The sequence below is a fragment of the Microcaecilia unicolor genome, chromosome 5 (assembly GCF_901765095.1).
Source record: "Microcaecilia unicolor chromosome 5, aMicUni1.1, whole genome shotgun sequence".
In the NCBI taxonomy this organism is placed as follows: domain Eukaryota; kingdom Metazoa; phylum Chordata; class Amphibia; order Gymnophiona; family Siphonopidae; genus Microcaecilia; species Microcaecilia unicolor.
Genome location: NC_044035.1, coordinates 350,939,084 through 351,143,984, shown reverse-complemented (window position 1 = coordinate 351,143,984; position 204,901 = coordinate 350,939,084). Strand labels below are relative to the sequence as shown.

Here is a 204,901-nt window from a genome sequence, read left to right as displayed (position 1 = left end):
CTAAAAACACTAACGCACCTCTAGCGCACCTTAGTAAACAGGGCCCTGAATATGCAAGAGGTGAATTGGGATAATCTGTGCATCTACTGAATGCAAATTTCTCATGCATATTCATTCTGGGTGTCTTCAAAATCCATTAGGTCCACAGCACAAGCTTGGAAAAACTCTAGTCCCTTTCTTTCAGTAGGGTGCAGAGTTGCACTTCAGTTCCCTGTTCTCCCACTCAAGGAGAGGAGAAGGCAAGGAGAGTGCCAAGCATACTGTTACCATGATGGAAGGATCATGCTTAATAGAATTATCATTTTAGGATTTCTGTGTGTTCTCTTTGTGTTATGTGTGTGCAAAAATTAATATATTTTGAATGCAGAGGAATTTTTAAAATTGTCTTTATTTTATTGTTTACATGTAAACAGTTTATTTCAGACAAAGATAAATAATTTATTTTGCCAAATTTCTAATTGCTTTCAACTGCTATTTAAGATAATACAAATCTAAAGCTGCTCTTGTTCTCTGGATAGATTTTAAAGAGCAGAAGGGTCGTGGCCTTGTGCTTAAGGGTCTAGAAAGTGAGTCTTCAGATTAGATTTCCTAAGGAGTGACTGACTCATTCTCTTCCTTCTTTGCATATGGCATTGTGGCTGTCTCCACCGTGCCTGTCCACTTGCTTCTCGACTGGTGTGCATGAAATGATAAGATTCTCTGCACTCGCTTGTAAAACCTGATACCTGTCTTTTAAAACAGATTGTTTTAATGGGATGAAAGTGGGTTGGTTGGGGTTTTTATTTTTCATTCTTTACTCGTCCACTTGAAAAATGGTATTTCAAGCGGACGAGTTGGAGAAAGTTACTGACTTCATGGTAAACCTGGAGGACGTAATGGGGCAGTTCAGCAAACTGAAGAGTAGCAAATCTCCTGGACCGGATGGTATTCATCCTAGAGTACTGATAGAACTGAAAAATGAACTTGCGGAGCTACTGTTAGTGATATGTAATTTATCCTTAAAATCGAGCGTAGTACTGGAAGATTGGAGGGTGGCTAATGTAACGCCGATTTTTTAAAAAGGTTCCAGGGGAGATCCGGGAAATTATAGACCGGTGAGCCTGACGTCGGTGCTGGGGAAAATGGTAGAGACTATTATCAAAAACAAAATTACAGAGCACATCCGAGGACATGGATTACTAAGACCAAGTCAGCACGGCTTTTGTGTGGGGAAATCTTGCCTAACCAATTTACTTCAATTCTTTGAAGGAGTAAACAAACATGTGGACAAAGGGCGGTTGATATTGTGTATCTGGATTTTCAAAAGGCGTTTGACAAGGTACCTCATGAAAGGCTACAGAGGAAATTGGAGGGTCATGGGATAGGAGGAAATGTCCTATTGTGGATTTAAAAACTGGTTGAAGGATAGGAAACAGAGAGTGGGGTTAAATGGGCAGTATTCACAATGGAGAAGGGTAGTTAGTGGGGTTCCTCAGGGGTCTGTGCTAGGACCGCTGCTTTTTAACATATTTATAAATGATTTAGAGATGGGAGTAACTAGCGAGGTAATTAAATTTGCTGATGACACAAAGTTATTCAAAGTCGTTAACTCTCGACCGGATTGTGAAAAATTACAGAAGGACCTTACGAGACTGGGCGGCTAAATGGCAGATGACGTTTAATGTGAGCAAGTGCAAGGTGATGCATGTGGGGAAAAAGAACCCGAATTATAGCTACATCATGCAAGGTTCCATGTTAGGCGTTACGGACCAAGGGATCTGGGTGTCGTCGTCAATAATACACTACTGAAACCTTCTGCAGTGTGCTGCTGCAAGGAAAACGAATAGAATGTTGGGTATCATTAGGAAAGGTATGGAAAACAGGTGTGAGGATGTTATAATGCCGTTGTATCGCTCCATGGTGCGACCGCACCTTGAGTACTGTGTTCAATTCTGGTCACCGCATCTCAAGAAAGATATAGTAGAATTGGAAAAGGTGCAGCGAAGAGCGACTAAAATGATAGCGGGGATGGGAAGACTTCCTTATGAAGAAAGACTAAGGACGCTAGGGCTTTTCAGCATGGAGAAGAGACGGCTGAGGGGAGACATGATAGAGGTATATAAAATATTGAGTGGAGTGGAACAGGTGGATGTGAAGCGTCTGTTCACGCTTTCCAAAAATACTAGGACTAGGGGGCATGCGATGAAACTACAGTGTAGTAAAGTGGAGGAGTGGCCTAGTGGTTAGGGTGGTGGACTCTGGTCCTGGGGAACTGAGTTTGATTCCCAGTTCAGGCACAGGCAGCTCCTTGTGACTCTGGGCAAGTCACTTAACCCTCCATTGCCCCAGGTACAAATAAGTACCTGTATATGCAAGCCGCATTGAGCCTGCCATGAGTGGGAAAGCACGGGGTACAAATGTAACAAAACATCGGAGAAAATGTTTCTTCACCCAACGCGTAATTAAACTCTGGAATTCATTGCCGGAGAACGTGGTGAAGGCGGTTAGCTTAGCAGAGTTTAAAAAGGGGTTAGATGGTTTCCTAAAGGACAAGGCCATAAACCACTACTAAATGGACTTGGGAAAAATCCACAATTCCAGGAATAACATGTATAGAATGTTTGTATATTTGGGAAGCTCGCCAGGTGCCCTTGGCCTGGATTGGCCGCTGTCGTGGACAGGATGCAGGGCTCGATGGACCTTTGGTCTTTTCCCAGTGTGGCATTACTTATGTACTTACGTACCATAGCAGCAACAAAAAAACAAACACGCTTGTATGTATGACATTTTCTGTTGACGTAAGCAGGAACCTGCATCTGTTGTGCAAGATCTTTTTTCATTCCCAGAACCAAGTCCATATAGAATTTGGAGGAAATATGGAACCAGAGATCAGGGTCACATTGTATCTTCAGCAAGCTGCATTAGCTTAAAGTATTTACAGGACTACTTTTTGCCATCCCTTATGAGAACCAAAGTCACTGCCTTTAAGATTTGTTTTCCAGCTGTCTGCAGGACAGTTTTAATTTTTAAGTTATAAATTTGGTGGCTTGTCCCTAGTCTGGTTAGCAGTCTTTCTGCGGAAACTATTCTACCTTTTGGAAGGGTATTTATCGTATGAACATCCATAAAAGCCATGCTGAGTCAGACCATGGTCCACTGAGCCCAGCAGATCCCATAAAGGAAATGCAACTCAGTTTACCCTTTCAAAGAATAGGGGGGGGGGGGGGGGGACACCAGTAAGTTAATAAATAGTATGTTTAAAATGAATTGGAGAAAATATTTCTTTTGCCCAACTCATAATTAAGCAGTGGATGCTGTCGGAGGATGTGGTAAAATTTTTTAAACATGGCTGAGTTGGTTTGAACAAGTTCCTGGAGGAAAAGTCCATAAACTATTATTAAAGGGAAAAGCCACTACTTATCCCTGGAGGTAATTTTACTACCTTTTAGGATCCTGCCAGGTCCTTGTGATGTAGATTGGCCACTGTTGGAAACAGGATACTGATTTTTATATTCTAGATCTAGCAGTAGGCTTTCCCAAGCCTACCTGCTAATCAGTTATTTTGGACACTTACCTCTTTTCAGCCTTTCTGCGTTAGTCGCTTCAACCACATCCTCCGGCTACAGATTCCACAGGTTAATTACGTGCGGCATGGAAAAATATTTTCTGATTTTTTTTTTCCAGTCAGCTGCTTTTTAGTTTCTTGGAGTGTTATCTTATTTTAATGTTTGAAAGGTTAAACAGCCTTTTTATTCCAGCACACTCATTTTGTAAACTTTATCCTACCCCCCTGTCATCTCTCTTCCAAACCCTTTTTTGGCTCTCTTCGTAAGAGGTTTGGATACATCAGGATAGTGCCGACATGTATTCCTAATACATATAGCAGAATGTGGACTTTACACAGGTTTGTCACAGAGGGAAAGTGACAGCTGTGCTGTGATCTGATCTGATAAAGCAGTGCTCCTGTGAAATTGGTCTTAAGCTGGCAGGATTTCTGTGCCCTGCGGTGGAGGAATTTATTTTTCTCTAGGGGTTGGATAACAGAAATTGACTGAGCAGCACTGGATCACTTACTTGTATTACTGGTCTGTCTTAGAGGTGGACAACTGGATCTCTTGTAAAATGTGGTACTTTAACACTGGATGATAATTCCTCCCAAAGCTTTGCATTCTGTTTGTTTTTGGATTTTCAATTTTCAATAATAAAACCAAGGCTGCAGATTTCTCAGGTGCCCTCTGGATTTTGCTTCTTGTTGTCTCGTGTGTGTAATAATAATACACTTCCCTACATGCCAGGAGCTCTGCAGGGAGGCTTCTGCCTGGTTATAGTTTACAGTGGTGGAAATAAGTATTTGATCCCTTGCTGATTTTGTAAGTTTGCCCACTGACAAAGACATGAGCAGCCCATAATTGAAGGGTAGGTTATTGGTAACAGTGAGAGATAGCACATCACAAATTAAATCCGGAAAATCACATTGTGGAAAGTATATGAATTTATTTGCATTCTGCAGAGGGAAATAAGTATTTGATCCCCCACCAACCAGTAAGAGATCTGGCCCCTACAGACCAGGTAGATGCTCCAAATCAACTCGTTACCTGCATGACAGACAGCTGTCGGCAATGGTCACCTGTATGAAAGACACCTGTCCACAGACTCAGTGAATCAGTCAGACTCTAACCTCTACAAAATGGCCAAGAGCAAGGAGCTGTCTAAGGATGTCAGGGACAAGATCATACACCTGCACAAGGCTGGAATGGGCTACAAAACCATCAGTAAGACGCTGGGCGAGAAAGAGACAACTGTTGGTGCCATAGTAAGAAAATGGAAGAAGTACAAAATGACTGTCAATCGACAAAGATCTGGGGCTCCACGCAAAATCTCACCTCGTGGGGTATCCTTGATCATGAGGAAGGTTAGAAATCAGCCTACATCTACAAGGGGGGAACTTGTCAATGATCTCAAGGCAGCTGGGACCACTGTCACCACGAAAACCATTGGTAACACATTACGACATAACGGATTGCAATCCTGCAGTGCCCGCAAGGTCCCCCTGCTCCGGAAGGCACATGTGACGGCCCGTCTGAAGTTTGCCAGTGAACACCTGGATGATGCCGAGAGTGATTGGGAGAAGGTGCTGTGGTCAGATGAGACAAAAATTGAGCTCTTTGGCATGAACTCAACTCGCCGTGTTTGGAGGAAGAGAAATGCTGCCTATGACCCAAAGAACACCGTCCCCACTGTCAAGCATGGAGGTGGAAATGTTATGTTTTGGGGGTGTTTCTCTGCTAAGGGCACAGGACTACTTCACCGCATCAATGGGAGAATGGATGGGGCCATGTACCGTACAATTCTGAGTGACAACCTCCTTCCCTCCGCCAGGGCCTTAAAAATGGGTCGTGGCTGGGTCTTCCAGCACGACAATGACCCAAAACATACAGCCAAGGCAACAAAGGAGTGGCTCAGGAAGAAGCACATTAGGGTCATGGAGTGGCCTAGCCAGTCACCAGACCTTAATCCCATTGAAAACTTATGGAGGGAGCTGAAGCTGCGAGTTGCCAAGCGACAGCCCAGAACTCTTAATGATTTAGAGATGATCTGCAAAGAGGAGTGGACCAAAATTCCTCCTGACATGTGTGCAAACCTCATCATCAACTACAGAAGACGTCTGACCGCTGTGCTTGCCAACAAGGGTTTTGCCACCAAGTATTAGGTCTTGTTTGCCAGAGGGATTAAATACTTATTTCCCTCTGCAGAATGCAAATAAATTCATATACTTTCCACAATGTGATTTTCCGGATTTAATTTGTGATGTGCTATCTCTCACTGTTACCAATAACCTACCCTTCAATTATGGGCTGCTCATGTCTTTGTCAGTGGGCAAACTTACAAAATCAGCAAGGGATCAAATACTTATTTCCACCACTGTATTTACATTTGCTGACTAAGCAGGCCAAGGCAGTGTACAGACTTAAGACATAAAAATAATAAAAGGGAAATACAACTGAGGATAGAAAAAAATCCTAAAACATCCATTACATTGAACAGTAGATGATCAAGTTAGACAACATAATAACAGGACACAAATCTTAGTAAAAATTATATGACAACACCAAAATAGCATTATCCACCAGTCCTTCCAAAAGCCTTCTTGAATAACGTTACATTTCTAATTTGTTGCTATCACGTTGTAAATACCATTTCTGGCTTGGATAGCTCCTTTACATCCTTATCAGCAACTATCCCCTCTCTCTTTGCTCCTCCAACCAGCATCCGCCCCTCTCACCCCCTCCCTGTTAATTATCTGCCCCTCTTTCCCCATCTCAGCTGTTCTCTCTGCTCCATTCATAATGGATCCGTTCTACAGATGCACCTGTGCCATTTCAGCCACCGTTTTTGGATTTCATCAGCTATTGTTGCTGGCAAATGGTTTTGTTTCTTACTTGGGCCACTGGCAAGCCATCGGAGTTGTGAGTATTTTTGTCTTTGCCACATTGATAAAACAAAAAGGCACACAACTGCTTACAAAAGTTTATAAAAAAACAACAACAAAGCAGTGGAATCAAATGCATTTATTGGAACAATACCCGACGTGGCCACGTTTTGCCCTCAGGTTGCGTCAGGGGTACAAACTATCAAAAATGTATAGAAATATATCATGCACACTAATGAGAACCGTTATTCCAAAAATCTAGTTCCACTTATCTGCTACTTCCAGTGCATATCAGTTCAGTAGTTCCAATGCATAGCAGTAGTTTGTACCCCTGACGCAGCCTGAGGGCAAAACGTGGCCACGTTGGTTTTTTTTTTGTTTTGTTACATTTGTACCCCGCGCTTTCCCACTCATGGCAGGCTTACATGGGGCAATAGAGGGTTAATTGACTTGCCCAGAGTCACAAGGAGCTGCCTGTGCCTGAAGTGGGAATCTAACGCAGTTCCTCAGTTCCCCAGGACCAAAGTCCACCACCCTAACCACTAGGCCACTCCTCCACTGTTGCTACTATTGGAGATTCTACATGGAATGTTGCTATTCCACTAGCAACATTCCATGTAGAAGTCAGCCCAGATCACCAATGTGGCCGCGCAGGACGTCAGACTCACAGAAACAGAAGCCTGCGCAGCCTTCTACATGGAATGTTGCTAGTGGAATAGCAACATTCCATGTAGAATCTCCAATAGTAGCAACATTCCATGTACAATCTCCAATAGTATCTATTTTATTTTTGTTACATTTGTACCCCGCGCTTTCCCACTCATGGCAGGCTCAATGCGGCTTACATATTGTATACAGGTACTTATTTGTACCTGGGACAATGGAGGGTTTTATTTGTTCCAATAAATGCATTTGATTCCACTGCTTTGTTGTTTTTGCCACATTGATGACAGCCTGAATGGTCAAACTGCATCTTTAATGTTGTAAAGAAGATCGGTGGCTTCTACTTGTATTGTTGGCAAAGATTGCAGTGCAATCTGGGTACATAGTCAGGGCTAAAATGTCCCTGGCTAAATTCCTTGCTTGTCTATGAAGACTCTGCATGACACCCACATTTTTCTATGCGCTCAAGAAAATAAACTTGAGACTCTTCAGCTGCCCTGAACCTGCCACACACTGCTTTTCCACAGTGCAGGTCAAGAAGAAATTGCTGTGCAGCCCCTGCCTCTGTGACTCTAGCAGCAGCCAGAGAGGAAGCACTGGGAAGCGGACTCCTAAGATCTGTAGGAAGACACTCTCTGAACCAATTCTGCACTCTCCCTCTTCTTTCTTTTTATTCTCCGGTTTGGGAGGCTCAGATGGAACCATACTGCCAGAAGAACCAAAGAGCTGGGCTTGGTTCTTGAGGCCACCAAGGGAGAGAGAGTGTCCACATGACTGCAGTCCCAATGCACGGAAATTAACACTGGAGACAAATCCTGAGAAAGCCAGGTCAACCGATTGTAGAGTGCAACACCAGAGACCAGGAGTCATTGCTGCACTACTTGTGTATATGCTGCCTTAGTCCCTCTCTGCAGCCATCCAGGAGAAACAACTTGAGAACAGCCTATCCCTATGGTTCCCTTGCATTAAGGATCTGACCACCGTCTGCATCAGCCCCAACAACCTTTTCTCCAGCCATGCTGCTTCTGGCTGATGTGCTGAACATCTTGCTCAGCCCGTAGACAGTGTTAGCCCCAAAGTTCCCAAACCTCACTCCTCTGGCCACAGCTTGTGAATGGAGACCAGTGGGGAAAGGGAAATAATACAGTGCTGTAGCTTTCTACCTCTTCTCATGGGTATCTTTCCATTTTCTTCTGTCTTTTTTTTTTCTTAACCAAGGGGGGGGGGGGGGGGCAGTCAGAGAAAGAACAACAAGAACCGCCTCTGCTGCATCCTGGAAATCTGGCCACCTGATTGGCTGGGTGGCTATCTGCCCAGCACCTTGCAAGGGAGCATCTGCTGCTCTTCAGGGACCTGGCCTCACAGTTGTCCCACGGGCCTGGAGTACTGTGGGTTTCATCCTTGGACGCTTGGATAGCAGCTGAGGCAGTGTGGAGGGTGTTGCTGCAGGACTGGTGGCCTCACTGGTTCCAGTTGGAGGCTCAGGCGCTTGCCGTGTGGGCAGTGCGTAATCCTGGCGAGCTGTCTGGATCCCCAGAAGCTGCTGCCTCCTGGATGTCCTGCTGCATCATGGTCCGCAGTGGTTGTCCGCATCCTTGTTGGACTTGAGCCCCTCACGCACCAGCTGTAGCTGCTTCTCTCTTGAGCTCTGTATTGTTGACTGCTTTGCGAATGGCGGTATATCAAGTCACAATAAAGTAAAATAAATGAACAGTAAAATGACCAAATATAAGCATAAATACAATCAATGAGGTCACTTGTGATCTTGGCGCAACCCCTTTGAAACATTTAACGTACTTAAGTTACAAGATTCTGGCTCTCGTTTATAGTTTTTAGAGAGTAAACAGGAGCTAATGAATTAGCCAGTCACTTTGCCTGGTGGGTCAATAGTGCCCCCACATGGTGTTCTTTAATACTTGCATGCCAAAAGAGGGCTTCCGGAGTTCATAGGGTGTAACCAGTATATTGAACATAGGAGCCAGCTCTGTGGGTGCTTGAGTACTCCCAATATTGAGCAAACTCTCTTATGTGTCCAGGGATGGGTAATTTCTGTTGGGTTTATAGCACCCCCGAATCATTTTGAAAAGTTGGCTCCTATGACATCGAACATGTTAACATGAACTTTGTAATTCTTTCAAAGCAGCCCGTGGAGACTGTTACTTCTGGACTCTCATCACTTATCTAGGAGCTAAAAGTAAATACCACTAATTTCACTCTACACACGTGACGGATTCAGATAACATTATTAGAATGACAATGTTACATTAAAATGATTTACATGAAAGCAAGAAAATTTACAAGGTCATAAGTCAGAAAGGAGACTGATTAGCACCAAATCCTCACCACTATAGGCTAGGAAAGACGGAGACTGCCCACTCAGTTCTGTGTCCGGCTCTCGGGCAGCGGAACTGCTGCCATAGCAGGTGACAGGGGATCCAACCGGCTTCATCTTAAACTGCACAGACCCATGAAGTGCTTGAGAGGACGGAACTGCATGCTGTGATCCCATGACATGGGGTGGGGGGGGGGAGCTGTATATACAAGCAAGCAGAGCAGTGCATGTGGTGAGCCTGTGAAGATGAGTGCTGGAAGGGGCTGTTTGCTCAGATTGAGTGGTGAGGAGGTACGGCTGGGTGGGCGGGGCAGGGCTGCAGTCTAGGAGCTCACTCAGTGTGTGGGTGGGACAATGTGCTAGAGGCATGAGGTACAGGGAGGGGCAGGGCTGCCACCACTGGGAGCTCAAGGTACAGCAGGTACTGAAATGCAGACTTGGGGAGGGGGGATCAGAGAGGTGGCCCTGTAGTACACGGGTGAGCGGAGGGTGTGCACTGTGTCTTCTGGGGGGGGGGGGGGGGGCAGTGAGCTGTGGAATGTGAGGCTTTGCATCTGGCTATATCTTGTTTCTGCTGAAGCTGCTTGGAAAGGAGTAGATTCCACCTTTCTGTGATGAATCATGCAAATGTAACTTGTAATATCTCTGGTGTGAGCTGCTGAATGAACCGTTTTCCAAGCACAGCAATAATATGTGCGCAGGCTGCCTCTGTGACTGTTTATTTAGCAGGTACCAGGGGTTCTGCTTTCCTTATGTTTTAGAGATCCACACATGGCTTGACCTTCTTGTGGGACACAGATATTATATAACATGATTCAATGCTTTCAAGGCAAAACACCTGCTTGAAGTACTACTACTTAACATTTCTAGAGCGCTACTAGGGTTACGCAGCGCTGTACAATAAGTCCCATTACCTTGGTTAACTCTCTGTTAAATTCCTAAATCCCGCACTGCAGTGGTCTTCTCCAGTTTGTATTTTCATGGCAAGATGAATGGAAAAACATTCCCCCGTGTGTCCCTGTGCCAGGTACTCTGCGTTGACTTAATTATCAATATCCAGCTGAATCAACACTTGGAACAGATACAAGAGTCTGGCATGAACTCGGAAGGCTTGAAAATTGATATGCATACAGTCTAAAGATAAACATTTATGCTGGCATGTGATTTTTTTTTTAAATTTCTTAAAAGCGTTTCTCTGCCTTTTTTTTCCCTACCTCCTGCGTCAATGCTAGTTTTCTTTTTTTTGATGGCCATCTTCAGTCTGGTACAGCTTCCAAGGAAAACATAAGAGTAGCTATACTGGGTCAGAGCAATGGTCCATCTACCCAAGTATCCTGAGTATCCGATAGTGGCCAATCCAGGTCACAAGTACCTGGTAGAAACCCAAATAGTAGCAACATTCCCATGCTACCAATCCCAGGGCCCCCAATGTCTATCTCAGTAACATATGGACTTTTCCTCCCACAACTTTGGAGAAGGTGCATGGAACAGCTCCTAGCCCAAAGGGCCACTTGATGGCAGTGATCATGATCAGACTTTATATCAGCTCTGGAGTAAGTACATACAGGAAATCCAATACATTAGCATTTAACTTTCAAAAAGGAGACTATGATAAAATGAGAAGAATGGTGAAAATTTTTTTTAAAGGAGCAGCTACAAAGGTCAAAAATTTACATCAGGCAAGGAAACTGTTCAAAAATACTATCCTGGAAGCCAGGCCAGTTATATTCCACGTATTAAAAAAGGAGGAATGAAGGCCAAATGATTCACTTCTACTTGTTTTACAACACTCAGGATTTTGTAGAACTCAATCGTATCTCCCCTCAGCTGTCTCTTTTCCAAGCTGAAGAGCCCTAACCTCTTTAGCTTTCGTCATGAGAGGAGATCCTTCCCCTTTATCATTTTGGTCGCTCTTCTTCGAACCTTTTCTTCTTCCGTTATATCCTTTTTGAGATACGATGCCCAGAACTGAACACAATACTCAAGGTGAGGTTGCACCATGGAGCGATACAAAGGCATTATATAGTTCTTGGTCTTATTTGCCATCCCTCTCCTAATAATTCCTAGCATCCTGTTTACTTTTTTTGGCCGCCGCCACACACTGGGCAGAAGATTTCAGTGTATTGTCTACAATGACACCTAGATCTTTTTCTTGAGTGCTGACCCTAGAATCAGGTAACTGATTCAGATTATTTTTGCCAATGTGCATTACTTTGCATTTTTCCACATTAAATTTCTTCTACCATTTGGATGCCCAGTCTTCTAGTTTCCTAAGGTCTCCCTGCAATTTTTCAGTCTTGTGTTTTAACAACTTTGAATAGTTTTGTGTCATCTGTAAATTTAATTATCTTGCTTGTCATTCCCATTTCCAGATCATTTTAATAAGTTAAATAGCATTGGTCCCAGTACATATCTCTGCAGCATTCCACTATTCACCCTCCTCCATTGAGAAAAATGGCCATTTAACCCTATCTTCTGTTTTCTGTCCAACAACCAATTCATTACCCCCAACAGAACATTGTTTCCTATTCTCTAATTTTCTCCGGAGTCTCGCATAAGGGACTTTTGTCAAAGCTTTCTTTAAATCTCGATATAATACAGTACATCAAGTGGCTCACTTTTATAGATATGTTTATTGACGCCTTCAAAGAAGTGAAGCAACTTGGTGAGGAAAGACTTCCCTTGGCTGAATCCATGTTGACTCTACTACTACTTAACATTTCTAGAGCGCTACTAGGGTTACGCAGCGCTGTACAATTTAACAAAGAGAGACAGTCCCTGCTCAAAGAGCTTACAATCTAATAGACAAGTGAACGGTCGGTCTGATAGGGGCAGTTAAATTGGGGCAGTCTGGATTCACTGAACGGTAAGGGTTAGGTGCCGAACCCAGCATTGAAGAGGTGGGCTTTAAGCAAAGACTTGAAGACAGGCAGGGAATGAGCGGAGCCTGGAGTTGGCGGTGGCGGAGGGTAGAAAGATAGTGAGGGGCAGCAGACTGAGTGCATTTGTAGGTAAGAAGGAGAAGCTTGAATTGAATGCGGTATCTGATCGGAAGCCAGTGAAGTGACCTGAGGAGAGGGGTGATATGAGTATATGTGTGTATATATATATATATATGAGTATATATGACTCTGTCCCATTAAACCATGTTTATCTATGTATTCTGTAATTTTATTCTTTATAATAGTTTCCATTAGGTGTGATGGATTGTATGAAAAATAGGCGCCGTCAGAAGTCCATTTGGGGGAGCAGTCACTCCCATTGTTTCCCACAGCATAAATGCACAGGAGACAGGTCTCTCAACTGAAAGGAAGTTCTGGAATGAGAGGGTATAAGATGAAGTTGAAGGGGGGTAGACTCCAAAGAAATCTAAGGAAATACTTCTTCACTGAAAGGGTGGTGGATGCGTGGAAAACCTCCGGGTGGAGGAGAAAAGGACTATCTGAATTCAAGAAAGCAAGGGACAGGCATGTGGGATCTCTTAGGGAGAGGAAGAGATAGCAGTCTAGGAATCTGCACTCTCTAGACGCTCAATCTAGTGCCCCCTTCTCCACGCAATGCTCAATCTATAAGGCATTCTGCCTTTTCTTTTTTGGCTCCCTGCCTGTGGAATTCGCTCTCTCCTGATACCTGTGGCTTACTAACTTTTCCCCTTTTTAAGGCGGCTTTGAAAACCCACTTGTTTGAGCAGGCTCTCTCTTTTAACTGATTTTTGAAGTCTTTGGGTACACTAACCTGCGAGTGGGTTGCAACAGCTCTTACAGATATTTGAAACTTATTTGTAATCTTTTTTTAAATCTCTATATTTTTTAAACATCTTTATTGTCGATTTGTTTGTATTGTAGACTCTATCCTCAAATCTTACAACGTTCCTTTCTCTCTCTATTTTAGCCTGTACACCACCTGGACCTTGCTGCTCTCTTACCTTCCCTACCACCCATGTTACAGTTTCCCTTCTCCCTTAGTACTGGTGAGTAACTTTAACTTCAGTACAGAGGAGCCTTGGTGCCCACATATGTAGAAGCCCTGCTGATCCCGCTCCCACTGATGCATACGCAGGTCCTTTGCATTTGTGGGTTCCAAGGCACCCCTGCACTGAAGTTACTTGCCAGTACTAGACTGGGCCATGTACTTTTCTTCAGTCTCATAGGACCTGAAGAGAGATCTGCTTGTCTAACTGCGCGCTGAGGATCACTTTTAGTAAACAAAAATTTCAGGTTTCTTTAAATTCATCTCTGTGTTCAGTTATTTAAGGTTCAGTAACATTTTACCTGGTTTTATTAAATAAAAAGTGTTCCGTTTCAGGGAGTTTGCCTAGCTCACCACAACACATATTCATCTCTGTGTTCAGTTATTTACGGTTCAGAGACATTTTGCCTGGTTTTATTAAATAAACAGTGTTCCATCACCCACTAGACTTGGGCAGCTGTTAATACGTCCATAGAGTTCCTCTCATCAAGAAGAGAGGAACATCCTGTACAGATCAAGATAATTTAGCAATACTTCAGGCCAATAAAAGTTAATACATGTGGGAAGTACTTTTACAACAGAGGAATAATTAATAAGAAACCCCCCCCCCCACCTAAGTGTCTATTTTATAAAAACAAATTAGCTTTTAACTGCCTTTATCCAAGAGGCTCCTACACAGAACAGAGAAAAACTAAGGCAAAGACCATATTGTCTATCCAGTTTGTACATCCATGTAATCTATTATCCCTTTCTCTCCCCTAGTGATCTCACCTAACTGTCCCAAGCTTTGAGTTCAGTTACACTGGGAGACTGTCACAAATTCACCACCCTTTCCTGAAGGAGCATTTCCCAGTGTGTCCCCTTTCACCTTCATCCCATGTGCCCTCGTTCTAGAGCTTCCTTTCAACTGAAATTCCTTTCCTATGCATTTATGCTGAAGTATTTAAGCGTCTGTATCGTATCTCCCCTCTTCCACCTTTCTTCCATAGTATACATATTGAGATCATTAAGTCTGTGCCCATACTCTTCATGATGAAGACCACTAACCTGTTTCGTAACCACCCTCCGGACCAACTTCATCCTGTTTGTACACACAATAATCCCCAGCAATGCACAAAAGCTCTCAAAGTTACACCTGATTCAAGGAAAGTGCAAATATGCGCATGAACGCTAATGTGGGGACACAAGTTTTTTTTTAAATAAAAAAAAACAAACAGGTATGCAACAGTTCCACCCAAAATGCAGACGTCAGGTACATCTCAGGCAAGCAGTTGGCACATGTACTTACATACAACTGTATAAAAGCCACGTCCACATGTAGAACATGACTTGCATATAGAAGATGCTTTAGGAAATTATAGCTGGTGTGGTTAAAAGGGAAAATCCTTTTTCAACATTACAAAATAACAGTAAAAAGGTCTTGCATTCACGTAGTCCAAGGCAGCAGGTGTGGGAATAGAAAAGTCCATGTATGGGTAGGCAAATGAACTGCAATGATAAGTGATTCTCATCAACAAACCAAACTTCTGTAACCGTCTCTACTGTAATATGTAATCCACACTGAACCTACCAAAGGGTGGGAAAATGGGGGATACAAATGCAATATATAAATAAGTAAATGAATGCAGGTTAGGGGACGTCAAACTCCATCGCTGGCCGTCTTCAAATGTAAGCTAAAAGCCCACCTTTTTGATGCTGCTTTTAACTCCTAACCCTTATTCACTTGTACAGAACCCTTATGTTATCATCCTGAATTTAATATTCCCTTATGTCTTGTTTGTCCTGTTTGTCTGTCCTAATTAGATTCTAAGCTCTGTCGAGCAGGGACTGTCTCTTCATGTTCAAGTTTACTGCGCTGCATACGTCTAGTAGTAATGCTATAGAAATGATAAGTAGTAGTAGTAGTGTTTGGGATTCTAGAATCTTGCTACTCTTTGGGATTCTGCACAGAATGTTGCTACCTTTTGGGATTCCGGAATCTTGCTACTCTTTGGGGTTCTGCACGGAATGTTGCTACTCTTTGGGATTCCGGAATCTTGCTACTCTTTGTCCTTATCCCTTATGTGTGCTGTTTGTCTGTCCTAATTAGATTGTAAGCTGTGTCGAGCAGGGACTGTCTCTTCATGTTCAAGTGTACAGCGCTGCGTACGTCTAGTAGCCCTTTAGAAATGATAAGTAGTAGTAGTGTTTGGGATTCTGGAATCTTGCTTCTCTTTGGGATTCTGGAATCTTGCTACTCTTTGAGATTCTGCACAGAATGTTGCTACTGTTTGGGATTCTGCATGGAATGTTGCTACTCTTTGGGATTCCAGAATCTTGCTACTCTTTGTCCTTATCCCTTATGTGTGCTGTTTGTCTGTCCCGATTAGATTGTAAGCTCTGTCGAGCAGGGACTTTCTCTTCATGTTCAAGTGTACAGCGCTGCATACGTCTAGTAGTGCTAGTGTTTGGGATTCTAGAATCTTGCTACTCTTTGGGATTCTGCACAGAATGTTGCTACTCTTTGGGATTCCGGAATCTTGCTACTCCTTGGGATTCTAGAATCTTGCTACTCTTTGGGGTTCTGCACGGAATGTTGCTACTCTTTGGGATTCCGGAATCTTGCTACTCCTTGGGATTCCGGAATGTTGCTACTCTTTGGGATTCTGCACAGAATGTTGCTACTCTTTGGGATTCTGGAATCTTGCTACTCTTTGAGATTCTGCACAGAATGTTGCTACTGTTTGGGATTCTGTATGGAATGTTGCTACTCTTTGGGATTCTGGAATCTTGCTACTCTTTGTCCTTATCCCTTATGTGTGCTGTTTGTCTGTCCTAATTAGATTGTAAGCTGTGTCGAGCAGGGACTGTCTCTTCATGTTCAAGTGTACAGCGTTGCGTACGTCTAGTAGCCCTTTAGAAATGATAAGTAGTAGTAGTGTTTGGGATTCTAGAATCTTGCTACTCTTTGGGATTCCGGAATCTTGCTACTCTTTGGGATTCTGCATGGAATGTTGCTACTCTTTGGGATTCCGGAATCTTGCTACTCTTTGTCCTTATCCCTTATGTGTGCTGTTTGTCTGTCCTAATTAGATTGTAAGCTGTGTCGAGCAGGGACTGTCTCTTCATGTTCAAGTGTACAGCGTTGCGTACGTCTAGTAGCCCTTTAGAAATGATAAGTAGTAGTAGTGTTTGGGATTCTAGAATCTTGCTACTCTTTGGGATTCCGGAATCTTGCTACTCTTTGGGATTCTGCATGGAATGTTGCTACTCTTTGGGATTCCGGAATCTTGCTACTCTTTGTCCTTATCCCTTATGTGTGCTGTTGCTCTGTCCTGATTAGATTGTAAGCTCTGTGGAGCAGGGACTGTCTCTTCATGTTCAAGTGTATAGTGCTGTGTACGTCTAGTAGCGCTATAGAAATGATAAGTAGTAGTAGTGTTTGGGATTCTGGAATGTTGCTACTCTTTGGGATTCCGGAATCTTGCTACTCTTTGTCCTTATCCCTTATGTGTGCTGTTTGTCCTAATTAGATTGTAAGCTGTGTCGAGCAGGGACTGTCTCTTCATGTTCAAGTGTACAGCGCTGCGTACATCTAGTAGCGCTATAGAAATGATTAGTAGTAGTAGTGTTTGGGATTCTGGAATGTTGCTACTCTTTGGGATTCTGGAATCTTGCTACTCTTTGTCCTTATCCCTTATGTGTGCTGTTTGTCCTAATTAGATTGTAAGCTGTGTCGAGCAGGGACTGTCTCTTCATGTTCAAGTGTACAGCGCTGCGTACATCTAGTAGCGCTATAGAAATGATTAGTAGGGACGCCCTCTATTGGAGGCAGGCGAAACCTATGGAAAATTGTGGCGACAAACAAGACGAGGGCTCTCTCTCTCTCCTTAGAAGTTTTCAAGGACGGGTCCCCTGGAGAAGCCAACCCGAGGGTGCAACCAATGCAGTGAGGAAACCGGAAGCAGCAGTCCCCGTTTGGTATCCCTCCCTCGCTCTCAAAACTCCCCACGTCCCACTTGGCAACCTTGTTGTCTTTTCTCCAACCTCCTCCTCCTTCCTTTTCTTTCACCCCCACAACCTTCCTCCTCTGACGCAACTTCCGGTTTCCCAGCAAGGCAGGGCGGAGCGTAGTCCAGGGAGAGAGAAGTCGTTGCGTCAGAGGTGGGCGGGGCGCTGGAGAAGGAGAACGGTGGATGGCGTCAGTGGCGGGGGGACCCGACTCAGGAGAGACAGCTGGAAGGTAGGATCGATGGGGGAGGGGGGAAGATCTGGGGTGCTGGGCAGTTGGGAGTCCAGGACGCCTGTGACTTGTTATCTCTGTATCATAGTGTGAAGGGCTAAGTTGAGATAAGACATTCACACATCACAAGCAGGGGAAGAAGACAGGCAGGTACATGGGATCATATTGTCTGATGTTTATAATCTGCAACTTTTTCTTCAGGAAAAGGATGGTGCATGTATAGAAAGAAAAAAAAAAAAGCCATAGCAGAGCAAAATTGGGAATTCAATGCATGGCTGCTGATAGGTTTGAACTTAATGTTGCTAAAACCCAGGTTCTTTTTCTGTCACCAACTAAATCTGACTTGTTTTTCTAGTTTTTTTTTTTTTTTTTTGCTAGAAATAATTCTGAAATTCTTCTCCGTTAATATGATTGCCATAATATTCCTATGCACCTTATCTGTTATATATACTCTATTCCATCAATGTGATTGTTGTTGTATTATATTGTAAGCCACATTGAGCCTGCAAATAGGTGGGGAAATGTGGGGTACAAATGCAGCAAAATAAATAAGAATGTTCAATACAGATTCTTTTTGAAATTCAGTACCTAGGTGTTCTGATTGATTTCGCTGCGTTTCCAAGGTCACTTAAAAACATACTATTAAAATTGTTGTTTTTTTTTAAAGCTACGTCTGCTTTGCAGAATACTGTCTTTTGAGAATTTTTGTAGAATTTTACAGTTTTGTTCTTCCACATTGTGACTACTGCAGTTTATTGCTTGTTGATCTTCTGTCATATATCTTGAAGATCAAGTATGCATATGTGATATGCACCTTATGCTATGAGTTTATCTTGTTGGGCAGACTGCATGGATCATACAGGTCTTTATCTGCCATTATCTACTATGATACTGAAAGCTTTGCAAATTGCTCAAAACTCTGTTGAACGTTTAATATCGCATATTTGAAAATTTGACTGTATAGTCTTAATACTTTATTTATTTTTATTTATTTATTTAACACATTTATATCCCACATTTTCCCACATAGTTGCAGGCTCAATGTGGCTTACACAATACTGTAGAGGTAGGTTCCGGTTCAGTAATAGAAATACATAGAGGCATATTTTCAAAGCACTTTGGGAGGCTAAGTTCCATAGGTTTCTATGGAACTTTGGGAGGCTATGTGCTTTGAAAATGAGCTTGATAGTATAGTAGTAAGCATGTAAGAAACATCAGTATAAAACACAAAGAAATAAACAGGGGATGGTGATAGAAGTCTACTACGGTCCATATTTTGCTGTGTCACAGGAAGTAAGAAGTTAATTTGGGTCATGGGGGTAGGCCGTCTTAAACAAGTTGGTTTTCAGTAGTTTCCTGAAGTTAAGATGGTTATGGATAGATCTCACGGTTTTGGGCAAAGCGTTCCACAGTTGTGTACTTATGAAAGAAAAGCTGGATGCATAAGTTGATTTTTATCTAAGTCCACTGCAGTCTGGATAATGCAGATTTAAATAAGTAAGGGATAGGCTGCTACTGTTTCTGGGTGGTAGTTTTATGAGGTCCAACATGTATCCAGGAACTTCACCGTAAATAATCCTGTGGACGAGAGTGCAAACCTTAAAGGCAATATGTTCCTTGGTGGGAAGCCAATGCAGGTTTTCACGAAGGGGTTTGGCACTTTAAGATTTTGGTTTTCCGAATATCAGTCTGATATCTGCTTCTCTTAGGGCCCTGTTTACTAAAGTGCGTTAGTGTTTTTAGCGCACCTACACTTAGCGCATGTAGGTGCCTAAAGGGATACTGTAGGCACGTACATGGTTAATGTGCGTTAAAAATGTTAACGCGCCTATAACGTTGCATAGTAAACAGCTTAGCTTGTTTAAGCCAATTCGAAATCTCAGGTCAGTGGATAAAATATTTACTTGAAATTCCGAGCTTTTGAGCAGTTAAGTTTTCTTGGCCTTTGCTTATCTGTCTTCCAAGTTATTGGTCCAAAATTATGGAATTTGCTTCCTTTAGATTTACACAAAATTGACTGTAACGCAGTTTAGGAAACATCTTAAGACCTATTTGTTTCAGAAACCATATTGACAGGCTATTTAATTTAGCCTGGAAGGAGCCTGGATAAAGCTTTCATGCTGTTTTATGTGGTATTTTATGTTGTTCTTAATTGTGTATGTTTTATTGTAATCCGTTGTGAACAGTGGAATGAGCGGAATATAAATTTTTAAAAAAGAAAATCATCGGTTCGTGGAATCTTAGCGGAGATTGGGTGGCAACTCCGGTAATTGGAAACAAAACGGGAGCTGGGCAGACTTCTACGGTCTACGCCCTGATCGTGACTGAATAGATAGGGATGGGCTGGAGTGTAAATTTTAAGGGGCTTCTACTTTAGCTTCAGAACTTTTAGTACAAGAAAAGTACTGGGCAGACTTCTACAGTCTGTGCCCTGAGAGCGGCAAGGACAAATCAAACTCGGGTATAAAGTATCACATACCATGTAAAATGAGTTCATCTTGTTGGGCAGACTGGATGGACCGTACAGGTCTTTATTTGCCATCATTTACTATGTTACTATTATTGGTTTTCAAGGGAAAAAGAGAGTTAAGTAGAGAAGATAGTGGTGAAATGGGGCTTGAACAAGAGACTGGATGGGTCAGGGAATTGTAGCAGGTGGGGATGAGGTGGTAATTATTTGACAGAAGAACCACACTCCACAAGCAAACACCAAATGAACAACACAGTGGAGATGGGAGATGATGGAAGTAGCAGGAAATATTTTAATAACAATTTCCTGTGACTTTCGTCATATCCACTGTGTTGTTTGTGTGGTAATTATTTGCCAGTTGTTTCTCCACGTATTATTACCACTGCTTATCATTTGTATAGTGCTACTATCCTGGGGAGGTAAATAAAGTTAATTTACTCAGAATATCTGATCTCTTATCGGTGGCATTTAAGCCTTGAATACATTATGAAAGATCTGTGAATTTTGTATAATTCTCCTGATCTGACATTTTGGTTCCAGCATTGGAACCAGCCGTATCCATACATTGTGTAGAACCTCCTTGGGATAGTGCGAGGAACAGTTCACCGTATCCATCCATAACGCCATGCAGAACCTCCCCAGGGGAGTGCGAGGAACAAGTCACTGTATCCATCCGTAACACTGTGCAGAACCTCTCCGGGACAGTGGGGGTAATGGTTCCTGTGCTCAGGCCTAGCTCTCTGATACCTGCTTGTCTCAAGCAAGGCTTCATTAATAATTAGAAGTTAGCTAGCAAAACACAGTTTAATTTCTGGTACAGGGCCAAAGACCCCACCTGATCTTTTGGTTCTTTTTACTTTTTCTCAGGGATCTACTACTACTACTACTATTAAACATTTCTATAGCGCTACTAGACTTACGCAGCACTGTACAAATCAACATGAAAAGACAGTCCCTGCTCAACAGAGCTTACAATCTAAATTGGACAGACGAACAGACAGCTAGGGGTGGGGAAATTGCAGTGGTAGGGGTGATAAGTGAGGGTGTTGAGTAAGAGAGTCATGGATAGGAGTCGAAAGCAGTAGCAAAGAGGTGGGCTTTAAACCTAGACTTGAAGACAGCCAGAGACTGAGCCTGACGTACTGGCTCAGGGAGTCTATTCCAGGCATAGGGAGCAGCGAGATAGAAGGAATGGAGCCGAGAGTTAGCAGTGGGGGAGAAGGGGGACGACAGGAGACATTTACCCAGCGAACGGAGTTCACGGGGAGGAGTGTAGGGAGAGATGAGAGTGGAAAGGTAATGAGGAGGTGCGGAGTGGATGCACTTGTAGGTCAAAAGGAGAAGTTTGAACCGTATGTGGAAGCGGATAGGGAGCCAGTGAAGCGACTTGAGGAGAGGGCTAACGTGAGTATAGCGACTCTGGCGGAATATAAGACGCGCAGCAGAGTTTTGGATAGATTGAAGAGGAGATAGATGGCTGAGCGGGAGACCAGCGAGAAGCAAATTGCAGTAGTCTAGGCGAGATCTACTCTCTTGTCTTCAGCATCTGCACAGAGGTTGGTCCATACAACTGCCACCCTTTCCACAAAGAAGTGCTTTTGGGTCTGTTATCTGAACGCCTTGTCCTCTTCTGGAGCATTTTTACCTTTTGGCAGAGTTTATAGCTTTGTGTTTTCTGAATGAATGTCCTTAAATCTCCCCTGGCACCCAGTTGTTTCTCCTTCCCTTTAAGGTCTACATATTTGGGCTTCGGACTTCCTTTATCTTATCTAAAATCCATTTGCACGTGCAGGCTCCAAAATTGTCAGGTCTGCATAGTGACCTGTAGACAGGCATTATTGTCTCCCCCCTCCTCCCCCCAAAAACAGCTTATGGCTTTTCTCCACATCTGTTTTGCTTGGGCCACTCCTCCTATTCCCCCCTTTCCTCAGACTCTACTTTTCGTAGGAATTTGTGTACCTCCACCCTTGTGGTGGTTTGGTTTGCTTGTTTGGGCCACTACCAGGGGTGGACTGACAGGTATGTGGGCCCCCAGGCAATAAGGATCATGGGCCCTTAACCACCTATCTAAAGTGATTAAACTAGATGGAAGCTAAGGGAGAGTGGGCCCCATAGGAAACAAAATGAGTGTCCTCAGGCACTGCCCTGTTGTTCCAATGGTCAGTTCATCCCTAACCACCACCTTATCAAAGTGTTTGATTACCTTGGTCGTTGGACAGTATCGCCCAAGATCTCTCTCGCTCCTGTTTGGTGCATGAGTATCGCCCCCCCACTCCCCCAATTGATTCCACTGAAAATCATGGACTTGGTAAAGTATGTCATAGTATAGAGTTGGGGGTGGGCTTTGGGAGGTGTGCCCCCTCCCAAGTGTTGTGGGTGGTAATGCTGAATCGGCCCCCCCTCCTTCTACTGCCAGTATGACTTGCTTTCCCTTAATTTTCCTCCCTCCCCGAATAAATAGGCAGAACATACAGTTGATCTGCCTTCTAGCACTCTGCTTCAGCGACCCAGTTGTCCATGATAGCCTGGTTTCAGTCTGCTTAGCTTTATTCCATCCTTCCTCACTGTCTCCCCTCTCCAATCGATTCAAAACTCTGCTGCCCGTCTCGTCTTCTGCCAGGGTCGCTTTACTCATACTACCCCTCTCCTCAAGACCCTTCACTGGCTCCCTATCCGTTTTCGCATCCTGTTCAAACTTCTTCTACTAACCTATAAATGTACTCACTCTGCTGCTCCCCAGTATCTCTCCACACTCGTCCTTCCCTACACCCCTTCCCGTGCACTCCGCTCCATGAATAAATCCTTCTTATCTGTTCCCTTCTCCACTACTGCTAACTCCAGACTTCGCACCTTCTGTCTCGCTGCACCCTATGCTTGGAATAAACTTCCTGAGCCCCTACGTCTTGCCCCATCCTTGGCCACCTTTAAATCTAGACTGAAAGCCCACCTCTTTAACATTGCTATTGACTCGTAACCAACTTGTAACCACTCGCCTCCACCTACCCTCCTCTCCTCCTTCCTGTACACATTAATTGATTTGCTTACTTTATTTTTTGTCTATTAGATTGTAAGCTCTTTGAGCAGGGACTGTCTTTCTTCTATGTTTGTGCAGCGCTGCGTACGCCTTGTAGCGCTATAGAAATGCTAAATAGTAGTAGTAGTAGTCATTTATTTGTGGGTAACAGAACTAGGGGGGGAAAAAAGGGAATGTTTTTAAAGGAATACAAACAAGGGACTATTTCAACATGTGAAGCCCTGCGTAGAAATCCTGCTGCATGCAGTCTCTCGGTGTAAGTATTGTTGAATGCCAAGAAAGACATAACGAAAGCTGCTTGTTTGTTCACGCTGAGCTGCCAGGTTACAGACAAACTGAAAGTGGCCGTGATCTGACCAAGTTTCTTTTCCTGCAGCTGGTGAAAACGCTTGCAGAAAAGATCAGTGGGGATTTCTATCAAGAAAGTACCTGCGTCTACCATTTGACCTGCTCTTCCCAGAATGTTTTGGAGCAGAAGAGGTCCTGCGGGGGAGGGGGTACAAGCATGTTAAATAGCCTGACAGCCCCCCCCCCCCATCTTACCTTTATTTAGCAGTCTTATTGAGTAAAAGTACAGTTAGAAATATGCTTCAGACTTTTCTGATATATCTGCACTGCTCAGAGCTTCGATAAATGAGAGGTGTAGCAGAGGAACTGCGGAGGCGGTGTCAGTGCAGCAATTCAAGTGAATTATAAACTGAAGAATTACTCGGTTGGATTCTTTCATACCGGTAATAATAAGTTGATATTTTGAGCAGTCCTAGTGAATGGTGCTCCTGTAAGGCCTGTTTATTTAGTTACTAAAATCCATATGTCATTAGATTTATAAAGCTCCAGGTGGCATTCACAATAATAACATGAAAATTACAATATTCAAATAAAGACACCGTTAAAACATCAAGGCAACCGTTAAAACATCAAGGCAACCATGTGTAAGAGCAATGAAAAACATAGAGCCTGCGTTAATGGTTCTCGATGCAGTAATGCGGCCAAAGGAACTGGTAGCACAACTTGATAAGAGGCCCATAGGAAACAAAATATTTAATGGTACTAGTTGAAAAACCAAAACATCACCAGTGCAGCTAAATAACCCACAGATCTAAACAGACACTCATGCGGATCTCGTTCCTAAAAAGCTGATCCTCATCCAAATATAGTTTTTTTTTTTCTGAAAGATAAAAAAGTTCTTGAAGTCTAACTCTTTGTTCATAGAATTCATGTGAAGGAAGAACTGGACTGCAAAGCCACAGCCCGATGCTCCTGGGCAGACAGAGCAGGCCCCCCCCCCTAGCTGAAGCCCCCCCCCAAAAAAACCTGCAGCACCCACCCCCCACGTGTGTAGGACCCCTAAAACGGTTACCTGTAAAGCCATTGGTGGTTCAGGGCAATGTTCTTTAATTTTGCTGGCCCAGGTGTGCATGAAAAACATTTTCCCCCTAATTCTGTATAAAGCACTCAAAATTGTTCGTGCAGATTTGGGCATGCGCCCAAATTGTGCACGCAATTTAATTGCTTAATGAGACAATTATCTCTGTTAATTGGAATTTATACACACATCTTTATAGTCACATTATAGTCCCTTAGCCTGTATTTGAAAAAAGGTTATCTGGTTTCTGCATATATGACCGAGGCCAGGTGTTCTGGTGGGGATGGATGTAGGCATGCATTGGTCAGTGCTGTGGCCTCAAAATCAGTGCTCCTTCAGCCCTTTGGACCCAAAGCAGCCCAGATTTTAAAATTAGTGAAGACCACTGGTCTATTGACTTCCAACCAAGAGACTGTAGCAGTTAGACTGCAAGTTTTTTTGTTTTGTTACATTTGTACCCCATGCTTTCCCACTCATGGCAGGCTCAACGCGGCTTACATGGGGCAATGGAGGGTTAAGTGACTTGCCCAGAGTCACAAGGAGCTGCCTGTGCCTGAAGTGGGAATCAAACTCAGTTCCTCAGTTCCCCAGGACCAAAGTCCACCACCCTAACCACTAGGCCACTCCTCCACCCAAGTTTAGCTTTCCCGACGTTTAATGTACTGATCAGGTACTCTGAGCTGGATGTCATCTACATATATATCAGAGTGTTGCAGAGTTTGATTTACGGAGATAATTGGACTAATGTGTACATTGAACAACAGGAGTGCAAAATGTACACGTTTGGCACCCTTGAATTTTGACTCTTCTCAAGGCAAGCACCATTCTGTATTTTATTGATGTGGATTTGCTCACACCTTTTTCAGTAGTATAGTACTTTGTGATTGGTCAGAAAAGATTGAAACTAATCCTTGGCTGTTCCTCGTATCCCTGTTGTAGCCAGCCTATTTTTCAAGAGGCTATGATGGCAATGTTGAATGCAGGTGAAAGGTCAAGAGCAACCTGAAGACATTGTGGCCTACATCTACTGCAGAGTGCATGGAATTGTGGATAGTAACAGATTTGAGTACCGTGGAACTTTTCAGAACCTTGATTGCTTTGGGACTTCATTGAGGAAGTGTATCAATTGATGATAAACTGGTATTTCAGTACATTTTCTCGGAAATAGTAGATTGGCATCATGAGATATAGATTTGATGATAGGTTGCTTCAGAGGATCTGCAAATTTGCATGGGGACAGAGATTTGTTTCCTGTGTTTGTTAGAGCTAGCTCCTCTGTGGCTTGATGGGGAAGGATATAGCATACACTAACAGCGTTTTATAAACTTGAAGATGTGGCTGAGTCTGTGGTAGCCAGATAAGATGCTATCAATTTATTTGGAGGATACTTGTCTGTCTCGCTTTCTGTTTGCCTAAACTTAATAATAAGAAGATGACTTGCGTTCATATGATTGATGTATACTAAAACGTGGAAAATACCAAATCCTGATGCAGTCTGAAGTATCATCAGTGGAGATGGGCTGCCGAGGATAGGTTGGGTAAAACCTGAAAATGTTATGTACTTGATTCTCTGCTGTCTGTATCTACCACCTAAAATAGATGTTCTTAGTGGACTTGATCTCAGATTTATAGTGTTATGTTCTCTATTTAAGAACATAAAAATAGCCATACTGGGTCAGACCAGTGGTCCATCTAGCCCAGTATCCTGTTTCCAACAGTGGCCAATCCAGGTCACAAGTACCTGGCAGAAACCCAAATAGTAGCAACATTCCATGTTTCCAATCCCGGGACAAGCAGCGGCTTCCCCCATGGCTATCTCAATAACAGACTATGGACTTTTCCTCCAGGAACTTGTCCGTACCTTTTTTTTTTTTAACCCAGTTACGCTAAAGACTGTTACCACATCCTCTGGCAACGAGTTCCAGAGCGTAACTTCATTGAGTGAAACAATATTTTCTCTTATTTATTTTAAAAGTATTTCCATGTAACTTCAGTGAGTGTCCCTTAGTCTTTGTACTTTTTGAAAGAGTAAAAAATCGATTCACTTTTACCCGTTCTACACCACTCGGGATTTTGTAAACCTCAATCATATACCCCCCCCCTCAGCTGTTTCTTTTCCAAGTTCTTTAGCCTTTCCTCATATGAGAGGAGTTCCATCCCCTTCATCATTTTGGTTGCTCTTCTTTAAACCTTTCCTAATTCCGCTATATCTTTTTTGAGATAAAGCTACCATAATTTTATTTATTTATTTATTGCATTTGTATCCCACATTTTCCCACCGTATGGCAGGTTCAATGTGGCTTACATATTGCTGAAAAGGCGGTTACAAAATTTAGATTTGTAGAAGTCTAGTACATAATACAGAAGTACAATAAACGCTTAGGCTGATATATTAGCATATTGTGAGAGAGGTTAATATTATTGTTTTCCATTTCTGAACTTTTCGTGATGTATGGTGGTGTGGGATTAGGCAGATCCAGGGGGGAAAAGACTTCTTGAAAAGATGTGTTTTCAGGTCTTTGCGTAGTGCGTTCCAAAGTTGTGTGCCTATAACGAGAGGCTGGCGGCATGTGAAGATTTGTATTTTATACCTTTGCAATTGGGGTAGTGAAGGGTTAGGTAGGTTCTTGCTGTTCTCGTCACGTTTCTTAATGGTAGATCAATAAGTTCCGTCATGTAATCTGGTGCGAGTCCGTAGATGATTCTGTGGACTATTGTGCATATTTTGAATGTTACATGAGCGTTAATAGGAAGCCAATGTAACCTTCTTAGGAGGGGTTTTGCGCTTTCGAAGCGTGTTTTTCCGAAGATGAATCTGGCAGCCGTGTTTTGTGCTGTCTGTAGTTTTCTTATGATTTGATCTGTGCAGCCTACGTAAATACTATTGCAGTAGTCTACATGGGTTAGCACCATGGTTTGGATCATGTTGTGGAATGAATCCCTGGGAAAGTAAGGTTTTATACGTTTGAGCTTCCACATAGTGTGGAACATTTTCTTGAATTGAACGCAGTAGTCAAGGTGAGGTCGCATGGAGTGATACAGAGGCATTATTCTATTCTTGGTCTTATTTCGCAACCCTTTCCTAATAATTCCTAGCATCCTATCTGGGTTTTTTTTTTTTGCCGCTGCCGCACACTGGACAGAAGATTTAAGCGTATTGTCGACAATGACACCTACATGTTTTTCTTGGGTGCTAACCCCCAAGGTGGATCCCAACATCAGGTAACAATGATTTGGTTTATTCTTCCCAACGTGCATCACTTTACACTTGTCCACATTAAATTTCGTCTGTTATTTGGATGCTCAGTTTTCCAATTTCCTAAGATTTTCCTGTAATTTTTTTACAGTCCGCATGTGTTTTGTGTTTTAACAACTTGGAACAGTTTTTGTCAGTTGCGTATTTAATCACCTCATTTGTTGTTCCCATTTCCAAATTATTCATAAATGTTAAATAACATTTGATCTCAGTACAGAGCCCTGCAGCACTCCATTATTCACCCTCCTCCATTGATCAAAATGTCCATTTAACCAATTCCTAATCCACAACAGAGCATTGCCTACGATCCCATTAGTTTTTAATTTTCTCAGGAGTCTCTTATGAGGAACTTTGTCCAAAGCTTTCTGAAAATCTAGATACACTACATCAACTGGCTCACCTTTATCAACATATTTATTCATGCTTTCAAAGAAATGAATCAAATTGGTGATTTATTTATTTATTGATTGCATTTGTACCCCACATTTTCCCACCTTTTTGCAGGCTCAATGTGGCTTACAGAGTATGGTTATGATAAAGTCGTTACATGATTTAAATACAGTAGATCATAAGCTGAGGTATAAGAGGATTTAGATGGAAAGGTGTTAGGTAAGGTCGTGTGAGAGGTGTTTTTGATGTACTTGGGTGATTTAAGGAATGATTTGTTTAATTGAGGATGACTTTTGTAGGCTTTGTTGAAGAGATGTGTTTTCAAAGCTTTGCGGAAGCGGGTTAGATTGTTCATGGTTTTCAGGGCCTTGGGTAAAGCATTCCAAGACTTCTCTTGGCTGAAACCATGTTTGTGTATGTGTTCTGTAATTTTATTTTTTATAATAGTTTCCGCAGTTTTCCCTGTACTGAAGTCAGGCTTACCAGTCGGTAATTTCCTGGATCACCCTTGCAAGCCTTTTTAAAAATCGGCGTTACATTGGCCACCCTCCAATCTTCAGGTACTGCAGACGATTTTAATGACAGTTTACAGATCACTAACAGTAAATCAGCAATTTCATGTTTGAGTTCTTTCAGTACTCTGAGGTGCATACCGTCCAGTCCAGGTGATTTACTATTCTTTAATTTGTCAATTTTGGCTCCGTACATCTTCCAGGTTCACAGAGATTTCTTTCAGTTCCTTCGCATCATCATCCTTGAATACCATTTCTGGTACAGGTAAATCTCTTCCATCTTCTTCCGTAAAGACCAAAGCAAAGAATTAATTCACTCTCTCCGTTGTGGCCTTTTCCAGAATGTTGCCCAGTTCCTAACAGGGCTCTGCATAGAGAAACACAGACTACTTTGAAGCATTCCATGTGCTGGACCTGAACCATAATACTGCTATTTTTATTCTTAATTTCTCAACTTTCTGGCTACAGGTTTAGTTACCTGATATATCTATTCTCTGGACTTTATTGCTCAAGTATTTTGTCCAGTGAATCTGTATTATAGTGTACTTCTCTGTCTTCTAACCCAGACTCCCAAAAAGACAAAAAACAATTCTCTCCCTTTCTACCTTGCTCTTATAGTAGTGAGCATAGGTTATTCAAACTGTTTCTTGTCCCTGTTATCTCTAGCTGTAGCATTCTAACGTTGGCACCTAATCACAACACCTCTACTCAGGAAATCTAGACTACCCCAACTTGACATTTCGTCCTTTAGATTGTAAGCTCTTTTGAGCAGGGACCGTCCTTAGTTATTAATTTGTACAGCGCTGCGTAACCCTAGTAGCGCTCTAGAAATGTTAAGTAGTAGTAGTAGAAGAGAAGGCAGGTGAGTTCACAGGGAGTGATGACGAGCCCATACGCCAGGCCCCCTCCCTGCCCATCTTCAAATCCTTACTCAAAGCCCACCTCTTCAATGTCGCCTTCAGCACCTAATCACAACACCTCTATTCAGGAAATCTAGACTACCCCAACTTGACATTTCGTCCTTTAGATTGTAAGCTCTTCTGAGCAGGGACCGTCCTTAGTTATTAATTTGTACAGCGCTGCGTAACCCTAGTAGCGCTCTAGAAATGTTAAGTAGTAGTAGTAGTAGCTACTATACAGTGGACTAGCTCTGCCAGGTTTATTTTCCATTGCTACCGGTAGGTAAAAAAGCAGTTTTAGTCTTACAACTGCCTTAATTTGCATTTACATTGCAGAGACTGCTATAATTATTGGGAATATTTAGATTTACAGGAGAAAAGTTAGTTTCTAGCTGAATTTGACTGTTGTATCAAACGGAATTTGATTATTTTAGCAAACTCTGCCATTGCTTGCCCCAGAACATTTTTGATAGAGGTTTTGGCTGACTCACTGGGACGTATAGTCCCTCGCACCCACACCACACTCTCTCATATATAGACAACCCAAAAGTCATTAACATTACTCCTCAGTCATACACAGGCAATCTTACAGACTGTTAACCTTATCATAGTACACCAGTTCACATCCGTTCCAACCAATCAAGATGACTTTTACTCTCTATAATAATTGTGGTGCTTTAGTTCCAAGGCACACCATCTAGTGCCCTGATGGCGAACCTATGACACGCGTGTCAGCACTGACACGCGTAGCCATTTTTGATGACACGCGGCGCCGCCGCAGTGTGGTCCGCCCTCCCTCCTCGCTCCCGGAAACTAACCTTAAAGCCTCCTTTCACGTCGCAGCAAGCAGCAGCAGGGCAGGCCACTCCTTCCTTCCGTGTCCCGGCCTCGCCTGACGTAACGTCCGCGAGGGCAGAGCACAGAAGGAAGGAGGAGAGGTCTGCCCTGCTGCTGCTTGCTGCGACGTGAAAGGAGGCTTTAAGGTTAGTTCTGGGCCCGGTAGCAGGTGGAGGGGGGGGGCCCAGCGACCTCGGGTGGGCAGCGATCTCGGGTAGGGGGGGCCCGGGGGCGGTCCTAGTAGATTTTTCTCGAAGTGACACACCACCCGAGTTATGCTCGGTTTTTTCGCGAATTTTGACACACCAAGCTCAAAAGGTTGCCCATCACTGATCTAGAGGCTTAAGCTTGTCCTATCTGTCTTCAGCTTGCCAGTATAAAACAGGAGCTCAGCAAACTAAAGCAGGAATCGGATGCAATTAAAGCAGCTTCTGTCACTGCACAGAATCATACCAATTTCTCACCACTGCCTCAAAGATTAAAACCACCTAAGAATAGTTTGGATCACAGTAGGCTCAGGTAGACTACGACATGTGGCACAGAAGCATCCGCCCTCACAATTGTTGCCTCTACAGAATTCTTTTGCTCCATTACAGCACTGTGATGCTCCAGAAAATAGAACTAAGGTGTAACAAAAGGCATTGAAGGTGTCCCAAGAGAAAAGACACCCCCAAAGCTCTAGTAAAGGATCGCATACCAGAAAACTATAGCTGCTAGGGGATTCTATTATCAGAGACGTTAACTTTGAAACACAGTTCAAAGGGCCCAGCAAAGTGAAATGCCTTCCAGGCTCCTCAGCTACCAGGAGTACCAGACACATACTGGCTATAATCAGAGAAGAAACTAACACCGATGTTGTTATCTACCAGGGAACAAATGACCTGGCTAATAATACCCCACTTGCAGCGCAGAGAGCTTTTCAGCAGCTGGGGGAGGGGTTAAAACCTTTGGTACAAATGGTAGCTTTTTCTGAAGTACTACCTACTTTTGGAAAGGGAGTGAAAAGTTTACAAGATACTGAGAATTTCAATAGGTGGCTCAAAGCCTGGTGTGGTCAAGAAGGCTTTAGGTACATAGGAGGATGGGGCAATACATGGAAAAAGAAAAGACTATATTGTAACAGTGGACTGTATCTCACTCTGGCAGGAAAAAAAAAATCCTTGGAGAGAAATTCAGACAATATATATCTAGTCATTTAAACTAGAACGCGGGTGTGGCATATGGAGGCAGGTGACTTTCAATGGTCACCCCCAGCTAAAGACAAGGTGTGACAGTAGTACAGAAAACAATGATAACAATAATCTTAGCAACTCATTTCTTACCAACGCAGCAGGAAGTGAGACTAAAGAGAAAAAACTAAACGGAAGATGAGACTGCCACTGAAATGTAGCTGGAAAGTGGTGACCACAAATATTTGCAGTCTGAGCAACAAAGTTCATGATCTGCAAGCCTTGATGTAAGAGGCGGACAGACATTGTTGTTATCTTGGAGACATGGTTCAATGATTCCCATGATTGGGATATAAACATACCGGATTACAATCTACTTAGGAAGCATAGAGATGGTCGTAAAGGTGGAGGAGTAGTAGCTTTGTATGCAGTGGCGTAGGAAGGGGGGGGGGCGGTCCGCCCCGGGTGCACGCCGCTGGGGGGTGTCGGCTCCACGCTGGTGCACTGCCCTCTCTGCCCCGGAACAGGTTACTTCCTGTTCCGGGACAGAGAGAGCAGTGAACCAGCGCGGAGCTGACACACCCTAGCAACGTGCAGTCGGGGCGGATCGGCCCTCCCGCCCGTCCCTCGCCGCAGGTATGCGCTCCGGGGGGGATACGCTCCAGCAGGAGGAGGGCGCGCCGTGCTGCACCCGGGGGGGGGGGGGGGGGGGGTGCACAATGGCCTTGTCTACCTTGAGTGCACCTTTTACCCCTCAGTCATCTACCTGCCTTTCCATGGTCCCATCTTTTTACACTGCTTCCTAGGCTCCCTGCCCCCCTGGTCCTTAACACCATCTCGCCATCCTTTCACCCTTCGTTCCTCTCTTCCACTTACTACAGGCTTATCCTTCCCACAGCCCAGCACTGGTACCCTTCTCCCATCCCTAACATCTGCCAGTCTGTCCCCTTCTCCCATCTCTAGCATCATCTACTCTTACCATCTACCACCCTCAGCCTCCTTGTGTCTGTCTCCTTCCCCCTCCCCAACCATCATCTCACCTCTATTTCTCTATTCACTCCTTGTTCTTCCCCTCAACCCTCCCCCTCCCCAAAAATGGTCTGGCATCCTCCCCTCTCTCCTGCCCAACATGGTCCATCATCTTTGCCTCTGTCTCTCCTTCCCATCCAGCATCTCTCCCTCTGTCGACTCCTTTCTCAGACATTTCCCCTTTTTCCTGCTTCCACCCCCTCCAAATGGTCCAACAAGCTTTTTTCCTCTCCTTCCTCCCCTACGTGGTCCAGCATGTCCCTTTCTTGACACCGCTGTGTGACCTGACTCTTCCGCTCAAACTTTCACTCATAGCTGTTCAATTCTGGTCGCCGCATCTCAAGAAAGATATAGTACAATTGGAAAAGGTGCAGCGAAGGGCGACTAAAATGATAGCGGGGATGGGACGACTTCCCTATGAAGAAAGACTAAGGAGGCTAGGGCTATTCAGCTTGGAGAAGAGACGGCTGAGGGGAGACATGATAGAGGTATATAAAATAATGAGTGGAGTGGAACAGGTGGATGTGAAGCGTCTGTTCACGCTTTCCAAAAATACTAGGACTAGGGGGCATGTGATTAAACTACAGTGTAGTAAATTTAAAACAAATCGGAGAAAAGTTTTCTTCACCCAACGTGTAATTAAACTCTGGAATTCATTGCCGGAAAATGTGGTGAAGGCGGTTAGCTTAGCAGAGTTTAAAAAGGGGTTAGACGGTTTCCTAAAGGACAAGTCCATAAACCGCTACTAAACGGACTTGGAAAAACCCAAAATCCCAGGAATAACATGTATAGAATGTTTGTACGTTTGGGAAGCTTGCCAGGTGCCCTTGACCTGGATTGGCCGCTGTCGTGGACAGGATGCTGGGCTCGATGGACCCTTGGTCTTTTCCCAGTATGGCATTACTTATGTACTTATGTTCATTTTTGCTGCAACTGGGTTAGTACTGTAAAGCAGAATAAGGCACTTTATAAGGTGGCTGTGGTTATTCTAATTGTTCTTTTTGGTTTCTTTTGTTTAACGCTTGTGTATGTGTGACATATTCTGTTTAGGTGTATGATATGTTTGAGTGGTTCTACCATCGAGAATTTACATAACATAGTAGATGACGGCAGAAAAAGACCTGCACGGTCCATCCAGTCTGCCCAACAAGATAAACTCACATGTGCTACTTTTTGTGTATACCTTACCTTGATTTGTACGAGAATTTAGTGCCTTCATATTCCTTTTCATTACCTGTTCATTTTTAATGTGTTATTTTAAGTGTGTACATTTTGATTTATTTAGTTTTTAATCTACCATTTACCTTGTTTTGACACATTTAACTTATGGTTGTATTTACCTTAGGAAAACGTTTAGTCTTGTCTGGTATTACGTTCAATTTTATAAATGTATACATTTATTTCTAATATTGTTATCTGCGCTCCTGAAGTTTAGCCCATGAACATGAAAGATTTATTTATTTACACATTTTAGTTATGTATATGTTGTTTTCCATGTTTTTATAGACCCCCCTGATGCAGGTTGTATAGCTGAAACACGGGTCACTTGTAGGGGTTTTGTTCAATAAAAAGCTGCTCTTTGGATTGCACATTGCTTCATGTGGTTTTTTTTCTCCACTGTCTTCTGTTTGCTGTTTTGTTTTGTGGAGTTTCGGACTTTCCACCTCTTATTATAGCCTCGCACTCAAGCACGCATGAAGTTGCTGTCTGGTCCTGACGCACATGTCCTGTTGCTATTTGAGCAGAACCCAGCAGTGAATTTCCACTTGATTGAGTGAGAGGTTGCACCAGTGGCGTAGCTACTTGGGGCCAGGGGGGGCTGGGCCCCCCTGCCGACGACCCTCTTGACCCCCCCCTCCCACTGTCTCCTGCCTTTGCTGGCGGGGGACCCCAACCCCCGTCAGCCGAGGTCCCAGAAGGAAGCCTTTTGCGGGAAGAAAAGGACCTCGGCTGGCGGGGTTTGGGGCCCCCCACCAGCAAAGGTAGGCGATGGCAGGTTGGCGGCGGGAGGGGGGGGGGGTCGAGAGGGTTGGCGGGGGGGGGGGGGGGCAAAGTTGATGGTGGTGGCGGTGGGGTTGGCAATGGCGGGGGGGGGGCTAAAATGTGCCCCCTCACCTCGGGCTCTGGACCTCCCTCCCACCGAAGTCTGGCTATGCCCCTGGGTTACACAGTGCCTTACTCTCCTTTACAGTACTGAAACTGTCGCAGTGATTGGAAGGTTTTGTGGGGGGAGGGAGCAGGTCACAGAGTAGAGAGTTGCACGGGGACAGAAATCTTACCCATCCCCGCCTGTCCCTGCTGGAATCTTACCCATCCCCACCTGTCCCCGCAAAAAATGTAACCCATCCCAACCCGTCCCCACCAGTCCCCGCAAGAATTTAACCCACCCCACCCATCCCCGCAAGAATTTAACCCATCCACACCCATAACTGTAAGAATTTAATGGTACATAAAAGAAAATTCCAGTCAGCTCCCTCAGTCTCTCTCTGGATTTGAGCCACAGCACTGTAGGCAAGGAAGGAACGGAAGCTGAAACTTGGAACACTCTGGTGTGCACATGTAAGATTTGTCTCTGATTTCTGGCACTGTGTGCTGAGAGGTCACCACATGCTAGCGTGAGTAGGTCAGGTGACATCCAATGCTCATGCCTGTGTCAGAGCTGAGGTCTGCTCATCAGCCCGGTAGCAAAGAGGATTAATTGTAACATAGTAAGTGACAGCAAATAAAGACCTGAATGGTCCATCTAGACTGCCCAATAGTCACACTCATTATCAATTCATGATTAAATCAACGAATGTGATATTATATACTTCATTATGGTCTTTCTTTTGTGTTTCTGGAACATAGACCATAGAAGTCTATCTGGCCCTATCCTTATGTTCCAACTGCTGGAGTTGTCGTTGAAGCCCACTCCAGTCTATGCGTCTTCTCATTTGTGGGACACAGATCATAAAAATCTGTCCAGAACTGTCCTTATGTTCCAGCCACTGAAGTTGCTGTCTAAGCCCTTTCTAGCCCATCCTAAACCAGACTTCCATATATTAGACACAGACCATACAAGTCTGCCCGATATTGGCCCTAGTTAATCACAGCCAGAGTCGCCATCTAAGCATTACTTCACACATCTACATACATGCAGCCATTTAAGGTTAGGTTTTTATAACTTAAAGCAAGGAGGAGGAGGAGGAGACAGCACTCAAAGAACTTGGTACTCGGTAGATGAGAGGCTGGTGCAGGTGTAGCTTACACTTCCACGAGAACCCCGCAGAACTGCTTCCATCCCCTTGGGAACCCCACAGGAACTGCTTCCGTCCCCGCGGGATTCCCGCAAACCCCGTTCCCGTGCAGCTCTCTATCACAGAGCAGTGTCAAGGAGACATGTTAGACCACGTGGGGGAGGGAGGAAAGGAAAGCAGGGCAGAACTGTGCTCCATCCTTCAGTGAGAGTTTTCATCTTTCTCAGAATGTGGGAGATTTGTCAGGTCTAGGTTAAGTGACTTACACAAGACCACAAGGAGCAGCAGTGAGATTAAAACTTGGTTTTGCTGGTTGTCAGCCCAGTGCTCTAACCTTTAGGCCTTTGCATTCTGCTTTTTTGCTTTGCTGGGTGTGCTTCGATAAACATCAGTTTTTTATATTTTTGGTGGCTGATACTGCAGTTGAGAGAGTGTTGCGAAATAACTGATCTGCTTTTGGCAGCCCTATTGGGCCAATGTTAATTTCCATAATTCTGTCTGACCAAACCTTATGGTACCCTGCACAGTGCATGTTGTTCTATTGAGTATTTTTGTTATTTTTTTACTGCAATTTTGTCACATTTATACGGTTATCATTTACATGTCCTTTGTCGTTTAATATCCGGGTTTCCATTTTTTATTTTAATTTTCAGTTTTCAATGTTTGATGTTTTTATCTTTTCCTGTATGTGTGTAGACTACTGAAGAAGGCCCCTCCCAGTGCCGAAACATGGTACTGTGTAGAGTCTTCTCTCAATAAATTTCATTTCAAAATTGGATGTCCTGGGTCGGGTCTGTTTCTTGAAGAGCCTGATTCTGTGCCCACTCTTCTCCTGTTCCTAAGACTAGCCTTGGGACACTGTTGTTCTTTCCACTTTTGTGGTTGTGTTACCCTGCACATTGCCCCAACTTGAACTCACTGGGATGGGTCCCCCCCTCCCTCCAAAACATTCCTTTTACATGTGCCTGGCCCACATTATGAAACTGAGAGTTCTTGGTTATCGTAGACCCTTTCTAAAACAACTATACCTTGGTGAGCAGGGTTTCTGAAAAAAAGCAATAACCCAAGAGAAATACAGGAACACAAAAAGGTCAGCACGCACATTCCTGAATCTCCACTACCCCAGCTGCAAAGGACTAAAATATAAATCAACCGATGCATCCAGCTTTTCCTACATAAGCACACAACTATGGAATGCACTACCAAACGTCATAAAAACAATGCACGACCTAACAATCTTCCGAAAATCAACCTATGCCAGACTCATATTTGGGAAAACAAAATATGAAAGTGCAAAACCCCTAAGAAAGAAATTACACTGGCTCCCACTTAAAGAACGTATCACATTCAAGATCTGCACGATTGTTCATAAAATCATCTACGGAGATGCCCCAACCTACATGCTAGACCTCATGGACCTACCACCCAGAAATGCTAAGAGATCTTCCCGCACCTTTCTTAACCTTCACTTCCTAGCTGTAAAGGAGTAAAATACAAACTAACACACGTGACTAGCTTTTCTTATATGAGTACGCAGCTATGGAACTCACTTCCAACTCACCTGAGAACGATCAACAAATTAACCAACTTCCGCAAATCCCTGAAGACTTACCTCTTTAACAAAGCCTACCACGAGATCCCTTAACTAACTGTAACACAACACCTACCCAACTTTATTCAGAATGTATCTTTCTACAACTGCTTGAACAAATCCTCTTGTCTTCATTAACTTCTTTATAACACCAATTGTATTATTCAACCTGGTATGGCGATGCCACAACAGATCTTTGGAAGCCACATTGAGCCTGCAAATAGGTGGGAAAATGTGGGATACAAGTGCAATAAATAAATAAAATCACTAAAAAACAACCTGTTCAGAAAGGCATACCACAATGATCCATCCTAAATACCAGACAACGAAACTTATACCAGAACTGAACAAAACCGTACTCTCTACACTTGACCCCTTCGTTTACTTTGTCACCAATGAACTTTAACGCAATACTACTTTATTCTCATCCTGGAAATGAACTCTCTATACTTGACTGCTTAATTTACTCTGTCACTTATGAACTTTAATGCAATACCACTCTGCATTTCTCATTCCGGAAATGGTGATCGCCATTACGGCATACCGTGTTTCCCCCAAAATAGGACCTACCACGAAAATAAGACCTACTGGGGTTTTCCTGCAAATTTAAAATATAAGACATCCCCCCAAACGTAAGACCTACCAAACTTTTCTTTTAAGCAGGGCCGCCGAGAGCCACCCGAGGTCGCTCCCCTCCCACCCGAGGTCGCCTGGTCCCCCCCTCTGTCGCTCCCGGAACTAACCTGAAGCTCCTTTCACCTTCGCAAGTTCGGATTCGAAGCAGCAGTGCAGCAGGGCAGACCTCTCCTTCCTTCCGTGTCCCGCCCTCGCCTGATGTAACGTAACGTCAGGCGAGGGCGGGACATGGAAGGAAGGAGAGGTCTGCCCTGCTGCGCTGCTGCTTGCTGCTCCGAATCCGAACTTGCGAAGGTGAAAGGAGCTTCAGGTTAGTTCCGGGAGCGACGGAGGGGGGGCCCGGCGACCTTGGGTGGGGGGGGGCATGACCGATGTTTCCCAGAAAATAAGACATCCCCCCGAAAATAAGACCTGGCGTGTTTTGGGGAGGAAAAATAAATATAAGACAGTGTCTTATTTTCGGGGAAACACGGTAATGTAAACCACATTGAGCCTGCAAATAGGTGGGAAAATGTGGGATACAAATGCAATAAATAAATATGAAAATAGTGTTAGAAGCATATATGTTTAAACTTTTTTATTATCGAAAGGCACAATACAATGCAACTTGGAGTCTTCATACAACAAAGTTCAGTTTTCAAATCAGCATTGCAATAACATTGTATCTGCTTCAATCACTGAATCCCATTTCACTTTCCCCCCCCCCCCAACCCCCTCCCCTCCTTGTATCTTTATTTGTCCACAATTGTTAAATAAAGTCATAACATGTCAACAATATAACAGAACCTTTGCTTTGGCAAGTGTACAATTGTAACTCAACCACTATTGTACCGTGATGTAAAGTGATCAGCTTAACGCTCCAATTTAATACGAGAACTCCTATTCCTCAATCCCCACTCCTACACCCTCCTCCCACTATTCCCTGCTAACCCCCCCCCCCACAACCCTCTTGATTAACTCATATTAATATTTCCCAATATTATAGTGATATATGGTTCTTTTATAAAGTATTAATGACCAAACTTCGGCCTCTCTGTGTCATTTTTTCCAGGTAACTACCCCATGTTTTAAGAAACCGTATTTTCCTTTTGTACTGTCCTTTTACTTCTTTCGCCTCCCATACTAACAATTGATGCACCTTGTTACGCCAATGCCAATAAGGTGGTGAACTGGCTACAGTCCAATATTGCATAATACATTTTTTCGCCACCAGACATAACTTTCGATATAATAATGTTTTGTCAGCATTGAGTCTTAAAAGTTCATCTTTCAAAGCTAGTATCAACTGTCGTGGATTCATGTCTATTCTACTACCCAAAACATGAGACAGGTAAGTAACTATTTGTCTCCAATATCTCTGTAGTGCTACACATCCCCATAACGCATGGTATAAAGTATTGTCATGTCTATTACATTTCAAACAGAGCGCTGTCTCTATACCCCCTGATTTATATAATTGTACTTGGGTAATATAAGCTCTGTAAATTATCCTGTACGCGCATTCCCTGTAATCTGCGCCCCCAATTATTCTTGGTATATTTTTTATCTGCGCAGTAATATCCCAAGATTCCAAATTGCAGCTCATATCTTTTTCCCATCTCTGTCTAACCGTGGTTATCTCCTTCAGCGGAGCCAGCTCCCACAACTTCCGATGTATCTGGGATATGGATGGGGCATTTTCAGATATCTCATCAAAGAATTTTTTGATTTTGTTACCCAGTTTACACTGCAATGCTGTTTTATCTAATGTTTGTACATAATGTTTAAGTTGACAATGCGCGTATACATCACCCCAAACCTGCTCCCTCTGGACCAATAGCTGTGGCAGTGGCAGTATGTCCCCGCTTGTTAGAAGCATATATATTATATGCCATCTCAGATGATTGATGTCCCTCTATCTACATTTCTGAATTCTACTTTAGCTTTGAAAATAGGATGGAAACTTCACCAGTCTTCAGTCCCTCACTGAAAAATGAGTTTCCCTGTATACTAAAGTGCGTCGCAGTCAGGAACTCAATAAGAGAGAAGCTTTGCAGCATCTCATGTCTTCTGGCTGTTGTCTGTTCATTTTAGGAGAGTGGATTGGATTGGATTTATCGATCTTATACCACATAAATACCTTAGGACCCTGTTTTACTAAGCCATGCTAAGGGCGCACTAGCATTTTTAGCATGCGTTAATACTTAGCACGCGCTAAATGCTAAGTTGCCCATAGGAACATATGGGCGACTCTAGCATTTAATGCTCGAAACGTTACCGCACCTTAGTAAACAGGGCCCTTAGTGTCAATGCGGTTTACAATTGGCATTTTCAATACAAAATATTATGGCCATTCAATTCAATTATAATAATATCTCCAACACATCCATTGAAATATTGCTCAAGCAACCAAAGTTTTTAAAAGTTTATGAAAAACAAAATAAGAAGAAACATTACGATTTGCTCAGGCAAGGAATTCCGAAGAAGAGGTCCAACTCTTTTTCTAGTTGTGCAGATACACAGCTGACCATTATTATAATTGAATTTCTTTGGCCTCTGGAGAATAATCTCATTTTCTTCCTTGCCAACCTTTACGTGTCAGATGCATACTGTACAGCCCACACAGAGGGATTTTCAGGAGCAGGGCCAAAGAGCGTTTTTTATCAGACCATTTTGTGATAGAGGGAGGAGATGTACTTCAAGACAGAGACTCCTGCAGGAAGTCAAACCCTGAAATTCTGGGGGGATTTTGAACGGTGTTTAGTGATGTCTCACGGCCTTGACGAGAGCGGTGAAGTTCTGATGGGAAATGGCATGTGATGATATAACCTGCAGCTCTGTCGGGAAACCAATCACCCTGCCTTAGCTACTAAACCTGCTGTGGGTTAGAGAATCACATGCCATTTTCAGATATGGTTGCCCTGTTTTACAGTGCCAAAAATGAGCTTGAATAGTCTAATGTTGCAGGGGTGTAGGGAGCTAGAAGGGGCTGAGGCAGGAGGCCTAAAGACCAGGAGTTTAGTCCCAGGGAAGCTGCTCATCAAAGGCTTTGCGACCCCCTGGTGTACTATATAATAAGCAATTTCGTGCAGACATTGAAGATCTGCGACCATGGGGGTTGGGGGGGGGGGGGGAGAGATGTGTGTGTCTGGAAGAAGGTGGTCTGGATTAAAATCCATCTGTCTGTACAGCCCTCCAACCTGTATTGCGCCCAGCAGCACTTCAAACAGAATCCATGCCATTTCCGCTTCATTACTTCTGCAGACTCTCAAGGTCTGACATTTCGAGTGCTTTAATTTCCTGTAAATGAGTTTGTTCATTTATGAATTTCAAGCAATTAAAACCCGGGGTCCACAGACCCAAGTGCTGCAAAACGCCAAGAAGGGAGGGGGGCTGATATGGGATGGAGTTAATTTCCTCCGTGGGGGTTTAATATTGTGATTTAAAGGGAGTCACTCTTCTAGGGTTTCCCTGTCCCCCCTCCCCCCACCATTTATAAGCCATTTCAGTTGATTGATGTCTCTCGAGTCTGCCTACATTTCTAAATTCTACTTTAGCTTTGAAAATAGGATGGAAACTTCACCAGATCTTCAGCCCTTCACTGAAAAAGAAGTTGCTTTTTACTTTTTTAAGGCTCTTTTTACTAAGCGGCGGTAAGCCCAATGCGGGCTTACCGCTCGCTGTAATAGAAGTACCGCCAGGCTACCGCAGCAACCCGGTGGTAGTTCCCACCCCTACTGCGCTGTCCGGTTACCACCGGGCTAGTGCGGGAGCCCTTACCGACACCTCAACGGGTGGCGGTGGAGGCTCCCCCTCCCCCCCCCCCGAAATGACCGTGCAGCCTGTGCTTGACTTGCCGCCTTGCCATTTCCTGCAACAAAGTGAGACCTTCCCTTTTACCAGCTGCGGTAAAAGGGGGCCTCGGCGCGCGTGTAAAAACACGAGCCGACACCAGCGCCGGCCCCCTTTTGCCGCAGCTTGGTAATTGAGGGCCCCTTTTACTACTGCTACCGCTACTTATCATTTCTATAGCGCTACTAGACGTATGCAGCGCTGTACACTAAACACGTAAGAGACAGTTCCTGCTCCACAGAGCTTACAGGCTAACGAAGTGAGACAAACAGGGCAAGTAAGGAATAATTAAGTATTAAACTTCCACGTGTATCACAGGCAATAAAATCATCTCAAATTTAAAGATCTTCGTAGAACACCCAAGGCAAATCTGCAGCATAAAGAAGGAAAACCAGACTGCATGGACATAAAGTCCAGATCTGGAAAAACAGAGAAAAATCCGTAAAGACCTACAGCTTCTGCCCCTGGAGGATGGTTCACTGAAAGAGATTTCTCGCTCCAATGTGAATACAAAAATTAGAGAAAAGCAAGCTTCTCACAAAAAAACACTGAAAGACGAGAGTGGCAAAAGTCCCTCTAGCGTGGCACGCTGCAGTCATGTAACCCCACAGTCACCCTTACGGAAAAAGCATTCGGCCTCCTCTAATGTAGGAAAGATTATTCCATGCAGAATTTGTGCAAAATTTCCTTCCACACAGAAATCGGTATTTGCGTTGCACATTTTGGTGCAGGGACCAGTCAGTAACAATGGCAGCAGTAGGATCAGCCGGGCCAGTGGGAATGGGAACAAGAGCAGTGTTGGCCACATGACCGGAAGAGAGGCAGCGTCGGTGGAGTCAGACAGGTTGAAAAATCAGATGGGGGGGGGGGGGGGGCCAGTGGGATCAGCCACATAGCCCGAAAGAGAGGAAGCTGCAGTGGAGGCATTTGACCTGCGAGCCAGAACAGGGGCAATCGAAGCAAGAGAGCTGGGGGTCCTTGCTTGGGGGGGGGGGGGGGGGAGGTGGTGGAGATGGGAAAGAGGGCTGAAGCCTGGGGATGTTACTGAAAGAGAAAGGTGAGGGTCAAGTCCGGGAGCAGAGAGAAAAGGCCGGGGTCTTGGTGGTGGGGTGGTGAGAGAGCATTAGGATGAAGGGTATCTGGGCATTGGTGGGGGGGGGGGGGGCAGAAAGAGTAAATGAGCTAAGGCATTGACCCCAGAAAAGTTTGGGGGGAGTGGCTCAAGCGAAATGAAGCTGGAGAGCTGTGAGGGTGAGAAAATCGGTAGGGAGGAGCCAGGCCTTGTGACGGAAACTGCACAAAAAAGATTTAAAATAGCTTTTTCTTATTGAATTATAGATCACGACTTAACAGTAATTATATTGTTTAACATATGCATTTGTAAACCACTTTGGCCTTTCTATCCAGGTAAGGCCGTATATCAAGTTGTATTTACACCTTCACTCAACTGCACTCATCTGACACTCATATCAACATATAAACGGCAAGTGACCGACTCACCTGCAAATGCGCAGTACAGACTTCCCTCTCTGTCCCGCCCTCGCGTCAAGACGTGATGACGTCACAGGGCGGAACAGAGAGGGAAACGGAGTCGGAGTCACTGTCGGACGCTGCCGCCTGGAAACGAACATCGCGCGCACCAACCTCCACCCCATCCCCGCCGCCGCTCCCGCCCTCCTCCACATCGGGCCCCCTGCACCGACCTGACAGCGCCTCTCACCTCCGTGTGCAAGCGCTGCAGGCAGAAGCAGAGCGATCTGCTGCTGCCTGCAGCGCTTTCACACGGAGGCGAGAGGCACTGTCAGGTCAGTGCAGGGGGCCCAGCACGGAGGGGGGAGGGACCGGCGGTGAGGAGGGTAGCTGGAAATCTCGCCCATTTTTTCGGGCTTAACGGCTAGTGTTTTACATAAATAACTAGTGGAACCATGCCCGTTTCCTCAACAATGAAACGGGCCCTAGGAAGGCTGTCATGTAAGCTTTTTTTTCTCTCTCCCCTGCCCTCCCCTCCATGTCCAGCGATTCTCCCCTCCCATCCCCTCCCCTCCATGTCCAGCGATTCTCCTCTTCCCTGCCCTCCCATCCGTGTCCTGCGATTCTCTCCTCTACTGTCCTCCCATCCCATCCCATCCCATCCATGTCAATCAGTTTTTCTTTGCCTTGCCCTCCCCTCCCTCCCTCCCCTTGATGTTTCGCAATTCTCTCCTCCCCTCGATTTGTACCTGAACGTTCTCTGGCTGGCTGGCTGGCACTGGCTTCCGTTCCGTTCGTAACATCCCTCCTGACATCAGCTTGCCTCCAGCGTTCCCTTCCCTCTCACTGTTCCACCCTCTGACGTCGTTACGTCTTGACGCGAGGGCGGGACAGTGAGGGGGAATGGGAGGCTGGCTGATTTCAGGAGATATTACGAACCCAGCCAGCCAGCCAGCCATGGGATGTTGGAGGTGCAAATTATTATATAGGATATCTCTAAACTTTGAAAGTAATGGCAAAACAGGCCAATTTACAGACTGACATCAATTCATATCATAAACTTGAACAGCCTGCTGAAATGAACTTTAATCCTTATTAGGTGGTGTCGTCCTAGAATTCTTCAATACCAGCCTGCAGTGTCGCAAGGTGGCCACATATCCGTGTTGTGTAGCCAGGGATCCTTTTCAGGCTTTTCTCTTTTTTTCCAAATATTTTTATTGCTTTTTCAATTTCAACAAACAGAGAAACAAGGACAGCAACATTTGCCAAGTCTCATACATAGGATTTCTCATACAATGCAAAACAATTACAGATAAAGCATCCTCCCCCCCTCCCCCCCCCCCCCGTCCCTCCCGCACTATGGTGGTGACAAAAGCACTTCTCTTTTCTGTTCGTATGGGAGCCATATCTTCTGAAACAAATTAACATGGCCTTTTCTAATTGCTGTCAACTTGGACATCTGATATATATAATCTAATTTACGTGCCACCAGCTGCATGCCAGGTAGTTCGACCTGCTTCCAGGCCTTCGCTAGCATAATTTTAGCTGCTACAAGACACTGGATCGCTAATTTATGCCATCGTACCCTAACTTTCGGGGGCCGAAGGTGTAATAAGCAATATCCTGCCTGACTAGGGTATGTCACCTTGACCATTGTATGAATCATCTCCAGCACCTGTGCCCAATATACCTTGACCTTTGGGCATTCCCACCAAATATGCATAAACGTCCCTCTTGTCCCACAACCTCTCCAGCAGTCTGCAGTCATGTGTGTATAAATTCTTTGGAGTTTGTCCGGCGTGTAATACCACCAATACAGTATCTTATATCCATTTTCAATTAGGGGTTGTGCTATAGATGGCTTTAACAAATATCTATACACATTCCGCCAACTCTCATCCGTAAAGCTAGTTTGTAGCACCGACTCCCATCTCCTCACATAATATTCCTGGGGAGTTGAGAGCAGCAGCAGGGCCCTATAAAGCCTAGTCACAGCGCCCTTGCCACCCCCCCCCCTGATTGCTTTTTCGAGCACTGTTTCAGCCAACTCTAGCTCTTCCCTCGCTCGCCTGTGTATGTAGTTTCTCAAGCAATGGTAGTATACCAAATCCTTCTCCTCCAATCCATACTCCTCCTGCATGTCCTGAAATTCTCGTATTGTCCCCTTATCCCATATTTGGTCTATTTTATGCAGTCCCTGCTTAGCCCACCTTTGATACACATTCTCTGACTTTCCCAGTGGGAATCCCGGAGCTTCACAAATAGCCATTTGTAGGAAGTATTTCCTGTCTGGGAATGTCTGCGCTCGGATGTGGTGCCAGGTGTGTAAGAGATGGCTTATCCCCTCCGGTGCCCGTCTGATAGCTGCCCAAAGGTCCTTCCCCGGGACCCATAATATAGCTCCTAAGTATCGGGTTCCTAGCCATGCTCTCTCCCAGTGTAACCATTTCTTATTATTTTCAGGGTACCATTCCGCTAGTATCCTCAGCTGCGCAGCCTGATAATATAGATAGAAATTTGGTACACCCATGCCTCCCATGACCGGTAGCTGGAACATCACCGACCTGCGCACCCTGGGCGGCCTCTTCCGCCAAATGTACGCAAACATTTTCCTATTTAATTGTTGAAAAAATGAGCGGGGAATTGGTATTGGAAGGGCCAAGAACAGGTATAGTAGTTTGGGGAGTATCATCATTTTTATTGCATGAACTCTGCCCATCCATGATATGTTTAGACCTTCCCACCTGTCTAACTCTTCAAATAACTCCTTTACCTTTCTGGGATAGTTTGCTTGAAACATTGTCTCTATCTGATTGGTAATTTGGATTCCTAAATATCTGATGGATTTCTCTGCCCAAACGAATGGGTGAGCTCTCTGTATTTGTGCTACCTCTCCTGGCGGCGTCGTGAGGTTTAAGATTTCTGACTTGTTTGCATTAATTTTAAAGCCTGACATCTGCCCATAGTGATCCATGAGCTTCATCGCCTGTTCCAGCGATTGCCTTGGGTGTGTAAGGGTTAGTAAAATATCATCTGCAAACAGCATGATCTTGTGCTCGCGTCTACCTCTGACCACTCCCCGTACCTCTTGCTGGCGCCTAACCATCCTGGCTAGTGGCTCAATTGTCAGTGCAAACAACAGCGGAGATACCGCACATCCCTGCCGTGTACCTCTACTCAATGACAGCGGCTTGGTACGTGTACCATTTATCTTAATCATTGCCAGTGGGTCAGCGTATAGCAGGCGAAGCCAAGTCAAAAATCTTCCTTCTATTCCTATCTGTTTTAGGACCGCAAACAAAAATGGCCATTCTACTCGGTCAAACGCTTTCTCTGCATCCACCGAGAACACAATCACTGGAGCTTCATCTTCCCTTGCTTGTTGAATAATATGTAGCAGACATCTAATATTATCCAATGTCTGCCGTCCCTCAATAAATCCTGCTTGGTCCTCATGCACCAAGCGTGGCATTACCCCCTGTAATCTCTTAGCCAACACTTTAGTGAATATTTTATAATCAGTATTTAAGAGCGAAATCGGTCGGTACGATCCGCACTGAAGCGGGTCCTTACCAGGCTTTAAGATCAGTACTATCTCTGCCATTCTCCAAGAGTATGGTAGTTCTCTGGCCGTTTCTAGGGATGTCACCACCCTCAGCAACACAGGGGCCAACCATTTGGCATACATTTTATAGAACCTGACAGGGAACCCATCTGGACCCGGGGCCTTGTTATTGGGTAGATCTGCAATTGCTTTTTCTATATCTTCTAATGTCATAGGTCCTGACAGTGTTTCCAGTTCCTCATAGGCCATTTAGGTAGGTCAGCTTCCTTCAAATACTGAGCTATCTCATTCTCAGATGCTGTATGTTCTGACTGATACAACCTAGTGTAAAATTCCCAAAATATTTCCTGTATTTTTTCTGTTTGAGTGTGGTGTTCTCCCCAAGCATCCTTTATGCCAGTAATGACATTTCTTTGTGCCCTCTTTTTAAGCTTAAAAGCGAGCAATCTGCTAGCCCTATTCCCAAACTCAAAGTGTTCTTGCTGTGTTTGCTGCATTTGCACTGCTATTTCTGACAGCTGTAGGTCCTTTAATTGCGCCCTAAGCTCGTGCAGCTCTGCCGCCTTTATCTTATCTGCCGGGTCAGTTTTATGGGCTTTTTCCAGATCTGCTACTGCTCTCCTGAGAGTGGTTTCCCGCTCCGCCCTGGTTTTATTACAGTGGGCCTGGAGTGATATCAGCTGACCCCTAAGTACTGCTTTAAGTCCTTCCCATATGCTGATAGGCTGTACCTCCTCTGTGTCATTAAATTTAAGGTATTCTATTATATAGTTTTCTATGGTACTTATATTTTGCGGGTCTAAAAGGAGAGCATCATTCATCCTCCATTGCCATTGCCTTTTAGGCGCGTTTACTACCCTCATGGTTAGAACCACCGGGGAGTGATCCGACCATGTTCTTGGCTCAATTTCCACATCACGCACTCTATCCCCCATTACTCCCTCACCTAGCCAGTAGTCTATCCTAGAATATGAATTATATTTTGGTGAATAGTATGTAAAGTCTTTTATTGGCCCATGTCTCTCTCTCCATAGGTCCTTTAGCCCCCATCTCATCATCCACCCCTTAAGGGCAACTCTGTCCTTTTTGGCATATGTCACCTTTCCCCCCGAATTATCTATTGCTGGGTCTATCGTGAGATTCAGGTCACCTCCCACCATAAGCTGTCCCTGTATGTGGTTTTGCATGAGTTCCTCCAGTTCTTTCAGAAATTCTCCCTGACCCTCATTTGGAGCATATACACATATCAAGGTATAGAATATATTGTATAGGGATGCCACCACCAATATATATCTGCCTAATTTGTCCCTTATTGTTTTATGTATATACCATGGGTGAGCACCCGACATTGCCACCAGCACCCCCCGCGTCTTTTTGCCATCTAGACTCGACGCATACTGTATAATTGGAAAGCTTTTATGCTTCATCAAGTGTTCATGGCTTCGCTTTAAGTGGGTTTCTTGAAGAAACACCACGTCTGCTTTCAGACGCAGCATCTCTCTGAACACCTGTCTTCTTTTCTGGGGGGTGTTTAGGCCTCGCACATTCATTGTCACATATGTGCACACCGACATGACATTCTATTTTTTTCCCCACCTATATATCCACCACCTAGTGCTCTCCCTCCTCTCCTTTCCCCTCCCAACCCCCCCTCCCGCCCCCCACATCTGTGTTTGACATGCCAATTTACCCAACATTGGCATGTTCATTAGAGAGGAAATCACGTCATCATCTCAGCAACCTTCAACATACCATCAGTCTGCACCACAGAGCTAATTAACCTCAATGTGTAGCAACTCCAGGCTTTTGTTAACATTCATCTTCCCATAGGTCTATAGTCAAATATTCATCCCATGTTCGCCGATGGGGTCATCCTCTTATCTGATAGTTGGCGTCTCAGTCTCCCCCTTCCTTGGGACACTCGCTGCCATTTCGGCCTTTCTCTCCGTAGTTGTCCCGCTTTCTGCGGAGCTGTAGTAGCCTCATCTGATCCATGAGCCTCCAAATAGTCTTGTGCTTCTTCAATCGACCCCACTCTGCATTGCTTGCCTTCTTTGTAAAACATCAAGGCGAACGGATGCTGCCATTTGTATTTAATCCCTGCTTCTCTCAATTGGTTTGTAAGGGGTTTGAGTTCGCTGCGTCGCTTCAGGGTGGTGGATGACAAATCATGATAAATTGCTATAGGGTAGCTATCCCACTCGATCGGTTCGGCCGCTCTAGCTTTCCGCATCACCGCTTCTTTTGTTTTATAGTCTTTAAAGCAGGCCACTATGTCTTTTGGCGCATTATTTTTGCGACCGCCCAGCGCTCTATGTGCTCTCTCAATCTGTATGGATTCCATGTCTATTGGGTGATCCGGCTCCGAGAGCAGCTGGGCCGCTATGCGTTGTACTACCCCTTCGCAATTCACATAGTCTGGTAGTTCGGGTACGCCCCGCACCCGAATGTTAGCTCGTCGGCTTCTGTTCTCTAGATCTTCTACTTTGTCTAGTAGGTATTGAGTCTCTGCCTTCTGGCCTTGCACACGTTGTTCTAATGTCTGCAGCGTCTCCCCATTTTCTTCTAGGCCCGCCTCCAACTCCACCACGCGGCTGCCTAGCTCGGCCATTTCTCCCCGAAGCTCCGCACCTAGGGCAGCTATATCTTGACGTACCTCTTTTAGGTCTTTTAAATCTGTGCGGATCTCCTGGAACCAGTTGCAGAGCTTTGCCCAGACTTCTTGTTGTGGTGCGTCTGCCTCTCCGCCCTCTAAGAAAGCCGATAGTTCGTGGTCGGTCCTCTGACTCGCGCCATTTTCTTCCTGCTGCTGCATCATCTTGGCGTCTTTGCGTTTAAACGCAAATGCCTGCAACTCAGCTGCTTTGGCGCTTCCCGATGCCATCGCCTCCTGCGCTCCGCTTTCCCACCGCTTTTCCTTCGTGTTTCGCCTTACAGCGTGGTGCAGATCGTGCCGGTAATTATAGCTTTATGGTTGCTGGTTCGGGAGCTATCGTTTCAAGCCACCATTTGCAACGCTGACGTCACTTCCTCCGCTTCTTTGTCAGCTTTGATCCTTTTCAGGCTTTTCTCGTTGGCTACACGGCAATGTCACTCGTGCTTGCCTTAACCACCAGCCAATAAGTGTTATTAAGTACGCAATTTTCTGAGACAACCTTTACAACAACTGCCAAAAGCGGGGGCTGCTACTAGCATGTTCCCAGCTCCCCATGAAGTCCCTGGGCCTGATGAAATTTGCCACTTCATTCCAGGGGCGTATCTGAACTGCGGCGGTAGGGGGGGCCAGGGCCAGAGTGAGGGGGCACATTATAGCCCCCCCCCCCCCCGCCGCCGCCGCCGCCGCCGCCGCCGCCATTGCCGATCCCCCTCCCCCCAGCCGCTACCATTGCCAACCCTCCCCCTCCGTTGCTCGCTTACCTTCGCTGGCGGGGGACCCCAACCCCCGCCAGCCGAGGTCCGCGTCCTCCTGCCGCTGCCGCTGCCGGCTGCCTTTGGTGCTTTCATTTGTCCATTGAAGCTGGCGCCAACTAAAGTTTCTTTTGACTCTGACGTCGCTGCACGTTGTACGTGCAGGACGTCAGACTCAGAAAATGTTTCTGAGTCTGACGTCCTGCACGTACAACGTGCAGCGACGTCAGACTCAAAAGAAACTTTCATCGGCGCCAGCTTCAATGGACAAATGAAAGCACCAAAGGCAGCCGGCAGCGGCAGGAGGACGCGGACCTCGGCTGGCGGGGGTTGGGGTCCCCCGCCAGCGAAGGTAAGCGAGCAACGGAGGGGGAGGGTTGGCAGCGGTAGGGGGGTCCAGGGCGAAATCTGCGGGGGCCCAGGCCCCTGAGGCCCCACGCAGATACGCCCCTGCTTCATTCTAGCACGTCCTGAATCGTATTAAGAAATATGTCTTGACCAGTATTTATTTCTTTGTTACATTTGTACCCCACGCAGCAATACTAGAAAAATTGAAACTTACATGTAAAATATCACAGATGCACATTTCCAAAAGCTGACATATTCCAATTAATAAATTCTGAATAAAATACTTTTTTCTACCTTTGTTGTCTGATCATTTAGTTTTTCTATTCGCTTTGGTCCCAGTGTCTTCTTTCCATTTGATATTTTTTCTCTCACCATGTCCACCATCCTCCTGTGTCCTGTCTACCATCTGTAGCCCTGTCCCTATCCTTTCTCCAGTTTCAGCATCTGACCTCCCATCCATGTCCATCGATCAATGCTCTCCTCTCTCCCCATCCCTCCCGCTCTCATGTCCACCTGCCCGCCCTCTTCTCTTCAAATCTTCAAGTATTTAAATTTACCTCCGTTGCAGGCAGCTTGGCAGCATCAGTGAAAACGCTGTCTGACGTCCCACCAGCCTTCCCTTTGCTCATTCGTTCCCTCAGTGCCCCGCCTTCTTCTGACGTCATTTCCTTGGGGGCGGGACACTGAGAGGGAACGAACGAGCGAAGGGAAGGCTGGTGGGACGTCAGACAGTGTTTTCACTGATGCTGCCAAGCTGCCTGCAACGGAGCGGAGGTAAATTTAAATAGCGCCGGCCGGGAATCGGAAGCGAAGGAGGCTGACTGAGGCGCGCCGCGCTGGGCCCCCTTAAGCGCTAGGCCCTATGCGGCCGCCTCGGTCGCATCGGCTTAAGACCGGCCCTGGCTGTGCTCATAGCATCACATGGTCTTCCCCTCCCACATATCTTTATGTTTAAACAGTTTTTATTATCATTTCAGCATATTAATTCCAAACAGTACATTTTACTTGACACATTTCCCAACTGAATTATGCTGCATAAATCACACACATTACTGAACAGTATTCAAAACTTTTTAACATTTTTCTCCCCCGTCCTAGTTCCCTCTACCCCCTTAATTGTCTATGAGTTTTAATGGTTGAACACGTTTATTAGCATTTAGCATATTTATCATACACTGCTTCTTACTAGGCTAAATCATCAACAGCTTATGCTCTATAAGCCAAATCAATTCTGATCAAGTTCTTTACACTTGCCATTTCCCCCCCTCCCTTTCTCCTCAGCCTCTCCCTCCCCGCCTCCCCTCCCATCCCCTTGGTATTCATTCATCCAACTAGCCTACATGTTCAGTGCTCTTTTAGTATCTCCTATATTCCCTTATCCCCTCCGGGCTTGGGTCTGATAGCCCGGGGGGTCCCTCCCTCCCCTTCCCTGCATGTCAACCTTATATGTAGGGCTGTTTTGTAGGGGGATTCACTCCCCATGTCAGGGTCACAGCAAATTAAGAAGCAGACTTCGTCCTTGCGGGTTTAGTTCTTGTATGTAATGATCCCAGATCTTTACAAAACTTTTCTTCCGTTTCGGTGATCCCTTTGCTTCCCTGGCTTCCCAAGTGGCCAACTCGTGCACTTGGTTTCTCCAATGCCAGTAAGCCGGAGGGTCTGGTGAAGTCCAATTTTGTAAAATAGTTTTTCTGGCCACCAAACATACTTTGCGACACCATGTTCTATCTCCCCCAGTCTGCGCTTGGAATGCTGTTTGTGTATCTAGTACATAATGATCCCAGGTTCCATCCACGGGCTTCTTTACTATAAGAGACATAAATCTCTGGATCTCTCCCCAAAAAGCTTTCACTCTTGGACATCCCCAAAAGGCATGGTATAGAGTGTGGGGCATGTGATCACATTTAACACATTTCTCCGCTGCTGTGCCGCCTATGTGTCCCCGTTGCCGTCCAGACATGTAGGCCCTCACCACCACTCTAAATCCACATTCTCTAAGTCTCTCATCTATAGTGAGGGTCGGGATATGTGCCAGTGTTGTCCCAATGTCCCATCCCGCTAGAGTGGTTCCCGATTCTTTTTCCCACTTTTGTATGACATAGTTTAAGTTGTGTGGTGGAGTTCGTTTCTGCAGCATTTTATATATGATTGATACTGTCACCCCCGTCGCCTCCATGAGTTGGAAGAATGTCCGTACTTTACCCCCTATTTTCCTCTGTAAATCTGATTGGTGTAGGGCTAAGATGTAGTGTTTAGCTTGGGCATAAGCGAATCGGTCTCCCCATGTAGCCCCAATCTGTGCCTGCAGTTGCTCAAACGGGATAATTGTCGCTCCAGCTCCTAATAAATGCTCCACTCTTATAATTCCTAGTTGTCCCCATCTGAAAAATACCGAATTATTTTGACCTGGTTCAAAATTCGGGTTCCCTCTCAATGATAAGAGCTCTGATGTTGTGGCACTCCCTCCCAACTTTTTAATCATCACCCTCCATGCTGCCTTCAACGGTTGAAGCAATAAACAGCGTCTGAGGTGAGCCGGGAGCCGGTCCTGTTTCAGATGCAGCAAAGTGACCATGTCATAAGGGGCGAAATATTCTTCTTCTACGTCTAGCGGTGTAAATAAGTTAGTCTGGCCAACCCAGTCTCCTATATGCCTTAATAGACATGCCTGATTATATCCGGCCAGATTTGGCAATCCTAGGCCTCTATGACCCCATCCTCCCACTAATAACGGAGTTTGCATTTTGGGTTTCTTTTGTGCCCAGCAAAACCTACTCATTACCCTCTGGACTCTCGTCAGATCTCTCTTCAATACTCTCACGGGGAGCGTCTGCATGAGGTATAACCATCTCGGGAGTATTACCATTCTAATTAGATTTATCCTGCCTCTCAGCGTCATTGGGAGACCTTCCCATTTCTCTAACTGGCGTTTAGTCTCATCCACCATGATGTTGATGTTAATCTCATATAAGTTCTCTAAGTCCATGGTCAATCTGATTCCTAAATATTTAAATTGTTTATCTGCCCATCTCAAGGGAAAATCCTGATTCCATAATTGCTTAACTGTTTGCGATGAAGCTAGCGCTTCAGATTTTGCTAAATTCAGCTTAAGGCCTGCATAGTCTCCATATTCTTTTAGAATTTCCATTAACGCCGAGAGGGATGCCCGCGGTTCCGTGATCATAACTAATAGGTCATCCGCAAAGGCCGCTATTTTGAATACTGAACGCCCCATTTGTATCCCCTTTACTAACGGGTTCTCTATTATCTCTCGAATCAATGGATCAAGAGTCAAGACAAATAGCATCGGGGATAAGGGGCACCCCTGACGAGTTCCCCGTTGTATTAAGAACTCCTCTGATTCCACCCCATTGACTCTTATTTTTGCCTTCGGCCTATGATATAGGGTCCGTACTGCCGCCAAAAACCTGCCGTTAAACCCATATTTTTCCAGCGTCGCGAACAGGAACGCCCAGTGTACTCTATCAAAAGCCTTTTCGGCATCAAAACTGATAAGTAGAGACTGGGCGCCCCTGCGCCTCCGCATTTCCAAGGCCGCTATGATTTTCCTGAGGTTTTTAGCTATTACCCTGCCTTCTACGAAGCCCACTTGTGCCTCATGTATTAACCTTGGCAGTACTCTTTTTATCCGGTTAGCCATTATTTTTGCCAACAATTTAAAATCCACATTCAGAAGAGAAATCGGACGATATGACTCCGGATTTAATAAGTCTCTCCCCGGTTTTGGTAGCACCACTATTTGCGCCAAAGCCAATCCATCCGGCGATTGCTCCATATCTATCATTTTATTAAAATAATTGGTCAACGTTGGGGCAATGCTGTCTCCTAATATTTTATAAAATTCTATTCTTAGCCCATCTGGGCCTGGTGCTTTTTGCCGTTTTCCTTGTGCTATCCCCAGTAACACTTCCTCCACTTCAACTGGCTTGTTCATTTTGTCTCTATCTTGCTGACTAATAGATGGTAAGTTTAAATTGTCTAAATACATAGACTCTGGCAATCCTTGCTCTTCCGGCTTTGCGTAGAGTTTGCTATAGAATGCGGCGAAAGTTTGGCAGATTTGCTCAGCCTTAGTCTCTATCTTTCCCTGCCCTCCCCGTATTTGGAGTATTTGTCTCTTACTGCCTCTTGGATTAGCCAGTCTAGCCATCAGACGCCCTGCCTTATTGCCGAACCTGTGTAGCTGATATTTGTAGTACAGCTGAGATTTAGATGCCCGCTGGTGTAACAACATGTTGAGTGCCGTTTGTGTTTCTAAGAGTTTGCTACGGTGGGCGTCTGTTTGTCTCTGTCCATATGCTTTCCGGGCTTGACAGACCAATGCACTCAAACGCAAAATTTCCCTGTTTCGGGCCTTCTTCAGATGGTGATAGTAACTAATTATTTCCCCACGTAGTACTGCCTTTGCTGCATCCCAAAACAAAACCGGGTCTCCTGTATGTTGTGTGTTCAGAGCCATATAATCTTCCCATCGTTCCTTTAATTTCTCTCTGAATGTCCTATCATTGAACAACTCTAGTGGGAACTGCCAAGAGCCGCCCCCAGATCCCGTGTCTCCCATGTTCCACTCTATATACACCCATGCATGGTCTGATATCGTGTAAGGCCCTATATTTACTTCTCTGATCCCTCCAAACATGGCTTCTGATGTGAGTATGTAGTCTATTCTAGCTTGAGATGTATGCGCCCGTGCATGGTGGGTGTAATCCCGCTCACCCGGATGTAGGACTCTCCACGTATCTACTAAGTCCATCATCTGTCCTAGTCGCTTCAGGCCCTTATTGGACGCCGTGTTATCACTCCTCTGCCCCCTAGAGCTGTCTATTGAGGGATCCCACACCGTGTTAAAGTCTCCCCCCATTAGTGTATGAGTTTTAGAGTGTTGGAGAAGATGGGCTATTACTTGGTTGTAAAATTGCTTGTCATATTGATTTGGTGCATAGAGGTTACAAATTAGGATCTTTTGACCCGCCATCTCCACCTCCACCAACACATATCTGCCCTTTGGATCTCCTTTGAGAAGTCGGACTGCCGCTGCTACCCCTTTCCTAATTAGCACCGCCACTCCTCCTTTCTTCCCCTGTGCTGCTACTGAAATACATTCCTCCACCCACCATGTCTTTAACTTAGTGTGTTCTTCTTGGCTAAGGTGTGTTTCTTGTAGCAAAGCGATGTCTATTTTATGTCTCTGCAAATGCTGCAATATTTTTGTTCTTTTAATCGGTGAGTTGATACCTCCCACATTCCAGGTGACACATCTAACCATAATCTATAGATGAATTGTATCGTGTCTGCCTCGCTACTAAATCAACTTCTCCTTGCAGAAGGGCATCCCAGCCTATGCCCCTCCGTTCCTGACATCGTTCATGATTCATCCCTTGCCCTTGATCTTTCTTTTTCCCCCATACATTGGTTGACCGCCTACCCCCCTCTAATTCCCCCCTTGCCCTCTTTTCCCCCCCCTTTGCCTGTTTCCTCCCTCTTCCCATCTCATTCCCCATTCCCCCAGACTTGTGTCCCTCAGGAAGGGACCAATCACTTTTAACGCCTCCAATCCTCCCCCCCTGCATTGTTCAGAACATTAGCATTATAACCCTGCATCTCATTTCTTTGTGTTTACCATCATTAAGGCCATACCTTCAAAAACAGAAAGGGGAAAGGAAGGACGAAAGATAGTGAAACAAATGGGAACCTCCTAAACATCCTCTCAATACATTGTTCAAGACTCATTTTGCATGTTTTGGGAGACCCCTCATTTGCATTTCATCTATACCAGTATTGCTTTGTTTTCATCCCTTCCCCTCAGTATGTTCTCTTCATGGTCCCCAGCATCTACAAACAGGTGAAGGAAAAACAGAAAAACAACTTAACATTTCTTAAACAATTCTGTTCTCACGTCTGGAGGTGCTGGCCTTGCTCCTACTCCAGATCCTCTCTTTCTCTTTAGATCTTATAGTTTCCAAGTCCCTCATATTTGGGGCTCCAAACTGACATTTAACTTCCCCAAACAGTTCTTGCGTTTGCTGATCGGTGTCTGCTTAAGATGGGGAAGCATATTTGGGGCTCCAAACTGACATTTAACTTCCCCAAACAGTTCTTGCGTTTGCTGATCGGTGTCTGCTTAAGATGGGGAAGCAGTGCTGGTTTCAGTCACCTCTCCCTTCTCCAGCCGCTGTAGAAATCCTTTTGCTTCTTCCACCGATTCATAGAGATGAATTACCCCATTATGGGTGACTCTCAATCGCGCTGGGTATAACAACGCGAAGCGAATCTTCAGGTTAAATAATTGTGAGCAGATTGGGGAAAAAGCACGTCTTTTCTCTGCTACCCCCATCGAGTAGTCCTGAAAGCAAAGAATCTTCTTCTGCTCATACTGCAGAGTGTTCTCATTCCTCGCGGCTTGTAGGATCCACTGTTTATGGGCGAAGTTTAACACCTTCAGGATTATAACTCGCGGCTTAGCGGCTTGCTCTCGACGTACCCCTAGTCGGTGGGCTCTTTCCACTCTCAGGGGGCCGATGGTGTCTGGGAATTTTACTCTTGCCGTGAGCCAGCGCTCCAAAACCCCCACCAGATCTCTGCCTCCTATGGCTTCGGGGAATCCCACTAATCGTAAGTTATTTCTTCGGGACCGGTTTTCAAGGTCCTCTATTTTTTGTTCCATCGTTTCTATTTGTTCCCGCAGTTGTTTTTGTCCGGCTTCCACTTCTGTGACCCGATCTTCCACTTCACTCGTTCGGGTCTGGAACGCTATGCATTCCCGCGTCAAGTCCTCCATGCGGGTCTGTAGCTTCTCTAATTTAGAGTCTATGGGTGATAATCTCCTTTCCAGAAGCTCTTCTAGTACCGTGGTCATTTCAGCCGTTATTTCGGCGACCCACGTGGATGAGACCGAGGAGCCGATCATGCTGGGTGAGGCCGCCATCTTTGTATCCGCCGATTTCTGCCGCAAGCGTTCCTTGGCGCTTGCTTTTGTTGTCATTTCTTTACCTGGCTCCCGCAACGATTGCCAGGACTTCAACCTTCCTTCCGATGTTGTTCAAGCTGGCGTTTTAGGGTTGTGAATAGCCCGAATCTTAGGGGGGGCAAGGATCGAGGTCGGAGAGTGCTTTACATGCGTCCTCTCTCCGGCATGGCGTCACGTGATCCCCTCCCACATATCTTTAAAAGAGCAGATCTTTGCCAGCAGCGAGCAATATGACTACATAGTAACATAGTAGATGACGGCAGAAAAAGACCTGCATGGTCCATCCAGTCTGCCCAACAAGATAAACTCATACGTGTATACCTTACCTTGATTTGTACCTGCCTTTTTCAGGGCACAGAACGTACAAGTCTGCCCAGCAGTATTTCCCGCCTCCCAACCACCAGTCCCGCCTCCCATCACCAGCTCTACCACAGACCGTATAAGTCTGCCCTCTACTATCCTCGCCCTCCCAACCACCAACCTCTCTTCCCACACCTGCTCCGCCCCCAATTTCGGCTAAGCTTCTGAGGATCCCTTCCTACTGCACAGGATTCCTTTATGCACATCCCACGCATGTTTGAATTCCGTTACCGTTTTCATCTCCACCACTTCCCGCGGGAGGGCATTCCAAGCATCCACTTGGAATGCCTGATACGTACTGCTTGCGCAGGCCCTAGAACCTACCTTCTGACGTACTCCGCCTATGCGGAAACAAGAAGTGCATTAGAAAGAAGTCTCTGGGACCAGCATGAGCAGCAAGGTTGGCAGCTGGGAAAAATTTTCCCAGCCCAAAACCAGCCGTAAACCCGCCCAAAAACCACCCGCAGCCAACCCCCGCCCCTGCGTCATCGAACCCCGCCCCTGCGTCACCTAACCCCGCCTCCTGCATCACTAGCCCCGCCCCCGACGTCACCCCTGACGTCAACCCCGCCCCTGAAAGGCTTCTATTGGACCAAATTGGACCAATAGAAGCCCTGGCAGCGGGAAAACCAGCCAATCGGCGGCCGCAAAAATCCACCCAATCCCGCACCGCTCGAAAACCCGCCCAAATCCCCACAACCCACACGATTAGAGAATTCCCCGCAGCCGTTTCCGAAAAGCCGCCCAATTCAGCGGCTTAACTGCAACCCTGGCAAGTTTGATGAGCAGTGCATATCAGCCATGCTGCTCACTGCAAAGATCTACTCTTTAAAAGGTACATGTGGTGGTGGTGGGGGGGGGGGGGGGGGGGGAGTTGAGAGACTGGATCGCCTGTGGGGTTGGGTGGAGTGATTCTGCCCACCCAAATTGATCCCAGATTCACCCAAAATTGGGTGTCTGGCTACGCCCCTGCTGTGGACCACTGTCCTCCTCTGGCTTTTCCTTAGTTGCAGTCGGGCAGGATTGGTGAGGGCTCCCTGTTACATGCCAGGGAACACCCTCCATTGTTTGGCTTACAAAAGTAGCCTGAGCCATCCCACTTACAGGATTATCTGTGGTAAGCTGCAAAGATAGGGTCTGATTGTGTTGGCTTATAAGTAACAGAGGGCAAGGCATCAGTGAATTCTCACATTCGTTGATTTGATTTATTGACTTGATGTATATACACCACTTAATACTTCATAAGTTTTGAAGTGATTTACAATAAAATACATAAAGCATATCAACTTACTCGTTTGTAAAACATATATGAGGCATATTTTCAAAACACTTAGACTTACAAAGTTTCATGGTAACCTATGGAACTTTGTAAGTCTAAGTGCTTTGAAAATGAGCCCCATAAACAATACATCATAAGGGTATTGTTCATAATACACTACTACTACTACTACTACTACTACTTATCATTTCTATAGCGCTACTAGACGTACGCAGCGCTGTACACTTGAACATGAAGAGACAGTCCCTGCTTCACAGAGCTTACAATCTAATCAGGACAGACAAACAGCACACATAAGGGCTAAGGATAAAGAGTAGCAAGATTCCGTAATCCCAAAGAGCAGCAAGATTCCGTGCAGAACCCCAAAGAGCAGAAGATTCCGGAATCCCAAAGACTACTACTACTACTACTTATCATTTCTAGCGCTACTAGACGTACGCAGTGCTGTACACTTGAACATGAAGAGACAGTCCCTGCTTGACAGAGCTTACAATCTAATCAGGACAGATAAACAGCACACATAAGGGATAAAGACAAAGAGTAGCAAGATTCAGGAATCCCAAAGAGTAGCAGGATTCCGTGCAGAATCCCAAAGAGTAGCAACATTCTGTGCAGAATCCCAAAGAGTAGCAACATTCCAGAATCCCAAACACTACTACTACTTATCATTTCTATAGGGCTACTAGACGTACGCAGTGCTGTACACTTGAACATGAAGAGACAGTCCCTGCTCGACAAAGCTTACAATCTAATTAGGACAGACAAACAGGACAAACAAGAGATAAGGGAATATTAAGGTGAGGATGATAAAATAAGGGTTCTGAACAAGTGAATAAGGTTTAGGAGTTAAAAGCAGCATCAAAAAGGTGGGCTTTTAGCCTAGATTTGAAGACGGCCAGAGATGGAGCTTGACGTACCGGCTCATGAAGTCTATTCCAGGCATATGGTGCAGCAAGATAAAAGGAACGGAGTCTGGAGTTAGCGGTGGAGGAGAAGGGTGCAGATAAGAGAGATTTACCCAGTGAACGGAGTTCCCGGGGAGGAATGTAGGGAGAGATGAGAGTAAGTGTAAGAACAGAACAAAAACATTCAAAAATCCACGTTTTTTTACCTGCTGCTTCATTTCCAAGGGCTTTCTGTAGTTCTGTTACGGACGGGAGGTTTTGTTGTATTATAACAAAGGATGGATTGTTATCTGTCCCATTTTGCAATGGCACATCTCAAGCTTTCATACATTGTGGGGTTTTATTAATATCTTCAATCCCACAAAAGCAGACTCAGAAATCAGCTGGTATTGTTGAATGGTTAGCTCACTGCCATTTGTGCTCTGCTAATTGGAAAACTGGGTGTTAAGTTGTAGGAAGGGAGGTTAATAGTCTGGGGGATCTAGTAAGAAAATCAATACAGACCTGTCGAATTTTGGCCACTGGTTTGGTTGCATGACAGTCACTGATGCTGCTGCTAGATTGGCCCTCGAGGGCCACAACCCCGTTGGGTTTTCAGGATTTCTAAAATGAATATGCATGAGATGGATTTACATGTATTGCTTCCATTGTATGCAAATAGATCTGATGCATAGTCATTCTGGAAATCTCGAAAACCCGACTGAGTTGCCTCGGGGGTCCATGGTTGCCCCCCTTTGATCTAGATGGTAGTGCAACTTAGATTGAGTGTTGGGTTGCATTGGCTGATTGTAGGCAGATGAAGTTCAATGTTGACAAGTGCAGAGTGATGCATGTGGGTAAGAGGAACCCAAATTATGCTATGTTATGCAAGGTTCCGCGTTAGGAGTCACAGACCTAGAAAGGGATCTGGGAGTCATCGTGGATAAAACGTTAAAAACTTCTGCTCAGTATGGTGCGGCGGCTAAGAAAGCGCATAGAATGTTGGATATTATTAGGAAAGGGGTGGAAAAGAAACACAAGGATGTTATAATGCCGTTGTATTGCTCCATGGTGCGACCGCACCTCGAATATTGCGTCCAATTCTGGTCGCCGCATCTCAAAAATGATCTAAAGGAATTGGAGAAGGTGCAGAGAAGGGTGACGAAAATGATAAAAGGGATGGAACGACTTCCTTATGAGGAAAGGCTGAGAAGGTTAGGGCTCTTCAGCGTGGAGAAGAGTTGGTCTGAGGGGTGATATGATAGAAGTCTATAAGATAATGAGTGGAGTAAAGCAGACAGAGGTGAAGCGTTTGTTTACACTTTCAAACAACAACAAAACCAGGGGACACAAGATGAAGCTAGAATATGGTAGATTTAAAACAAATAGGAGAAAGTTTTTGTTTACTCAGCGTGTAGTTGGACTCTGGAACTCGTTGCCGGAGAAATAAGTTGACAGCGGCTGGCCTTACGGAGTTTAAAGGGGGTTTGGACAGATTCCTGAAGGAAACGTCCATTGCACATTATTAAATTCTTTTTTTGGGGGAGGGGGGGTTGCCGTGTTCTTGGGGCCTGGATTGGCCGCTGTCGGAGACAGGGTGCTGGGCTTGATAGACCATTGGTCTTTTCCCAGTATGGCAGTGCTTATGATCTCATGTCTATGTACCCTATACACTTTTGCTAAAGGGAAAACACTGTTTACTAATCAGGAGTATAATTGGATCTGTGTTGGTCCTTCTCTACATTGGTGGGGGGGAGGGGGTCAAATGGTAAGGAAGTTAATTATATTGGCAGTGGGGGGAGGGAGACCAGTTGAGCATTAGCTCCCACCACACAGGTAGAGCAGTGAGCCGAGAACGAGGGATTCAAGGGTTACAATTTTCACTGCTGCTCCTTGTTATCTTGGGAAGTCACCTAACACTCCATTGCCTCATGTACAAACTTAGAGGTCAATTCTGTAACTGGACGTCATGATGGGAAGCACTGAGCGCCAAATTCTGTGACAGCATCTGTGCGCACAGACGCCATTATAGACTACTGGCTAAAGCCCAGTGATGTCTGCACAGTGTTAGGTACACTAACTGCCTTATTTTCGAAAGAGAAAGACACCCATATTTCGACCCAAATCAGGAGATGGGCGTCTTTCTCCCGTGGGCGCCCAAATCGGTATAATCGAAAGCTGATTTTGGGTGTCCTCAACTGCAATCTGTCGCGGAAATGGCCAAAGTGGACGGGGGCGTGTCGGAGGAGTGGTGAAGGCAGGACTGGGGCGTTTATCGGCCGAGGAGAGATGTCCGTCCTCGGCCGATAATCGAAAAAAGAAAGGCGTTTTTAGCGCGAATTTGGGTCACTTTTTTGGACCCTTTTTTTTCAGAAACAAGTCCCAAAAAAGTGCCCTAAATGACCAGATGACCACCGGAGGGAATCGGGGATGACCAGCCCTGACTCCCCCAGTGGTCACTAACCCCCTCCCACCCATAAACAACTTTAAAAACTTTTTTTTCCCAGCCTGTATGCCAGCCTCAAATGCCATACCCAGCTCCATCACAGCAGTATGCAGGACCCTGGAGCAGTTGTTAGTGGGTGGAGTGGACTTCAGCCAGGTGGACCCAGGCCCATCCCAACCCTACCTGTTACATTTGTGGTGGTAAATGGGAGCCCTCCAAACCGCCCCCAAAACCCACTGTACCCACATCTAGGTGCCCCCCTTCAGCCATAACTGCTATGGTAATGGTGTAGAGTTGTGGGGAGTGGGTTTTGGGGGGGTTTGTGGGGCTCAGCACCCAAGGGAAGGGAGCTATGGACTTCCGAGGTAGTTAACTTTTTTTTTTAATTGTTACAAGTGCCCCCTAGGGTGCCCGGTTGGTGTCCTGGCATGTGAGGGGGACCAGTGCACTACGAATCCTGGCCCCTCCCATGACCCAATGCCTTGGATTTGTTCGTTTTTGAGCTGGGCGCCTTCGGTTTCCTTTATCCCTGAAAAATGAAACCGCCAAGCTCAAATCCGCACAAATCCGATGCATTTGGCTGGCACAAACCGTATTATCGGAAAAAAGATGGACGCCCATTTTTTTCCAAAATATGGTTTGTCCCGCCCCTTCACGTACCCGTTCTCGGAGATAGACGCCCATGGAGATGTGCGTTCGCGTTCGATTATGCCCCTCTGCGTGCCACAGATCCTGCACGTAAGTTACTCGCATATGTGGGAGACACGTCCATGTCCTGCCCACACGCTAATGCACTTACAGGTTCTTTTATAGAATAGCATGTAGTGTGCATACACACAAACACAATTATCTCGGCTACAGTGGAGGAGTGGTGGTTAGTGCAGCAGACTTTGATCCTGGGGAACTGGGTTCAATTCCCACTCCAGCTCCTTGTGACTCTGGACAAGTCACTTAACCCTCCATTGCCCCTGGTACAAAATACGTACCTGTATATATGTAAACCGCTTTGAATGTGGTTGAAAAAACCTCAGAAAGGCAGTAGATCAAGTCCCATTACCAAGATTCCATGCACAGTCCCAAAGTGCAGCAACATCCCATGTAGAACCCAAGATTTCAGAGTCCCGAGGAGTGGAGGAGTAGCCTAGTGGTTACTCATCTGCCTGCAACCTCGGAGTCATCTTTGACTCCTCCCTCTCCTTCTCTGCGCATATCCAGCAGATAGCCAAGACCTGTCGCTTCTTCCTCTTTAACATCAGCAAAATTCGCCCTTTCCTCTCGGAGCACACCACCCGAACTCTTGTCCACGCTCTCATTACCTCTCGCCTTGACTACTGCAACTTACTCCTCACCGGCCTCCCACTTAGCCATCTATCCCCCCTTCAATCCGTTCAGAACTCTGCTACACGTCTTATATTCCGCCAGAACCGATATACTCATATCACCCCTCTCCTCAGGTCACTTCACTGGCTTCCAATCAGATACCGCATTCAATTCAAGCTTCTCCTTCTTACCTACAAATGCACTCAGTCTGCTGCCCCTCACTATCTTTCTACCCTCATCTCCCCTTACGTTCCCGCCTGTAACCTCCGTTCACAGGATAAATCCCTCCTCTCAGTACCCTTCTCCACCACCGCCAATTCCAGGCTCCGCTCATTGTGCCTCGCCTCACCCTATGCTTGGAACAACCTTCCTGAGCCCATACGCCAAGCCCCCTCCCTGCCCATCTTCAAGTCTTTGCTTAAAGCCCACCTCTTCAATGCTGCGTTCGGCACCTAACCCTTACCGTTCAGTGAATCCAGACGGCCCCAATTTGACTGCCCCTATCGGACTTGACCGTTCACTTGTCTTTTAGATTGTAAGCTCTTTGAGCAGGGACTGTTCCTCTATGTTAAATTGTACAGCTCTTGCGTAACCCTAGTAGCGCTTTAGAAATGTTAAGTAATAGTAGTAGTATAGCAGACTTTGACCCTGTGGAACTGGGTTTGGTTTCCACTGCAGCTCCGTTGCCCCAGGTACAAATAAAGTACCTGTATGTACTAAGTAAACTGCTTTGAATGTGGTTGCAAAAAAAACCACAGAAAGGCAGTATATTAAGTCCCATTTCCCTTTCCCTTATATACGTAGAATTGAGATTGTAAGCCCTGTGGGGACAAGGAACAGCTAGTGGAGACCTAAGCAAAATCCAGATCCCTTCCCCTTTGCTTCTCAAGGGCTGTGCCTTAAATGCCCCCCTGCAATTAATTTTCAGGTCCCTCCCCCCCCCGCCAAGATTTTTATTAAACTCTACAATTGCGATTAGACCTCTGTCTATTGGGACTAAATGCAGGTTCCAGATCTGCGCAGAAACATTGAAAGTATGGCCGAATAATCTATAAGCCACATTGAGCCTGCAAATAGGTGGGAAAATGTGGGATACAAATGTAACAAATATATGGCCTGTCCAGTCTGTCCGTTTGCAGTGCGGACAGACCTTCAGGGTGCTCCTAGGCGCCATGTCAAGCCTTCGCTACACTACTGCAGGAACCCCACAGGACCTGCGTCCATCCCCGTGGGATTCCTGCGGACCTCAAGGGGATCCCCGTGGGATTCCTGTGAATGTGGAGGGGATCCCCGCAGGATTGTCACGGTAGCCGCGGGATTCCTGCGGATTCCGTTCCCGTGCAGTTCTCTGCTCCGAACAGCTTAATCTGGGTCTGTTGAGACACTGAAAGCAGTGCTGGGGGTTTCCACAGTTGGATGATCTGCTTAAGTATGTGCTAACTGTGTAAGCGAGATGTCACACCAGCTATTAAGAGAAGTATGGTGCAGGTCTGCTTGGCCAGAGAGGTTACCTTATCCAAAAGTATCCTGCAGCCATGTTCGTCTGTAGAATGCATAGACCAGGGCCACCCGGTCTCTTGTTCTGTGATCACGCTTTACATAATTCTGTCGTTCTCATTGACGTCCTCTCGGCAGCTCCTGAGTCTTCTCTTATCCCATGGCTTAGCTTACAAGTTACTTGATGCAAGTTGCCCCACCCCTCTTGCCATTTATCCTCTTACCTGCTCTGAAACTATCTTTTCCCGATCTACCTCCCCCCCCCCCCCCCCCCAAAATAAACCTGTGAGTCGAGTCCATCCCATCAGGGCTCATCTCTCAAATTACAATAAAGAACACCTGTTATGGGACCCCCCCTCCGTCCTCAAGGCATGTGCCAGTTGTCTTGCAGTGGAACGGCACAGTGGCAGATGGATGGTAGAAAATGTCTCAACAAGGAAACATTCTCATTAGAAGATTCTGTCAGAGCTTGGCCTCGGGTGTTGTAGCGTGTTTTCAGTTTTAATTTCACAGTTTCTGCACAGTCGGTGAATATAACCCTGAACTTAAAATAGATGATTCAGGATCTTGGCAGTTTGCTTTTCAGAACTGTCCCTTAGGAGCGCAGTGTTAACCCTTTCTCAAGAGCTGCAACACCTGTCATGTTACACTCCCCCTGTTCCAGATTGTGCTGCTATACCTTGAATTTTTGGTGAGCTAGTGATCCTCTGTAATCTTTTAACGTCTTGGAGCAGTCTGGATATGTACAGAATATCATTTTTTTAAAACTTTGTTTTATTAGTTTTTAAGTCGAGCCGCAAACAAGAAATGCAAAAATTCAGTTGGCAATATCTAGCATTACAGTAACAAACAAAAGTGAGGATGTTATAATGCCTTTGTATCGCTCCATGGTGCGACCGCACCTCGAATATTATGTTCAATTCTGGTCGCCGCATCTCAAAAAAGATATAGTGGAGTTGGAAAAAGTACAGAGAAGGGCGATGAAAATGATAAAGGGGATGGGACGACTTCCCTATGAGGAAAGGCTAAAGTGGCTAGGGCTCTTCAGCTTGGAGAAAAGGCGGCTGAGGGGAGATATGATAGAGGTCTATAAAATAATGAGTGGAGTTGAACGGGTAGGTTCACGCTTTCCAAAAATACTAGGACTAGGGGGCATGCAATGAAGCTACAAAGTAGTAAATTTAAAATGAATCGTAGAAAATGTGTATTCACTCAACGTGTAATTAAACTCTGGAATTCGTTGCCAGAGAATGTGGTAAAGGCGGTTAGCTTAGCAGAGTTTAAAAAAGGTTTGGACAGCTTCCTAAAGGAAAAGTCCATAGACCATTATTAAATTGGACTTGGAGAAAATCCACAATTTCTGGGATAAGCAGTATAAAATGTTTTGTACTTATTTGGGATCTTGCCAGGTATTTGTGACCTGGATTGGCCACTGTTGGAAACAGGATACTGGGCTTGATGGACCTTTGGTCTGTCTCAGTATGGCAATACTTATGTAAATAAACCCCCTGCCCAATTAAGACATTGTAGCCATAAATAATATAAGGTCCCCTCCTCCTCACCTCCCACTCTTCACCTCCGAACTCATTGGAGCCTGCTTTGTGGGTGCTTGAGCACCCCCAATATTGAACAAACTCCTTGACTGTGTCTAGGGAAGGTTAATTTCCATTGGGTTTAGCACCCCCCCCCCCCCCAAATCATTTTGAAAAGTTGGCTCCTAGGCCCGAACTAAGCTCACAAGAGAGCTAAGAGCTGAAGATACAAAAGTTCTAGAAAAGCAGGAACGTAAGACTGAGCAGAGTGTGGGTAAAACGAAACAAATCCAGTGCGTCAAAAAACTGGGACCCTAAGGCAACAGTCGTAAGAAAGTAGAGTCTGACACCAAGTAAGAAAGGGTGACCAAATCCACTAGAAAGTAGCCAACCGGCCTCTCCTCTGCACAGTAAATTTACTATTATTATTATTATTAATTACATTTGTACCCCGCGCTTTCCCACACATAGCAGGTTCAATGCGGCTTACATAGTAAATAGAATTACAAAGTCTTGAAGGAGAATGTTACAAGTTGTAGTAAACATAGTAGTAGTGGGGTTTTGAGGATATGTAAATTGAGCATGGAGGGGTAAACAAAGATAGGATGAGCAAAAGGAGAAGAGATTGGGAGGGGTAAGGAGTAGGAAGGATGGAGAGGAAGAGATTGAGGAATGAGCATAAGGAGATTGCGAGACGTGGTCAAAGGTATAATAATCGTCGGGGCAGGAATCATGTGGGTGGGCTTAAAAAGTTACATTGGGTCATTAGGGTTAGTTTTCTTGAAGAGATGGGTCATTACTAAGGTAATAAGCATCCCACAAGCAGAAGTGTAGCCAGGTTGAGGGCACGGAGGGAGCAGAGAGTGGACTGCTAGCGCCGGCGTGTATTTAAAATGCGACAGATCGTGTGAAAAATAGGCGCCAGCACCTTCGGAAGTCCATTTGGGGGAGTGGCCGCTCCCCTGGAGACCCACCTAGCTACGCCTCTGCCAACAAGGCACTCCAGAGGTGTGTATACTACATACAGTTTCTATTCTCAGTTCTTTCGCTTGTTCTCGACAGAAGATCAGTTTAAAGTAGATCAGCGCCTATCTGGAGGTGAAGGGCAGCAGGTGGAGCCTTTTTAATTGGTCCAACCACTGACTAGCTCTTTGTGTAAAGTCAGTGCAAACGGAAGGGAAATGGGGGGGGGGGGGGGAAGGGGTGACCTGCAAATCAGAAGCTTGTTCAGTTAGTCCAGTAAAAAAAAAAGTGACTCTCTTACTGACCCTCTATTTTAGCACATAAGCACAAAGGAGGGTGGGGGATTACCTTGCTAGTGTCCGTTTCATTGCCTACCGAAACGGGCCTTTTTACTAGTAAACACATAAGCACCGCCACACTGGGAAAAGACCAAGGGTCCATCAAGCCCAGCATCCTGTCTCTGACAGCGGCCAATCCAGGCTTCAAGAACCCGGCAACCCCCCCCCCCCCCCCAAAAAAAAACAAACAAACAAACAAAAAATTAATTCTTAATAATGTTCAATGGACTTTTCGCTCAGGAATCTGTCCAAACCCCCTTTAAACTCCGTAAGGCCAGCTGCTGCCACCACATTCTCCGGCAACGAGTTCCAGAGTCCAACTACACGCTGAGTAAAGAAAAACTTTCTCCTGTTTGTTTTAAATCTACCGTATTCTAGCTTCATCTTGTGTCCCCTGGTCAGTGGCGTTCCTAGGGGGGGGGGGTGGGTGCAGTCCGCCCTGGGTGCACGCCGCTGGGGGGGGGTGCCGCGAGCGCCTGTCCTCCAGTCGTTCCATGCTTCTTCTCTGCCCCGGAACAGGTTACTTCCTGTTCCGGGGCAGAGAAGAAACATGGAATGAACGGAGGACAGATGCGCGCGGCACCCCCCCCCCCCAGCATCGTGCATCCGGGGGGGGGGGGTTCCTTCGCGGGGTATGTCCTTTCGCTGGGGGGGGGGGGGAGCCGCTCCACCTGGGGGGCGGGGCGCATCGGTGATCCGCCCAGGGTGTCAGCCCCCCTAGGAACGCCACTGCCCCTGGTTCTATTGTTGTTTGAAAGTGTAAACAAACGCTTCACATCTGTCCGCTCTACTCCGCTCATTATCTTGTAGACTTCTATCATATCACCCCTCAGCCGCCTTTTCTCCAAGCTGAAGAGCCCTAACCTTCTCAGCCTTTCCTCATTGGGGTCGATTTGTTCAAAGCGATTTAACTGGCCAGAAATGGCTCCTGGCTGCACTTAACCATTTGGTGCCTCTGAATATTTCTTTATTTCTTTATTGCATTTGTATCCCACATTTTCCCACCTCTTTGCAGGCTCAATGTATCACCACAGGCCACTAAACTCAAAGCCAGCTGTTTTGTGGGCAGTCTGGGGGTGGAGTCGGCTAAGTTCAGCGGTTAAATCGGACCACGTAAAAGTCAGTTCTGTCGTCATATGATGTTGCTTATGTAGATAAGCCCGGAATATCACACTTAATTGCATAAAAGATAGGCGGTTCATGTGCATGGACATGGCCCAGCATTGAACATCCGGGAATAATCCCACCAGCGGCTAAAAACAACGCTTACCACCTCTGGGTGACTATTGACCCCTATCTCTGCTGCAGTCGTGTTTATTATGTACTGTATGTGGAAGTTGATAACTTTACATACTCCACAAGTTAATATTCATTTATTAAAGGCGCTGAAAGGCTTCTAGAACTTGTGGCAAGGGTCAACTTCAGTATCTCTGTTAGTGCTGTGGTTTCTTTTCACAATGTTTTGTGTGTAAAGTGTGAGAAATTCCCCTGGTTTCTCTTGGTTAAAGCAGTGTCCATGTACCAGTAATGGGGTACGTAGACGGAGAGGTGCAGGATTCGTTCTCAGACGAAGGCCTGGAGTAAGAGAACATAAGAGTTCAGGTATACATATAAAGTAGCACATATGAGTTTATCTTGTTGGGCAGACTGCATGGACCGTACAGGCCTTTTTCTGACGTCACCTACTATGTTACTATGTATGTAACACATCATTATTTATTTTATTTTTGTTACATTTGTACCCCGCGCTTTCCCACTCATGGCAGGCTCAATGCGGCAGGCAATGGAGGGTTAAGTGACTTGCCCAGAGTCACAAGGAGCTGCCTGTGCCGGGAATCGAACTCAGTTCCTCAGTTCCCCAGGACCAAAGTCCACCACCCTAACCACTAGGCCACTCCTCCACAACCAAGAACTTGAGTGAACTGAGGGGAGGTAGTTCTTTGTATAAACTTTCCTCTCATGGCTCACTTCTTCAGTTAAATTTTGTTTCCATTTTTGTTGAAAATATGACATTTATTGAAATTGACATTTTTTTTCCAAACTGGTTTCCAGCTGTGATGGTACCATATCATCCAGAAGTATTGCAGTCAATACAATGCTAGGTAAAAGCATACTTGGAAATTCATGTCCTGTGTATTTTTAGTAGCTGGCTCAGAAGAACTTGTTCGGATGAGAAAGCACGATATTCTCATGAGAGCTTTCATGGAAAGTGTCACGTATGTGAATGTTTCCTTGTCTGTGCTCACCTCGCCCTCTGGTGGCCAGAACCGGTGGCTGCTATGGACTGTCACCCGTTCCAGACTTCAGCCCAGTCCGGTCCGGATTTTCCAGGCTACCAGACTTGCTTCTCTTGTTTGTGCCTGAACAGCACCCGTAGCTGCCTTGTGATTCCTGCAGCTGAACTTCAGCAGCTGATGGGCTTTATTAATCACCTGGAAACTTCTGTGTTTGCCTTTGCATCGCCTAAGGTCCCTGGTTGGTTGGTGCTTTGTTGCAGTTGTGCCTAGTCTGGTTTCTTGTATAGTTCCTTGTCTGATTCTAGTTAGTCTGTGTGTAGTTTAGCTTAGGTTTATTTGCTTATTTCCCTAGTCTTGTTTCTGGTCTGTATTCCTTGTCTAGTTTCTGTTTGTCTGTGTCTCTGTGCCAGAGCCGGTGGTGGGAGGCGGGGATAGTGCTGGGCAGACTTACACAGTCTGTGCCCTGAAAAGGACAGGTACAAATCAAGGTAAGGTATACACAAAAAGTAGCACATATGAGTTTATCTTGTTGGGCAGACTGGATGGACCATGCAGGTCTTTTTCTGCCGTCATCTACTATGTTACTATGTAAGAGTTGCCCTTCTGGTTCAGACCAAGGGTCCATGTAGCCTAGTATCCTGTTTCCAGCAGTGGTCAGACTAGGTTACTAGTACCCGGCAGAGCCAACAGGGCTTCCAAGGAGGGTGATATTTTATTAGGGTTTATTAACCACCTTTATGAAGAAGCACCCGGGGGGGGGGGGGGGGGGTGTTACCAGTTGGATCTAGGTTCACCATACAGGGTTAGTTCCGTTGAGGGACTTGTCTCTGATTTCTCCATTTGCATTCCCTAAGAAAAGCAAGACTACACACGTCCCTGCATGCAATCGGTAGGGAACGGGAATGCATCAACGACAGGGAATGCAAATGAGCTACTCGTTGTAGCTCACTTGCATTCTCTAGTCCTTCGGTACCTGAGTCGGAGAATCGGGACGTCCCTTTAGATTAGGCTCCTCTTCTTGGTCTCTTCAGCCAATCAAAGCGGGCTTAGCTGGCTGTTGTCAGCGAAACGCGCTCTGATTGGCTGAAGAGACCAGGAAGAGGAGCCTAATCTAAAGGGACGTCCCGATTCTCCGGCAACCAGGAAAATAGAAAAATTTCGCTGTGGAGGGGTAAGTGGCGCGGCGAAGACTAAATAGAAGGGGAAAAAAAAAACCACGAGCGCCGGCAGAGCAAAAAACTGTGAAAAAAAAAGACGTCTCTCACAAGCGCAGGTACGTCCTTAAAGGACGCCCCTCACATGCGCTCCCTGCTTTTTTTTTTCTTTTTTACCTTTTTTGGGGGCCCTTTTCCTTTCCGATTCCCTCACAGGAGCCCTAACAAGAGGTCAGACATCTCCTTAGGGTTCCTACGGTAAGGGAATCGGAAAAACGGTACTGCAGCTCATTATAATGGGCTGCAACGTTGCTGCAGCTCATTATAATAGCTTTTCAAACTTTTGCATTCCATTTTCGTTGCCTGCTACCGTGGCAGGGAAAATGCCCTTAGTGCATGCCCGGGGTGAACTACTTGCATTTTAAACTGGCTGGAACCAGTTTAAAACGCAAGTTGTGGGCTCGTTAGGTTTTGTGCATCTGGGCCCCAGTCGGCAACTTAAAGGGAAAGGTTGGGGGGGTGGAGTGAGGTTAGGGAGAGGTACAGGGGAAGCCATGATGAGGTAGGCGCTAGATAAATTAATCAGAGGTGGACTGATTGGAGTTGTGCAAGGGGTGGATTTCCAAAGACAAAACCCAGCCCAGCATACTGTGGTGGGAAGGGCCAGTGAGTGGGGACTAGATTAGAAGGGCAGCAGAGCAGTCTAGAACCAGAGTGTCAAGCCTCGGCCCTGGGGAACTCGCAGATAGATCTGGTTTTAAGGATATCTGTCACCTTCATGAGAAGAATTTCTGAATACAGGGTCTCACCCTCCCCCATTTTAACACACAAATGTAGAAATGACTCCAGACCCTGGAAGTCAGATAACTGTAATTTACGTCTCTGCTAAATGAGAAAAAAAAAATTGGTAGGGATTTTTGAAAAGAACAAAGATCCAGCTGCTGATTTCTTTTTAAATACAGAGTCTTGAAATCTACTGTGGTTGACCTTTTTTAATGGAGAGATAAATTACTGGTTGAAACAATGGTATGCATTGTGCAAGTGGTTAAGATGGGGGGGTGGGGGGAGGCTTCCCCAGGACTGAGAGTTACTCAGGATTAGGCAGTCCTTCATCATGTATTATTTCTCTAGCTGTCTGGAGAGTCTCTTCCTCCTCCTCCCCACCCCCTTCCCTCTCTGTATTCATTTTGCGAGATCTTTTGCCCGGGTACTGCAGTGGCTAATCTATGGCGCAGTGGAAACAGAGTCTTCAGCTTTCTTATCAGGTGACATTTTTTTATTGCTTGGATCCGTGTTAAATGTGTGTTGAAGCGTGACTGATGTTATATCACAGCAGAAACTGAGAGAGTGGAAATACAAGTGTTAGAAACAGGGAAAGCGGGAGCTCAAACTGGCTGCCTGCGTGGTCCAGCAGGAACTTATTGGTGTTTGGAGATGGGATATGCATGTGATTTTCTCCGAGGACGGACTGAAGCGCCTCTTCCTTCCTCTGATTTGTTGTTTTTAATCTAATTATTAATTGTTCCTTTGCGCCTTTTCTGCCAATTCAATTGGAACTGGTCAGAGGTATTCTCCTATTTTTATAAACACTGCCTCCCTCGGGGGATATTCTGTTATGTAGGTGCTAATATTACGCACTGGTTACGTGCATACGTGTTTAGAATACAGTAGTACCTCGGTTCTCGTCGACGTCGGTTTCGGGTTTCGTTGATTTTTTTCGATGAGAAATTTGTCTTGGTTTTCGTTGGTTGCCTCGGATTTCGTCGAAAAAGAAGGACGTCCATCTCCCAGTTTGTATCGGAAGATGGACGTCCTTCTCCCGATTTTGGCCGTCCTCGTTAATTGCCTTGGTTTTCATCGGTTTCGCATTTCGCCGATTGTTTTCGGACGGATTATCGACGAAAACCGAGGTTTCACTGTAGTTGCATTTGCGCATGTATTTGTGCGCGGAAGTGCATAACTGCCCAAATTCTGTCTAAGCCAGGGGTGGGCAACCTCGGTCCTCGGAGGCCACAACCCAGTTGGGTTTTTCAGGATTTCCTCAATGAATATGCATGAGATCTATTTGCAGGCACTGCCTCCACTGTATGCAAATAGAGCTCATTCATATTCATTGGAGCAGTAGCAGCCCTACCGTTAGCTTCCCCGTGTTTGCCTTATTTTTTTTCTTTTTCAAAATGCGGCAGCGATTCCCATAGGCTGCCCTGCCGCCGGCACCGGCCTTTTACCTCTTGATGTAACTTCCTGTTTCCTCAGAGGCAGGACACAGTAGAGCGAAGAGGCCGGTTCTGGCGGCACCGTGGCAGGCAGCCTACTACTACTACTATTTAGCATTTCTATAGCGCTACAAAGCATATGCAGCGCTGCACAAACATAGAAGAAAGACAGTCCCTGCTCAAAGAGCTTACAATCTAATAGACAAAAAATAAATAAAGTAAGCAAATCAAAACAATTAATGTGAACGGGAAGGAAGAGAGGAGGGTAGGTGGAGGCGAGTGGTTACAAGTGGTTACCAGTCAAAAGCAATGTTAAAGAGGTGGGCTTTCAGTCTAGATTTAAAGGTGGCCAAGGATGGGGCAAGACATAGGGGCTCAGGAAGTTTATTCCAGGGGTAGGGTGCAGCGAGACAGAAGGCGCGAAGTCTGGAGTTGGCAGTAGTGGAGAAGGGAACAGATAAGAAGGATTTATCCATGGAGCGGAGTGCACGGGAAGGGGTGTAGGGAAGGACGAGTGTGGAGAGATACTGGGGAGCAGCAGAGTGAGTACATTTGGGAATCACTGCCGCATTATGGGAGAGAAAAAAAATAAAGGCAAATGCGGGGAAGAGGGTTGAGGAGGGAAGGGAGAGATGCCAGACCGGGGTGGGAGCGGCATCTCATCCCTGCCTCAGCTGGCAGATTGCCTTGGGCTGCTCCTGCATTGGAGGAATGCTGAAAACCCAACTGGATTGCGGCCCTCAAGGACTCAGGTTGGCCACCCCTGGCCTAAGCGCTGTTCTGTAAATACTTGCTTAACTTACATAGTATGCATTTGCAAGGGGGTGTGCCAGGGGCGTAGCTACGGGGGGCCACGGGGGCCTGGGCCCCTGCAAATATCGTCCGGGCCCCTGGTTTGGCTGGCAGGGGTCCCCACCCCCTGCCAGCTGAAGCCTTCTTCAGCGCCGGTCTCCGGCGCAGCTGCGTTCGGTGCCTGCCCCCTGCTCTTCTTTGTTCTTGCTCCTCCTGTGCATGCTGATGCCCAGCAAGAACAAAGAAGAGCAGGGGGCAGGCAGCGAACGTGGCTGCGCCGGAGACTGGCGCTGAAGAAGACTTCTGCTGGCGGGGGTTGGGGACTCCCACCAACAAAGATATTTGTTTGTGAGGGTAAGCAGCGGGGGGGGGGGGGGGGGGGGGTGAGGAGGTGAAGCGTGGCGGTGGGGTGGCACTCAAAATGTGCCCTCAACCTCGGGCTCTGGTCCCCTCCCACCGTGAGGTCTGGCTACGCCCCTGGGGTGTGCGCAGAGGCAGAGCTTGTGCAAGGCTGAAAGTTGTACATGTAACTTATGGAATACCGTAAGTTATGTGCATATCTACTGCTCTTAGGTCTGACATAAGTGCTCGGCGCCTAGATGGTTAGGCTGGTATCTATAAAGGAAAAGTACACTCAAGTTCCTTTTTAGAATAGGCTTCTTCCTGTTGTAGAATTTGCTCTCTAACTATGGGGCTGATACAGAACGCTACTGCGGTCCGTGCGGTTACTGAACTGGGGTTGTACGCACTGAGCAATGCAGACAGGCAGGGGCGGACTGAGAGTGATCTGGGCCTCCCGCCACTGCCCGACACCCTCCCTACCGTTGCGCTGCTGCCCCCTACCACCGCAGCTGATATCCCCGCCGCTGTCCTAACTGGTTGTCTCTGCGGAGGAGGAGAGAAGCATGTTCTTTCCTGCCCGCTGCACTGCCGCTATTCTCTTGCCTTCTGGTGCCTCCGTGTTTTCAAAATGGCGGCCGAAGCTTCCCGTGGTAGTCTCGCGGGTCTCGACAGTCTCGGCCGCCATTTTTTAAAATACTATGGTGCCGGGTAGGGGGAATAGCGGCAGCACGGCAGGAAAGAATATTCTCTTCCCCCGCAGAGGCCATTAAAATCACCAGTGGCGTGCCTTTAAAGGTAGGACCGGAGAGGGCTGTAGTGTGCGGCGGGCATCTGGGCCCCCTCGGGCACTGCCTGGTTGCCTGGTCAGTCTGCCCCTGCAGACAGGGATTCAGCACTAGGAAAATGCTTCTGCACATTGCATTAAAATAGATGTTAGTGAGGCAATGCAGAGAGCTAAATAGGGGCTTTTGCTGTGCGATTACTGTGAGAATTGTTTTTTGCCAGATCTGGGGCTGCGTAAAAGGGTTTGTGGAGAGGATTTCATGCTGGTTTTTGAGTAAAGTGGTGCGGTAGCCGTGTGAGTCCACTTTTAAAGGTAATAAATAGAAATAAATCGAAACAGAGAAAAGAAAATAAGGTGACATAACTTAATACATTTTTTGATTAGCTTTCGAAGGTAACCCTTCTTCAGATCGGAAATAAGCAAAATGTTGACAAATATCAGAATATAAAGTGAAACTCAAAAGCATTTCAATGACAGGAAGAGGGTGGGATGGGTTAGAGACAGGGAGAAATGGATGGCTGATAAGAGAATGACAAAGCAGTAGAATTTTATGGTTTATAGTGGGATAGAAAGCTCAGATCTTAGTTAAGTCCTGTCCGGTGGGTGTCCAAATATTTCATCATTTTGACTTCAAAGGTCTTACGTTCCTGGATTGTCTTTAAATTTCATTTTAGGGTTCTTACCATAAGATCATGGATGCAATGTTCTGGTTTTGTAAAGTGCTTTCCCACAGAAGTGGCATCCTGGTTGGCGTTGGAGTGTTTAATATTGTGTCTGTGTAAATTGAGCCTCAGCTTTAGCATCTGGCTTGTTTCTCCAATGTAGGCCCAGTGTTTGCTTTTTTTGTTAGGCCCAGTGTTTGCTTTTTTTGTTTACCTTGTTTCTCCAATGTAGCATCCCTCTTCACACTTTTTACATTGAATGATGTGTCAAGCAAAAACTATTTCCAGAGTATATACCAAACTAACAATTGACCAAAGTGAATACAAAATAATAAGAAATATATAATAGAAATGTAATGTGCTCAGAAATTAATGCGCGACTTATGTAAGTGTGACAACACACATCTGCTAGTCACTGTCATCGCACATCATTCCAGTGCTGTTAAATGTGTACATTTTTTATACCGTTTCACAGTAGTTCTATTATTAGGTTTCAATTTACTGTTTTCAAGTTTACCTCATGTATTGTATTTATGTTTATTCTTGGTTATTTTACTATTGTTATGCTGTTAACAAAGTTGTAAGTTTTATGTTAAACTGTGTCTGCTGTGCACTATCTTGTGTGAGTCTCTTCATAAAGGCAGTAAATACATCCCAATAAATACATTTTATTTATTTATTTATTTTAAGTCCTTATCCATATTCAAACTTTCATGGAATAAATTCCAAATATTATATAAAGGACTTATCGGTTGATGTTCTTTTCTTTCATAACGATATTTCCTTGTCATCTATACCAGACCAGTCCAGACTAATGGGTTGTGTCCATCTACCAGCGGAAGGAGACAGAGAAAATAGTTCCAAGTAAACCGCCCCTTAAGGGTATCGTGCAGCCTGGCATGTTCCGTATTTTCGCTGTCTCCTAGCGGATGGTGGACGGATCGTGCAGCTGCTCTGGAGTGCTGGCTGGTAGCTCCTGTCCCAGATTCTTCTGGTGACAGTGGAGCCAGGGGTGTGCTGGTAGCCTCATCTGCCAGCTAGGGTGATATCCAGTGACCCTGGTTCCCACCCCTCCCCTCCCCTTCCTCCCCTGGCTGTCTTTCTAGCAGGGTGACGGTTGATTGTGGCATGGAGTAACTTGTCTCCCCTGTTGGGTTCTTCTCTTCTGTGGTATTAGGTATATCTGAATTTTTGCCTCTGAGGTAAACCTTTATTAATTCCTGTCACTAGTGAAGAAGGTTATTTTTCCTTCTTTCTCTTGCTTGTTACCTGATTTATTTTCCCGCCTTTGGCAATGTATTCTAGGGGGCCGCTTGCGAAGTTTCTTTGAATTTCTCTGGCAGGCGTCTGATTCTGATCTTGGATCCTTCCGAGCTGGTACCAGTTGCTTTGATTTTTTTTTGTGGGGAACGTCTCGTGTCTAGATCACAAAACCAGTTGTTTTTCTCCTCTTCATGGTCCTAGACGGAGGCTGGTTCAGAGGGCAGCCCCGTTGCTAGAACTTGTACATTTGCGGTTTGGAGGTCTTAGTCTGCCATTTCCAAAGTGGGGGAAGTCTCTCGCTGGTTCCGTTTGGCTGCAGGCTTTTTAGTCCAGGGCTATTTTTTCATTCCTGTCAGCCTTGCACAGCTGTTGGTCAGTTCTTTTTCAGACTGTCCAGTCTCTGCTGCTTCAGGCATCTTGCCTGAGACGCCCCTGCTATTTGATTCTTGTTTTGGCAGCAGATTTTCCTCCCTTCCTTAGGGAGGTTCTGGTTCTCTTGTCCCCGTGGATCCCTCCTGTCTGCTCTGGTTTGTCTGCAGGGTACTTTCCTTCTGGTGGGAGTCCGAGTTGACCTTGGTGTGCAACTGCTAGCTCAAATCCCTCTTCTGAGTACCCTCGGGAGTGCCATTCTTGCCAGTTCAATGTCTCCTTATGGGAATGTGCCTTTTTAGGACTAATTTGCCACAGCTCTTCCTTGCTTCCCTTGCTTTCGGGCGGGAGTTTTAGCCTGGCACAGGCGGATTTTGCCTTTTCTAGTTTCAGGCGCCTCTCTCCTGGCACATTTGGTACTCCTTCCTTTTTCTGTGAGGGACGCAATTCTTTCCTGCTGAGCAGATCTATTGCTTTGCATCTGGATTATCGCCTCGTAGCTCTGCGCTTTTCTCTGCTTTTCTGCAGGGAAGTGGCTGTGTTCTAGGTCTGGAGTTTGACTCTCCCTTAGCTGGTTTTTCCTCAGTTTGGTGTTAGTGGCCAGCTTCTTCTTTCTTCCTGGCCTGGCGAGGGTTGTTTCTTCCTTACTACCTTACGGCTGCATTTTGCTCCCTATGGTCTGAGGATTCCAGCACTTGGCGGGAGTTCTTTCTCTACGTTGATTGCTGCTCCATATCGGTTGCCTCTAGGAGGGCGGTCATTGTGGCTCAGAGACCACTTGGGGCCAAGAGTGTCTCTTGGAGCACAGGGCTTTCTCTTCTTGTAGTTTTAGTCCCTCTGGGCCAGGGGGAGTGCAGAGCCAGGTCTGCATTTCCACAAGTTGTGCTCCTTTCCTGTTGGCCTTCTGACAGCACCTTTTTCTCTGGCTGTTCCCCGGGACTCCATCTATACATTTTGCTTGTTGAGCACAGCTCCATTGCTGCATGTTGAGCGTGGCTCCGCTCAATGTTGAGCGCACGGCTCCATTGCTCAATGTTGAGCGCGCGGCTCCATCGCTGCATGTTGAGCGTGGTTTCATCGCTGCATGTTGAGCGTGGTTCCATCGCTGTATGTTGAGCACGGCTCCATCGCTGCATGTTGAGCGTGGCTCCGCTCAATGTTGAGCGCTCGGCTCCATCGCTCAATGTTGAGCGCGCGGCTCCATCGCTGCATGTTGAGCGTGGTTTCATCGCTGCATGTTGAGCGTGGTTCCATCGCTCAGTGTTGAGCGTGGTTCCATCGCTCAGTGTTGAGCGCGCGGCTCCATCGCTGCATGTTGAGCGTGGTTCCATTGCTGCATGTTGAGCGTGGCTCCATCGCTGCATGTTGAGCGTGGCTCCGCTCAATGTTGAGCGCACGGCTCCATTGCTCAATGTTGAGCGCTTGGCTCCATCGCTCAATATTGAGCGCGCGGCTCCATCGCTGCATGTTGAGCGTGGTTCCATTGCTGCATGTTGAGCGTGGTTCCATCGCTCAATGTTGAGCGCGCGGCTCCATCGCTGCATGTTGAGCATGGTTCCATCGCTGCATGTTGAGCGTGGTTCCATCACTGCATGTTGAGCGTGGTTCCATCACTGCACGTTGGGCGCAGCTCCATCGCTGCACGTTGAGCGCAGCTTCATTATTCCATGCAGTTCCACCGTTCCATGTTGGGCACGGCTCCATCGCTGCATGCTGGGCACAGTTCCTCAGTTCCAGGTTGGCTTTAGCTCCATCAATGTATGTTGAGGACAGCTCTATCATGGCATGTTGAGTGAAGTTCCTTCGCTGCTTATTCTGCAACCTTTCATCTCTGCATGTTAAACGCAGCTCCATGTCACATGTTGAGTGTAGTTCTTTCTCTGCAGGTCTCAGCGTGGGGCACAGTCCTGTGTCTGCATGTAGAACACAACTCGTTGTCTGTGTGTGGCATGCAGCTCTCTCTTTGCGTATGGAACGCAGCTCCCTGTCTGCGTGCAGAGCTCAGCTCCACCGCCTGTTGAGTGTAGCTCCATCGCTGTATGTTTAGCACAACTCCTCTGCAAATTGAGTGAAATGGAGCACAGCTCTGTGATTGCAGGTGGTACACAGCTTCATGTCTTCCGGAGCGCAGCTCCTTGTCTGTATTTTATACACAGTTCCATCGCTACCTCAGCTTCAGTTCTGCAGGTACCTCTAACATCCAGCTCTTTCAGTGGGGCACTGCTCATTCTTTTGTCTGTTACACTCAGCTTCTCTGCTTGTTCAGCGCATTTCTATCTTTGCCAGAGGTGTGCAACTCTTTCTCTGCCCGTGGTGCGTGGCTCAGTTTGTGTGCTTTGAGTGCAAATCTGTTTGTTCTCGTTGAGCACGGATCCTACTCTGCCTGATGAGCGCAGCTTTTTTTCTGTCCCTTGAGCACAGTTCAGTCTCTGACTGTGGAGCGTATTTTCACCTTTGCCTGTTGGGCACTGTTTCACCTTGTCGGTCAACCCCAGCTTTTTTCCGCGGGTTGGATATAGTAACTTCACAGCAGCTGTGGCATACCGCAGTTTTGATTGCTAGACAAGGCTGTCTTGTCTCCTGTTAGCTACCATTCCTGTGGCACCTTTACTTGTCGTAGCCTCTTGGTGGCTGGCGAGAAGCTTCTCCATTGCTGGAGTTTGAATTCGTCTCTGCTCCTTTTGTGGCTACGGCACCTTGGGGGTCTTTTCTCCACAGTGTGGCTCTTGACTCTCTTTCTTTTTGTCTCCTTTTGTTCTCTTGGCTCTGTTCTTTCATCCCTAAGTCCAGAGCGAGCTGGTTGAGGAGTACTCTTTCTACGGTTGTACCCTGGTATGCTGCTGCCCTTTTCTTCATGGTTCTTCTGGAAAGACTAGCGCTCCAGTTAGTTGGTTCTGTCGACTCTGGAGTCTCTTCTTCTGTGGAGTTTGATTCTCTCACTAGGCGCGGGTCTGGGTGATTCCTGGGTCTTGCTTCCTTTCTTCTATGAAGTGTGGCGCACTCCTAGTACTTGTTAGGGTCACTTCATCCGACCATCTTGGACTCAAAGCAGACCGGCAGGTTTGGGAGTTAGTCTTTGTCCTGCCAGGGTTCAGAGAAGTGGATCCTGGTCTAGGAGAGACAGTTCTTCTTCTTGTTGCTCGGATACGACTGTTGCCTTCTTTCCAAAGGGTGGGGGGGTCCTTTGCCATGAGTATCTTTTGCTGCTTCTTTTACTACTCTCGGGACAGGGGTATGTAATTTTTCTTTTGCTCAGGATGTTTGTTTTTTGTCCTACGGCTTCAGTTCCTTTTCTAGTGTCTAACTCTGTTCCATTTTGGTAGCCTGGTGGTTCGGATATTCGAATCCTTTTCTGCTGATCAATTTTTTGCTGTGTGTATAGCTTTGTTGATTTTTCAACCTTCTGCATTCTCCTTTTCTCCCCTCCCCCCCCCTTTGGGAAACTGCTTTGCTACATCCCATTAGTCTGGACTGGTCTGGTATTGATAACAAGGAAGGAAAAATTATGTTACTACTACTACTACTTAACATTTCTAGAGCGCTACTAGGGTTACGCAGCGCTGTACAATTTAACAAAGAGAGACGGTCCCTGCTCAAAGAGCTTACAATCTAATAGACACGTGAACGATTGGACCGATAGGGGCAGTCAAATTGGGGCAGTCTGGATTCACTGAACGGTAAGGGTTAGGTGCCGAACGCAGCATTGAAGAGGTGGGCTTTAAGCAAAGACTTGAAGACGGGCAGGGAGGGGGCTTGGCGTAAAGGTTCAGGAAGGTTGTTCCAAGCATAGGGTGAGGCGAGGCAGAATAAGCGGAGCCTGGAGTTGGCGGTGGTGGAGAAGGGTACTGAGAGGAGGGATTTATCCTGTGAACGGAGGTTACGGGCGGGAACGTAAGGGGAGATGAGGGTAGAAAGATAGTGAGGGGCAGCAGACTGAGTGCATTTGTAGGTAAGAAGGAGAAGCTTGAATTGAATGCGGTATCTGATCGGAAGCCAGTGAAGTGACCTGAGGAGAGGGGTGATATATTGGTTCTGGTGGAATATGAGACGTACAGCAGAGTTCTGAACAGACTGAAGGGGGGATAGATGGCTAAGTGGGAGGCCGGTGAGGAGTAAGTTGCAGTAGTCCAGGCGAGAGGTAATGAGAGCGTGGACGAGAGTTCGGGTGGTGTGTTCAGAGAGGAAAGGGCGAATTTTGCTGATGTTAAAGAGGAAGAAGCGACAGGTCTTGGCTATCTGCTGGATATGCGCAGAGAAGGAGAGAGAGGAGTCAAAGATGACTCCGAGGTTGCGGGCAGATGTTCTTACCTGATACTTTTTTTTCCTTTAATCATACCAGACCAGTCCAGATGCCCTCCCTGGCTAAAGTCTGTCAGAAAGTGTTGTTTCCTTTATGTATCCGTGGCTGTTCCATGACGCTTCAATACACTGGGATGTGATACAGCACTGCCTACTTAATCTTCTCTATTCAATCTCCTGCCACCTGTTGTTGTGCCAGCTCCGTATGACTCCTGTTACTTGGGATCACAGAGTTCTTTCCCCGGATTCAAGGGTAGATCTCTATGTGCTTGGGCAAGCTCATTATGGACCATTCCCTCCCGCTTACTTTACTGTGAAGGGAGGTTGCAGTTGCCTTTGGCCAAGCAGGAACAGTGAGGTTCTGCATATTGGCTCCAAGAGTTTGCCTGTTTGGTATTAACTGTGTTTTCTTCTAGACTTCAGGGCACCATTGCTTGGCTATTTGAAATACTGAACATTCTAGGCTGCACGATACCCTTAAGGGGCGGTTTACTTGGAACTATTTTCTCTGTCTCTGTCTGGACTGGTCTGCTGTGATTAAAGGAAAGAAAATTATCAGGTAAGAACATAATTTTTCCATGCAGAGCAGCTCTTCACCAGAAAATAACCAAAGCACTTACATTCCCAGTTTTTCCTTCGAATGATATATACCACATTTGAGAATGAGCCTGCTGTTTTTGAGATTCAACCGCTGATTTTTGTCTCCTTTTGCGTCCTGAAGGAAGCCCTTGCAAGGTTCAAAGGCAAACGGGAGGTTACAGACATGTGCATGTGTCTGAACAAAACCGAAAGTGAATGCACACATCGGCCCCTGTTCTTTTGCGCCTCAGTATGAGCCTCCTTTTCATTTGGACATGCTCACAAGAACCGGTGCTTACCACAAAACCTTCCTGTGCATGTGTCTGACACCCCTCCATTAGCCTCAAGTTTTTCACTCATATAATTAGAATACGTTTAACTTAATGTATGGCATTGTTTTAGGCTCATGGTAGAAGCCAGGGGCTCAGATGTCTGCATACAGCTGTACTACGAGTCTTTCTGAGTCGGCCCTTGTGATTTGTTCTAAAACCTGGTATGGGTGTAACCTGATTCTGACCACTAGGTGTTGCCATTGTACAACTTCAGGGTCACCTTCCTGCCCTGCTGGTGCTGGGAGCACTACCTCCACAATCCACTAGGTTGGCCTAGGGAATGGAAGACCTGACCTGGGAATTAGATGCAAGTCCTACTGCCTCACTAGACCAACCTGCCACTGGAGTTTGGCATTGCATGAAATGGGATTTATAAAGGGGAACAGGGCCGCCGAGAGGGGGGGGGGGGGGGGGGGGGGGACAAAATTCCCCGGGCCTCCAAGGAGGGCCCGGTGCTGCAGTCCCCTCCACCCGCCCCCCTCCGTCCACCACCGGGCCGGGCCCCCCTGAATTCAAATCATAGCGCCTTACCTCAACTTCGCTCCGTGTGAAAGAAGCGCAGCAGCGGCAGTCTGCAGATCGCCTTCCTTTGGGCCGTCCCGCCCTCGTCTGATGTAATTTGCGCGAGGGCGGGACACAGAGAGGGAAGGCCCAAAGGGAGGCGATTTTCAGACTGCCGCTGCTGCGCTTCTTTCACATGGTGCGAGGTCGAGGTGAGACGCTATGATTTGAATTCATGGGGGCCCGGCCCGGTGGTGGACGGAGGAGGGGTGGCGATGACCTCGGAGGCGACCTTGCCCCTGGCCCGACCCAGTCTCTCAGCGGCCCTGAAGGGGAACAGTTTAAGAAATGAAAACTTTCAAAAATGTATGTCAAATAGGCTTAAGTTAACTTTGTGGTAATGGCTTCTTGTGGGTGTTTAAATGAAGGCAGTGCCTTTTGTGTCCAAATTTTGGCATGACATTCTCATTACTGCCTAAAAGGAATGGGTGTGTTCGGTTTCTGTTCTTTACTCTTTGTCAGTCGAGTGTGGTGTTGGCAGTACTGGTCCCATAGAAACCCAGACCTCAGCAGCCTGTGATCCACTAGTGCTGCAGACCACATATATACTGGTTCTTTCTTTAGATGTGGTTTTGCAGGAAAGGCCTGTGTGTTCTCCAGAGATCAGACACTACCTCCTTGAGTTATGCCCATTTCTCTTTAGTAAAAGTAACAGACTTACTGCCTAGCCCTCTGTAGCTTTGTTGAAGCAGCAAGAGCAGCAGTACCCCAGAACCGTCATTGCAAAACCCCATGTGGGCTGGCCAAGGAGGTTTGATTAACAGGAGGCGGCAGGAGCGTGCTTGACCCATTATATTGCAATGCAGTTTTATATACCGCATATACTGTGAGGTTCAGTGCCGTTCACAATACAAGATAACCGAACAAACTTGAAGCCAGTAGGTGTAGCTTGTCACCATACCATATCAATTACATTGTTTTGGGTGTACCAAGATGGTGGCGGCGGCTGCTGCTGCTGCTGCATTGGGGAGAATGAGAACCTTGGGTGGAGTAACACCTTGGGCTGGCAGTCTGAGCGGGTTAGGTTGCACATATGTGACATCATTTGTGACATCACACTATTGTGGACCAATTGCTAGGTAGCAGTTGAACCAACTTCAAAGGCAGTAACTGACCGTTTTCAATTGGTAAGAGGGCGAGGAGCACTGCTAAGTGCTAGGAGGTGAGAGGTTTTGTATTTTAAAGGGTGTATGGACATTTCATCACCTGACAGTTCATCACTGAGACACTTCATCACATCTTAGGCTAAATACTGTTCAAATAATGGGCGTGGAAAACTTGCAGCAAATGGGGGGAGGAGCATGCCGGTAATCATTGCTTCTTTGTGTGCATGTCCAAAGGAAACCTGAAGTGCCAGCACACACTGACACCTGTTCTTTTTCTCTAAATATGAGCCTCCTTAAACCAGGGGCGTATCTGCGTGGGGCCTCAGGGGCCTGGGCCCCCGCAGATTTCGCCCTGGACCCCCCTACCGCTGCCAACCCTCCCCCTCCGTTGCTCATGAAGCTCATTCTGTTTCTGAGTCTGACGTCCTGCAAGTACAACGTGCAGCGACGTCAGACTCAAAAGAAACTTTCGGCGCCAGCTTCAGTGGAAGAAATGAAAGGACCTCGGCTTGGCTGGCGGGGGTTGGGGGTCCCCCGCCAGCTGACGGAATTCTTTTAAAGGCAGCCGGCAGCGGCAGGAGGACGCGGACCTCGGCTGGCGGGGGTTGGGGTCCCCCGCCAGCGAAGGTAGGCGACAGCAACGGCGGGGGGAGATTGGCAATGGCAGCGGCTGGGGGGAGGGGGATCGGCAATGGCGGCAGCGGGGGCGGGGGGGGGGGCTATAATGTGCCCCCTCACTCTGGCCCTGGCCCCCCCTACCGCCGCAGTTCAGATATGCCCCTGCCTTAAACATGTACTGAAGCCACTCATCCCTGATTCTGTTTCCTATTTTATTTATACAAGTCTCCATGATGTTACCTCACTTCTTCCCTTCACTCCATTCCCGTTCTCCCCAGCCCAGCTGTGCTCTGTAATTAACTGACACTTATGAACCGTCATGGTTCTGACCTTTCATCACCTTTGTGCACAAGTTTTCCACACGTATTTATTGTGCATTATGTAATATGTGCTATTTTAAGTATAATGTCTTTTGATCAATTAGCCATGCAGTTTTCTGCGTATATAGAGTGCATTTAGCTTTCTGTGCTTGATGAGGTACTGGGCGATGAAAATGCTGTTCTTCTGTACCTAAACATGAGCCTCGTGGAAAATTTTGTGTATAAGAAGTTTTAGCAATGCTTATATTTAAGTACAAAAGAACAGACGCATATATGTGCTGGCACCCCTCCCCCCATTTGTCACACGTTTTCCGTGCATATAATTTGAATACATTTAGCTACATGATGACGTGTCCATGGTGACAAAGTTTGTCAGGGATGAAGTGTTGCCAAACATTTTGAAGAGATGTACAGTGTAGCTGTGATTGGAGGGTGCTGTTTTATGAAATTTTTTTGCACTGGTTCAATAACTTGGCAAAGGTCACTCAATGAGACATAACGGAGCCACACTGAGAGTGACCATTTTGCTGCTGTTACGGACGAAACAGTTTGGACAGTGGTGATAGATTACTGACACGTTTTCAAGTGGCCCCTGCTCAGTGGCGTACCAAGGGGGGGCGGTGGGGGCGGTCCGCCCCGGGTGCACGCCGCTGGGGGGGTGCCACACGCCTGTCGGCTCTTCGTTTTCATGCTCCTTTTGCCCCGGAACAGGTTGTTCCAGGGCAGAGGGAGCATGAAAACGAAGTCGGCAGACGCACGGCACCCCCCCCCCGCGGCGTGCACCCGGGGGGGGGTTCTTTCGCCGGGGGATCGGGGTTTTTTTCCCCGGGGGGGGTGTCGCGCTGTTCCGGGGGGGCGCTGCACCCGGGGGGCGGGGCGCATCGGCGATCCGCCCCGGGTGTCAGCCCCCCTAGGAACGCCACTGCCCCTGCTAGCTCCTTTTCACCAGGTGAGATGTTCTGCTTATATTAAGTAGTTTAACAAGGAGCTCAGATTCTTCAGCACATTACTGGACAGCGTCCTCTCTTAGATTGGTTGCTGTATTTGGACTGAGTAAATGTTGTCAGCAGGAAGCTTCTGAGCCCATTCTGTTTCTGAAAATAGGGAGCTGTGAAATCACGCCCCTTCCAGTTCCCATCCTTGCTCAGATACCCAAGGGCAGAAAATCAATACAACACAGGATGTGGAGTAAAGAAACAGGCTGTAGCTTTTATTAACAAAACAATATTCATCCAGTACATGAGCAGAAACTCCTTGCTAATTCTTAAGATCACAGCATTCTCTGCCGCAGTTTTGAAATTGAGTCGGCTACTTTCAAGACTTCTTGTTTCTGTGGACTGTATGGATGTAAGGTTCACAGGCATCTCAAATCTTCCTCTATTTGAGACTTAACTGGGAGCAAGCCCAGGTTAAGGACATGCATAACATAGGCAACTGAGACCCCTCGGGCTAGAGGTTATCTGATATTCACCATAATAACACAATAATAACACGACACATGGTATTTTCTTAACATGGCACAACTCGGCCGCAGCTTTATTTGGATACAAAATCTTAACCCTAGGTATACCCAAGCCGATCCAGCCTCAGGCTCAATATCCAACCCAGTCCGCCGTCATAGCAAGACTGACCAATCGTAAACAGAGCTCCCCGCCGTACAGCAAGGGAGCTCAACCGTAAGCGCAGCTCTCCCAGCTGCCAAGCTTATACCATCAGGCTTGGGTACCCTGCCACCAGCCCGGGGTAGCAAAGCTTGCCCCGGGCCCCCCACCATCAGCTGCGGTCCGTTGTGCCAAATAACATGGTCTCACACGTTCTGCAACACGTTATTAAATAGGTCACTTCCACTTGCAGATAGGATGGTCCCGTCTCTTCGAACGAACCCTGGGCAGATCTCTTCTGCCCTATCGTGCGTCACCTGCCGGCTGTCCCCAAGTGGTGATTTGCCGATTGACTTTCTTTCTGGGCCTGCCAGCGTTGGATTACTGGGATACAGGGATGCTCTTCCCCTTACCAGCGGGGTGCCCTTGAGCGGCGGGAACATGCTCGCCACGCCTCGCTTGCACCCCGCTGGCACCGCAGTGCATGCCCGTCAGGGCACGGCGCCATGTTATAGGCGGCTCCGTGCACCCGTGGGGGCACTGCGCCTTGCTTTAGTCAGAGTGGAGAGGGAGCGAGGCTTGGCAGCAGAAATTAGGAGAGCGAAGGATGGGGGGGTGTATGCTTGTGGTAACTGAATTCAAAAAGGCATGGGGTTAATACAGAGGATCCCTATCTTATCAAGAGGATGGGATCAGTGGAGAACAAATGTCAGAGGGATGTAACCGGAACGAAGAGGCAGCTACAATCCTAGACAAAGGCACGGAGGAGATTAACCTGCATGTTCTGCACAGAGTGGCAGGTACGACTCTAGCCATCTTGCTGGACAGACTGATCAAAGGGTGGACGACCATGGTCCTCGAGGGCCACATCCCAGTCGGATTTTCAAGATGTCCACAATGAATATGCAAGACATTGATTTGCATATATGTCTTCCATTAATAGATACATAGTAACATAGTAGATGACGGCAGAAAAAGACCTGCACGGTCCATCCAGTCTGCCCAACATGATAAACTCATATGTGCTACTTTTTGTGTATACCTTACCTTGATTTGTACCTGTCCTTTTCCGGGCACAGACCGTATAAGTCTGCCCAGCACTATCCCCGCCTCCCAACCACCAGTCCCGCCACCCACCATCGGCTCTGGCACAGACCGTATAAGTCTGCCCAGCACCATCTCCGTCTCTCGCCACCGGCTTTGCCACCCAATCTCGTCTAAGCTCCTTAGGATCCATTCCTTCTGAGCAGGATTCCTTTATGTTTATCCCACGCATGTTTGAATTCCGTTACCGTTTTCGTTTCCACCACCTCCCGCAGGACGGCATTCCAAGTATCCACTACTCTCTCCGTGAAAAAATACTTCCTGACATTTTTCTTGAGTCTGCCCCCCTTCAATCTCATTTCATGTCCTCTCGTTCTACCGCCTTCCCATCTACGGAAAAGGTTCGTTTGCGGATTAATACCTTTCAGATATTTGAACATCTTTATCATATCACCCCGTTTCTCCTTTCCTCCAGGGTATACATGTTCAGGTCAACAAGTCTCTCCTCATACGTCTTGTAACGCAAATCCCATACCATTCTCGTAGCTTTTCTTTGCACCGCTTCAATTCTTTTTACATCCTTAACAAGATACGGCCTCCAGAACTGAACACAATACTCCAGGTGGGGCCTCACCAACGACTTATACAGGTGTATCAACACCCCCTTTCTCATGCATATTCATTGTGGACATCTTGAAAATGTGACTAGGTTGTGGCCCTCGAGGACTATGGTTGCCCACCCCTGGACTAGGTGGACCATGCTGGTCTTTATTATTAGTTACTATGCTATTTCTGGGTTGTCTGCTCATCAAAGGACCAGGAAGGATGTCTGGGATTTGCACCAAAGTGTCCTGCCATGGGACAACCAGTCTTCCATCTCCCCTGCTGTCAGGGCTGCTGCTCCCTGGCACAGCTAATCTCAGTATATGTGAGTTCCCTTGCGCTCCCTTTTCCATCTCATCTGAAACCACCTGAGACTTCCTTTTCCAGGTGTTCCCTGTAGAGAAATGCTGAGCCTCAAACATCATATAACGTCCTCACCTGCTTATTACGGCGATTCCCAAACTTTTTACAATGGCAGAACCCCTTGAATATTTTTATCATACACTGAGGAACCCTCAATTTATATATATTCATACAAACAGATTCTGCAAACCCAGTTTGGGAATCCGTGATTAAAGATAGTGATAAATATATAAGCATAGGAAGGAATGCCTGACAGTTCCCTTGCTTGGCTTGACATCTAAGTGTCCCTGGTTCAAATCCCACTGCTGCTGCTTGTGATCTTGACCAAGTCACTTATGCTTCCATTACCTCAGGTACAAAATTAGATTGTGGGATTGTGAGCCCTCCAGGGAAGGGGAAATACTTGGTGTATTGTACCTGAATGTAACTCACCTTGAGCTATTGCTGGAAAAAGGTGGGAGCAAAATCCAAATAAATAAATTGGATTGGGAAACTGCCATTGTGTCCTTTCATCTCCAGTAAGGCTCCCACGCTGTGCTTACAAGAGCTTGAGTTGCATAATAGAAAGTGGGAGGAGTTGAGGAACCTCTTTTCCAGAGGATGTGGTAACGGCGGTTAGTATATCTGGGTTTAAGAAAGGTTTGGACAAATTCCTGGAGGAAAAATCCATAGTCTGCTATTGAGACAGACATGGGAAGCAGCTGCTGCTCCTGGGATTTGTAGTATGGAGTGTTGCCACGATTTGGGTTTCTGCCAGGTACAGTGAAACCTCGGTTTTCGTTGACGTCGGATTTCGTCGTTTTGTCTCGGTTTTCGTCAGTCGCCTCAGAATTCATCGGCGTGCCCACGCTGCTAATGTTGCGTTCTCCTGTGGCGTTCTTCTGGGGCGTTGTTTCTGGTTGTGGGATCACTGCCTGCTCTCAGATGATAAAAATTTTGTCGTTTTGCCCACACTGCTGCTTCTGGTGCAGTGCCTCTGCATAACTGCCTGCTCTCATCATGGGACCAAAAAAGGTTTCTATAGCCAGCAGTCCTTCAAAGAAGGCAAATCTTAAAGAGGCGACAGAAACAAACCTCTTTGGACAGCTTTCTTGTGCGGCATGGGTCCACTGACTCTGAAGCTGGTCCTAGTGCCAAAAGAACAAGAACGGAAGTGACCCCCCCCCCCCCCCAGATAGTGTCCTTATGGAGGGGGATCCCCCTTCCAAACAATAATATCTGCTCCTCTCTCTCCCTCTCCATCTCCATCTTCCATACACCAAGAAGAGTCTTCAGAAAGGTAAATGCCATGTTAAATGTTCATTTATTCTATACATTAGTCTTTTTTATTCATTTAAAAGAAAAATTTCTTCTTGCCTCAGTTTTCGTCAGTTTCGGTTTTCGTCGATTATTTTCAGACGAATTATCGACAAAAACTGAGGTTTCACTGTACTTGTGACCTGGCTTGGCCACTGTTTGGAAAACAGGATACTGGGCTAGATGGACCATTGGTCTGATCCAGTATGGCTACTCTTGTGTTCTTATGAACAAGGTGCCATGTTAAGAGTGACTACTATGCAACTTGGCCTGTTGCCTCTGTAGTCTTCTGTCTGGGCCAGTTGCTCCTTCCCTTGGGATCTAGTGGTGGCCTGTGTAAGAAGTTGTGATGCCAGGTCAGTAATTTCCTCAGCGATTAGCATACACAGGGATTCCTACCTCCCAAAGAGGCGGTAGAGGTCAGCTGTCTTCCTGAAATATTGAATCAGAGAAAAATACATTTACTGCATCACTTTTGCTTGTGGCTTTGGATGGCGAGGGTGGGGGAAGGGCAAAGCGGAGCGAATTTCACATAGCATGAACGTTCTTGGCAAATCCCCCAAGTCGCATTTGAGTGCTAAAACAGTTGTAATCATCAGTTTCAGCTGTATAGATAAGCGTGTTCAGATTAGAGTGAGGCTTGAGTAGAATTGACAGGATAACGTTAGCTGACTGAAGCACTTTCCCTCAGAAATTTGGAGTGACATTTTTACTTGAGATGGCAGAGGATGCATTGAACTAATGGTCACAATTAGATTGTCTCTGTCCTTCACTGCCCCCCCCCCCCCAATGTGTAATAATTTATAATGAGGGGGAGCAGCTGGCATGGTGCTGCTTACAGCTGACAGGTTTGTAATGCCAGCCTTGGTCTTTACTGGGAAGGTCCTGGCTCTCTGCCCTGTTCACAGCTTGCTAGTTAAGTCTGGCTTTGTGCAGTGAGTGCTAATGAAGCACAGGCCTTCCCATATTTTATAGTTCAAGAGTTAGGACCAGGCACACGGCATAAGCTTTGTGTGTTTTTGGAACAGGGCAATGTGCTGGAGTGATCTGGTGCTTACAGCAGTAGGTTAAGAACTGGGGTTCAAATTCCACTTCCAGCGCTGATGCTCCTGGTGACCTCGGGCAAGTCGCTTTTATATCCCATTGCTTCAAGTGTCCACTCAAATTGTAACAGACATGCCAAGTCTCCCACATTCCTGCTGGGGAGTGAAGATCTCCCACTGAGCAGCTGACGCCCTTCATCTGCAGCAGGAAATGCGTTAAGACATCACTCTTGCTGCCGTGGGTCTAGTCTTGCGATAAGAACTGCAAATTCTCTGGGCTCACAGTGTCCAACAGGTCCCTCAGCAGCAGGAGATGTTTTATTAAAGCATCTCCTGCTGCCTGAGGGGGAGGAGGCGGCTTGTGGGTGCCGCAGCCGAGGTCTGTCAGGAGATGGAGTGGGTGAGTCTGGGGGGTGTGACTGGGTGAAGTGAGGTGGCATGGCTTAAAATCTCTTCCTCAAAGATTGGGCCCCTTAACAGTGTCTTATACCCGCTGCTCGCGCCGGCCCTGAACCTTCCCTCTGTCCTGGCCCCGCCTATGCAGAAAAAGGAAATTGCATCAGAGGGAAGGCTTTGAGGCCAGTGTGAGTAGCAAGTATGAGTCACTGCTGGCGAACCACTGAAGGCTTTAAAAGGAATGGGGGCTGTTGGGTGGTTGGAGAGTGGAGTTGAGAGATCCGATCACCTGTGGGGAGGGGGAGGAGAGGGAGAAATGCTGGGAGTCCTTAGCTGGTGGGGCTTGGGAATCCCCCGACAACTGTATCACAGCTGTGCCACTGCTGGGTGGATCTGTGCCCAGCCATGGCTCCACCCTCTGCCTGACGGGAAGCATTAAAGTAACTAGTGACCTGTATAGCAGAGATGGTCTTCTGTGGGCATCTCAGTGCTTCAAGAGATAGCTCCAGGGAATCAACAGTGCTGCCCAACTGCAAGCCAGCCGATCTATCTCGGCCTTCTCTGCTCCAGACTTTGGGGGAAACTGTGAAATTTTACCAAGGGTGCGTCACACAAAGAGCTTTCTACGTAGCAGTCTTAACACCAGCAGAGAGACTTTAATCCAGCTATTCAAACCAAAAGCCAGCGTCTTAACGCTGAGCAGGAGATGTACCAAGGTGTGAAGGGAAACCACGTTTCAGCCTTATTTGCTTAGGGGTTAGTACCTGCAGTTTTCTCAATGTTCAGCTACTTTGTGCGAGTACCAGGAACTCCTCTTGAAGTAAACCTCAGTTTGTCCAGACATCCAGGGCTGTGTTGATCAGTTTTAACAGGCCTGCGTGTTTGATACCAGGAGGCCTTTGGCTAATAATAGATGCTGCTTCAGGCTCTCCCGTGGGGTGTCATGGCCCATGGCCAGTCCAGGAGAAATCCTGAGAGAGATCTACCCTGCATTTTGAATGAGTCCAGTGTCGGTTCCTTCTTTAAACGGAGCATTCATTTTCACTTTGGCGGGCTATTATTTAATAACTAGTAAAAAAGCCCCGTTTCTGATGCAAATGAAACGGGGGCAAGCTAGGTTTTCTTCTGTGTGCATGTGGGAGTGTGTGTGTCCCTGCCCTTTGCCCTCTCTCCCTTCCCCTGTGCTGTCTGTCCTCTCTGTCCCCTCCCCCCTCAGAGTCGAGTCCTTCAGTGTTAAGTTTCCTGCTGTGCTGTGTTTATGTTACACAGATAGTGAGGGCTTCTGCCCTCTCTCCCCTCCCTCCTCTGAGTCCTTCACTGTTACAGAGAGAGCGATTTGATTTCCTTTGCTGTGTTTTCCTTCACTGTTTGTGTTACAGAGAGAGCGAGGGTGGGGCAGACACTCATGGGGAAACCGGACATCTCTCCCCCTTCACACTTCCGGCTGGAGGCTTCATTTAGAACGTTGGTGGTGCCTTTTATATATAGAGATAGAGACCATAGTAACGTAGTAGATGACGACAGATACATTTATTTATTTATTTATTGGGATTTATTGACCGCCTTTATGAAGAGATTCATCCAAGGCGGTGTACAGCAGCTACAGTTTAACATAAAACTTACAATTTTGTTAACAGCATAACAATAGTAAAATAAACAAGAATAAATATAAATACAATAAATGAGGTAAACTTGAAAACAGTAAATTGAAACCTAATAATAGAACTACCGTGAAACAGTATCAACAATATACATATTTAACAGCAATTGAACGGTTTATCCAGTCTGCCCAACAAGATAAACTGATTACATATGGTATGTGATACTTCATATGTATACCTGGTCTTGAGTTGTCCTTACCATTTTCAGGGCGTAGACCGTAGAAGCCTGCCCAGCACTGTCCTTGTTCTAAAATTTCTGAAGTTAACGTCGAAGCCCCCGAGAAGCTCCATCCCAGCCCATCCAAATCTATTCAGCCTCAATCAGGGCATAGACCGTAGAAATCCTCCCAGCACTGGCCTTGTTCTCCAAGTTCTGAAGCTGAATCTGTCCAGCCACGATCAGAGAGCATAGACCATTGAAGTCTGCCCAGCACTGGCTTTGCTTCCCAATTACAGGTGTTGCCACCTAATCTTCGCTAAACTTATTTGGATCCATTCCTTCTAAACAGGATTCCTTTGTGTTTATCGCACACATTTTTTAATTCCGTTACCGTTTTCATCTCCACCTCCTACCGTGGGAGGGAGTTTCAGGTATCTACCACCCTCTCCATGAAAAAATACTTCCTGATATTTTTCCTGAGTCTGCCCCTTTGGTATATATATACTCGAATATAAACCAAGGTTTTTGGGCCAAAAATGAGGATCTTGGTTGACCCCACCCAATAACTGGCTGTACTGTCCCCTCCCTTCTCTGAGGTGTCCTGCCATGGCCAACTCTGCCCCCAGCCCCCCCAACTGGAAACATTCAGTCCCTCCTTGCATTGTGAACATCCCCCCCTCCCAGACCCACCGTGGGCCCCCTCCCCAGCCCTAGTGGTCCAGTGGTGAGCTGGGGCAGAAGCAATCCTCCTACACTCCTGCCCGTACAGTCTCCGTAGTTAAAATAGCTACCGTGGAGTTTCAGCAGCAGTCTTGTGAGATTGCTGTGGGAAATCACGGCAGCCATTTTAACTATGGAGACTGAACAGAGTCACCAGGGCTGTAAGGTAGGCCTGAGGAGGGGGCCCTCAGTGGGTCTGGGAGTGGGAGGTATTATCATTGGAATGAGGGACTGAACGTTTCCAGTTGGGGGAGGGCTAGGGTAGAGCCGGCCGCGGCAAGACCGGAGGGGACTTGAATATAAACAGAGACCCTCATTTATTGTCTCAAAAATCTTGGTTTATATTCAAGTATATATATCGATTACCAGATAGCTTGCAGCAGCACTCGCCAGTCCCTGGCGCATACAGTCACACATACAACATTAAAGCCTCTTGGGTTAAATTTAGGGCTTCTTATTTTCAGTTATGTCACACCAAGAAGGAATTTAGGGTTTCTGGTTTTAACTGAAAAATCCTGAAAAACGGTCCTTCCTAGATAGCTCAGACGACAGCCCTCAGCAGCGGCCATTGCTGGATGCCATCATTCAAGCAGGCCCAGCGCTGGAATTCTCCCCAGAGTGGCAAAAGCTTGCTTCTCTGCCTCCACCGCTCAGAGTGCCCCTCAGTTTCTGGCCGCTGACACCTTGAGAACAGGTACTTCTCGCAAGAAACAGGAAGTTGGAGGCTCAGACAGTGGGTGAGCTGCAGGAGTGAAGACGCATGCTTCCGCCATTGTGCAGGAGATCGGGTGGGACTGGGGACAGGTGACGGGGTGGGGGCAGGAGGGAAGGAAAGGAAAGTCCTTTATGGATTTTATTCGTATCTTGGGGTGGGGGCAGGAGGGAAGGAAATGAAAGTCCTTTATGGATTTTATTTGTATCTTGAATTGTAATTGTAATCCATTCTATATCTAAACCAACTAATACTGATCCCTCTAAACTGATTATGTTAATCATATTATCACTATTGGTCATTATATCTTACCTGTTTTTATTTTGTGTTATGTAAATAATTCTGCTGACCTATCTACCTAATTTCTTACACAGTAATATGTTAAATTAGACCATACCTCTTACTCTGTTTATGATTATACCTTTTGCAACATAGTGTAAGCCACATTGAGCCTGCAAATAGGTGGGAAAATGTGGGGTACAAATGCAGCAAATGCAAATAGGTGGGAAAATGTGGGGTACAAATGCAGTTAATAAAAAAATAATCTGTTTTGAACCTTTTTTGGGCTAAGCAGAATATAACTGATTGATTGAACTGGGCTCAGTTTACACTGTGGGTTTATCGTAGGAGAGAGAGAATTACTAGTAGTTGAATATTGGAGTTAACAACTTTCCCCTAAAAAAGGGGAGAAACATTTTATCTCTGTTTATGTGCGGATGGGTTTATATTTGAGTATTTATGGTAACGACTTAAAAAATGAGAAGGGAGAGAAGACCTGCAAAGGAGCAGAGGTCTCTTTTTGCTTTGTATTGCGCTTTTCAGTTCTGCCTCGGCATAGGCCTGGAGCTTGCTCCGTGGGCCGGGCATAGATGTGGGTAGCCTCTGGATGTCACAATTATGCACATTAGAAGCACAGTCAGAGCTGAAAGCTGAGCACGCCTGACATTCTAATTCCAGTTCTGCGGCATTCTTGGGAAATCATTTCTATGTTAATAAGCACATACAGTATGCAGGGGGATGACTGTTAGAGGTAAGATGAAAGAGACAGATCATGTTTGCAGCTGTCTCTACCACTACCCCATCGCTCAGCTAACTTCTCACACTTTCTGGACGTGGAGTGTTTTATTCTCTTGAACATCGATGTAATATTTCTTACAGAACCAGAAGAGAACTGCTGATGAAGCTAGTGTGCCTAGGATCAGTAGCGTGAATCTTTTATTACTATTTGGGATTCTGTCAGGTACGGGTGACCTGAATTTGCCACTATTGGAAGTAGGATATTGGACTAGATGGACCATTGGTGTTCTTACGTTCTGATGATGGGCAAACTGTCCAGACAACAGAGGCAGAAAAAAAAAGTGTCTTATTCTGAATTTACTAATCGTGGATGTCTTTATATTATGTCAGTATTTCTGTTTTTTATTTCTCCCATGTTGTGGGATATGCCTAGTCTGACTTCTGGGGTTCTCGGTTCAATTTATTTATTTGTGGCATTTATACCCCGCTCTTTCCCGCTGGATAGCAGGTTCAGTGCGGCTTACGAAGTGTGGTACATCGTATCACGGAGATAGTACAGAGAAGTTGGATGCGTAGTATGTTTTGTATTTGAGGCCTTTGCAGTTGGGAAGATGAAGATTGAGATATGTTCGAGAAGTTCTGGTCCAGTTTCTGGCTGGAAGATCGATCAGGTTGGACATGTAGCTTGGAGATTCGCCATTGAGGATCTTGTGGATCATTGTGTGGGCTTTGAAGTTTATGCGTTCCTTGATTGGGAGCCAGTGAAGTTTCTTGCGAAGTGGTGTTGCGCTTTCGAATCGTGGTTTGCCAACGATGAGTCTAGCTGCTGTTTTGGGCAGTTTGAAGTTTTTTCATGATTTGGGTTTGACATCCAATGAAGATGCTGTTGCAGTAGTCGGCATGGGTGAGCACTGTGGATTGTACTAGATTGCGGAAAGTTTTCTGTGGAAGGTATTGTTTCGCTGTTTTCAGTACCCACATCATGTTGAACATATTCTTTGTTGTGTCTTTATATCTCTGTTTCTCAATTGTGATCCCGTTCTGTATTTGATGAGCTCTGTCTGTGTTTTGTGTGTGACAGGAGTACGGTACTCTGGGCACGTAGCTTCTGTGAAGAGATCTGTAGCTGTCCCGCTTTTTCCGTTTTACCAGATGGAGGAGGTGTATTGGTGTTTTTGGGCCCAGTGTAATGTTTGTAGTGCTGCCTATTCATATGTAGGGTTCTTGCTTTTTGAATCATGCTGTTATGTTACATAATTGTATATGAATGTTAGGATTTGTTTTCAGGTATTTTATTTCACAATGTGCTTAGTAGTGGAGCGTTTTATTTTGCTGTAGGTCAGATGACATGAGAATGAAAATATTTTTTGAATGGTGCCTTCCATTATGTTGAATGCATGTTATTTGGGGCTAATTTTGTGAAGTGTATTGTTGCCCTTTTGTGTCTTCAATAAAAAACATTCAACTATGGAGCAATAGAGAGGCCAATCTCTTGGTCTTTTTTTCTATTCCTTTCCTAATAATTCCTAGCATTCTGTTAACTTTTTTGGCTGCCACCACATTACAGGCAGAAGATTTCAGCTTATTGTCCATGGAGACACCTAGATCTTTTTCTTGGGTGCTGACCCCTAGGGTGGACCCTAGCATCAGGTAACTATGATTCGGATTAGTCTTCCCAATGTGCATCACTTTTTGCATTTGTCCACATTAAATTTCATCTGCCATTTGGATGCCCAGTCTTCCAGCTTCCTAAGGTCTTCCTGCTTTTTTTCACAGTCCTCATGCGTTTTAACCACTTTAAATCTGCAGCCGACACAGAACTATTCAGTCACCTTGCTTTTCGTTCCCATTTCCAGATCGTTCGTAAATATGTAAAATAGCGCTGGTCCCAGTACTATTTCCCTGGGGCACACCACCATTCACCCTCCTCCACTGAGAGAAATGTCCACAACAGAATACGCTGGAGGAGAAGAGGGTATATGAAAATCCCCTCCACTTTCCCCAAAGGCATAAATGAAATGCACACCAGGCATTTTTTTTTTTTTGGCAGAGTAACAGTGGAAGATACTCCTTGACAGGAAGGATAGTGGATGCATTGTATAAATCTCCCAAAAGCAGTAGAAGCAATAATAGAGAGTGAATGAACACAGAGGGTCCTTAGGTTGAGGAAATCGATGCCAGGGATTGAGTGCGGTCTGCAGTATTGACAGATAAGGAGAAGAAGCCTTGCAGTCTTTTCTGCCATCAGCTTCTCTGTTTCTTGTTGATGTTCCCTGCATCTGGCCAGTATTCTTTTCTGTCATGCCCAAGGCCAGTGTTCTTCACTTTCAAGCAGGGGACATATTGGCAACCCCCCCCCCCCCCAAAACAAACAACCCTTCAGTGTGAGGGCAGCCATCACAAGTGAGGCAGTCCCTCTCCAGGGACTCTTGCCAGTGATGGCAGCAACCCATCCACTTAGACACCCTCGTAACAACCAAATGAAGTCTGACCCTCCCTCTCGTGCTCTCTAAGCCTGTCTTCCCCTACGGACACTTCTCCCTAACGCGCACTCTCTCTCTGGCTCCTCACCCGTAGCTCATGCTCTCTTCCCCAAATACACAAACTTCATCAACCCCGTCCCAGCCAGACTCTTCCCCACCTGCCTCTCCTACCAGTCAACCTCCACCATCCTGGCCCCCTAATTTAGCACTCTAGTCTGGCACTGCCAGTCATTCCTCTTCTCATCTTCTCTGGAGGTTTGGTGCCAGTTCCACCTCCAGTGGTTGGGCACACAGTGCCTGGATTCTTTTGGTTTTTCAGTCTTTTGGATACCGTATGACTCACTCACCAAGAGCTATGTGGTACAGGTAAGAAGACAGAACAGTTGTGGAGAAGGTGGGCAGTGTATAAATACTACTACGCATCCAACTTCTCTGTTATAGGCAGCCGACTCTGGAACGCCATACCTAGATACATCCGAACAACCAACGAACACCTACCCTTCCGAAAGCTGCTGAAAACTTACCTCTTCAAACAAGCCTATCCAAATGACCCAACTTAATTTACCAACCTAATCCACACCACTAACATTACCCATACCTCAATCCTTCCCCCCACATCTCTTCCTCTTGTCCTACTCTATACAACTGTGTTATCTCTGTGATACTTTGTACCCTACATTGTAAGCCGCACTGAACCTGCTATCGAGCGGGAAAGAGCGGGGTATAAATGCCACAAATAAATAAATAAATATGCTTTGGGTCGAAGGGAACTGCACTGGCTCCTGGGCCTTTCAGTGAAGAACACTGCCCTAATGACTGCAACTCAGCGGTTATAGAAATGTAGTTCTGTTGTTCCATGCTGGGTCTTCTTTTTCTAAACTGTTGTTCTTATAAGGGTTTTAGGAAGCGGGAAAATGTCTACTGGGGAAGTAGTCACTTTTCAACTGATGCTGAGTAAATGGTGGTAGTAAGGTCAGCGTATCCTGACAATTGATCATAAATCCTGGCTGTGCACTCTTCTAAAACATTTCTGCATTGTCCTGTTGCCATGAAGTTAGTTAAAGTAAAATGTGTTACTAAGATTAGATTGTATGCAGAAAGATTTGCATGAGGAGCACTTGAGGCAAACTTGTCTTGGGATTGGCGATATGGCTGTAGGGTATTGTTGCATAGTGTACACAGTTGTCATGCACAGCCTGTTTGTTTTGCATGTCTGCATTTTTTTAAAAGTTTTTTTTGTTTGTTTTTTTGCTCACAAAATGCTGTATCATAGTGGATGACTGCAGTAAAGACACCCCCCCCCCTAAATTAGCCCATTTTTTCTGCCTAGCTATTCCATTATACACCTCCAAGGATATATCCTAGCTGCCAGTCACACAGCACGACCACTTGTAAGATATCACACCTTCTTTCAGTGTTTGGCACTTTGAGGAGAAAACATCCATAGATTATTAGCCATTTATAATAGTAACATAGTAGATGACGGCAGAAAAAGACCTGCACGGTCCATCTAGTCTGCCCAACAAGATAAACTCATATGTGCTACTTTTTGTGTATACCTTACCTTGATTAGTATCTGCCATTTTCACGGCACAGACCGTAGAAGTCTTGCCCAGCACTAGCCCCGCCTCCCAACCACCAGCCCCGCCTCCCACCACCGGCTCTGCCACCCAATCTCGGCTAAGCTTCTGAGGATCCATTCCTTCTGAACAGGATTCCTTTATGTTTATCCCAGGCATGTTTGAATTCCGTTACCGTTTTCCTCTCCACCACCTCCCGCGGGAGGGTATTCTTGGGAAAGCTGGGGTCCAGTAGCAAAGAATGGGTCTACATTGGAGATCCTGCTGGATACTTGTGAACTGGATTGTCCACTGTTTGAAACAGAATACTGAGCTTAATGGACTTTTGATCTGACTCTGTGATGGCACATCTGATCTTATCTTCTTTTTGTACTCCACCTTCTTGGGTTGGTGAACATACAAAGTCCCTTATTTAGTTCACACCCAGCACCCTCGCCTCCAGTGTCTTAACCGCAAAGTTTTCTAATAAGTACATAAGTAATGCCACACTGGGAAAAGACCAAGGGTCCATCGAGCCCAGCATCCTGTCCATGACAGCGGCCAATCCAGGCCAAGGGCACCTGGCAAGCTTCCCAAACGTACAAACATTCTATACAATCAAGCCATTGTGACATCACTAATGAGGTTGGCTCTTATTGGTGGAATGAGCCACTATGACATCACAATAGGTGAAATCACTGCTCTATGTAATAAAAGTGAGCCAAGTAGAGGACATAAGTACATAAGTAATGCCACACTGGGAAAAGACCGAGGGTCCATCGAGCCCAGCATCCTGTCCACGACAGCGGCTAATCCAGGCCAAGGGCACCTGGCGAGCTTCCCAAACGTACAAACATTCTATACAATCAAGCCATTGTGACATCACTAATGAGGTTGGCTCTTATTGGTGGAATGAGCCACTATGACATCACAATAGGTGAAATCACTGCTCTATGTAATAAAAGTGAGCCAAGTAGAGGACATAAGTACATAAGTAATGCCACACTGGGAAAAGACCAAGGGTCCATCGAGCCCAGCATCCTGTCCACGACAGCGGCCAATCCAGGCCAAGGGCACCTGGCGAGCTTCCCAAACGTACAAACATTCTATACAATCAAGCCATTGTGACATCACTAATGAGGTTGGCTCTTATTGGTGGAATGAGCCACTATGACATCACAATAGGTGAAATCACTGCTCTATGTAATAAAAGTGAGCCAAGTAGAGGACCTAAGTACATAAGTAATGCCACACTGGGAAAAGACCAAGGGTCCATCGAGCCCAGCATCCTGTCCACGACAGCGGCCAATCCAGGCCAAGGGCACCTGGCAAGCTTCCCAAACGTACAGACATTCTATACATGTTATTCCTGGAATTGTGGATTTTTCCCGTCCGTTTAGTAGCGGTTTATGGACTTGTCCTTTAGGAAACCGTCTAACCCCTTTTTAAACTCTGCCAAGCTAACCGCCTTCACCACGTTCTCCGGCAACGAATTCCAGAGTTTAATTACGCGTTGGGTGAAGAAACATTTTCTCCGATTTGTTTTAAATTTACTACACTGTAGTTTCATCGCATGCCCCCTACTCCTAGTATTTTTGGAAAGCGTGAACAGACGCTTCACATCCACCTTTTCCACTCCACTCATAGTCTGTATAGGCATCAGCTCTTGCCCTATGGTTGTTCTGGATGGTATCCATCTGCATTGTAGGGAATTGTAGCTTTATTTACATAATTGCGAATTTAACAATAATCACAAATATTCTATCACATTATATTTTCTTCACTTAGCAGTCAGATCCCCATTTTATGGTTTTTACCGTGGTTGATTTCCAGTCAACAGGCCAGACACACAGACCTGGCTGAACCTCTAATTTGGCTGGACAAATTAAGCTCTCATTGTTTTTGTATTCATCTTTATTCTTAAGTTGTAGGTTGCTGCTATTAGCCCAGTTACCTTGTGCCCTGTAGGGGTTTGCTGGGAATCAAACTCATGGCCTCAAGGGCCAGTGACTGGAGATTTGCAGCTGAGCCAGGGAGGCTACTTAGCTGCAACCTAAATGCCAAGAAGTGTGAGCATGAGAGACAGAAGGAAAAGCCCGCCCCCAAAGGAGCTCTTTAGGCTACCAAGAGGTGGTTCCACACTTTTCAGTGAGCCTGACCTTTGTCTGCTGCTCTCCCAGCTCCTTGTGCTTATTCGGTGCAAGTTCTTCCCTATTTGATTCCTGATCCTGCCTGTTCTCTGCTTTGCTCAATCCTACCCCAGTTCTAGCCTCTACACCTATACTCTTGCCTGGGGTAGACCCTCACATGGTATTGCTAGGTCAAGCTTCTGCTATTTCATTAACTGTTTTGCAACTAAGGATCTTCAATACTGATCTGATGCCTTCTTGAAGTCTATTACTGTGTTGACTGCCACCCTTTCAATGAAAACAATATATTCTTATGCACTGTTAGCTCTTGGGTATTGTAATGTGTCTCCCATATCTCTCCAGTCTCTTATAGACTACAAGTTGCTTTTGGGCAGAGTGATTGTAGCAGGAGAATCCAGGCATGGTGGTTTTAATTGAGCCAGTGTTGCCCTTATAATAATCATGGTCCCACCGCAAGGGGTGCAAGACCCACTGCTGTCGAGAGCCCAGTGTCTTCTCCAGATCACTGAGAACAGCCATCCTGGTGGAGGTTTGTTGTCTTCAAGCTTGAGCTTTCCTGGTTATGTAAGATTGGAGGGAAGACAACTCTGACACCATCAACGTCTCTCCGCTCCCCCCCCATTGTTTTAGCTTTTAAAGTGTTGCGACTAGAGGTGTGCACAAGGACAGGGACAATGGGAAATTTTCATGGGGATTATGAGGGGAAGGTAGCAATGTGGTGAGGATAGAAAAGAACTGATTAGGGATAAGGACCAGATTATGTCCCCATGCTTACTTCTACTTGGAACTCCTGCCATCAGCACATCATCAGAACGTTCTTTTTCAATTGCAGGATGAACAACCAAGGAACATAGAACGGAACTGAGCTCTGGCTCTGTAGATGATTTATTATCCTATATAATAAAAGGCACCTCCAACATTCTGAAGCTGACTGCATGGCTGAGGCATTCCTGCTCTCCGTATCCATCTCCTGAATTGACATCACGTACTTCCGGGTTTGTCACAAGCAGAAGTGACCAACCACACGAGGTTTCTTGGCTTCAGAATGTTGAAGGTGCATTCTATTAAATAGGATTGGTCAGTTCCTTGAAGCACAGCCAGAGCTCAGCGTCCTGCACAGTAACGCTCAGACACCAGAGAGAGGGGGGGAGGTATCTCTGTCACACACACACTATCTCTCTCTCTCACAGTCAATGTCTTTCTCTCTCTCACACACTCTCTCTCTCACACACTCTATGTCTCACACTGTATCACATTCACTCTCTATGTGTCACACAGTCACTCACACACTCTCTTGGTCTCATACACTCAGTCTCACAGAGAGTCTGTGTCTCACACACACTCTCTCTCTCACACACTCTCTCACACAGTCAGTGTCTTTCTCTCTCACACACACTGTCTCACACTGTATCACATTCACTCTCTGTGTGTCACACAGTCACTCACACACTCTCTTGGTCTCATACACTCAGTCTCACAGAGAGTCTGTGTCTCACACACACTCTCTCGCACACACTGTATCTGTGTGAAACACACTCTCTCTCTCTCACACTGTGTCTCACATACGCACTTGCACACACTCTCATTCTCACACACACACTCTCTCTCACAGACACACTCACACCCAGACTCACTCTCTCTCTCACACACACACACACTCGCACATTCACTCTCTCTCTCACACACACAGTCATTCTCACATACACTCTCTCAAACATACACACTCTGAGGAAAACCTTGCTAGCGCCCGTTTCATTTGTGTCAGAAACGGGCCTTTTTTACTAGTTTTTATATAATTTGAAATGATGGACTGCAAGAATATTATCGACTTTGAGATTTAAGAAAACAATGTTAATAATAAGAATATAGGTTTCTTGCATTTTTAACAAAGTAATGCATATTTTATGTTAAATTTTAACAACATGATACAAATTTTATGTTTTGTTTGAATTTACAAGATCTTTTAAATGTGAGTTGGGTAAAGCAGGGGCATAGCCAGACACCCAATTTTGGGTGGGCCTGGGCCCAAGATGGGTGGGCAGAAGAACCCCATACCATCCCATCCCATAGGTGATTTGGTCTCTCTTCTCGCCTGCATGCCATAAGGTCTCTCAAATATCCCCCCTCTCCTGCACACCTTTTTTTTTTTTTCCCAATAATTTTTTTATTGATAAACAACAGAATAAACATTACTTCCTTAATTCAAAGTGGACATTTGAATATTTCCTTTTTGATATACAATTCTTATATTTCTCTCACTTTAAACATTCTCTTTTGTCCATCATCTATAAATCTGTAAATAAACATTGACAAACTTTAATTTTAATTTTAATTTTCCATTTCTCCCCCCCCCCCCCCCCCCCCCCCCCCACCCTCCCATCAAGCGCCTATTACTAACTCACTTGGGTCATTGCTCTGATATGTGTCCAAAGTTCATCTTGCCTGTTATAAATTCCCAAACGTTTATCAGTTAATTTCTCCATCTCCTCAATTAGGGAAAGTTTTAGAATCCAGTCCTGCTCTGTTGGTGCCACTTGCTGTTTCCACAGCCGAGCAATAACACTCTTTGCAGCTGTCAAGCTCATCCTCTTCAGACGTCTTTGCCATTTGACTCCTCGTCTGTTCCCCAGGCCCAGCAGGCACCATTGAGGCTCACACAAAAAGTTCTTGCCTGTATGGGCAGTTATCTTTGCAGTTATAGATTGCCAATACATTTGTAATTTCCCGCAGGACCACCAGATATGCAAAAAAGTTCCCACATCCGTTAAACATCTCCAACAATACTGGGAAGCCCCTGGAAACATCATATGTAGTCTATATGGGGTAAAATACCATCTCGAGAGTACCTTGAAGGCATTTTCTTTCAATAACACGCATGTTGATGCCTTGTTGACCTCCAGGATAATGGCCTTCCATTCATGAACTGTCAATTCCTTTTCCAAATCTCTTTCCCATCTAGTCATATACAAACATTTTTCAAAACTCCCTCCCCTTATAAATTTATACAACCGGGATATGACTCCCTTCATTGTTCCCAGTGAGCCCCACATATTTTCTAGTACTTCATAGTCCTCCGGATCATTTCTTAACCATCCTTGTGTGTAAATGTAATGTTGGACCTGTAAGTAGAAGAATCTGTCCCTATCCAAAACCCCATAGTCTTCCTTGAGTTCTGTGAACAATCTCATTTTCCCATCCTCCAATACATCTCGAAACCTCAATATGCCCCTCTCAGCCCACCTCTTTGCTACCGGATTTCCCAACCCCACTCTAAAAGTGGGTTCCCCCCGAATATAAGCGTATGTAGATGTTTTCCTAGTTTTCCAGAAGCGTGTCCTAAGGGAACCCCATAGTGTCAACAAGTGCCCAACAAACGGATTGGTAGTAAGCCTGCCAATAGTAGGGTAGGCTGAAGATGCCCATATTACTGACTGCAGATTATGTTGCTGCACCATCTCCTGGTCCATGTGTGCCACCACTGACCATTTCTCCTGACCCCACATGGATATAAGTTTCAATTGTGCTGCCCAGTAATACCATTCAAGGTTTGGAACCCCTCTCCCACCTAACTCTGTCGCTCGCCAGAGCAGCTTCCTACTAAGCCTGGGAGCCTTGCCCCCCCAAACAAACTTCACTATAGCTTGCTGTAGGGATCTCAGCTCCTTTCCAGGGATTGCTACCGGTAATGTTTGAAACAAAAACAAAAGTCTGGGCAATACATTCATCCTAACCGATGCTATCCTTCCCCACCATGACAGCCACTTTCCCGTCCAGCCCTCCATGTCTTTACGTATTTGCCGGAATAACGGTATATAATTTAGCTGATATATCTGAGAAATCTGAGCAGGTATTTGGACTCCTAAATATTTAATATTATCCCTCCTTAATTTAAAAGGAAAGTTTCGAGAAATCTCCTCCATCCTAGGTTGTGCTATAGACACCCCAATCATTTCAGACTTATCATGGTTTATCTTAAAGCCCGAAAGCCTACCAAACTCCTCCAGCTCTGCCATCAATATGGGAAGATGCAGTCCCGGGTTGTTTACAAAAAATAATACATCATCAGCAAATAATGCCAATTTATGTTCAAAGCCACCTATCATTATTCCTGGAATGTCAACCGATTCACGCACCCTCTGAGCTAAGGGCTCAATCGAGAGTGCGAACAGCAACGGTGACAGCGGACACCCCTGTCTGGTACCCCGTTCAATCTGGAAAACAGATGTATATCCCCCATTTACTTTAATTCTTGCCACAGGTTTCTCGTATAATCGTTTTATCCATCCTATCAACCCCTGGCCAAACCCCAGATGTTCCAGAACTTCCCATAAATAAGGCCAGTCCACCCTGTCAAACGCTTTATCGGCGTCCGTACTCAAAAGGGCCACTGGAATCCCCCTCTGTTGGGCTGCCCACATAACATGTAAGGTGCGTCTAATATTATCCGCCACCTGCCGCCCCATGACAAACCCAGATTGATCAGTATGAATCAGAGAAGGCAGGACCTTTCCTAACCTATCAGCTACTACTTTAGATAAGATCTTAACATCTAGATTTATTAATGAGATGGGGCGATAGGAGGCACACACCGCCGGATCTTTTCCTGGTTTCAAAAGCAAGGAGATCCCCGCTTCATGCATACTCCCCGGCAATGATTGGCCAGCCAAGCATGCATTCCCAACCCTCAGCAACAGGGGCCCCACCTCCCCCACAAATGTCTTATAAAACCTAGCAGAATACCCATCCAGGCCGGGCGCCTTTCCTCCTTGGAGACCCTTAATCACCCTTTGGATCTCTTCAAGACGAAATGGGGCCTCTAAATGTTTACGTTCCAAACTTGATAACCTTGGGAGATGCAGCTTTCCTAAACCCCTCCTGATTTCTTCCCCCCCTACCCCCCTCTCACTGCTGTATAACTTCTGATAGAATTTTTCAAACTGATCCCTTATTTCTCCATCTCTATAGTACATCTTATCGCCCGCCCCTTTTATTTTTGTTATTGTGTGGCTCCTTTGTCTATGCCTCAAAAGATGAGCCAACATCCGTCCAGATTTATTTCCGAATTCATAAAACTTCTGTTGGAGTTTCGTATGTAAAAACTCCACGTGTTCTACCTGCAATTTCTCTAGTCCTGCTCTACACTGTCTTAATTCTTTCAGGACTATCCCAGAACGTCCCTCCTGGTGACAACATTCTAGTTTCGCTAATCGTGCCCGTAGGTCCAACTCCCTCTTTTCCCGTTGCCTCTTTTTCCATGCTCCCCATTTAATGAAGTGACCCCTCACCACAGCCTTTAGGGCATCCCACAATGTGCCATCCAAAACCTCGCCAGTGTCATTCACCAACATATAATTCTGAATGACCTGGCGAATGTCATCCCGCACCCTACTATCCCCAAGAATCGATTCATTTAATCTCCAAAAGAGTTGGCGCCTTTCCTCTGTCAAACCCTTGAGCTCAAGCTCTACGGGGGCATGGTCAGAAGTAGAGATGGACCCTATATGTGAATCAACCACCTGATCCCACAACTGGCGGCTACACCATACCATATCAATTCTTGTGTAAGTATTCTGAGAATGAGAAAAGAAGGTATAGGACCGCTGGCTTGGGTGTCTCAGCCTCCATACATCCACTAAATCTAAATCAGAGACAAGTGATTTTAACTGTGTACAGTGTGCTGAGGACTTATCAATCAGCCCCTTTGAATGATCCATTGATGTCATGCTGGTATTAAAGTCCCCACCCAGGATCATCCCCCCTTTCTGGAACTGGAAGAGCTCCTTACCTATCCGAGCAAAAAATTCTCCCTGTCCCGAGTTGGGGGCATATATATTTACTATGGTCACCTCCTTACCATACAGCTGACCCCTAATCGCCAGGCACCTTCCCAAAGTATCCCTATATACTTCTTCTATAACTAGTGGGATGTGTCTACGGATGTAAATCACTAATCCTCCCACCTTGCCCCCTCTAGCATCACAGTGTGAGATACAGTCACTATACCCCCTATGTTTAAGTAGGTGTACATCCCTCTTTTGAATGTGTGTTTCCTGCAATAATATAATATCCCATTTAAGTTTCTGCAATTCCCTATGTATCAAATTTCTCTTCTGTGGAGAGTTCATACCATTAACATTCCATGACCCAATGTGTAGACCCTTGATCCCCTTCCCTCCCCCCCCTCTCCCCCCCTGCTGGGCTGAGCCAGTAGCCGCCAGCCAATAGTAATGAGGAAATCACTCCCCGCCGGAGCTCATCACCCTCTTCCCCACAACAACATTTCCCAGACCCCTCCCCCCATATTTCACAAATTGTTTGTTTAACTCCCAGAACCTTTTCAAACAATAAATAGACATCCTATAACAACTCCAGTACAATCCCCACAACTGCAGACCCTATTTTCTTTAACAATACCCCATGAAACCCATGAGGTAGCTGAAATCCTGTATATCTCTTGCGTCCATTCAGGGTACTTTAATCTCTGTTGATAGCTGTGAAGTATCCTCTCTTCGTGGGCGCACTCTGTGCCAAGATGACTCTTTTTTTATCTTTGCTGACATACTTGATCTCCCCTCCGAAGCTGCCGGAGGCAGGTTTGTATATCCCAGCTCTGTGAGAACCTTCCAAGCCTCTCCCAGCGTAACCACTCGTCTGGTGATACCTTCCGCTGTAAACTGGAGGCCAAATGGGAAGATCCATCTATATCTGAAATTAGACTGCTGGAGATATGTGGTCAAGTCTTTAAATTCTCTACGCCTTTGAAGAGTTCCCAGCGCTAAGTCTTGAAACACCAAAATTTTGTTATTATCCCAGAGTAACTCACCCTGGGATCTGGCTTTCTTCCATATCTTGTCTTTGATAGTATAGTCTTTGAAGCATACAACAATGTCCCTAGGTTGCTGGTCTCTCCTGGGCCCCAGACTTCGATGTACCCGATCAAATCTTATTTCAGATTCCTCCATATTGGTCAGCCCCTCATTATTTATGTCCAATATTCTGGCACAAATTTCACGAATCACCTGTGCACAGTCTTTGTTCTGGTCTGTTTCTGGGACCCCTTTAAATCTCAAATTATTCCTTCTGGAGCGATTTTCCAGATCCTCCACCTCTAATTGCAATTTTGCTTTTTCAGCTTGCACGATCGTGAGAGCAGTGCGCAGGTCCTCCATTTCTCCCTCCACGTGCTCCAGCCCTTCTTCCACCTGCTCCACCCTTCCTCCAATCTCTCTCACCTCTTTTTGGATGTCTGTGACCGCCTCCCGGATAGTTTTCCGGACCGCCGACATTTCAGCCTTTAAGGCTTTAAACCACCTCGCTACCTCCTGTTTAGTCAGCTCGGTATCACTTTCCAGATGATCCGCTGGGTCCTCCGTTTCGGAGCCAGAATCCGCGGCGGCCATTTTGTTTTTAACTTTCTGCTGGGAGCGGCTCGTGTTCGCCGCCTCGTTTTTCTGTGTCGCGGCGAACTTGAATTTTTCCAGCCGTTTTCGTGTCGCCATTACTTCTCTGTATCTTTCGCCTCAAAACCGCCGATCTCGGGGGTTAGGGAACCAGGAAATAGCGCAAGTTTCTTCGCTGCCCCGACGGAGCTCTGGATTCAGGCTTCCATCCCCGACGGTGACGTCACTTCCTCTCCTCCTGCACACCTTTTAAATTTCAGATTTTCACCGGCAGTGAGGACCAACTAATACACAGTACTCATGTAGGCCCCACATCCTTCCCACTGATGCAGCTTCGTGTTTCCGCATAGGCGGGAATACGTCAGAGGGAAGGCTGTGGGGCCGGTGTAAGCATTATGTATCAGTCGCTGCTTCCTGCAAGCGAAGATCTGCTATTTATAAGGTATGCAGGAGGGACAGTTGTTGGGAGTTTTCAGCTTGGGAATCTCTGCCGGCCACATCATAGGTGTGCTGCTACTGGTGGGCCTGAGCCCACCCTTGGCTACGCCACTGGGGTAAAGGGATAGGAAAGAGAACTGTAGGAGTGGGGAGGGGATAGTAGCAATATGATGGGGGTGGGGGTAGAGATGGGGTCCAGATTATGCCCCTGTGCACACCTCTAGTTGAGAGTGAGGTGGGGGAGGATTAATTATGGAGGAAAGCTCTGTGCGCTTTCTCTGAGGTGATTTTGTACACACCTCCCCAGGGGATTTGGGGAATGTTGGAACAAGAGAGTACAGTTTTTTGTGTTTGCTACCATTGAAGGCAAGATCAGAGCACAAGTTTTTAAGTTTTTTTAAAATTTGTTTTATTTTTTAGAAAGTGTATAAAAATCTGGCTTTTCAAGTAAGTCTTCTAGACTTTGAACATGCAGAAATAAAACATTTCATTTTGTAAGAAGTTTGTTGTGAAGTTTAGTTATACAGTGTTAATGTGAATTTGTTTGCCTCCTGTGCTTGTTGTTTTTTTTAATTATTATTTATTACATTTGTTTCCCGCGCTTTCCCGCTCATCACAGGCTCAATGCGGCTTACATAGTAACAAGAGAATACAATCTGTAGTATCAGAATCAACAAGGGAGATTGGTATGTGATAGGACAAATGAACAAGGGGTAAATGGGATAAAAGAGGTATGAGAGAAAGGATAGGTAAGGACGCAGAGTGTATTTATTGATCATTAATTGTAACCAAAGTTGGATTTACTGCTCAGAAAGACAGGTCATATGTTGTTTAAATTCCATCTGTTTTGTAGTTTTTGGTTTACGCACCCAATTTTGATTTTCTGGTAAACGAAATATTTTAGTAAAGACATTGAAAGGCAGATGGTGTTTTAGGAACATACATAGTAGCTCTAAGCAGATGAGGAGTGGCCTAGTGGTTAGGGTGGTGGACTTTGGTCCTGGGGAACTGAGGAACTGAGTTCGATTCCCGTCACAGGCAGCTCCTTGTGACTCTGGGCAAGTCACTTAACCCTCCATTTCCAAGCCGCATTGAGCCTGCCATGAGTGGGAAAGCGCATAAAATAGATACTATTGGAGATTCTACATGGAATGTTGCTACTATTGGAGATTCTACATGGAATGTTGCTATTCCACTAGCAACATTCCATGTAGAAGCCTGCGCGGCCACATTGGTGATCTGCAAGGGCCGACTTATACATGGAATGTTGCTAGTGGAATAGCAACATTCCATGTAGAATCTCAAATAGTAGCAACAGTGTAGGAGTGGCCTAGTGGTTAGGGTGGTGGACTTTGGTCCTGGGGAACTGAGGAACTGAGTTTGATTCCCACTTCAGGCACAGGCAGCTCCTTGTGAGTCTGGGCAAGTCACTTAACCCTCCATTGCCCCATGTAAGCCGCATTGAGCCTGCCATGAGTGGGAAAGCGCGGGGTACAAATGTAACAAAAATAAATAAATAAATTCTCGGCCTACCCAATCTGCTTCACAGTGAGATACTCTGGCTCTTTTGATCACCCAGTGTGATGGAATTTGTGCCATGTTCTTGAGACGTTGCATCTGTGTTGACTGACGTCAGCAGCGTATGGTTCTTCTGCCTACGTAGATAACACCAGATTCATGTGCTTTGACTTCAAACTTCATCTGGCCACCCTGAGTGCGAGTTGAGGTCTGGCCGTGAGTACTGCAAGACACAGTGGGTGTCAGTCAAGTTTAGGCAATCAGAGTTGGTGGTGTTAAGGTTTACCAGTTCCCAAATAAGTGAATGAAGTAAAATGAGCAGAGTGTGCGAACTGTTAGGAGGGAATCCAGCTGGGATGGTCATAATGTTCTGTTCCTCGGTTGCATGGGACAGTGGTCTATGGAAGAATGTTTTGACCTTGACTGACATCTTGCTTCTCTATGCATGAAACATTAGGTACACACAGCGTCCCTGCTGTTGTATTCCTTGAAAAATTCTGAAGTAAATTTGGCTGCTTGACCCAGAGAAGTATTAATAAGTAACTAGAAAGAGCTGTTCTATAGATGTTCAGCATTCTGTCCTTGTGGAGACGTTATGGATTTATACTATAGAAGCGGAATTTAACAGCGATATATCATAATTAAAACACACTAAAGATGCATAAGAAGTGCTTGTGCTGTGAGGCCAACAGACCTGGTTTCTGATACATGCCTACTGGCGTTAAACCTGCTGGGGCCCAGGACAGAAATTTGGGAGGGGGCCCCAAAGCCCCCTAGCAGGCTGTATCTCTTTCAGCTTCATGCAGGTTTGGGGCCTCTTTTGCATTGGAGCCCAGGGCAGTTGTCCTGTTTGCACCTCGAACCCTGACCCTGCATTCTTAGAGGGCACCTCAACAAAGATTAAGCTGGTATTAAATCCCTTAGAGGGCAGATCCGTGGGCTGGGCCTGTAAGAAGTGCGATTATATGAAGAAGTCCAAGAACAGATTTTTTTCTGACATGGGGTGTGTCGTTTTATATTCCTGATCCAGTGACAGACCATCCAGAAGCTCTCACCATCTGTATTCGAAGCAGCAAGATGCATTTAGACTTATGGGTTGGAATATTCACACCTTGGAAGAAGGGTGAGACATTCACATTCCTGAAAAGTATTAAGATGGAAGAAATAAAGCTTATTCAATTGGAAGGAAATTCTGGGAGACTCTGAAGGGGTTAAGTGAAAAATATGACCCAGAGGTAAGTAAGTATGTGGAATTCTTTCCTGGAGCAGATGGTGAAGGTTTCAACGGTAACAGAGTTCAAGAGGGTGTGGAATATTGTAAGCCGCACTGAGCCTGCTATCCAGTGGGAAAGAGCGGGGTATAAATGCTGCAAATAAATAAATAAATAGCATAAAGGATCCTCGGATGCAAATGACTAGACATCTTAGTGGAAACGCAAATAACCATGCTGCCAGGCCCATCTGGCAGGTTGCAAGTACAGTAAGAATTGGATGACCTAGTAGAAAGCACAGGCATACAGTCAAGTCCGTCTGGCAGGATATACACTCTTCCTGTTGGGTTGAGTGGTTGGTGGTGGGATACTATCAGAAGAGACCATGGGGACCTAACAGACTGGACGTCTGGGTAACAGGCTACTTATGGATGGCCATTAAAATTATTACAAAGCTTTGGAGGGTCATCAGAGTACAGGCCCTCTTTACCCTTTCTTTGTGGGGAGCTTGCTATTCCCTGTGTGGAAGGGTAACTCTAGCCGAATAAGTCTGGGTGTTGGTTGGGTATTTAGAGTTGGGGGGGGGGTTATGGGGGGGTCTTTGATCGCAGGGAATTTGGGGATGGAGCGATATGCTGAGTACGGGGTCTGTGGTTGGGGAGCCATATTCATGTACAGAGTCTCAGAGGATAGTCGCTTTGTTGAAGTTTATCACACTGTAATTTGTTGGTGTTTCATACAAACATGAGGGAGGGGAAACACATGTTTCAGCTGACGGAGGGGATAGCCGAATATTAACATTTTAAAAGGCCTCCCCCTTGCCGGAGTCTTGGTATAGTTAGAAGGGGAAATGAGTTTCTGTTAACTTGTTCTCAATAATGCCTGTTGAATATAATGTTAAGTAAAAGTAGGGGAGGGGGGGATAAAAGTTAAAGGATTAATGAGGGTATGTAACGCTTGACATTTATCGAGGCTCATGTCTGCTAGTTGATTGTATTGGAACTGATAAAATGTAAACTTAATTTTTGTGCCATCATTAATAAAAACTGTTGAAACTAAAAAAATTATTACAAAGCTTTTTTTTGGTGAGACAAAGGAAGGGAGGGCGCTGGGTTGAACGAAATAGGTAATCTTGCATGCTTAGCTTCCCAAGAGGGTAGTGTGGAGAAAGGGAACTAAAAATAGCCTAGACAAGGTATCAGTTAAGCAACCATACAGGGTCATTGGTAGCTGGAGGAGATACATCCTTGGTAGTTCAAACAGCAATGTATTTATTTACTAGTAAAACATGCCCGTTTCTTGCGGCAATGAAACGGGCGCTAGCAAGGTTTCCTTCCGGACCTCCCCCCCCCTCCGTACTCACCCCGTCAGCGTTCGTCCACCATTGTTGCGGACCTCGGCACGCCACCTTCAATTGCTCCGCCCTCGACGTCATCACGTTTGACGCGAGGGCGGGGCCCCAACACAGTGTTTTCGGTGGCTTCACCACCACGAAGGCTTCGAACCGGAAGGAAGTGCCTGGAGGGCCTGACAGTGACGTCAGTGTCCTCAGAACGTTGAGGGTGAGTTTTATTATATAGGATATTTAAAAACAATCTCTATTCCACCCAATCACACAAACTTTTAGGACTAGCTGAGCAAACTAGATCAACTGACTGGTTCCGTACTATTTTGTTTCCATAAAATAACCAAGAATTCCTAGGAGCGTATTTCCTTTCCTTTTCTCTCCTATCCTGTCCTCCCAAGAGGGCTGCCTAAGCCTCAGCTTCTCCAAAGTAATTGATTCATTTATGTACCTTTTTTTTTGTTGTTAATTTAGCTCACACCTTTTCACTGGTAGTTCAGTATGTCACTCCTTTATATTGGGCACATTATCTGACATTCCAAGAGGCAGCATGAATGCAGAAGACCCCATAGGATTTGGTCTTTGTAGAACATGAGAATAGCTGTACTGGCTCAGACCAGTGGTCCATCTAGCCCAGTATCCTGTTTCCAGTAGTGGCCAGTCCAGGTCACAAGTTACTATAAAGCTCAAAAACGGCATGTGGTTGCAGCCTGCACCAAAAGCGCTATAAAACGAGACTCAAAATATTCATACCGTTAGAAGAGTGGAGAGGGGTGAGATGATAGAAACATTCAAATAGACACATCCAAAACATAAAAAAAAAAAAAAAGCAGTCACACAAAGGGAGGCCATAAGTTGAGCAAGAGTGAGGAATAACGGGAAACTTCCTCATGGAGAAAGTAGTTGGATACATAGAACAACCTTCCGGGAAATGAGAAAAGCCTAGTTAGAGTACGGAGGATCCTTTAGGTGTGAAGACATGAGGGTAAAGCCTAAAGTGTGGGTATCTGTGTTATTACCTCAAGGATGGGCATTGAGGTGTTTATTTGCCATTATTTGCCATTATTCTTTGTGTTTCTGGGTATGTCATTGTTCCCCCCCAAACCCACCTCCCCGCTCCCCCCATTTTCTATTTCTGTTGATGGCTCTCTCATTCTCCCTGTCTCCTCAGCTCGAAACCTTGGGGTCATCTTTGACTCTTCTCTCTCCTTCTCTGCTCATATCCAGCAGACCGCCAAGACCTGTCGTTTCTTTCTTTACAACATCCGTAAAATCCGCCCCTTTCTTTCCGAGCACTCTACCAAAACCCTCATCCACACCCTTGTCACCTCTCGTTTAGACTACTGTAATCTGCTTCTTGCTGGCCTCCCACTTAGTCACCTCTCCCCTCTCCAGTCGGTTCAAAACTCTGCTGCCCGTCTCATCTTCCGCCAGGGTCGCTTTACTCATACTACCCCTCTCCTCAAGACCCTTCACTGGCTCCCTATCCGTTTTCGCATCCTGTTCAACTTCTTCTACTAACCTATAAATGTATTCACTCTGCTGCTCCCCAGTATCTCTCCACACTCGTCCTTCCCTACACCCCTTCCCGTGCACTCCGCTCCATGGATAAATCCTTCTTATCTGTTCCCTTCTCCACTACTGCCAACTCCAGACTTCGCGCCTTCTATCTCGCTGCACCCTACGCCTGGAATAAACTTCCTGAGCCCCTACGTCTTGCCCCATCCTTGGCCACCTTTAAATCTAGACTGAAAGCCCACCTCTTTAACATTGCTTTTGACTCGTAACCACTTGTAACCACTCGCCTCCACCTACCCTCCTCTCTTCCTTCCCGTTCACATTAATTATTTGATTTGCTTACTTTATTTATTTTTTGTCTATTAGATTGTAAGCTCTTTGAGCAGGGACTGTCTTTCTTCTATGTTTGTGCAGCGCTGCGTATGCCTTGTAGCGCTATAGAAATGCTAAATAGTAGTAGTAGTAGTAGTAGTAGTGACCTAGTCTTAGGGTGCAGGAGAACTCTTCGTTTCCCCTGCGAGTCTCTGAGTTTAGATGACCTCATCTGTATGTGCCAGTTGTCCTGGTAGAGTCAAGATAATTGACTTGCCTAGACTTCTGGATAACTTGCTATGAATGTACCCCGGGACCACAATGATGCCAAGATCCCAAGATGAAATGAGTTCCTAGTGGTGATGACTCAGATACAGAGCAGAAATCAATAATTGCTGTTGAAAGGAGGTACTGGAATACCCAGAAGGCCTCCACTCTTCAGGCAAAAATTACAAGGAAGAGAACTTCTAGTGAAATCCCAGGATATGAAAGTTGATGGAGCAGAGGAAATTATTAGTAGTAAATATTCACCAGTGTGTGCGCTTGTGACGGTGAGCTGTATGAAGTGGGATTGTAGACCTGCCTGGGCAGTTCTTGGATGCCTGATGAATTTTCAAGCACGTATATTAAGCATCTAGCAGAGATGGGTGACCTGACGTCGGAAGCACTGATAGCATTTCCAGTGTGTTCGCTACGTGGGGTGCGTGATCTTTGCGTCTACTTCTAGCCTGATACACAGTTCAAATGTTAGATGTTTCGTATTAGAATTATTCAATTTTCACCTGCACTCCTCTGAAAGTGTGACCTTTTCACAGCACTTCAAAAACCCCTCCAGAAGTCTAAAAACGTGGGATACAGAGGCCTAAAATCTATAACTCTACAGAAATCAAACATTGCGATTACTGTGTTAGTTATTATTATTTTATTTATTATTATTTATTGTATTTGTACCCCACATTATCCCACCTTTTTGCAGGCTCAATGTGGCTTACAGAGTGGTGTTATGAATCAGTCATTACATGTTCTTATGTACATTACATGATCTTATATACCGTCACTAACAAGCTGAGGTACGAGGTGATTTAGGTGGAGATGTGTAAGTTAGTGTCATATGGGAGGTGTTTTTGTTGTATTTGTGTAGGGAATGATTTAGATCCTGAAGGGTTTTATTTGTAAGCTTTATTGAAGAGATGTGTCTTCAAGGATTTGCGAAAGCTGGGTAGGTTGTCCATGGATTTCAGGGCCATAGGTAGTGCGTTCCATAACTGTGTGCTTTTGTACGCAAAGGCCTGTTTGTATTTCATTCCTTTGCAGCTGGGGAAGTTCAGATTGAGGAATTTGCGGGCCGATCTTTTGGCGTTTCTGGGCGGTAAGTCCACTAGGTTTAGCATATATAGAGGTGCCTCTGCATGAATGATTTTGTGAACAGTTGTGCAGATCTTGAACTCGATTCGTTCCTTGAGCGGGAGCCAGTGTAGTTTCTCTCTTAGGGGCTTTGCACTTTCATATTTAGGTTTTCCAAAGATAAGTCTGGCTGCAGTATTCTGAGCTGTTTGGAGGTTTTTGATGGTCTGTTCTTGGCAGCCTGCGTATAGAGCGTTACAATAATCCTGATGACTTAACTCGAATATGTGGAAATAAGGATCAGAAAATAACTTTCAGGTGATATTTTTATTGGACTATTTCAGTATAACAGTGACTAATTCTCCAGAGCCATGTTCCCTTCATCAGCCCCACACTGTCTTCACTGACATGACAAAAGCTAGTCACAGATGTACTGACTAAATCCAGTATAAAGGTCTCACCTACGCAGTGGTGTGTGGTGACATTTTACAGCAGGAGATTCAGTAAATGTGCTAAATTTTTTGTGCAACAAGGAATGGGGAGGGGGCCCTCCATAGACCCCCACAAACAGTAGTATCCCTTCCTAATACACTTCTTCCTTACACATTGTGAGCCATCTTTGTCGCACCTTCCCAGTGCTATCCCTTCACAACCCTCTTCTCCCCTGCACATTGTGCCCATCTCTCGCCACCTCCATTCTCTCTCTTGTTTCTGCTACTACTCTTAACCCCTGCCTCCCACTCCATCTCTCTTCCGTTCTCCCCATACTCCCCGCTGTCTGTGTGTACTCCCAACCATTCTCTTTGTTGTCTCCTACACTTCCATTCGTGACCTCCATCCCATAGACCCCTCTACCCACCACACATAAAGTGTCTCTCTCTCCACTTACCTCATGTCTGTCCCTACCACCCTCTTTCCAGCACCCGCATTCACCTTCAGACCCCTTCTTTATTTCCTTCTATCCTGTAGTGCTCAGTGCCCCCTCCCCTTCCCGACCTTTGCAATGTCCCTTCAATTCTCTAACAAGAAATCTTCAGACCAAAAGTAAAAAGAATGGCCATCCTTGGCATCTTCCCCCTCCTACTCTTTCTAGTGTCTACAGCCTGAGATCAACAGGGGCAGATTTGGGGTGATGAGTGTTCCCATAAATTAAGTAGGATGTGTGATGCAACTGTAGAGCATCACCTGACTCGGAAATATGAGGCAGCCTAGACCTGGAGGCTGAGCACGTGGACAACGTCACCTCCTATACATGCCTCCAGTATTCTCAGCGGCTGTTTTCTGTACCTTTCTGCCTGCTTCCTATATACTGTTTCCTGGGACAGGCCACAGTGAAGGAAAGAGGGAGCTGTAATCTACAACTTGAGGATCAGCCCAATCACATGCAACTTGTACCTACAGCATTTCTGTTTACCCCTATAGAAACCAAGCAGAATTCTTCAGATGTAGATGTGTCAGTGTGGTGCCTTTTTTGGACACCACTGATGGTGACCATGTTGGGCGAGTGCTTTGCCATACTCTAGAGGCGAAAGCTCATTGTACGTTGCTGTGCTGTATGTATTGTCCAATAATTCAGTAAAGAATCACAGATCCTTATGTTATGAATTGTGTTGGGTAGATAGGGCTGGAAGACTGTGAACAAACAGGACGTGCTGGGCATTTATCTGCTGTTATCTGTCTAAAATGGAACCAGTAATAGAAGGACCTTTGTCAGTTGCTTACAGACCATTTCTTAGGTGGTGGAACTTAACAGATGTATGTAATCATTGTCTGGCTTCTTCCTCACTCTTTGTATTTCTCTGTTTCAGATGACTTCTGACAGCACAGCTTGCCCTATACAGGGTGACTCCTCCGACATCACGATTCTCTGGGCAGGGGGCTTCCTCTGACTTGCTGAGTTCGCCTGAAGTTGAACTTCAAATCAACAGTCATAAATATTCAATTAACAAAACAGAGAGGCAAACTGTTGTATCAGCGAAAGGATTAAACTCTGCTCCCCCCTGCCTTCTGCCCCTTCCCAGATCATGGAGTCCCAAGATGTTCCGGTGGGCAACCTCATAGACTTTGATGAGGAGCCTGTCATCCTGATGCCCAGTGGCAATGGCTTGCTGGAGGCCGATGGGCATCCTGCAGACCAGGAGGAGAGCGATGCCACAGAATCTGCAGACAGCGAGAACGACATGATGGACTCGCCCAACCATCACAGGAATTACTCCAGAAGATCCTCCTCCAATGAGTCATTTTCCTCCAATCAGAGCACAGAGTCAGCCAAGGACGAGGTGATGGCAGAGCAGAGGGAGTTCATGCGGAAGTACGTGGAGAAGATCTTCATTGGCGGGTGAGGAAGCAGGAGAGGGTGGTAAGGAACTCTCCAGCCCTCGGGGGCCATCATGCTTTCTTTTTATAATTGCTAAAGAGAAAAAAAATTACTGCTGCATTTCCATTGTACGTTGCCAAGAGGCTCAGATATTTAACATGTAGTAAGACAGTGTATATAATTTGTGTGTTCCCCCACCTATTCTGACCTCATCCTCCCCAGACTGCTCTTACACAGTCCAGGAATTAACGAACTCTATAATCAGAAGGACTCGCTGGGATATAAGAAGATAGTTTATTACAATCTTACCAATAGCAGTACAGGCAAATCAGGTATTCGTATGGTTTGAACAGCAGTCCACGACACGTCCTCTCTCTGTCTGACCTTCTGGAGTCTTCTGCTCTCTTCTTCTGATCTAATACCCCTCAGACTGTTCCTTATATACTATTCTGACCCAATTGATTCCAATGGACACTAGCTTTGTCACCAAGGTTCTTGGACCTTATCAAGCTCTAAGTATAAACAAGATATGCTCAGAGCGCATCTTATTAGATGACTTTGCATGTTCCCCAAACTCTCCCCTAGCCCCCTCCTTTGGATGTTCTCACCCGGGGAGCAGCTGACCCAGTACTATCTCTACACAACCATAGCAACTCTTGCTCATGACGTCTTGTAGGTGCCAGTCTCAGAGCAAATGCCCCCTCCCTTGCCAGTTCAGCACTTGGTACAGTGAAATGTAACTGTGCCAAAGGTGATCACTGATTCCCTCAAGCTAGCTCTCTTTTGTATCAGAGATGATTTTGATTTTAAGAAGCCTAGCTCTTATTATGAGCCATTGGCCTGTATTTTACTGAGAGCAAGGGCTAGCAAGGCTAACATATTTCTTCAACAGTTGTGCGTGATAGTGTTCGTTTCACTTACCAGCAACTGTGTTGGAAACCAGATTTATTCAGATCAATTGAGGCATTCATTAACTGACCACCTTTCTTTGTAAGTTCAAAACTGGTTTTCCTGGCTTTCAGTTCCTATCCTATGACGACTCTGGGGTACTGGGACTTATTTTTTATGAGGTTCTTAATATACTGCCTTTCACAGCAGATCAAAGCTGTGTACAACATTGATAAAGAAAGCAAAGTAGAACACCATTAATGCAAGAAGAGCCTAGCAAGGAAGGAGGAGCAGCAGTGGAAGGGAACAAAGAGGGGAAAGGAGTGGAATGCTGTTGGCTAAATAACTAGTCAACCGGAGCTCCTGGAAAAATAGATGTCTTCGTATGGGAAATTTCAGAGCTAACTGGTAGAGGCAAGGCATTCTAGAAAAATGGTGCTATGTAAAAATACCAGTACATCTGTACCCTTCTCCACCACCGCTAACTCCAGACTCCGCCCCTTCTGTCTCGCATCACCTTATGCCTGGAACAGACTTCCCGAGCCCATACGCCATGCGCCCTCCCTGCCCATTTTCAAGTCCTTACTCAAAGCCCATCTCTTCTCCCTTGCTTTTGGCGCCTAACCACCTTCCCCACTCATGATACCTACACTGACTACATAGTTTGTTACCTTTAGATTGTAAGCTCTCTTGAGCAGGGACTGTCCTTCCCCATGTTTAAACTTGTACAGCGTTGCGTAACCCTGGCAGCGCTATAGAAATGCTAAGTAGTAGTAGTACAGGCAAGTAGGGGTGGACCAGGAAAGCTCATCAGCCAAAGGTGGGTTGAAGTAACTTTATTCAGCACCAGATATGTACCGTATTTTTCGGACTATAAGACGCACCGGACCATAAGACGCACCTAGGTTTTAGAGGAGGGAAATAGGAAAAAATTTTTTTTCCTTTTTCCCTCCTCTAAAACCTAGGTGCTCCGGTGCGTCTTGTCCGAGTTTTGGACCGCCGTCCCGTACTTACACGATTCCATGTTCCCTGGTGGTCTAGTGACGTCGGGGCAGGAAAGAGCCCCCGAGAATCTCGGCGGCCATTTTGAATATCGCCGAGACCGTCAGAAAGCAGTGAGGAGCACGGAGAGCAGCGCGATGGGCAGGAAAGAGGGGGCTCTTTCCTGCCCCGACGTCACTAGACCACTAGGGAACATGGCATCGTGTAAGTACGGGACGGCGGTCCAAAAACGCTACCTTCGGACTATAAGACGCACCCCCCATTTTCCTCCCAAATTTTTGGGGAAAAAAGTGCGTCTTATAGTCCGAAAAATACGGTATATGGCCCGACACGGGGCCGTGTTTCGACGGAACAGCCGTCTGCCTCAGAGGTTGTTTGAGATTTCCTGGTCCACCCCTAGTTTCCTGTACTGGTATTTGAACTATACGTGGGGGGGGGGGGGGTTTCTTACCTTTACCCTTTGGTTGGTATTTTGGTGTGCTATGTAAAAACGCAGTGTCTTGTTGCCTTGAGACGAGAGCAAGAAACAGGCGGTATAGTTAGACGATTTACACACTGCACATAAAACACGTCCTGCTGTTTACAGATTTTATTTCTTTTGTACTCCCCCCCCCCCCCCCCCCCCCCCCCCAGTTATTTACCTTCTCAAACTTAGAGGAGAACTTCCTGTGGCTCTTTTGGTGTTCTTTATTTATTTCTTCACTTTTATACCCCACTTTTTTCCACACGGATGCGGACTCAAAGTGGCTTACAATGTACCGATAAGGCGATCGCCAGACCAGTGGATATACTATTACATAAAATAGGATATAATCAACACTACCTGGAGTGGCAGGGTCTGCGGAGTGGGAGCGGGCCATGGGACCAGAAATGAGGAACTTAGAGGAATGCAGAGTGACAGGGACTCTCCTGAATTTCTGGGGAGTAGAGAATTTTCAAAGCCATCATTTACACGGTTAGTTAGACCTAGCTGAAAATGACCCTTTTGAGAACTTTCACAGTTCACCGTAGCAGAGAAAGGTATTTCTTGGGAGGGGGGGTGTTTAGGGTAAAGGATGTGGAATTCTTCACACATGGTATTTCAGCCTTCTCAAATAAGAGCAAATACACACAAGCCCCCATATGCTGGCAACACCAAGGCCACTCAAAATTGCCCCTTAAGTAAGTAATTCTTCTCAGAGCTCACCGTACCGGTCCTGTGAAGTGCAACTCTTTGTGGACTTCTATCAATCAAATGATACCTGCCCCAGAGAAAACTGGATTCTCTGTCCACACTGGGGCGATTTTCAAATAGCCGTTTACCCCTATAAATGCTGTCTGAAAATTGCTGACCCTTCTTCACCCAACTAAAAATACCTTACTTTAACTGGTCTTAGAGGCGGTGTTCCAGGGGCCTATTTTGAGCAGAATTAGGATCACATTTTAATATATTCATGTGCTGTTTGTCAGCCAAATTAATGATGCACAAAAGCAGGTGTAAAATCCAAGTGCCATTTTCAAAGGGAAAATACACTTGGACTTCTGCTTTTGAAAATTTGCCTATTATCGTTGGGTGCAAAATACTGTGGGCTTTGCATCTGGGTAGGTGTTCCAATAACTGCCCCCCTTTTAATATCCTTTATTAAGCCATCTCGAAAAGGAGCCCTCCAAGCTGTTGCATGTTACGTTTGGTTAATTTTACTTAGCCCCAGGAAAAGGTATCTGAGTCTGCAGAGAGGCCTGAAACTGCCTTCGTACATTTCCTGTCATTGGTTATTTTCTCTCAGACCCTTCACGGCTAGGAGGGACCGCTAATTATACGGTGATCTGGAACCCGAAAATGGAATTTACAGAAGGGGTCCAGTTGCCAGAGTCAGAAACATTGCCACACCGTGTGCCTAGATGTTGGCATGCGCACTTAGCCAGGTTTATGGCATTTATGTGTATACAGTGGGGGAAATAAGTATTTGATCCCTTGCTGATTTTGTAAGTTTGCCCACTGACAAAGACATGAGCAGCCCATAATTGAAGGGTAGGTTATTGGTAACAGTGAGAGATAGCACATCACAAATTAAATCCGGAAAATCACATTGTGGAAAGTATATGAATTTATTTGCATTCTGCAGAGGGAAATAAGTATTTGATCCCCCACCAACCAGTAAGAGATCTGGCCCCTACAGACCAGGTAGATGCTCCAAATCAACTCGTTACCTGTATGACAGACAGCTGTCGGCAATGGTCACCTGTATGAAAGACACCTGTCCACAGACTCAGTGAATCAGTCAGACTCTAACCTCTACAAAATGGCCAAGAGCAAGGAGCTGTCTAAGGATGTCAGGGACAAGATCATACACCTGCACAAGGCTGGAATGGGCTACAAAACCATCAGTAAGACGCTGGGCGAGAAGGAGACAACTGTTGGTGCCATAGTAAGAAAATGGAAGAAGTACAAAATGACTGTCAATCGACAAAGATCTGGGGCTCCACGCAAAATCTCACCTCGTGGGGTATCCTTGATCATGAGGAAGGTTAGAAATCAGCCTACAACTACAAGGGGGGAACTTGTCAATGATCTCAAGGCAGCTGGGACCACTGTCACCACGAAAACCATTGGTAACACATTACGACATAACGGATTGCAATCCTGCAGTGCCCGCAAGGTCCCCCTGCTCCGGAAGGCACATGTGACGGCCCGTCTGAAGTTTGCCAGTGAACACCTGGATGATGCCGAGAGTGATTGGGAGAAGGTGCTGTGGTCAGATGAGACAAAAATTGAGCTCTTTGGCATGAACTCAACTCGCCGTGTTTGGAGGAAGAGAAATGCTGCCTATGACCCAAAGAACACCGTCCCTACTGTCAAGCATGGAGGTAGAAATGTTATGTTTTGGGGGTGTTTCTCTGCTAAGGGCACAGGACTACTTCACCGCATCAATGGGAGAATGGATGGGGCCATGTACCGTACAATTCTGAGTGACAACCTCCTTCCCTCCGCCAGGGCCTTAAAAATGGGTCGTGGCTGGGTCTTCCAGCACGACAATGACCCAAAACATACAGCCAAGGCAACAAAGGAGTGGCTCAGGAAGAAGCACATTAGGGTCATGGAGTGGCCTAGCCAGTCACCAGACCTTAATCCCATTGAAAACTTATGGAGGGAGCTGAAGCTGCGAGTTGCCAAGCGACAGCCCAGAACTCTTAATGATTTAGAGATGATCTGCAAAGAGGAGTGGACCAAAATTCCTCCTGACATGTGTGCAAACCTCATCATCAACTACAGAAGACGTCTGACCGCTGTGCTTGCCAACAAGGGTTTTGCCACCAAGTATTAGGTCTTGTTTGCCAGAGGGATTAAATACTTATTTCCCTCTGCAGAATGCAAATAAATTCATATACTTTCCACAATGTGATTTTCCGGATTTAATTTGTGATGTGCTATCTCTCACTGTTACCAATAACCTACCCTTCAATTATGGGCTGCTCATGTCTTTGTCAGTGGGCAAACTTACAAAATCAGCAAGGGATCAAATACTTATTTCCCCCACTGTAACTTACAGTACTACGTAAGCACCCTACGTCTCTGACACCCTCATGCCCCTCCCCCGTGAACACCCCTTTTGCATTTACTAAGCTGTACTGGTCTTTACGCACTTGTACGCTTGCCAGCGTGAATTGCAGTATTCTATACATTTAATGCTTCAAGAGAGTGTGGGTAAAGGTGGCCGAGTTCCACATAGCGAGAGCCTGTTCTGTGGCACCTGAACACCCAGATTCCATTACAGAATACTAGCGTCACCAATATTGCAGGTGCGTAGCCAGACCTCGCAGTGGGAGGGGGCCAGCGCCCAAGGTTGGGGGCACATTTTAGTCTGCCACCTCGCCGCTCCCCCTCACCTTGCTACTTCCCCTCACCGCCTTGTTCCTCCCCCCGCAAAAACAAATGCCTTTGCTGGCAGGAGTCCCCAACCCCTGCCAGCCAAAGCTGCCTTTCCGGCGCAGCCGCGTTCGCTGCCCTCTTCTTTCTTCTTGCTGACGTCCTCCTGTGCATGCTCCTTTACATGCAACTGACGTCCTGCATGTTCCTTTAAGTGAAACTGAGCATGCACAGGAGGACGTCAGCAAGAAGAAAGAAGAGCAGGGCAGCGAACGCGGCTGCGCTGGAGACCGGCACCAAAGAAGGCTTTGGCTGGCGGGGGTTGGGGACCACCGCCAGCCAAACCAGTGGCCCGGACGAAATTTGGGGGGGCCCAGGCTCCCGTGGCCCCACCTAGCTATACCCCTTTACTATTGGTTCACTTTAAGTTTACGCACCCGCAGCGACACTAGCCGTAGGCTTGATATAACTGGTGGTGTAAACGCGGCAGGGACAAAAGTAACTTAGAGTATTCTGTACGTTATGCACATAGGTGGGAGACACACCTATGTCCTGCCCACGTGTGTGCCCCGTTGCTTTTCTGCGCTATGCCACTTAAACACGCCCTGTTGACCCTTTCGTGCATTAGTCTACATCTCCATGTGTAATCACTAATGTTCTGTACATTCACACGTGCAAGGTGCATATAAATGCGGGCACCTGGTTATATTTTATTTATTTATTTATTTGTAGCATTTATACCCCTCTCTTTCCCGCTCGATAGCAGGTTCAGTGCGGCTTACAATGTTTGGTAACAAAGTATCACAGAGATAGCACAATTGTGTGAAGTAGGACACTAGGAAGGGATGTGGTGGGAGGGATTAAGGTATTGGTAATATTGGTGGAGAGGAGTGGTTCGCGAATTAAGTTGGGTCATTTGGATAGTCTTGTGTGAAGAGGTATTTTGGGGGCAAATCTAGAATTGGGCACCTCCATTTAGGTGCCACAGTGAAAGCCTATTCTATAATGGATTCTAGGTGTGTTGTTTCTGTGTTAGAATACAAGTGAAGCCCGGTATCAGTGCACCAGATGCCTACACTTACATCATCCATAGATCTAGTGTAAGTTATGTGTGGAAATGGGAGCCTCCACCTATGTCCCCCTGCTGCAACCCTGTGTTACATCATCCATAGAGCTAGTGTAAGTTATGTGTGGAAATGGGAGCCCCCACCTATGTCCCACCCTGCTGCGACCCTGTGTACCCCAGCTTTGCAAATATACACTATGGAAAAAGCGGGTGTTTTGCAGAATAGTGCTTAGGTGCCTTGCTAACACTTACTCAGTATGTGCAAACATACCCACGTAAATGGGGACACCAAAGTTTTATAGAATTGCCCTTTAAGGGGGTAAATCATTAAGAAACTCCAAACCACCCAAAACACTGCAGCCAGACTCATATTTGGAAAAACGAAATACGAAAGCGCCAAACCCCTAAGAGAAAAGCTACACTAGCTCCCACTTAAAGAACATATTGCGTTCAAAATCTGTACCCTGGTTCATAAAATTATTCATGGCGAGGCCCCGGTATACATGACAAACCTCGCAGACTTACCAACCAGAAACGCAAAAAGATCAGCACGCATGTTCCTGAATCTTTTTTTTTCTTACATTTGTACCCCACGCTTTCCCACTCATAGCAGGTTCAATGCGGCTTACATATTATATACAGGTACTTATTTATACCTGGGGCAGTGGAGGGTTAAGTGACTTGCCCAGAGTCACAAGGAGCTGCCTGTGCCTGAAGTGGGAATCGAACCCAGTTCCCCAGGACCAAAGTCCACCACCCTAACCACTAGGCCACTCCTCCACTGTTGCTACTATTTGAGATTCTACATGGAATGTTGCTATTCCACTAGCAACATTCCATGTAGAAGTCGGCCCTTGCAGATCACCAATGTGGCCGCGCAGGCTTCTGCTTCTGTGAGTCTGACGTCCTGCACATACGTGCAGGACGTCAGACTCACAGAAACAGAAGCCTGCGCAGCCTTCTACATGGAATGTTGCTAGTGGAATAGCAACATTCCATGTAGAATCTCCAATAGTAGCAACATTCCATGTAGAATCTCCAATAGTATCTATTTTATTTTTGTTACATTTGTACCCTGCGCTTTCCCACTCATGGCAGGCTCAATGCGGCTTACATGGGGCAATGGAGGGTTAAGTGACTTGCCCAGAGTCACAAGGAGCTGCCTGTGCCTGAAGTGGGAATCCAACCCAGTTCCCCAGGACCAAAGTCCACCACTCTAACCACTAGGCCACTCCTCCACTCCAATCTCCACTACCCCAGCTGCAAAGGACTAAAATATAAATCAACATTTGCATCCAGCTTCTCCTACATAAGCGCGCAACTATGGAACGCCCTGCCGACTGCCATCAAAACATTACACGACCTAACAAACTTCCGAAAGTTATTAAAAACCAACTTGTTCGAAAAGGCATACCACAATGATCCATCCTAAATACCAGACAACGAAACCCATACCAGAACGGGACAAAACCGAACTCTCGACACTGGATTGCTTAACTGTCCTTTGGCACTAATGAACTTTATCGTTATACCACTATTTCTCATGCCAGAAATGAACTCGCTACCCTTGATTGCTTAACTTTCCCTGTCACTCATGAACTCTATAGCAATACCACTCTATTTCTCATGACAGAAATGAACTCGCTACACTTGATTGCTTAATCTACTCTGTCACTTAAGAACCATTTTGTATTTCTCAATCTGGAAATGGCAGTCGCCATTACGGCTTTATGTAAGCCACATTGAGCCTGCAAATAGGTGGGAATTGCATCTAATGTCTATGGCTTTAACACTATCATGTATTTCACCATCATGTACCCAAAACATGCTGTAAAACCAAATGTACACTCTTTTCTATTTCCAGTATCCACGATGAATTGTAAGCCACATTGAGCCTGCAAATAGGTGGGGAAATGTGGGAAACAAATGCAACAAATAAATAAAATAGACCCTAACATTTATGCACCTAAATGCCCAAATTCCACATTAGCACTATTTTTTAAATATGTGTATAGCTTACAGAACTTGTCTTTTACAGGTGGGCGCATAAAGGGACGGAGTCTGGATGGGGCTTTCATTTTCACTCATAACTTACAGAACACGTTGCGTTACACACGTATCTTTGACCTTTACACTTACACCAGCTCGGTGACTGGTGAAATCGCTTGCTCCTAAGTTTTACACATGCATTTGTGTGGTTACACTGGTATGCTGTAAAAGAAGGTCGGTTCCTCTGTTCCTTTGTAGAATAAGGTCCTACCAGGCCTTCCTGGTACAGAACTGCCTTCATAAATAGGTCCAGCACCCCAAGGAACCAGCAGCCTTGGGAAGGGGCATTTCACAGACATATAAACATCCTATGAATCTCAAAAAAGGAAATAAAAGAATACAGAGATGGAAGTAGAAACTCACTTCTGGAGAAAAAGAAAATCAGAATTAGAGGCTGTCTGTACCCTGGATTTAATAGCACAAGATCAACATAGAACCTAATTAGAAGAGACTGGCAGTCATGTGGCTTCCAGGGCTCCTGAAGGGGAGACAGAGGTGAAGAGATGTCACAAGCTTTTAGTGTGACAGTACCAGTCTCTGAGCCAGGGCACTGCAGCAAATTATAACAATTAGTCTTTTCCACTGAAAGCTTTGGAGCATGGCCAGATATGTTTCCAGATTGTGCAGGCTGAGGAAGAGCGTCCTGTACACAGATTGTGCCGCCGGCCAAGGGGACAGTGGATGGAGAGGGGCCAACAGGCACATGGAAAGTCCCGCAGTGGGGGGCTCTGGTGGGCTATTTTTGTTATTTTTGTAATACACGTGTTTGCTAAGGGATGTGGCCTTGAAACCAGGAGTCTCTTATCAGACTTCAAATGGAGAGAAACATGAGCTTAAAACAATTATGTGGGTCACTTCGCCCCAGCAGCATTTCAGATGACCTGCAGATCTCGCCCTTTCGGTTGTACAATAGATTGGAAGCTGAAGAGTACTACTACTACTACTTATCATTCCTAAAGCGCTACTAGACGTACGCAGCGCTGTACACTTGAACATGAAGAGACAGTCCCTGCTCGACAGAGCTTACGATCTAATTAGGACAGACAAACAGGACAAACAAGAGATAAGGGAATATTAACATGAGGATGATAAAATAAGGGTTCTGAACAAGTGAACAAGGGTTAGGAGTTAAAAGCAGCATCAAAAAGGTGGGCTTTTAGCTTAGATTTGAAGACGGCCAGAGATGGAGCTTGACGTACCAGCTCAGGAAGTCTATTCCAGAGTACTGGTCTTAGTTTTTTTCACCTCTAGGTCACCTTTTGTAACATCGTTCGGGGACCTATTAGTTTTGACTTCAGACATGGTTTTCAGGAATCAGTTGGGCCTTACATCCGAGGAGTATCTGCACTGTTACTGTCACATCAAACTTATCAGGTTCAAATTTTAATTTAAAATAACCAAGATTTTGGGGCTGTTATTCTGCATATTTTGGTTATGTAGACTGTCACTATTTCCAGAGGTGGTACCACTTATGGGACACCAGATGAACTGGGAGTGCACAGTTCCCATCCCCCACTGGGAGCCTTAGAGCAGGAATATCGACAGAGCACGTACAGGAGATAGATGTTGATTCATAAGCTGCTTCTGAGACTGTACAAGTGGGGAGCAACCCATGACAGAAACAGCTTGGAAATGGGGTGCTGGCTGTTTATGTGGTAGTACAGAAGGCAAAAGTAGAGACTAATAGACAATTCACCACTGGAGACGTGAGTCCAACAGTCTTTATTATATCAGAGATAACGACCCAACACAGGCCGTGTGCTCTGATAGTTTGTATCCAGCATATTCTATTTGGTGCTACGTGATCAGTGAGTTGACAACACATATACAAGTAGGACTCTTCGTTTTGCATTCATTACTTGGTGTATTTATTGACCCCTGATGCAGACGCTTTTTAGCGTCGAAACACGGCCTGTGTCGGGTCGTTATCTCTGATATAATAAAGACTGTTGGACTCACGTCTCCAGTGGTGAATCGTCTATTAGTCTCTACTTTTGCCTTCTGTGATTCGTCATCGTAGAGAACTTTTCCTGTTCTATATTTTGTTTATGTGGTAGTGCCAGACAAATCGCAAATCGTTGAAAACCTTTCTCTTCACCAAAGCCTACCACGAAAATCCTTAACATAGTAGATGACGGCAGAAAAAGACCTGCATGGTCCATCCAGTCTGCCCAACAAGACAAACTCATATGTGCTACTTTTTGTGTATACCCTACCTTGATTTGTACCTGTCCTCTTCAGGGCACAGACCGTATAAGTCTGCCCAGCACTATCCCCTCCTCCCAACCACCAGTCCCGCCTCCCACTACTGGCTCTGGCACAGACCGTATAAGTCTGCCCAGCACCATCCCCACCTCCCAACCACCAGTCCCGCCTCCGGCACCCAATCTCGGCTAAGCTCCTTAGGATCCATTCCTTCTGAACAGGATTCCTTTATGTTTATCCCACGCGTGTTTGAATTCCGTTACCGTTTTCCTCTCCACCACCTCCCGCGGGAGGGCATTCCAAGCATCCACCACTCTCTCCGTGAAAAAATACTTCCTGACATTTTTCTTGAGTCTGCCCCCCTTCAATCTCGTATCGTGCCCTCTAGTTCTACCGCCTTCCCATCTCCGGAAAAGGTTCGTTTGCGGATTAATACCTTTCAAATATTTGAACGTCTGCATCATATCACCCCTGTTTCTCCGTTCCTCCAGGGTATACATGGTAACTACAACACATCACTAATCCTTCTTTATTATGTCCGTCTTCTTTCTATAATTGCTGATTAGATTGACTTGTTAGCCTTGTTATTCTTGATATCTTTGTAACATCAGTTGTATCTCTGTACCCTGAAATGGTGATGCCAATACAGGTCTTTGTAAGCCACATTGAGCCTGAAAACAGGTGGGAAAATGTGGGATACAAGTGCAATGAAATAAAAAAAAACCCAGGAAGAATCAGTTCAAGAGACTGAAAATATCCTGCCTCTTCCAGTTTATGCTGTCCACTGGGCCTTTGACCAGGCTATTCGGCTTGATTACTGTGCATTACAGCTCAGTTTGCTTTCCTGGATCACAGGAAAGCAAAAGCAGCAAACACATACAGAAACATCATAAAAATTTGTGAGCAGAAGTGCCTTAGGTACTGACCAGACAAAATTCAGTTTCCTGACCTGAACATGTATACCTTAGAGGAAAGGAGAAACAGGGACATGATACAGACGTTCAAATATTTGAAAGGTATTAATCCGCAAATGAACCTTTTTCGGAGACGGGAAGGCGGTAGAACTAGAGGACATGAATTGAGGTTGAAGGGGGGCAGACTCAGGAGTAATGTCGGGAAGTATTTTTTCACAGAGAGGGTGGTGGATACGTGGAATGCCCTCCCGCGGGAGGTGATGGAGATGAAAACGGTGATGGAATTCAAACATGCGTGGGATAAACACAAAGGAATCCTGTTTAGAAGGAATGGTTCCATGGAATCTTAGCGGATTTTGGGTGGTGACGCTGGTAATTGGGAAAGAAAACAGGAGCTGGGCAGACTTCTACGGTCTACGCCCTGATCGTGACTGAATAGATAGGGATGGGCTGGAGTGTAAATTTTAAGGGGCTTTGACCTTAGCTTCAGAACTTAGTACAAGAACAGTGCTGGGTAGACTTCTACGGTCTGTGCCCTGAGAAAGGCAAAGACAGATCAAACTCAGGTATACATATAAAGTATCACATACCATGTAAATGAGTTTATCTTGTTGGGCAGACTGGATGGAACGTACAGGTCTTTATCTGCCGTCATTTATATGTTACTATATAGAATCCACGAGTACACTATTCATTCACCCGTGTGGTGGGCGGGGTGGGAGACCTTCTTAAACAGGTCAGTCAGCAGTAGCCCTGGGCATTTAAACTCTCCATTAGGAAAGTTAAGAAGGAGAGCAGAGACGGGATCTTGGACATATGGGAAACACAGATTTTCCAGCAACTAGGAAGCTGGCTTTCAAAGAGGGGCAAAACTGGAGACTTTTACATTTATCCCTTGTCAAGTCTTCTGGCTGAACATTAGGAATAAAATAATAATGTCGTCAGCCAGTGCCTCCTGTTTCTGTCCAGAGATGAATGGCTGGTACTTACTAGTGGAGTCCATTCTCCATCCAGGTGCGTGATGTTGGAGTGGTTTATGCCGCTAGTTGATAGACTCCATTCAGCTCTTTGCTCCAGGCCCCTATATTTGTTTTTTTTTTTGGGGGGGGGGGAGAGAATCTTCTCGTATAGTGTTCCATCGCAGTGGATGTTTCGATGAGTAAATCCAGCCCGACTCTGAGCAAGGCCACAGAGCAGAACAACAGTCCTGGGAAGTTAAAGGCTTTTGTGCAATACATCATGGAATACAAGGGCACCATCTCTCGTGGGACCTTATTTAGAGTACTTTCTGGAGACCAGAAACCGCACCTTCAAAAAGGAGTAAATAGGATGGGAGCAGAGGAGTGGCCTGGGAGTGGAGGAGTGGCCTAATGGTTACTGCAGCAGGCTTTGATCCTGACAACCTGGGTTCGATTCCCACCGCAGCTCCTTGTGACTTTGGGCAAGTCACTTAACCCTCCATTGCCCCAGGTACCAAAACTTTAGATTCTGAGCCCTCTAGGGACAGAGAAAGTACCTGCATATAACATGTACAGCACTGCATATGTCTAGTAGCGCTATAGAAATGATTAGTAGTAGTAAAATGGTCAGTAGTCTTTGTCACAAAGTGTGTGGGGACAGACTTAATCGGGGGACTTGTATATTAGCTATTTGGCACAGAAAAGCATTCTAACTGATGCAAGGGGCCGAAATGGCAGATCTACGGGATTAACGCACTTATGCGCCTAATTATAGAATAGCATCTAAGTGTTGCGCGGTTCTGCATAGGGAGTGTGGGCATGGGCGGGTCATGGGCGTTCCCTTAAAATGCACAGTGTTATAGTATAGTGTGAATCCTTGCCCAGCTTGCGTGCCGGGTCTACACCTGGTTTCAGTTGGTTTAACTCCTCGCGCCCAGAGTTGAGTGCAGATCTTGGTGCTATGCGCTAGTCTGTTAGAGAATATCATTCAGCACTGATTTTATTTTTTTGCACCTAATTTTGAGCCCCATTTACTGAATCCAGCTCAATATGTATACGTTGGAAAAAAGGCGGGAGAGGTGATAAGAGACATTTAAGTACCTCCATGACATAAATATACAGGAGATGAGGTTTCAGTTGATACGCGGGGTCATAGGAAGAAAGTGAAAGGGGAGCGAATCAGGGATAATCTAAGGAAATATTCATTTTCAGAAAGGATTGGTGGATGTGTGGAATGGATTTTCAGTGGAGGTGGTGGAGATGAGGACCTGTAAGGGAGAGGAAGGGACTATTTTTTCACGGAGAGAGTGGTGGATGCTTGGAATGCCCTCCCGCGGGAAGTGGTGGAAATGAAAACGGTAATGGAATTCAAACATGCGTGGGATAAACATAAAGGAATCCTGTTCAGAAGAAATGGATGCTTAGGAGCTTAGCCGAGATTGGATAACAGAGCCGGTAGTGGGAGGCGGTGCTGGTGGTTGGGAGGCGGGGATAGTGCTGGGCAGACTTGTACGGTCTGTGCCCTGAAAAAGACAGGTACAAATCAGCGTCCAGTCAGCGTCTTACGGCTCAAGTAGTGACCAGGTGGCTCAGTGAAGATCATCAATGGCTGGGTCTGAGCCTCAAAGAAATTCTTGTGTGACTTCAGTTCCCCAACCTCCATTTCAGGAGTGATTCCCCATCCACTCCCTTAATTTTAAGACTTTCCCTCTCATCATCTGCCTACGTAAACCTCTTTAGCTCCTAATTTGTAGAGGTCAGAAATAGTCTAGGACCCTTTCGGAGCAGCAGGTGTTTTAAGGCTTCTGTTGTGCAGGATTTGAGATATTCTCAGCGGAATTGGGCCACACCTGGCTGAAGCCTTTGGTTGTACCTGAACATGTAAAAGAGAAGTCATTACACATAAAGCAAAAGATTGGCTTTTGCTGAATGGACTTGGGCAGCTTAAAATCTTCTCTGCCTATGAATGGAAATCTCAGAAAGCTCTGTGTTTTCGGAATCAGCAAGGTGAAAGGCTGCTTCTCCTGTTTCAGGCTTGGGGCTGGCAGATATTACAGAAGTCCTCTAGCACATGGCTGCCATTAGAGCAGAGCAGTGGCAGACAGACTTCCCTGTGCCCTCTAATGGCAGGTCCTAGTAATGACTGAGATCGACACCCCATACCCTGTAGCAAGGGGAGCTGCTTTTGAAATTGGAAGAGGGGGTGGAGGTGAAAGATGAAGGGCAGCGGGAGTGGAGGAGTGGCCTAATGGTTAGGATGGTGGACTTTGGTCCTGGGGAACTGAGGAACTGAGTTCGATTCCCACCTCAGGCACAGGCAGCTCCTTGTGACTCTGGGCAAGTCACTTAACCCTCCGTTGCCCCATGTAAGCCGCATTGAGCCTGCCATTAGTGGGAAAGCGCAGGGTACAAATGTAACAAAAATAAAATAGATACTATTGGAGATTCTACAATGGAATGTTGCTACTATTGGAGATTCTACATGGAATGTTGCTACTATTGGAGATTCTACACGGAATGTTGCTACTATTGGAGATTCTACATGGAATGTTGCTATTCCACTAACAACATTCCATGTAGAAGGCTGCACAGGCTTCTGTTTCTGTGAGTCTGACGTCCTGCACGTACGACTCACAGAAACAGAAGCCTGCGCGGCCACATTGGTGATCTGCAAGGGCCGACTTCTACATGGAATGTTGCTAGTGGAATAGCAACATTCCATGTAGAATCTCAAATAGTAGCAACAGTGGAGGAGTGGCCTAGTGGTTAGGGTGGTGGACTCTGGTCCTGGGGAACTGAGGAACTGAGTTCGATTCCCACCTCAGGCACAGGTAGCTCCTTGTGACTCTGGGCAAGTCACTTAACCCTCCGTTGCCCCATGTAAGCCGCATTGAGCCTGTCATGAGTGGGAAAAGCGCGGGGTACAAATGTAAAAAAAATAAAATAAATGCCAAATCTCACTCATTAGGAACGTGGGGCACTCATTTGAAAGTTTCCTCACTCTCACACTTTTTGAGCCCTATTTCTCACTCATCAGAGCTTCAGTAACAGTGCACTGATCTTGATCACTGCTTTCATGAGAGGAAAGCCTTAGGGAAGTAAACCAAGTGGTCCAACCAGTAGGAAGAAATCCCAGCACACCTTCCTGCCTATTGCTTCCCCTTGCCCTGTCCCTCTTCCCTCTACTTCAAGCACATGTGCTCTGAAACAAGCAAGGCCCAGTGCCCCAACGGGTGCCCGGAGCCGCCATTAACATGGCGGCGTGCCCCAACGGGGATGCGCAATAGCCCGAGCGGGGCGAGGCGGGCTCGTTCCCGCCCCTCAGAGGCACCCCGCTGGGAAGGGTGGGGAAAGAGAAGGGGGTTTTAAATCCCTGGGCTGAGCCCGGACGTCCTCTTTTGGCGTCCGGGCATCAGCATGCACCCAGCAGCCGCCCTCCCAGTTTAATGTTGAAATGTACATGTATATATTTGTCGTAGCTTTGGCGGGGTACCCAAGCCTGATGGTGTAAGCTAGGCAGCTGGGGTAGCTGCGCTTACGCTTGAGCGCCCTTGCTGTATGGCGGGGAGCTCTGTATACGATTGGTCAGTCTTGCTGTGACGGCGGACTGGATGCGGCTGCTAAGCCGGAAGGTTGATTGGCTTGGGTATACCCAGGTTTATGATGTTTGTAATTTAAATAAAGCTGCGGCCAAGTTGTGCCATGTTAAGAAAATGCCATGTGTCTGTTATTCTTCAAATATCACGAATACCAGTAGGCCCAAGGGGTCTCGGCTGCCTATGTTATGATTAACGTACTTTTAACTACTGGGTGGGAAACAGTTTTCAGCTCATAAAATTTACCCAAATTGCTTCCCACTTTGTATTCTTTCAGAGGTTCCAAAGAGCAGCCACTGTCATTTAACGCTGCCTTTGGTTCATTTGCAAAGCAATACTGCACTTAAATCATTCTAGATTTATACCCTGGATGTGCTGTCTGAAAAACCTCACTCCTTGCCCTTCAGTTTCACTCCTTGGCATGGTAAATCTCACTCATTTGGATGGTTCACCCTTGGTATCTCGGGGACAGTGAGGGTAGTGACATACAGTGAAAACGTGAACTGGAAGGAGCAGTTTGGCTGTGGTACTTTTTATAAGAATTATCCAGAGATGATGTGGATATTTCAAGTGGCCTCAAGCTGTTGTGCCAGTATCCTGTTTGGAAATTCCTGTGATCTTTCAGTCTGCCAAAAGTCCACAAGCAATAACAGTGGAAACGGTTGTTTCCAGCCCCCCTGTCTTGCTGTTGAGCCCCGGAGAATAATGAGTTAGATACACTGTACTGTAGATGCCACGTCACAGAGTTATTCCTTCCAGCTGTGTCCTGGGCAGTTTTGCCTGAAGTAAATTACATCCTGTAAAATTTGGCTGCCTACTAACATACACATCTAATTATTCTTGACTGTTAGAGCGTTGGTTGTTTAGCAGCAAGGGAGGCCGATCCGGGCCATGCAGCTGCTGCAGGAGGGTCTTTTGTACCATCTTGTCTTCCTATGCGGGGGCCGATGCTGCGGTCCATATTGTTGAGGGCGTTGTTGTCGTGGGAACTCGTGGGAGCAGGGCTGAGACAGGGTTGGGGCAGCCGTGCGTCGGAGTCGGCGTGGGAGCTGCGGCCTGCAGGTTGGGGCGCTTGCATCGGTGCCTGCGTCAGAAGAGCATAAGTTGGCCCGGATGTGGATGCCATTTTGAGGGTGCAGGTTTGGAGTCGGCATTGAAGCAGGAGCTGCTGTGGGGACAGGTCTTGTCCCAGGTGAGCCTGTGACGGGGCGTTCCGGTGAGGGGTCCAAGCTGGCCTTAGTCCCTGTTTGAGTTGGAGTGGGCAACATGGTAGCAGCTGAGGTGGCCGTGAACGAGGGCCGTGGCGGTAATTGAAGTGGATGGTTGCTCCTGACGTTGAGAGAGGGCCAGGGCTCTTTTTCCCTTCTTCTTTAGGGTCTTGGCTGGGAGTTCCTTTGTTTTCTCAACAACTTGTGTAGCCGGTGTTTGCGGGCTCAGGGTAACATCCGGAGGCTCAGGGGACAGGTGGCCATGAGGTGAGCCGTGCCCAAGCATTGGACACACACCTTGTGTGCATGTGCCAAGCTGATTTTCTTCTTGCAGTTGGGTCATTTCTTTAACTCCTTGGCTGCGCTGTGGTCTTTTTGTGCAGGGTCCGACATGGCCGTAGAAGGAAAAGCAGATAAATCCGTCCATAAAGCCGGGCAGATGAGGTAAACTGGAGGGGAAGGGGCCAAGCAGGGACATATATAGAGGGCAAGTAATGCTTTCTGGGGGCCATCCAGAGGCTTTTCTCTGAGTTCTGGGAGAGCATAATCCATTTCCGAGTTCGTCGGATGATGTCACCAGTGTGTGACTGACTTATCCTGCTGTCCACAGAGAACCCCCGTTACAGGTAAGTAACTTCACTTTATCTCTGATCATCCTATATAATAATTCTCACCACCAACGTTCTAATGTGGGACTGCCTGTGTCCGTGGCTCCTGGAGTTGCTGAGCTAGGCTCCGTAGCCAGGATGACGTCACTAACAGCTGATTCCCAGGCAGGGGGAGGAGTAGAGAAACATGCGGAGCTGTCAGTGCGCTGCTCCGAAGTAGCGGCGCATCAAAAAACTACAAGCGCTGCAGAGACTGCGTTTTAAGACTCGGGCATTTCCAAATGATTTGGGCTGGGTTTAAAAGCATTTATCGCTTCTTTCCTTTTTGTAGCGGCCACTGCTGCTCAACAGGAGAAGCAGCAGCGGCCGGACAGCGTTACCACTTGCAGCTGCAGGTGGAGAGGGGGTTTGATGCGCCAGGGGGGGGAAGGGGAGGGTCGCTGGACATGGGGGGGGGGGAAGCGTCGCTGGACATGGATAGCTGGAGGGGGGGAGGGGAGGGTCACTGGATATGGGTAGCTGCAGGGGGAGAGGAGGGTCGCTGGACATGGATGGCTGGAGGGGGGGCAGGGGACAGGGAGGTGGGGAGGGGGTCCTGAGACCAGAGGGGGGCCCTGCAAGAGGGGGGGGGGGGGGGGGGCTCACACTCACTCACTGTCTCTCACATACACTCTGACATACTCCCTGTCTATCACACTCTATCTCTCTGTCACACACTCTCTCTCTCACACAAACACACACACACGCTGTCTCTGTCTCTCTCGCATTCTCTCTCTGACACACACACTCCATCTCTCACACACACTCTCTCTCAAACATACACACTCCGAGGAAAATCTTGCTAGCGCCCGTTTCATTTGTGTCAGAAACGAGCCTTTTTTACTAGTAATATTATAAATGTTCTAGTGTTGTTGTCCAGAACACAGAAGACGCATGAAATTGTTACAGTAGATAAGGGCGCTCTATCAGGGAGGAATTCTTCACAAGTCTTTGCTGAGCATTTCCAAGGTCTTGCAGTGGGAGCAGGTTTTCAGTTTGTTACTCAGTCTCTGTGAGCACAAGCCTTTTTTTTCAGATCTGAGCTTATTATCAAAGGGTCACTGACAGATTGATTTGCTTTGCTGCCTTCCTGTCTGAATTTTCTGCTCTAAATAAACTGGGGAGATTGTAGTATTTTGAGCCTGGAGGTGCTGTGGCCTGATTTTTTTTTTTTGGGTGTGTGTGTGTGTGTGTGGGGGGGGGGGGGGTTGTTGCACTCTGTGATAGTGAGGGGGGGGGGGGGGATACCAGGGGATGAGTCTGCTGATACAAGAAGGTAATATAAATGGTTCCCTGTTTTCTTGAAATTTCAATATTATAGAGTAAAGTTAGATCAAAATTTATCGGAAAAGTGGAGTAATCCTAGCGGTGTCCCGCAGGGTTCCCCTTTATCCCCGCTCCTTTTTAAGGTTTACGGAGAGAGTAGTGGATGCTTGAAATGCCCTCCCGCGGGAGGTGGTGGAAATGAAAACGGTAACGGAATTCAAACATGCGTGGGATAAGCATAAAGGAATCCTGTGCAGAAGGAATGGATCCTAAGGAGCTTAGTCGAGATCGGGAGGCGGGGCTGGTGGTTGGGAGGCGGGGATAGTGCTGGGCAGACTTGTACGGTCTGTGCCAGAGCCGGTGGTGGGAAGCGGGACTGGTGGTTGGGAGGCGAGGATAGTGCTGGGCAGACTTATACGGTCTGTGCCAGAGCTGGTGGTGGGAGGCAGGGATAGTGCTGGGCAGACTTATACGGTCTGTGCCAGAGCTGGTGGTGGGAGGCAGGGATAGTGCTGGGCAGACTTATACGGTCTGTGCCAGAGCCGGTGGTGGGAGGCGGGGATAGTGCTGGGCAGACTTATACGGTCTGTGCCAGAGCTGGTGGTTGGGAGGCGAGGATAGTGCTGGGCAGACTTATAAGGTCTGTGCCCTGAAGAGCAGAGGTACAAATCAAAGTAGGGTATACACAAAAAGTAGCACACATGAGTTGTCTTGTTGGGCGGACTGGATGGACCGTGCAGGTCTTTTTCTGCCGTCATCTACTATGTTACTATGTTTCATGTATTCTCTGGGCTATACTTTGGAGAAGTTGGAGGCTTATCTTGATAAATATGCTGGCGACATAACAGTCATGGTCCCTATTACATCGATGGTTGCTTCTCATTCACTCTTAGTCCATAGCATTATGGATCCTTTAGATTTCTGGATGAAAATGCATGGGGGATCCTGTACATCCTGCTATCAGCACATCTTCTAAGAAGACATCTTCTATTGCAGGAGTAACATAGTAACATAGTAGATGATGGCAGAAAAAGACCTGCACGGTCCATCCAGTCTGCCCAACAAGATAACTCATATGTGCTCATTTTTGTGTATACCCTGTGTACCTGTGTTCTTCAGGGCGCAGACCGTATAAGTCTGCCCAGCACTATCCCCGCCTCCCAACCACCAGCCCCTCCTCCCAACCACCGGCTCTGGCACAGACCGTATAAGTCTGCCCAGCACTATCCTCACCTCCCAACCACCAGCCCCGCCTCCCACCACCGGCTCTGCCACCCAATCTCCGCTAAGCTCCTGAGGATCCATTCCTTTTGAACAGGATTCCTTTATGTTTATCCCACGCATGGAAGACAGGAGAACTAGACTGAATCCTGAGATTATTATTATTATTAACATTTGTATAGCGCTACCAGACGCACGCAGCGCTGAACACCTGACACAGAGAGACAGTCTCTGCTGATAGAGCTTACAATCTAAAAATACAGACAGACAAGACAATTAAGGGCGAGGGAAGTACTGGGTGAGAAGGAACAAGGGGAGGCCAGTTGAGTAGTGGTTAGGAGCCAAAAGCAATGGTGAAAAGGAGGGTTTTCAGCATAGATTTGAAAACAGGTAGAGATGGAGCTAGACGTACATTCCATTCCATGCATTCCATGCATTAGATGCCACGAGGGAAAAGGAACGAAGCCTGGAGTTAGCAGTGGAGGAGAAGGGGGACGACAACAGAGATTTGTCCAGCGAGCGGAGTTCACGGGGAGGAATGTAGGGAGAGAGGAGAGGTAATGGGGGGCTGCAGAATGGATGCATTTAAAGGTCAGTTTGAACTGTACGCGGAAGCGGACAGGGAGCCAGTGAATTGACTTGAGGAGTGGGCTAGTGTGGGTAAAACAATTTTGGCGGAAAATAAGTCGTGCTGCAGAATTTTGGACAGACTAGAGAGGAGAGAGCTGACTGAGCGGAAGACCACTGAGAAGCAAATTGCAATAATCCAAGCGAGAGGTGATAAGGGTTCTGGTAGCGTATTCAGAGAGGAAGGGGCGAATTTTACTAATGTTTTAGACAAAGAAGCGACAGGTTTTGGCCGTCTGCTGGATGTTAGGAGAAAAGGAGAGGGAGGAATCAAAGATGACTCCTAGATTGTTGATGACTTCTTGTTCATCCACAGATTAAAAAATCATAACAGTGCTTCATAGGGCATATTTCTCCTCCGCTAGGGCATACAGAACGGGTTGTATTTTGTACCCCTGGACATTTTAACATGGTGGATTACAATCCTTGGGGTAGTAAAAGTCAGCTATTGTTGAGGTTGGAGGGGTAGAGGGTGGTGGTGGGAAGGAGGGTTATTATAGCTGCTCATTGTTATTATTGTTTTCTATTTGTAATTTATACACAATAGTTGCACAGCATATTGTTCCTTTTTATATTTTAATAAAAAGATTTACATATAAAATCATAAGTGTTTGAGGCTTCTTCAGATGAGAACAGAGCTCATGGGGACTGGATGGGGACGGGAACAGAACCTGCGGGGACGGGGTGGGGACGGAGACAGAACCCACGGAGATGGGGACAAATTTTATCCTCGTGTCATTCTCTAATTGTAATATCCTAAGGAGCTTAGCCGAGATTGGGTGGCAGAGCCAGTGGCGGGAGGCGGGGATAGTGCTGGGCAGACTTACACGGTCTGTGCCCTGAAAAGGACAGGTACAAATCAAGGTAAGGTATACACAAAAAATGGCACATGCGAGTTTATCTTGTTGGGCAGACTGGATGGACCGTGCAGGTCTTTTTCTGCCGTCATCTACTATGTTACTATGTGGGATCTTCAGAATAACCACTAAAACGGTTACAGTCCATTCAGAACACTACGCTCCGCTCTGATATATTCCTTGACAAAGTTTGATAGAGCGTCTTAGTGTTTTACAAAGAGTGATTGGCTTCCGGTCCGTGGTAGAGTCTTATGTAAATTTTACTGCCTTATTTATGGGTCTGTCCCATTGTATCTTTTAGCTCATTTTGGTCTCTCCCAAAAATCTATGGCTACTGGATCCACAGCCCTATTTACCTTTCCTTCTTTAAAAATTATGAAAAGAATTAGGTTATTAGACGACCTTTTTTCCTTTCAAGCAGCCCGTCTTAGTAAAGACATTCACATTCTTTTGCTCACCACTTCAGGTTATTTTCCGTTTCGAAAACTGAAAATAACTTGTACTTTGTAATCTAATAATTAGCCTTAATTAGCCTTTTAAAGGTTTTTCCTAGTCTTTCATTGAAGTGTGAATGTAAATTTATTGATTACATTTTGTAATTCCTGAAACTTATTCAGCTTTTTGTTACATTGGAATTTGCTTTGAACCATAAGGTGTTAGCGGAATACAAGTTATATTGTTAATGCTAATTTCCTAAGTGTCTACTAAGGGGGTAATTTTATAAAATTTTATTAATCTCCTCACTATGTAATCCATTACCTGAATTGTAACAAACTGTATTTCCATCATTCATAATGTATTGTAAGCCACACTGAGCCCGCAAAAAGGTGGGAAAATGTGGGATACAAATGCAATAAATAAATAAATAAAAATAAATAAATAAAAGCGTTTTCACGTAAATATGCCAGTTTTACACAAAGAAATTAAGGATTACATGCAAACACTTACACTTCCTTCCAAGGAACTGAAAATTCCCATGACTTTGGTTTAAGCACAGTTCTGCAGGATTTGTTCTGGTATTTTATAAAGAGACAGGCGTCTATATGTCTTTGTGAAATAGGCTAGAAAGGCACCTTCTTGCCCTGTCGGTGTACATGTCCTGTTATACAATTGCTTCTAGATGTAATCAGGGAGAGAAGCTATTTCTGCAAGAGCGAAGTGTGTTCTTGCAAGCCAGAGATCCAATAGCCCCCAGAAAAAGGGCTGCAGCTGTTATTCCCCTAATCTTGATGTGATCCCAGCCTTCAGAACACCTCAGTAGCGTTAGTTACTCATGAGAGAGCACCACATTGCTGATTAGCAGGAACCCCTGTACGCCCTGCTCTTAGAAGCAGGAACTCCCATACCCTCTGCTCTTAGAAGCAGGAACCCCTGTACGCCCTGCTCTTATAAGCAGGAACTCCCATACCCTCTGCTCTTAGAGGCAGGCACTCCCATACCCTCTGCTCTTAGAAGCAGGAACCCCTGTGCGCCCTGCTGTTAGAAGCAGGAACTCCCATACCCTCTGCTCTTAGAAGCAGGAACCCCTGTACGCCCTGCTCTTAGAAGCAGGAACTCCCATACCCTCTGCTCTTAGAGGCAGGAACTCCCATACCCTCTGCTCTTAGAAGCAGGAACCCCTGTACGCCCTGCTCTTAGAAGCAGGAACTTCCATACCCTCTGCTCTTAGAAGCAGGAACCCCTGTGCGCCCTGCTGTTAGAAGCAGGAACTCCCATACCCTCTGCTCTTAGAAGCAGGAACCCCTGTACGCCCTGCTCTTAGAAGCAGGAACTCCCATACCCTCTGCTCTTAGAAGCAGGAACCCCTGTACGCCCTGCTCTTATAAGCAGGAACTCCCATACCCTCTGCTCTTAGAGGCAGGCACTCCCATACCCTCTGCTCTTAGAAGCAGGAACCCCTGTGCGCCCTGCTGTTAGAAGCAGGAACTCCCATACCCTCTGCTCTTAGAAGCAGGAACCCCTGTACGCCCTGCTCTTAGAAGCAGGAACTCCCATACCCTCTGCTCTTAGAGGCAGGAACTCCCATACCCTCTGCTCTTAGAAGCAGGAACCCCTGTACGCCCTGCTCTTAGAAGCAGGAACTCCCATACCCTCTGCTCTTAGAGGCAGGAACTCCCATACCCTCTGCTCTTAGAAGCAGGAACCCCTGTACGCCCTGCTCTTAGAAGCAGGAACTTCCATACCCTCTGCTCTTAGAAGCAGGAACCCCTGTGCGCCCTGCTGTTAGAAGCAGGAACTCCCATACCCTCTGCTCTTAGAAGCAGGAACCCCTGTACGCCCTGCTCTTAGAAGCAGGAACTCCCATACCCTCTGCTCTTAGAGGCAGGAACTCCCATACCCTCTGCTCTTAGAGGCAGGAACTCCCATACCCTCTGCTCTTAGAAGCAGGAACCCCTGTACGCCCCTGCTCTGAGAAGCCCCTACTTGACATTTCACCCATTAGATTGTAATCTCCTTGGAGCAGGGACTGTCCTTTTTGTTAATCTGTACAGCGCTGCGTAACCCTAGTAGCGCTCTAGAAATGTTAAGTAGTAGTAATCAGGATCCCACGTGCGCCCTGCTCTTAGCTCTTAGAAGCAGGAACCCCCTATTCGCCCTGCTGTTTTCGCTGTCTTCTATTGTGCGCCATGTATGTGAAGCTATTTGTAGCACATTATGCATACCTGTAGATAAAACTGAAAAAAATCATTTTCTCTGCTGTTATTTTCTCTGTTGCTCATTTTCCACCCACATCAACAGCTCAGTCTCTACGATCCCTTCCTCTCCCTCCGAGATCCTCTGAGTCTTTTCCCCCTGTTTTCTTGAATTCTGGGCTGTTCTGGTGTCCACCACCTCCACCAGGAGGCAGTTATCCACCACCCTTTCCGTAAAGAAATATTTCCTTAGATTAGTCCTTCATCTTATGATACCTCAGTCAAGAGCTTCCTTTTTATTGAAAAAGTCCTTGCTCCTGTGCATTTATACTTGGGACAGGAGAGATATGATAAAAACATTTAAATACCTCCTTTCTTTCCTCTAGGTTGCAAATATTAAGTCTCTCCTTCTATGCTTGTTTTTTAATTTGAAATCTTTTATTACATTTTCTCTCCCCATGTTCTTTATGACATGGACCACTGACCATTTTAGTAGTCGCCCTCTGGACATCGTATCTTGTTGAAGAATCGGTCTCCAGAATTGTACCCAGTACTGTAAATGAGGTCTCGCTAGAGACTTACAGAGAAGCAGGGCTGCCGAGGCACCTGGCCGGGCCCGGGGCAAGGCCGCCCCCCCCCCCCCCCCGAGGTTGCCACCGCTCCCCTTCCTCCACCTACCCCCCTCCGTCCGCCACCGGGCCCGGCCCCCTGCATTGAAATCACAGCACCTCTCACCTCCGTGTGAAAGCTTCAGGCAGCAGGGCAGCAGATTGCCTCCCTTCGGGCCTCCTTCTCTTCTTGTGTCCCGCCCTCGCGGAAGTTACGTCAGATGAGGGCGGGACACAGGGAGGGAAGGAGGCCCGAAGGGAGGCGATCTGCTGCCCGCAGCGCTTTCACATGGAGGTGAGAGGTGATGTGATTTCAATGCAGGGGGCCCGTCCCAGTGGCAGACGGTCGATGACGGAGGGCGGGTGGGACTGCGGCGCCGGGCCCCCCTTGGAGGCTCGGGGAATTTTGTCCCCCCTGCCTCCCCCCTCTCGGTGGCTATGCAGAGAAGCATCATCACCCAGCAGAGTCCTGACTTTTGACTGTTTGGCCATCTTAAGCTCATAAGATGTGATCTCCCTCAGGTCCTGCTGTTCTTTCATGCACAGAAGAACTTCACCTCCTTTACCATTTTGCTCTCTCGGGTTTTTGTAGCCCAGATGCAGGACCCTGCATTTCCTAATATTAAATCCTAGTTTGTAAAGTCTAGCCAGCCAGTGTTCAGCCCGCAGACCGGCTAAGTGCTGTGATCGGCCCTGAGCCCGGATATTCAATGCCAGGCTGTTTCTGGTGACCGGCATTAAATATCTGGGGTTTTTTTTGAATGGGTTGTTATTATTATTTATTTATTGCATTCGTATCCCACATTTTCCCACCTATTTGCAGGCTCAATGTGGCTTACATAGTTTTGTTTTGACCTTATCATTCCATTAAACTTAACTTAACCAGCCAAGTTAATATTCAGCACTGGCCATTTAAGTGGATTGATATTTTAGCTATATGATATGCAGAGCTCTGCTGTTGTAGTTTTATGTTAACTTGTATTATATGTTGTAATGAATGATTTTGTAATATTGCTTTTGTGATTTGAAGGTGAACTAATGAGCCTGGTGCTGTGAAAGCAGTGTCCCCGTCTCTTAAATTTAAGCTTGTGCTTATTCTAGGGAGGACATAGACCAAGAGGACAAGGCTCGCTTCGGAGAGCTGTGCAGCGGAGAGAACGGCAAGGGCAGAGAGTGGTTTGCAAGATACGTGAGTGCGCAGGTGAGTCGGGAGCTAGGAACACCTCATCTTGCTCGGGATTAAGGGAGGGAGTGGGGCAGGGGTGTTCTTGATGCTGCACTGGAGCCTGAATCAGCCTGAGTATACTAGAACCACGTGAAAAAAGCGTGGGTTTTCGCATGTTGTCGTATGTCATTGACAAATTAAAAACGAGCAGGAAAAAAACATGACAATCGCTAGTTTTTTTTTTGTGTGCACTCTGTCCTGGTAGTATGTATGTGTGCTGTGTCGCACAGGTTACTTGATCTCAGTTATTTCATATGGGTCCAGAGTCTCATTTTAAATACATTGTAAGTCTTGGGTGAGTTTGGGCAGCTGTGTTCCCTTGGCTAGGAGAAGTCTTTTTTTTTCCTTTTTTTTGGGGGGGGGGGGGGGCAGCAGGTTCGGATGGGGAAGGTGGGCGCTTACTTTGAGAGGCATTACCATCTGGGAGAGGTCTGGGCCTTCTCTACTCTGTAAGTTGGATTCTATAATGCCTCATTTTATGTTCCTAAGTTCAAGTAATTGACTGTTTGGTATTTCTTTTTATTTTGTTGTAATATATTTTTATTGGCAGCGGAAAAAGATAAACAACACAAACCAGCAAAAAGACGCAATATAGCAACAAAAAGCATAATATCTGGGCAGGGGGTGGAGGACTACCCCCAAACGTCCCATACAAAACTAATTAGCAAACAGAATTACCATTAGGAACAAAGAACAACAGTCCTAGGATTGGTACTCAAGAATTAATCGTCAAGTGAGGCAAAGAAAATAGTGGTCGTCTGCCAACTGCCTCCACTGAAAATGTTTCACTTTACCCAAACTTTCATTCCCTCGCAGTCCATCCCACACACCCCACTCAAGCCTAAACCTCAATCCCCTCACTCACCCAGACACTCATACCAGCAACCTCTAATGCCTCACCCGGGCACTCCCCCCCCGCCCACCATGCTATCCACTTACCCCCTATAGGAAAGACCAAAAACTCGTCAGGAGAACCCATCCCCAGTAGACAGTGTCAAAAACTGGCCCCTCAAAACGAGATATAGTCTCCGATCAATATTGGGTAAGTGTTGCTAAGTAAAAGTTTCAAATCTGGCCAATTCTTCCATCCGAGGCAACCACTGAGGGAACGGAGGAGAGTGTGTAAATGTCCAGTACACCAAAATTAATTTCTTAACCAATAAGGCATTATATATAAACCTGCACTGAGGTACAGACAGGCCTTGCAACTGTAAAGGGTCCTGATAACCATAATCCCATTCTACCTGACAGTGCAAAGTGGTCTCCATCACCTTCAGGGCTTTAGACCAAATATCTAGGGTGTTGCATTTCAAAAAAAAAAAAAAAAACCATAAGTACCGGGCAAATGTTTGCACTTTGGACATAAAGCAGAGGCTCAGCTTGGCTCCCTTTGCCCGGGTGAGATCATATCTATGTAGGATCTTAAAATTTAGTAAAGCAGTAAGTATATCGGAAAGTGCAAAAAATTGCTTCTCTGTAAAAGTTTGAGAAAGATTCCTCTGCCAACACTCCCAGACCTTAGCTACCCCAGACATCCAAAAAAAACAGGTTTAATAAGGACAATTTATTGAGCGAAGCTGGAGTTTGGGATATGGGACATCTGAACCAACCCTTCTCTGTTGGTCCAGATGCCCCATATCCCAGTCACCTAATGGGTTTGCGTTCAAGGTCGTCCAATAATTCCTGACTTGAAAATAGGAGAAAAAGTACTGAGAGGGTAAACCCCCCACTGGGCTTGTATTTGGGAGAAAGGGGAAAATGTTCCTCCCCCCCAGATCTAGCAGGTGCTCCAAAAATATGCAACCCCCTTGAGGCCCAGACACTAAATACATATTTACCCACTCTGGGAGAAAATTCGAGTTACCTTCCAGGGTCAAAAAAGGAAACACATTGGTGATTTATGCTGTAGTGTCCTCTATCACCGCCAGGTCCGTTGCATGGGGGATCCAAAACTGGATTTAATTTCAAAAACCACCTGCCTGTCCCTCCTTGGCGTGCAGTAAGTTAACAATCCCAAAAGGGTGACTCCACCTATCAACTCAGCCCAGGAGGAACTATTTCGTATGCCCTGAATAACTTTCATGTATCCACCGCAGAATGGCAGCCACATTATAGACCCAGATATCAGGAATGTTTAAAACCCCTCAATAGATCTTTCCAAAATCAGCTTATCCACACTAAGTCTAGGGGCTTTGGAACACCAGATAAATTTAGATACAGTAGATTTAAACTTGAGTTCATCCCTCCTAGTCATCCAAATGGAAATAGTCTGTAAAGAGTATAAACGTTTGCCACGCAGTCAAACAGAGTCAATGGAAGATCATGCCAAGTCTGGCACAGCTGTCCTATGGCCTCCGAATTACACGTATTAGTTTGATACAGAACCATGGGGCTAGTGCTTAGATAAATGCCTAAATACTGTATGGGTTTTCTGGTTGGCAGTATTTCCAGGCTATCTTGCCACAGCTCTGACCCACCCCCCAGCCAGTACTAACAATTTTGACTTATCGCAATTCACCCGGAGCCCAGAGATCTTCCTGAAAACTCGTACTATCTCCAGGGCAGGTTTGTGGTGCCTGCCGGGTTTTTATCGGCATACCACGCTTGTAAAAGACCAGGAGCCGACTCTCCGCCGCTCCCGGGTACTTCCCCGCTTTTCCCAATATACCACAGATCCTTGTGCTTAAGGGAAATGCAGGTATTTGAGGTCTTAACTGAAGCGTCACACTCCCATGTCCTTTCAGAACTGTTTGGTATTTCTATTCAATTTTTCAATAAACGAATTGAACTTAAAAAATACCTACGGTGACCAGTGACCAGTGTAATTCCAACACAGAAGATGTCACTCTGTCTCTTTGCTGATTTTTAGATATGGTATTAGGCACTAATTGCAACCTGGTTAACTGCTTGTTCGCCAGTCCTAACTCAGGTTGCAGTAGTCTAAACTTGAAGGTACTCTGACTTGAGTCAGCTGCCTCAGTGCTGCCTTCCTCTAGAAAAAGTTGAATTTGTCTTAACAAATGCAGCTTAAAACAGATCCTGCAATTTGGGATCTGCTTGATACTTGTGACCTGGTCTGGCCACTTGTAGACAGGATACCGGGCTCGAGGGACCTTGGTGTGGCCCAGCATGGCTCCCCTTATGATCTTCAGTTAGCTGGTTACAGGCACAGATATGTGACATGGACCTCCTGGGGTTCAATCAGACATCTAAGCTTCATTTTTTCTTATTTATCGCTAGTAGGATCTCAAGCAAGTTAGGTAACTGTCCTGTGTGCACACACTAGCTGTAAGCTCTCCAGGAAAGGGAAGGGACAGTGCGAGAATGTCAGCAGTCTTGTACAATGCTGTGGACACTGGTGGAACTTTAGAACTATTATTATGATGATTATTTCAAGTTTTTATATTCTGCCTACTTATTAATAAAAATAATTGAATCAGCCTCCTGATGTGGGCTATAACACCTGATTTCTATTTTTCTTTTAAATTTATTTTGAAATATGGTGTAATTGCTTTTAGTATATTATTGGAATTCTAATGCTATGAAAATCTCAATTAAAACAATCTAAGTAGTTCATAAATCCATAATCAAAAGACTCGTTCACCCAACCATAAAACATCAAATAAAAATACAAATAATAAAATGCAAAACATTATTAAATTAAAAAGAACTAACACATCTTTTCTCGTTTTCAGCGCTGCAACTCCAAATGCGTGTCGGAGCAGACCTTCTATCGACTGGTGCAGTCCTTTGCCGTAGTTCTCTTTGAGTAAGTAATGCATAGCGCCTTTTTGTGCGTCGTTTGCAAGCTGCTGATGGAGGCTTGTGCTCAGGCTGCATCTGGGCAAGGGGGCATGAGAAAGAACTTGGAACACATCCGACAGGCTGTGTGTAATTCATACTCTGCAGTTGTACCAAAGGGGCTCCCTGATGCAAGCAAGATACCCAATCCATCTATCGATCAGCAAATCAGTGACAACTAGCGAGAGAATAATATCATGGCAAGCAATAAAGCAGCAAATCAACCCAAAACTCAAAGATTCCTGACTATCGTACGGGGGTGGGATTTTGCAAAGCCCCTTCTCGGTGCCTTGCACTTTTTCTGTGTACCAGGTCTGACTGTCCCTTCTGCACAGAGAGCGTTTAGACTCAGAGTTATACGAATGGTCTGTGTGTAGAGTGCACTGCCTGGACTCTGCTACTCTGTGCCTCTGCTACTCTATGTCCCCAGAAGCTCCAGGACTGTCCCAGACCCTTATAAAGTAGCAGGCAACTTCTGATTGTGGGGCATGCCATTTGCTCGCCAGCTTCCAGGGAATGAAATCTCCAAGTCCCAGAATCTTAATCGTTCCTGGTTTGCTCCTTTCTTCAGGTTTTTCATTTTTTGAAGAATAGACTCCCATCTTACATTCTCTCCCCCAGAATGGGACTTATTAACCCAGCTGATACATGCCTTAGGTGCTTTATATCTGTCCCTAGCACACAGCGGTGCCCCCTCTCACAAGTGCTGCCTTATCTTCTTTACCTCCTGCAAAGCTGTAAACCTGTTTCATGTTTTGATCATTTTCCCACTGTCAACAGCTGCAGCCCCGGCAAAGCTGATCTCTGCCCTTCCCATGTCCTCTGCAATCAGTCTGTATTGTCTGTATCAGTCACCAGTATCTGCCTATGTGCCTTATAGTTTGCAAAATCATTTCTAGATAATTTTCTAAATGCATTTTTAGTTTTCATCCTTTCAAAGTGGTAGATATTAAGTGCTTAGGACAGATGGTAAATTCCCAAGCCCTGAGGAAAATGTAGACGGCCTCCGGCAAGCTGCTTCACAGATGCCCTGCACATGTGAAGCATGTGGGAGCTTGGAACAGACAACTTCATTCAGTGAGGCTGTTTAGCATAAGTTAAGGCCAAGGCTCGGGGCTATGGTGGGGCAGCGAACCCCTTCGGGTTATGTTAGGAGACGGATCATAATCAGACTCTTGGAAATCTACACAGGCCAGTCTCAACCATTCGGAGTCAGGCCTGTTACCACAAAACTCCAGTTACACCAGTCCAAACCTGCACCATCTGCTGGAGGAAGAGAAATACAGACATCATTCTGGCTGCACCTTCTGTTGTACTGGTGGTGTCATTAGAATCAAGGTTGTTTTTCTCTGCCTCCCTTCTGTTAAGGAGACACAGAGGGGCATAATTGAACGAAAACGTCTATCTCCATGGGCGTTTATCTCCGAGAACGGGTCCATGAAGGGGTGGACCGAACCGTATTTTCGAAAAAAATAGACATCCATGTTTTATTCGACAATTTGTGAGCTGGGTGTTTTTGTTTTTCAGTGATAATGGAAAATGAAAGCGCCCAGCTCAAAAACGAATAAATCCAAGGCATTTGTTCGTGGGAGGGGCCAGGATTCGTAGTGCACTGGTCCCCCTCACATGCCAGGACACCAACCGGGCACCCTAGGGGGCACTTTTACAAAAACAAAAAAAAGGTAAAAGAGCTCCCAGGTGCATAGCACCCTTCCCTTGTGTGTTGAGCCCCCCAAATCCCCCTCAAAACCCACTGCCCACAAGTCTACACCATTACTATAGCCCTAAGGGGTGAAGGGGGGCACCTACATGTGGGTACAGTGGGTTTGGGGGGGTTGGACGACTAAGCATTAAGCAGCACAATTGTAACAGGTGGGGGGGGGGGGGATGGGCCTGGGTCCACCTGCCTGAAGTCCACTGCACCCTCTAACAACTGCTCCAGGGACCTGCATACTGCTGCCAGGGAGGTGGGTATGGCATTTGAGGGTGAAAATAAAAAGTTGTGAAACATCATTTTTTTGTGGTGGGAGGGGGTTAGTGACCACTGGGGGAGTCCGGGGAGGTCATCCCCGATTCCCTCTGGTGGTAATCTGGTCATTTAGGGCACTTTTGGGGGCCTTATTCGTGAAAAAACAGGGTCCAGGAAAAGTGCCCTAAATTCAAACGCATACTTTTTGTCCATTATCGGCGAAAGGCGCCCATCTCTCCTCGGCCGATAACCACGCCCCAGTTCCACCTTCGCCACGCCTCCGACACGCCCCCGTCAACTTTGTACGCTTCCGCGACGGAGTGCAGTTGAAAACGTCCAAAATCGGCTTTCCATTATACCGATTTATTCGTTTTTGTGAGATAAACGTCTATCTCCCGATTTGGGTCGATATCTAGGCGTTTTTCTCTTTCAATTATAAGGTGGACAACCTACTAGGCTTGAGTGTGTAGCCGGATTCAAGGAAAGGAAATTATCAGGTAAGAGTAAATGTCATCCTAGTTTTCAGGATATCCACAATGAATATTCATGAGACATAGTTCTATGATGCAACTTCTACTTTATGCAAATATATTTCTGGTTATTCATTCTGGATATCTTGAAGCTAGACCTGTTTGTCACACTTAAGGACTGGAGTTTTGTACTTCTGGATGCTGAGTGTGATATATTGTTGGTGATATAGCTACATTCTGAGCAGTTTAGGCCTTTGCATTTAAGTTGTGAAACGTGCAGTGAAGGGCGGACTACTGTGCTTAGTCTGTGGACAACTATGGGAAGTTTTTGGGCTTCACCATGCAGTGGCGTTGTGAGGGGGTGCCTTGGTTCTTGGCACCAACTGGAGGGGGGGTGTAACACTGAGGGAACAGTCAAGGCTTAGCAAAGAATCTGCACCAAAACGAAGAGTAAATGTGGGGCATTTGAGTGCATGTGCCCACTCAGGGCTCTGCTACATCTTTGTTCCTTAGTAACAGGAAGCCTGGGTAAGAGGGAAAAGAGATGCTGCAGGGCCTTGAGCATGTGCCCGATCTCAAAAGCCATGTACTTAATTTTGATTTTACTGCTGGTGCCTTGGGCCTAGGGAGATGTTGGACCAAAGGGAGGGGGAGATACTGAACACATTGGGGATACAGAGAGAAGGAAGTAAGATTCTGGACATGGGTAGAGAGATGTGGAAAGCTTGTAGGTAGATGCAATAAAAATAGGAGGCTTGAGTGCTGAATAATGAGGAGGCAAAAATATGGAAGAAAGCTGAAAGGGAAAGATTATTGTCAGAGGTGAACAAAGGGGAGGAATGGAAGAAAACAGGAGTAGAGAGAAAAAAATGGCAAATGGACAGGAGACCCCTGGAAAGAGAGTTAAGAAGACAGGCAGAGGAAAGCAGAAGCAAGAGACTGGTACCAAAGTGACTGGAAAAATAAAATGCCCAGACAACCAAGATAGAAATTGAAAAAAAAAAAACATTTTTATTTTGAAATTATTAATTGGAAGCTATCTGCTTTAGGAAACGTGCATCTCTAAAGTTGCAGGGAAATGCGGTTAAGTTACTAACAGTGGGGTTCAAAAGAGGTTTGGACAAGGGCCTAGAGGAAAAATCCATAAAAATGTATTAGCTAGGTAGATTTAGGAAAAATCATTGCTCATCCCTTCAAATGAACTATGGGAAAAAGATCTACTTTTTGGGATCTGCTGAGTATTGTGACTTGGACTGTCTACTGTCAGAGACACGATGCTGGGCTCAGTCGATCTTGGTCTGACTCGGAATAGCTTTTCTTATGCTTTTAAGGTCTTTTGCTCAGTGCAAGAGGAAATGCATTTCTGCGGCTCTTTTTCCAGTGTTGCACTTTTTAAAAAATTATTTATTTATTAAGAATTTTAACTTTTATATCAAAACTAACAATTTGAATAGAAATGGAATCATCAGGAAACTCACAGCAAATATAACAAATTTAAAAAAAAATAGGCATTAATTCTAGAACGGAATTATAATCCAATTTATTACTCAGGGACCTTCATGCAATACCATAATGTATTCTTCTTTACCATGTATGGTACGCACATGGTATATATATATATTTCTCCGAGGACAAGCAGGCTGCTTGTTCTCACTGATGGGTGACGTCCACGGCAGCCCCTCCAATCGGAAACTTCACTAGCAAAGTCCTTTGCTAGCCCTCGCGCGCCCGCGCGCACCGCGCATGCGCGGCCGTCTTCCCGCCCGAAACCGGCTCGAGCCGGCCAGTCTTCTTTTGTCCGCACTCGGTACGGTCGTGTTTTCGCCGTGTCGAGCCCCGGAAAGTCGACCTCGCGCGTCCAATTTGTTTGAACGTGTTCTTTTCCTTCGGGAAAGCTTTGTCCTAGTCGGGAAGTGCTCCGCAAACCCCCCGCCGGGTTTCGTGTAAATCCTCCCCGTACTTCCAGCTTTTTTGCCCCGGTAAGTTTTCTTTCGTCGTCGGGGTAGGCCTTTTTTCGGCCTCGGTCGAGATTTTTTCTCCCTCTAAATTTGGTGCTTCGAATTTCGCCATTTCGGCTTTTGATTTCGCCGGCGTGATTTTTCCGCCCATGACATCGAAGCCTTCCAGCGGCTTCAAGAAGTGCACCCAGTGCGCCCGGGTTATCTCGCTCACTGATCGACACTCGTCGTGTCTTCAGTGTCTGGGGGCCGAGCACCGCCCTCAGAACTGCAGTCTGTGTTCCCTGCTTCAAAGGCGGACTCAGGTAGCGAGACTAGCCCAGTGGAACGTGTTGTTCTCGGGCTCTTCGTCGGCATCGGCACCGGGATCTTCGAGTGCATCGACGTCGTCAGCGTCCAGACCATCTTTCTCGGCCGCCCCTGCATCGAGTGCATCGAGGCATCGGGCCTCTGCATCGGCGCCGAGACATCGGATAGCTGCATCGACGTCGGTGGTACCAGGACCTCGTCTGCTGATGTCGTCGGACGGTGGTGCATCGGGTGGAGTGCAGGTGAGGGCTGTCCATTCCCCTGCTGGTGGCGGTGAGCCCTCGGGTGGGTCTCCGCCTACCCTGAGGGCTCCTGCGGTACAGCCCCCCCGAGATCGACCTTCTTCAGTCTCGGCCCCGAGGAAGCGACGGGTGGATTCGACGTCCTCCTCGTCGGTGCCGGGGAGCTCCGGTGACATGCTTCGGAAGAAATCGAAGAAGCATCGACACCGGTCTCCTCCCCGTGTCGGCACCGAGAGCTCTGGGTCGCCGAGGGATTCGGCACCTAGCAGGCATCGGCACCGAGAGGACCGCTCACCCTCTGTTCAGGAGGTGTCGATGCGCTCCGCTCTGGACAGCCCGGAACAGCCTCCACGCCCGGAACAGGTACTGACGTCGACGCCTGCATCGACCTCTCAGCCTTTCTCTACAGCCGCTCTGAACGAGAGCCTCCGGGCCGTTCTCCCAGAGATTCTGGGAGAGCTGTTGCGCCCTACCCCTCCGGTACCGGCGGTGCTTGCGCCACCGGTACCGTCGAGCGTGGCGCCGGCTGGCCCATCGCCCAGGTTGAGGTCCCCGACGTCGGTACCGCGTGCGGTACCGACCGCGGCCACCTCCCAGGAAGGCTCCCCGACTACGTCGGCGGAGGGAGCTTCGCCGATGCGGGCGAGGGAGTCTACCTCTCGACGCCCCCATCGTGGACAGGGTTCCACGGAGTCGAGCAGGGCGAGGTTGCAGACACAGGTCCGTGAACTTGTGTCTGACACCGAGGGTGAGGCCTCGTGGGAGGAAGAGGAAGATCCCAGATATTTCTCTGACGAGGAGTCTGGGGGTCTTCCGTCTGATCCCACTCCCTCTCCTGAGAGACAGCTTTCTCCTCCCGAGAGTCTGTCTTTTGCCTCCTTTGTCCGGGAGATGTCTACGGCCATCCCCTTCCCGGTGGTTGTGGAGGACGAGCCCAGGGCTGAAATGTTTGAGCTCCTGGACTATCCTTCTCCACCTAAGGAAGCGTCCACTGTTCCCTTGCACCATGTCCTGAAGAAGACATTGCTTGCGAACTGGACCAAACCATTAACTAATCCCCACATTCCCAAGAAGATCGAGTCCCAGTACCGGATCCATGGGGACCCAGAGCTGATGCGCACTCAGTTGCCTCATGACTCTGGAGTTGTGGATTTGGCCCTAAAGAAGGCTAAGAGTTCTAGGGAACATGCTTCGGCGCCCCCGGGCAAGGACGCTAGAACCTTAGACTCCTTTGGGAGGAAGGCCTACCATTCCTCTATGCTCGTGTCCAAGATCCAGTCTTACCAGCTCTACACGAGCATACACATGCGGAATAATGTGCGGCAGTTGGCGGGCTTGGTTGATGCTCTTCCCCCTGAGCAAGCCAAGCCTTTTCAGGAGGTGGTCAGGCAGCTGAAGGCGTGCAGAAAATTCCTGGCCAGAGGAGTTTATGACACTTTTGATGTTGCGTCCAGGGCCGCTGCTCAAGGTGTGGTGATGCGCAGGCTCTCATGGCTGCGTGCCGCCGACCTGGAGAATAGAGTCCAGCAGCGGATTACGGACTTGCCTTGCCGGGCGGATAACATTTTTGGCGAAAAAGTCGAGCAGGTGGTAGAGTCTCTCCACCAGCGGGACACCGCATTCGACAAGTTCGCCCGCCGGCAGCCTTCAGCTTCTACCTCTACAGGTAGACGATTTTTCGGGGGAAGGAAGACTGTTCCCTATACTTCTGGCAAGCGTAGGTACAATCCTCCTTCCCGACAGCCTGCGGCCCAGGCTAAGCCCCAGCGCGCTCGCTCTCGTCAGCAGCGTGCGAATCAGCAAGGCCCCGCGGCTCCCCAGCAAAAGCAAGGGGCGAGCTTTTGACTGGCTCCAGCAGAGCATAGCCGACATCCAAGTGTCAGTGCCGGGCGACCTGCCTGTCGGAGGGAGGTTGAAAGCTTTTCACCAAAGGTGGCCTCTTATAACCTCCGATCAGTGGGTTCTCCAAATAGTCCGGCAAGGATACACCCTCAATTTGGCCTCTCAACCTCCAAATTGTCCACCGGGAGCTCAGTCCTACAGCTTCCAGCACAAGCAGGTACTTGCAGAGGAACTCTCCGCCCTTCTCAGCGCCAATGCGGTCGAGCCCGTGCCATCCGGGCAAGAAGGGCTGGGATTCTATTCCAGGTACTTCCTTGTGGAAAAGAAAACAGGGGGGATGCGTCCCATCCTAGACCTAAGGGCCCTGAACAAATATCTCGTAAAAGAAAAGTTCAGGATGCTTTCCCTGGGCACCCTTCTCCCCATGATTCAGCAAAACGATTGGCTATGCTCTCTGGACTTGAAGGATGCCTACACACACATCCCGATACTGCCAGCTCACAGACAGTATCTGCGATTTCAGCTGGGCGCACGCCACTTCCAGTACTGTGTGCTACCCTTTGGGCTCGCCTCTGCGCCCAGGGTGTTCACAAAGTGCCTAGCTGTGGTAGCAGCGGCGCTTCGCAGGCTGGGGGTGCACGTGTTCCCATATCTCGACGATTGGCTGGTGAAGAACACATCCGAGGCAGGAGCCCTGCAGTCCATGCAGATGACTATTCGCCTCCTGGAGCTACTGGGGTTTGTGATAAATTACCCAAAGTCCCATCTTCTCCCAGTGCAGAAACTCGAATTCATCGGAGCCCTGCTGGATTCTCGGACGGCTCGCGCCTATCTCCCAGAGGCGAGGGCCAACAACTTGTTGTCCCTCGTCTCGCGGGTGCGAGCGTCCCAGCAGATCACAGCTCGGCAGATGTTGAGATTGCTGGGCCACATGGCTTCCACAGTTCATGTGACTCCCATGGCCCGCCTTCACATGAGATCTGCTCAATGGACCCTAGCCTCCCAGTGGTATCAGGCCGCCGGGGGTCTAGAAGACGTGATCCACCTGTCCACGAGATTTCTCGAATCCCTGTATTGGTGGACGATTTGCTCCAATTTGACTCTGGGACGTCCCTTCCAAATTCCTCAGCCTCAAAAAGTGCTGACCACGGATGCGTCTCTCCTGGGATGGGGAGCTCATGTCGATGGGCTTCACACCCAAGGAAGGTGGTCCCTCCAAGAAAGCGATCTACAGATCAATCTTCTGGAGTTGCGAGCGATCTGGAACGCTCTGAAGGCTTTCAGAGATCGGCTGTCCCACCAAATTATCCAAATTCAGACAGACAATCAGGTTGCCATGTACTATGTCAACAAGCAGGGGGGCACCGGATCTCGCCCCCTGTGTCAGGAAGCCGTCAGCATGTGGCTTTGGGCTCGCCGTCAAGGCATGGTGCTCCAAGCCACATATCTGGCAGGCGTAAACAACAGTCTGGCCGACAGGTTGAGCAGGATTATGCAACCTCACGAGTGGTCGCTCAATTCCCGTGTGGTGCGACAGATCTTCCAGGCGTGGGGCACCCCCCTGGTGGATCTCTTCGCATCTCAGGTGAACCACAAGGTCCCTCAGTTCTGTTCCAGGCTTCAGGCCCACGGCAGACTGGCGTCGGATGCCTTCCTCCTGGATTGGGGGGAAGGTCTGCTGTATGCTTATCCTCCCATTCCTCTGGTGGGGAAGACTTTGTTGAAACTCAAGCAAGACCGAGGCACCATGATTCTGATTGCTCCCTTTTGGCCGCGTCAGATCTGGTTCCCTCTTCTTCTGGAGTTATCCTCCGAAGAACCGTGGAGATTGGAGTGTTTTCCGACCCTCATCACGCAGGACGAAGGGGCTCTTCTGCATCCCAACCTCCAGTCCCTGGCTCTCACGGCCTGGATGTTGAGGGCGTAGACTTTGCCTCTCTGGGTCTGCCAGAGGGTGTCTCCCGCATCTTGCTTGCTTCCAGGAAAGACTCCACTAAGAGAAGTTACTTCTTTCATTGGAGGAGGTTTGCCGTCTGGTGTGACAGCAAGGCCCTAGATCCTCGCTCTTGTCCTACACAGACCCTGCTTGAATACCTTCTCCACTTGTCTGAGTCTGGTCTGAAGACCAACTCCGTAAGGGTTCACCTTAGTGCAATCAGTGCATACCATTACCAAGTGGAAGGTAAGCCGATCTCAGGACAGCCTTTAGTTGTTCGCTTCATGAGAGGTTTGCTTTTGTCAAAGCCCCCTGTCAAGCCTCCTACAGTGTCATGGGATCTCAATGTCGTTCTCACCCAGCTGATGAAACCTCCTTTCGAGCCACTGAATTCCTGCCATCCGAAGTACTTGACCTGGAAGGTCATTTTCTTGGTGGCAGTTACCTCGGCTCGTAGAGTCAGTGAGCTTCAGGCCCTGGTAGCCCAGGCCCCTTACACCAAATTTCATCACAACAGAGTAGTCCTCCGCACTCACCCTAAGTTTCTGCCAAAGGTTGTGTCGGAGTTCCATCTGAACCAGTCAATTGTCTTGCCAACATTCTTTCCCCGTCCTCATTCCTGCCCTGCTGAACGTCAGCTGCACACATTGGACTGCAAGAGAGCATTGGCCTTCTATCTGGAGCGGACACAGCCCCACAGACAGTCCGCCCAATTGTTTGTTTCTTTTGATCCCAACAAGAGGGGAGTGGCTGTAGGGAAACGCACCATATCCAATTGGCTAGCAGATTGCATTTCCTTCACTTACGCCCAGGCTGGGCTGGCTCTTGAGGGTCATGTCACGGCTCATAATGTTAGAGCCATGGCAGCGTCGGTAGCCCACTTGAAGTCAGCCACCATGGAGGAAATTTGCAAAGCTGCGACGTGGTCATCTGTCCACACATTCACATCTCATTACTGCCTGCAGCAGGATACCCGACGTGACAGTCGGTTCGGGCAGTCAGTTCTTCAGAACCTGTTTGGGCTTTAGGATCCAACTCCACCCCCCGAGGGCCCTGTTTGTTCTGTTCCAGGCTACACTCTCAGTTAGTTGGTAAATTTTTTAGGTCAATCTCAGTTATGTCCTCGCCGTTGCGAGGCCCAATTGACCAATGTTGTTGTTTTGAGTGAGCCTGGGGGCTAGGGATACCCCATCAGTGAGAACAAGCAGCCTGCTTGTCCTCGGAGAAAGCGAATGCTACATACCTGTAGAAGGTATTCTCCGAGGACAGCAGGCTGATTGTTCTCACCAACCCGCCCGCCTCCCCTTTGGAGTTGTGTCTTCCCTTGAACTGTATTGTCTTGCTACATACTGGACTGGCCGGCTCGAGCCGGTTTCGGGCGGGAAGACGGCCGCGCATGCGCGGTGCGCGCGGGCGCGCGAGGGCTAGCAAAGGACTTTGCTAGTGAAGTTTCCGATTGGAGGGGCTGCCGTGGACGTCACCCATCAGTGAGAACAATCAGCCTGCTGTCCTCGGAGAATACCTTCTACAGGTATGTAGCATTCGCTATATATATATACCATGATCTGTTCCATATATGTTATGTTCCATGTATGCTACCATGTACAGTGGTGGAAATAAGTATTTGATCCCTTGCTGATTTTGTAAGTTTGCCCACTGACAAAGACATGAGCAGCCCATAATTGAAGGGTAGGTTATTGGTAACAGTGAGAGATAGCACATCACAAATTAAATCCGGAAAATCACATTGTGGAAAGTATATGAATTTATTTGCATTCTGCAGAGGGAAATAAGTATTTGATCCCCCACCAACCAGTAAGAGATCTGGCCCCTACAGACCAGGTAGATGCTCCAAATCAACTCGTTACCTGCATGACAGACAGCTGTCGGCAATGGTCACCTGTATGAAAGACACCTGTCCACAGACTCAGTGAATCAGTCAGACTCTAACCTCTACAAAATGGCCAAGAGCAAGGAGCTGTCTAAGGATGTCAGGGACAAGATCATACACCTGCACAAGGCTGGAATGGGCTACAAAACCATCAGTAAGACGCTGGGCGAGAAGGAGACAACTGTTGGTGCCATAGTAAGAAAATGGAAGAAGTACAAAATGACTGTCAATCGACAAAGATCTGGGGCTCCACGCAAAATCTCACCTCGTGGGGTATCCTTGATCATGAGGAAGGTTAGAAATCAGCCTACAACTACAAGGGGGGAACTTGTCAATGATCTCAAGGCAGCTGGGACCACTGTCACCACGAAAACCATTGGTAACACATTACGACATAACGGATTGCAATCCTGCAGTGCCCGCAAGGTCCCCCTGCTCCGGAAGGCACATGTGACGGCCCGTCTGAAGTTTGCCAGTGAACACCTGGATGATGCCGAGAGTGATTGGGAGAAGGTGCTGTGGTCAGATGAGACAAAAATTGAGCTCTTTGGCATGAACTCAACTCGCCGTGTTTGGAGGAAGAGAAATGCTGCCTATGACCCAAAGAACACCGTCCCCACTGTCAAGCATGGAGGTGGAAATGTTATGTTTTGGGGGTGTTTCTCTGCTAAGGGCACAGGACTACTTCACCGCATCAATGGGAGAATGGATGGGGCCATGTACCGTACAATTCTGAGTGACAACCTCCTTCCCTCCGCCAGGGCCTTAAAAATGGGTCGTGGCTGGGTCTTCCAGCACGACAATGACCCAAAACATACAGCCAAGGCAACAAAGGAGTGGCTCAGGAAGAAGCACATTAGGGTCATGGAGTGGCCTAGCCAGTCACCAGACCTTAATCCCATTGAAAACTTATGGAGGGAGCTGAAGCTGCGAGTTGCCAAGCGACAGCCCAGAACTCTTAATGATTTAGAGATGATCTGCAAAGAGGAGTGGACCAAAATTCCTCCTGACATGTGTGCAAACCTCATCATCAACTACAGAAGACGTCTGACCGCTGTGCTTGCCAACAAGGGTTTTGCCACCAAGTATTAGGTCTTGTTTGCCAGAGGGATTAAATACTTATTTCCCTCTGCAGAATGCAAATAAATTCATATACTTTCCACAATGTGATTTTCCGGATTTAATTTGTGATGTGCTATCTCTCACTGTTACCAATAACCTACCCTTCAATTATGGGCTGCTCATGTCTTTGTCAGTGGGCAAACTTACAAAATCAGCAAGGGATCAAATACTTATTTCCACCACTGTATGTATGCACCTTAACACATTACCATTTGTAAATCTGTTACCTGGAAATGGCAACCGCCATTATGGCAAATGTAAGCCACATTGAGTCTGCAAATTGGTGGCAAAATGTGGGATACAAATGCTACAAATAAATAAAAATAAAAAACAAAGGAGATCCAAGAAAGGAAATCAGGAGTATAATACAGAAGAAAAATATTAAATAGCGTGTCTTTCCCCACTACCTGAATGAGTACACACCAATACCAAAAAGCTTACTATCTGAAGCAAAACCCCAGTAATATATCTCATGACGATCCTGGATGACCTCCAGCCTGGAGCAACCTTTTCTTATTATCAATGAAACTCTGAAATTGTGAGGTTTAAAAAAAACCCCACCTATGAGAATCGCCAGTAACAACGCATTTATGAGGGAATCTAATGAACACCTGCATTCCCAACATACGTGCCTCCTGGGCTGTAGCTAAGAATCTCTTCCTTCTCTCTTTTGTTATTCTGTACAAATCAGGAAATACCCACAATTTCTGTCCTAGAAACAAAGCAGACTGATTATGACAGTACAAAGTCAAAATTCTAACTTTGTCTCGCTCAAAACACAAATGCCACCAATAAGGTAGCTTTATTGGTCTCTCTTTCCAGGGGTCTCCTGTCCATTTGCCATTTTTATTGGGAACGGTGCTATTTAACATATTTATAAATGATCTGGAAAATGGAACGACGAGTGAGGTGATTACATTTGCAGATGACACAAAACTATTCAAAGTTGTCAAAACATATGTGGATTGTGAAAATTGCAGAAAGACCTTAGGAAATTGGAAGACAGGGCATCCAAATGGCAGAGGAAATTTAATGTGGACAAATGCAAAGTGATGCACATTGGGAAGAATAATCTGAATCATAGTTATCTAATTCTAGGGTCCATCTTAGGAATCAGCACTCAAGAAAAAAATTTAGGTGTCATTGTAGACATTACGCTGAAATCTTCTGGCCAGCGTGCAACAGCGGCCAAAAAAGCAAACAGGATGCTAGGAATTATTAGGAAAGGATGGTAAATAAGACCAGGAATATAATAATGCCTCTCTATTGCTCCGTGGTGTGACCTCACCTTGAGTATTGCATTCAGTTCTGGTCACTGTATCTAAACAAACAAAAAAAAAAGATGTAGCGGAATTAGAACAAGTTCAAAAAAGAGCAACCAAAATGATAAAGGGGATGGAACTCCTCCTATATAAGGAAAGGCTAAAGAGGTTATGGCTCTTCAGCTTGGAAAAGAGACGGCTGAGGGAGGATATGATTGAGGTCTACGAAATCTTGAGTGATGTAGAATGGGTAGAAGTGAATCGATTTTTCACTCTTTCAAAAAAGTACAAAGACCAGGGGACACTTGTTGAAATTACATGGAAATACTTTTAAAACAAATAGGAGGAAATATTTTTTTAACTTAAACAATAGTTAAGCTCTGGAATTCTTAGCCGGAGGATGTGGTAACAGTGGTTAGCGTATCTGGGTTTAAAAAGGGTTTGGACAAGTTCCTGTAGGAAAAGTCCATAGTCTGTTATTGAGATGGACATGGAGGAAGCCACTGCTTGCCCCAGAATTGGTAGCATGGATTGTTGCTACTCTTTGAGATTTTGTATGGAATCTTGTTATTATTTAGGATTCCAAAAGCTTGCTATTCTTTGGGGTTCTACATGGAATGTTGCTACGCTTTGAGATTCTGCATCGAATCTTGTTACTCTTTAGGATTCCAGAATCTTGCTATTCTTTGGGGTTCTATATGGAATGTTGCTACTCTTTGAGATTCTGCATGGAATCTTGTTACTCTTTAGGATTCCAGAATCTTGCTATTCTTTGGGGTTCTACATGGAATTTTGCTACTCTTTGAGATTCTGCATGGAATCTTGTTACTCTTTAGGATTCCAGAATCTTGCTGTTCTTTGGGGTTCTATATGGAATGTTGCTACTCTTTGAGATTCTGCATGGAATCTTGTTACTCTTTAGGATCCCAGAATCTTGCTATTCTTTGGGGTTCTACATGGAATGTTGCTACTCTTTGAGATTCTGCATGGAATCTTGTTACTCTTTAGGATTCCAGAATCTTGCTATTCTTTGAGGTTCTACATGGAATGTTGCTACTAATTGGGTTTCTGACCCAGTATGGCTGTTCTTATGTTCATCCAAAGATTTTTCCAGAATGACTGATACAATGAGACTATCGTTGGAAATTTCAGCTTCCTTGTTTGTTTGCTTGACCAGATCTCACGAACAAGAAATAGCACTTTGCAACAGGAGGGTGCAAATGGGATCTTTAACACCCCTACAAAGTAATTCTTCAGAGCGTCCCTAGTTAATTGGAAAGACACTTTGGGGAAGTTTACAGATCTCAAATTGAGAGTTGTCTGTTTATTTTCCATCACTTTCAATCTCCTTTGTGAGGATGACCTATCTTGTAGAACCACATTAAGCAGACTAGCATTTTGTTCTACTGTCTGTTCCAATTTCTCCACGTTTTCCCGTATTTTGATAATTCTACCCTCCTGTTGTCCTTTATTCACTTCCAGCTTATTAGAAATTGCAGCAATCTCCTCTGAAGTTTTCGTTACTGAGGTATCCAGCCATACTAGGTCAACCCAGATAGCGTCAAGAGTTACAGCCGGCGGCTTAATCAGCAGGGCCAAAACGCTGCCCCTATTTGAAAGAGCGTTAACAGTCTGGGACAGATGATCTAATCCCACGGATGACACAGAACCAGTTATTAACAGATAGAGCCTCCCCACTGTTACTGGGAACTCCAACGCTAAAACCAGCGAGCTTCCTGCAACACTGGAATCCAGCTCAAGTGGCGTACAACCCATCCGCTCCTCAGCAATCAGGGTGGCGTCTTGCGTCTTCTCTCGGCTGCAGGTCAGCAGGGGAGGTGGGCTCCATGCATCTGGGTTCAAAGAGCACTCCAAAAGTTGATGAACCAAAGCCTCCTCTGCTAGCGGTTCTTGCCCTGGAGTCGCTCTTGAGGGGGGGGGGAAGCGGTGAATGATGTAATTAAAAGCTGCTTGCCTTCGGGGGGGGGGGGGGGATGTTTAGGAGGCTCGGCTGGAGGAGTAGCCTAGTGGTTAGTGCAGTGGACTTTGATCCTGGGGAACCGATTCCCACTGCAGCTCCTTGTGACTCGGGGCAAGTCACTTAACCCTCCATTGCCCCAGGTACAAATAAGGACCTGTTTATACTATGTAAACTGCTTTGAATGTAGAAAGGTGGTATATCAAGTGCCATTAACAAGATTCCAGGCACAATCTCAAAGAGTAGCAACATTCCATGTAGAACCCCAAAGAATAGCAAGATTCCGGAATCCCAAGGAGTGGAAGAGTAGCCTAGTGGTTGCTACTATTTGACATTCTACAGGGAATGTTGCTAGTGGAGGAGTAGCCTAGTGGTTAGTGCAGTGGACTTTGATCCTGGGGAACTGAGTTCGATTCCCACTGCAGCTCCTTGTGACTCTGGGCAAGTCACTTAACCCTCCATTGCCCCTGGTACAAAATAAGTACCTGAATATATGTAAACCGCTTTGAATGTAGTTGCAAAAACCTCAGAAAGACGGTGTATCAAGTCCCATTTCCCTTCCCTTCCCTTATCTTCCCCCTCCATTTCGGCGCCGTCTCTTAGGTAAACAAGCAGTCAAATAGAAGGAAAAAGTTTAAAATGAGAAGGTCCTATGCTGCCTTACTTGTCTTTCCAGGCGGCAGCCATCTTGGATCTCTCCAGTGTTGCACTTTATGTAGAATCTAGCTTCTTGGGGTTTCCTGTTCAGTTTTTGTATGACTATTTCTGTGTCTAATTGGGATCCTTTGCTCTGCATACTTGTTTTACCAGTAGGTAGCGTATTGGGGTTCTTGATCCTGGAGTTATATTTGCAGTTCTGCCATTTCTTAGATAGGGTCGGTGCTATGTGAGTCCTGACTCTTACTGTCGTTTTGGGCTGGCAGGTTTGCTCTAGGCACTGAATGTGCTTTTTCATGTTAGTGTTACTTTATAATGTGTCTGACAGTGAAGGGAGCCTGGCTAATATCCAATTATGTGTTTAACAGGTTCATCCTGGTGGGGGCTGGGAACTGTGCTTTAGTAGATTAAAATCTTGAAGGGGAATTCGTTAGGCCTCAGCCCTGATTCTTTTAAGTATAAGGCAGTTCCTCTACGTGCTGCGTATAGGCACTGTCTGTCTTTCTCCGACCTCCAATTTCCCAGGCCCTCCTTCAGCCTGATCTCAGCTGATTATAGGAGAGTGGCTTGGTGGGTAGGCACATCTTTAACTTGCGCCTCCTGCTTCTACCATCTCTTCTGCCTCATTCAGAGCTCTTCGAAACACACAGTGCTCTGAAGAAATGTTTGGCCCGCCAGGCTGGCCATGCGTTGGAGCTGCCGTCTCCTGGGATTGAATTATTATTATTATTTGTTACATTTGTATCCCACATTTTCCCACATTTTTTCAGGCTCAATGTGGCTTACATATTAAAGTTAACGGCGTTAGCCGGTTCCGGTCTGAACAAATACAAGGGATGAGTGAATACAAGGTGATATTATGGTAGATAAGGTACATGTATGGTTGATAATTGAGGGAACTTAGAGGGAGGAAGAGTCAGGTAATGTCCATTACGGTCTTTGGTTATATTGAGGCATATTTTCAAAGCACTTTGGGAGGCTAAGTTCCATAGGTTTCTATGGAACTTTGGGAGGCTAAGTGCTTTGAAAATGAGCCTCATTGTGTCGCAGGTGTCCAGGTATTTTTTTATGTTGGGTTGGTGGGCTATGCTCTTCTGAACAGGACTGTCTTTAGTGCTTTCCGGAAATTTAGGTGGTCTAGCGTCATTTTTACTGTTTTTGGCAGTGCGTTCCATAGTTGTGCGCTTAAGTAGGAAAAGTTAGATGCATAGGTGGATTTGTATTTGAATGGCTGTGTGGGTAGGGAGGGCACAGAATCAAACATTTGGTCCCCAGGAGCTGTAAACCTCAGTGTGCCTCTGTCACTGAATGTAGTCATGTGACTTTCTCTGGACCTCTCCCCTCCAGAAATGATCGGGAAGACTCTGGAAAGCATCCCTGGCAGGGGACCTGAATTATGAGACCATTTGATCACACGTTTACATCTGGGTTATCTCTGATGCTTTTCTGCAGCCAATCATTTACCAGGTGTTTTCTCTTTTTCTTCTCAGATGCCACCAAATGGATGACTTTGGACCTGCCAAGAACCTCATGACCATGTGTTTCACCTATTACTATATTGGTAAGAACTTGTGCTTGTATTAACACTCTGTGTTGGCAGGTCTGGTACAGATAGGAACTAACCAGGAGACTCTTACTGACAGTTTAAAGATGCGTCTAAGTTACAATTTCACATCCTTATTATTAAGTTTATTGTTGAGGGTTTTCCATTGTATTTTTGACTTGACATGTTTCCTCTCACTCCTTTGGGCTTCCAGTTCTGTCAGAACCAGCCTGCAGTAGGCTACAAGCCCCTAAGTAGATAAAAGGCAACCCAGTCAGAAGAAACAAGGCTAAGTAAGGACAAAGGAAGGAAGCAAGCACCAGTATGGCGACCACAGTGCTTTATTGAAACACAACACAGACCCGACACGGCCACGTTTCAGCAAAATACCTGCATCTGAAGCACATTGTCGTGTTTTCATATGTTTCAGGTTCCTTTTTTATTTGATATACTGCCATAGGCGGTTGTTATTTGATGTTGAAACATTCACATTTAATGTGGCAATGTACCCCTGATGCAAGCGTTTGCTAAAACGTGGCCGCGTCGGTTCTGTGTTGTGTTTCGATAAAGCAACGTGATCGCCATACTGGTGCTTGCTTCTTTTGTTCCAACGTACCCACTGGACTATCTTTTATCTACCGCTGGTGGTTGCTTTGCCTCTCTCTACTTGGACCTACAGGCCCAGACACCTTCATAATCTTCCCTGGGCCACCCATTGCAGTTCTGGTCCTTGTCCAGGAGCCTCAGGGAGTGACTCCCTCTGAAATCTGGTAAATGTACACCCGAGTTCCAGCCAACAGGCATCACCATCGAGGTTCTCTACCCACACCCATCCAGTTAGACTATCAATGACATGCTTTGATGTCCCCATGCATACCTCCGACCCACCCCCATCTCCCACCCTGTCAGACTGTCATAGTAATGCTTGGATGTTTCACTCATATATACTATCAGCTACCACATTTGCTTATTTCCGATCTGACGAAGAAGGGCAACCTTCGAAAGCTAATCAAGAAATGTATTAAGTTATGTCCAATAAAAAAGGTATCATCTTATTTTCTTTTCCATGTTTTATTTTGTTTGATTTCTATTGATAACCTTTAAGAGTGGACTAACACGGCTTCCCCAGTCTTGGGCTAGGCCCAGATAGTAAAAGACAGACCCAGCAATCATACCCAGGTCTTTCACACAGCACTGCTTCTGAGCCACCCAACTCCCCCACCCCCTCTCCGTCCATTTAGATTCTGACATCTATTATTAGTTAAGCTGCATTGACAGCTGTGAAATGCCAGTAGCCTTAGGTCAGTTTCCATCTCTATCCTCTGGCAGTAAAGATGGAGCCAACCAGCCTTTAGCATCCCTTCAGAGAAAATAATAACTATTTTTCAGCTCCTGACACATTTCGCTCTGATGCAATTGACTATGTAATATGCTTTTTTGGCACCTTGTGCCTTCAAGTCCTTCCTCCTGTTATGTTTCTTCCATCCCCTTTGCTTGGAGCCTTGTCTAGTGTTATAAGGAGAGTGTGGCATCACTTGGGTCAGTCCTGGTTCTGCTGCGTTGCATGCACAGATTCCTGGAGTGTATATTTTAAGGGTCTTCGATGTTAGCTTCAGAACATTTAGTACAAGAACAGTGCTGGGCAGACTTCTACGGTCTGTGCCCTGAGAAAGGCAAGGACAAATCAAACTCAGGTATAAAGTATCACATACCATGTAAAATGAGTTTATCTTGTTGGGCAGACTGGATGGACCGTACAGGTCTTTATCTGCCGTCATTTACTTTGTTACTATGTTACTAAGTCAGTGTCGTGACAATAGATTACATTTTTAAACATGTAGAAAAGAATTCTTTTGGGGTTTTTTTCTTGTTTTGACTTTTGTTGTGGAGAACGCAAAGTATTTGAATTATATGCTCTTCTATTGTAAACTCTAACCCCCTCTCCCCCCCCCCCAAAAGAAAAGGTTAATGAAATTTTTTTTCAGTTGTGTTCTGATCAGATACATTCACTTAATGGTCAGCAGAGCAGTGAACGTCCTTGCCGTCTGCTGACTGTAACTGTTCCTTGCAGGGAAAACGCACACCCCACCTGCAGAGTCTAAGCCCAAGCTGGTGGGGACAGGCAGCATCGACGCCTACCTGAAGTCTGCCAACAGCTGGCTGGCGGAGAAGAAAGACATCGCAGAGCGACTGCTGAAGAACACGTCAACCAAAACAGAAAATGTGAAGGGTTTCTTCGGTGGGCTGGAGACCAAGCTGAAAGGGCCACTGGCCAGGAAGAGCGAGTTAGTACCAGGGATGTGTGCATGCATGTGTGTGTGTTAGGAAGGAGTTTAAAGCTTCGATTGTAAAATCATTTGTGTCCCTTTCTGTCATTTTGATTGCATTTCTTATTCTTATCCCAAAGATCTTAGGATTTGATTAGTAGATCAGCCCAAACCAGCCGGGACTTTCTGCCACTGTTATGCTCTGATTCACATTTACATTCAAAATACTGGGAGGTCTTCAATTATTTGCATAAACCTGAAAGAAAATCCAGGTTGTTAAAAATATATGTACATTTGAATAAGGATTAAGCGCTGATTCTCTCATTTTCTAAGTAAATGTGAGTCAAATGTTAACAGAAGTGAGCGTGGATTTCTTCAGGGCTGGAGGACATAAGTAGAACAGGGGGGGGGGGGGGGGAGATGTTTAGCTTTAGTGTGGCTCCTGCAGTCATGGGTGGGCTGTCTTTGGGCATCTGGTTATAACCATAGCTTTTATTTGTTTTAGGGATGGTGAAAACCAGTTGAAAGACCAACCTGGTAAGCTTCTCCTGTTGCCCCCTGTGTTGTGTTTTTGATGGGCTCTCCCTTGGTTTGCCTGAAATCCTAGATCTGCTCAAAGTCTTTCTGGGAGTCTGGCTGGCTTTGCCCTGTGCTGTAATGAAGCACTGAGAGCACAGTGCCCAGCGCCAGTGCTAGACATGATGGGGCACAGGGCAGATGCTAGGGAGAGGGCCCCAAAGCTTGCTTACAGGTTTGGGGCCCCCCAGTATCATGGGGGCCCAGGGCAATTGCCCTGTTTACCTACCCCTAACGCTGGCCTTGACAAGGCCGCTGTGGTAAAAGTCAACCACTATGCTCAACATTCACACATTCATGCACATGCAGGCAGCAGGGTTGCCATATAAAAAAAAAATTCCCACACAAAACCGCCCAAAACCCGGCCAAAAACCGCACACACCCCACCCCCGACCTCATCAACCCCGCCCCTTCCGTCATCACCCCCACCCCCGACATCATCAACCCCACCCCTTCCGTCATCACCCCCGCCCCTGCCGTCATCAGCCCCGCCCCCACCGTCATCGCCCCGCCCAATACGTCAACAAACCCCGCCCAAAACGTCACAAACCCCGCCTCTGTCGCCATTAGCCCCACCCCCCGCCGGCCGAAAAACCGCCCCAAAACCCGCACAGAAAAAACAAAACGAGCCCAAAAAACTGCAACCCGCCGCGGGCAAAAGTTTCCCGCGGCGGGTTGCGGAAAACCGCCCAATTGGGCGGGGAAAACCGCCCATCTGGCAACCCTGGCAGGCAGGCAGACCAAACTGTTGTAGACTGTGATGAGTCTGAACTGCCCAAACATCATACTGGGTTGATGATCTGTGTCTGGTGCGCAGCCTCCACTTCCTGCAGCTTCCAGTGCTCCAGAGATATCTGCTGTTCAGCACTGTACAGGCTGGACCCTCCTCACCATCTGAGGTCCCCTGAAATAGAGGGCAAGAAGTGATGTGATAGCAGGCACGTCCCTGCAGCCGCTCATCACGTGTGTGAATGACAGCTTCCTGCTTACCATCCCTGTTTTTTCATGAATGGCATGCTAGCTCTGTGTACCTTCTTCCCTGCATCTTCCCAAACCCTTACACCTCACTTCTGTTTTCCTTAGTGACAGCACAGAGTCCGAAGGACAAGCGAGGGGAGAAGATTTATCTTTACATGCACCTGAAGCAGCAGCCGATCTGGTAATGCTGGTCCTCACTTCATCTGCACGAGCCGGAAACAGACTACAGCTAGCCGGGATTTGGGAGAGAGGGGCTTGTTTATTTTGAACTGAGACATCCGTTGTTGGTCCCTCTAACAGCCTGCTGGAATGACTCGCTGTATGGAACAGCCTGCGTCTGAATTCTGTACAACTAAAAAAATCAGTGCACGGGAGGGACCAGAAGCCAATGCAGTAATTCTGCAGTTTGCCTGTAGGGGGCTCATTTCTGCTGCAGAGTTTGTGGGGAGGGGGGATGTATATGGGATGTTCTGCACGATCAGCAGTTGCTTAGAGCCTGAGCTGACACGTTGCCCAGCTCAGAGACTCAGGACCAGATGATCAAAAGTCCCGCGCTGTTCCGAAGGCATAATCTGGCGCCCCCCCAACCTGACCCCTCCACTCCCTGACAAAAGAGAGGGCTGGACCCACCTGGTGGTCTAGCGGCCCTGAACCCCTCCCCCTCGGTCCCTTCAGATGACGGAGGAGGGAGTGGTAGTACTCCTTTCTTCCAGCACCATTTCCAAAATGGCAGCGCCCTGCCCAGTGCATCCCAGGGAAGCTCCGCCCAGCGCATCCCAGGATGCACAGGGCAGGGCGCCACCATTTTGGAGGCGGCGCTGGAAGGAGGAGGGAGTTATACTCCCTCCTCCGTTATCAGAAGGTATGGTGGGAGGGGGTCAGAGCTGCTAGATTACCGGAGGGTAGGGGGGTCGGGTGGCTCCCCATTCCTCCCCAATGCTTTGTAAACCCTAACACCATCTCCAAACTGGCTTAGGGTTTAAAGTGGTAGCAGCACCCTTGTTTGACGCACTGCCTGCTGAGCATTGGGGAGGATATACAGATGTCCCTGTTTAGCATGCATTTGTATTCTATTAGCGTTCAGAGCCGGGAAGCGCGTTGTTACATGCTGTCGCTGGCTCTGATCCTGGGGCACAGCCTGTAGCGCCCTGTTTGCTTTTGATCATCTGGTCCTCAGGAAGGCATTGAGTAGAGATTTGGTCTGTAGTATTTATCTGTTTCCAGGTTGTCCTCACTGAGATATTTGATTGTTTTCTTGGCCTTATAAAATCAGGTCACTCCAGCCCCCCCATCCCCCTCCCCAAGTTCATTCAGATTTGTGTCACAGATTGTTGTGTGTCACATGATCCATGGCCCACATATTTCACATGCTCTTGGTGACCCCCGAGAAGTAGAATCCCAGGTTGGCTATTCAGATTCACTTCCTGGAAAGAAACGGCCCGTTTAATCTCAGGGAGCTCAAAGCACATTGTGATGTCAGTGAGCATTTTCAAAGCTGCCCTGCCATTGGTTAATAGTCATAACCATATGCAAAGTTCTGTACCAAAGGAGGAAACCAGGCATCCTCAAATGTTCCTGAATCTCCTTGTTTCTTCCTGCTTTTAGTGCCCTGGGGTTTATTTACCACATTTTTGAAGAAATTCACCCAAGGCAGTGTACAGCAGAAGACAGTATTCAAATAACAGCACACATGTTCTTGTATTTCTGGTGTACACACCCCTCCATGTGTTTATGGGACAAAGAACAGTAAAGCCCTGGGTCCAGGCAGGGCTGTCGAGAGATTTGGCCGGGCCTGGGGCAAGGCCGCCTCTGGGGCCCCGCCTCCCCCCCCCCCCCCCCCCCCGAGGTCGCCGCCGCTCCCCTCCTCCGTCCGCCACCGGGCCGGGCCCCCTGCATTGAAATCACAGCGCCTCTCACCTCTCTGTGAAAGCGCGCTGCAGGCAGCAGATCGCCTCCCTTCGGCCCTCCTTGTGTCCCGCCCTCATGGAAGTTACGTCAGACGAGGGTGGGACACAGGGAGGGAAGGAGGCCCGAAGGGAGGCGTTCTGCTGCCCTGTTGCCTGCAGCACTTTCACACGGAGGTGAGAGGCGCTGTGATTTCAATGCAGGGGGCCCGGCCCGGTGGCAGACGGTCGACGACGGAGGGCAGGTGGGACTGCGGCGCCGGGCCCGGGGAATTTTGTCCCCCCTGCCCCCCCCCCCCCCCCCCCTTGGTGGCTATGGGTCCAGGTTTGTGATTGAGAAGTCTTTTGAAAGCAGGTTTTACAGAGGATATGACTGGTTTTTTTCAGGCACAGTCTGAGGTTCTGGAATGCGGCTTTCTTCGATGCTGTGCACTGCGAGAGGAGAAAGAGGTCCCCTACGACAAGGTAGGCAGACGGGCAAAGGCCTGACGTAGCACACAGACAAAAACCTGTTCTCTTCACAAAGCACCAAAGGAGAAAAGATTGCAGCAAAGAATTATCACATGAGGGTTTTATTTTGTACTGATGAAGGTTATCAATAGAAATCAAACAAAATAAAACATGGAAAAGAAAATAAGATGATACCTTTTTTATTGGACATAACTTAATACATTTCTTGATTAGCTTTCGAAGGTTGCCCTTCTTCCTCAGATCGGAAATAAGCAAATGTGCTAGCTGACAGTGTATATAAGTGAAAACATTCAAGCATTACTATGACAGTCTGACAGGGTGGGAGGAGGGGGGTGGGTAGGAAGTATGCATGGGGACATCAAAGCATATCATTGATATTCTAACAGGATGGGTGTGGATAGGTGAGGGGTGGGGTGATCAGCAGAGACATACAGCTTTATGGTTTATAATGGGCTAGGAACCCCAGATCCTTGTTAAGTCCTTTCTGTTGGGTGTTAAAATATTCAATCATTCTGACTTCAAAGGTCTTACGTTCTTGCATGGTTTTAAAGTTACCTTTCAGTATTCTTACTGTGAAATCACTGGTACAGTGTCCTGGTTCTGTGAAGTGCTGTCCCACAGGGGTGGGGGCCCTACTGGCTGTATTGTTCATGTGATGTCTATGTAAATTGAATCTTGTCTTAAGCATCTGGCCTGTTTCTCCAATATAGCATCCTTCGTACCAGTGATTTCACAGTGAGAATCCTCAAAGGTAACTTTAAAACCCATACAAGAACGTAAGACCTTTGAAGTCAGAATGATTGAATATTTTAACACCCAACAGAAAGGACTTAACAAGGATCTGGGGTTCCTAGCCCATTATAAACCATAAAGCTGTATGTCTCTGTTGATCACCCCACCCCTCATCTATCCACACCCATCCTGTTAGAATATCAATGATATGCTTTGATGTCCCCATGCATACCTCCGACCCACCCCCATCCTCCCACCCTGTCAGTCTGTCATAGTAATGCTTGAATGTTTTCACTTATATACACTGTCAGCTAGCACATTTGCTTATTTCCGATCTGAGGAAGAAGGGCAACCTTCGGAAGCTAATCAAGAAATGTATTAAGTTATGTCCAATAAAAAAGGTATCATCTTATTTTCTTTTCCTTGTTTTATCTTGTTTGATTTCTATTGATAACCTTAAGAGTGGACTAACACGGCTACCACACTCCTCTACGTACTGATGAAGGAAATTTGTTGTTATGATTAGCAAAAGTTATCAGGATTTCAACTACTACTTAACATGCTGTAGCATCATCAGAGCTGTCTTCTTGCCTCCCCCTCAGTTCCTAATCGCAGCCAGCTGTGTGGCTGGTTTTAGCAGGATACAAAAGCAATATGCCTCCTGCAAGGAGAATGCAAGCTTTGATAGAAAGGGCGGCCTGTTGAGAATGGACCTGGGTCTGCACGGGGACTCGAACCGTGTAAAGATTTGCACAGAAACGCCTGTTCTGTACAAAGAAGACAATTCAGTAACTGGTTTCCAAAAATAACAAGAAAGCTCTTCTTTCCGTGTCTAACGAATTCGTATACCCATAACCCATTGCACCCCTCCCAAGTCCTGTTCTCATTTCTACATCTGCACTAAAACAGCAAAACTCTGACTCACAAGGTCTGAAGCAAATTGCTTGTAACCTTTCAAAGAGTATAAGAACAATTTGATACGTTTAATTAACTGGTTTAAAGCAGTATGAGATGTTAACACTTTAATTGTGGATTGCGTAAGCCGTGAAATTAGCAGGAGCAAGTGTGTCACCCTGGTGTGCTATGAGTGTCCTTCAGAAATTAATCGCATGCACGTTGGGGCCATGGCCACCCTGCTACCACTGCTGCTGCAATTCCATTCCAAGGTTCTGTGCTGCGTTTTCAGCTCCTGGGAACACGTTCAACATATTTGAGATGTTAAGACAATTCCTGGGAGCTCCCCGTAGTGATCAGTTTGAGCAGTCCAGAGGGTCCCCTGCTGTCCTCACCTGAGTCTTACAGCAGGAAAAGTGGGTGATGGACCACAGGTTCCAGAGACGAGAGAGACCATCTTAAGTTGAAAAAAATGTTATTGATATAAGACTTAATAAATCCAAGAAGACAGGAGGAGCCTCCATGGAAAGTCAAAGCAAAACAGCAAAAGTAGAGGCTGACAAATGCGCAAACCAATAGGGAGATAATCTCAAAAAACAGTTTATTCAGAATATTCATATCAATATCAAGGTCCTTGATATTGATATGAATATTCTGAATAAACTGTTTTTTGAGATTATCTCCCTATTGGTTTGCGCATTGATATAAGACTTGACATAATGCCACAAGGCCCTGCTTCAGGAGTCTTAATTTAAAAATATAATGAACTTCAGAGTTCCAGATGTGAAGTACTTCCAGGTAGATCAGATAAAGTGGTCTTGAAAAAGACCTTTGGTGGTGAACAATGCGTGCCACTTTTTCCTGCTATCTGCGTATCCTCGTGGGACCATAGAGTTTTCCGCTCCTGCGGATTTTTGTTGGACACTCACCTGAGTCTTGCCAGTAGCGCTTGACAGCAGGGCACAAGAATATCTATATAATATTTACAGTAGACGTATAACTGGTATAGCTGGAAAATATACAAAGCAGATCGTTGAGAAACCAAAATGTATTTTATTAGTGTAAACCAATTGAAATATGTATACAATAGCCCGACACAGGCCGTGTTTCGCCCAACTGACAGATTACAGGAAGTACTTCCAGACCGAAATGCAAGTTTAAACAGTTGTAGGATTCAGTACCCCACTACCAAATGCATCCGAGTTGCAGAAAATCAGATGGCATGTGTGAGTGTGGCAGATTTTAGTTTAACGTGGTATCGCAGACAGGGCCTGTCAGCCACCAGTTTGCCAATATGGACCCAGTTGATTTCTAGGATGTAACTAGCCTTTTGGTACCAACGTGGCAGCCTGTGGTCGTTAGATTGAACTACTTATTATGGAAGTCTTAATTCTGATGTGGTGGGTGTAGAAATTGGTACATAGGTCCTTCTCCCAGGATGCACTAATCCTACGGTCCCAACCATGTGAAAGTATTTTGTTGGTGTGCTTCTGAAGGGCGTGTCTGTACGAAGAGTAACAGTACAGCCGTCAGCCCTTGGGGAAGGTTTGGGAACATGCTTTTAACTTTCTCTCAGTCTATGATGATATCTGTCCTTTATCTGTGTTTTCTCTTCTCATTCATAATAACCTTGCCCTGACTTCTAACATTTAACTTTTGTTCACCCTGTTTCTGCTGCCACTCCAGAGGGAACGATGGAGAGGAAGAGGAAAGGTCTGTCCGGCTGCCTTTCTTTTTAATGTTTTACAGTACATATACTTATTGCTGGGAGTGGAGGAGTGGCCTAGTGGTTAGGGTGGTGGACTTTGGTCCTGGGGAACTGAGGAACTGAGTTCGATTCCCGGCACAGGCAGCTCCTTGTGACTCTGGGCAAGTCACTTAACCCTCCATTGCCCCATGTAAGCCGCATTGAGCCTGCCATGAGTGGGAAAGCGCAGGGTACAAATGTAACAAAAATAAAATAGATACTATTGGAGATTCTACATGGAATGTTGCTATTCCACTAGCAACATTCCATGTAGAAGGCTGCGCAGGCTTCTGTTTCTGCGAGTCTGACGTACGTGCAGGACGTCAGACTCACAGAAGCAGAAGCCTGCACAGCCACATTGGTGATCTGCAAGGGCCGACTTCTACATGGAATGTTGCTAGTGGAATAGCAACATTCCATGTAGAATCTCAAATAGTAGCAACAGTGGAGGAGTGGCCTAGTGGTTAGGGTGGTGGACCTTGGTCCTGAGGAACTGAGTTCGATTCCCACTTCAGGCACAGGCAGCTCCTTGTGACTCTGGGTAAGTCACTTAACCCTCCATTGCCCCATGTAAGCCGCATTGAGCCTGCCATGAGTGGGAAAGCGCAGGGTACAAATCTAACAAAAAAAAAAGCCAAAATGGTGGGTTTTCCCCTGGTGCAAACACGGTTTGTCTCTCTGATATTTGAGATCAGGATTGCGGATTCACCCAGGTGTAGAGCAGGGGCATCCTCAAGCTGGGCAGACGTCACTCAAGGAACAAGAATGGGGAGAGTAACGTCAGTCTTTATTATTATTCTGAAACCTCAGCCCCAAAGGGTTTGGGGCCAGCTCTTGAAAGGCCCAAGTGTGACTGCAGCGTGAGACTAAACCTTCCTTCTCCGGTCTTCCGGCTTCAGCGGGTTGATAGGATAGTCGTGGACACAGCAGATGGGAAAAGTGGATGAAACAGCCTTAATCCCAAACCTTGCCTTACCTGGAAACGTTGCTGATTTAAAGGGAGTTTTCTTCTTATAGGCGGGTCCTGCATAGAGGATGTTGGGTTTCTTCATTACTGGACATTGTGTTAATTTTAATTCTAACCTCCGAGTCTCTTTCTCAGCATAACATGCGTTTCTCAAAGCTGGTCTGTCTGCTGTCCAGTCCCTTATCAGAATCATTTTATCCTGAGCAATTTTTGGATAGTAATACACCCTTCTAATAAAAGGGGCTTAATGTGCGTGCGTAATATGGCTGGAGAAGTTTTTTAAGTAAATGAGTGGGAATCGATTGGCTTTAAAGAGGATGAAAGCTGTATTTTGGAGTACTGGAAGTTGCTTTGATGCCTCGTATGCATAGGAAGGACTTCTGGATATTTTTCTTACTACTCACGTTCTCTGTTTTGCATTAATAGATTGTTCCTGTATTTGAATAACAGGACTGGGGGTTCAAGAAGTAAACAGAGAAATACTACTACTACTACGTAACATTTCTAGAGCGCTACTAGGGTTACGCAGCGCTGTACAATTTAACAAAGAGAGACAGTCCCTGCTCAAAGAGCTTACAATCTAATAGACAAGTGAACGGTCGGTCCGATAGGGGCAGTCAAATTGGGGCAGTCTGGATTCACTGAATGGTAAGGGTTAGGTGCCAAACGCAGCATTGAAGAGGTGGGCTTTAAGCAAAGACTAATCATTCCTCTTTTGTAAATGACTGAAGTGCACTTGGCAGGTCCAGGCTGACTACATACTGGGGCACCCTCTGCACTGTCCTATTCAGTCTGGAATTAAGTCCCAGTCTGGTTTTCTTTTCCTCTTTCTCTTATTCTCTGGCCTTCACCTGCACTTTTCTTGCTGAGTCCCTCCTTTTTAAACTCTTAGCCTGAACCAGTGGCTTAGCTACGTGGGGCCTGGGCCCCCGTAGATTTCGTCCTGGACCCCCCTCCCGACCCCTCCCCCCCCGCAAACCCTCCCCCACCGCTTACCTTCGCTTTTGCTGGCGGGGGACCCCAATCCCCGCCAGCCGATATCCTCTTCGTCCAGCAGTCAGTGCAAAAAAGTCTTCGTTCTGTTGCATGCTGACGTCCTGCACGTTGTACGTGCAGGACGTCAGCATGCAACAGAACGAAGACTTTTTTGCACTGACTGCAGGACAAAGAGGATGTCGGCTGGCGGGGATTGGGGTCCCCCACCAGCAAAAGCGAAGGTAGGCAGCAGCGGGGGAGGGTTTGTGGCGGGAGGGGGGGTCGAGAGGGCGGGAGGTCATGAAAGGTGGCGGCGGGTCGGCAATGGGGGGAGTCGGCAATGGCGGGGGGGGGCTAAAATGTGCCCCCTCACCTCGGGCTCTGGACCCCCCTCCCACCGAAGTCTGGCTACGCCCCTGGTCTGAACTGAGATCTAGAGAATGACACGGGGATGGGGACCCACAGTAACCGCAGGGATGGGGGCGGGGACAGATTGGACGGGGCGGAGATGGGGACAGAGCCCCCGGGGATGGGGCAGGGATGGGGACAGAGCCCACAACGACGGGGACAAACTTTGTTCACTTTGCAAAGTCCAGCTGATGAGAGCGTATTGTCTCACAATTGTAATTTCATCCATGGGCTACTCAAGGCACCTCCAAACTATATTGAAGCATTCCTCACAATCGGACATAGCTGCACCAGCTTCAGTATTCTTGCTTAGCAGTTTCTCTTCTCTTCATGAAACCTGTCACAGTTACAGCATTTCGCAAAACGTCGTCAGGGGTTCAGCTGAAAATAATTACACTCTTCTTACAAACTGCATAAACAGCGTGTGCTTCCCAGGGCTGGGAGAAAATTACATTCAAAGGAGACAGACGCCATTAGACGCCATTTTCTTCCAGCCCCGGGAAGCACACGCTGGAGTTTGTAAAGTGATGCTATGAGAATATAGTGACTGGAAGTTTTTGGTGACGGATATTAAATGAAGGCGGAGCTTGGGATTTTCATCTTTTATATGGACAAATTACAATCTAGATTTTCTCATAGAGCTTAATAAGCATATAACTGTATTTGTCTCATGAAGTGGTGTGTAAAACTCCGGGGATAAAGGGATGGTGTTATGCTAAAGATTTATATTTTTATGTATGAATGAGAGGAGTGCGTATTTAAGATTGTGAGAAGAAATTTAATTGTAAAAAGTATTTTCAATAAAGTGAATTTTGTAAAGACAAAACAGCAAATAGCTACTATGAATATTCATTGTAGGTAGCCTGACCAGCTGCATGTGTTCCGAGCACTGGCTTGAGAACCTCTGCAATAAAGCATGAAGGAATATTACCTTCATCTCACTCGTATGAGAGACTAGAATATCTGCAGGTCCAAGTGCTGCAAACCTAACGCAACATTGTTGTCTAACATTTGATCAGTAAAAGGCAGGACTTTACAAAGTTCTGTTTGGTCTTCCATACCTGCTGCAGGAGAGAGGTAGGGTCCTTGGGTGTGCTAGGTATAGGATGTGAAAGGAGCACGCTATAGTATCTGAGATGGGGTGAAGATACTTGGCACAGCTGGCTTTAAAAGGGGGGTTGGCCAAATTGTTGGAGGAAAAGGCCATAAACAATTTAGCCAACCTGGGAAAGCCATCACTTATCCCCTGGAGTCAATATCGAAGAATTGATCTACTCTGGGATCTGCTGGGTCATTGTGACCTGGATTGGCCTCTGTTGGAGACAGGTTGCTGGGCTCTGCGGACCCTTAATTTGACAGCATGGTGTGTGCTGTGTTCTTAAGACAATAGAGTCTTCAGCTTTGAGAAGAGACGGCTGAGGGGAGATATGGTCTATAAAACACTGAGTAGGGTGGAACAGATAGAGGTGAATCGGTTGTTTACTCTTTCTATAAATACTAGGACTAGGGGGCACACAATGAAGCTACTAAGTAGTAAATTTAAAACAAACCAGAGAAAATATTTCTTCACTCAATGAGTAATTAAACTCTGGAATTTGTTGCCAGAGAATGTGGTAAAAGCAGTTAGCTTAGCAGGGTTTAAAAAAAGGTTTGGCTAATTTCCTAAAAGAAAAGTCCATAAGCCATTATTAAGATGGACTTGGGAAAATCCACTGCTTATTTCTAGGATAAGCAGCATAAAATCTGTTTTATTGTTCTGGGATCTTGCCAGGTACTTGTGACCTGGATTGACCACTGTTGGAAAACAGGATGCTGGGCTTGATGGAGCTTCAGTCTGTCCCAGTGTGGCAACTCTTATGTTCTTTTGTTAGACACCCTACAGAGACCCCATTCCCAGTGCACCAAAAAAGCAGTGCATTTAACACAGTTCTCAAACTAGACCCTCAGTGACTGAGTTCTCTTGGTAGGCACTTTATGGTGGTATATGAAAGGCAAAACCTAAATGCTGAAAAGAATAGCATAGTGTGATGATACAGCTCTGTGTAAAAGGAATCAAACTGAGCAGCAGGGGCGTAGCCAGACTTCGGCGGGAGGGGGATCCAGAGCCCCCCCCCCCCCCCCCGCTGTCACCATTGCCGACCCTGCTGCCACCACCAACAACAACAACTTTGCCCCCCCTGCCGACGACCCTCTCGACCCCCCCCCCCCCCCCCCCACTGCCAACCCTCCGCCACCATCGCCTGCCTTTGCTGCTGGGGGACCCCAACCCCCGCCAGCCGAGGTCCTCTTCTTCCGGCGCAAGGCTTCGTTTTGTTTCTGTGAGTCTGTGCAGGACGTCAGACTCACAGAAACAGAACGAAGCCTTGCGCTGGAAAAAGAGGACCTCAGCTGGCGGGGGTTGGGGTTCCCCGCCAGCAAAGGCAGGCGACTGCAGCGGCGGGGGAGGGTTGGCGGCGGGAGGGGGGCCGAAAGGATCGTCAGCAGGGGGGATCCAGGGCCAAATCTACGGGGGGGCCCAGGCCCCCGTGGCCCCACTTAGCTACGCCACTGCTGAGCAGGTCCTGTTTCTACAACACTGCATGCATGGAAATGCTTTCTCTAAGAAAATAAGACTAGAGTTTGGAAAGGAGAACTACATCTCCCTGCTTGCATGGTAGAAGGTGGACTGGCCTAGGGTGGTCTCCTTTCCTCCACCCCCCACCCATGACATAGACCTGTGTGCTGCCAAAGAAAACTTCCTGTACATAAGATCCTACAGGGTGTAGAAGTGTAAGAAATCCAGAGCAACACAATGTGTGTGTATAAAATACACTGCTTACTCAATGCATGTGAACTTGCAGGTTTGGGAGGCTCACTTCCTGGGAGCCAGAATGCCTCCATTTTCAAACGTGAAACGTTCAGAGGATAGTACTCTTATCTGGAGATTCCTCACTACCTGTGTCTACACATGGCCTCCCAGGGCTTCCGTAGGATTCGTGGAGCTAGGTGGCATTAATGAGCGAGCAGTGAAAGGAGGGGTTCTGCAGGGGTTCTCCTGTGATTTGCACTCACACCAGCAGCTTTTCAGGAAACTAGGGCAGGGTGGGAGAGGCTGAATGTGGCGGAGGCCTCCTAACCTGATATCTTTACATGGCAGGGAGAAATGGTGCCACATGACTCAAGAGGAACGCGATGACAGCTTGAGGTTTAACGAGAACATTACATTTGGACAGCTTGGGTAAGCAGTGGATAGAAGTGAATCTCCTATTACTTTAGAGAGCGTCCCTTTAATGGAGGGATTGCTGGAAGTCCGCCATACTTGCCAGTGATGCATAAGGAAATATCCATGAGACGCCTAAGGCTGTAATGTGTCTTCCTTCTTCCCAGGGGGCAAAGGTCATCCATAAAGCTGTTGCTTTGGCATCACAAACCTTCAGTCAATGCTTTCTTGGGGGAGAAGCTTTCCATATTATACGTTTCTTTTTTTAACCCTTCCATCTAGCCCAAATATAGCACCACCAGTTCTTAACAGGGCCCCCAGACTGTGGCTCCCACTTGCATTCAATACATGTGAACCCTTTTGTGTCCAGACATTAGGGAGGTGCCAAGAACACGTGTAAATGAGCAGGACACCGGTACATATGTTTGAGTGTGGGCACATAGGCCAATATTCTGGTGTATGTATGTTTTTGGGAAATTAGCAGTGGCATAGCAAGGGGGGGGGCGGGGGGGCGGTCTGCCCTGGGTGTCAGCTCAAGGGGGGTGCTCCCTGCCAGTTCCCCCCCCCCCCCCCCCGGGTGCAGCACGATGACCCCCCCCCCCCCCCTCGGTGCATCAACACCCCCAGACCCAGTGCCTACCCTCAGCTCCATCCAACCAGCTCCCGCACCCTACCTTTAAAGAAATCTCGGAAGCCCTCCGCTGACGCAACTTCCTATTTCCGCAAGGGCGGGACAGACAGAGCGAGGGAAGGCCCAATGAGACGATCCACACTTCTTTTACATACAGGTGCGAGGCGCTGCGCCGCGCCTTGCCTCGCCACGGCTTACGAGATTTCTTTAAAGGTAGGGTGCGGGAGCTGGTTGGACTGAGTTGAGGAGGGTAGGCACTGGGTTGGGGGGGGGGTGTTGATGTGCCGGGGGGGGGGGGGTGTCATTGTGCTGCACCCGGGGGGGGGGGGGGTGCAACGGCGAACCGCCCTGGGTGGCAGCCCCCCTTGCTACGCCACTGGAAATGAGAGAGATTTGTTTTTAATTGTGCATATAAGTTATGTTTCTCTGTATCTTTTCAATTGTTTGGGATTTTGTTACCCACCTTGCGCCTTTTTAAAAGGGATTTGGCAGGATACAAGCCTCCATAGTATAGGTTAGTATAGTATAGAGAAAAAGAAAATAAAAACAAATGTTAATGACCAGTAATAATATATTACAGTACGTTATAGTAAAATACTTATGCTCCACAATTAGCTACACAGTTCACTGCGGATCACGTTCTGAACACTAGGCCACCCCTAGAAAATCACCCCCTTACTGCCTGCACCCACTGCCCCACCCTTGGTACGCTATTGCTGGAGAGGACTAAGGTTAATGTGGGGAAAATAAGTAAAATGTTGTCCGTGTAAAAATGGAAACTGAAGTTAAAGCTCTGGATCAGGGTGGTCAAAGGGTTTAAGAAAATATTAAAGAGAAGTGGTGACAGAATAGAACCTTGGGGAACCCCACAGGACAGAGAATAAAAGGAAGAGGATGTGGATGCAGAATGGTTGGTCAGAAAAAGTACGATCATGTAAAAATGAAGAGAATTAGTTGAAGGCAGACCCAGAAGTCCCAATATCAGAGAGATGCTGAAGAAGAAGGGAGTGATCTACAAGATCGAAAGCAGCTGACAGATCAAGGGAAATAGTTACGCTAATATTCCCTTGACAAGTGAAGAGTTGAATTTACTGTGCACAGAGACATGACCACAGATTCAATACTGTGTTGATGATGAAAACCCTCTCAACAAGGATGAAGGATCAATGTATGTTCGATAAATGCAAGGAGTTGGAAATAAACAAGTCTTCTCTGTAAGTTTACATAAAAAGCAGAGGTTAGAAACTGGGCGATAATTGGAAGGGATAGTAGGATCAAGTGAAGGTTTTTTGAAAATGGGACAGGGTATCAGAACAGAGCCAGAGAAAAGACTGATTGACTAGGATAAGAGCTAAAGGGAGTAAGCCATGACTCGAAACCTTCAACCAATTCATGGAAGATAAGGTGTTAGCTAGGGAAGTTAAGGTAGGGAGTTTAAAGTGACTATAGAGGGGCAAGTTGGAGTGAAAGACACAGTCCTAGAAGACGCGAGGTCTGAAACAATTTGAAATAAGTGTTTTGTAGGGTTGGCAGAAGAGGATAATTGAGCTGAAAAGAAGGGTTGGTTTTTTTTTCAAGTCTTAGCTGAGAATTAAAATAACGGAGTTCCTGTCTGCATCAGTGTCGGTGCTCTGGGGTGCGATGTTTAAGCCAGAGACCTTCTGCTCTGCAAACTCTTATTTTTCAGTAAACAGAATCCAGGATGGTACCAGGGAGTTTTAAACTGAGATAAACAGATCTGAAGTTTGAGAGGTGCAAATTTATCTAGTCCTATATTCATTTACTTATCCCAGGAGAGGGCTGCTATTCCAACGGTAGGGAGGGAAAGAAAATCAGGGAAAGCCTGGAATAAGGGGAGGGCAAGTAACTGGGTCAAAATGGTGAAGAGCATCGTGATCAGAGCCCGAATGGTGTAGAACATGGGGAAGAGAAACAGTAGAGGCAGGGGTGGGAATTTCCCTGAGAGTAAATATACTACTACTACTACTTAACATTTCTAAAGCGCTACTAGGGTTACGCAGCGCTGTACAATTTTAACATGGAAGGACAGTCCCTGCTCAAGGAGCTTACAATGTAAAAGACAAGTGTAGAGTCAGTCTGATAGGGCATACTATATTTCTCGAAAGGTTAGGTGCCGAAAGCAGCATTGAAGAGGTGAGTTTTAAGCAGAGATTTGAAGATGGGTAGGGAGGGGGCTTGGCGTAGGGGTTGAGGAAGATTGTTCCAGGCATAGGGCGAGGCAAGGCAGAATGAGCGGAGCCTGGAGTTGGCAGTGGTGGAGAAGGGAACTGAAAGGAGGGATTTGTCCTGTGAGCGGATGTTACGGGCGGGAACATAGGGGGAGATGAGGGTAGAGAGGTAGTGAGGAGCAGCAGACCGGGTGCATTTGTAGGTAAGGAGGAGAAGCTTGAATTGTATGCGGTAACTGATCGGAAGCCAATGAAGTGACTTGAGGAGATGGGTGATATGAGTATATCGGTTCTGGTGGAATATAAGACGTGCAGCAGAGTTCTGAACAGATTGAAGGGGGGATAGATGGCTAAGTGGGAGTCCGGTGAGGAGTAAGTTGCAGTAGTCAAGTCGGGAGGTAATGAGAGTGTGGACGAGAGTTCGGGTGGTGTGCTCAGAAAGGAAAGGCAGCTCCTTGTGACTTGGGCAATTCACTTAATCTTCTATTGCCCCAGGCACCAAATTAAGTACCTGTATATAATATGTAAACTGCTTTGTTTGTAACCACAGAAAGGCAGTATATCAAATCCCATTCCCTTTCCATCGGGATAACAATTTATAGAAAAATGATCCAGAGAAAAGTTTGATGTGAGATTAGAAAGAACTAGATCAAGTAGGTGGCCAGCCGAGTGGGTGGGAAAAGTAATATGTTGAGACAGCCCCAAGTCTTCAAGACACGATAGGACAAAGGCAGATGACCATCGAAATCGCCAAATATCAGAAGATTAGGAAATCTTAATGTAGTGTCTGTCTCTGTGTAATAAACAATCCCAGGCATCCATCGAGCTGTAGGGGGCATGGAAAAAACATAAGATGATATCATGAAATAGGAGAAGAAATGTGAATACCCAGTACCCTGAGTAAAAAAAACTCAGTGATGGAGTGTCAGTAGCAGAGTAGGAAGAGGGAAGTATAACGTCAACCTCCCCCTCGTTTGGAAGTGCAAGCCACATGAAAAGCTTCATATATGTAAGCACGACATTGGTAGATGTAAGCTTCCTCACCAGTGCATAACTATGTTTCTGCGAGGCAAAGAGAATGTATACGACAATCTGTTAGTAGATCATGAACGAGGGGAGACTTAGAGCATGCTGAACGGCAATTTTGAGAGGCCAGATGAGACAGCAGGTCTGATAACTGGGAGGTACAAAAAGAAAAACATTCAGTACGGTAATGTACCTGAGGCCAAGGATGTCAAGAAGGTGAATGCGATTTCCATATTACAGAAATCGGGAAAGAGTTTTCTTCCATAATTGGTATCTGAGAGGGAGTTGCATTAGGGACCTCCATTAATGGCTGGTCAAGTAGAAAAAAAACAGCAAAAAAAATTTGACAAAAATGTGATCTCGTTCTAAAAAGGAGTTTGCTTCAAGGAGCTCACCCAAGGAGCACAACCTGCTCCCTGGGTGCACTCCTTTGGCACGCGTCTGCGGTGTGGAATTCTGTCAATATCTCAGATTTAAATGTCTTGAAGAAAGTGGTATCTTAGGTCAGCAGGGTCAGGTGACTGGATTTGGGATGATTTACAAGAGCAGTTGCAAGTCAGGGAAAGTCAATCCAAAGCCTGCAAATTAAATAAATCGAAATCAAAGTCAAGAGTACACAATCAAGCAATAAAGAGGGTAGAAGCACAGAACACTGCCAATGTATCAAATTTAAAAATGTCTTGAAGGAAGTGACACCTTACATCAGCAGGATCATGTGACTGGATTCGGGGCAATTGACAGGAGTGGTGCAAGTCGGGGATAATTGATCCAAAGCCAGAGCCTACAAATTGAAGACAAGCCAGAGCACACAGTCAGACAATAAAGAGGGGGGGGGGGGGGGGTTAGCAATCTAGGTGTGATCATTTACACTAGCTGTATGGCTGATGTGATCGGTCATGGCTAAATTATTTGCATGTGTTTGACCTGGTACGCTAGTATTCTGTAAAGGACAGTGGGAACTTCTCGGTAGTCACCCCTTTATTGAACAGATCTCTAGGTGTCGCAGTTGTGTGATAACTGGGATTCTTCCCATCCCCTCCTCGCCCTGGGAGCTTCAGCATTCTCACCTCCTGTAGGCCCAGTCACCAGTGAACCTTCAGGCCGAGCCCTGTTTGTTAGGTCTGTGTTTCAGGGAACAGTTGAAATATCGAGTATTAGCAAACAATCTCTCAAAATTCAGCTATCAAGTAGATCTTCAAGAATTTTTTATTACTTATATATACAAGAAACTCATTTGTCAATCAGCAGCCTCACTTCTACTTATATATACAAAAGCCTTATCCGTCTGTCGTAAAGAGTCATTCTTGAAGATCTATTTGATAGCTGAATTTTGAGAGACTGTTTGCTAATATTTTGTTAGAATAAAAATTATAAGAAGACACAAAAGCGGAGGTTTTTTAAGCTGGTGACAAAATAATTAACACTCTAAAAGTAATAAAAAATAGGGTTATCCATTAACTGAGGCTTTTTCCTACCCTAAGTAGTAAGATTTGATTGATTTCGTTTATGGAGATGGATTATACAACGGATTTTTATATGTTGAACATATGAAGTTAATTCCACCGACCCTTTATATTATAAGCACTCTACAGATACACATTGCAATAAGACCGGTCCCTGCTCTCTGGAGCTTAGTCAAGATAGATAAGACAAGTAAGCACTTGGGATGACTCAGGTGACAGACTTAAACTCTCAGTAATTGGGTAAAGCTGTAAAAAATGGAATCTTCCATATCATCATGCTGATCAATCCATAGACTGGTGGGTTGTGTCCATCTACCAGCAGGTGGAGATAGAGAGCAAACTTTGCCTCCCTATATGTGGTCATGTGCTGCCGGAAACTCCCCAGTATGTTCTCTATCTCAGCAGGTGGTGGTCACACACAGCAGCAGCTCTGGCTAGGTCTCTAAGCCTAATTCTTAGGTTTTGTTGAGTACCTGGGGTTGAGGGCTCTTCTTGAGCAAGTGCAAACCTGGTGGTGCCAGGTCCCTCCTTTTCTCCCCCCTCCCGCTGGCTCCGTTTAAAAAAAAAAAAAAGAAAATTTTGGACGTCCTTAAGGGCGTTTATTTCGACGTTTATTTAAACGTTTATTGCAGCTACTCACTGGGACACCAGTTCGTTACAGCTCGGAGCGGAAAGCAGGTAATTTTTACCTTTTTTGTAGCGGGCAGGGGGTTCCCCGATTGATCTCCACGTGGCCTATGGCGTTGGAGGGCGAGGGCGCAAGGTATTGCTCCCCTGATCGCGTGTGCGCTTCTAGAGGGGATGCGGGGGTCGTAAAGCCTGATTCGCCCTTGTTGGGTGGCAGTTTGGAGGCCGATGAGTGTCCTGGTCCTTCCTCCGGTGTGGCGGTTTTTCCTGCCATAAACGCCCATCCCCCGCTGCTCGCCTCCGCCATCTTGGCCGGCCACGCTGCTCGGACGGCTTCTTCTTGGGCCGCCCTTGAGGTGGGAGACGTTAATGCCATGAACGCCCTTAATTTGGGCGATTGCAAAAAAGCGGCTAAAGTTAAGTGCCGTTCTTCCCGTGCGGCTCCTTCGCGGAGTGTTGCGCCGGACGCCATCTTAGATGTGCAGCATGTTTCTCCCCCGCTCTTGCGAGCGCCGGTTGAGGGTGCGTCTAGGGCTGTGGCCCAGGCTGCGGAAGTGCACAGTCTGGGGGGTTTCTTCCCCGAGTTTATTTTGCTGCTGCATCAGGCCTTCCTTATGCAAAATGCTGCCCCTGCTCCCTCATCTGATAAAGAGGTTGAGGCCCCCGGAAGTAAACGCCCTCGGGTGGATTCCCAGGCCTTGGAGGACTTTGTCTCCTCCGATGTAGATGAGGGCAGCGTATCTGGGTTCTCCCAACGGTCCTTTGGGGATTCCTTGGAGGAGACGGATTCCCGCTCGGATGGAGCGGATGACCCCTCTGTAGCGTGGATCTTTTGCTCAGAGGATTTGCCCAACCTGTTATTGCAGGCCATGAGCATTTTGAAGATTTCCTCTCCGGAGGACGTCTCTCCCTCAGCCCCTGTTGGCTCCGCCATTATGCTGGGGACGAAGCGCCCGCCTAGAACCTTCCACGTGCATAATGCCATGCACACCTTGATTTCGGCTCAATGGGATGTCCCGGAAGCGAGCCTCAAAGTGGCTAGGGCTATGTCCCGCCTCTATCCTTTGCCTGAAGGTGAACGTGAGGCCTTTCTTTGGCCTACCGTGGATTCTTTAATCACTGCGGTGACTAAGAAAACGGCGTTGCCGGTGGAAGGTGGCACGGCCCTAAAGGACGCCCAAGACAGAAGATTGGAGGCGGCCTTAAGGTCGTCCTTTGAGGCGGCTGCTTTAAGTTTGCAGGCCTCAGTGTGCGGCTCCTATGTGGCCAGGGCGTGCCTGACTATGGTGCAGCGGGCTTTCCCCTCGGATCCTTCCTTGAGGGCTGATTGGCCGGCCCTGGAATCGGGCTTGGCCTATTTGGCAGACTTGCTGTATGATGTCTTGAGAGCCTCGGCTAAAGGTATGGCTCAGACAATCTCTGCGCGGCGGTGGCCTTGGCTGAAGTATTGGTCTGCTGACCATGCCTCTAAGTCCCGCCTGGCTAAATTGCCTTTTAAAGGCAAGCTGCTCTTTGGGGTCGAGCTGGACAAAATTGTGACCGATCTCGGCACGTCTAAGGGCAAGAGGTTACCAGAGGTCGGGGCTCGAGCCAGTACTCGCCCCGGTACCTCCAGAGGACGGTTTCAGGAAGCCCGTCGGTACCGCCCGGGCAGGTCGGGCTCTTCTGCCCCCTCTTCCTTCAAGAGGAACTTCTCCCCCAAGCAGCATTCCTTTCGCAGAGACCGCCGTCCCGGAGGTGAGCCCTCCGGTCCTCCCCCAGGGTCTTGTACCCAATGACGGGGCCTTGGTCCACGCCCCAGTGCAGATTGGAGGACGGCTGTCCTCGTTTCTGGGCGAGTGGACCAGAGTAACTTCAGACGCTTGGGTGCTGGAAGTCATCAGAGACGGCTACAAGCTAGAGTTCTGCCGACCCTTAAGAGACGGGTTTGTTCTCTCTCCCTGCAAGTCTCCGGTCAAAGCTGTGGTAGTGCAGCAGACTTTGGACAATCTGATCCGCCTGGGCGCGGTCGTTCCGGTGCCAGTAAATCAGCTTGGCAAGGGACGTTACTCCATTTACTTTGTGGTACCAAAGAAAGGAGGTTCTGTCCGGCCTATCCTCGACCTCAAAGGGGTCAATCGGGCCTTGAAAGTTCGGCACTTTCGCATGGAGACTCTCCGCTCTGTTATAGCGGCAGTGAAGGCAGGGGAGTTCCTGGCATCCTTGGACATCAAGGAAGCGTACTTGCATATTCCCATCTGGCCTCCTCATCAACGCTTTCTGCGTTTTGCAGTCCTGGGCCGACACTTCCAGTTCAGAGCCCTCCCGTTCGGGTTGGCTACTGCTCCGCGGACCTTCTCCAAAGTAATGGTGGTCATCGCGGCCTTCCTGAGAAAGGAAGGAGTCCAAGTCCATCCTTATCTGGTTGATCCGAGCCCCCTCTTATGCAGAGTGCGGCAAAGCTGTGGACCGGGTGATTGCTCTTTTGAGCTCCCTGGGGTGGATTATCAACTGGGAGAAAAGCCAGCTGCGCCCGACTCAGTCCCTGGAGTATCTGGGAGTTCGTTTCGACACCCAAGTGGGCAGAGTGTTCCTGCCGGACAATCGGATTGTCAAACTTCAGGCTCAGGTGGACCAGTTCCTAGTAGCCTCTCCTCTTCGGGCTTGGGACTATGTGCAGCTGTTGGGCTCTATGACGGCCATGATGGAAGTAGTGCCCTGGGCCAGGGCTCATATGAGACCACTCCAACACTCTCTGCTGCAGCGCTGGACTCCAGTGTCGGAGGATTATGCTGTGCGCCTTCCCTTGGACCCAGCAGTGCGCAAGGCACTGAGCTGGTGGCTGAAGACAGACAAGTTGTCTGCAGGAATGCCTCTTGTGACCCCGGAGTATATTGTGGTCACGACGGACGCCTCTTTGTTGGGCTGGGGAGCCCACTGCTTGGGAAGGACAGCGCAGGGGCTCTGGTCTCCTGCAGAGGCAAAGTGGTCTATCAACCTCCTGGAACTCAGAGCCATTCGGTTGGTGCTTTTGGAGTTCCTCCCGGTACTGGCGCTGAAGCCAGTACGGGTCCTGTCGGACAATGCCACGGCTGTGGCCTATGTCAACCGCCAGGGAGGTACCAAGAGCGCCCTTCTAGCCAAGGAGGCTATGAATCTTTGCCAGTGGGCGGAAGCGAACCTGGAACAGCTGTCAGCGGCCCACATTGCCGGAGTCATGAATGTCAAGGCGGACTTTCTCAGTTGCCATACCTTGGATCCCGGAGAGTGGCAGCTATCGGCTCAGGCGTTCTTGGACATCACGAAGCGTTGGGGCCAGCCGAGCCTAGATCTGATGGCGTCATCGGCCAATTGCCGCGCTTTTTCAGCAGAGGATGGGACCCTCGATCTCTGGGAGTAGATGCTCTCCTCCAACAGTGGCCGACACAGGAGCTTCTCTATGTGTTCCCGCCCTGGCCCATGTTGGGCAGGGTGCTAGACCGGGTGGCAAAGCATCCGGGCCGGGTAATCCTGGTGGGTCCGGACTGGCCCAGACGTCCCTGGTATGCGGACTTGATCAGGCTCTCAGTGGACGAACCTCTGCGACTGCCAGTGGAGCAGGGCCTGTTGCATCAGGGTCCCGTGGTGATGGAGGATCCCTCCCCCTTTGGTCTTACGGCCTGGCTATTGAGCGGCAGCGTATGAGGAAGAAGGGCTTCTCAGACAAGGTCATCGCCACTATGCTGAGAGCGAGGAAGCGCTCTACTTCTACTGCTTACGCCAGGGTTTGGCGTACCTTTGCAGCGTGGTGTGAAGCAGGCTCACTTTCTCCCTTCACTGCTCCAATTTCTTCAGTGTTGGCGTTCCTGCAAGAAGGTCTGGAGAAAGGCCTGTCGCTCAGTTCCCTTAAAGTCCAGGTTGCGGCTCTGGCTTATTTCAGGGGCCGCCTGAAGGGTGCTTCCCTGGCTTCGCAGCCAGATGTGGTGCGTTTTCTCAAGGGAGTTAATCACCTGCGCCCTCCTCTGCACTCAGTGGTGCCTGCATGGAATCTCAATCTGGTACTAAGAGCCTTGCAGAAGCCAGAAGAGTTTCCGAGTTCCAGGCGCTCTCATGTCGAGAGTTTTTTTCTGCAGTTCACTGAGGCAGGAGTGTCTATTCGCACAGTGCCTTCCTTCCTGCCCAAGATTGTTTCTCGCTTCCATATGAATCAGCAGCTCTGTCTCCCATCCTTGGTAGGGAGGACTACCCAGAGGAATACTCTGCTCTCAAATATCTGGATGTGAAACGAGTCATCATCAGATACTTGGAAGTGACCAATGATTTCCGGAAATCGGATCATCTGTTTGTCCTGTTTGCAGGTCCTCGTAAGGGTCTGCAGGCTGCTAAGCCTACAGTGGCAAGATGGGTCAAGGAAGCCATCGCAGCGGCTTATGTGGCCGCGGGGAAGGTGCCGCCTATCCAGCTGAAGGCTCACTCCACTAGAGCTCAGGCGGCCTCGAGGGCAGAGGCCGGGTCCGTCTCCTTGGAAGAGATTTGCAAGGCGGCAACTTGGGCGTCGGCCCATACCTTCTCCAGACATTACCGCTTGACTGTGGCTGCTCGGGCGGAGGCCCAGTTTGGAGCTTCAGTGTTGCGGTCAGGGATTGCTATGTCCCGCCCTGGGTGAGTACTGCTTCGGTACATCCCACCAGTCTATGGATTGATCAGCATGATGATATGGAAGGTAAAATTATGTATCATACCTGATAATTTTCTTTCCATTAATCATAGCTGATCAATCCATAGCCCCTCCCAGATATCTGTACTGTTTATATTCTGGTTGCATTTCAGGTTCAAGTTTAGTCTTCAGTTCCTGTTCAGGAGGACTTCGTCTTCAAGTTTTTTCAATTGGATTCTTCAAGAGTTGAGACGAGTTTGTGTTACAGTGAGCTGCTGCATTCCTCTCCCCTCCGTTTTACAGGGCTGGATTGAGACATAAATTCTGCTGGCGCTCCCTCCTGCTTCGGCGGTGTTAGGGTCAGTCAGCTCCTCCCGCGGTTGCGGTTGCAGGATAAGCCAGATCCCCCTGCATCGGCGGGGTGGTGTCCCTCCCCCGCTCCGCGGGGATGAGCTGGACGGATTCCCCTCCCCCACTTGTGTGGGGATGAGCTGGGTTAATTCCCCTCCCCCGTTTTGGCGGTGGTGAGCTGGGCAGAGTGTCCCTTTGTGGGTGTAATTCTCTAAGTGCTGAGTCCTGCGGATGGAGCTTGGATATCGACATACTGAGGAGTTTCCGGCAGCACATGACCACATATAGGGAGGCAAAAGGATTGCTCTCTATCTCCACCTGCTGGTAGATGGACACAACCCACCAGTCTATGGATTGATCAGCTATGATTAATGGAAAGAAAATTATCAGGTATGATACATAATTTTACCTTTGCCCCACAAAACAATCTATAGAACAAAAATTGGAATTGGAGTGGATGCATGGGGGCTTCAGGCGAAATGGGGCTCCCTTCTTCCAAGCCAAGTATTTTCACTAGGAATGGAAAGGCCCTTCGAGACACCAATTTTCACGCATGGAAAGCGCACAACCCCCCACCCCCACCCCAAAGCAACCCGAAATTAGTACATTTCCAATTCTCTGGAGAAGTCTCTGTTTCTCGATGCAGCAGGTAGTCTGTTCTTAAGCGCATCAGACGGCTCGTTTGGATGAGAGCGCCGTAGCTAATTATTTATTTATAACGCTCACCTTGTGCTCCTCTTTCTGCAGCACCTTTGCTCACAACATGTTGGCGTTTGGGCTGAGTAAGAAACTGTGCAGTGACTTTTTGAAGAAGCAGGCGGTCATCGGCAACCTTGATGAAGGTAGTAGACATTCGTAGGTTTGATGAACTCGTGAAAGGAATAAAGGTTTCTGTTTGGTTTTGCCTAATTAGACTTTCTGCAGGAAACGTTTTCTTAGTACTGTATGTTTATAATAGGGGCTGCATTTTGATTAAAATTATAAGCGCGATTAAAGATATGTTGGTTTATTTACTTTCCCACTGCAGCTCCTCCTGACTCTGGGCCACTCACTCAACCTTTCATTGCCCAGGGTCACAAGGAGCTGCAGTAGAAGTTAGGGGTGGGGTGGGGGGAAACCTACCTTTAATCGTGTGATTAATTTCGATTACAAATTTTAAAGAAAATGCAGCTCTAAAACAATTAAAGAATCTAAAACAGCATGCAGAACAGTTATGAACAGCCTGACAGTTGTCACAGCCTAGTTTATAACAGAGCTGAAAGTGCCCTGGGTGTGTTTTATATCTCAAAGCTGGCACCCTCCACAATATACTGCCTCTTAAGGAGTCCAGTGGCCTGTTTAATGCTCTGCTGGAGGCAGTCATTCAGAACTGGCTCACAGAGGAAAGTGCCCACCCCCCCTCCCACCGTGCCACTTTCTGCTGTATGTACAGCTTTTGAGGTGTCATGAGACTAAAACCAAAGGGCTTATAGCAGAAGGCAAGTGCAGGTCCTTGGCCTGGTTTTCAGTCTCGATGCACTATGTAGAGAGTGGGGAAGAGCATATTTTTTTCCAAATGTCTGTGCGAACTACTACAAATTGTGTTAAAGAATGTGCTTTTCAGGCCAAATGAAAACTTTGTGCTAATTGACCAAAATTCATGTAATTTATCCCAAAATAAAGAATTATCGGCTTTACTACTGAGCAGTTAAGTTCCACTTCATCCCTCCACAGTGACTGATGAGATGTCCGTTGTGGTTGTGCTCCAGCCCGTCATCCCAGCTAGTGAAATTTGAGTTGCCTGTAATATTTTACATCCTCTCCCTATTTCCACCACCCAAATGTCCAAAGGGATTTCAATTCCCACCCTTCATATTCCCAAAGAGCTACCTAAAGCTTATTGTTAGCTTTCAGATAACAGAGAAAAGGCTGTGAAACAGAAGTTGAACAAAGGGTGGGGGTGGGGGGGTATGTGAAGGGCATGGAAGATACAGGTTATGCCATGGCCCTTTGAGGCTCTGAGACTACCCTAAAAGGTCTTGAGAAAAGCTTGTAGTCCCTAGTTACCGAATGATCACTCTTGAACGCACTAGACATTCGATTTTTTTTCAGTTCAGGGACCTCATCCTTGGAAATGATCTCCCTGTTCCCCAGTCTTCTCTAGACACCTTTAATCTATCTCCCATGTTTGTCGTTCTTTAGTTCCTCTTTCCTCGCTCAAATACTTTTCTTCCTCTATTAAACTGTTTGTAGACTGTAACAGGGGCATAGCCAGACTTCGGCGGGAGGGGGGTCCAGAGCCCAAGGTGAGGGGGCACATTTTAGCCCCCCCCAAGGCGCTGCCGACCCCCCCCCTCCTGCCATTGCCGACACCCCCCTCCATTGTCAACCCCTGCCACTACCACCACCTTGACCCCCCTCCCTGCCGCCGACCCTCTCGACCCCCCCCCTCCCTCCGCCAACCCTCCGTCGCCGTCACCTACCTTTGCTGGCGGGGACTCCAACCCCCGCCAGCCGAGGTCCTCTTCTTCCTTTGTTCTGTTTCTGAGTCTGACATCCTGCAGGACGACAGACTCAGAAACAGAACGAAGGAAGAAGAGGACCTCGGCTGGCGGGGGTTGGGGTCCCCCGCCAGCAAAGGTAACAGACGGCGGGTTGATGGCAGGTTGGCGGCAGGAGGGGGGGTCATTGGCAGGGGGGGTCCAGGGCCAAATCTACGGGAGCCCAGGCCCCCGTGGCTCCACGTAGCTATGTCCCTGGACTGTAAGCCGCCCTGAAGGTCCCCGGAAGGCGGGGTAGGAAATCTTGAATAAAATTGGAAACTTGATAGGCAGGGCCTGCATCTACTGCTTCTTGCTTCCTAGGTTGAGATGAACTTATTCACCCAGCCTGCCAGATCTCATGTTTTGTCCATTTGTCTGCTTGTTTTACAGAGCAATACAAGTTACTGAATGATCACATTGAGCAGATGGCCTCAGAATAGCCATGCCCGCCACCACTGCTGTAGCAGAACGGATGGGGCTCCAGTATTAAAGATTTGCTTCGCAGAAGCACTGCAATAACCCTGCATGATTATCACCGAACCATCCCTGTAGGGCTGTGCTGCGTGGCAAGTTTTAGACATAGAAGCTAAAAGAAAAACACAGAAAAAAACCATATATATATATAAATGATATATTTTGGAAGAAATGAATGTGTCTTTTGTCTATAAAAGAGTCAATGCTGAAGGTTAGCGTATTCTGTCTGTGTACTCTGTAGTATGCAGAGCATTTGGGGGTTGGGGAAAGAGGATATAGTCACTGTATTTTGAGCTGCTGCTATGTTCTTGGGTGCTGCTTGAGCAATCGGCCATTTCACGTGCAAGAGAGCTGGTTGCTGCAGAACCTGGACAATTTGGTGAAATTCAGACTAGGAAAGGCAACGTGTTTAAAATGTCAGTACCTGTTTATTTTTATTGTGTATTTCTAGTTATCTTCTGGATATGCATCTCGTGACGCCAACTTTTCTGTGAGATCATGACCTTCTCATGATGGATGGTAAACGTCCAAAAAGTAGAAGATAGGAACTGCGTTGCAGCTGTGGGTTTTCTTGCGTTTTATTAACAAGTAGCCTTTTAAAAAGGCCCCACACAGTAACTGTCATGAAATTCAGCCTGTGATTCAGGTCAGCCCTCGACTTGTGTGTAATTGTGTGTATGTCAGGAGCATTTGTCCTTTTTCAAAATACGGAAGGAAAGATAGGCTCTGGTACAGGAAGAGCACTGGAGGCTGTTTCTTCAGACAGTCCTGCTGGAACCCGGTGGTACGCTATAAACAGTAGTCTATATTTTTCTAAAAGTTTACACACTAAGGAAATCATTTTAAAAGCAAAGGTGAGGGCATTCAGTAGCATTTCAGACAATTAAGTGCCATCATTTTTGGACTTTTCAGTGCCATAACTTGTCAGGGGAGAGAGAATAGCCAGTCCCTTTGGGTGTGAAATCCTAAAGAGTTTATAATAGAGGCATTTCTTGTCTGGACGCCTTTTCCCGAAAGCTCTGGACCTACATCTGCTTACTCTCCTTGGGTGACTTCTGTTCTGCACCCAATCAACTGACCTCACTGTCCCAGGTTCCGAATCTTCCAGAAACTGGAGTGTGTTATTTGCAGGTTTGTCTGGTTACTTTGCCGTGTGTTGGTATTTTCCTAGGGCTGTAACTCTGACGTGTTTCGGGCAACATTTGGAAATTACACAGCCACAGAAGTCCTGTACAGGTGCTCTGTGGAGGCCTCCAGGGCACTGTTGTGTTCCGCTGTTTTTCTTAGGTAGCCTGAGGCATGATGCAAAACCAGCTGTGGTTCAAAATGAAAAGAAAAATTCAAATTATTGTAAATATTCTTCAACATGCAAAGATCCAAACGTTTGTCCGTGGTATTCATGCATCTCACTGTATTTCAGTTGTGCGCATTTGTTTGCAGTGGTCAATTTTTATCATCCCCCTGAGCCATGTTAGCAGAGAAATGATACCTCCATTCCACACTCACAGTAGTTCCAGGGACCGTTTGAAAGATTATGTATTTTAACTACAGTCCAAGCCAGCTAAGGAGTACCAGACAGCCAGTAATTACCCAGCAGACACAGCAAATACATCACTCTGTCTGAGGACTGATATATTTCCTTATTAAATATTCCTTTTTCTTTTATTCACCATATAAAAGACCTGAGTAGGGAGGCCGATTGGTTAAATAAGTCTGGCTCGTCATCTTTGTCTTTTCATTTTGCAGTGACCCTTGTTCTTTTTCTGCTGTTACAAATTCCCAGGAGATCTGTTGCTCGCTTTTTTCATGATAAGCACTTTAAAACATTTTCTTGCTTTAATAAAAAGAAAAATAAATTCATCCACCAACATTGGGGGAAAGTGTACGGTGGGGGTGACTGCTTTATTTCAGATATGTTGCTTAAACTTTATAATGTTGATAGCTATGAGGAAGGTGAGATGATGCAAAGAACTGCATGAGACATTTAAGGTTAGACAGCCAAGTCTTTGGCATATCCTCCAGGTTGACACAGTAATAGAGTGTCACAGCACTTAAAAATCTGTGTGAACCTTTGTCATTAAAAAAATCATTTCTAAACTGAGCGTGATGCTCAACTAATCTCCAGAAGTGTATAGGGGAGACCAACTTGTCAAAAGGACTGAATTAGAGTGTTGAAGGTGGGGAGGGGGCTTCTGACCAGCGCAGGTTCTCTCCGTGATTAGCTGAAAACAAGCTTTGACTAACGTACCTGCCAAGTTAGGTGTCAGCCAGTCAAAACTCAGGGACTGATCTTGTAATCTCCCAAAATGAGAGCAAAATGTGAACTTCCAAATGGTTTAAGCCATTGATGCATTGATGCAAGTTGTGTTCCTGAAGAGAGAGGGCAAATTGAGCAAGTAACATCACTTAACACCCTCCCCCCACAAAGAAAAATACTCCCAGCATCCCAAAACCCTTGCCCCTTCAATAAATGCCTACCTTGGGTGGGTTTCAACATAAATAGGTGTCTGTTTGTTTCAAGGCTCCATTCAGCTTGTCTTTCCAGAATGGAAAAATGTGAAGAACCGGGCAGGTCTTTGGTTATTCCAGGGATGTAGGCTTTCTTCCTCAGGGACATCCCCTGCATGAATTGGGAAATATCCCAGTGTTTAAACGAGATGTAGGTGTTCTGTTCCCACAGTGATAGTGGCTGGTTGGCTGTGTGCAATGTCTTCTTTAAGAGAACTGGAGGTTATAGTCAGATGGTTTTTGCTGTCGGCGGTCAGGGACTGAACCAAAACTGAGAGTTCCATTTTTTTTTTTTAGAAGCGCACTCAGATCTGATGTCCTGAATACTGTACATGACGCCAAGAACTTTCACGCTTGTGATATGTTTTTAATTTGATTGCCTCCCACGGCAAATGTGCTTTTGCCACTTCAAGTTTTGTGCCCCAGGCTGAAAACTGGAAGGGCTGGGCAGCTGGCAGTTTTCCCAGACCATAGGGCAGGCATTAAATGAAGACCTGCCGTGTTCTGTGCTGCCTGATGGAGTGTTGCCCAGGCTGTAGGAATGGGAATCTTGGACTGCACAATTGGTTTTCAAATGCATACAAACGTCGAACTCCTGCGAAAACAGAATATGGTGAGGTAACATGAAAGGTTGTTACTATTCTGGTGCAAAGGGAGCGTCACATCTCTCTACCCATGGTTTCTCATCATTCAGATCACTTCCGCGGGTGAGCGAGAAACAGCAATGCCTCCGACCCGGTGTCTAGCTGATGGCATTGCTCTGCTTCAGTTTTGGGGTAGAGAGCTTTGGTCTCCAGGGCAGAAGTAAAATAGTTAGATTTTCGTTTAAAATTTAATTTCTTGCCTTTCCAAATCAGAGCTCAATGTGAACTACAAATCAGAAACAGTATTTAAGTCCCTGCTCCAGAGGGTTTACAATGCAGGTTGGTACCTGAAGTAAGGGAAGGTGATGTGATCTGCTTAAGCTCGAAGAAGCATCAGTGGAATTTGAACCCTGGTTCCCTCACTTCTCGGCCAGTTGTGCAAACCGTAAGACTATATATATCCTCCGTTCTGAAATGAAAATTGAAAACAGGAATCTATTTAAAGTCCGGCATTCCCTGTTACTAGTAATCAAACTGGAGTTGTTAATGCATTTGGAGCCTCTGGTTACAAGTGTTTAGGATTGTACTTTTCTAGGTTAACAAGAATTTTCTGTGAAACTTAAAAGTAGCAAGCTTTACTTCTATTTTTTTTTTTTAATCTCGGTGTCTGCAGGGTCCAGTTAAGACTGCCAAGCTCAATAAGATGACCACTGGGTCCAGACTGACCCATTGTACTTTGAGAGACTGGGCAGGAAGCTGGAAGCAGTGGGTTAAATGATCTGTTACAGGTCCTGTTTGTTCTAATTTAACTCCCGCATTCTTTTTGTTAGTAAGTTCAGGGATCAATTGTTATGGGACATCCGTCCACTAGAGGAACATCTGTACAGAGGGTTAGAATTTAGCAAGCTTGAACATTATTTACACGTGTAAACTAGCACATATGTGAATGTAGCAATTTTAAGGCAGACGCTATGTGATGCCGAGATTGAAAGGAGAGCTGTTCTGGACGTGTAACTCTGTATTTTACAACAGCGTTGCGTGTATATCTGTCATCGGCAGTCACACAGAATTCCTGGCTAGCTTCTCGTTTGGAGGCATGCTTGAAGAGGGAATGGTCCCCACCACCCCCTTGAGTTTCGGAGCTTGGTTCCCTAGCAGCTCCTCACAGGAGTGCAGCAGTGGTTGATTTTTTGGGTGGGACTTGAGGTTAACGTGGCCACCCATATTAACCTCAGGTCCCACTGGACATTGTGGATGTCGACACCACCTCCAGTTTTCCTCTCATTGGCCTGTGCTGCTGACTGGATAGGCCTAACTCCAAAGGCGGGGAGGGGAACCATGACCTGCTCGTGACTGGGCCCCTGTGCACATTTACAAAATACACCCTTTTATCTGTAATCAGTGGCGTAGCTACGTAGATTTGGCCCTGGAACCCCTGCCGACGACCCTCTCGACCCCCCTCCCGCCACCAGCCCTCCCCCGCCATCGCCGTGGGCTACCTTTGCTGGCGGGGGACTCCAATCCCCGCCAGCCGAGGAGGTCCTCTTCGTCCAGCGAAGGCTTTGTTCTGTTTCTGACGTCGTGCAGGACGTCAGACTCACAGAAACAGAATGAAGCCTTGCAGATCAGCCAGGCTTCATTCTGTTTCTGTGAGTCTGACGTCCTGCACGTACAGTATGCAGGACGTCAGAAACAGAACGAAGCCTTCGCGGGACGAAGAGGACCTCCTCAGCTGGTGGGGATTGGGGTCCCCTGCCAGCAAAGGTAGGCGATCGTGGGGGAGGGTTGGTGGCGGGAGGAGGGGTCGAGAGGGTCGTCGGCAGGGGTCGTCAAAGTTGGCGGGGGGGGGGGGGGGATCGGCGGCACCGGGGGGGGGGGGGGGGGCTAAAATGTGCCTCCTCACCTCGGGCTCTGGACCCCCCTCCCGCCGAAGTCTGGCTACGCCCCTGTCTCTAATTGGCACCAGTTATACATATAAGATGTGAAATCACGCCTTAAACTTGTATGTAATGCCATTTTTAAGTGCCGTGAGCCTTTCCTTTTAACTGCACGGACATAAATCTAGAAGGCCTCTACAAAGCTACTCTCGCAGTGTCCAGTGCAAGGTGCATTTAGGTGATCAGTTATTAAGTTAAATGGATGAGTATGTTTATATTTTAACAAAATTCAGCACTAGGAAGCCAGCTAGAACCATGAGTTGAATTGTGCAATCTCTTTCGATTGGTTTGCCATATTTATTTTAAGTTTGTTTTTTTTACACGAATTTCCTCCTAGTGAACAGGAAAACCGAGATGGACCCTCTCAGCTGCTGATCTTCACAGTGTAGCCAAAGGGGAGATATGGGTGGGGATGTTTTGGAATCCAAGAGAATGAAAACATTTTCTGGTTCATTTGTTTATATAAAATGATATTGTAAATGTGGTTTGTCACAGAATGTTTGGGGTGAAGGGGAGCCCAGCATTTGGTTCTTTGTGTGTGTTGGTCCTGACCTCTGCTTTCTCGCCGTTCTGGTTTGGTGTCATACAGAGGTCAGGGTTTGTGATTGTAGAGAGGGTTCACAAGTGTTTCACGGGGCATGTGATGCTCTGGTAGACAGGCATTCCTATTTATTGATGTGCATACTGTGACAGAGAACTTGAGTGGTTTCTGTGCAAAACTGTAACCCTGGACTGTGAAATAAAATGTAAGAATTTGTTGTCAAAAAAAACAGTGTTGGTTATATTATTTATTTATTATTACATTTATACCCCACATTTTCCCACATGTTTGCGGGTTCAGTGTGGCTTACAATATGCCGAAAAAGCTATTGCCAATCCAGCAGAAAACAAATACAATATATTAAAGTAGGCAGCGAGGAGAGAAAGAATAGGGTGTTGAGGGAAAGCGGGAAAGTTATGAGAGTCCACAGTGGTCCAATTATGTGCTGATTCGCAGTACTTTGGGTTTTATGTTGGATCCAGGGGGTAGGCCTTCCGGAATAAATTGGTCTTAAGTACTTTTCTAAAGTTGGGATGGTTGATATAACATAGTAGATGACGGCAGAAAAAGACCTGCACGGTCCATCCAGTCTGCCCAACAAGATAAATTCATATGTGCTACTTTTTATTTGTACCTGTGCTCTTCAGGGCACAGACCGTATAAGTCTGGCCACAACTATCCCCGCCTCCCAACTACCAGTCCCACCTCCCACCTCCAGCTCTGGTACACCATCGCTGCATCTGTTTCCCTCAGTTCCGCCCCCTCCTTCCCTCACTGCCCAACAAGATAAATTCATATGTGCTACTTTTTATTTGTACCTGTGCTCTTCAGGGCACAGACCGTATAAGTCTGGCCACAACTATCCCCGCCTCCCAACTACCAGTCCCACCTCCCACCTCCAGCTCTGGTACACCATGGCTGCATCTGTTTCCCTCAGTTCCGCCCCCTCCTTCCCTCACTGCCCAACAAGATAAATTCATATGTGCTACTTTTTATTTGTACCTGTGCTCTTCAGGGCACAGACCGTATAAGTCTGGCCACAACTATCCCCGCCTCCCAACTACCAGTCCCACCTCCCACCTCCAGCTCTGGTACACCATCGCTGCATCTGTTTCCCTCAGTTCCGCCCCCTCCTTCCCTCACTGCCCAACAAGATAAACTCATATGTGTATACCTTACCTTGATTTGTACCTGTGTTCTTCAGGGCACAGACCGTATAAGTCTGCCCAGCATTATCCCCTCCTCCCAACCACCAGCCCTGCCTCCCACCACCAGCTCTGGTACAGACCATATAGGTCTGCCCAGCACTATCCCCGCCTCCCACCACCGGCTCCGGCACAGACCGTATAAGTCTGCCCAGCACTATCCCCGCCTCCCAACCACCAGCCCCTCCTTCCAACCACCGGCTCTGGCACAGACCGTATAAGTCTACCCAGCACTATCCCCGCCTCCCAACCACCAGTCCCGCTGCCCACCACCGGCTCTGGCACAGACCGTATAAGTCTGCCCAGCACTATCCCCGCCTCCCAACCACCAGCCCCTCCTTCCAACCACCGGCTCTGGCACAGACCGTATAAGTCTACCCAGCACTATCCCCGCCTCCCAACCACCAGCCCTGCCTCCCAACCACCGGCTCTGGTACAGACTATATAAGTCTGCCCAGCACTATCCCCGCCTCCCACCACCGGCTCCGGCACAGACCGTATAAGTCTGCCCAGCACTATCCTCGCCTCCCACCACCGGCTCCGGCACAGACCGTATAAGTCTGCCCAGCACTATCCTCGCCTCCCACCACCGGCTCCGGCACAAACCGTATAAGTCTGCCCAGCACTATCTCCGCCTCCCAACCACCAGCTCATATATGTTGTTGAATTGTCTATAGATCAAAATAATAAAGCATATTGCTGACTACAATTTTTATTTAAATGATGAGGATGTTCTATGGTGTGATTTACTTATGACATTTGTCAGTCTACCAGAGTGCAATATAGATGACATATCTCATCCCTATGAGCCTACAACTTTATCCATGGAACTACATGACCTTGTTCATGGGACTCTATGATTTTATGGACTACCATCTAATAAACGATTTATCCATTTATATTATTTCATCACTAAAATTCTCTTACCTGACCTCAAGCTATTTATTTATTTGTGGAACTGGTGTACATTCAGGTACAGTAGACATTTTTCTGCCCTTTGGGAGGGGGGATTACAATCTAAATATGAGCCTGAGGCAGTGGAGGGTTAGGTGACTTTCCCACAAGGAGCTGCAGTGGGATATGAACTGGGCTTCCCTGGTTCTCGGCCCCCTGCTGTAATCATTTCACCACTACTCCTTCAAGCTGGCACTCTGTCCCCTGTTTGCTCTCTACTGCTCTCCTTCTCTGGTTATGCCCAGAACAACCCTTGCATTGGAC

General features: G+C 46.7%; 1 protein-coding gene across 3 annotated transcripts; it reads left to right on the top strand.

Annotated features, from left to right (window-relative positions):
* The first annotated feature begins 17,521 nt into the window (after positions 1–17,521).
* Positions 17,522–201,430, top strand: KIAA0513 (KIAA0513 ortholog). 3 transcript variants are annotated; one of them, XM_030204555.1, is made up of 12 exons: positions 17,522–17,595; positions 119,586–120,115; positions 146,789–146,888; positions 150,608–150,681; positions 167,840–167,910; positions 169,964–170,177; positions 170,665–170,696; positions 171,819–171,894; positions 174,005–174,082; positions 182,948–183,028; positions 194,660–194,754; positions 196,825–201,430. In XM_030204555.1, exons 2-12 carry the CDS (start codon positions 119,802–119,804, stop codon positions 196,872–196,874), a joined length of 1,185 nt encoding a protein of 394 aa, XP_030060415.1. In that variant the 5' UTR covers positions 17,522–17,595; positions 119,586–119,801; the 3' UTR covers positions 196,875–201,430. The 3 variants fall into 3 exon arrangements, with proteins under 3 accessions (XP_030060415.1, XP_030060417.1, XP_030060416.1); XM_030204557.1 differs by lacking the exon at positions 17,522–17,595 and adding an exon at positions 17,692–17,745; XM_030204556.1 differs by lacking the exon at positions 17,522–17,595 and adding an exon at positions 96,649–96,722.
* Positions 201,431–204,901: the final 3,471 nt, after the last annotated feature.

Excerpts from the sequence above, each read along its gene's own strand:
- KIAA0513 (XM_030204555.1), top strand. The coding sequence starts at position 119,802 with ATGGAGTCCCAAGATGTTCCGGTGGGCAACCTCATAGACTTTGATGAG. Across the intron at positions 170,697-171,818 it reads CCAGTTGAAAGACCAACCTG|TGACAGCACAGAGTCCGAAG; the intron begins GTAAGCTTCTCC and ends TGTTTTCCTTAG. Across the intron at positions 194,755-196,824 it reads CATCGGCAACCTTGATGAAG|AGCAATACAAGTTACTGAAT; the intron begins GTAGTAGACATT and ends CTTGTTTTACAG.